Here is a 229190-nt window from a genome sequence, read left to right as displayed (position 1 = left end):
GTGTTTTCTATCCAATATTAATAATAATATGCATATTGTACGAGCAAGAATTTAGTACGAGGCCGTTTAAATTGGGCACGTTTTTCCCCCAAAGTGACAACAGCGCCCTCTGTCCTCATCCCTACTACAGGGTAATACTACTACTACTGAATTTACATTTACTTGAAAGATGTGTTCCAAGTTGCGTACGCTATATTAGTAACTACAGTGTAACTAGTCCCTTATTAACCTCACATGGGTGCTGGAGGGAAGCTTTGGTCCTGGTAGAAATGCGTTACACATAAGGATATCTGAGTGTCAGGTGTTTGTTTCGACCTGTCAACCTCTATCAGTGTACCTCCAGGGCAGTGGGGCAAATTCAGACACCTGGTGTGTGTTTGTGTGTGTAGGTGGGGGGGTGACAGGGTGAGAATAACTTGCCACGACAAGGGTGTAGAGGTGAGACCTCTTGGGTCCTATCAGGACTGCTCCTACGGGCCCCATTGATGTCAATAGCTTAGGGACCCAATATCGTCAATAGGTTAGACCACATCCAGACAGACCTTTCGTCTTCTATGGTACCTTAATATGGTCGTGCTCGGTCTGTTGTCATCACTGTTGTTTTGACCACTGGCCCTCCAGGGTCGTCGTGTCTGAGTGTCTCACCCACAACCTGAATAATTACCCAGCCATCTGCTCAAATATGTCAAACAGACGGAAATACGAAAGCACTCCATGCTCCAGTGTCATGCCCAGAGCTGCAGAACCGTGGAGGAATATGACCTCCCTCCCTCACGAAAAGAAAAGAAACAATTAACTCAGAAAGCTAGTGTCCTCACTTATCTCCTGTGAAATATTGATGTTAGCTAAGATAGTGAATATGTAGTTGGAAAGTATATATAGCGAGTTTGTGGCTAGGTATAGCTTGCTCGCATATGAGAACTTGATATTGGTAGCTAATATCAACTACAATTGTAGCTAGTTCTTGGCTACTGGTACCCTATAGTTAGCTAGCTTTCTCACCTACAGTACCTACCAAACAAGTACAAAGAAGTTAGGAAAATAGGAGAGGAAGACAGTGTAATAAAATACAATAGGTGTATAAGGAGAATTAAAAAGACCAAAAGAGTAAGACAGAGACAAATGCAAATCAAGCCTTTGTGCTTTTATATTTTAACATGTAACACCCTGTGGCCTCCTCAAACTCCATTGCAGTCACTTCTATCTGCTCAAGAGGATCAAAGTTGGTGTGCTTGAATTGATGAGTAATAACTTCTCCACATATGCCCTAGCTAGCTACACTTGTCAAAGGCAAAAATAGCCATATTGCACAGAGCCGGAATTCTCCGTAGGCTAACCATGTGTCCTGTATTCAAAGAGCAATAGCACTGAAGACCAGACCGAATGACAACTGCTCCTCTTTAGAAAATACCTTAAAATGCTGTTGGGTAGTTACAGGTAGCTCGGTAGCGATTTCACTGCACAATAACCAGCTGAGCGAGGGGAGGTTTTGCAAGGTAACGTTCACATCCTGCTAGTGGCTAAGAACAAATTCAGCATGCTGCTCGAAAGAAAAAAACCCACAAAGCTATCATTGGTGACTGAAATGATTCCATTACTTTTAATGAAAAGGAGCAGTGAGATTTGGAGATTACAGAGCAGTAGGGATGACATAGTAAAACCTGAACATTTGTGTGTCATTACTCCATTTCTACCACATGGGCTGTATCCTAAATTGCAGAAGCCAGTGTGAGATATTCAAGAATGGCGTAAGTTAAAAGCAGTCTTAAAGGGGAAATCTGCAGTTCCAACAATAGCAGAGTACCCATCCGCTGTTCTGGTAAATGGATGGAGAAATGTAACCACAGTCAACCACTCTCAAATTCATAGATGAAGCTATGGATGCAAGGACTGACCATCCATGATATACACAACAACAACAAAAATTGCTTTATCGATGTTGAGGCTATACAGTGTTTGTTTATAATTGTGTTGTTTACAAACAAAGGAATAAAACAAGGGTGTATTTGGGTCCTGATGAGGTATGACAGTTGAACTAAGCTCATAAGGCATTTACAAGTTATGTTCTTCAATAATCAGTCAGTGTATACCGTATCATTCATTTAACCAAATGGATGTAGCAGATTGCCCCCTTAAAAAATGAAAGTGTATATAGACATAGAACAATATTGGGTAATAAATCTTTACACAACGACAGACCTTTACCTAACTCCAGCGATACACATCAACAAGCAAGAAAAATACACCATCAATTTCATTCGAATTTACCTTGAGGACATAAACATAACACCCATGGTCCGCACCGTTAAGCACAGCCATTTATCCAGATCTAGTAGATAGGTTAGTTGTTGGAGTATTGCCATAAACCAGTGTGATAACAAAAATGAATTTAGAGTTTAGGAGGCTGTTTTGATCATTTCGCGGGCCTTTTTGTGGTTATGTCTCTGTCATTAGAACGAACGGTCGGCTATAAGATCTCTGTTCTCTCTAGTGAACGCCTCATGATATTACATATGCTACAATATTATGGTTCTTTTTGACAAATGTCCAGGATTTTTGTGTTCAACTGGTGTATGGTTTGTTTGTAATGTATTGAGTAAAAGGGACTACTGTTCTGTCATTTTATATGACTGTATAGCAGCAGAAAGTCTGTTCTCATGCAAATGTTGACAGACCCCAGTGTGTCTCAAATGAACAATTATGCACCTGACAAAACCCATTGGCAGTTCAAATTCCTTCCCCTATTTTGATGTGATTTCTGACAAGGCGTACTTCAAATCTTTAGTTAATTATCCTAGCTTGCCCTTATTAAGTAGAAAACCACACAGGGTCCTCTAAAATGTAAGCCGTTAAAGACATTATTTTCTTTTAATTAATCACTGTGTTTGCAAATTCAATTAGCATAGTTCAGTTTATTGGCTCAATGTTAATTAATTTTTTCTATAGCTTAGACTTGTGAGGACATGCTTAATTGGAACTTTGTTATCTGCGTTAGCAGAGGATTAGCTTGCTAAGGGGATGTATTTGACACGTTACACAATGACAGGCTCGGGAACTGGTTGATGTCATGTAGCATATAGCCTATGACTTATTGTAAAAACCCATTGTAAAGACAACAAAAGCAAAAGACCAAGAGGTGAAAACACCCCAAAAAATGGTGGCAAATTGTACAACATATTATTTCATATTTTGGTCACCTTTTATTTACTGTGGAAGTCAATTAAAGTCACCTGTTTAGTGTTAAGAATTATCTGAAATGCATGCCTAAATCTAGAATGTGTCAGTTGATGTGAACGTCTACTTCATTTACTTCAGAAATGTGTGTGTAAGAGTGTGTGTACATGTATGTGTGTGCGAGCGTGTCCACCATCTACACTTGCATCGAGACAAAGTGCTACTCAAGGAGACAAGGTGTGACAGGGCTGGTCTCTGACTGTGAATGATAATGAGTTCATCTCCTGAAGAGGCCCTTGGGCCTGGAAATGAAGAGTGCACGCTGCCACCCTGCAGACCATTTCACTATACCGAGATAGAAGAGTCTGTTCATTCTCCCTGTTATAGTTTCCCTTGACCTTCCACAAACAAACTTTGCATGACCTTCCACAAACAATGTCAAAATAAAACACTAATATATCTTGATTAGGTAAGTATTCAACCTCCTGAGTCAATACATGTTAAAATCACCTTTGGCAGCGATTCCAGCTGCAAGTCTTTCTGGGTCTGGATTGTGCAACATTTCCCCATTATTCTTTGCAAAAATGTTCAAGCTCTATAAAATTGGTTGTTGATCATGGCTAGACAGCAATTTGGAAGACTTGCTATAGATTCTCAAGCAGATTTAAGTCAAAACTGTAACTCGGCCACTCAGGAACATTCACTCTCTTCTTGGTAAGCAACTCAAATGTAGATTTGTCCTTGGGTTTTGGGTTATTGTCCTGCTGAAAGGTGAATTCATCTCCCAGTGTCTGGTGGAAAGCACACTGAACCAGATTTTCCTCCAGGATTCTGCCTGTACTTAGCTCCATTCCGTTTCTATTTTATCCTGAAAATCTCTGCACTCCTTCAAAATTACAACCATACCCATAACATACCCATGCAGCCACCACTATGCTTGAAAATATAGTCCCCAAACATAACACTTTGTATTCAGGACAAAAAGTGAAGTTTTTTTCATTCTGTACAGGCTTCCTTCTTTTTACTCTGTCAATTATGTTAGTATTGTAGAGTAACTACAATGTTGTTGATCAATCTTCACTTTATTCTATCACAACCAATGCACTCTGTAATGGTTTTAAAGTCACCACTGGCCTCATGGGGAAATCCCTGAGTGGTTTCCTTCCTCTCCAGCAACTAAATTAGGAAGTACACCTGTATCTTTGTAGTGACTGGGTGTATTTTTTTTATTTTTTTATTTTTTAAATGTTATTCCATTTTCTCCACAATTTTCGTGGTATCCAATCGCTAGTAATTACTATCTTGTCTCATCGCTACAACTCCCGTACGGGCTCGGGAGAGACGAAGGTCGAAAGCCATGCGTCCTCCGAAGCACAACCCAACCAAGCCGCACTGCTTCTTAACACAGCGCGCCTCCAACCCGGAAGCCAGCCGCACCAATGTGTCGGAGGAAACACCGTGTACCTGGCCCCCTTGGTTAGCGCGCACTGCGCCCGGCCCGCCACAGGAGTCGCTGGAGCGCGATGAGACAAGGATATCCCTACCGGCCAAACCCTCCCTAACCCGGACGACGCTATGCATCGCCCCACGGACCTCCCGGTCGCGGCCGGCTGCGACAGAGCCTGGGCGCAAACCCAGAGACTCAGTGGCCCTAGACCACTGCGCCACCCGGGAGGCCCAGTGACTGGGTGTATTGATGATATACCATACAAAATGTTATTAATAACTTCAACATACTCCAAGGGATATTCAATGTCTGCTTTTGTCACGTTCCTGACCTATTTCTGTTAGTTTGTTATATGTGTTAGTTGGTCAGGACGTGAGTTTGGGTGGGCATTCTATGTTTTCTGTTTCTGTGTTGGTTTATTGGGTTGCCTGGTATGGCTCTTAATTAGAGGCAGGTGTTTGGCGTTCCTCTAATTAAGAGTCATATTTAGGTAGGCGTTTTCACAGTGTTCGTTGTGGGTGGTTGTCTCCTGTGTCTGTGTATATGTTTGCACCATACGGGACTGTTTACGGTTTGTTCGTTTTATGTAGTCTGTTCCTGTTCATTGCGTTCTTCACGTTATATGTAAGTTCGTCGTTCAGGTCTGTCTGCATCGTTTATTTGTTTTGTTGGTTTATGCAAGTTTAGTTTGTTTTTCCGTCGTGTTCAATAAATCATGTCATTTCACTACGCTGCGCCTTGGTTCGATCACTACTCCTCTTCTTCTGATGAAGAGGAGGAGGATTACCGTTACAGCTTTTTATTTTACAGTCTACAAATAGGTGCCCTTCTTTGCGAGGCATTGGAAAACCTCACTGGTCTTTGTGGTTGAATCTGTGTTTGAAATTCACTGCTTGACTGAGAGACCTTGCAGATAATTGTATGTGTCGGGTACAGAGGTGAGGTAGAAAAATCATTAGAAATCATGTTAAACACTATTAATGCACACAGAGTGAGTCCATGCAACTTATTATGTGACTTGTTAATCACATTTTTACTCCTGAACTAATTTAGGCCTGCCATAACAAAGGGGTTGAATACTTATTGACAAGATATTTCAGCTTTTCATTTTTTATTAATTTGATAAATATCTGAAAATATAATTCCACTTTGAAATTATAAGGTATTGTGTGTAGGCCAGTGACACAATCTGAATTGAATCCATTTTCAATTCAGGCTGTTAATACTTTCTGAAGGCACTTCAACAGGTAATATTGGTTTTGGACCGATATAGGAGGAGGCATCATCTTCATATATTCTCCAAGTTTAATATTCAAGATTGTACACAGCAACTTGTCATTTAATTTAATCTTTGTCCTGACAACACAATATTACTACATGTACGTGCTAGTGTCAGACAGAAAGATTGAAAAACTATTTTAGAACTTAGTCAATAACATGTGACTAACACGGTATACATGTAAGAATATCAGACCCGATTGCTACTTTTGAGGACATTACTTCAACAGAAGAAGACAAATTCAAGCACTTCTGGTTTTTGCAAATGCTTGAACTGTCAAGTAATGGTGTTGACAAATTTTATTTGGAAATTGTATTTTGAAATACATAATTTCTCATGTATTTAACCTATGTAACCCATGTAGGTTGCACAACAGCTGTAACATAAACTCAGATACAATGATAATGATCTAAAGAAAAAAAATCATGACTTCAGCATTTCAAAAGCGCCCTTCTCTACTGGTGGTGATCAACCCACTCCTTTGTGTGAGGTGATTATCGTTGGGATTATTCCCATCTTCACAGTAGGTGAAATTGACATAATTGGATTTTCTGTAATGGTGCGGGAGGAGGAGGATAAAGAGGAGGCTGTTACATATTCATGGAGAAACAGGGAACACGAGGAAGACACACTCCACGCCAGTGTGGCGCCGGGTGGCAATCTTAAATGCCGCCCTAATCCAGTCACGAATCTCTTTATTTAAAAAATGAATGAAGTGAGATGAAAGAACAAAGGTGCATGGCGGGGGAAATTGCCTTTGATGGCTTTGAGGACGCTGGAGTATCTCAGGTTGACTTTCTCCATGATAAACTATTTTCTTCTCATGTCAAGAGTTAGGGACAAAGAAAGACTGTGGGAGAGATGACGTGTGCGATCGATGAGAGGAGGCTAAAGAGAGAGAGAGAGAGACAGAGCCAAACAACCCACTGGGCACACACTGGTTGAATCAACGTTGTTTACACGTCGTTTCAATGAAATTAATTGAAATTAATTATGTTGAACCAATGTGGAATAAATGTTGGATTGATGTCTGTGCTCAGTGGGAAAGGTCTGACACCTGCATCTCCCTTTAGACACAGTACAAGTCAGCGCCACACTGACCATTTCGAATCCCACCGTACCTTCTCCGCTGTGCAATCCGGTTTCCGAGCTGGTCACGGGTGCACCTCAGCCACGCTCAAGGTACTTAACAATATCATAACCGCACTATCACAGTGCCATCCGTTTTGTTACCAAAGCGCCTTATACCACCCACCACTGCGACCTGTGTGCTCTAGTCGGCTGTCCCTTGCTACATATTCGTCGCCAGACCCACTGGCTCCAGGTCATCTACAAGTCTATGCTAGGTAAAGCTCCGCCTTATCTCAGCTCACTGGTCACGATAACAACAACCACCCGTAGCACACGCTCCAGCGGGTATATCTCACTGGTCATCCCCAAAGCCAACACCTCCTTTGGCCGCCTTTCCTTCCAGTTCTCTGTTGCCAGTGACTGGAACGAATTGCAAAAATCGCTGAAGCTGGAGACTTACATTTCCCTCACTAACTTTATACATCAGCTATCTGAGCAGCTAACCGATCGCTGCAGCTGTACATAGTCCATCTGTAAATAGCCCACCCAATCTACCTACCTCATCCCCATATTGTTTTTATGTACTTTGCTGCTCTTTTGCACACCAATATACATTTACATTTACATTTAAGTCATTTAGCACTACTTACACACCATCATCTGCTCATCTATCACTCCAGTGTTAATCTGCTAAATTGTAATTACTTTGCTACTATGGCCTATTTATTGCCATACCTCCTCATGCAATTTGCACACACTGTATATAGACTTTCTTTTTTTTCTATTGTGTTATTTATTGTACGCTTGTTTATTCCATGTGTAACTCTGTGTTGTTGTTTCTGTCGCACTGCTTTGCTTTATCTTGGCCAGGTCGCAGTTGTAAATGAGAACTTGTTCTCAACTAACTTACCTGGTTAAATAAAGGTTAAATATATATATATATTTAAATGATGGACATTGACACAAATGACACAGTAAAGCATACACTAATATTTACGCACGTACGAGATTTAACTGTAACCTTTGGAACGTTTACATCTATCTGTGTAGATAACTTTTGTTAATATAATGCACAATTAGTTCTCACTAAGTAAATCTAATGAAATTAAATTGTGAGACTGCATGGCGAAATTGGAAACCATCATGCTCCTCATAGCAGTGCCTTTCGTATGGATGAAAAATGTGTTTTTGAATCAGTGAATGGCAATGACCTGCTAAATCGCCTAAACAGATGGAGACAGAATTGCTGTGAAGTCATTAGAGCTGAATTGGAATTGTGAATAATAGTCTGTTACTCTCTGTTACTGCAAAGTCATTAGAGCTGAATTGGAATTGTGATTAATACTCTGTTACTCTCTGTTACTGCAAAATCATTAGAGCTGAATTGGAATTGTGATTAATACTCTGTTACTCTCTGTTACTGTAAAGTCATTAGAGTTGAATTGGAATTGTGATTAATACTCTGTTAAGCTCTCTGATCTCCATTTGGATGTATGGTTCTGTATCTTCATGCAGATGTCACAAGGTAGATAAGTGACAGGTTCCAGGTCTGGGATTGAGCAGGCAGCGGGAAGCAGAGGCAGAACACAAAGTACCCTTTTCAACATTTGCTTTGTAAGGCACGGTTTTCAAAGTTTAAATACCCAATTCAAAATCACATTATATTTTAATCAGCCAATGAGATCACTTGTTAAATGAAACATGTAAATACGGTACACCTGTGACACGGACAATGCAACACGAAGTATCTAATTTATGATGAAGAACGACTGATAAAAAATTGCGAAATGTATCCGAGATAATGAAGACTAAGACTAGGTTCAAAAGGATACAACGATCCTCCAAAATGCAACACATTGCAATCTGTATATCAGAACTGGGACTACCATCTAGCCGTCAGCTGCACATCAGCATTCATTCCTCTAGCACGTCCTTATCCGTAGCGACACACAAGGGCAGCAGGGGGAGGATATGTGACATGTCTTAACACGAGAAGCCAAACTCCTCTGCGTGTCTCCTCCTACGCAGATAACGCTCGTTCTTCTGAAGGCCTCCAGTGCCTTGAAGTATGCATGGAGTGTATGGGGCTAAGTATAGAAGCAACCATCAAAAACCTAGAACATTCCACGGTTATCATTTGCCTTTCAAAGCCCAGTGAAGTCAAAAACTAGATTTGTCTGTGTTTTATACACACTCAGTAGCCTGTTTATTAGGTACACCCATCTAGAACCGTGTTGAAACGTTGCTCAATTGGTATCAAGGGACCTAACGTGGGCCAGGAAAACATTCCCATAAACATTACACCACCAACACCAGCCTGTACTGTTGACACCAGGCAGGATGGGGCCATCCATTCATGCTGCTTATGTCGAATGCTGACTCTGCCATCAGCATGACGCAACAGGAACCGGGATTCGTCAGACCAGGTGATGTTTTTCCACTCCTAAATTGTCCAGTGTTGGTGATCGTGCGCCCACTGGAGTCGCTTCTTCTTGTTTTTAGCTGATAGGAGTGGAACTCGGTGTGGTTGTCTGCTGCAATAGCCCATCCGCGACAAGGACTGACGAGTTGTTCGTAAACCCTAGAGTGTCTAGTTGTGCATGAAAAGCCCAGGAGGCCGGCTGTTTCTGAGATACTGGAAGCGGTACGCCTGACAGTCGCTTAGGTCACTCATTTTGCCCATTCTAACATTCAGTCGAACAGCAGCTGAATGCCTCGATGTCTGTCTGCTTTATATAGCAAGCCACGTGACTATCTGTAGGAGCGACTATTTTTGGGAACGGGGTGGTGTACCTAATAAACTGGCCCCTGAGTGTATATTTCCACACTATGAAGTTCATGGAAGACCTGGGTTAAAATGTAAAAGGTCATTACCGATTGGACGTATGCAGCGTTTACCGTGAATGCAGTCTCCACAAACGCAGGAACATTGCCTTTAAATTTCAATCGAGCTTGAGGTTGGAATGATACTATGAAATTGTGAAAATGATGATAATGGCGTTTTAGTGTAAGAGCTGTTCGAATAGACCGCCTAAAATGTCTGCCTGTTTTGGTGGGATGGTGTAATGGCCTTGCCTGGCAACATCACCAGGTGTTATGAGTTCATAGACAAATCAAGTTACATCTCCCTTCCATTAGGCTTGTCCAATTAGGGCCCTCACTCAGACCACTCACAGACAGTACTAGCAAAATTCCTGCTTGAGAAATTACTCTTTTGTAACAGTACGGTACTTAATTGTTAATCAGAAACGATTTGATATTGAGATTAAAACGGCAGCTTTGGGCCTTTAAAGCATGCTAAACACAGTATTAGATCAGTGTGTCCTAAGCTCCTAAGCCTTGGTACAAGTACTAACAGAGGGTATATACGCTTCCTCCAGGGGGTACTTAAAGAGCAATCTACAAATTCACAAATTCAATTCCCTTTCCCATGAGATGCAGTTCCAGCCTGTCATTCCCTATACATGGCACATCAACTAACACCTAATTTCTCTTCTTTTTCAATCCATTATCAGTGACTGTCCCACGTTAGGGGGACATGAAGAGAAGAAGATTATAGGATGCCAATGGCGTGTATTTTGGAACGATTCGAAGATTTCAAGGGAACAGCATTGTGCCTCTGATAGCTGGGACTGTCTTTCATTATCTGCAGCATCTGTCATTTGACATTTTATGATTCTAATCATCATTACTGATGTCACTCCTATTGAAAACAGCTCTAGGTTAAAAGAGCTCACCTACGGAGTAATCAGCTCTCATCAGTGTGGGAGGCAGACGGGCTGATGGAGAGAGGAAAGAGGAGGGAGAAGGGACGCCTGCAGCGCTCCACTGTGGGATCCATATCGACGGGAAATGCATTTCAGCAAGCAGAACGATAGATAAAAAATATATTGGTTGGATAAATGTTGATTTTGGAAAATGTAATGTATCTTCAATAATTTTTGGCTTATTCTACATGGGTGTTTTCATGTATTTCAACAACAATTATGAATACCTCTTTTGATATTGGAAACATTGGACAATACCGAGACAAGTCATCATAAAACTATTGAAAAGTTGAGAATGATAATACCTTTTTTGTCTAGACGGAAGAATATTCCAAGAAAGCGATGGCTCATCTTTTGGTTGGCAAAGATGAGCTCCATCTCTGATTTCATTCATTTCTGTCTGAGAGGTAGTCTCCATCAGCAGTCAAGGGCATGAGGTAACTGCCTGAGTTCTGTGCTGAGCTCAAAGTTTTAATCAGTTGTAAACTTTGTTGAAACTTAGTCACTGTGGACACAGAGAATTCCAGAATGCACAGTATGCTTTTACAAGATTCTTTCTTTTAAAAATAAATAGCTATACACAAAATTCTCTACTTTTCATTGTTATATTGGGGTCAACGCATTTGCTAATAGTGTAAAGCAAGTCTACAACTGTCATTTCAGTTTTGTGATAAACACAGCTGTGTTTGAAATGACCAAAATATAATAGTCATGGTCTAACGTGTAATGGAAAATGCCTTCCTATGCCTTCCTATCTCTGTCATCTAAAATCGTTGGCCTTGATCCAACTATAGAGATGGAAGTAAGGCCTTGGGGGTAGAGTCATTGATCACTATCGGTTAGAGTCATTGATCACTATTATAGCACCACTCACTTTAGCTGACAAATAAGAAGTCTTGAGGCATATTAGAGCATTTAAAAGTGAGTAAAAGTATTTCATTAGCCATTGGAAAGCCACTCTCAATTTACATTAGAGCAAAATATCTTGCCATTCTCCTTCAACCTTACATCAACAAGCTGTTTTCACCCACAGGACTGCTGCTGACTGGATGTTTTTGGTTTGTTGCACCATTCTCTGTAAACCTTAGGTACTGTTGTGTATGTAAAGCCCAGGAGGCCAGCCGTTTCTGAGATACTGGAACTGGCGTGCCTGGCATCGATGATCGTACCACGCGCAAAGTCACTTAGGTCATTCGTTTTGCCCATTCTAACATTCAATCGAACAGTAACTGAATGGCTCGATGCCTGTTTTCTATAGCAACCCACCGCCACGTGACCCATTGTCTGTAGGAGCAACCATTTTTGTGAAAGGTTACCTAATAAACTGGCCACCGAGTGTATATTTCCAAACTTTGAGGTTTGCGGAAGATCTGCAATAAAATGTAAAGGGAATTTTCGATTGACCCGACATATTTAGCATTTACTGTGAATGCAGTCTCGACAAACGCGGGAACATTGCCTTTAAATTTCAATTGAGCTTGACGTTGGAATAATACTGTGAAATGGTGAAAATTATGATTATGGGGGAAAAAATCATTTGTATTGTCTCAGAAAGACAAATACAAAACACAGACTAGTACAACTACAGTGATTGAAAAACAAACGGAGAAATGTTACTGCATTTCTCTCGCTGTGCATGGAAAAATCTATGGTTAGCTACTGGTTTAGGATGAATAGGGCCATTGGCATGACGCCCTTTGTGTCTCCACTCTCACCACCCCGACTCCTCCTTCTGTAAAATCACTGTAATGGGATCACATTGGGCCTAATTGCCTCAAATTACCCCCCTTCATCTCTGCCTGCCTCCTCATTTTCCAAAACAAACACAGTCGGTTTAATTATGAGGCTGGTACACAGGTCTGGTAATGACAGGCGGGTTTCCTTTGTTCTCTCCTGCACCAAGATAACCCGCCTTTTAGACCAGCTTTTAGGATGATGTGACAGTCAATTTGGGGAAAGCAGAACTTTGAAAACCGCCATTTTAGGGATATGGTAGGACAGTTTGTGTCCAGAGGAGTGGGTACTGGACCAAGTTTTCATTTCTGTAGCACAATCTCTGTAACAGAGACCGTGCAACTATTCCACACTGGAACTGTTCCACCACCAATTCGTTCTAGCATTTTATGCTAGAAGCTTGGCAAATGGTAGTGGGTAATTCTGGGTTTTGCAGAGAGTGGTTACTTCACAGGCTAGACAGAATACATGAAACATACAAGGAAGGCAAGCGCGTTAGTCTAAAACCACCACAGGAAATAATCACACTTCTTAATCCCTCCATCAGGAAAAAGTCAAACCCATAAGGCCAGCTTAAAAAAAAGCAATAACACTCAGATATAGATGAGACCCCATTATTTTAACTATAACATACTGTATATGTTTAGCGGCCCAAATGATAGACTATAGTGACTGAAATCGCTATTGCACTGAATTGTATCAAAATACGTCTGAATCCAATCCTGAGAGAACTGTTGAAAGTTGATTGAGAGTGGATTGAAGTGGATAGCAGCTGTATTGATGTTGACAAAGAAAATCTGCCCAATCATCCATACTCGTTCTCCTGATTGTAAGGAAGAGAGAGGAGAGAATACTACAGGCGGCAGGGATTGACACAGTGCACCGGGCACTCACTGGTTGAATCAACGTTGTTTCCATGTCATTTCAATGAAATGACGTTGAACCAACGTGGAATAGACATTAAATTGACGTCTGTTCCCAGTGGGAGGTTTCATTCAGCAGCCTGTCTTTATGAGCTAGACTAAATGGATAATGACTATGCTAAGCTCTGACTATGCTGTGATACAAATACCTTTATGGTACTTGATCTTCTTCTTTCTCAGTGCACTAGCACTTCGCATCTCACACTCATTTGCTGCGACTTACATGCTGACCATTACTTAGTCAAAGTACACTAAACAAAACTACGAATGCAACATGTAAAGGGTTGTTCCCATGTTTCATGAGCTGAAATAAAAGATCCCAGAAATGTTCCATACGCACAAAAAAGATTATTTCTCTCAAATTTTGCGCACAAATATGTTTACATCCCTGTTAGTGAGCATTTCTTCTGTGCCAAGATAATCTATCCCTGACAGGTGTGGCATATCAAGAAGCTGATTAAACAGCATGATCATTACACAGATGTACCTTGTGCTGAGGACAATAAAAAGGCCACTCTAAAATGTACAGTTTTGTCACACAACACAACACCACAGATGTCTCAAGTTTTGATGGAGCGTGCAATTGGCATGCTGACTGCAGGAATGTCTACCAGAGCTGTTGCCAGAGAATTGAATGTTAATTTCTCTAACATAAGCTGTCTCCAACGTCGTTTTAGAGAATTTGGCAGTATGTCCAACCGACCTCAATCTCAGACCACGTGTATGGCGTCATGTGGGCGAGCAGTTTGCTGATGTCAATGTTGTGAACAGAGTGCCCCATGGTGGCGGTGGGATCATGGTATAGGCAGACAATGAACACAATTGCATTTTATGAATGGCAATTTGATACAGCGATACTGTGACGAGATCCTGAGGCCCATTGTGAGGCACCTTTTTTTAAAGGTATCTGTGACCAACCGATGCATATCTGTATTCCCAGTCATTTGATATCTATAGATTATGGCCTACTGAATGTATTTAAATTGACTGATTTCCTTATATGAACTGTAAATCAGTCAAATCTATGAAATTGTTGCATGCTAAGATGGCGCAGAAGAGAATGGCTGACGTTTTACATGCCTTTAATCAATTTTGCTATTTTTTTTTTTTTTTTTTGCGTTGTTTGTAACTTATTTTTTTACTTATTTTGTACATAATGTTGCTGCTACCGGCTCTTATGACCAAAAATAACTTCTCGACATCAGAAAAGGGATTACTCACCACAAACTGGAAGAAGCTTTTTCCTTTAACGAGTCCGACTAGAAAGATATACTGCTCTCCCGGGAACAGGCCCAGATCCCCGCCATTTGCGTGAAGAAAAGGCGGAGGAAAAGAGGACGCAGATCGGGCTGCCTTAGAGAATCCGTAGGCGAGCGAGTAAACTCCCACTGCATCAATTATATTTGCTAACATGAAATCATTGGAAAATAAAATTGATGACCTACGATTACGATTATCCTACCAACGGGACATTAAGAACTGTAATATCTTATGTTTCACCGAGTCGTGGCTGAACGACGACACGGATAATATAGAGATGGAGGGATTTTCAAAGCACCGGCAGAGCAGAGAAGCTACTTCTGGTAAGACGAGGGGTGGGAGTGTGTGTCTTTTTGTCAATAACAACTGGTGCGCAATGTCTAATATTAAAGAAGTCTCGAGGTATTGCTCACCTGAGGTAGAGTACCTTATGAGAAGCTGTAGAACACACTATCTACAAAGAGAGTTCTCATCTATATTATTCGTAGCCATCTATTTACCACCACAGACCGATGCTGGCACTAAGACTGCACTCAACCAACAAACCAGAAGCGGCGCTCCTAGTGGCCGGGAATTTTAATGCAGGCAAACTTAAATCAGTTTCACCACATTTTTACCAGCATGTCACATGTGCAACCAGAGAAAAAAAACTCTAGACCACCTTTACTCCAAACACAGAGATGCATACAAAACTCTACCCCGCCCTCCATTTGGCAAATCTGACCATAATTATATCCTCCTGATTCCTGCTTACAAGCAACAACTAAAGCAGAAAGTACCAGTGACTCGCTCAATACGGAAGTTGTCAGATGATGCGGATGCTACACTACAGGACTGTTTTGCTAGCACAGACTGGAATATGTTCCGGGATTCATCCAATGGCATTGAGGAGCATCAGTCATTGGTTTCATCAATAAGTGCATCGATGACGTCGTCCCCATAGTGACTGTATGTACATATCCCAACCAGAAGCCATGGATTACAGGCAACATCCGCATCAAGCTAAAGGCTAGAGCTGCCGCTTTCAAGGAGTGGAACACTAATCCAGACGCCTATAAGAAATCCCACTATGCCCTCAGACGAACCATCAAACAAGCAAAGCGTCAATACAGGATTAAGATTGAATCCTACTATACCGGCTCTGATGCTTGTCGGATGTGGCAGGGCTTGAAAACTATTACGGACAACAAAGGGAAACCCAGATTACCAGGATGTGCACTCAAAGCATGCGCGGACCAACTGGCAAGTGTCTTCACTGACATTTTCAACCTCTCCCTGACTGAGTCTGTAATACCTACATGTCTCAAGCAGACCTGATAGTCCCTGTGCCCAAGGAAACGAAGGTAACCTGCCTAAATGATTACCGCCCCGTAGCACTCACATCAGTACCCATGAAGTGCATTGAAAGGCTGGTCATGGCTCACATCAACAGCACCCTCCTGGATACCCTAAACCCACTCCAATTCGCATACCACCCCAATAGATCCACAGATGATGCAATCTCAATTGCACTCCACACTGCCCTTTCACACCTGGACAAAAGGAACACCTACTTGAGAATGCTGTTCATCGACTACAGCTCAGTGTTCAACACCATAGTGCCCATGAAGCTCATCACTAAGCTAAGGACCCTGGGACTAAACACCTCTCTCTGCAACTGGATCCTGGACTTCCTGACAGGCCGCCCCCAGGTGGTAAGGGTAGGCAACAACATGTCTGCCACGCTGATCCTCAACACTGGGGCCCCTCAGGGGGGTGTACTTAGTCCCCACCTGTACTCCCTGTTCACCTACGACTGCGTGGCTAAACACGACTCCAACACCATCATTAAGTTTGCTGACGACACAACAGTGGTAGGCCTGATCACCGACAATGATGAGACAGCCTATAGGAAGGAGATCAGAGAACTAGCACTGTGGTGCCAGGACAACAACCTCTCCCTCAATGTGAGCAAGACAAAGGAGCTGATCGTGGACTACAGAAAAAGGCGGGGCGAACATGCCCCCATTAACATCAGCGGGGCTGTAGTGGAGTGGGCCAAGAGTTTCAAGTTCCTTGGTATCCATATCACCAACAATCTATCATGGTCCAAACACACCAGGACAGTCGTGAAGAAGCACAAGGATTTCGCTACACTCGCATTATCATCTGCTAACCATGTGTATGTGACAAATAAAATTTGATTTGATTTGATTTGAAGAGGGCACGACAAAACTTTTTCCCCCCCAGGAGACTGAAAAGATTTGGCATGGGTCTCCAGATCCTCAAAAGGTTCTACAGGTGCACCATTGAGTGTATCCTGACCGGTTGCATCACCGCCTGGTATGGCAACTGCTCGGCATCTGACCGTAAGGAGCTAAAGAGGGTAATGCGTTCGGCCCAGTACATCCCTGGGGCCAAGCTTCCTGACATCCAGAACCTACTGTATATAATAGGCGGTGTCAGAGGTAAGCCCATAGAATTGTCATAGACTCCAGTCACCCAAATCATAGACTGTTTTCTTTGCTACCGCACGGCAAGCGGTACCGGAGTGCCAAGTCTAGGACCAAAAGGTTCCTTAACAGCTTCTTCCCCCAAACCATAAGACTGCTGAACAATTACTCAAATGGCCACCGGACTATTACCTTGACCCCCCCTCCCCCTCCATTTGTTTTGTACACTGCTGCTACTCGCTGTTAATTATCTATGTATAGTCACTTCACCCCTATCTACATGTACAATTATCTCTAACCTGTACCCTCGCACACTGACTCGGTACCGGTACCCCCTGTATATAGTCTTGTTATTGTTATGTTATTGTGTTACTTTTTATAATTTTTTTACTTTAGTTTATTTGGTAAATATTTTCTTCACTCTTTTTGAACTGGACTCTTGGTTAAGGGCTTTTCACGTAAGGTCTACACTTGTTGTATTTGGCGAATGTGACAAATAAAGTTTGATTTGATTCGATGTTGGGTTTATATTTTTGTTCAGTATAATTACACGGCCACCTCGATAACTTGCCCCTCAATATGACACAGATTCAGATAACTAACTCATGGGTGTGGAGCTGTCCTCTAATTTCCCATAGGTGTTTTTCACTGAGGATAAAATGTCTCTTGCGGCAGCTTTTCTTGCCAAGGTGTCCATGAAACTGCAGCCTGAGGGTAGTACTGTAACTCAGAAGATTTGTGGGGTGGGCGGGACTGGTCCTCCAAAACTTGTCTGAGGGTCTGCTGACTGCTGTGAGTCTGTTGTGGTCCTGAGTTGGTTCTGTTTTGTCCTGTTATTTCATTAGGTTGGTTAATAGTCCTTCACAACCTCATCATGTTTTTGATGAGGTTGTTCAACCAGGAAACCGCATTAAAGTTGATGCTCTCAGTTGCTGTAATGATCTAGAATAGTGTGCAAATCTATGTTCTCAAGAGGCTTTGTTGAGCCTTTTAAAAACTAAAAAGTATTGTTTCATCCTCTGCCTCATGATTGTCTGATAGTGGGTGTGATGTGCTGTCTGTCTCCTCCCAGGCAAATCTCTATGATCTTGGTGAAGTTCAGCTTAAAACAAAACTGGTGTCCACAGTCAACAAATCTGTTTAAAGGAAATCTATCAGAGGCATCCCACTAAAAGTCACATCATCTGCATATTTTATCAGAGCGAAAGCATCTCCATTCCACATTATTCCATTTGTTTATATGGAGAAATATTTTACAAGACAAGCCTATTGAAATCGCTACCAATCCTGCTGTGTGGCTGAAATGGTGACTCTGTCCTCACGTAAGTGCGATTTCCTACATTATGAACTCAGTGGGGGCATGCCCTGTATTGGGATCCTGAACTATGCAGCTCAGTTTTATTCTTATTAGATCTATGAATTAGGGTTTTATTATCAGCCTTTATTCCCAGTTGTTCAATATTTTACAATAAGTTGGTGGGCTATAAGGCAGTTAATATCATGGTGTTGGTGTATCATATAAACATCCATTAATTTAATGTCAAAGTCAGAGATATTCTTAACACGTGCATAACTTGGAGTTTTATTTGCAAGTGTTCACACTTAGTATTCCAATTCTATCCTACACCAGTTTTTGCCCAGTCGGGTGTGGATAAATCATTCTACCAAGTGCAATGGCTCTAACCAAGTGGGTGCTTGAAACCCTCTCAAAGTAATGTTGACGTTATTAAAGGATCAGGTTAGTGATGATCAAGTCATTAAGAGTGGCTTGTGTATGGATATTACACTGCTACTGATGTGACTGCTGTATTGTGAAAGGAACCAATAAAAACTTGAAAATAAAAAAAGTTATTGAGAAAAAGGTCCTGAAACCTGGAAATCAAAGTATACATTTAGAACACACTTAAAGGGAAACTTCATATTCATCATCACCAGCACCAACCCCAACATCAACTTATGTGAAAATGGCGTGTTTCTATGTTTTGTAGTAAAAAGATAGAGGAAGATAAATGTTTCCAATGACATCATCTGTGTACATTGTGTGATTTTGACCAATTATGAGTAGTAATATTTTTTACTACAAAACATAGAAACGTGTCATTTTCTCATATGTTGATTTTGGGGTGGTGCTGGAGATGATGAATATGAAGTAGAATTTTTTTCCCCCCCGTTCATTTGAGTTAGGCAACCTCATATATGTAAGCAAACCAACAAACACTCAAAGAAATGTAATGTTTTGACTATAACTACTGTTCCCTGAAGGAGGGAAACAAAGTACAACCAAACTATAGGGGGAGTCGTACTCTCGCGACTTCGATTAAAGAACCAAAATCACGCCTGACAAGGCCAACGAAATACGCACCTTGCTGAAAGACCCACCTTCCAAAGGCTTCATCAACAATAGCCCCAGGGGAACAAATTCTATCACAGAAGCCTTCATCCCAGTAGGTGTAGGCGTGGAGAAAATGCACTGTGTGACCCAGCCAAAGTTGGACATCCTTTGTGGCGATAGAAATGTGTGATACGCGATTGAGTCTAGCTCGAGACCCAGAAGTGGAATGGCCTAAGATGGAGTCAGACAGCTCTTTTTCTTGTGACATACCCGATTAGCAGTGCCAGTTGGCATTACTCGGTTCAGGCGCTAAGATGCGTTCCGGTACATCCCAGTGCTTGAGGCCTTACTACAGACCCGGGTTTGATCCCAGGCTGTGCCACAACCGGCCGTGGCAGGGAGTCCCATGGGACGGCGCACAATTGGCCCACAATTGGCCCACCGTTGTCTGGGTTAGGGGAGGGCCAGGGAGGCTTAACTTGGCTCATTGCGCTCTAGCAACTCCTTGTGGTGGGCTGGGCACCTGCAGGCTGACTTCGGTCGTCAGTTGAATGGTGTTTCTTCCGACACATTGGTGCAGCTGGCTTCCGGGTTAAGCGGGCAGGTGTAAAGGAGCGCGGTTTGGTGGGTCATGTTTCGGAGGACGCATGACTCGACCTTTGCCTCTCCCGAGCCCGTTGGGGAGTTGCAGCGATGAGACAATATTGTAATTGAAAAATGGGGTACATTTTATAACCTATGCAGGTTACCCCCCCAAGTGCATTGTAACCTAGCGGGAATGGGACATACAGCTCTGAACAACGGACCCTTTTGGTGGTAACAGACAGCTCATTATGGGGTTCATATAAACCCCAGAGACTGTGTGTGGGATAATAGCATGGTTGCGTCCAACTCTGCTCATTCCCTAATCTCCTCTACCAACAACCAATCGCATATAGAGCCCATAACCTGTATCACTAGACTCTTTATAGGGACTGGTGAACTAAAGGCCGGAATCAGCAATGTATAGCCTGCATGAAGCCCGGCCCCCTTACAGGAACAAGGGGCTCTGGCAATGGCTGACGTAGTACCCTGTTTGGCCATAACCAAATGTGGGGACACTGTTGTCACAGTAATGTTTTTGTGGAGGGGAGCATTGGCCACTTAGACCCGTGCTAAGGCCCCTCAATCCGGGGGTTACCCGAGCCAAGTGCTCGCTTCCTCAACTCCCTTATACACGATTGTTAAGAAAACCTGCGCCATGGACTTGGGGAACAGTGCCAGCCGCGGGCATGTCACTGAAACTGCCACCGTCCACTAGTCCCGAGCACAAACTGATTCAAGCGAGGGCAGTCAGAGCACTGAGCCGAGACATACAACACAACAAGCCTAAGTATCTTTTCATTCATTTGGGCATGGTCGTAAACCCAAACCCAGCTTGTTAGTCTTCGTTGTTTCGGTCGCGTTAGCCATCTTGCTCATTGCTACAACCAGAGCAAGCAATCCAAAGAATAACTAAGTGGTTTGTGGTTAGGAAATAATGAAGAAACTCCAGCACACAACGTCAAGGGGTGAGCACGCTTTACCACAATTGAACAGTTTATTCAGTGCAACGTCAGATGTTTGTTTTTGGCGTGAATCATTCCTGCTCACATTGAGGTGAAGAGTGGAAGAATTGAAGGAATGAATCCAAAGCTCACGGTTCCATTGTGGCGCGGATTTCATTGGCCTTGTCAGGCGTGATTTTAATTTTTCAATCGAAGTTGCGAGAGTGCGACTCCCCCTTAGCTGTGTTGTACCGAGAGTACAGACTTAAAGGGAACCACAACCTCCCCAGGAATATCAAACTGATCTGTAATTATGGTCATAAAAATTGGATTCGCTGTTGCTTTTAACCCTGGTGGTCACTGACTCGTGAATAGAGTAAACAGAGCTCTACTTTAATATTTTAGTGATTTCTGAGGTTGTTTTATGCAGAAAATGAAAACAACGGCAATTGTATGACATAAGAGAGTTCGAGACACTGCGATTACTCAAAGATAAATAATCAGTTGTGGCATTTGATGTACAATGAGCTTGTTCTTTGCTCCTGTACTGAAATACATATTTTCAGCCCTATTGTCCTTGCCTAGAAGGAATTGAAGCATGTAGATGAATCTATCTACTCTCTCGTACCATCATTCAAAGTGTTAACATTAAGGTTATAGTTTGAGTCACTGGAGCCTACATACAATGGAGTTTGCATCAATTGCAGTGCATTGTATTGCACACCTTTTAAAACGGCATCTTAAATCAATATGGCATCTGAGTGGTCTATTATTTTCTCAGTGGTTGCTCTGACTGCAGGCTTTACTTCAGATGAGATTGATTTGGCGACATAAATGACTGCTCTATTACTAGAGGCTGGGCCATGTGACGATGGCACTATCCACTCCGCGAACCACTATCTACCGTCATTGGTCATTTCAACCACATCTACCCATGCACCAAGAAATCAACAAACTTTTAGGGGACCTCTGTGGGCTGTAACGAGACCTCGAGGCTCAAGATATGCAGCTCAGATGATCCACAGGGATGATTCTATCTGTCTATCCTCAGTCTACGTCCTCATCTCAGTATTCATAGTAAAAAAATACAGTTTCAGCATTAATCTACTTAATATGCTTTCTTTATCGAGATAAATTGAAGACATGTTTAATTAAAAGAGGCCTGTGTTAGAATTGGAGATTGTAATCGGATGCTGAGATAATAGCTTTGCCCTACAGGAGTACAGTCACTGACATCTACTTCCTGTCTGAGAGGACAGGTCAATATCCCTTATAGCGAAATGGCATGGAATTACTAATATTCATGTTATTACCCATTTTAAATTAGTCTGTGCATCACTGCTGTTTTGTCATATGTGTCACATTGGGAGATGCTATCTGCGCTGGGATAAAAAAATATTCTGATATGGTCAGGCATTACAGTGAACATTTACACATTGGTAGTTGTCCTAGGGGAGATATACCACAGTATAGTCATAGATATAACTGGTTAGGCAAGTATTAAGCTAGACCGTGTTTGAGATGTGCTGAAGTAAAAATTGGTTGTATTTCAACAAATTAAAGGACACTGACGGGAAAACAAATTAACCAATGATTTGTAATTGGATAATTCAGTACATCAATAAGCAGCATATAGACTGTTCACCAATTCATTTTACAGTAGTAGAACATCAACTCTTAATAAATGTGAGTACATGAACGTGATGCACCTTCTTATGGAGTTTGACATTTTACACATACAGCGAAATGTTGCTCCCTCTTTGGATCATCAGGTATTTCTGTTGGTTAATCAATCAATGTTCTCACCTTTTACAGTGAGCTTACTTTTTGTCCCAAAGGGGCTCTTGTACTGCCTGTTGTGTCTCCTCAACAAACACAACAGCAATCTCCCGCTGAGCCAAACAAACTCTGTATTGCGCGAGCAGAATGCATTTGGAAATAGTTATTTCAATCCACCCTACAGGAGTGTCTAGGTGGGATGTTGGAAATGTAGGCTGGACCAGGAGCACCTTACTTAGTCTGAAAGTGTGTGTGTGTGTGTGTGTGTGTGTGTGTGTGTGTGTGTGTGTGTGTGTGTGTGTGTGTGTGTGTGTGTGTGTCTGTGTGTGTGTGTGTGAAGCCTTACAAAGTAATTTTTGTATGACTTTGTAAGGCATCACCTATAGAAGGTGTATAGAAAGTATTTGCAAACACAGTGTAGTATGTTTCCAACTTTATTAGTCCTGCCATTTTTTTGAACAAGCTGCGCGATGCTCCTCGGCGCGGGAACAAAAAGTATAACCACGGTCCCAATGGGCACACACTAGTTGAATCAACGTTGTTTCCATGTAATTTCAATGAAATTAAGTTGAACCAACGCCAGTGGCACTGTTTCCCCTACTGGCGTTTTTCCTATTTTGTTGCATTACAACCTGTAATTTCAATTGATTTTTATTTGGATTTCATGTAATGGACATACACAAAATAGTCCAATTTGGTGAAGTGAAATTTAAAAAAAATGCTTGTTTCAAAAAATTTGAAAAAAAAAAAAACGGAAAAATGGTGCGTGCATATGTATTCCCCCCCTTTGCTATGAAGCCCCTAAATAAGATCTTGTGCAACCAATTATCTTCAGAAGTCACATAATCAGTTAAATAAAGTCCACCTGTGTGCAATCTAAGTGTCACATTATCTGTCACATGATATCAATATATATACACCTGTTCTGAAAGGCCCCCAGAGTCTGCAACACCACCAAGCACGCGACACTATGAAGACCAAGGAGCTCTCCAAACAGGTCAGGGACAAAGTTATGGAGAAGTACTGATCAGGGTTGGGTTATAAAAAAAGATCTGAAACTTTGAACATCCACGGAGCACCATTAAATCCATTATTAAAAAATGGAAAGAATATGGCACCACAACAAACCTGCCAAGAGACGGCCGCCCACCAAAACTCATGGACCAGGCAAAGAGGGCATTGTGTACAGTGTCTTCAGAAAGTATTTACACCCCTTGACTTTTTCCATATTTTGTTGTGTTACAGCCTAAATTTAAAATGAAAACAACAAAATTGGTCACTGGCCTACACTCGATACCCCATAATGTCAAAGTAGAATTATGTTTATTGAATTTTTTACAAATTAAATAAGTATTCAACACCTTTTTTATGGCAAGCCTAAATAAGTTCAGGAGTAAAAAGTTGCTAAAAAAGTTGCATGGACTCACTCTGTGTGCAATAACAGTGTTTAACATCGTTTTTAAATGACTACCTCATCAATGTACCCCACACATACAATTATCTGTAAGGTCCCTCAGTTGAGAAGTGAAGTTCAAACACAGATTCAACCACAAAGACCAGGGAGATTTTTCAATGCCTCACAAAATAGGGCACCTATTGGTAGATGGCAAAAAAATAAAAATAATCAGACACTGAATATCCCTTAGAGCATGGTGAAGTTATTACATTATTACACAGCACCCTCTAGATTGGGTGTAATAAGCACTGAGACAACCAACCTGAGAGACAACCAACCCCGGTCTCCCTTTACTGTACATACTGAACAGATTCAAATACTGTAGCCATAATACCTTGCTTTACAAGTCCTTGTTACATTTCTAAGCAAAATGCCAGGTAAACATGGTGATATCTGAACAATTTTTACTTGGAAGGCAACGGGGACTGCATGGGCCCTTTTCATATCCATACAAATCAAGTACTGGTTTAAAATTGACTAAAGTGGGGGTGAGTGCAACTCGACATTTAAAAGCATCCCCCCTCTTCGTGTGGTACTTGCTCAATGGCTGTGATTTCTATAAATTCCAAACAGCAATATTGATTTCTTTGCTCCCCTACAGTACATGCTCTAAAGCATTTTGTAGATTTCATAAATAGCTTTTATAATATATCAGCAGGGAATTCAGCAAGGAAAGGAAACCCCCCCCACCCCAACGACTTACAAAAAATATAAATTCTAAAGCCTACTTTGGTAATGAATAAGTTTGAGCCTTGAGTTCTGTTTATTCGGACCATAATGGTGATAAGAATTACAATCTACAGTACAGTACATTTGTTTAGTAAGCAGACCGTTGGTGATGCTTTGCATAGAGTGGTTTTGGAAACACTACAACAGTCATGATCTTATGCTTCTAAAGCTGCTTTTAAATTGCTTACAGTAGCTTAATGTATTTTCTTTTTGGCATGGTTCAGCACTAGCATGCTTCAGGTTGCTATTTCTACATCTAATATTGAGTGACAATGCAGAATAGGGAGTTAATGATAAAATAATCAGAATTATCATCCACATTGGTATACAGTCCCTTCAGAAAGTATTCATACCCATTGACCAATTCCCACATTTTGTTGTGTTACAGCCTGAATTCAAAATGAATTAAATAGATAATGTTGCTCACCCATCTACACACAATACCCCATAAGGACAAAGTGTAAATATGTTTTTAGACATTTTTGTAAATTCATTGAAAATGAAATTAAAATATTTTCACATCCCTGAGTCAATTCATGTTAGAATCACCATTGGCAGCGATTACAGCTGTGAGTCTTTCTGGGTTAGTGTCTAAGAGCTTTGCATACCTGGATTGTACAATATTTTCACATTATTTATTTTATATTATTCTGTTAAGTTGGTTGTTGATCATGCAGGTTGGATGCTAGACAGCCATTTCAAGGATTGTCATATATTTTCAAGACGATTTAAGTCAAACTGTAAATTGGCCACTCAGAAGCATTCAATTGCCGTCTTGGTAAGCAACTCACGTGTATATTTGGCCTTGTGTTTAAGGTTATTGTCCTGCTGAAAAGTGAATTTGCAAACTGAAAGCAGACTGAACCATGTTTTCCTCCAGGATTTTGTCTGTGCTTAGCTCTATTACAAAAAAAGGTATCCCCAAAAACTCCCTAGTCCTTGCCGATGACAAGCATACCCATAACAGGATGCAGCCACCACCATGCTTGAAAATATGAAGAGTGGTACTCAGTGATGTGTTGTGTTTGATTTTGCCCAAACATTACGCTTTGTATTCAGGACATAAAGTACATTTCTTTGCCAGATTTTTTTCAGTTTTACTTTAGTGCCTTTACTTTACTTCCTTCTTTTCACTCTGTCATTTAGGTTAGTATTGTAGAATAACTACAATGTTGTTGATCCATCCTAAGATTTTTTTCCTATCACAGCCATTAAACTCTGTAACTGTTTAAATTCCCCATTTCCTGAGCGGTTTCCTTCCTCTCCAGCAACTGAGTTAGGAAGGATGCCCTGTATCTTTATAGTGACTGGGTGTATTGATGATACACCATCCAAAGGGTAATTAATAACTTCACCATATTCAATGTCTGTTTTTTTTAACGTTTTTTTTTTACCCATCTATACTCTTTCAAAACAGGTGCTAAGTTGAACCATACAGGGTTCTTTGATTTGTCCCCATAGGGTAACCCTTTTTGGTGCTGGGTAGAACTGTAATAGCTGTCGCTCTCCTCATCCTCGGATGAGGTGAGGAGAGAAGGATCTTCGGACCAAAATGCGGAGTTAGGGAAATATGCCATCTTTATTTTACATATGACAACGATGAAAATGGCAACACGAAAACTAAACAAAACACTTTCAACAAACTACAAAATAAGAAAACGACGTACACGCAACCTGAACATAAACTTACATGGACAAACGTAAACTCACGAACAGGAACGGACATCGAAACGGACGAACAGCCAAACAGCTCCAAAAGTGAATACATCGAACATAACGAAGACATCACAGGAGACAATCACCCACAAACACACAGTGATAATGCCCTACCTAAATATGACTCTTGATTAGAGGAAAATGCAAACCACCTGCCTCTAATCAAGAGCCATACCAGGCAAACCGAAACCAACATAGAAACAGATAACATAGACTGCCCACCCAAAACACATGCCCTGACCATAAACACATAAAAACTAACATAAATAGGTCAGGACTGTTACAAGAACCCTTTGCAGAGAACCCTTTTACTTAGGAGGGTTCTTCCTAGAACCCTTTATGACCAGTTCCACCAGCCTTTTTAGCCTTTAAAATCTAATTACTCATGACAATACATTACATATATCATAAGGCCTTTATTTGAGGGCCTAATTATACCTTAAACAGTGGTGTTAGGAATCTCCTGGTTTACAGGCCACATCAGGCATGTAAGTCACATTATGCTGCCTTGCAAAGGAATCTGTAATTCCTATTGGAATCCAGACAGAATTAGGCTGTCCAACAAGTGGAATTGTTAATCACTTGCAACCTGTATTCAGAATGACTGACAGGGTAGGGTGTATTGAACACTGAGACTACCTCAATCAAATAAACTGGAACAACCATCTCAGTAACAGGTGCAATATATCCAATTACTAACAGATTGGATTATAGAAAACTGTATGTTATTTATCTTGTGTAGCATAACAATCAACCAATCAATGTACATGCAAAAACACAGTCATTACAGTAAAACAAACAATTCTGAAAATCTCCCTGCAATAGAGCATGCTGGGAAACATTATATATGGTTCTATGTTTAACCCTTCTTGCCTTACAAATAATCATTCTTTCCTTCCAAAGAATCATCAAAGAACCCTTTCTTCCAAAAACGCTTCTTAGGTTGTTAAAGGTTCTAGGTAAAACCCTTTGCGTTACAAAGAACCTGTTTCTTCCAAAAAGGGTTCTTCTGATCAAAACAGTTATTGGTAGAACCCTATCCCTCCCCAAAGAGCCCTGTTGGAACCCTTTTTTTCTAAGAGTCTACCAATAGATGCCCTTTTTTGCAAGGCTTTGGAAAACCTCCCTGGTCTTTGTGGTTGAATCTGTGTTTAAAATTCACTACTCGACTGGGGGACCTTACAGATAATTGTATGTGTGGGGGTACAGAGATGAGGTAGTCATTCAAAAATCATATTATTGCAACACATTTTCACTCCTGATCTTATTTAGGCTTGCCATAACAAAGGGGTTGAATAATTACTAACTCAAGCCATTTCAGCTTTTCATTATTTATTAATTTGTAGAAATTTTAAAAAGCATAATTCCACTTTGATATTATGGGGTATTGTGTGTAGGCCAGTGACACGAAATCAAAATGTAATCCATTGTAATTGTTGGCTGTAACACAGCAAAATGTGGAAAAAGTCAAGGGGTGTGAATACTTTCTGAAGGCACTGTAAGTAGTATGGTTATGTGGAATTTGCATCGTTCCCTGCTGCTGATAGCTAATCCAGGCAACTCCTAGGCCCTGACATTTTAGAAAGAGTTGATTCTGCTGCTCTGTATTGTAAATCAAATCAATGCATTGTCACAGCACATGTTGCTGTCCAGGCATCACTAGGCTATGGTGTGGAGAGGTGATTCAGTTAACTTCGTGTCGTGACTTAGTCACTGGTGGCCGATGGCGCAAAAGTAGGCCTAAACAAACAAGCTGAGATTCAGCACCACTGATGCAGACAGCGACTGAATCGGGATTCGAAAGTTCAGCACCACATGACAGTGAACATAGCGACCGTCTCAGGTCACTCCAATGACTCCACACTGTGAGAATCGCTGGAAAGAAATGATCCAGGGGATTAAGGCCTAAACCTACTCTATGGATATTATGGATGGTTTACATTGGCTGAGGCTTAGATCAGTTAGTGGTTAAATACAAGAACAAGTAACTGGCACTTTTGGAAACTAAACTCATGGACTGTGTTTATAAACACAAGTATCCATTGATATAGCAATTAAAAATTATTGCCTACTAAGCTTGTAGGCCTACAGTATTGTGTAATCTGGCACAACTACATCACATCTATAAACATACAATGCAATATAAGTGGGAGATCCCACTCACCTTGTGATATTAGTTCCAGTACTTATCTACATAAATGTTACTTACCATTATGCTGAGCACCTCACTTGATGTTGTGTGCGTCATTTATTATACGTCAGGAGGAGCTTTCCCTTGACGATGAGGGATCACTTCACTGTTGTTGGCCGGTCTCCTATAGTACGGCATTTAAGGGGTGTCTGGTCGCTCAAGCACGACAGAGAAGTCCGCGCATTTATAACAAGCCCACATTGAAACGTTTCGATGCTCCCATAGTGACTGAAGTGGCAGGTGCTTTCCCTGCGTTCTCTTCCAAGATTCGAACTCAGAAATTAAAGTGATAAAGTTTGTTTTAGGGCTAAACTAGCCACGCAGTGACTGACTATATAGTAGTTCGCTACACCCAACAGCTTTTTCCCTCGATACAACTGCAACAGAAGAACTTGGAACATCAGCATTATTTTTGAATTGGTAGGAGGCTACACGACAAACGAGAAAGGTGAGTTAATAATTGTATTCATTTTATTTTGTCTCTGAGCCAGAACACTCTAATGTTGGACTTGTAAGATACTTCCATTAATGTGTCTAATATGTCCATTCATTTGTCTAATATGTTCATATGCCTAATTTGTTTAGGCTAGTTCATGCCTAATGTCTAACACAACTAGAAGAAGAAGAACACAACTCATTTGTGTATCAGGCTAATATATTCTGCATTTAGTTTAAATTCATATAAGCCAACATAGTTTAGACGCGCAAACTTCATGATTTGGAAAGCATCGATCATTTAATTGCTCACTCTCTTGTTTCGCAGCCCATGGCGGTATCAATGCGTTCCTTCTGGACGCTGGCTTTAAGCGCGTGCCTTGTGTTGACGGTGAGTGCGGACTGCGGAGCAGACTGCGCATATTGTATTCACCACCTACAACTTCAACAGACAGACATCAACTCTTTCGTAAGTAGGCCTACAACTAAAACACAGTATTTTTTTCATTTTCAGAACATAACGTTTGTATTAATAGGGAATTACTGAATGTCCTCTCTATTAGGCTATCTGCACGCGGGTTTCTCAGAACCTTTTTCGTAGAGCTGCTTAGATTTCCAAGAATTGGCTACCTACCACACATTAGATTTCAAACCATAGATGAATGTACATCACAATCATTCGCTGGTTTTGTGATCAGGCTATTTCCACTGTGTTGATTACTTGGAAATTGAATAAATAGACGTATGATTTAATTATGACACCTGCAATCTATAAGTTAATTAATTAAATGACATTAATTATGGGAATCAGCTGTAAAATAGATTGTGGGTGCAATACACTAACTAGAGTGAGTCAAAAGCAGTGGGCAAGGACCTGTTAGGAATAAACGACTTGAACCACAAACCACCATTGACTCTAAACATTTGACAAATTGTGTTTCAGCTGATAGCATTGATGGTTATTCTTTTTGTAGCATACAAAGAAATACATTGTTTTGTAAATGCATATTTATTTGCCAAGGGAATCTTGGCATGCCAATAATTATTTTGGAAACAATGCAAGTCTGTTAAGCTAACATTTAGGAAAATGTTGATTTAAAAACAGTATGGCTACTGTAAGTGTACAGAGCAACCTAAATCATATGCTTAATTTTTGTTCAATTATTTGGATCTAAATTGTGCCAAGAATGACATGCAAACAGGCATGATTTCTCAAGACTAACCCTAATCCATTTGAATAGGAGAGTATGGACAGCCTAGTTTGAAATAGTGTACTTTCTATTTTCCACCACTAGATTGCAGTTAAGTATCATCCTTCACATGAATATGGCTCACTTTGACTGACTCTGTAGAACTATCATCTGCATTATGTCATAATGTTGTTTTCAATTTACCAAAGTAGAATTATAGCAGATGGGGTATTCCCCCCCCCCCCCCAATCGCCTCCTAAAGCTTTGCCTGAGGCAAAGGAGGAGGTTGATGGTGGAGAGAAGCAATGTCACAGACCATTAGAGATTGAGCTTAATAGATGCTCAGGATTGATTTGCTTCTGCTAAATGTACTACGTGGAATGGTGAAACACTCAAGGCACTGTGGTGTTTGTGTGGAGCCCCCAGCCTCCCAACTCCCATGACCAATGGCACTGTGCTGGGGGATTTAGAGTGACATTTATCACCCAACAGAGAGCACTTAACGTCTGATTGGCTGTGATCATTGGGTATCTCTCCATCAACCGTACTGTAGTTCTACCGCAAACCTGAGCACTGTGCTTTTCAAGTGGATAATGAGATTTATGGGTTATTGGAAAGGTGAAGCACAAAGATTTCAAGGGTGGACAGTTGAAATATTGGATAGAGGAATAACCGGGTTTATCATCCTATGTGATCCAGTTAAATGTAAAGAAAAGAGTTTCAAAACACTGATCATTTTATTGCCTTGTGACTTCTGATCTCGATCTCTCCCCCAGACATGTACGTTAGAGTGTGAAGGAGCTCTCAGCACCAAGAAGTCCTGGGAACTGTGTGAGGATGTCCTGCAGGCTAGAAATGGCGACAGTCCAACAGAGGGAGACAAGGCTACCACAGAGACCTCCAAGCTGGACAACAATGACCCACATCAACTAGTAAAGAAGTATGGCGGCTTCATGAAACGCTACGGGGGATTCATGAAGAAAACAGCAGAACTGTATGGTCCTGAACCCGACGATGTCGACCACGGCAGGGAGATCCTGTTCAAACGCTACGGTGGGTTCATGAAGAAGAGTGGCGAGCCAGAAGACACACTGAGTCTGCTCCGGGAACTGGTGAGGAACGTGGATGGCGGCGTGGAGAAACGCTACGGAGGCTTTCTGAGGAGCGCCAGACAAAGCTCTGACTTGGAGAACGGTATCCGAGAGCTGCAGAAGCGCTACGGCGGCTTCATGAGGAGGGTGGGCAGGCCCGAGTGGAGGGAGGAGCAGAAACGCTATGGAGGCTTCCTCAACAAGCGAGCCTGGGGGGAGGAAGAGGAGGACGAGATGGAAAAGGAACGCGTCGAGTTGGAAGATGTTCCTGATGTGGTAGAGAAGAGATATGGAGGATTCCTGGGATACTGACCTTCCTAAATACCTGCCACTGCTCAGTCATGTTCTGTTTTCTTGTCTTGCCTGCATTTTTACAGGATTCTGTATGTGATTGGCTGTAGTAAACATACTGAAGCCTACATGGTTATTTTAGTGGTGTGACATACTGTAGCATTCACTCTCCATCTCTAAGAGACTTCCCTAAGCACTTCTCTGACCTCTGACCTCTGTGTGCAGTAGGCTTTGTGAGACTCACTATTCTTTGTGAGACTCACTATTCTCATTGTAGTGACTGATGTGCCCAAAATAAAAAGCTTCTCAGACTTATCAAACCGAATAAATAGCCTACAGTCAGAATAAGATATTTTCTAGACTGGAATACTTTTTCACACATCTTGCTTTACTGTGGTTAACGGCTGTCGATTTTCTAGATGCATCTATTTATTTTATTTTCTTGAAATCCTTGTAACCGCCTGCTTATCTGTACGTAGAAAAAAATAAATTGCTCTAACTGAAGAATAATGTGTTTGTCATGAATAAATATGTCTTATTACTCTGAATCGATGTCAATTTATTTACTTAACAGTAAAGATTTAAGGCCAATTTATGTGGTTGTTCCAAAATTCATTACAAGTAAACATTTCAAATCAATTTGGTTAAAATTCAAAACAAACAATTCAAACAATAAGTAATCAATCCAACTTATGCTAATCAAATCAAAGGAAAAACAAGCAACAAAAAATAAAATGCATTCAATCACAAAACCGGTAGTAATAATCAGTCCATCAATTAGTTAGTCAGGGGCAGCAGGTAGCCTAATGGTAAGAGTGTTGGACTCGTAACCAAAAGGTTGCAAGATCGAATCCCCAAGCTGACAAGGTAAATATCTGTCGTTCTGCCTCTGAACAAGGCAGTTAACCCACCCTGTCATAGAAAATAAAAATTTGTTCTTAACTGACTTGCCTAGCTAAATAAAGGTCAAATAAAAACACCAAAAAAGTCAGTTGTGGTTGACAGTGTCTTTGTGGTGGGGGCTGGCAGTTGCTGTATGAAGATTGTGGTTGGTTAGTGCTGGTGTTGGGACTGGTAAAACCTGTGTTGGAAACCAGGGTTTGATGCTGGGACTGGGGCTGGGGCAGTTGCTGGGTTGGGGTCTGTAGAAGGGAGGAAAGACAGCCTGAGGAGCAGGCAGACACACAAGTGAGCCCTAAACCCAGAGGTCAATGGGGGTACTTCCCTGCGGCCTGCTAGATCTTTGGTCCTCCCTTTGAGCCTCTTCTGGTGTGGTGATGAAAAGTTCCTGGTTCTGGTCTGGTTCTGTTAAAGGGATAAGTGTAGAGGGGGGAAGGGGGGGTGGAGGGTATGTCCATCAGCCTGGGTTGGTGTTGGAGGAGGAGCAGGGCTGCACGCTGGAGGACAGAGGAAACTAACAGGGCCCAGAACCACTTGGCCATAGCACACTCACAAACAGATGGTAGGTGTACCTTGTGCCATCCATAGCTGGATTCCATAGTGGGGAGGCAACCATGAAGAGCCGTCTGAGGAAAGTCTTTCTGTTCGGAGTGTGTTGTCAGGGTCATGACAGTGGGGTCCAGGTCTGATCATTTCGTTGCAGGGGTGGGGGATATTTCTGGGACGTCTTGATGCATCATGTTATGGGTATTCTTGTCATCGGCACGGACTAGGGAGTTTTTTTATAAAAAGAAACGGAATAGAGCACAGGCAAAATCCCAGAGGAAAACCTGGTTCAGTCTGTTTTACAACAGACACTGGGAGACAAATTCACCTTTCAGCAGGACAATAACCCAAAACATAAGGCCTAATATACACTGGAGTTCCTTACCAAGATAACATTGAATGTTCCTGAGTGGCCTAGTTACAGTTTTGGCTTAAAACGGCTTGAAAATCTATGGCAAGACTTGAAAATGGCTATCTAGCCATGATCAACAACCAATTTGACAGAGCTAGAAGAATTTAAAAAAGAATCCTGTGCAAATATTGTACAATCCAGGTGTGCAAAGCTTTTAGAGATTTATAGAGAAAGACTCACAGCTGCAATTGCTGCCAAAGGTGATTCTAACATGTATTAAATGTGAATACTTATGTACATTTCAGTATTTCATTCTTTCAATACATTTGTAAAAATGTCAAAAAACCTGTTTTCACTTTGTCATTTCGGGGGACTGTGTGTAGTTGGGAGAGTCTTTTCAAATATTTTATCAATTTTGAATTCAGGCTGTAACACAACAAAATGTGAAATAAATCAAGAGGTATGAATACTTTCTGAAGGCACTGTATATTTGTATCAGAAAATGTATTCTAATTAAACTGTCATAAAATAGTAGTAGAATTGTATATAGTTCAGGCCAGTGAAATACAAATTACAAAATAGCTATTAAAGTATTTAAATACATATATCAAATACATGTAACAGAAATACTGCCCATCGTTGGCACCAGCTACCTGCACTGTAAACCTGCAACAGTTTACTAACCACTGTACTTCCAGTAAGTAAATTCTAGAAATACAGTATGTTGCTGTAGTTAGGTGTTCCAGTAATATGCTGTAAAAGAATGAGTGACATCCTTGATTGAAACGCTACTAGCATGCATCACTAACGAGCTTGCTATTTCACACTGGTTACACACACACAGACACATACACAAAGGGGTAGTCATAGCAAGATTAAAAGACAAAGCCCTAATGGGGATGAATACATTGTGTCAACATTTGATGGCAGAACAGATGGCTTCTTCCTCAAATTAGCTGTTTGAGGGATTTGACATGTTCGACTCATATTGTCAAAATTGTAACAATGGAAGTTGAAAGGCAAATGTTTCTTTATTGTTGAGAACTAAAGAAGCCTATTGTTGAGAACTAAAGAAGACAAAAGGAGATGATTGTGGACCACAGGAAAAAGAGGACCGAGCACACCCCCATTCTCATCGACAGGGCTGCAGTGGAGCAGGTTGAGAGCTTCAAGTTCCTTGGTGTCCACATCACCAACAAACTAACATGTTCCCGAGCACACCAAGACAGCCGTGAAGAGGGCACAACAAAACCTATTCCCCCTCAGGAGACTGAAATGATTTGGCAAGGGTACTCAGATCCTCAAAAGGTTCTACAGCTGCACCATCGAGAGCATCCTGACTGGTTGCATCACTGCCTGGTATGGCAACTGCTTGGCCTCCGACTGCAAGGCACTACAGAGGGTAATGCGAACGGCCCATTACATCACTGGGGCCAAGCTTCCTGTCATCCATGACCTCTATACCAGGCAGTGTTTCTCCCTTCTTTTACACCGCTGCTACTCTCTGTTGTTATCATCTATGCATAGTCACTTTAATATAATAACTCTACCTACATGTACATATTACCTCAACTAACCGGTGCCCCCGCACATTGACTCTGTGTCCGTACCCCAATGTATATAGTCTCGCTATTGTTATTTTACTGCTGCTCATTAATTACTTGTTACTTTTATTTCTTATTCTTATCCATATTTTTTTTAACTGCATTGTTGGTTAGGGGCTCGTAAGTAAGCATTTCACTGTAAGGTCTACACCTGTTGTATTCGGCGCATGTGACTAATAAAATTTGATTTGATTTGACATGGTTTTTCATCCATCCAACTTCCATTGTCCTCCAAGAGTTGTGCAGTAGTGGGAATAAATAGTCAACCAACAATCATCAACAATTATTTCATATTTTAAAAACTTAACTATGCAGTATTAGTTAACAGTTTATAAACTACTTGTAAACACCTTAACGTAAAGTGTTACCGAGGTCCTCCACAACTCCCAACACCCACTGACCTTGCATATTACCCGCACAGTTGAGTAGCCTAAACATCTAGGGCTTGAGAATACAATAGCAAGGTACGGGGAGGCCAGTCCAGCTCAACATGCAAGCAATAAATCAATAGATGTTCTCACAAAGAAACCTCAAACTACACACTAGTAAATGTTATTGAATACATGGAAAATAATAAAAAACAAACCGGTCAATCTTTATTGTCCCCAAACATGGTCTAGGCTCCTGCTTTATACTAAAAGGACACACTTTTTTCACGCCATTTCGATACAAAGTTATTTTTGTAGCAGATTAGGAAAATATTTTTATAAACTCTTTTCCTAACCTTAACATCAGTCTCCTAACCTGCTATGTTCATCTCCTAACCTGCTGCGTAAATTCTCCTAACCTACTACTTGAAGTGGCGTGAAAATAGTGTTTCCCTTATACCGTAGTCATAAATGAGAACATCAGCACAAACATCACATTGCTTCCTGTGTCATGATCATTGTCTTGGTTTTAGGATACAAATAGATCTTAATTGTCTGGGCAGTGAATATAAAAGTACTTGAATTATTCATGTTAATTGATGTAATTAATAATTCAGTTATTTTATTAGCTTTAGATGAAGAAAAAACAACTGAAGCTAAGATAGCATATGAAGTCTATATACATACATACATTCATGAGATTTGATTGATTTAGGATTATTGTCAAAGTAATTTGAATGGTAAAGTGTGTGTGTGTGCATTGTGTGTGAGAGGTGGACGGGCGATACAATTTTGCAACATGGACTAACATTGGCTACAAGATTGAGTGGACAACGGATTTGAAGTGGACGGTGGACAGCGGTTGCTTTTGACCGTAGCTATACACTGATTTTCTAATGCATGCATATTTGTTGGTCCTCAGCACAGGGCATCATCATGGGTAATTTTGCCTATGAGTCGCACCAATGAGTCGCTTGTGGTAAAATCGTCATCTCCCCACAATGCCTCTTACTAGGTCAAAGTTAATAGGTAGCCGCGACTGGCTGTGCCGATTTGGATGCGTTTAGCACGCAGAACACAGACAAAGTGTTTGAAGAAAGTGAACCAATATTTAGCCTACAGATTAAGGTAAGTGTATCTTTATATTAAATTGAATGACAACTGATTAAACGGGCCGTTTCTAATATAGGCTGCTTCCATCAACTCATCACATAGAGAATGCTGAGCAAATGGTTCATAGGAGACGCGCCCTGCCTGTGTGCGGTTTAAAGCCATAGCCTGCGCTACGATATAGAATTGAACTTTGTCTCGAGGTTAACACGGTGTCGGTCCTTACTACCTCAATGTGCAAAGGTCGGAAAAGTAATCCTATAATAGGATAAGCGCTATTATTTTTGTTTACTTTGATGCTCAATATAGGTTTCTAAGACTTGGTCTCGTAAGGAAAGGGGTAAGTTTAACGCTGTGTAGCCGTATTTGAAGATATCAACTGAATTAGAAAACGTAGTATTTGTCGACATGCTATCATCCTTATTAGTTTTCTTATTATAAACCGATTCTGACATTGAAGATCGAGGGAAAGAAACCAATCAACATAGAGGGAAAGAAAGCAATCAATTGTAATGGTTTTACCTTTATTAATTCAGAATAAGGCCTATGGAAACCCATAGGCTAACAACAGACCTGACAATGCTATATCATTTTGGGAAAAGAGAGACAGTTGTTTTTCCATGAACCATACCACCAGAATAGATTATAGCCTATGTATAACGCATAATTTAAATTTTAACTCAACTTTAATTCATGCGGTTTGATAGGTACTCTACTAGTCTTTAAGATGAACTTCGCTCTGGAGACGCTACAGGTGCTGGTCTTGTCTATATATTATAACTTGGAGGCACTTGTAAAACTCGTCATCCCTTCGCGGAAGAAGAGCGTTGCGGGAGAAACTATCCTCATCACGGGGGCGGGTAGCGGCATCGGCAGGCTGATGGCGCTTGAGTTCGCCTCCATGGGCGTAACGCTGGTGCTGTGGGACATTAGCCAGGATGGCAACAAGGAAACGGTTCGACTGGTGAAGCAAAAGGGCGCTGCCAGGGTCCACTCATACATCTGTGACTGCAGCAACAAGGCAGAGGTGTACTCGGTGGCTGACCAGGTGGGTTTAATGCCACCTGGTCAGGTATATGGTCTATATACCTGGCCAGGTATGGATGTTATCATCCATGTTCTACCACTTTCCTACAGCGGGTAATAGTTTGAAGGTCTGTAGTATTTTTTGACAGGCTACAGTACCGTATTTTTCAAAACATACTGTACACTGATCTAAGTAGTTGTAATTTGAGCTGTTGCAAATATACCGCAAAGCTCCTTCCCGAAAGCATGCAAATGTATTTGAGTGGGAAGATATTTACATAAATAATTGATCAACCCAATGTCTATAAGGTACAACAACTCAAAGGGCCTTCATGCTCTGGGAACACATTTTGAAAGACTCCCACACATTCCATGTCTGCTCTGTTCAGGTCCAGCTCATGATTACAGCTCAGATCCCACAATATTCACATTGCTGTGATCCAGTGCATAGCTATTGGTTAGATACTGGAGATCACAGTCATACTCTGCTACACTCTCAGAAAAAAGTGTTCCAAAAGGAGTTTTTGGGGGAGGGATAGGGTTATACCTAGAACATTTAACATTCTAAAGAACCGTTTTTGGAAGAAAGGGATCTTTGATGACTCTTTGACAGGCAAGAAAGGTTATACAGTTGTCGGAAGTTTACATACACTTTAGCCAAATACATTTAAACTCAGTTTTTCACAATTCCTGAAATGTAATCCAAGTAAAAATTCCCCTGTCTTAGGTCAGTTAGGATCACCACTTTACTTTAAGAATGTGACATGTCAGAATAATAGTAGAGAATGATTTATTTCAGCTTTTATTTCTTTCATCACATTTCCAGTGGGTCAGAAGTTTACATACACTCAATTAGTATTTGGTAGCATTGCTTTTAAATTATTTAACTTAGGTCAAATTTCGGGTAGCCTTCCACAAGCTTCCCACAATAAGTTGGATGAATTTTGGCCCATTCCTTCTGACAGAGCTGGTGTAACTGAGTCAGGTTTGTAGGCCTCCTTGCTCGCACGCATTTTTTCAGTTCTGCCCAGAAATTTTTAATGGGATTGAGGTCAAGGCTTTGTGATGGCCACTCCAATACCTTGACTTTGTTGTCCTTAAGCCATTTTGCCACAACTTTGGAAATATGCTTGGGGTCATTTTCCATTTGGAAGACCCATTTGTGACCAAGCTTTAACTTCCTGACTGATGTCTTGAGATGTTGCTTCAATATATCCACATAATTTTCCTTGTTAATGATGCCATCTATTTTGTGAAGTGCACCAGTCCCTCCTGCAGCAAAGCACCCCCAGAACATGATGCTGCCACCCCTGTTCTTCACAGTTGGGATGGTGTTCTTCGGCTTGCAGGCCGTTATGGCTATGTCCCCATCTGCAGTTGCAAACCGTAGTCTGGCTTTTTTATGGCGGTTTTGGAGCAGTGGCTTTTTTCTTACTGAGCAGCCTTTCAGGTTATGTTGATATAGGACTTGTTTTACTGTGGATATAGATACTTTTGTACCTGTTTCCTCCAGCATCTTCACAAGTTCCTTTGCTGTTGTTCTGGGATTGATTTGCACTTTTCGCACCAAAGTACGTTCATCTCTAGGACACAGAATGCGTCTCCTTCCTGAGTGGTATGACGGCTGCGTGGTCCCATTGTAACGGCTCTCGTTTGTTGAATGAAGATTGGACCAAGGCGCAGCGTGGTAGGCGTACATCGTCTTTTTATTGATGACACCAAAACAAAATAACAAAGACAAAAAACGAAGGTCGCGAACCCGGGTGTCGACGTTGTTCCTGCCTCGCTGCCTCCGTCTGCTCCCATGGAAGGAGATCCATTCCGGCCTGGATCTCCTCCCACGTCCAGGATCCTTTCCCGTCTAAGATGTCCTCCCATGTCCAGTCCTCCTGGCCACGCTGCTTGGTCTGTTTTTGGTGGGATCTTCTGTAACGGCTCTCGTTTGTAGAATGACCGGACCAAGGCGCAGTGTGGTAGGCGTACATCGTATCTTTTTCTTGATGACACCGAAACAAAATAGCAAAGACAAAAAATGAAAGCGAACAGTTCTGTCAGGCACAGACACTAAACAGAAAACAAGATCCCACAAAACCCAAAAGTAAAAATGACAACTTATATATGATCCCCAATCAGAGACAACGATAGACAGCTGCCTCTGATTGGGAACCACACTTGGCCAAAAAAAATAAAATAGAAAACATAGACTTTCCCACCCCAGTCACACCCTGATCTAACCAAACATAGAGAATAATAAGGATCTCTAAGGTCAGGGCGTGACACCCATGGTGTTTATACTTGCGTACTATTGTTTGTACAGATGAACGTGATACCTTCAGGCGTTTGGAAATTGCTCCCAAGGATGAACCAGACTTGTGGAGGTCTACAATTTTCTTTCTGAGGTCTTGGCTGATTTCTTTAGATTTTCCCATGATGTCAAGCAAAGAGGCACTGAGTTTGAAGGTAGGCCTTGAAATACATCCACAAGTACACCTCCAATTGACTCAAATTATGTCAATTAGCCTATCAGATGCTTCTAAAGCCAAGACATAATTTTCTGGAATTTTCCAAGCTGTCAACTTAGTGTATGTAAACTTCTGACCCACTGGAATAGTGATACTGTGAAATATAAGTGAAATAATCTGTCTGTAAACAATTGTTGTAAAAATGACTTGTGTCATGCACAAAGTAGATGTCTTAACCGACTTGCCAAAACTATAGTTTGTTATCAAGAAATTTGTGGTGGTTGAAAAACGAGTTTTAATGACTCCAGCCTAACTGTATGTAAACTTCCGACTTCAACTGTACATACAACCATATATAATATTTCCCAGCATGCTCTATTGCAGGGAGATTTTCAGAATCGTTTATTTTACTGTAATATCTGTGTTTTTGCATGTACATTGCTTGGTTGATAAATGTTATGCTACACAAAGAAACATAACATACAGTTTTCTATAATCCAATCTGTTAGTAATTGGATGTATTTCATCCGTTCCTGAGATGGTTGTTCCAGTTTGGATTATTGAGGTAGTCTCAATATTCAATCTTCCCTACCTTGGCAGTCATTCTGAATGCAGGTTGCAGGTGATTAACAATTCCACAATTGGATATCCTAACTCTGGCTGGATTGCAATAGGAATTACAGATAATTTTGCAAACCAGCATAATGTGATTTGCAGGCTGATGTGTCTTGTAAACCAGGATAATCCTAACACCCCCATGTTAGGGTATAATTAGGCCTCAAATAAAGGCCTTATGATATATGTAATATATTGTCATAAATAATTACATTTTAAAGTCTAATAAGGCTGGTGGAACCATTCATAGAGAATTCTAGGAAGAACCCTCCAAAGATAAAATGTTTCTCGGCAGAACCCTTCACAGACGGTTCTAGGAAGAACCTTTAGATTATAAAATGTCTCTAGGTAGAACCATATACAAGGGGTTCTTTGAAGAACCCAACATAGATAGGGCTCCTGAGTGGCGCAGTGCTAGAGGCGTCACTACAGACCTTGGTTCGATCCTGGGCTGTATCACAACCGGCTGTGATTGGGAGTCCCATAGGGCGGTGCACAATTGGCCCAGCGTTGTCTGGGTTAGGGGAAGATTTGGCCGGAGTAGGCTGTCATTGTAAAATAAGAATTTGTTCTGACCTCACTTGCCTAGTTAAATAAAGCTTACATTAAAAAAATAAATGAAATAAAGAACCCTCTGTAAAGGGTTCTACCCAGCACCAAAAAGGGATCCCCTATGGGAAGAAACCAAAGAACCCTGTGTGCTTTTTTCTCGGAGATTAGTGGTAATCTGTGTGATCTATGTGTGGTAGATTTAGGCCCAGTTCCATTTATGTTCTTATCCTGTTACTTCTATACAGCATGCTATATTATGTGTTGATTGCCAGGTGAAAAGGGAAGTGGGAGACGTGACAATCCTGATAAACAATGCAGGCATTGTCACAGGGACGAAGTTCATGAATGCTCCCGACAGCCTGATTGAGAAGTCTATGGAGGTCAACTCCAATGCTCACTTCTGGGTGAGTTGGAATTTTATCATGAACATTTTGTATTTTTCTACGACAAGTCAAATCAAAATCAAATCTAATCTAATTTAATTTATCAAATGCCTCGTATACAACAGGTGTAGATTAACAGTGAAATGGTTAAGGGTCCTTTTCCAACCATGCAGAGTTAAAGATATGATATAAGAAATAGAAAATAGGAATAGTGACACGAAGAATAGCACACAGTGAATAATGAAAAACAATAACATGGCTATATACAGCGAGTACCAGTACCGAGTCGATATGCAGGGATACGAGGCAATTGAGGTAGATATGTACATATTGGTAGGGGTAAAGTGACATAGATAATAGACTGAGCTGTAGCAGCAGCGTATGTGGAGCAGTAGAAGCAGCGTATGTGGTGTGTGTGTGTGTGTGTGTGTGTGTGTGTGTGTGTGTGTGTGTGTGTGTGTGTGTGTGTGTGTGTGTGTGTGTGTGTGTGTGTGTGTGTGTGTGTGTGTGTGTGTGTGTGTGTGTGTGTGTGTGTGTGTGTGTGTGTGTGTGGCGTCAGTATGCATGTGTGTGCATTTTATGTGTTTGTGGGCATAGTGCGTGTATGTGGGTGTTGGGGTGTCAGTGTAAGTATGTGTGAGTGTGTGGTTATAGACCAGTGTGTGTGCATAGAGTCAGTGCAAGAGAGTTAGTTAAAAAAGGGCCAATGCAGGTAGTCCGGGTAGGGTTAGGGTTGGGAGGCTTGGGTGTTGAAGGTGTTCAGGGTCCTGTTGGTTCCAGACTTGGTGCACTGGTACCGCTTGCCATGCAGTAGCAGAGAGAACAGTCTATGGCTTGGGTGGCTGGAGTCTTTGAAAATATTTTGGGCCTGACACCGCCTGGTATAGAGGTCCTGGATGGCAGGGAGCTTGGCCCAGCGATGTACTGTGCCGTACTCACCACCCTCTGTAGCACCTTGCGGAATGGGTGCTTTGCAGTTGCCGTAACAAGCGCTGATGCAGCCAGTCAGATGCTCTCAATGGTGCAGCTGTAGAACGTTTTGTGGATCTGCAGTGCCATCTTTTCAAGTCTAAGAGTAAAAGGATAGCATAGAGAATGATAGATGGCCTAAGCCCGCAGGATGTGCCAGAACAGCCTATGGAAATAACGCTAAACGTAACACAACATGCTCATATCAATATAGGTGTAAGATAAACATAAAATTAAAAAATACTTAGACAAGGAGAGACAAAGAACATGTCCAAATATCAGTGGGCATGGGGTATTTTTGTATTATATGCATAGCATTTCGCCAGCAAAGTCATTCTCAACCATGATCATCTGTTTTCCCCCCAGACTTACAAGGCATTTCTCCCTGCAATGATAGCCAGTAACCATGGTCACCTGGTGAGCATCGCCAGCTCTGCTGGACTGATTGGAGTCAACGGCCTGGCAGGTTAGATATACTCATCTCACTCACTACCCCTCTGAAGTGGGATATAAATATTTTACCCAACATCACATACCCATGTACTGGTTAGTTTGTGTTAACAAAAAGTGTGAGTGTGAACACTCAGAGTAATGCATTCCCATTCCTCTACTCTCTGTCTGTGCTCAGATTACTGTGCCAGTAAGTTTGCGGCTGTGGGCTTTGCTGAGTCTGTGGCGCTGGAGCTGCTAGCGACAAAGAAAAACGGAGTGAAGACCACCATCGTGTGTCCCTTCTTCATTAACACGGGGATGTTTGACGGCGCTATCACCAAGTGGGTCCACCGTTCTGACACACACACACACACACATACCCAGAACACGTTTTGCTACCATAAGCTCTATTAGAGGAAGTGCTGCAACTGTAGACACAATATGGAAATGTGTACAATGTTGCACTGCACTATGTGTAGTAGCAGTGTGTAGCTAAGCAATAAAATGCTTGCTCTGCTTCACTTTGCTAGGATGTGAAATTCTACTTTGTAACTGTCTTGAGCAGTAAATGTATAAGATTTAGACCAGGGAGTGAAAATACAATTAATGGCAGTATACCATGGTGTGTAGATGACCTTCAATTATTGTCTAGGCCGGGGCAACCTCGCCCTACTAGTTATGTGACACCACCATAGATGCCATGGAGCCAGCTCTACCTGGACTGCCTAGGGCCATGTCCTTAGATGTCGCTAGTGATCATGGCCGTTTGAGTGGTGTGTGTGTGTGTGTGATGTCAGAATGAGTTACAAAAATGCCAGCGTCCCTCAGTCTTGCTCTTAAGCTCTTTGGGCCCTTCCATTTTCTCACTTTATTATTCATGCTGCTTAGTTCAGCTTTTTACTGGCCACAGAGCAGAACAATGCCTACCACATCCTGTTACTCAGACACTCAGACACACACACTGTAACATTTCTGAACAAAAATCAGGACCTAATCACGATGAGATTTGAATGAGATTGTAATGCTCTGATGTTGAAAGTCCCCACACAAAGGTCCTGTTTTTATCAAGTTGCTACAATGGTTTTAAAAAAATGTATGGGTTCCTTTGAAAAAGTAACAGCCCTTGATTTCCAAATAGATATTTGTTCTCCAAAGTGTATGGGTTTTATGTCTTTTAAGGAACAGACTGAAGGCAGAAACTGATTACAAAGTACAACGTTCATCGTGGTATAACATTTTGAAGGATTTGAAGTGAAATGATAAAGGGGCTTAGACAATCATTTTTGAAGGCGTCAGTGCATGCAGTGTGTTTTTAGATGTAGATTCACACTAGAGAGTGCCAGCCCATTACTTTGAACTGCTGATCAGTGAGAGAAATTATTTGTTTGGTTTTGGGTGCTTCCTGCAGATGGCCCGTTCTCATGCCCATCCTGGAACCTGACTATGTGGCCAAAAGGATCGTCTGTGCTATCCAAACTGACCAAGTGTACCTGTATATGCCTCGGATCCTCTACCTCGTCCTCGCCCTCAAGAAGTAAGAACTGTACCAAACACTATGCAGGCTTTACAAAATGGACCCCCAGGCCCGAGCCGCTACCTCCCCAGCCTCAGTTGTCTTTTAGGTTTAGATGTAATCAAACAGGTTTTCTATATCTTTGTTTACACAACCACAGCAGTCATGTGTCATATAAAAAAATATCAGCATCTACCTGTGGAGGGGGTCTAGCTGCTACTAGTACCCAAAAGCATTCTGCATGTTCGACTACCGGGTAAAACAGATACATTCCATTCTACTTGAAATATACTAATTGAAAGGGGGATACCCAGTCAGTTGTACAACTGAATGCATTCAACTGAAATGTGTCTTAAACGTGTATTTATCTGTATTTATTAAGGCATTATTATGATCCACCCAACACTGACTTTCAAAACCTTTGTAATCAGCAATGACCTAGATTGTTGACACAACAAAAATGTATGGAGAGGACGCAACAGATAAAACTGTTGACACTGTGGACTGAGAACAGTGGTGTAGTGAAGGGTGAACTCACGTTAACGCAGTTCACGCACATTTTTTATTTTGACAAGCGGATACCCCACCTTTGCGCAAAAAAATGCATTGAAAGTATAGGGAGCGTTACTTTCCTTTCCGGGCTCAATTAACCAAATCCACATTGCAGTATTTTTACATCAAAATAGAAACATGGTGGTTAAACAGCAGAATGGTTTAGGGACCTATGTGTGTGCAGCAGCAAGAGTTGGGTCAATAAAGCCATTGCATGCATAAACATTGTTGTTTGTCCCTAAACTGGACAGACACCAACCAGATTGATCCGGTACGAACGCAGATGAGCAAGCCTTCATTGTGTCAAATGGTGTGGGGGCTATAAGCAAAAGTGCAAATATTTCTATCACAGGGACTGAGATTGAGAGTGGAGTGAGAGAAATTGAGAGCTGGAACACGTTGTTTGTGGTGGTGCTTGTCTAAACACTAGAAATTGCTCTAGAGATCTGAGTGATTAATGCAGGCCTGCCACAGAGGATACTTGACCTGACAGCTGCCTAGGTGGAAAGGTGCATGTGTAAACAAAGAGTGGAGAGGAGGTTGCGTGAGAGACAGGCGGGTAGCGGGCAAAAAACGCACACGCAAACACACAAATAAGTGCACACACGCGTCACACACATACTTACAGTACACTCGACCGCACGCACATACAACTTTCCGACATGTACATGAACTCGCATACATCCATCCATGTGTACTTATTTCACACAATAAACATGAACACGCTCACAGAAACAAGGTGACATACACCACACGATTACATGTCAAAATAACTGTCTATGTACCTGTAGCCATTATGTCATGTTTATTTAGTGTTTAAGGATGTGCTACGAATGCTTTGGATAGTAGTTCATGTTAATAATTTATATCAAACACTATAAACACAGGCATTGGGTTCAGAGGTGGGAGGGGAAGGTCATAACACGTGAGTGATTACAACACAGCCCAGACAGGAACTGAGAATGTAGACAGGCATTTTCTCTATCACAGACTGCTTCTCTGCTGTAACATTGGGACAGAGTTGAACTTTTTAGTAGGACTATGACCCCATTGCAAGAGGGGAATAATATTTCAACACACCCCCACACACACTTGCTAATCTGAGCACACTGTTTTATCTAAGGATTCACTGACATTAATTCTAAACTGCATCTGGGCCCTTCAGTACCTTCATACAGGCGTAAAACACCCACTCTTAATGGTGCAATTTTTAAGAAATCCTATTGCTAATTACCTATTGGAACTAATTTAATGAAAATGTATTCCTTGAATTTGATTGAAGTGCCAAAAATGCATAAATTGGAGAGATGATTAACTCACAAAAGAACCTGGATTCTAAGGTGGACATTTAGTCAGTTGGGCTTTAGCTGGAAAGCCCTCCATGAATGAGAGCACCTCAGAGAGAGAGAGAGGGAGATAGGAGAGAAAGAGAGAGAGCAAGAGAGAGAGATGACAGAGAGAGATGACTCACCTCCTATTCCTCCTGTATCAATTGTAATCAAGCTCTACTTCCGTATGGAAATCTGTATGGAAATCTGCACACTGCCACAAAGCCTTTGATGGTTCCTATTGTAATTCTTTCCGAAAAATGATTGTAAAAGTTAATGTGGTGCATGATCATATGGAGTCCCTAGCATTTATGTCAGTCATAAAGGCATTTTATGTTTGATTATTGATGTTTGAAGTGCAGCAGTTCTTTACAGAATGGCTTTACTACACATATACATGACGTACAGTATATGTACATGACTATTCAATTATTTTGTTCGGTATTTATTGGGTTTTGTGCGTTTGGAGAGAAAAAAAATAGGTCAATAATTCACAGCTGGTGTGAAGTTGAATAAATAACCCCTGTCTCTTTTTATCACGTGTGTTCTCTTTTCACAGCATTTTGCCCACTAAGATGGGGCTCCTCTTGGGAGACTACCTGGGGGCATTCAATTTCATGGATGCATTCAAAGGCCATGGGAAAAAGGACTGAAGCATTCAATAAGTGCTGGGGGGGGGGGGGGGGGGGGTCTCAATCCATTTCCCGCATGAAGTGCTACAGTTTACAACCCTTTGCGAATCTAGACTACATTTTAATAAGCTTTTCTGACTTTTATAATGGAAGTAATATGCATATCCTACATACCAGTGGCTAACTGCCTATACATGTACATATATGAAATTCACCGTAGAATTTAATTGTTAGTGCACAAATAAGTATCGCCTCTGAAGGATGTTTTAAAGAGCCATTGACAGTATACAGAGATGATGCACTCGTATGAAACTATGGTTACTAATTCTACCATATATGTTGTTACCTTTTGTTTTACTATTGTGTGGGAATACAGTATGAAGTAAATGTCTGTTCTTTTACGTCCAATGAGATTTCTGTCCTGAGAGTCACTTGAAATGTATTCATTTACAAAAGCTACTGCTTTAAAGTGGTTGTTGAATGATTTCTTGCTTTATGTATTTTAATCGAAGTATATGCATTGTTAGCCTTAATTATATTATAGTCTTATTATGTAGCTTGTTCAAAAGTATCCGCATCAAAAATGTAGTTGGGATATATTGCCATGGCAGTAAAGCTGCTAAGAAACTTTAATAATATGCCAAAGTACACTTTGAAGGTTGCTGATGTTTCAACTCGTTATTTGATAGTATGAAATTATGGACATATCATCATTATTCATTTACAGGTGCAGCCATGGTTATCTTTTCAGATAATCCCAATCGTATATCATGTCTTAATGATTTACCATGTATACCTCATATTAATCTTTGCTTGCTGGAAAGTTAAATGTTTGGAAAGCTTTACAACTGTCTGATCGCATAATAAAATACATGATCTCAAATTAACATACATGGTTTATCTTCTTTATGCCATTGAAAAAAAGTAGGACATCTGTTCAAAGTAATAGATTGGCACTGAGTAAGAGACATTCTTTGCTTGATTGCTTGTTTGATAATGAGTGCAACTTAATCGGTATTCTGAGAGCCACAATGTTGTAGTGCACATCTGCTGTGTGCAGGGGATTGTTGATTATCTCGACATTTGCCATGGAAAAACACACTCTAGGAATCAGCAGATCAGGTGGATCCTCACTGTCTGACAGTGGTCAGTCACCATTAAAACATTAAACAACCGTACTTATCATTCGCCGTTTCGAGGGGAAACCAACATTGCTGTAGACCTCTATAGCCAGATTTGAGAAGGCATGGTAATATGTGGGTGGCTCCGTCAGTAAAGCAACAGCACCACCTAGTGTAAATGGCTCTGAAACACTAATGCAAAACAATAGCACTGGCATACAACCGACACTACATGACATGATAAAAATGTGTCGGAATACAATACAACTGAAGCTTTTCAAATGTGTTTTATTGTATCAAGTCATAGGCTATTACCTTGCATAATGCATGCACTTGAAACAATCAAACAAAGTTAAATATTTTCCCTAAATTAGCCTGGTCCCAGATCTGCATGTGCCCTCAGAGTATGTGATTCAAAATAATTGCCAACTGAGATTCCAAGGGATTTAGCTAACAGCATATACTGTATGTAATGGTGTAAACACTGCGGCAACATGGATTATTGAATCAGAATATGACCCACTTTACTCCTGGCACTCATTTATTTAAGCCTGCCCAACAGAGTAGACGTTTACATTGCAAGACTGTTTAGCATAACAGCGAATCAGATCTTGGCCAAAGCACATTTGGGACTCCCGAGTGGCGTAGCGGTCTAAGGCACTGCATCTCAGTGCTAGAGGCATCACTACAGACCCGGTTTTTAATTCCAGGCTGTATCATAACCGGCTGTGATTGGGAGTCCCATAGGACGGCGAACAATTGGCCCAGCATCGTGCGGGGTAGGCCGTTATTGTACATAAGAATGTGTTCTTAACTGACTTGCCTAGTTAAATAAATAAAAAACAATACAGATCTGCGATCAGGCATGGTGCCAGTATGTTATGGTTTTAATTAAGTCTTCATTTCACAGAATATTAACAAACAAAAAAATTCATCCGAAGAGAAATGTGTAGTTGCGTTAACTGTTTCCGGCAATGAGTAAATACAACCCCATCAGTGTCATACCATGTACAATATCGGGAAAGATCTAAGTAATGGGGACTAACTTGTATGATTTTGTACAATATTGCTGACATGCAGAGTGAAGTTGGGTTACTTCTAAGTAAATCATCTCCAACATTGTCACCTTCCATTATAGAGCTTTGGTGTGGTTTGAGGCTATGCATTCATATCAGTGGTGTTCCTCCAATGTATTCACCCGATTGCCTATTATGTGCACCAATGGAAAGTCTGCAAAACTATGAGCAAACCAGCCTATGCATTGAATACAAGGAATTCGATTGTGATGATACCGATGATTGAATCCTGCACACAATGTGCTTATTTTAAAAACATTTAATGTGTATGAAATATGCATAAAAGGAGTAATCACACATAATTCTGCACCTTTCAAATGGTTGTAGGCTAGTACCAATTTTAATCATGACTTAGTGATTGCAAATAAAGACTAACTTTCTGTTTTGTCTGGTTGTACTCCAGAGATAAATATGGTTGCATTAATGTCTTTGCAGGCAGTCCTAATTTTTTAAATAAATGTAATTGACTGTATTATAGTTAAGAATGTATTAAGAAAGCAATTACATTTACTGTTTTGAAAAAAAGGCCAGAGTTGTCTTGTGGACTGTTGTAAAAATCGACAACATTGTTCCAAAAAATACTGTTACGAGATTGTGAAAAAAGTATACTAAATAAATAACTTTTTACAAATACACACTCAGTTTATTTTCAGAGATGCTGGCAAGGCTTGCAAATAAAGTTGAGTAAGTCCATAGTCTTTCCAGTTCTTTCTTTAAAGACTTAAAACACTTGATTCATCAAGGCAACTTGCATCTTGAAGTGCTTTTCTATATAGCTCAACTCATACTAACCAGCTATGCACATTCATTGCCAGATTTCAGCATACTGTAGTGATTTGATCATTGACATCGGTATTTGACACAGGTTTCAACGCCACCATCAACCTTTAGTGGCAAGCAGCACACAGTGCGGCAGAGGCACCTCTTGGGACACGGTCAGCATCATAATGGTGAGGTGTGTGAAGGAACTCTCAGACCTTCATAAAGAAGGTGTCTGTCCCAGAACTTTACTGGAAAGTATGGTCTACACCCCACTCCAGTGTTTCCTTCTGCTGGTCTTGCCACTGCCTCAATAGGGCTTGCCTCCAATGGCAGCTAGTATCTCTTGGCGCTCCTCTGCAGTGGGCATGTCAGGCTTCACGCCATCTCGTCTCCTATTCACCATGATGTTGTGCTGAAAAAAAACAGAAAACACTGGAGTCATGTCGATTTAAGTCCATAGGCCCTGTGATATGCACTGATTTGGGACTGTTAGGGGCGGCACGCAGCCTAGCGGTTAGCAGTTCAAATCCCAACTGATGAAAAAATATAAAAAATAATTGGGTGCCTGACTTTTGCCCTTGAACGAGTCACCTAACCCCTTACAATTGCTTCAAGGGCGCTGCACCCTCAGGGTGGTTGTGTGTCTCCTGGGGGGTGTGAACATAAAAAGGAGTATTTCCAATCTCTGAAAGTTAATGGACAATGAAGTACATATTATAATGCAGATGGATAGATGAACAAAACCAGAACATTACCAATTATTTTGTAGGGCAGCTCCGTGCAAATGGCTACTTTCCCAAGACTGCAAACACAGCCACTGCAAATCCCCATCTCAACCCAGTTGCCGTAGACAGAGGCTCATTAAGGGGTGGGCTCTTGCCATAGACCGCTGCGCCACTCGGGAGGCATTGCATCACAGTGCTAGAGTCACCACAGATCCAGGTTTGATCCCGGGCTGTATCACAACCGACTGTGATCAGGAGTCCCATAGGGTAGCGCACAATTGGCCCAGCGTCTTCCGGGTTAGGTGATGGTTTGGCCGGAGGGTCTTTACTTGGCTGATCACGCTCTAGCGACTCCTTGTGGCGGGCCAGGTGCCCGCAGGCTGACCTCTAGTCAGTTGAACAGTGTTTCCTTCGACACATTGGTGCGGCTGGCTTCCGGGTTAAGCGGGCGGGTGTTAAGAACTGCGGTTTGGCAGGTCATGTCACGGAGGACGCATGACTCAACCTTCACCTCCCGAGGCCTTTGGGGAAATGCAACGACGAGACAAGATCGAAATTGGGGGTAAAATTCAACAAAAAAAGTGGCCTCTTCAGCAGGTGCTAATCAATTAAGCCGATTCCATAGTTTAAAGACTAACACAATAACTCAACAGGGAGCGAGCTTTGAATGCAGTGAGTCATTCTGCTGGTCTTTCCAATTTTAGTTTGAGGTGACTTGAGTATGTTTTAGTTTTAGCATTAAACATTCCCTTTGGACAACCTGTAAATTTGAATTCTTCATATTTGCCTCATGTTGACCTACATGCAATACTTAATATCTATTTTAGAACTCATTGCATTAGGCTACATTAGATTGGCACTCATGGATTGCACCAATGCATACTCACCCAGTATTTTCTGCAGTTTTTGTATCTCAGAAAATATGCAGAACACATGTTCTTATCATAGTTATTGGCATCCAAACATTTCTGAGAGCCATCACTTTCCTGGAAAATAATAAAGTCATGTGGTTGAATTAGACAGAAGTGACATTAACATTCAAACCAGTTTAGATCTCAAATGTAGTAGGCATAATCCTATTCAAGCATGTAGCCTGCAAACTAATACATACTTCAATGCATGGGTTTATATCTTTACTTCGAAGTTTGCGCACGTTTTTGTCCATTTCTTGCTGCTTCGCTGAAAAAAACACAAATGTGCAATACATTGAAGTCGATACATTCATTGTCTCGTGCAATCAAACAATTTATATGATCACGGTTGGCTACAATAAAACATACAAGGTCAGGGATGGACCCATTGACCTATGTATTCTCAAGAGCGGCAACAATGACTGGATAAATATCAGGTACAAAAAAAATTATCATAATTTCAGGAACAACAAACTCATAGTTGCACCTTATAACGTTGTTGCTACAGCTCGAGCTACATGAATGAACGCCAGAGAAGGCGAAGCGAGAGTGTTGACGCCGCTCAAAATCTGTCCACGAAAGACCACGAAGTATTTTTTTTTGTATGGGAGTCAGTGTCGAATTTGTCTAACAAAAAAAAATGTAATCGCTAATTTCCTACTTGAGGCTTATTTGATCTGATAGAAGTTATGTAATGGTTATGTTGTTACGAATGCACTGACAGTGAACGCACGTGGCATTTTGGAAAAAAAAATGACTTTAAATCGGAGCTCTCTAATTGGCTGGAATGGTCCCACCTGATCTCGCCTACCTTCCATCTTTGTGGACATATTTCCATTGTTACAACCGTCACTCGACTATCTTGTCAATATAATAGATCATCTTTGTCATTGACCTTCGAATGAGTGAGCTAGTTACTGCAACTATAGTAGCTAGCTAATAAAAAACTAAGCCCGCAAGAGGGCTAACGACGCTTTCTGCTAACCAACGTCACAAAAGCGACACTGCAAAAGCAAAATGTTACCTCAAAAGTTGTACATGACTCTCCCCCAAGTTGTCTGATAGTGCCGCAGCTAGCATAGCTAGCCAGCCAGGAAGTCGAATTGTTTGATAATGATATTTTCACGCGACAGCGAACCTTTCGCAAATCACTGCGCTTCGAGTTTGGTCAAATCTAAATGACTGCCCACCGCGTGCCGTACTTACTTTTCTTGATGTTTTGTGGAAATCTTGGTTGAATGCGTGTGCATCTATTCCCTCATGTCAGTTCGAACGTCATTTAATAACATCGCACTACGATGTTCATGACGTCTGCAACAAACGGACAGCAAAATTGACCAACAGGACAAAATACAGAAACGACGACAGGGTACTTTTCAGTAAACTGACAGGTCGATAAGCCAATAGGACGGTTCTAATGACATCCTTAGTCCACCTATTGTTATAAATAAAACTAAAACGAAGTCAATGCGATTGACAGTATCACTAGCGAGTCCGAAAATTGAACTTTATTAAAAGGGACAAACAATGACACTGAAATATAAAAGTGACAAGACGTTACACAAATCAAAAATAAGAGGTGGGAGGGATATTGAGTAGGCGTGGCCAAAATGTATGTTTGGTTGCATCGCAGCGCATACACAATGGCTGCTGGAAAGAGGGGAAAGCAAACAATTTTCAGGCCCGCCGCGTCTAGCAAAAAATATGAGAAAAAAATTATAAAAAATTCGGAAAATAGTTGAAAGTCAAGAAAAACTCCGTAGAAAGGATGTTAAGGCTCCTGGGGTGAGTTTGGCGTAATTTAAGTAAATTGTTACGGAGTTCTTGAATTAAAATATCGGGGTTATTCAAATTATGAGAGAGGGGTGAGCTAGGGAAAAAAGTTTGTGTTAATCAGCACCCAGTTTGGGACCTCAGAGGAAACCAAAGGAAGACAGAAATATTAAGAAAATTTAAATAAATTGTGTCATTAGTGCTAGGCATGTTACGTTGCGTGATAGTGAATGTCAACAACCATGGGAAACAGTTGAGTTGAGAAAAGTTAAGAAAAGTTTAGCAATTTTGTTTCGTTTAAGTTTTTCCTGAATATAATAACAACAGTGCTGCGAGGACAGCCGACGGGAACACACGCGCACTTAAATATATCAAAATTATTTAAAAATGCATGCTGTGCGCATACTGTTTTTAATTTTACTCACATGAAGGCTACACCAGAAAACACTGTAAACATGCCCTTATCGATAGAAGCATTTTGCCGAAACTTGAAAATACGAAATTTAATATGTGAATTATGATTTTATTATCACTGTATTATGTCATTTTTTCATCCAGAATGTAGGCCCTATAGACAGAACACGTCTTTGACTAAAATCAGAGATGACAGTGCAACTTTGAGTTAGTTTAAATAGACAAGTATCGAAGAGAAGAAGTTGCTTGTCAATACCATAAACAACCAAAATGGAGGGAGAACTGCGGGCAAACTAATTAGGCGATGCTAAACATTTGCTTATGCATGTGTTCATGTCCGTCTATTTTGTACAGAGAGTTATACTAAGTTTAACAACATGCATTGGATGATGTTACAAGCTGCTGCTATGTTACATCAAAATCACGTCCCATTGACTTTAATGCGATTAATTAAAATGTTTATATTTGCAGGTTGCTTATATTATCAAATTCAGATTGGACATGATGATCAGTAGCATTGCATGTATGATGCACTGATATAGTAGGCTATCTGTTTTTTTGTGTCGTGTATAAAGCTATTCCCAGGTTATTGTTAGCCATAGCATTGAGCCCCTGCTATCCGACTGGTGCTGCTCATGGCTATAGGACGCACGAGGAGCCTATAGCAACATGGCAGAACCTCTACAAGTGAACTCGAGATGGGTTCACAATGCTGTTTGGCTTGGGTTTTACAGTCATGTAGGCTATTTGCCGTTTTGGGGAGGTTTCTCTTGAATGGCACAATTGCGCTATGGATTTCTTATTGTACATGTTCAGCCAATATGTTGATGTTGTCTCCTATGTAATAACTATTTGGCTGATATGGTGAATAGTAAGATGCAAAAAACCTTGCTTTTGAAGTGTGTGCTTTGCTCTCCTAAATTGGTTTTCACATGGTGACAAGTTTTTCATCTTAAAGAGAAAGGCTTTCCCCTGCCTTCTCCTTGTTTTATCATTTTATGAACGGGTTCGGTTTGCATCTGTAAAAAAAACAACTTTAAATGAAATGCTAAATATATATTGTTACGTAATGTCACTGAAGTGTGTGCAAATCACTGCATTCGTATAATCTGAGTTAGGCTAACTGGGGTCCACATATTTTGCTATTCATAATGTAATAACTTGACTATATTCATTCATTTTGGGGTGCATTATATTGTATTGCAGATAAAACTTATGTTTATTTTATGTATTTTAATAAAGTTTTTATTCTAGAAGCATTTGCACCAGAAGATGATGAGGAAAAAAGTAACTTTGTTTCTATAACATTTAACATGTGAAATGTATCTAAATAAGATTAATCTGTTGCATTAAAACACTTGTTTGTTGCATTGAAACACTTGCAACTTTTATATGATTTTGGGATAATACTAGTTTTTGATTAGATCTTTTAAAACTGTACAGTTACATTAAACAAATGAGGTTACATTTTCTTATTGGTATAAGGTCGAATGGAATCAACAATTGAAGAGTTTCATTCTAAAATGCTACATATCAATTTTCAGAAATGTTGGTTAAATTAGCTTTCATTGTTTAACTAAATGGAAGAGATTGGTGTGTTTTTTTCATAATCTAATCATGGCATAGGGTTGTTCAATGACAGACGTGTTTTGTTTCTTCTCAAATCTATCACTTGATGGTTTCATTTCAGAGAGACAAATAGTCATGTTTGTTTGCAAAATGCCAAATATCCGCCTCACTCTCAGAGAAATAGGTAGAAGCCTACTGCGAGCTTTTACACTGTCAAATGTAACAAATAACTCATTTTTTTAGTAAAGAACTGAACAAATGATACTTTTGTGATATCAATATTTAAAAAAATATATAATTCATTACAGTAATATGATATCTGTATGTAAAACATTTACATTTGACATTTTAGTCATTTAGCAGATGCTTTTATGCAGAGCGACTTACAGTAAGTGCATTCATCTTAAGATAGCTAGGTGAGACAACCACACATCACAGTCGAATATACAGGATATGAACATCCCATTCCAGCTCAACAATGGATATATAGCGTTTTGCCCAAAAAATAAAACATCTTTATAAACATCTCAAATCTATTATACAAAATCTGAGATCAGTAATATTTTCCACACACATGGAGGTACCCATAAGCAATCATTTCTGATGATAAAACAAAAATATGAAAAATTGGTGGATATAGCGTTTTGGAAATAAATTATTCAATTGGCTTTAAAGTTTTAATATTCATAGAGCATTTGATATACTTTATATCTTTACATTATTGACGTAGTGCCTTTTTAATCTGTTCACATCAGAAGACCAAAAAAAAGTCACATTTTAATTGACCTATTCCAGTAATCCAGTCTCTTTTGGAATGCTGTCTTTTTCAAGGCAGATGGCCTCTGGTATTGTCTAGGTTTTATGTAAAATGTCATTTTTTACACTTTAATCATTGGTTCATGTTTGAATTTGGAGTACTCCAATGGGGCTACAGCTGAAAGGCTCACCAATGTAAGGTGTATCAAATACAATTGGATGATGTATTTTCAGATGTTTTTTCTGTGTATGAATATCCAGAGAATAGTGTCAGAGATACAGTCCTTCTGTTACCAAACTTTGCATCTGCATTGTTCCTCAAGTAAATGTGGAAATTGTTCAAATAAGTCCTTGTGCATAGAGTTGTATGGTTAATTTAACTCTGTAATCATTGGTTTTTGTTTGATATACATTTTAAAGTGTCACTCTGCTACAGTGGAATTGCCCGTATCTAACATAAATGATCGAATATATGTCTATAAAGTAATGTTGGTAGACAGATAGTGAGAGGGTTGAGAAAGAGACAAATGTTTGTTTTAATGTTACATTAAGAATGACGTTTTGTCTTAACGAGAAGCATGGTCATGTTGAGAGGATTTGCAGTTCTAATCAATCCAGACATCAATGTGTAAACCCTGTTGAAATTCTAAATACCTGATTTGAACTGCTTTAATTTGTCAGTTTATAGAATTGTGCATTGTGAATACAGATCACCAGAAATGTTTTTTAAAATCATTAGATCAGAAAGTGTTTTTATTTTTTATTTTGTAACATTTTAAAGATTAAGGTTAACGGCCAGAAAACCTCAATTTTTTTCAATAGCATTATGATACATGTTTATGTGACTACATGTATCGCAACCATATCACTTTTCAGTATGATTTGCTCACCTTATCATTAATTGTATAAGGCTGCTCAGACTGTTGTCCAAACAAAGATGGTTTAATGTGCAGCCTCGAGAGTTTTTAAGCAAGGCTCCAGAGCGGTGACCTTACAAGGCCGTTACCATACATATAGCTTTAGAAGAATCCCTTTAACACAACATGACCTATGTATTGTAATAGCGTAGAGCAAGGAAAAGGGAACAAAGCATTACCGGTAGCTCTATCTAAAGACATAACTATCAAGCTATGGATGCCTTCCTTAACACGCCTGAGCTTGGCATTAATAACCCCCTCCAATAATTGTGTACATTACAAAACATGTATGCTCTCCCCATAGTCTTTACTGAGAGCTCCTGTGCACTTCCTTTACACCCTGTTTCCTGCACACTTCCCTTCCCGGCTTGCATCGGGAGTCAGGACTAGTTGCTCCGGGATGATCCAGCTTGAGAGGACATGGGTAATTAGCCATGCGGGTTTGGCAGAAGCTGCGTTCCTGTTGTTGCGGGAATGTTACACTGGAAATCTTTTGAATCATGTCCCGATAGTGGAGAAATATAGGATCAAGAAAGATTGAATGCCATATTTAAACACAATGGCTTGATTACATTTTTCTATGACTGGATTTGATCTGGATTGATCTGGATCTGGATCTCATAAATGTAATCTATGAATGGCCCGTACAGGGTTTCTCATAAATACTGGTCTGTAATACAATTTATAAATCTATTCCCCTAGTTGTAGAATGATATGGAATTGCAGTAGAACTCTTCTTACCCTTTTGAATGAGAACATGAACCTTTTCCCCTCCCCCTCTCTCTCACACACATCTTCAGGCGCCTGAGTCCTGGCGGTGTTGAGCACATAAAACTGGAGAGAGAACAAGCGTCGTTGACAGTAGGTGGGCACCGCGTCCTTGTCCAACCAGCCGCGCTGCCCTAGGGTGCCATGGCCACGGGAACCCAGGGGCACTTAGACCACGTTCCGGATAAAGCCAGGCTCGCGGCGGCCACAGGGAGGCGCAAAAGAGCGGAGGGGGGCAAGCCCAGGAAGAACTTCCCCTGTCAGCTGTGCGAGAAGGCTTTCAACAGCGTGGAGAAGCTAAAGGTGCACTCCTACTCACACACAGGAGAGAGACCGTACCGGTGCTCCCATCAGGACTGCACCAAGGCCTTTGTCTCCAAATACAAGCTGCAACGGTAACAGAACAAGCACCTGTTATCTTCTAGTAGGCCATACTGTATTCATATGTACAACACTTACTGTAATATGTAGTTGTTATCTTTAGTAGTCTGTCATTGTATACATTCATGTATTATTTAAGTTTTAAAATCACACGTATGTGTCCTGACTAGCATGCCTACATAAGCACTAAGAGTTATTGCTGAAACATAAAGTGTTGATGGATTGTCATCTGTGTTCAAAGGCATATGGCAACACACTCGTCAGAGAAAACCCACAAGTGTACGTACTGTGAGAAAATGTTCCACCGCAAGGATCACTTGAAGAACCACCTGCACACTCACGACCCCAACAAGGAGGCCTTCGCCTGCCAGGAGTGCGGCAAGAGCTACAACACCAAGCTGGGCTTCAAGCGTCACCTGGCCCTTCATGCGGCCAACAGCGGAGACCTCACCTGCCAGGTGTGCCTTCAGCCATTCGCCAGCACCGGCCTTCTTCTGGAGCACCTTAAGACCCACGCCGGCAAGTCTTCGGGCGGCACCAAAGAGAAGAAGCATCGGTGCGAGCACTGCGAGCGCCGCTTCTACACACGCAAGGACGTGCGCCGCCACATGGTGGTGCACACAGGCCGCAAGGACTTCCTGTGCCAGTACTGCGCCCAGCGCTTTGGCAGGAAGGACCACCTGACGCGCCACATGAAGAAGAGCCACGCCCGTGAGCTGCTGAGGGTCAAGACGGAGCCGGCCGATTCGCTGGACTCACCCTTCTCCTGCGGGCTAGCCGGAGGCGTCAAGGGCGAGCTGGCCACCATGTCGACGCCGCACAGGCAGCTCCAGCTCAACCTGTACGGTGGCCCTCTGCTGCCCCAGCACCACTGCCCCACCATGCCCCCCCTGGACACAGAGCCCAACCCCCCACACCCCTTCCCCCTAAAGTACCAGCTGGGCTCTAACCTTACCTCATACTCCGTCTCCACTCTGGAGAGGGAGCAACATCTAAAGGGAGAACTGGAGACGTATCTGATGGAACTGCAGAGCGGCATGCCGTCCTCCTCGGCCGAGGGGGCTCAGCTATCCTCCGCCTCCAAACTGGAGTTAGACTCCCAGGTGGGCTCGTTGGACGAGACCTCGTCTGACGAGGCATCTCTGTCCAAAATCTCGGCGGCAGCGGGCGAGTCGCTGGCCTCCTCCTCGTTGCTCGACTTCTCACAGCTCTTCAACTTCCTGCCCTTGAACAGCCCTCCTTATGGGCACCAGGTGACAGGCGGTGGGGGTCTAGGTGGGGTCCCCTTCCCGCCAGAGGAGGCGCTGTCTCTCGTCCAGCTTCCGCCCCAGCCCCTTGATTCTCACGAGGTGACAGGGAGTGGGGAGGATGTAAGCCCCCTCCACAGCCTCTCCTCCTCCTACAGCTCTAACCTGAGCACAACCACCACACTGCCCCGCTTTCACCAGGCCTTCCAGTGACACAACACACACGCATTCACACACACTTACACACGTACAGTAAACACACACAGGCTGATAAAAAATTATATTCTGCAAATTATTATTTTCATGCCAGTAACACATTTTTGAATATGTCTGCACAAAACTATAACGTAATAGCACTTCTGTTCAACAGTTATGGGATTCTACACATACAGATACTGACACAGTATATTAGATGTATGGGTGAGTATCAGCACTGACACATACCACATACACAAGTCGTTTAGCTCAACCACATAGCTCAAGCCATGGGATAATGGTTGACATTTCATGTGGTTAGTGTCAACAATACTATATCTTCACCGCCCTTGCAAATTCACCACTATAATGTTGATGACCAACACAGTCCATTTTAGTTCAAACAACAGTTAAACATAACTAGGGTTTTGGAGTTTTACATAGAGGAATTTACTTAGGAATGTGATTGCAGTGATGTATTTCTACCCATCTATATTCTTAACTCCCTTTACCTTGGAGTAGATTGAACCTAGTATGTAGATGTAACCATATTTTCATATAGAACTTTGTACTTTTGTGTGATGTTGAATGTCCTCACCGCTAACCATTTTTTAAATGTCTTTATCTCTTTGTTTTGTTTTAAGATTTATAGCAATGCAATCATATGTTTTTAGACATAAGGTACTGAAAAGCCCCTTGTGGAATGTAGTGTGAGAATCATCCTTGTTCCCCATCAAAACCAAAGTCAACCAAATATCGACTGAGTTGTCAGGCAGAATAGTGTCATGGTATCGCTGATGGTTGTAAATGTTGCTGCTGCTTAGTAGTTCCCCTATAGGCCGATGGGATAACTCAGCTATAGATAGACTAAGTTGTTCTTCCTCATTTCATTTTATTTCATATAAAAGGGACAAGATAATATAAAATTTTTATGGCAAGAATGTAATCGTAGGCTTGATTCCATTTCGGCCCCTAGCCCTTCGCTGCTTCATACCCCTTGGTCAAAATTGCTAAAGGACCGAAATGGAACCAGACCGTAGAAACAACATTAAAGCACTGCCACATAACTGGGGTCAATTTGTCTTTCCTCATTCTACCGGTTTTAGTACCGGATATGAGGTTAGAAATAGTTTGGGGAGCTTTAACTCAATCATTGCCTGGCTACCCAAACTCCAAGCTCCAGCCAAACGCTATTGGCCTGAGCACCTCCCCGACGATTTCTAGAACGCAAACTTATTCTAACTGTTCTGATTGGTCCCAGAAACGGATGGGTTGGGCCAGAGCCAGAACACACGTGGGTAAAGCGGCGTTTAGAAAATTGGTCATTGGCTTTGATACTCTAATTGGTTAAAGATGATCCAATTGCTGATGATTTTGTTTTGTACAACAGCCCTCATTTTGATGTCACCACAAACAACTTCAACGATGGCAGTCTCAATCTGAAGTATGTGGCGAACATAGAGCAGTGGAAGAATTCCATTTGAGTCGTCAGGCAAACCCAATCATGCATCAAATCAAGGATAATGTTAGCAATATTTAATCCGCAGGAAACAGTGTAGTAGAATCACCAGTTAAAAAAGAAAAATATGTCCAGTGTGCAGTTTGAAGAGCTAGATGGGTATCTTTAAAAAGGTATCTGGACACTTTGTATCAGTATGCTAAGGTTTGTGTGAGCCTACATCACGTGTTTGTGTTTCCAGCCAAAGGGCTAGTATGTGATTGCAGAGGTGAGGACCCTCACGTAGAAAATCTGGGAGGCTGTGTAGAGCGGTCAGAACAGAACTGCCTGTTACAACTCATCTAGGTGGTGTGATGGATTAGTAATGTCTGAATGTGTGAATGGGAGATTTGTGCCTCACACATGCAGAAATTCAGAGTAGTGAATGCAAAAGCACTTTTAATGTAATATGTGACACATTGTTCATTCACTCAGAGCAAAGGGATGTCCCAATTTTACATTTCAAGTCAGTATCCAGTAATCCAAGATTATCTTCAAGGCCCATAATACAATTACAATATTTTGGTTTTTATTTATTTTATTTTGTGTTTTTTTATTGACAGGTAAATACAATATTACAGCCAGCCAGATTCCTCTTGTTATACTATTCACAAAGAAGGAACCCTCTCAAATATAAGTATTCCGACCAATGGCAACCAGCATATCAGCTCAGTACAGAAAATGCTTCTCTACAAATGCTGAGACAGAAACACAGCTACTTTATCTTACCAGTCCCTGAAGTAGCCCCTTAGCGCCAATTTAAACAGTTGTTTTGACATTGTATGTAAGGTTTAGATAAAGTACTGTATTCTACACCTCTGCATGATATGAACTTGGCTGGAGTTCATACTTGGCCGCCACGGTTGAAGAGTGTTCATGAAGGATTTGGTTTTTAGTGTCTCTAAATGATCTTGTCAATTTTGTACGATGTGTTGTATAGTGCTGTATGATATAGAAACTAGAGGAATATCCCAGCAATGATGAAATATGGATGACAGGTCTGGTCTGGTCAAGAAGTGACAGTCCCAGAATTGTCTCTGAGCGAGATGCTGTAACACTGTGCTGAGAGACACTGACCCTGCTGCTGTCAAACAGTTCCTGAACAACTACAGTACAAGTCAAAAGTTTGGGCACACCTACTCATTCAAGGGTTTTTCGATGGAGTGCTGCATCAGATGACCTGGCCTCCACAATCACCTAACCTCAACCCAATTGGGATGGTTTGGGATGAGTTGGAACGCAGAGTGAAGGAAAAGCAGGCAACAAGGGATCAGCATATGTGGGAAGTCCTTCAAGACTGTTGGAAAAGAATTCCAGGTGAAACTGGTTGAGAGAATGCCAAGAGTGTGCAAAGCTGTCATCAAGGCAAAGGGTGGCTACTTTGAAGAATCTCAAATGTAAAATATATGTTGATTTGTTTAACACTTTTTTTGGTTACTACATTATTCCAAATGTGTTATTTCATAGTTTTGATGTCTTCACTATTATTCTACAATGTAGAAAATAGTAGAAATTAAGAAAAACCCTTGAATGAGTAGGTGTGTCCAAACTTTTGACTGGTACTGTATGTAAGATGAAACAGCTTAGGTCACTGCCAGAATAATGTCAGTCTTTAGGAACTTGTGTACTTGGCACTGTGTGCTTGTGCATGTATGCGTGCATGTGCATCTGTAAATCTAAACGCCTATGTTTCTGCTTTGTTCAGTGATAGTGTATGGAAGATGTTTTCAGTTACAACTTAGATCTTAGTAGCCAGATCAATTCAATCCCATCATCGAAGGAATGATATTGATATCCCTGGGATGTAATGCTATGATGATAGAGGTTTGGCTTCAGGTAAAAGTCAACCTTTGGCCTTAATGGATATCTATTACAGTATTTTTTACCCTCGTTCGAGACGTGCCATTTATAGGTGTCTTTGCCTCACTCAAAGGGAGATGAGGACCTCACAGACACCTTTCAACCACGTTCATTTCAGTACAGCAGGGCCGATTACATGCAAGTGTGCAAATGTGCCTCTAGCGTTCTGAACAATAGCAGTAACGTACTGCATATCCATTTGAATTAATCAAGTTTTACTATTTAATTCTCTCATGTAAACCATAATCAGTTTTATAAATAGATCCCATTGAAATAATTATATATTATATTAAAAACATTAGTGGGGGAACTGTTTTGATATATTTCTACTAAATCTTTCATGCTCACATAGGCCAACTCTGTAAGTTCATGTAACCTATGGGAGTGGATATTAATTTGATTGATTTCTAATGACTGAAAAAGTACAGTAGCTGGGCTGTTCATTTACAGTGAGGTCCACTTTAGGTTGCAACTTCAGCTTTATCTCCAACTTGTATGTTTCAAAAAAGACTATGCTCAGTTTGGACTGTATATCACAACCTTTCAAATTGTGTGAATGTACAATTGGTATACAGTGTTTACTTAGCTCATGCATTTGACATAATACAGACTCCAGCAGTGTTTTCCCTTGGAGCAAAAAATGTGCAAACTCACATTGTTTTACTCTGTTAAAAATAACCATTAAGGAAAAACACTTATTTGAATCCTCCATGTTCCTTAAACATTTCTTGAATGAAAACAATATCACTTTAGTTAGGGCCACGGGATGTCATTGAAAGGGGGAGCTGAATGCCTGTGTAATGTTTTCAAGTGTTATGGGGTTGAGTGCTATCAATGTATCTTGAAGGTTTGTGGTTTTACATAAAATGTTTGGTAAGCCTCTATATAGGGCAGATTCTTCTATAATCGTAGCACTTTCGGAAAATGTTATGCCTTTGTTTCCTCCAGTACTTTTTTTCTTGTTTAAAATTCCTTTATTACAAAGTATAGATGTCATATTTAGCTCTTTAGAAAAAGTTAACGTGTAAATACAATATTAAATGTTTTATTTTTTACAGGTACAATTTTTACAGTGTTTTACTATCATTAAGTGTCATTTGCTTTACTTGCACAAATGTTCTGTGTGTCTCATTGAGGGATCTATCTGTCGGATAGTAAAGACTATTTTCACATCATTGCTGCCATTTCAAATATGCCACATTTCTTACCATCTATATCTATGCTGGCAATTTGTTTGGCTTTTAACCCTTGATAAAGTATTAAGAGAGCTAGTGTATGTAGCTATCCCAGTATTTACACTTAAACACACTTGGTTGCCTTAAACATGATTTTTTAATTGTCAGGTTGGACTAAAGGTATTGGAGTAACTTTTATAAGGCTCAAGTGCTTGGGGACACTGATATTTTCATATACTTTTTTTATCCCCAATATTTAACACTTTTATTGTTCCCTGATGGATGACTGAATATCTGGTTGGAGGGGTTTCTTCAGTGAGAGACACAGACCTTTAGCAATTCATGTCAACCTTCATTATAAGCTTCAGTGGTGCCAGTGAACCATGTTGAATGTGTATGTAAGAAACACTGCAATATTGCAATATTTTGGTATTGGATCAAGCTGCTAATGGATACTTCTAAAGCTCCTTAAGGTGCTACAGACCTCTTTTCTAGTTCTTTGTTTTGTTTTTACAAAAATATAAAATTGAGTTGTATGGTCGGCATGTGTGTGCCTGGTTGTTTTCATATACATATATTTTTTGTACTGTGACTATTTGTGGCCTTGTATGGACTTGCCTGAAATGTCACATGCTTCTCTCCTTCACTTTGAATGGCGGTGTGATGGGGGAACCTTTGTCATCCTGGTGATTGACATGAAAGGGCTTGGGAGAGTGTTCACTTGTTGCCTCAGTATAAAATCAGGCTGAGATTACCTTGATGAAGATGATGATGAAGAAGATAATGACTCCACGATAGGGGACACGTTTTTTTAAAGGACTAGTAGTACTTATAGCGAGGGATTTGTTCAGAGGCAAACTGCATTCCAGCCATGTTGGTTTTGTTGTTCATTGCAATGCCATCCTGTGAGAATGGACTCATGTTGCTAATCATGTATATTTTACTTAAAATCTATTTTACAAACTACTGTTGTACTTGTATAAATATAGGCAAAATAATTCATATATTTGTGTATAAGTTGTGTAAAATAGAAATTAACGCTGCAGCTTTTTATAAATTTTCTAACATTGACATCATCCAAAGAGACAGATTATTTATTATCTGGCTGAGTAACCTGATTTGTTTTCATACTACCTTGCTGCTATGAGAGAGAAGAGCTGCAGTCTTCAACTCCACTGTTATTACACAGTGTAATGAAAGCTCAATAAACATAAAAGAAGGATTCATGCAAAAGTCCACAGTTGTTGGTTCATTTTTTTAAGTGTGTGTCAGTATGTGTGTAAAATGAGTGCTGATTTGTTTTTTTTATATATATAGTGAAACAAGTGCATGAGAATTGTCCTGGAGTTTTAATTATTTAATCATATTTTAATTGACTTTCTTGGTCATATTCAAGGTCTTCAAGACAAAAATCATGTATAATTAATACATTTTACTGGAAGATAAGCCCATGCATATTGATCCAATTTGTGCTTTTAGCCACTGGTTCTGTTAGATGTGCAGATCAACAAAGAAGGTTACTGACAAAAAAATGTATTCATCCAATGACATTTTTACATGCAGCACTTGATTTCTAGTATATACAGTGCTCAAGGAATGACATTCAATGAGAGCAAGATTTACCTTTTCAAACATGATTGAAGTCTCTCCCATAAAAAAACGTGACTGTGACTTTAAATCAGAGGCAACTCCTCATTAGGGCTACCTCTTGGTCCAGCAATCAACTGATCTAATGACAGCTGTGTGAATAGACAGGCAACACGCGCAAGCTCTCGTTTTACAGCAAGCGCACAAGGTGGTCCGAACATGCCATCCCCAATTCCCCTGACACGCTTGTTGCCTAAAGACCTTTATCCATCTCTCGATTTTGGAGCTTGCAGCAGTCCACTGGCAAAGTATTCCAACGATTCCACCCTACGAATTCCAACTCAACGGTTCCATGGGAAGGTCGCAACCAGGCTATGGTCATCCACCATTGATTGGAAGGAACTGCAATCCATGCAGCCCATCGGATCTGGGGGGTTTGGGTCCGTTTACAGAAGTGTGTACTTTGGGGAGACTGTCGCTGTCAAAAAAGTGAAGAAGTGTGTCAAGAATAAGCTCGCCTCCAGGCAAAGTTTTTGGGCTGAGCTAAATGCAGCTCACTTACGCCATAAGAACATTGTGCGAATTATAGCAGCTACCACGTGCATACCGGAGAATTTAGAAAACGGGGACAACATTGGCACAATAGTGATGGAATACGCAGGTGAACGAACTCTCCACCAGGTCATCTACGGTTGCGCGGAGACGCTCGAAGTGGACAGGTGGATTACGTTTTCCAAAAACATTGCGCATGGTCTTCAGTTCTTGCATTCTCATGGTATTGTTCATTTGGATATCAAACCTGCCAATGTATTGGTTTCGAGGGAGGATGTGTGTAAGATTGTTGACTTTGGCTGTTCACTGAAATTGGAGCTCGGGGGGGATCGGTCCAGCCCCCAAATGAGTCATGGCGGGGGCACCTACACCCACCGAGCGCCTGAGCTGTTGAAGGGGGAAGACGTGTCTCCAAAATCCGACATCTACTCCCTTGGCATCACTCTTTGGCAAATGATCACCAGAGAACAGCCCTATACAGGCGACAGGCAATATGTTTTATACGCAGTAGTTGCATACGATTTACGCCCCTCGGTCACTGATGAGTCTTTCAAGTCACACCATGGGGGCCTTTGCCGATCCATTGTCTCCAAGTGCTGGAGCGGTGAACCAAGCTGGAGACCAAGCGCTCAAGATGTCATCACAGATCTGGACAAGATCCGGTCCGAACATTAACCTTTTTATTTGTCATTTTCAAGCCAGCCGATTCATGGTATGATCCGTCAGTTGTGTCCATACATTTTTTACAGATTTTTAAATTTACGCACAGCCAGTTATAGACTCCCATGTTGTCTTACTGAATGTAAGTGAATTGTGAAAGGCAAGCCCCAATGGGACACTACAGATTAGTTTGATGCTGTCATTCTTCTGCCAATTCTGCTTAAGTGTATTTATAACGCATGCTACCTAATCTACTCATTTTTTAAAACGCAGAACCTCTTGAACGATTTACATTTCTGATACTTAAGTTGGTTTTGATCAGTGGACTAGATTGTTTTACTTGTTTACTTGATTTATAAGGATTTAATAATGTTTCAATGTCAAATAAATGTTAATGTCAGCAGCAGTCTGTGCATGTAACACACTTAATGTATGTAAAGTTTAGATATTTGAGATTTCATTAAACGTCCTTGATTCGTAGTGGAATGGTGTTTTCCAGTATTGTAACTGCATTAGAGTGGGATGACTTCTACAGCATCAACAGAAACAGCTTGACCTGTTTTGCTCATGTTGAAATAATTTGTTTGGTAATTGTGTGTTTAGGCTTACACTTAGAAACTAACTTAAGCTGACTAATCTATGGCCTAACCTTCAACCAAATGTATACAATGGATGTGTCTTGTCTCAGAAGAAAATGGAACCATTTGTATTTTCATAAGGGAAAAAAGATCAACATTGCTGCAAATTTACCTGATTTTAGGCTATGAAATTGCTAGTTGAAGGTGGTTAAAACAGCAGCACATAAAAGCAAGAACAGCCCTACATAGCAGACAGCAACACAGGCAATAATCACATTTCAGACAAGGCAGAAAAGTTTAGCCATGTTGTCCACAGCACCATACTCAACACAACAGAGAAACTACAGGCTTCTTCAGGTGGAAGGTAGAAAGCTAGGTCCCTTGGAAGAACTGATTGATTTTATTTGAAACCAAAAAAATACACAGTACATTTTACATTTTTTACAGGGATAACACAAAGTCAAGAATTTGCATTGTGGTCCAGTGCGTTACATTACATAGACACATACATGACATTACTCCGTAGAAAACACGGATAATAAAGTATTGTATATTCAAGTCTTCAAGGGAGTAGAGGAGGACGGGTGCCCTTTCGAAATATTCGAACTGGGCCTTTAGGGGTGATTTGGTTCAGATACGCCTCCTTGGTCTTCAGGCTATTCTATTGGCACAAAGGTCACGTGGTGCCCGGATGTAGTGCGTATATATACGGAAGCAGGCCTCTTTCCATCCCTTTCGCGAAGAACTGACGTTCCTGACTCACCGCTGTTCGCTTGGAACTTACGAATAAGTCGGTCAGGAATATAAAGAGAAAATGGTAACGTTTAATTTCTTCAACTATACGCAAATATCTCCATATAGCTAGCTCGCTATGCGGAGACTACATAGATGGACAGTCTGTTGACTTTAGTCGCTCTGAATCCGGGCAGTTGCACGTGTAGTTGCTAGCTAGCTAATTAGCCAGTGAAGATGGCTGGGTAGGTAGCTATTCATTTTGGATGGCTTTCTGCCAATTTAATGGGTCGAATCAGGTAACGTTGAACTAGTTCTGAGTTGTCTTGATGTGAAGAGGTATAGTTGGTTTGTTTTTAAATGAGTCGAGTAACTGAAGTCTGACCCAATTCCTGATTTTTGGCTTTACCGTGTTGGCTAATTAACGAACTAACGTTAGCTTATTAGCCAACCGGACATTTCCCTCCCTTTTCATTATTGCTTCCCCATATGCCAAACAGTTTGACACGAATGCGTGGTTAACGTACTTTAAAGCATAAGTGTAGATGGTTAACGTTACTACATCTTGACACCAAACCATGACAATGTAGCTGCAAGTTAATTTTTCAGTGAACGTTAGAATCAATAGCTAACTAGCAGATGCTGCAATTGCTGATATTCTCGTTCATCGCTCACTTATTTCTGGAACTTGGATTTAGAACCGTCAGAATTGGCTACAATACATGCATTAATTACTTACACACCAATGGCTATGAGGATAACATCTTGCTATGACATAGCTAAAGCTATGACAAATTATGATTCATAATACGCTATTCTGAGCCATTACTACACATTTGACGCACACTTTCAACTTAGTTGCTCTGTTTTTTAATGCGTGATTCTTTTCTTGCACTGTAGGCGTTCAAGGACACCGGTAAAGCCCCTGTTGAGGCTGAGGTTGCCATCCATCGCATCCGTATCACCCTCACCAGCCGCAACGTCAAGTCTCTGGAAAAGGGTACCTTCGCTTTAAATAGTTTAACTTTGTCAACATCTTTGGCTATGAGGATAAAAAAAACTTGATATGACATAGCTGAAGCTATGATAAATTCTGATTCATAATACGCTATTCTGAGCTATGTGGACCCATTGATTACATTTTGAAGTGCATGGTGCCACCTTTTTTGACATGCAGCCCTTCTACTTAATATTCTTAGTGTGTGCAGACCTTATCCGTGGAGCTAAGGAGAAGAACCTCAAGGTGAAGGGACCAGTCCGTATGCCCACCAAGGTATGTACACCAGATGTATACAATGGTCTTTCCCGCATCCTTGACAGCCTGGGACTCCCATCTGTGGTCTACCCTGGGTCTCTATAGAGGTGATGCCAAATCAACGACCCTTCGCTTTCTGCCCACTCCCCAGTGGTGGCTCAGATTGAATAGGGGACGACATTACAATTTTTTCAAATAAAATGATCACTAAGGCTAAGTAAGTTGAGGGGAAATGGTAGTTTGTTTTCCACCAGGTGGCATTAGGCTCCAGGGAAAGGTGTTGAAGTTGTGCTGTTGTGTTCACTTGGTCAAAATATTTAATGACACTTCACCTCACCATTTGATGGGTGGTATCCTGTTTTATTTTGTTGTCTCATCTCCTTTCAGACTCTGCGCATCACCACCAGAAAGACACCCTGTGGAGAAGGCTCCAAGACCTGGGATCGTTTCCAAATGCGGATCCACAAGCGTTTGATCGACCTGCACAGTCCCTCTGAGATTGTCAAGCAGATCACCTCAATCAGCATTGAGCCTGGTGTAGAGGTTGAGGTCACCATCGCTGATGCATAAGCTGTTTTGTACCCAATGCAATAAAAGCTTCAAACATAATTGCGTGGATATTTTGGCTCATTCAATGTTGAGGGATATTAAATGTTGCCGGGGTTGCAGGTACTACCTATGAGTGGTGCTTTTATTGGTAAGTTTATTCTATGAAACTGGCTCAGTCAATATAGGACTATTTTATCAACACTGCAATCACCTTTCTCAACTTGGCTGAGCCTGGTGTGGGCTTGCAGTACAGGATGTTTATCAATGGTGAATGGACTTTTAAGACCACTGAAGGGTTATGGTGTTTACTCAAATTTGTTGATTGTGAAAACGAGAACCTTAAATGCTACTGCTGAGAGGAATTTTTATTGGGTTGGTTATTGGTCATTGATTGTGTTCCTTTTCTTACCTGTACTAGTGCAAAATATTTTGTGACGCACGGTCTTTAGGGGAGGATGGGAGAGGAACCGAGAGTACGGGTACATGTCAATAGTTTAGTGGTCTAGATATGGAAATAGGCTAGTATGCCAGCTGGGGAGTTGCTGTCAACTGTCCGCTTAATGTCTAATCAGAAAAAGAAAGGAATTTTTTACTGGGTGCCACCTAGTGGCTGGATTAAGTCTCACATGTTATAGACAAGGCATGCCTTGTATAGTCAATATAGCGTGAATGAAATTGATTTGAAGCCCCCACCCTGGACACATACGGATCTCTGGAAGGCATGGATAGGTATATACAGTATGGCTGACATTCTACATAACATATCAGAGGGCAAGGTGGACCTATTAACACGCTAACTCCATAATGGCTTTTGCCAAATTATAAATCTGGTTGTCAGGGAAACGGGTAACTCAATCTAGTTTCCCTTTCTGCTGATAACGGTGTGAACTCCGCTCAGGCAGTTTCTTTTACGCCAGCTACATTAGGTTAGTTTAAGCCAAACCAATCCTTTAAAGCCCCATTGCACAACATCTGATTGAATGAACACGAAGTGTAAAATAATACAAGCGCTGGTTGAAAATAAAATCTAAACAGAACCTTCTCAGCATGTTTGAATGGGTGGGAATTTCGGCTTGCCTAATGACATCAGCAATTGGGGAATGGGCCTATAGCTATAGTAGGGGCCAATTTGAGATTGTGCAAACCTTCTGAAAAGTGATTGGTTAACCCAGGATTCCACCTGTTCTCAATTAAGTACTGATTTTAACCTGAAGTTGTTTGGTCTTATGTGGAGTTTGTTGCTTACTGATATTGGAAATTCTGACTGCAAGTTATCCTGTGTTTAGGTTCATATACAATACTTCTATTTTTTTTTTTTTTATCAACATTTGTTGGAGAGTATTTTTCCTTGCTTGTAAACAAGCAATCTATTTCATTCAACACTATGGCTTCTTCCGGTCGTAAGTAAATGTGAAATACAGCAAAATTATTGGTTCTCACATACATTTGAATCTTTAACATCTGTTTCTTGCTTAGTCATGACAACAATCATTGATTTGACCCATGATGGCACAGTACTTGATGCAATGGAATCTACATGTAATGATCTCCATGCATGGAATCCCCATCGAGATGTGCTCTCAGAACTCTCCTCTATTGCTTCCATGCAGGTACTCCCAAGGTTTTAAAAATATTTTTTTTTACATGTAACCTTTTTAACTAGGCAAGTCAGTTAAGAACAAATTCTTATTAACAATGATGGCCTACCCCGGCCAAACCTGGATGACGCTGGGCCAATTGTGTGCCACCCTATGGGACTCCCAATCATGGCTGGATGTGATACAGCCTGGATTGGAACCAGGGACTGTAGTGATGCCTCTTGCACTGAGATGCAGTGTCATAGATTGCTGCGCCACTCGGGAGCCCACAATGTTGAAGTTCTGAGAATGTTACAATGGCCTATTGACTGACAGTTTGAGTAATTTGTTGTATGGCTCCCTATATAGTGCACTACTTTTGACCACTACATAGAGAATAGGGTTCCATTAAGGATGCAACACATGATTGTATTGACTTAATTCATGTTTTTCCCCTGGCCAGAGTGAGGTGTTGGACACTGCAGAACAGCAGCAGCAGAAACACCAGCAGTTGAGGGTCTACCTAAGGGTGAGGCCCTTTTCCAAGGATGAGATCTCCAGCAATGAGGACCAGGTATGTGGCAATGGGACCATTTAAATAAAATGCTGATCCTAATCTAAACAGTAATATTTTAGTATATGGTCAGGTTTCAAATGTACCATATGTCATTGTCTTGACTCCAGGTTTTTATTTAAAGTTGACAAAATATTTGAAGGTCCTGTAAACTATCTTCCCTGATCCACACCTCTCCCACGATCTTCTCGTCTCTCTGCAGGGTTGTGTGGTTCTTGAGAATGCCAGGACCGTAATGCTGCATGCGCCCAAAGGCTCTGCTACCATGAAGAGCAGTGAGAAGGGCGTTGGCCAGGCGATACACACATTCTCATTCTCTCAGGTTAGGCTTATGTATGTGATTAATGCCTTGTTTTGGAACAATTGGGTGGTTTCTGATCCTGACTGTAAGTCGCTCTGGATAAGAGTGCCTCTTAAATGACTGAAATGTAATGTTCTTGATCTCATGTTTTAATTTCACTCAGATCTTTGGGCCCGAGACAAAGCAGGCAGATCTCTTCGAAGGCACCATCAAAAGCCAAGTTCACGATTATCTGGAGGGGAAGAATGCTCTAGTCTTCAGCTATGGTGTGACCAATGCAGGCAAGACCCACACAATTCAAGGTAAGTCTGCTAGTCAGTAACCTCCCTGCTCATTGTAATCTTCCTACTAATCAAAGGTAATTATGCCACCCAACTTCTGCTTGGATAGGATCTGCTGTGTTGGTGTGTGTGTTAAGTTTCTTGCATTTGGTATGTTGGAGGACAAGGGAGAGACCCTCACACTTAACACACCATTTTTGCCCCATATCCCATTTGACAGACTGTACGTCTCTATCCTTGAGTTTACCTGAAGAAACCAATGATGATTATTCTATGTGTTGGCCAATTAGAGGCTTTGAAGCCACCCAATGCAATACTGGTGGTACTCAGAAGCAGTCCTCCATAGGAATGCATGGGATTCTACAGCATTTCAATTAAATGTTTCAAGGACAAAATTGTGTTTCTTAGTATTTCTTTGTAGTGGGGACCATAGCATTAGTACTCCCCCAAAAAGTTAAGGAACGTTGTTTTTTTTAATGAATGTGTTCTGATCACATAATGGTTTAATAGAAAATGACTGTAGACATTAATAAAAGCATTTCTATAGCTTCCAAAAGTCTTTACAATGGAGTACAACAATGGCTGTGCAGTGGCTTCAATACATCGCCCCCTCTCGGTCATCCAGGGTTTCTACACTTTGGTTGAAACCAATGCAGCTGGCTGTGACTGATACTAGTCAATGAAGGACTGGCTGCAAGGGACAGACTTTCTGTATTTTGTTGTTGTTGCAGGATCCCAGAAAGACCCTGGTATTCTCCCCCAGGCGTTGGATGTCATCTTCAGACACATCAAAGGGAGACAGTATGAGAACATGGATCTGAAGCCATACCTCGGTAGCGCTGCTCAGTACCTAGGGCCTGACCAGGTCCAACAGGAACGAAACACCAAAGCAGCTATATTTGCTCTACTCAAAGAGGTGAACACGGACACATAATGTGGAGTAGCCTAATTAGTTGATGGGTCATGTGAAGTTGTCTTACGGTTTTGTTTGTTACCCTGATCTTTTATAACCACCTTCATTCTTCACCCCCACATAGGAAAATGAACCCCCACGCGTCAGTGGCGTTTCATCCCACACGTCCTCTACTGGAAGCCTCTCCTTCTCAGTCTCCTACGATAACACAGGTACATCACATCTGTAAGCCCATCTCTGTTGAAGTCAAACATCTGTATTCTGGAATGGCTATTGATAGAAATGCCTAAACGGGATCATTTGTGGTTCTCTGCATCCTAGTTGAGTTTGTGGCTGCGCCTGGCGATCGGGACCGGAGCCAGTTCACCCTGTGGGTGTCCTTCTACGAGATCTACAACGAGAGCGTGTATGACCTGCTGCAGGCGTCAACCACCTCCAAGACAAAGAGACGCACAGCCCTCCGTGTGTGTGAGGACAGTGCGGGAAACTCGTATGTCAGAGGTGTGTGTGTAGGCAGGCAGTGGGATGTCGTGCCCATTGAAACAAAGTGCCCACAAGTTCCCTTCAGTTTTATTCAATGGTTGCTTTGATGCAGACCATAGCTCATGTAGTATTGAAATGGATGTAATCCTATTTTTCCTTTTCAGATCTAAAGTGGATCAATGTTCACAACTCCGAGGAGGCATGCAAAATTCTCAGAGTTGGAAATAAAAACCGAAGTGCTGCTTCCACTAAGATGAACCATTCATCAAGCAGAAGGCATGTTCACTCACTTTTGTTTTATACTCTTATGTGGATTGCTGAGATGCATAAAATAATTGTTGTCTTTACATTTTTCCCCTTGTCACAGCCACAGCATATTTACCATCAAATTACTGAGAATTGATGGAACTGAGGTTCAAGCGATGTCAGAGTGAGTTGACTTTCATCCATATTGTACCTGGTGTTAGGTTCTAAACAGAGTAAAAACTCAAACCAAGTTTATTCACCCACTGGGTCAAACGGCAGCATAGAAATGTTTCCACAAGCACATATATTTATAACTTCCTACTAGGAGTCGCCTCCCTGCACAGCTAGCTAGCAACAGATCTCTTTTGCTACTCAAACTTCATTGGTTCCTCTCACGAGTGTAGTCTTGGCCCCGCCTCCTATTAGAACATTTGTGGGCATGTGTGTAACTGGTATGTTCCTCATGTCATCTGACCTTGAGCTGAATTCCTCACTCCTCCCTAATCCATGGCTGTCCTACCGTTTCAGTGACTAAAAGCATACTGTTGCCCTTTGCCTGCCTCCATAGGCTCAACTGAATAACTTTGCATACACATTTAAAGTAATCAATGTTTTAATATGGTAACATGAATAAGTGTTTCAAGCTAGAATCCAACACTGGCACACAATACTTGTTGCTCTAAGTGCTTTAAACACAATCCAACCAATGGTTTACTCACCTAACTGCAGTTAGCAGAAATCGACTCCTCCGTTATCCTTAATTTGTCAGCTTCATTGTTAGAGTAAATTCATAATGCAGTTTTAGGATTAATTACAATGCTGTGCTGCAACTTGCTCAAGAGTCCACACTTTCTTTTCCACCCCAGACTCTCTCTGTGTGACCTGGCTGGCTCGGAAAGATGCGGAAAAACTAAGACATTTGGGGAAAGGCTGAAGGAAGCAGGGAACATCAACAACTCTCTGCTCATCCTGGGGAAATGCATCGCTGCCCTGCGCAGCAATCAGAGTGACAGGTACAGAACAAGTACCACTGCCATTGATTACCAGTGACTGTATAAACAACACTGCTTCGAAACCACCTCGACAAATTTGACCAAATGCTGCACACAAACCTGATTTGTCAGGTAAATAAAAATGCATGTTTCCAAACCCTGAATGAAACTGATTGGAAAGCTGCTATTTGATGAATTCAAGAGTCGTCATCCTTTCCTCCCCTCTCTTAGGATGAAAAATGGCTATATTCCCTTCAGGGAGAGCAAACTGACCCGTATCTTCCAGTCCATCTTCTGTGGGAAGGGCCGAGCCTCCATGATTGTGAACATCAATCAGTGTGCATCCACATATGATGAAACTCTCCATGTCATGAAGTTTTCTGCCATCGCTAAGCAGGTTGGTCTCTCGCCCACCCTGTCAACATTCTACTCCATCTAGGTTTAGAGTTGACTCTATGAATTTCTCACTTTAGTTGAAAAATGTAGTGGTCAGTTGCAATGCCCTTAATCCACCTATAGGTGTCACAGTCAAATTCCATTTGTTGAAATGTCTAGCCACAGTGTACTTCCCTCTCCCGCATTGATAAGGATTAGTGAGAATTATGGTATGGGGAGTTAACAAGTACCACACCCTAAACTGAAGTACTATAAGTGTTCTAAATGGCTCCCTATATAGTGTACTATTTTTGGCCAGAACCCTATTGATAATCACCTTTGTTGTCCTAGGTGGTCCAGCTGATCCCAACAAAGTGTCTAGAGTCTCTGACCCCGCGGCTGGTGGGGCGTGATGGGAAGCCTCTACTGAAGAACGGGGTCATCAACGACCAGGCTCTAGAGAACTACCTGTCTGAAGAAGAGCTGCTGGATGAGGATGAAGCAGACATGTCCATTTTACCCCAGGAGGTATTTTCCATCCAAACGGTCTAAAAGATTTTGCCGGTGTTCTGCTGTTTCTGATTTTATTTCATAGGGATGGATGCAATATCATGTTAATTTACAGAATCAACGGTGTCTGATTACTTTGAACTGCTGCTGTCTTCTAGGATCTGATGAATGTAATTGAGAATCTCAGGACCAAGCTCCTGGCTGAGCGACGGAAGAACTTGGTCCAGGAGATTGACATCCGCAAGGAGATGGGAGACGCCATGCTGCAGCAACTCATGGAAAGCGAAGAACTCAGGAAGTGAGTGTTCCCCGAGCGTCAAATGGGGCACGATCACGCCTTCCCCCGTTCCACTATGTTAGTGTTCTCATGCAATACCCATGGCAGTGCTACACATTGGTGGTAGATGCGGTGCATTGCTGCACCATAGAGTGTGCAATTCATTTAAGATCTAATGAATAGCGTTTGTGTAGTTTTCACTTAATTTTACAATTCCACTGTTTATGCGTTTGTCCACACCCATAAACTGTCTTCCAAATGATCTTCTAAAAGGATGGTGTAAATGTTTCTCTAGTCGTCAGGTGGCTGAGCTGAAGGAGAGCTACCAGGAGAAGCTGGAGAACACATTTGAGATGTACAAGGATGCCCTGAAGGACCATGCCTACCAGAGGGCGCTGGAGCGCGTAGAGGATGATTACGTACCCCTTGAGGAGTTCATCGCTGAGCAGGAGAAAGTAGAGGTACTAGACACTCACTTTAGGTGACTGACAAGGTCCTGCCACAACCACCTCATCAAATTGTCAGATATGAATTCTGTCAATTTAGGGTCAGATCTACCAAGTGTTTGTGCCGGTTTAATTTTTCCCCTGAGGGGAAATACGTTTCCTGTTTTTCCTCTGGGAAGTAAAAAACTAGTAGTTGGTGCAAAGGTTTGGTAAATATGAATTCAATCTCTATAGGCACTAGAACAGAAGCTGTCTGAGATGGAACGGAAGCTGTCTGAGATGGAGCACAAGCTGTCAGGTTCCACAGTGGGTTCATCTATGGTTCCAACCAAAGAGAACTCGAGCCAGACAGAGAGCATCTCACAACCACCACCTGTGGCTATGCAGGAAGGGTTAACAGGTCAGTACACCATCTCCCTCAGTGTTGAATCTATTTAATTAACAAACTGTAAATCTGATTGTACAGTAAGCCTATATTCTATACCTTAAACTACAAATCACTGTGCACAATAAGCCTATATCAATTTAAAGGAAAGGCTAATTATTTATATCTACCTATTGATTTCAAAGTCTCAGCAGGGGATGTTCTCACAGCTGTTTCCAAAGATGCAGAGCAACGCAAACTCCTTTTGAAAGAGAGTGCGATGGAGAAACTCGGTGAGCAGAAAGAGGTAAGGAAACCTAGCCTGAAGGCATAACTTTTACAGTTGGTGTTTCTGGAAGGGAAAGCAGTGCAATGCATTTTGAAACCCAAGTGTTGGAACTCAAACCTGGCATGTCTCTTGCTTATTTCCAGCGGATTGTGTCTTTGCAAAAAAGGATTGCAGTTCTGAATGATGCACTACATGAGGCCAGAGAACGCTTATTTGACAAAACGTCAGAAATAGATACTTTACATAAGAAGCTAGCTGACCAGGTATAGACTACACGAACTTGTGTGTGTACAATTTAAGCCTAGTTTGTCAGTGTCCATGTAGGAAAACCTGATGTGCAGTGTAATCTCTGTTTTCAGGCACAGGATCTGGAGAGTATAGGTAAGAGCAGTCTGGAGAAGGACAAAGAACTGGCATTGTTAAAAGAAGAGCTGGCCAAGCTATCCCAGAAGTCCCCTGTCCTGCCCAAGCGGGGTTTCATGGCCAACATTAGGGAATCTGTGACGTCGCCACGAACAAGCACCATTACCAGGACACTGAGGAAATCTGTCCGGACCACACCCTTGCTGAAAAGGCCCTTCCACTAACTACAGTCTTCCCCCGTTTTTAAAAATGTTTAGGGCTCTTCAATCTGTCTCGTTGAAGTGTTACAGATTGCGTGAAATTAATTTCCAATTGCTTTAATGTGCAGTGTTTACGGTCTCTGAAATGGAAAGGAAATGTTTCCAAATTGCAATCACAATTTAACGCTGAACTTCAGCGATGTGGATTGAATAGAGCCCTTTTATTTGTTGTTGTAAGTCTTAAATAAAATTCTACTGAATATTTCTGATCCATTTCATTGGGAGACCATATCTGAAAGAATATGACAATTTTTATATGGCTTTCAAGTGTAATTTTAACTTCTCACGGAATGCATAAGTACATTGCAGCTCTTTCGCTATGTTTGAAGTTGGTTCGTCAAAGTGGAGAAAGCTGGACATCACGTTGACATTCAGGTGCCATACAAATGGTCTTTAGTCACAAGTTCTCTTCATCTAGTACCTTTGGTCCAGGGCCTTGCACAGACCTTTGTGCTTAAACTTAACGGGCACCCCAATTTATTTTTAACGGAAGTCAATCTTGTTGAGCAATTACAAGGGGGAAAGCATTACAACTACTTTGAACTAAAATAAATGCTGCACCTTAATGACAACACAATTCCAGTCAATAGAGCCCCACAGTAGTCATATCCATACAGCCTAGCTATCAAACAGGATAATGGTTCCAGTTTTTTCCACCATTCATTGTTCCCATAAGGGATTTTAAAAACACTTAAAATAAGATGTTTCATGTAGGCTGGCGTGATAACATGTAAATTTCTCGGACAAGGGGACTTTAATCAAAGAAATTCCACAAATTAAGGCACTCTTAATTGAAATGCATTCCAGGTGACTACCTCAAACGCCAAGGGTGGCTACTTTGACTTGTTTAACACTGTGTGGGGGTTACTACTTGATTCCATGTTTTATTTTAGGTTATCTACACTATTATTCTACAATGAAAAAAAAAGAAACCCTGGAATGGGAGGTGTAAACTTTTGACTTGTACTGTATATAAAAAGTTTATAGATCTGACTTATATGTAACTTTTCTAAAATGTACCTCAATCATTTTGTTCGAGTGAAAAAGTTGATTTAGTTGCAAGACTAGGCATCCAGGGAAAATGTTTAGAGAAAAACAGGTGACCGTTTCTGTGAGAATTACAGGAGGGGGCGTTTACCCCCAAGTTAACCTATACAGTGCCGTCAAAGTATTCACACCCCTTGACTTAATACATCTGAATTCAAAATGGAATGTCTTTTCTCACCCATCTACAACCAATACCCCATAATGACAGTGAAAACATGTTTTAAAGTCCCCTTTGGCCTCGTGAAATCCCTGAGCGGTTTCCTTCCTATCTGGCAACTGAGTTAGGACGCCTGTATCTTTGTAGTGACTGGGTGTATTGATAAACCATTCAAAGTGTAATTAATAACCATACTCTAAGATATATTCAATGTCTGCTTTTTATTTTATTACCCATCTACCGATAGGTGCCCTTTGCGGTTGAATCTGTTTCAAATAAAAATGTATTTGTCACATACACATGGTTAGATGTTAATGCGAGTGTAGCGAAATGCTTGTGCTTCTAGTTCCGACAATGCAGTAATAACATCAATTCCACAACTAACTTATACACAAGTGTAAAGGGATAAAGAATATGTACATAAAGATATATGAATGAGTGATCTTACAGAACGGCATAGGCAAGATGCAGTAGATGGTATCGAGTACAGTATATACATATGAGATGAGTAATGTAGGGTATGTAAACATAAAAGTGCATAGTGAGACATGTATTACATAAAGATGGCAAGATGCAGTAGATGATAGAGTACAGTATATACATATACATTATATTAAGTGGCATTGTTTAAAGTGGCTAGTGATACATTTTTGATCAATTTCCATTATTAAAGTGGGCTGGAGTTGAGTATGTTGGCAGCAGCCACTCAATGTTAGTGGTGGCTGTTTAACAGTCTGATGGCCTTGAGATAGAAGCTGTTTTTCAGTCTCTCGGTCCCTGCTTTGATGCACCTGTACTGACCTCGCCTTCTGGATGATAGCAGGGTGAACAGGGCAGTGGCTCGGGTGGTTGTTGTCCTTGATGATCTTTATGGCCTTCCTGTGACATCGGGTGGTGTAGGTGTCCTGGAGGGCAGGTAGTTTGCCCCCAGTGATGCGTTGTGCAGACCTCACTACCCTCTGGAGAGCCTTACGGTTGTGGGCGGAGCAGTTGCCGTACCAGGCGGTGGTACAGCCCGACAGGATGCTCTCGATTGTGCATCTGTAGAAGTTTGTGAGTGCTTTTGGTGACAAGCCAAATTTCTTCAGCCTCCTGAGGTTGAAGAGGCGCTACTGTGCCTTCTTCACAACGCTGTCTGTGTGGGTGGACCAATTCAGTTTGTCCGTGATGTGTACGCCGAGAAACTTAAAACTTACTACCCTCTCCACTACGGTCCCGTCGATGTGGATAGTGGGGTGCTCCCTCTGCTGTTTCCTGAAGTCCACAAACAGCAATTGTTTTGCTGCACACAGGCAAGATGTTCACTGTCCAGGAAGCATTGTTTCATGCAGTTCTCAGAGATGAACATTTCTCCCAGGTCATAAGTAACCATGCTTTTTTTTTACTGCACTTGAAAAATACAAAGAAAAAAATATATATACATGAAATACATACATTGAATTATGAACTTAATATTTAAAATTCACATGAAGCGAATAAAAAAAGTGAGGACCCAAAAAACAAGACTGGAATGCCTTGGAAGCTTGGATTTTTGCACAATGTTACTTTTTAAAAACAGTAAAATAAGTGTTTCCTTGATACAATTAAGTAATTAAACAAAATATTGTGTTTACAAGTGTGGAATAAAACATGGCACTATCTATTCACAGAAATCAATTCAAGAGGCACTTTTTCTTTAATGAAGGATCAAACATTACTAAAGATTTGAAAAAATGTGGACTTGAATTGTACAGAGGGTTCAGTTTAGCAAGTGTACCAATTCAGTTTGTCCGTGATGTGTACGCCGAGAAACTTAAAACTTACTACCCTCTCCACTACGGTCCCGTCGATGTGGATAGTGGGGTGCTCCCTCTGCTGTTTCCTGAAGTCCACAATCATCTCCTTTGTTTTGTTGATGTTGAGTGTGAGGTTATTTTCCTGACACCACACTCCGAGGGCCCTCACCTCCTCCCTGTAGGCCGTCTCGTCGTTGTTGGTAATCAAGCCTACCACTGTAGTGTCGTCCGCAAACTTGATGATTGAGTTGGAGGCGTGCATGGCCACGCAGTCGTGGGTGAACAGGGAGTACAGGAGAGGGCTCAGAACGCACCCGTGTGGGGCCCCAGTGTTGAGGATCAGCGGGGTGGAGATGTTACCTGCACAGGGCGGGGTCGAGACCCGGGGTCTCGAGCTTGATGACGGGTTTGGAGGGTACTATGGTGTTAAATGCTGAACTGTAGTCGATGAACAGCATTCTCACATAGGTATTCCTCTTGTCCAGATGGGTTAGGGCAGTGTGGTTGCGATTGCGTCGTCTGTGAACCTATTGGGGCGGTAAGCAAATTGGAGTGGGTCTAGGGTGTCAGGTAGGGTTTGAAATTTGTTTGAAATTCACTGCCCAACTGAGGGACCGTACAGATGTCTCTGTACTCCACACATAGTTGAGGTAGTTAACATGATTTTTGAATGACTATTGTTGCACACAGTGATTCCATGTGACTTGTTAAGCAAATTTTTACTCCTGAACTTATTTAGGCTTGACATGACAAAGGGATTGAATAAAGACACATCAGCTTTTCATTTGTAGAAATTTCAAGAAACATGACATTACGGGACATTGTGTGTAGGCCAGTGACAAAGAAATCTCAATTTAATACATTTTAAATTCAGGCTATAACACAAAAATGTGGAAAAAGTCAAAGGGTGTGAATACTTTCTGAAGGCACTGCATATAAATACCACCACGGAGACTGGAAGGGCAAACGGGCATGTGATCTGGTAGAGCCCTATCTGTGCACGTGCCTGCTTTGGTCAGCTCCTTTCTGGTGGTTGAGGTTGGACTGCAATACCGATGACACACAGCAGCTGCTAATCCCATCCATTACTTTTATAAATGCCATACTAATTACCACTTATGCTCCTTGGTTTACTCCTTGAGTAGCAAGCTCAAGGCTCATATTACTTTTTCATCACTTGCAATGCTAGAATTATCAGGGAAGCTCCCCCAAACAAATCATATTAGCCAGCACTTCACTTTCACCATCTATATCAGTGGACCATTAACTATTTAATGGCTCGATTCAACCTGTAGCGCTGAAGGTCTGCGCTGTGGCGAGATTTAAATTCAAAGGTTATTTCCGATTGAGCTGACATGCAGTTACCAGGAACATTTCTTTTAAATGTATATTGCACTGTAGCACAGGTCTTCAGCGCCACGGATTAAATGAGCCCAAATCAACTGATCCAAACTAAACATTAAAAGGTTGCACATGGAATGTGCTCCATTGGCTTTCCTTTGCAAATCAGGAAAACTAAGCCTAAAGTAAAACAACCTGGACAGGACAAACAGAATCAAATAAAGAGGATTTATTTCCAGTGTTTCTTGAGGGTGTTGCACCCTTGTTTTGCTGCACACAGGCAAGATGTTCACTGTCCAGGAAGCATTGTTTCATGCAGTTCTCAGAGATGAACATTTCTCCCAGGTCATAAGTAACCATGCTTTTTTTTTACTGCACTTGAAAAATACAAAGAAAAAAATATATATACATGAAATACATACATTGAATTATGAACTTAATATTTAAAATTCACATGAAGCGAATAAAAAAAGTGAGGACCCAAAAAACAAGACTGGAATGCCTTGGAAGCTTGGATTTTTGCACAATGTTACTTTTTAAAAACAGTAAAATAAGTGTTTCCTTGATACAATTAAGTAATTAAACAAAATATTGTGTTTACAAGTGTGGAATAAAACATGGCACTATCTATTCACAGAAATCAATTCAAGAGGCACTTTTTCTTTAATGAAGGATCAAACATTACTAAAGATTTGAAAAAATGTGGACTTGAATTGTACAGAGGGTTCAGTTTAGCAAGTGTACCAAGCATCTATCATACATTGCACTACATTTTATTTATTTGATAAAAACAACTATAATTCTGTCCCTCAAGCAAATATCTGTCTGCTATGATGCACTGTAAAAATAACTTCCCACAGTACACAGCACAGAAAGCAGCCCTCAGAAATATGAGCATACAGATTAAAAAAAAGAAAAAAAGAATTCTAACAAGCAACTGTGTTAGTCAACATAATTAAAAATATACATTGAAAATGTCTACCTCTTGTAGAATTAGATATGTATTCCTTAGTAATACTCAAGTTAATGCACCACAGTCCAGGCTTTCATGTCCCATTGATTTGTGTGCTGTCGATCACACAAAACCACCTATGAATGTTCTTGTCACATTCTTCTATGACTGGGGTTTGAGCACAAGGATGGAAGTGAATTTTCATGTCTGTTCCAGTATAAGACACCAAGTCAACTAAAGCGATTACACAAACAAACCTTTTTAACTTCATTCCAGTTACATTTCTTATGAGCCTATACACATATGTACAGTAGATATATATAAAATATATATTTTGTAAAAAAAAAAAAGAAAAGAAAAAGTGCAGTAACCCTTGCTAAGGTATCTAAATACATACGTAAACCCGTTCTCTCATGCACTCACTCATGTACACTCAACACACCCTTGCTGTTTCATAGATACTGATAGAATCGTGAGCGGACGACTTGTGCTCCTGACAGTTTGTGTGGGTGCGCGTCGTCAGCCGCCAGGTTGAGGCTGGCTTTGTTTCTGCCTTGCGGCCCACCTCCGTTCACTTGCTCCCCCACCATGGGCTGAAGGCATGGGGAGCCAGAGGGAGAGGGTCTCTCTGGGGTGGTACTCTGGGCTTGTGCCCTGTTCCCCTCGGGGACAACTTTGGGTGGGGTGTCCATGCTGAACTCTGACACTCCGGCCCGACAGCGCTCGCGGGCGATCCAGTCCCGAATGGAGAAGTCCTGAGAAGAGCACTTTGGCTTGAGGCGGTCCATGGCTGACAGCTCAGCCGCCTGGTCCACCCCGCCTTGCTCCCTCCAGTCGTTGATGACGGCCAGTTCTGCAAAGTCCCGCTGGCCCCCCATGGTGTGCCTACGCCGGATGTTTTTCTTCTTACTGCGGGTCTCCGGGGAAGACCGGCTCTTTTGGGCACCCACGCCAAACATGTCATCAGCAGATGTGCGCAGACGGAACTTGAGCCTTTCTGTGATATTGAGGCGCAAGGCGGGCTCGGGAGGGCGCTCCGACTCACTGCGGGAGGAAGAGTTGAGGCTGCCGGTAGACTGCCCCTTCTTCATCACCTCCAAGACACGAGACAGTCGTGTTGACTCCGACCTGCCCTCGACACGTTCCCCGCTGCCAGTCCCACCCTCTACTGATGACTCGCTATCTGTCTTCTGTCGCAGGGACCGCCTCCTGGAGAGTGTGTCACATTCAATCAGCCTGTGGGAGGGAAAGAGGCGACGGGGTTCCAGTTTAGGAGTCGTCTTCCCGTCAGCTGCTGCAGGATCAGGCTTTTCTGGCCCATGCCCAGTCTGGTTCTTCACTAAGGCAGGCATGGTTTGGACATTGCCGCCCCCTGTAGCAAACACAGGGAAGTCGCTTTCGCTGTCAGTCTCCATGGGCCGGCCTTCACTGATAAGCTCGCTGCGCTCGTCATCTGCCTCGTCCCCACCCTGAACATCTGGACTGAGTGCGCTAGAGTCTGCTGCAGTCAGGAAGGTGATGGACGAAGTGGTGGAATAGTCTGAGGTGATGGAGCTCACCTCTGCCCCAGCTGACGCCCCAGCCCCAGCCACTGATAGATCAGGAGCAGCAGCTCCTGACACCCACTTCTTAGGTCGTGCCCTGGGCATGGAAGCCCCAGAGCTCATGGTGCCCAGATCAGAAGTAGGCTCATCCAGATGGGACAGGGTGTTCGAAAAAGAGGGCTTTCCAAGCGGGGCTGTGCGGTAACTGAGTCTGGGGGAGCCAGAGTTTTTGGGTGAGGGGGCAGGTGAGGACTGCCTTGACGAGGGCTTCTCCCTTAAAAAGAAAGAGTTCCTGTGCTCCTTTTTGCCTTTGGGCGTGAGCTCAATACCTCTCCCATTCTCCTCTCCTGTTTTTGCTTGCTCTTTTGCTTCAGGGCTGACACTGATCCCTTGCTCCACCTCCAGGCCTCTGTGATTCTGCTTCTGGCCAGGGAGCTCCTTCTTAGGGAACACTGAGTCTAGGTCATCATCAGAGCTGCTAAGCTGCGGCTTGTCCTTGGGCTTCTTTCTTTTGCGGTTGGCTGCAGCAAAGATCGAGGAGACCAGGTGCTCGCGGCTGCACTGGTCCTTCCCGGACCCCCAGGAACCCTATAGAGAGGGAGAGAAACAAGTCAGAACTTGTACCACAGAAACCCCCCTTGGGAGAACAACGCACAGAAAAACCCTCTAACCCCTGCCTGAGTTCTTGGCCAACCAGTACTGCACCTGTTCCTCTGAAAATGCCACAAACCAAAAGGGTGGACAGAGAGTAGGAACGTTAGTGACAGGAGGACAACTACAACTGAACCATGCAAGCCTTTCAGCAACAACAGAAGCAGTAACAGCAGCGCACTTAAGCAGCCCAGCACGGGAAGCTTGATGTTCTGCATGAACTCATGTGTTCTGAGTCAAAGCTGAGAGAAGCAGCCAGATGACAGCAGTGCAGTAATGATAAGCACCAGTTCCTGCACTGTCTATGGTGCGAGTGATCCTTTTGTTGAAGACAAATGTCCCAGAAAAGATCAGACAGACTTGTGAAGTTAAGACCCAACATAGTCTGATATTTGACATGAAAGGCTGTGTTTATACTGTTGCTTGTTTGTTTTGTTAGTGTTCAGTATTCACAGAAGAAACTCCACCTGGCCTACTGTCACACATGTGGGAATCAGTGCTTTGATCTAGCCTGGTGACCTGACCTTTGTTCTGCTCACCAACCAATTATTTCCTCCCTACACTACATTAAGCTGGAGAGAGCAGACACTGGGCACACACTCACCTTCGATTTAGCAGAGTCACTAGTGGGTGAATCTGTAAGAAACAGTGAGAGGAGAGAGGAACATGTTAGATTATCCATCAATTATTCAAAACAATGTGGGACAACCAGACAAGACAACATCCATGAGAGTGCAATATGAAAAAGCCACAGTGAGAGAGAGAAGAAACAGAGAGAATCATGACGAAGATAGTAAACACAGATAAGACACTGTGCTTGATGTCGAGAACCTGGCAGGTAGGTGGACAGAAGGATGACAGAAAATGAGGCGGTAAGCCATGCAGTGAGCACTATGTTACACTCAGATCCACATCCACCCAGGTGGGGTGTTCTTTCATGGAAACAGAAACCTCAGTACATGCAAAACTGAAAGTCATTCTGGAAGAAGATAAGTAGCACTGAGCACAGAAGATGCTAGGGCCAAGTAAGTCCTTACAACTTTTCTAAAACAATAATACCCAAATATATCAGGATACTGAGTGAAACTGTGGTAATGGCAAACAATACCCAAGGTGCATTTCACAACAGCAGGCCAATGAGACAACAATGAAATATGTAATATGCCATGCAGGAAGTCAATGGATTCCCTCTGTATGGTCTACGCTATATAGCAAACCAAAGCCTCCAATTACTGATCAAAAGAGCTCTAGCACAATCTCTTGTTTTTGCCTGAATTGATGGTCAAATGACAAACCTAGCACATCTGACTAGTGATGAATGCTACTTCATTGAGGAGACTTTAACATGTAATTACTCTTGTATTACCATAATAACTATCGACTCAACAAACATAGGATTATGGTTCTAAGAAAGAGTAGTGAAATGATGTGTGAAAAGTCTTATGGCTTCAGTTAGAGGCTAACAAAAAGAGAGTATATTCAGTCTAGTTGAGCCGAGAGGGGGATGGACTGAATGAAAAGTACGGCAGCATATATTGCCATGACAACAGTGACATGGTGACGACAACCATGGAATGAACCATGAGGCTAAGACATGAGAGGGGGGTCACAGAGGGGCTAGCTATGAACAAAGAGGACACTACATGAAAAAGAATGCCAGCGAGGAAAAGATTTATCCACTGCTGCCTAGTTGATCTTGTATTGATCTTTGACTGACTATACGTTTTTTTACATAGCCAAGCCCCCCTACACACCCCTTGAAGACAGATGGTGGCACAGTATGCAAGTGCACATTGACTGGGTAGGTAGAAACCTGGGGACCATACCATGCTATCTCTCCTGTTGCGAGAAGCTTGCGAGACAGTGAGGAGAGACAGTGGAGAGCCTTTCAGATAGTATCACCGGTCTGTGTTAGGTATACTCAGATACAAAACGGACACCACCGGATGTCCAGTACCATATGGCCGCTGCTCCCTTTCACATTTTCTTTGTCAAACGGTTTCATCATGTTTTTCTTACGACGGTTTTCTCGAGCTTACAAGAAACGAGGGTTTCTGCAGACTAGACAGCTACACTGGGGGCAACAATCCTCCTTCTTCCTACAGTTCCAGCTGTCCATCACGGACATTAGAGAGGCCATCAGTGACATCATGGTGTGATAGACTCCTCCAACCTGGCCTGTGTCAAGATCAGTATGTGTGAATGCTGGGAAATCCTTTAGGACACCCGACAGAGCGGCACTAGAGACAGAGGGATCAGAGTTCACCTGTTGCTTTCTTTTCTCGTGTAGTCTTTGGGAGAGAACATTAGTGCAACAGTAGGCAGGATTAATAACAGGAGGAGAGGAAAAACCGACAGCCCAGTGGAGTTTGAATAAAAACACTAAAGATGGAGGGATTGTAAAAGAAAGTTAAAGAACCTCATAATTTTGAGGCAAAGAAATTTTGCTGAAAATTGGAAACCAAGGAAGGAAAATCTAAGAAAGCAAAATGTACAGATCAGACAAATTATTTTGACCCTTCTCCTTTGCGTAATGGAGAAGAGGCAAGAATAATTTGCCCTCGCAAACCAAGACAGTCTTTTTGAGTCATGACGAGGCATGGACATTTCTATCTTATGGTACAGCAAATGAGGCAAAGAAGGATCTCTTAGGGAAGAAAGCAGCACTATCCATCAACGCTCGACACCAGACGTAATTACACTGAACCTCGCACGCTGCTAGACTAAAAGACATTGGTCTCACCAGCGACAGAGACAGTGGTTAGCAGGGAAAAGTAGTAAAAGGTTGACCCACCACCACAGAGTCGGTCTGGTCCAGGGAACACGTTACCTGAGACTTCCCCCTGCGTGGAGGCCGTGCGGCCGATGTTGTTGAGCAGGTGGTCGATGTTGGGCACAGGCTGAGACTCCACTGCATTCTCATATCGGGCCATTGTCTGAAACGAACAGTCAGGCAACAGTGTGAACACTCTACAATTAAAAAATATATATATATAATCATAGCAAATAGGACAGGAATAACAGAAGTCACATTGAGGGCAGCAATGTGCCTGTACCCACCACTGGCTCCCCATTGCCTTCCTCTGTGAAAAACCAGTTGTACTAGAAGGGAGCAAAGGAAAGGGAGCTTTATCTTTAGGGGATTCACAATCACTTTTTTGATACAATTCTCAAATTAGTTCAAGTAGAAATGGTTTGATATGCAGACTATGCACAAACAGTCCACTATGGCTGCAATTAAGGTGGTAAGTGGGACTCACATGCTGAATGAGAGTCTCTACGATCTTGTACTGGTCGGGCATGTGGGTGACCATGTGGGTCATGTTGTCCTCTGAAGTGCGCACCAGAGTGGGACCAAACACGATGGCCAGGTTCCTAGGTTCCATCTAACACATAGAATAGTTAGGAACACACACACACACGCTTCACACATATCCTCACTACATCACAGGTTCTCTAAGTTAAAAGTGAGGACTGCCAGCCACTATTCAAGATGGAAATTTACAATACCTTATTTTTATCAGAGTTGTCAGCCACTGTTTTCAGATGAGCCGAGAGGAACTTGAGGGTCTCATAGTGATGATCTGGCAACTCGTGAAGCTGCAGTGAGAAGTAGGTTGAGTATAAGTCACCATGCAATAATGTCAGTTAAGTTCACAATGAATGTCACATGAACCCACCATCTTCTTCAACAATTTCAGTCTTTCCACTGGGTCCACTGTCCTGTTGGCCTCTATGAAGTCTGCATACTTCTCTACAGGGCACAAATGAAACGGACATTGGTTTTTACAGAAGACTACAAAGGGTCTTGGTGTTATGAAAGTGAACACTAAACAGAATGTAATTAAGTGTAGGTTTCACACTCAGTCACTAGGTGGCATAGTGACCCCTTAATCGGTCCTGGGGACCCCAAGGGGTGCACTACACAGCTGATTCAAATAATCAAAGCTTGATGAGTTCATTATTTGAATCAGCTGTGTAATGATAGGGCAAAAAACTAATTGTGCACCACTTGGGGTCCCCAGGACCAAGTTTTGGAAACACTCCCTTAATGGAAGGCTGTTCCTAATAGTCTATTGGTGGGACTCCTTGAATATTCTTACCGTTGGTGAACAGAGGCTCTGGAAGTTTCCGGAAAAAGGATTTAAGTAAACTGCTGATCACATTCAGATCCCTCCATTTCTGTTAAAGGCAGGTAAAAAAAAATAAAAAAGTGACTTTAGACGAGATAAGAAAAGACCATGGAAAAGCTGAGGGAAGAGAGGAGTGACAAAAAGAGAGAGCCTACATAAAGAAAGAGGATGGGCCAAAGACAACTGGCGAGAGGGAGTGAAAGTGGCATGTGCTGGGTTGAGTCACTCACGTCATCCTGGATGTCGATGTCGTTCATGCCTTTGTTGTTGAGCTCCTCCTGCATGTTGGAGATGGCTGCGTTGTTCCCTGGGACTCTGTAGATCCCTGTGTACTCCAGCCCTCTCTCCTCCACTAGGTTACAGCACACCTCCACGATGAGGGGAACAAACTACGCCACACACACACACACACACAACATGGACTCATCAATTATCATTGCAGCACTCTCAGAAAGGTGTGTGACAGTGTTGAGAAGGAACTTTCTTATGAACCATTCCAATAAACATGAATGAAACAATTAACAAAAAGAGGAGATGGAGAGAATACGTAGTGTAGGTGTGAGTTGAATCTCACCCTGTTGGTGACAGCTGGGGGGCAGTCGTCCAGCCTCACCCCGAAAGTGATGCCTGGAGAAGGCTTCCTCTCAAAGGGCTTCCTCATCAGCCCTGGGATACCTTTCCTCCACGTCCCCTTGTCCTTGGGTGGACTGGTGTCGTCTGAAGGGTTAACACACGAAACATGAGGAGAGTCTCACGAGCACCAACAGACACACACACACACACACACACACACTGTACAGTATATATGGAGCAAAAAGCAATGGAATATTCAAAGCCATTCTCAAAATCAAATCAGACATTCACAATACTCAAGTAAATGAGTTGAGAGCTAAGCGAACATTTTAATCCTCTGGCTCTTACCTTTGTGCATGTTTTTCCTCTCCTGCTCTGCTTTGGGTAAGTGTGGACTTAGAGATTTGGTTTCCCCCTTCCCTCCCAGTAGCGTCTGTCTGATGCTCAGCGACTGGCGTGACGGTTTGGGCGACGGTTCGTTCTTACTGCCTGTCGGGCTGGGTCATACACAAACACACACAAAACGTTTTGATGTCTGACGTCCAATAGGAGCCGTCCACACAGGTCTCAATCTCCCTCTGTACTGCAGAGACTTCCTCTCTCTCTGTGGTCCGCCCTGCTTACCTCATCAAGGTGTTGTACTCCTTGATCTTTCGGCTGATGAGGTCACGGCTGGTAAAGGCTGCGTTCTAAAACAAGAAAAAAGGCAGAAGAAAAAGACAGCAGACAATGTTAACTCATCAGATGCAATATGACTCCCCTCCCCTTTGCATAACCCACTGCTATCAGTTGGCATAGGTAAAGCCAAAGAAATATACAATAGTACAACAGTGGTCTTAAATGGAGGGGAAAGAAGACCTTCTGTTTCTAATAGAGGGGAGGTAAGTCCTGTGGTAAAGTTAGCCTATTTTAAGGTAGACCAGGGAGGGGTCATGTGTGTGTATTATGTGACCTAGGACCTGTAGCCAATCACTGTTAGCTGATTCTTATCAAGGGAGGGTTAGTGACAAAGTATACTTGATCTACATTTGTGTAATTAATGAAGTATTGGCCATCCATGAGGTGGACCTTGTGTTTTCTACCAACACAGAAAGGGTTTGATTTCACTTTGCCACAAACTTCTGTCAATCCTGGAGAACTTGATAGGAATTAATCTCCTGTATGGTGTGTGTGTGTGTGTGTGTGTGTGTCTCACCTCCTCGTCCAGGTTGCTGTTCTCCTGTATGACTCTGATCCAGGCCAGCATATCTTCTCTGTCCTCTGCCTGGAACAGGTACTCACAGTCCGACGTGGTCAGCCGCAGCACGTTCTTGCGTTTCGTGTCGCTGTAGGAGATGTCAATCAGACAGGCCTTGATGCTGATTGGCTGCGGCTCATCCTCCACCTGGGAGTTGGCATGAGCCTGTCCCTCCTTTTTGTCCTTATATAGGCAGAGGAAGGGGCCTCGCAGCACTGCGTACATCTGTTTCCAGGGGCGCATTCCCCCACCAACACGCTGTAGAGAGAGGAGAGGCACAAACAATGATATTACTTAATGACAAGTATGAGAAATATATGTCCGACACATAAAACAGCAGTGAGGTAGACAGGCACTGAGAAAGACATCGTCCTCTCTTATAATTTGACACTGGCATTGCACATTAAGTATCTCCACATTCTTGATGCATCTCATCTAAAATGGTTCTCCAAGAAAGTATGAGCTGCCATCATGTCCAGTGTAACCCACTAGAGGGGGGAGTCATTTCATCAAGGCAGACATGACAGAGTCAGGAATCTCAAACACATTTAGGTCAAAGCCAAACTGGTCTGACAAGTGCAATGCACACAGAAACCAACATTACTGTACTAAATATCTACCAGAGGAACAGGATTATACACCACTCTTTCTAAACCATGTCACAGGTGATATAACTGACTGCCTTGACCCCCTTTGTGTGTGGAGTGTGGATAGCACTGTACACACACCTTGCTCTTGTCCGTGTTGATCTGTCGGAAGTGGAGCATGCCCTCCTTGGAAGCATCACTGAAGATATCTGATGAGGAATCTCTCCTGGATCCGGAATCTTCTGAAGACCTGTCCACCGTCGCCTTTAACACAACAAACACACGAGTTACCTCTACAATCTCATACATACACAATACTGCAACATGGTGTACAGTGCTGAGCTTCGTAAGCTGCCAGTCAGTCTGCCTCTGGGGCCAGTCAGTCTGCCTCTGGGGCCAGTCAGTCTGCCTCTGGGGCCAGTCAGTCTGCCTCTGGGGCCAGTCAGTCTGCCTCTGGGGCCAGTCAGTCTGCCTCTGGGGCCAGTCAGTCTGCCTCTGGGGCCAGTCAGTCTGCCTCTGGGGCCAGTCAGTCTGCCTCTGGGGCCAGTCAGTCTGCCTCTGGGGCCAGTCAGTCTGCCTCTGGGGCCAGTCAGTCTGCCTCTGGGGCCAGTCAGTCTGCCTCTGGGGCCAGTCAGTCTGCCTCTGGGGCCAGTCAGTCTGCCTCTGGGGCCAGTCAGTCTGCCTCTGGGGCCAGTCAGTCTGCCTCTGGGGCCAAGCTGGATAATGAGGACGGATCATGTGGAGTTCCTCCAATGAACAGTTCGCTGATTGGATGACCCTTGCCTGACTTTTATTATACGGCCCCAGAATCAGACATTATGCTCCATTCCAGTGAGCAGACAGACAGAAATAGCAAGGTTGGCATCCAGGCTGGGTCTTTAGACCTCATTTGGTTTTATAGTCTCACTCATTATCCATTTTATATCCGCTACTGACTAACATCAATGCTAGCGGTTCAGAGGAGTGACTCTTATCTTCAGGCTGTGAACCTCTGGGCAGGATATGCAGGTAAAACAAACTATAATGATGCAGTCGAGTCTGATAGCCAGTAGGCACATCATTTCTGTGGAAAGTGACCAGAGGGTTTGTCCATACTCCCTATTACAGTTTGTTGTTATGTGGGATGATATTGGGTAATACTTTATCTGGATAGTCTGTAGAGCATCTACAGATGTACTATCAGTAACATTTCAACTAACTATCTACTAACCCTAGCTCCAACCCTAATCCTTAACCCAAGTGCATCCTTAGCAAGCAGTTGTTGATTGTAGATGCTCTACAGAAGGTCATACTAATGGAAAATCTGGACTATCCAAATGTAACCTAATATTGATATTACTGTGTTGAGGTTGGACTCACCTTCCTAAGGCCCTTTAGACCAGGTATTTGCCTCCTACAAGGAACATAGAAATATGAAAATAGAAAGATTAATCACAAGTTAATCTAACGAAAATGACTAAAATGTACAGTGCCTATAGAAATTATACACTCCCTTCACATTTTGTTGCGTTCAAAGTGGGATTGAAATAGATTTAATTGCTATTTTTTGTCATTGACCTACACAAAATACTCCATAGTGAAAAGAAAATGACAATTTCTTTCTCCAAATGATTTCATTTTTTATAACTAAAATATAGTCGTTGCATAACTATTCACCCGCTTTGTTTAGGCAAGCCTGCGTTTGTTCAGAAGTACATTTCGGCTTAGCAAATCACATAAGTTATATTTGAATGATTTTACTGAGTTACAGTTCATATAAGGAAATAAATTCATTAGGCCCTAATCTATGGATTTCACATGACTGAAAATACAGATATGCATCGGTTGGTCAAAACACCAAAAAAAAGAAGGTAGGGGCGTGGATCAGAAAACCAGTCAGTATCTGGTGTGACCACCATTTGCCTCATGCAGCGCGACATCTCCTTCACATAGACTTGATCAGGCTGTTGATTGTGGCCTGTGGAATGTAGTCCCACTCCTTTTCATTGGCTGTGCGAAGTTTCTGGATATTGGGGGGGGAACTGGAACACGCTGTCGTACACGTCGATCCAGAGCATCCCGGATGCTCAATGGGTGACATGTGGTGAGTATGCAGGCCATTTTCAGCTTCCAGGAATTGTGTACAGATCCTTGCGACATGGGGCCGTGTATTATCATGCTGAAACATGAGGTGAGGCGGTGGATGAATGGTACGACAAAGGCCTCAGGATCTCATCACGGTATCTCTGTGCATTCAAATTGCCATCAATAAAATTAAATTGTGTTCATTGTCCATAGCTTATGCCCGCCAATACCATAACCCCACCACGGGGCACTCTGTTCACAACGTTGACATAAGCAAACTGCTCGCACACACAACCCCATACACATGGTCTACGGTTGTGAGGCCAGTTGGATGTACTACCAAATTCTCTGTAACGACAGATGCGGCTTATAGTGGAGAAATTAACATTAAATTCTCGAGCAACAGCTCTGGTGAACATTCCTGCAGTCAGCATGCCAATTGCATGCTCACTCAAATTTTGAGACATCTGTGGCATGTGAGAGACATTTACTGTCTCCAGCACAAGGTACACCTGTGTAATGATCATGCTGTTTAATCAGCTTCTTGATATGCCACACCTGTCAGGTGGTTGAGTTATCTTGGAAAAGGAGAAATGCTCACTAACATGGATGTAAACAAATGAGTTGCCAAAATTTAAGAGAAATAAACTTTGTGAGCATATGGAAGATTTCTGGGATTTTTTATTTCAGCTCATGAAACATTCCTCTGTCCCTCATACATACAACATCTGTAAGGTCCCTCAGTCAAGTACTACTTCAAGCACAGATTCCACTACAAAGACCAGGGAGCTTTTCGAAAGCCTCATAAAGAAGGGCAGTGATTGGTAGATGGGTAACAATAACAAATCATAGATTGAATATATCTTTAAGCACGGTCAAGGTAATAATTATGCTGTGGATTATGTATTAAACCACCCAGACACATAAAAGATGCAGATCTTCTTAACTGAGCTGCAGGACAGGAATGAAACTGCTTAGGGATGTCACTATGAAGCCATTGGTGATTTTAAAACAGCTACAGAGTTCAAAGGCTGTGATGGGAGAAAACTGAGGATGGATCATCAACATTGTAGTGACTCGGCAAAGGAATACACTTTTTGGCCTAAATGCAAAGCCTTATGTTTGGGGCAAATCCAACACAACACATGCCTCCTTATTTTCAAGCATTGTGGTGGCTGCATCATGGTATGGGTATGCTTGACATAGGCAAAGACTGGGGAGTTTTCAAGACGAAAAGAAACGGGACGGAGTTTAGCACAGGCAAAATCCTAGAGGACAACCTGCTTCTGTCTGTTTTACACCAGACACTGCGAGAGGAATTCACCTTTCAGCAAGACAATAACCTACAACACAAAGCCAAATTAACACTGGAGTTGCTTACCAAGACAGTGAATGTTCCTGAGTGGCCAAGTTACAATATTGACTTAAATCTGCTTGAAATTCTACAGCAAGACTTGAATATAACTGTCTAGTCATGATTCCCAACACCGACAGAAAATTTTTGAAAATAATAAACGGGCAAATATTGCACAATACAGGTGTGCAAAGCTCTTATGAGTTACCCAAGAAGACTCACAAATGTATTCGCTGCCAAAGGTGATTCTAACATGTATTGACCCAGGTGGTTGAATACTTATCTAATCATGGTATATTAGGGTTTTATTTTTCATTAATCTTTACAAAATGTTAGAATTCTTCTTGCACTGACAGAGTGTTTTGTGTAGATCATTGACTATTACATTTTTTTTTTAAAATCCATTTGAATCCCCCTTTATTTTCTTCACAATGTTACAGTGTTACAAAGGGGGTGTAGACTATACATAACATTGCACTGGCCCACCGTTTTAGACCAAATTACACTCACCCTTCCCTGTAGTTATCCAGACCCTCATCGTAGGATTTGGACCGCTCCGTTTTGGTACCAGAATCCGATTCAATAGTTGTGAGTCGAAGAGAATCTTTAAAAATAAAAGCCAAATGATTATCAAACAAGAAATAAGCCAAAGAACAAACTTTTAATAGGAATGTCCTAGCTCAAGGCTGTAAGTGTCCCAAGCTTGTTTGTGGATCAAGTATTCAAATTCAACCATCAACTCATTCTAACACAATATTTTTAAAAGCGTGCATTTCGTTGCTGCCAGTACCTGCACAGTTAGTTAAAGGGGGTAACCTTACCGTGGTCATGTGACCGCTGTCGTCGAATAAGAGGAGATGGAGAGGTAGGGCTGGGTGGGATGGTGGTGACGATTGGAGTAACAGATATCACAGCTGAAGCGGGAATGTGACTGGTGTCATGATCAATACTTGGACTGGACGGCTCATCTGGAAACGAAGTGAGGAAAACCAAAGTTAAACAAGGGTAGAAACTATTCCTGTTCTACTCCCAAAAAACATGGAATGAAAATATATCAATTATAAATCCCGGTAAAAGTAGGCTGTCTGATACTTAACATCACTAATTAAGTCTACTGTGGCACAAAGACAGTCAAGCATCAGCGCTCAGGACTGAGTGAAACTCATTCTGAACCAGTCTATGCTATCTCTGTTTGAGGCTAATTTACAGACTGCAATAAAACACAAATGCCATGATGGTGAAATATAGGCATACACAGCTAAACACACAAAGTCTGGTTATGAGAGAACATGACACATTCAGAGACAGCCAGGCTTATTCATGGAGCCAGCATGGCCACTAGAGATAACCCAGTCCACACCTGCCACAATCAACAAACACACAGGAAGGGAAAGTGAGCTGCCGTTTCATCACCGTTGTCAGTCTGATCAGGTAAGCAGATATAACCAAGGTGCAGGCTACACCCAGGCAAGTCATAACATTACCGAGTACAGTGAGTAACCCTGCCTTTGCCAAACTGTCCCAGGCAGCATGTGACGCAAGGTACAGGATGGAAGTGTCTGGCAATGATAAGGAGAGTGCCATGAATACTAGCAGGGCACACAGAAATGTATCACTACCAAAAGCATTTAATTATAATGATTTGTACATTTACATAATTTAGCAGACGTTCTTATCCAGAGCGACTTAAGGCAGATATAGGGTTAAGAGCCTTGCTCAAGGGCACAGACAGATTTTTTCACTTAGTTGGTGCGGGGATTCGAACCAGAGACCTTTTCGTTACTGGCCCAATGCTCTTAACCCCTAGGCTACCTGCCGTCAAAAACAAAGTGCTTCACAGATGTATCTGTATCATCCGTATAATATTCTTGTATAACTCTTTGTTAACGGGTTCAACCCAAACCAGAGTACAATCAGCCAATATGTCAGCCAAATATTTTATTAGAAGGAAAATAAAACATAGACCTGAGTAATGTGAAAGCTTACATTCCTATGTGTGCCGAAGCAAAACATTTCACATTTAATGGCGCACATTAACATGAAACATCTGACCTGTTTCTTCGGCTGCAAAGATTGTTACAGTGAAATTCCCCAACAGAACCTCACAGATCGTTCCCATGATACAGCTGCCAAATCGGGACAGATGTTCCTTATTTCATGTGTTTGTGAAAACAGCAACAAACAGTGTTGTTCGACACATGTACTTGAAACGCCTCGCGTTGTCAGTTCAAGCCATCAAGTTTAAAATGGAACAGCTGTCGAAATGGAAGACTACCCAAAACAGAGCATTACAGCTGTGAGTGATGGCGCAAACATTGTTGCTCAGCTAATACTATACATTATGAACTGGGTGGTTCGAGCCTTGAAGGCTGATTGGCTCAAAGCCATGGTATATCAGACCACGGGTATGACAAAACATTTCTTTTTACTGCTATAATTACGTTGGTAACCAGTTTATAATAGCAACAAGGCACCTCGGGGGTTTGTGGTATATGGCCAATATACCACGGCTAAGGGCTGTATCCAGGCACTCTGCATTGCGTTGTGCATAAGAACAGCCTTTCGCCGTGGTATATTGACCATATACCAGACCCCCACGGGCCTTGTTGCTTAAATATAGCATGCGACCACTACACAGGTAGGCTGCTGATTTATGCATGAGGCAGACTGAAGCTTATGAGGCGCTGTGAGTGTTTGATTGTGTGTAGGTGTGTGTGGGAGAGAGTATGTAAAGGGGTGTGTGTGTGTAAGATGATAGTATTTACCCATGTGGACTCCAGGCCACTGGTGTCTGAGTAAAAGGTGCCCTGATTGGTGGATGATGGCTCATGTCATGTCAATGAAACTATTAAAACTATTGGCACGTAAACCCAGATCACATCAAATCTAGCTTAAAAAAACAACACCATCAAATACATGATAATAAGTCTACCAAAAAAACAACAGATAAATTAAGAGTTCAGCTGTCAGATCGGAAAAGTGCAGTCCTAATCGCGAACGCTGAAGAGACTCCTAACATCAGCGCAATACATTTCAAACACATTTGCTCTAGGAAAACACAAGCAGGAACAGGACATTTGCTTGTACTGAACCATGTTCTATCTTGTTCTCAGTACAGAATTACTAATCTGCCAGACATACAATGCACAGCAGATGTTGGACAGTTGGTTTGAATGGTAATTGTTGAACTGAGTAACGGCTACTTTTTAAAATGAAGACAGGGTATTTGTTGCTATTGGTGTATAGCCGCATACTGGCAACAATGAATGTACTCTCTTCTTTTGTTAGATGTTTTGTTAAGGCATAGAACTTAACACAGGGATATACCTAGCTGACTGACACCTTCAACATATCTGCAAAATGAAATATCAATACTAATAATATCAAAATAAAAATGGAATGCACGTTATTCAATTTCCCCATTTCAGATAGACTTGTCCTGCCCTGACCAAGCATTACGACATACCTCAACAACAAATCCAGCTCTGTTCAAACAGCCAATTAACCCCTGCCACCAAAAGCTATTATAGCCCAGCTGCATCTATCAATACGTACATTGGTGATATACTCTATCCAAACTCTTTCACTGTATAGCACCAAGGAAACCATTTTTACAGCGTAAAGAAGTTGCACTAGAGCGATAACTGACAACACACCATATTAGCAATGTCAATTGAGAGATGCAGGTTGGCATCTTTTGGCATGGAGGCAGTTCTGCAGAGTAGTCACTAACTGGCGCAGCCACAAAGTCAATCAATATTAATTTTAACTTAACCCTAACCACACTGCTAACCCTAATGCCTAACCTTAGGTACAAAAAAGCTCATTGTTGTTTTCATAAATTGTTTCTAAATATTATAGCCAAATTTTGACTTTGCAGCTGGCCTATCTAGAACAAAATGCTCAGTTCTGCCTCCAGGGCAAGATTCATGACAGACATTAACCTGCTTGAGTGATGTTGAGGACATCTCTGACAGCAGCTAGTCTGAGCATTAGGACTTTTACTGCATGACAATTTCCACCTGCTAAGACTTGGGGGCAGAAACTGATAACATCAAAACCCTTGTATAACCTCCCCACCCAAGAGATATTACATGCTCTACCAGGCACATTAAGCGAATCAGTCTACACACGCCCACACAAAACACATTCTCCCTCACTCTCCTCAAGCAAGCCGAAACCAGAGCAACAGGAACTCCTGATACTAAGAGTTACAGTGTGTTATAAATGTGTTACCTAATTAAAGTTGATGCTTGACACACACCCCTTCCCAGGACTTTCTCTCTATGTAAGGAGTTGCTATGGTAATAAAGGAGTCGAGAGAGTGAGAACAGAAACGTGTTCCTTACCGATGAAGGGGATGGAGTCGAGCGAGTCGTCCAGGTTGCTGGCGCACGAGGCCTTGTGCTGCTCTCCCAGCCTTCTCATGGTCACGTCTCGCTGAACGTCGTTGGATAACCAGCCCCCCGATCCCCTCTTAGCTGCTAGAGTCCCCACCTCCATTGGAGTCTCCAAGTCGGTGTCGTTTACAGCCAGGATGTAGGAGGGGTGGCGGATGGGCTGGGGTCCCGAGTTCTTATCCCTTCTCAGGACCACCACTGTGGCATCCGGCCCTTCTACGCCCTCCAACGGCCTCCCGCTAGTCCGCACCAGGGCGGGGACCTTTGACCTGAGGGTCACAGTACTGTTAACAGTGGAGGAGGAAGTGGAGGTAGAGATGGCCTGCTGTCTCTGAACAGGGACTTTGGAGGGGCCGGAGGAGGACCTGGCACCCAGGCCCACATCCCTCCCGCTCTCCTCCCTCAGGCTGTCTGCCCGCCCCCGGAGCTGTAGCTGCTGCAGGGGCGAGGAAGAGTAACCCAGGTGGTTACCCACTACCACGGCTCTTTGGTCTTTGAGCAGGTCCATAGCACTGCTGTTACCGGGGCCCCGGGTAGAAGGTAAGGAGAGTGGCGATGGATCCGAGGTGGAGTTTTTAACAGGCAACCGCGAGGGCCTAGTGAGGGCTGTCTGTGCAAGGCTGTCTGTCCTAGAGGGGAGCAACGGCTCCGCCGTACCTTTAGTGAACATAGGGGCTGCGATGGGCATGCCTGTAAGGCTGGTCCTGTGAGGCTGGGGTAGTTGTTTCAGCACTGCCCCGTGTCTGCTGGTTCTGGCCTCCTCACCCCTGTATAGTAGCAGGCTATCCTCCAGCTCTGCCCTGCTGTACCCTCCCACTCCCCTCTCTGTAGATACCATTGCCGCTGGCTCGCCCTGCCGGCCCAGGTAGTCGCAGGAGCGTGCCCGGGGCTTGGCCACTCCCATGAGGGCTGAGGAGGGTAGGGTATCCTGGGAGGCACTCCGGGGCCAGTCCCTGGGCATGGCTGTCCTCTCAGGCCCTCCCCCACCTAGCCTCTCCTGGGAGGCACTGCGCAGTGGAGCCACAGTGGCCCCCTGGTAGGATCCTCGATCGTGGGACGTGCTCCTGGGTCTAATCTGGGACCCCCCCAGGCCTTGGGAGGAGGCGCTGGCACTGGGAGGGCCAGGCTGCAGTGCGTAAGCGGCGTTGGGGTTGGCTGCCGCCCGCAGGCTGTCTAGACGCTCCTGGATGGTGCGGCAGCCATAGGTGTGCAGCCGCTTGGCGTCGATGTAGTCCTTGTAGGTGGTGTAGTTGCGCCAGTCGATGTTCTGGTGAGGGGAGGTGGACGTGGCAGGGGAGGAGGGTGAGGGGATGTAGTGGTTGGGCGTGGTGGGGGAGGGTAAGGTGTCGGCCACTGTGGTTCGCGGGGAAGGGGTGAGGTGGTGTTTGTCGGGGTAGATTGGGGAAGGCCTAGAGCCAGAGGGGGAGAAGACTGAGGACTCTGTGGGCCGGGTGGGGATGGGGGTATATTGTAGCTGTGACCCTCCAGGGGGGCCAGGGGTCACGAGGATTCTAGGCCTGGTTGAGAAGCCCAGGGGACTTCCAAAACGGTTCTCGTCGGTCCTATGGCTGGGGCCAGCCCGAGACACACAACGGGGCCCCCGATCCGCGACTGGGTCAGGCGGCACCACCACTGTCCTCACACTCTCGTTGCACACACAAACCACCGTCTGGGTTTTAGGGGACTGCGTAGGAGGAGAAGGGGGGACAGGGATCTCCAACCGGTAGCCCATGTCTGTGTGGCCTGCTGTGGAGGTACCCTGTCTCCCTGCCCCTGCTTGGGCCGGCCTGCCGCTCCGGGAGGCCTCTGTGGAGGGGGATAGGTCCAAGGCCTGGGCCATCCCTGGGGCTTTAGGCTCTATCCTCGGGTAGCATATGGGAGGAGGCTCCGGGATGTGTAGGGCGTTTCCGCTGTATGCCTCGTTCCCTTTGAGGTATGCATCTTGGGAATAGGCCTGCAAGAGATTATGGGACATTATGTCTCTTCAACTGTATAGGACAAAAATAGGTCACATAAAACCTTTGTAGTGTGCCATTGCACCAAACTGAAGCGATCCTCTGGGTACTGCTTAAGTTTTCCGCTATGCCCATAAAGAAACAGCTACGCTACAGCACAATGAACAGAAAAAAAAGCATATGATGAATGACAAAGAGAAACATGACCCATATACTCCTCAAAATTATTTTGTAAGGATGATACATTTCAGTACACAGTAAATGACAGATAAAAAAATTGAACACACATACTGTATGTACATGTTATAAAAACCATCAAAGAAATTTGACTAAAAGATAACAGTATTGCTCTTGGCCAAAGTCGACAACCAGCCCTTCCCCACCCCGGCGGAGTCTGAATCCTGAAGAGACACTGGGAGTGTGTGTGTTTGGGTCAGATGACCTCTTCCAATGGAAAGCGCTGGAAAAAACAACAGATGTGTCTAGGAGAGAGCGAAAAATGGGAGAGTGAGAGGATAAAAAGCAAGCCCGACGCCAGGACCCAGAATAAAGCCTGCTAAGAACTGGATTACAATCTACTAAAAGTCCTCAGTTCAGAGATGTGTATTGACTCAGGTATTTAATGTATCTCCCCATCCTTGTAGTGTGAGAATTCACTGAAGGGAAAGCAAGAGCTGGACTTTAAAAATCGATGAGTGCTCTATCTGTGGTGTCGGGTTACGTTTATACAGTGACTCCAGCATGTCTGCTGCCCCCGCCCATAGCTCTAGATTTGCATAAGTCAAGTGATGTTGTCAAAAGAATGTACTGGTCATCTGTAGCTCAGCTGGTAGATCAAGGCACTTTGGCGCTTGCTACGCCAGGATAGTGGGTTTGATTCCTGGGACCACTCATACTTAAAATGTATGCATGCATGCATGACTAAGTTGCTTTGGATAAAAGTGTCTGATAAATGGCATATTTTATTTTATTACTGACTCCGAGCTTAACTTACAAGCTTCTCTCTCTCTGATGTGAGCAGAGAGCGGGAGACATAGGCATTTGAATGGGGAAACGACAACCCCTTCCCTGTCAATATTTAGCATGCTCTAAAACAGGGGTTCTCCAACTGTGTGTCCGGAGACCCCTTTTGTAATAGAAAAGACCCCCCCCCCCCATAATCAGAGCACAACTCGAGTGAGATAAAAATAGCACACAAGGAGTTTTACTATGACTTCGGCAGCGCATGGCCGGACGAACCAAGTCTCGGGCCCTGGGAAGAACATTTTAAAGGCCTGCCTCTTGGCATCGAAGAGAACACGTTGCAGTTTAAGCTAATTGCAATTCTACAGATTTGGTCACATGGAAGAGAGTTTTTTAGTTGTTATTTTTCCATGAGGCAGAGTGAGAACTTTGCAGTTTTAGAGTTAAAATGAGTGCGCATCTATGTAAACAAAATAACTAGGGGGAATACAAAAAGTATTGAGTTGAAAAAAAATAATTGGTTGATAGTACTGTTGATATCCCTGTGAGCCTCCTAGGCCCATGTTGCCCAGGGTTAAGAACATAAATTGCAGGTAAATAATATTACACCCTCTAAACTTATTCCACGGATCAATTAGCCAAAATGTGTTTAATCTGTTGTTAGTAATAATCATTAATACAAATTAAATATTGCTTTTATATTTTGACATCTGGCCACAGACCCCACTTTGAGAACCCCAGCTCAAAAACACACTTAGAAATACAGTATAACAATTAAAAAAGGCACACGGTTCTATGGAGACAATACAAAATTAGGTAGAGATGACACGGTTTTAGCTAAGGGAAGGCACAAAAACCTTACACTTATTGACAATCATTACACTGTTGATACCAGCTTAAAAAAAGGTCTGAAACCACATTCACACATGGGAAGAAATGACATACAAGAAAGAAAAACAAGGAGTTAGTAAGTTTCCCTTCTTACCAGAGCAGTGATATCCCTGGAAAACTGCCAGCCGACAGGTTAGAGGCAGACAAGAGGAGAGAAGAAGGAGAGGGGAGAAAGAGGAGTAAAGATGTGCAATAGAGAAACAGAGGCTGGAGCTGTCATGGCTACGGTCGCTGTGTGAATGCACCACAGAAAGGCAGAGGGCAAGAGAAGAGCAGTGAAAAAAGACGACGGGAGCAGGAACGGATAGGAGGAAAGTCACAGTCACGTTTGCGCTGCCACCTGCTTGTCCCTCTGCCACCTGAGGGCTGCCTCTCACCCACATAACTGCCTCCTCTCACAAACACTGCCTGATAGTAGTCATAAGCCAGGGGTAATCTAACTGCCTACCGCTGCTGCTGTTCACTAGCTGCCTCTACCTCGGTATCCCTCTCTTACAGTGGTTATAAGAAAGTCACCACCCCCTTTCAAAATGTTCATCTTTTGTTGCCTTACAGCCTGAAATGAAAACACATAAAATCAGACTTTTTCAAGCTTTATTTAAACACAGTAAATCAAAAAGCTCTGAAAATATATTAAAAGTCAAATTACCCTATTTGGTTAAGTTAAACCCCCCCCTTAGAATTGCAATTGCAATCTTGCTGAGGTATAACCAACCACCTTCCAGATCACAAATACATTTCTAACACTAATTGCTGTGTATGGCTCGTTTTATTGTCTGAGAATAACCTCAGGCTTCAACAGTGCTCCGACACATTCCTAAATGTCAAAAGATGTTTGTGTGGCTTTGGCAAGCTGTGGCCTAGCCATCTAGCTATGCGTGGAATTTAGCATCACACTAGGGGCTGGAGTCGGTTCAGTTCCTTACTCCAGATGAGAGAACCAGTGGAAGTGAATAACAGGATGTGACTGTGGTTGTAGGGTGGTGTGGTCTGGCATAGCGTTATCGTCTGCTGGGCTCTGGACCCTGACGGGTGGCGTTGGTTTGCTGTGCAGATCACTGAGCCGGGCAGGAATATGGGTAGGTGGAACGAGGGGCCCTGACAGGCTGGCACCACAGAGGCTCTCGTCCTCTGGTCCTTAAAGCTCTCTGTCCTCTTTCTCTTTTCTATCACTCTTTCGTTCCACACTACTTGGCTCATCCTTCACTTTCACTCCGCAGTTCTTTCCATCTGGGCCACTACTACTCAGCCCTTTTCCTACGCACACACAAACACACTTTCAAGCCCACAGCCAATACTCTTCACCTACTGTCAACAGTCCACCGCTGGTCAGTGATCCATGAGAAATGGACTGGAGTTTGAGCTAACCTGAGGGACAGTGCATGAAAACCTTAATGTTCAAAACAGTACTGAGTGAACGATCAAATCAATCAAATGTATTTATAAAGCCCTTTTTACATCAGCAGCAGCAGTTACAAAGTGCTTATACAGAAATCCAGCCAAAAATGATGACTTCTCTTCCTCCTGTCCATGGCAGGGAGTCTGCTGGATGCTAAGCCCTGCACAGAGAGCCCAGTGCGTGGTGTCTATTTATGGGGAGGAAATTCTCTGAGTGCCGTTAACCCAAAGGGGACAGTAGTATTATGGGAGTGAATATTATATGATGCTACATTTCTCTTAGATCTAACGTCTTGTTTAGGGGGTTCTGGTACAGGACATTGTCACTTATTTTCAAATCGATCTGTGAACACCGTAGATTGGAATGTCTTGAGCAATAGCCCTGGTTCCCACGGACACAGTAGTATATTTTCTGAGCCTGTGTGACTATGAAAAGGTTATGAAATCTGTAGGTTATGAAATCTGAAACTACTTGAAGCTGGGATGTCCCCCCTACCATTTAATTCGCCCTTCCGACTGTCCATCAACTCCTGCCTAAACCCTACGTCATAGCCACTGACAAAGCACAAGCCTGCAATCTTTACTTCATATACCACTGTAGCACATTCTGAGATTGATTTATAGCCTGCCGAGTGGGGCAGTGGTCTAAGGCACTGCATCGCAGTTGCTAGAGATCCTGGTTTGAATCCAGGCACCGTGGCAGCCGGCCGCGACCGGGAAACCCATTGGGAAGAGCACAATTGGTCCAGCGTCGTCCGGGTTAGGGGAGGGTTTGGCCGGCAGGGGTGTCCTTGTCCCATATCACTCTAGTGACTCCTGTGGCGGGCCAGGCGCATGCACGCTGACACGGTCACCAGGTGTACAGCGTTTCCTCTGACACATTGGTGTGGCTGGCTTCCGAGTTAAGCGGGCATTGTGTCAAGAAGCAGTGCGGCTTGGTTGGGTCGTGTTTCGGTGGATGCATTGGCTCTCGACCTTCCACTCACAAGTCTGTACGGGAGTTGCAGCGACGAGACAAGACTAACTACCAGTTGGAAGCCATGAAATTTGGAGAAAAAGGGGTACAAGTTTTTATTTTATTTTAAATAAATAGCCATTCATCAAAAAATCATTCAGATTTTAAACAAAAAAACACCAATGAGATTAAAGGTGAGTTCCTAATGAGTTCAGGAAGCCAAGCTAGAGCTCTGTGAGACGTTCACAGTGATGGAGGCAGACATTTTGATCAAGAGAGACCTTTAAAAGGTATGCACATTTTCTCTAACACTAAACACACAAATATATATTTTACAGTTAAGGTGAAATCTTAGTTTAAAATTTTGACTATACTATATTTAGAAAGCATATAAGTAATTTCAAGCCTAGTTCATATAGCTTTGTTGAATATGAAATATGTCAAAGTATTTCATATTTTCAACATATTTGTACTGTGTCCCTGAGCTTGTGTCATCACAAGTGACTACACATTAGCAATTACACTTGAAGTCAGAAGTTTACACACACCGTAGCCAAACACATTTAAAGTCAGTTTCACAATTCCTGAAATTTTATCCTAGTAAAAATTCCATCTTAAGTCAGTTAGTATCACCACTTTATTTTAATAATGTGAAATGTCAGAATAATAGTAGAGAGAATGATATATTTCAGCTTTTATTTCTTTCATCACATTCCCAGAGGGTCAGAAGTTTACATACACTCAATTAGAATTTGGTGCATTGCTTTTAAATTGTTTAACTTGAGTCAAACGTTTTTCAGTTCTGCCCACCAATTTTCTATAAGATTGAGGTCAGGGCTTTGTGATGGCCACTCCAATACCTTGACTTTGTTGTCCTTAAGCCATTTTGCTACAACTTTGGAAGTATGCTTGGTGTCATTGTCCATTTGGAAGACAAATTGGCGACCAAGCTTTAACTTCCTGACTGATGTCTTGAGATGGTGCTTCAATATATCCACATAATTTTCCATCCTCATGATGCCATCTATTTTGTGAAGTGCACCAGTCCATCCTGAAGCAAAGCACCCCCACAACATGATGTTGCCACCCCCGTGCTTCACGGTTGGGATGGTGTTATTCGGATTGCAAGCCTTCCCCTTTTTCCTCCAAACATAACGATGGTCATTATGGTCAAACAGTTCTATTTTTGTATCATCAGACCAGAGGACATTTCTCCAAAAAGTACAATCTTTGTCCCCATGTGCAGTTGCAAACCGTAGTCTGGCTTATTTATGGCGGTTTTGGAGCAGTGGCTTCTTTCTTGCTGAGCGGCCTTTCAGGTTATGTCGATATAGGACTCGCTTTACTGTGGATATAGATACTTTTGTACCCGTTTCCTCCAGCATCTTCACAAGGTCCTTTGCTGTTGTTCTGGGATTTAATTGCACTTTTCCCACCAAAGTACGGTCATCTCTAGGAGACAGAAGGCGTCTCCTTCCTGAGCCGTATGACGGCTGCATGGTCTCATGGTGTTTATACTTGCATACTATTGTTTGTACAAATGAACGTGGTACCTTTAGGCGTTTGGAAATTGCTCCCAAGCATGAACCAGACTTGTGGGAGGTCTACAATTCTTTTTCTGGCGTCTTGGCTGATTTCTTTTGATTTTCCCATGATGTCAAGCAAAGAGGCACTTAGTTTGAAGGTAGGCCTTGAAATAAATCCACCGGTACACCTCCTATTGACTCAAATGATGTCAATTAGCCTATCAGAAGCTTCTAAAGCCATGACAATTTTCTGGAATTTCCCAAGCTGTTTAAAGGCACAGTCAACTTAGTGTATGTAAACTTTTGACCCACTGGAATTGTGATACAGTGAATTATAAGTGAAATAATCAGTCTGTAATCAATTGTTGGAAAAATGACTTGTATCATGCACAAAGTAGATGTCCTAACTGACTTGCCAAAACTATAATTTGTTAACAAGAAATTAATTTGTGGATTAGTTTGTGGAAATTAATTAGTTTTAATGACTCTAACCTAAGTGTATGTACATTTCCGACTTAAACTGTATAACTATTTTTACCAGAAAGGTGAGATTAACTTTTCTTGGAGTATGCAGCATTACTAATTATTGTTTATGGCTCTCATGATAAAGAATTACTTTCGGGGATTACGTAGATTACATTTAACTGGTTAACAATCCCTATTCTGTACACTGTCCAGCACTAGGATATGGGAACAACTAACTACCTTCTGAGAAAAAGTACAAAGTAACTACCCATCCCACTTTAGGCACAAACAAAATCAATTCATGATTCCCAGAAACCTTCACAAGTGACTTTAATTCTCTAGTCAACAATAATCAAGGAAGATATTCAAGCACAAAGTTAGGAGGACGGTCTTAAATTAATTGTACTTACCAACTGCAAAATGTCCTCATCTTTTGGCATCACACATAGTTCCAACGAGGTGTCGCTGTGAGAGGGACAAAAGTAGTAGAGATTCCACTTGTGAGTTGGAGCAGTAGTGTGCACAATCAACATAGTTCATGTAAAAACTAAACTTTTTTTTGGTATAGTTTAGACTTAGCTTTAAGGTATGTTCATGAGTAGGAGGGTAACGGTTTAGTAACATTGGGAACTGACAGTTATATATGCCATGGGCACATGGATTGCTCAACAATGTCTGTGTGCCAATTTCCAAGGAACTTTAAATGGGTAGAGCAACATTTGAAAAAGTGCCTGGAGATATTGCATTTCTGTGACACCACATAGCACCCTTTGAATTTTCAGAGAAGGAAACGGTTTACGTTTCACTTAAAAATATTTAGTTTGAATGATTAGAATAACAAAAAGCTGTTCATTGTCACTTAATCTAATCTTGATAGTACCGAAACGAGACAAGGTTTCTGAAATGTGCATAGCCTTAAATACTTTAATAAGGCACTTCCTGGTAAGGTTTCCTGCAACCTATTAGCATTGTTTCAAAATACCCCCCCTTCTTCATGTAAAATTCCATGAGAGTGATGTATAAGAGAAGCAGGCAGTCCCTTACCTGTTCTGTATCAAAGCGATCACTTGGGAGTACGTCTTTCCAATGATACTTTCTCTGTTCACCTTTACAATCCGGTCCCCTGAAGGGAAGAGAATTCACATTGAAAACACATTGAATGTCTCCAATGGACATGTAGCATATGAAACGAAAAACACAATCATTGACAGTGGATGGTTGCAACGCCATATGACAATTTTAAAATGTGTTGCTCAGTGTGCCCAATAATCCCTCATCTTGGGTAAGGATGTAGCTCCCAGTACTGTAGCATTTCCCCTCAGACAGATAAGACTGTGTTGGGATCAAAGGGGAATAGTGACACTGTATAAATGTGTTTATAGTCAACCCTACTGTACACGGTGCCTACGTCCCAAATTAAAATGGCACCCTATACTCTATATAGCGCACCCCCATAGGGCTCTGGTCAAAAGTAGTGCACTTTATAAGGAATAGGGTGCCACTCGGGCTTTTTCATTCAAGTTTTCTGAAGAGGAGATCTACAGGAAGCTGATTAGAGGGAGTTATGGACAGAGTAGAGCTAATTGTGGGAAAACCAGTGCACTCCTTTCCCAGGAAAGGGGCTATTCAGTAGTAAAAAGAGAAAGCTAGGCTGTGTGTCTGTGCTAGGGCTGAATAGCGGGAACCAAGATCAACCACCCAGACCCACTCCCTTTTCCCAGTATACATAACTGCGAGAAACCAGTCAATTATAATAAAAAATTCCGATGAACAGCACAACGTGAAATAGAACTGTTAAACTATATGCAATGTCTAAATCTGGCTTCTCTACGGGACACAGCCTACCCTCTGCTATCTGCATGACCAATCATCAATGCTCAGGGTGTGGACAGATAGCGCATCTCAGTATGGAGGGCAGTTCACAATGAGTGTACACTACACAAAAGTATGTGGACACCCCTTCAAATGAGTGGATTTGGCTATTTCAGCCACACCATTGCTGACAGGTGTATAAAATATAGCAAACAGCCATGCATTCTCCATAGACAAACAGTGGCAGTAGAAGGAAAATCTTAACGCTACAGCATACAATGACATTCTAAAAGTCTCTGTGCTTTCAACTTTGCGGGGAAAGCCCTTTCCTGTTTCAGCATAACAATGCCCCCATGCACAAAGTGAGGTTCAAACAGAAATAGTTTGTCGAGATCGGTGTGGAAGAACTTGACTAGCCTGCACGAAACCCTGACCTCAACCGTGTCGAACACCTATGGGGTGAATTGGAACGCCGACGGTGGGCCAGGCCTAATCGTTCAACATCAGAGTTAACAAATAACAAAAAAATATATACTTATTTTATGTATTTAATTAACAAATTCCTGTGTGAAAAAGTCATTGCACCCTTACACTCAACTGGTTGTGCCACCTTTAGCTGGAATGACTGCAACCAAATGCTTCCTGTAGTTGTTGATCAGCCTCTCACATCACTGTGGAGGAATTTTGGCTCTTGCATGCAGAACTGCTTTAACTCAGCGACATTTGTGGGTTTTCAAGCATGAACTGCTTGTTTTCAAGTCCTGCCGCAACATCTCAATTGGGATTAGGTCTGGACTTGCCTAGGCCATTCCAAAATGTCAAATTGGTTACTTTTTAACCATTTTCATGTAGAGTTGATTGTGTGTTTTCGATCATTGTCTTGCTGCATGACCCAGCTGCGCTTCAGCTCACAGACAGATGACCCGACATTCTCCTGTAGAATTCTATGATTCAGAGCAGCATTCATGGATTCTTCTATTAAGGTAAGTTGTCCAGGTCCTGAGGCAGCAAACCATCAAACTACCACCACCATGCTTGACCGTTGGTATGAGGTTCTTACTGTCAAATGCAGTGTTAGGTTTTCGCCAGACATAACAGGACCCGTCTCATCCAAAAAGTTGACTGACGTTTGCCAAAAAGCACCTTGGAAGCAGCTGGATGATCATCGAGACCTCTTGGAAGAATGTTCTATGGACAGATGAGTAAAAAGTATAACTTTTTGGATGACATGGGTCCCATTATGATTGGCGAAACACACAACCAGTCAATCTTCGTGAAGAGAAGTGATAGCCGTCTGCATCTTATTCTAGTCCTATTTTATTCAAGCATAATACAATGATGAAGATAAGAACAACAAAACATTTCATTTGCCTGTTGAAGGAAGGAATGAAGAAACAATAGAGAAGGAGGAGGTAGACTAATACGCACATGGCACAACATTAGGGGAAATATTATGAAAGGTACAGAGGCAAGAAAAAGTATGTGAACCCTTTGGAAATACCTGGATTTCTGAATAAATTGGTCATAATAATGATCTGATCTTCATCTAGGTCTCAACAATTGACAAACACAGTCTAGTTAAACTAATAACACAAACAGTTATACGTTTTCATGTCTTTATTGAACACAGCGTGTAAACATTCACAGTGCAGAGTGGCAATAGTATGTGAACCTTTGGATTTAATAACTGGTTGTCCCTCTTTTGGCAGCAATAACCTAAACCAAACATTTTCTGTAGTTGCGGATCAGACCTGCACAACGGTCAGGAGGAATTTGACCATTCCTCTTTACAAAACTGTTTCAGTTCAGCAATATTCTTGGGCTGTCTGGTGTGAACTGCTCTCGAGGTCATGCCATAGCATCTCAATCGGGTTGAGGTCAGGACTCTGACTGGGCCACTCCAGAAGGCGTATTTTCTTCTGTAGAAGCCATTCTGTTGATTTACTTCTGTGTTTTGGGTCATTGTCCTGTTGCATTACCCAACTTATGTTGAGCTTCAATTGGCGGACAGACAGCCTAACATTCTCCAGCAAAAGGTCTTGATAAACTTGGGAAATAATTTTTCTGTCGATGATAGCAAGCTGTCCAGGCCCTGAAGCAGCCCCAAACCATGATGCTCCCTCCACCATACTTTACAGTTGGGATGATGTTTTGATGTTGGTGTGCTGTACCTTTTTTTCTCCACACATAGTGTTGTGTGTTCCTTCCAAACAACTCAACTATAGTTTCATCTGTCCACAGAATATTTTACCAGTAGTGCTGATAAACATATTTTTTGGACAGCAGTGGCTTCTTTCGTTGTGTCCTCCCATGAACACCATTCTTGTTTAGTGTTTTATGTATCTTAGACTCGTCAACAGAGATGTTAGCATGTTCCAGAGATTTCTGTAAGTCTTTAGCTGACACTAAAGGATTCTTCTTAACCACATTGAGCATTCTGCGTTGTGCTCTTGCAGTCATCTTTGCAGGACGGCCACTCCTAGGGAGAATAGCAACAGTGCTGAACTTTCTCCATTTATATAAAATTTGTCTTTCCGTGAACTGATGAACATCAAGTCTTTGAGATACTTTTGTAACCCTTTCCAGCTTTATGCAAGTCAACAATTCTTAATCTTAGGTCTTCTGAGATCTCTTTTGTTCGAGGCATGGTTCACATCAGGCAATGCTTCTTGAGAATAGCAAACTCAAATTTTGTGAATGTTTTTTTTATAGGGCAAGGCAGCTCTAACAAACATCTCCAAACTCGTCTCATTGGACTCCAGGTTTGCTGACTCCAATTAGATTTTGTCATTAGTCATTAGCCTAAGGGTTCACATACATTTTCCAACCTACACTGTGAATGGTTAAATGATGTATTCAATATAGACACAAAAAATACAATAGTGTGTTATTAGTTTAAGCACACTATGTTTGTCGATTGTTGTGACTTAGATGAAGATCAGATCAAATTTGATGACCAATTTATGCAGAAATCCAGGTATTTCCAAAGGGTTCACATACTTTTTCTTGCCACTGTATATATGTGCCAGCCTACTAATTATACAAATATTATATTTCAAAATCAAATTCACTAGCATATAACTGAAACTTTGTAGGTCACATGTTCTGCACCAGCATGGCATGTTCTCGCCAACCTTCATGGTTCGAATGAGGTCCGTAATTCCAATCCATATAATACAGTACAGTAATACAGTCCACACATTCAAAAAGATTAGGCTATTGGAGCTTGTTTCATTTATTACCCAAGAGAGCACAGCGACATCTAATGTCTTCAATGTTTTTCTGTTGTGCGTAATGTGCGGTAGCCTATATCATAGGCTATGTATTGGATAACGGCTTGGGATCATAAAATGGCTTTAATATAGGGCTCATAAAATGTCCTTACTTGTATGGCTCATCAGGCTTAGGTAGCATCAGGCTTGAATGTTCATGTTGATCAAAGCTCTAATCAAATCCAGATATATTTATACGTTTTAGAATGACACTTCCAGTTTTGGCAGGAAATACCAGGTTACCAGGAAGTGATTTATTCTTGGATGGAACATTTGTAAAATACCGGGAAAATATTCAACCCTAGTCTGTGCCACTTTGCCGTTCCTGCCATGTAGCCAACCAACAGAGCCGAGAGTACAGTGGCATTGCATGCGTATATAGTGACACATTCTCTGATTTGGCTTTAATTAAATTAGATGACAAGACAAACCTTTGCTTTGACAACAAGCAATTGATATAGAAGTGAATGTGGTCTTGAGAATCCACAAGCGTCAGGGAAATGTATCTATATTGTGTAGTCAAATCAGGGGCAGCAGGTAGCCTAGCGGTTAAAAGCGTTGGGCCAGTAACCGAAAGGTCAGCAAGGTGGAAAAATCTGCCCCTTGAGCAAGGCAGTTAACCCCCAACAATAACTGCTCCCCGGGCGCCGATGATGTGGATGTCGATTAAGGCAGCCCCCCACACCTCTCTGATTTAGAGAAATGCAGAAGACACATTTAGGTTAAATGCATTCATTTGTGCAACTGACTAGGTATCCCACTTCCCTTTCAAAAACTAAGTGGCATGAAACAGGAGTCATGCTGTTGTTACCTGTACAGAGTCCAGCTCCGTGGGCAGGGCCTCCCTCCTTCACTTGCTTGACGAAGATGGTGTCCATTGGCTCCAGCCTGTTCCTCTGTCTCCCTGGAAACGGCAAAAGCGCACAGGGGGTCAGGTGCCATGGTGCAGATCCAAGGGAATATCACTACTAGGATTAGAGCTAACTACATCACTAGCATTACAGCTTGCTGGTACTTTCAAATGTTAGCATAGGTACACATCTAACATATGAAAACATGGTCTAGGGAGGGAGAAAGTGTTCTCATTTAAAGAAGAGGGAGAGCTCTCTTTTCAGATGAACACAGCAGGGTTTACTCAGCTGGAACCACATACTGCCAAGAGGCCAGACAAGACAGCACAGTGTTTCTACACGCCATTGAAAAGTTTGTTAATCTGAATAAATTGCACGCCTCTAAAATATATAGATTTTTTAAATAAATAAAAAAGTTGCAACATCTGCATCATTACACATTAACATAGGCTTCTCCACACAGACCCCTACTTTTAGTGTTCAGCGTGCAAAATAATGGGGTGAACCCTGAATTGCGCTTAAGGCAAATTTGAACTTAAAATAGTCAACCATTACATTAATGCATGACTAAGTCAACATTTTACGTAAATGCCTCAAGGTTAGGATTCATCAACTAGATTGAGTCGTGCGCCAATGTTTTCTTGAGCAGATGGTCGGCGAGCCGGAACATAATTGCAAATGAACAGCAAGAAGCCCAAAGAGATATGTTTACGAATAATTATAAGTAATTGTTTTACTAACTTAGTCTGTCTATTAAACTTTCTATATCTCCTCTTTCCAACTGTAATTTGATGCCTGAACAGCTAATACCTAGATGCACAGGGGTGTAGAGCACTATAGGCTTTTGCACTTCAGTAAAAAAAATTAAACAAGTTTGACAGTCTATACAATGACTGAGGTTTAAGTGCAATTTCAAATCCAAAGTGCTGGAGTACAGAGTCAAAACAACCCAAAAAATGGATTACTGTCCCAATACTTTTGAAGCCCGCTGTATAGGACTCTGATACCGGATGACATACCTAGTTTAAAATGATGTCCATCTGATAGTTCCAGTAATGAAGTTGTCGATGACGCATTACTTTGTGCTTGGCTAGCAACTGCAAATGGGGGTTACGCCTAGTAACCAAAGAATGACATGGCTCCAACGCAAGGGGAGTAATCAACGACCTTGTCTCACCTACACACAAAACTCAATAATGTGAAGGTGGAATTTCATTTTTAGAAATGTTTACAACTTAAAAATGAAAAGCTGAAATGCCTGGAGTCAAATCAGTATTCAGAACCCAATAGACCTAGCGTTGCAAGCGCTATGCTGTACCAACTGAGCCACACCGGACCTTTGTTAATGCAACCTCTTTGTTACAGCACGCCTAAATAAATTCAGCAGTACAAATGTGCTGAACAAGTCACATAATAATTGGCATGGATGCAATAATAGTGTTAACCATGATTTTTGAATGACTACCTCATCTCTGTACCCTACACATACAATTATCTGTAAGGTCCCTCAGTTGAGAAGTGAATTTCAAAACAGAGTCAACTACAAAAACTAGGGAGGTTTTCCAATGCCTTGCAAAGGGCACCTATTGGTCGACGGGTGAGAATAGTACAAGCAGACATTGAATATCCCCTTGAACATGGTGAAGTTATTAACTATACTTTGGATGGTGTATCAATACACCCAGTAACTACAAAGATACAGACGTCCTTCCTAACTCAGTTACCGGAGTGAGGAAGGAAATCGCTCAGCGATTTTACCTTTAGGCCAATGGTGACTAAAAGAGTTAGAGATTTTAATGGCTGAGATGGGAGAAAACGGAGGATGGATCAACATTGTAGTTACTTCACAATACTAACCTACATGACAGAGTGAAAAGAAAGATGTCTGTACAGAATACAAATATTCCAAAACATGCATCCTGTTTGCAATAAGACACTAAAGTAAAACTGCAACAAAAACATTTTGGGATTGGGGCAAAATCCAACACAACACTGAGTACCACTTCATATTTTCGGGCATGGTTGGTGACTGCATCATGTTATGGGTATGCTTGTCATCGGTAAGGACTAGGGAGTTTTTTTTTTAGGATAAAAATAAACGTAATAGAGCCAGGCACAGGCAAAATTCTAGAGGAAAACCTGGTTGTCTGCTTTCCAACAGACACTGGGAGACAAATTCACCTTTCAGCAGGACATAACCTAAAGAAAACAAGGCAAAATATACACTGGAGTTGCTTACCAAGACGACATTGAATGTTATTGAGTGACCTAGTTACAGTTTTGACTTAAATCAGCTTTAAAATCTATGGCAAGAAATGAAAATGGCTGTCTAGCAATGATCAATAACCAACTTGACAGAGTTTGAATTGTAAAAATAATAAATATGCAAATATTTTACAATCCAAGTGTGCCAAGCTCTTAGAGACTTAACCAAAAAGATTCACAGCTGTAATCACTGCCAAAGGTAACATGTATTGACTCAGGGGTGTGAATACTTACGTAAATTCAATAAATTTACAAACATTTCTAAAAACATGTTTTCACTTTGTCATTATGGGGTACTGTGTGTAGATGGGTGAGAAAAAAACCATTTAATCCATTTTGAATTCAGGCGGTAACAACAAAACGTGGAATAAGTCAAGGGGTATGAATACTTTTTGAAGGCACCGTACAAGCACCACTGTGTGTGTGTGAAAAGGGGAGGGTGTCACCATAGAGTGTAGGGAAGTGTATGGGGGTGGTAATGTATTCCTGTGTGTCTATTTGTTTGTCTGAGTGGGTGAGACAAGAGGTCGAGGGAGATTTCCTCAAATGTCCGGTAAATTGAAACGCTGCCGGTCAAATGTCCGGCGACGCATTTTCACGACAGAAACCCTGGCCGGTGGGTGGGTGCGTGAGTCCCTGGGCTGTGTGCCACGCTGTCAGTTTAAACACTGTACTCTGGACAGGCTGTGGAGATGAGGCAGCTGGAGCTTTGTCCTCTTTAAAAGATCTGTATTACAAGTGTCAGAACGAAAAGGAGAAGGCAAGCAAAACTCTGTACATTTACACAAACAGTCAGCTTCTGACCTAAACATCTCTCTGAACAACATATCCCTGATTCTCACTATTAGTATGGACAGAGACACTGACAGAATTCTGGAAGACCCACATGTGGAGAGACATGCAAATACAAAGTGTCTTGCTCTTGCATAATCGTGTGCCACTTCAGGAAAGTTGTGCATTTTGCTGCCCTAAACTCCCTCTTGTGGTGGAAAATACTAATGTCAGAGGATGAATGCTTCTGATGAGTGAATAAATGCTCTTAATACTTTATTATTATTTTTTTTAAACAGCCCAAACTGATCTTATAGATCTACTCTATTGGTGTTGAATTGTCTACTTATTTTGCTAAAGCCTTTGCCTACAACAAATGAACACTATTCTGGTATATTTATGGCAGCCTTGTAGCATATCTGCAGTATATGCCTATGGAACCTACAGTACAATGGCAGAAATGACCACGGTGAGCACAAAACAGACTAAACCTAACCTGCAATGTGACAATTTGTGCATGTTATCCTGTTTTAACTACAATTGATTGATTTCCACCATAAGAGCGACACCTTTATTCCAGCAGATGGCACTAGAAGGCATACAATGAGGAACAAAGCCATTGCTCAATGTTACTTACATGATGAGAACTGTAGTAATCCAAGGGCAAAACTGCATTACCCTTCACCTTCATGCTATTTCACTATTTAATTTGTCCTAATTTGTCTGAAGGATACCATGGAATCCCAGTTCCAAATGACAAGGCTACACTGGTACTTCCATTTTAATGTAAAATGGTTGCAAGTGTCGGGGGAAAAAAGGGTATGACTGTTTATCTAATTTAAATCTTACTTAATATCTAAGGTTAAATAAACTGACTGACAATACTGCTTAAAAAAGAAAGATTCACAGAGGACACAAACCTCTCTTGTCGAGAGAGAAACCCAAAAGCCTGCTCCTCCCTGTTCCATCAAGAGAAACCTCTCCTCATCCCAATCCAACATCAATCCGACAACGTTCAGATTCGACTGTACAAATTGGATTCTGGAGTTTTCAGCCCTGCAGCTGGATGAGCGAGATTAAAAATCAGGAAATCAACAGCTTTGGATATTTTTAAAGTCCCTATCCTACTAAAGTAGAATGACAGTTGAGATTGATGAAATAGGACAACATTACATATTTGACCTTTTTAACTCGCAGACAGCTGTTGGCTGGAAAATGATAATAAAAAGATTTTTTTTACTTCGATATAAATATTGCTACAGCCAGATATAAATATAAGAATCAGATTTGTTCCATCGAGCAGACCAATAGGCTTTTAGCTATAGTGATACAGTATGTGGCTTTCCCTTCAAGCTACTACTTGAACAACTAATACAGTTGTTGAAGCGTTCTACTAGAGGTCAAGGTAGGAGAGGTCGAGTCAAAGAGCAGTGGGCTGTATTCAAACCCATGCTGAATATGACATACTATACTGTATGTTTTCCGGGGTCAGTGCGGCTCTAACTGCTGGACAACACAGGCCACAAACTGCTTTAAATCAAATAATCCATCATAACATGTTATTTTTAACAATAAAAAGGATAACCTTGCATAAGGCTTTTGCAGTTTGTGCTAACATCCTAACCTGGTGGAGGTCTCTCGTGCTCTCTATAGAGTACTGTTTTCCAGGCAGCGCTTGACTGCAGTGTTAAGCCTGGGCTTCAGCGTTTTGGTTTGGCTTCAGCGCTGCATCAGCTGGTTTGGCTGCGGTCCCTGCATGCGCAGCTGGGCCTGGTTGTGTGGGCTGGCTCCATCACTCTCCCGTTGTTTTGGGTTAGATAATGTTATTCTACAGAGGGGCTGGGAGCAGCGCCCGCCGCCTGCCTGCATTAGCCCAGACAGAATGCAACAGGGCCTCTAATATTTTCTTTCCCTCTTTCTCTTGCACATAGTTACATAGGGCACAATGCACACAAACAATCACATGTGGATGTACACGCACTCATGCCTTCTCTTCCTCTCTCACGCCCCCTTGTTCTGTCTCTCTATCCCTCTCGCTCGTAGAGGGACGGGCCTCTGTTTGCCAACACTTCAAAAACAACTGACAGAGAGGACTGTGTGTATAGATGGTAATCTGTGACTCTGGTACAACAGGAATGATAAAAATAGGAGGCGCATGATCTCTAGTCTCCATATAAACACTACGAGTGATTCTGCCCCAACCCATGGTGTGGGAAAGTCTGGGAAATAGGAATTGATCATATACCAATAATAATCTATCAAACTGCTTTCAGCCACGATGCATCTACCTTTAATAACTAATCAGGTTCAATGTTCAAAGAAGATGGGTATCATGACAATCTTCAACCCATCGTAACCAAAAGTTTACAGTACATAACGGAGACATCAATTCATTGAGTAAAATCCTGTGAGTCAGTTGATGCATAAGGTGCCTTCAGAATGTATTCATACCCCTTGATTTATTCCACATGTTGTGTTACAGCCTGAATTCAAAATGGATTAAATACACACTGCTCAAAAAAATAAAGGGAACACTTAAACACAATGTAACTCCAAGTCAATCACACTTCTGTGAAATCAAACTGTCCACGTAGGAAGCAACACTGATTGACAATAAATTTCACATGCTGTTGTGCAAATGGAATAGACAAAAGGTGGAAATTATAGGCAATTAGCAAGACACCTGCAGTAAAGGAGTGGTTCTGCAGGTGGTGACCACAGACCACTTCTCAGTTCCTATGCTTCCTGGCTGATGTTTTGGTCACTTTTGAATGCTGGCGGTGCTTTCACTCTAGTGGTCGCATGAGACGGAGTCTACAACCCACACAAGCGGCTCAGGTAGTGCAGCTCATCCAGGTTGCCACATCAATGCGAGCTGTGGCAAGAAGGTTTGCTGTGTCTGTCAGCGTAGTGTCCAGAGCATGGAGGCGCTACCAGGAGACAGGCTAGTACATCAGGAGACGTGGAGGAGGCCGTAGGAGGGCAACAACCCAGCAGCAGGACCGCTACCTCCGTCTTTGTGCAAGGAGGAGCAGGTGGAGCACTGCCAGAGCCCTGCAAAATGACCTCCAGCAGGCCACAAATGTGCATGTGTCTGCTCAAACGGTCAGAAACAGACTCCATGAGGGTGGTATGAGGGCCCGACAACCACAGGTGGGGGTTGTGCTTACAGCCCAACACCGTGCAGGACGTTTGGCATTTGCCAGAGAACACCAAGATTGGCAAATTCGCCACTGGCGCCCTGTGCTCTTCACAGATGAAAGCAGGTTCACACGCACATGTGACAGACGTGACAGAGTCTGGAGACGCCGTGGAGAACGTTCTGCTGCCTGCAACATCCTCCAGCATGACCGGTTTGGCGGTGGGTCAGTCATGGTGTGGTGTGGCATTTCTTTGGGGGGCCGCACAGCCCTCCATGTGCTCGCCAGAGGTAGCCTGACTGCCATTAGGTACCGAGATGAGATCCTCAGACCCCTTGTGAGACCATATGCTGGTGCGGTTGGCCCTGGGTTCCTCCTAATGCAAGACAATGCTAGACCTCATGTGGCTGGAGTGTGTCAGCAGTTCCTGCAAGAGGAAGGCATTGATGCTATGGACTGGCCCGCCCGTTCCCCAGACCTGAATCCAATTGAGCACATCTGGGACATCATGTCTCGCTCCATCCACCAACGCCACGTTGCACCACAGACTGTCCAGGAGTTTGCGGATGCTTTAGTCCAGGTCTGGGAGGAGATCCCTCAGGAGACCATCCGCCACCTCATCAGGAGCATGCCCAGGCGTTGTAGGGAGGTCATACAGGCACGTGGAGGCCACACACACTACTGAGCCTCATTTTTACTTGTTTTAAGGACATTACATCAAAGTTGGATCAGCCTGTAGTGTGGTTTTCCACTTTAATTTTGAGTGCGACTCCAAATACAGACCTCCATGGGATGATAAATTTCATTTACATTGATCATTTTTGTGTGATTTTGTTGTCAGCACATTCAACTATGTAAAGAAAAAAGTATTTAATATGAATATTTCATTCATTCAGATCTAGGATGTGTTACTTTAGTGTTCCCTTTTTTTTTTGAGCAGTGTATATTTTTCCTCTCACCCATCTACACATAATATCCCATAACGACAAAGTGAAAGCATGTTTTTTGCACATTGATTGAAAATGAAAAACATAAATCTCATCTTTTTAATTTATTTTTTTATTTCACCTTTATTTAACCAGGTAGGCTAGTTGAGAACAAGTTCTCATTTGCAACTGCGACCTGGCCAAGATAAAGCATAGCAGTGTGAACAGACAACAACACAGAGTTACACATGGAGTAAACAATAAACAAGTCAATAACATGGTAGGAAAAAGAGAATCTATATACAATGTGTGCAAAAGGCATGAGGTAGGCAATAAATCGAATAATTACAATTTAGCAGATTAACACTGGAGTGATAAATCATCAGATGATCATGTGCAAGAAGAGATACTGGTGTGCAAAAGAGCAGAAAAGTAAATAAATAAAAGCAGTATGGGGGTGAGGTAGGTAAATTGGGTGGGTAGTTTACAGATGGACTATGTACAGCTGCAGCGATCGGTTAGCTGCTCGGATAGCAGATTTTTAAAGTTGTTGAGGGAGATAAAGGTCTCCAACTTCAGAGATTATTGCAATTCGTTCCAGTCGCAGGCAGCAGAGAACTGGAAGGAAAGGCGTCCAAATTAGGTTTTGGCTTTAGCGATGATCAGTGAGATACACCTGCTGGAGCGCGTGCTACGGGTGGGTGTAGCCATCGTGACCAGTGAACTGAGATAAGGCGGCACTTTACCTAGCATAGCCTTGTAGATGACCTGGAGCCAGTGGGTCTGACGACGAACATGTAGCGAGGGCCAGCCGACTAGGGCATACAGGTCGCAGTGGTGGGTCGTATAAGGTGCTTTAGTAACAAAACGGATGGCACTGTGATAAACTGCATCCAGTTTGCTAAGTAGAGTATTGGAAGCTATTTTGTAGATGACATCGCCGAAGTCGAGGATCGGTAGGATAGTCAGTTTTACTAGGGTAAGTTTGGCGGCGTGAGTGAAGGAGGCTTTGTTCCGGAATAGAAAGCCGACTCTAGATTTGATTTTGGATTGGAGATGTTTGATATGAGTCTGGAAGGAGAGTTTGCAGTCTAGCCAGACACCTAGGTACTTATAGATGTCCACATATTCTAGGTCGGAACCGTCCAGGGTGGTGATGCTAGTCGGGCGTGCGGGTGCAGGCAGCGAACGGTTGAAAAGCATGCATTTGGTTTTACTAGCATTTAAGAGCAGTTGGAGGCCACGGAAGGAGTGTTGTATGGCATTGAAGCTCATTTGGAGGTTAGATAGCACAGTGTCCAGGGAAGGGCCGGAAGTATACAGAATGGTGTCGTCTGCGTAGAGGTGGATCAGGGAATCGCCCGCAGCAAGAGCAACATCATTGATGTATACAGAGAAAAGAGTCGGCCCGAGAATTGAACCCTGTGGTACCCCCATAGAGACTGGACAACATGCCCTCCGATTTGACACACTGAACTCTGTCTGCAAAGTAGTTGGTGAACCAGGCAAGGCAGTCATTAGAAAAACCGAGGCTATTGAGTCTGCCGATAAGAATATGGTGATTGACAGAGTCGAAAGCCTTGGCCAGGTCGATGAAGACGGCTGCACAGTAATGTCTTTTATCGATGGCGGTTATGATATCGTTTAGTACCTTGAGCGTGGCTGAGGTGCACCCGTGACCGGCTCGGAAACTGGATTGCACAGCGGAGAAGGTACGATGGGATTCAAGATGGTCAGTGATCTGTTTGTTGACTTGGCTTTCGAAGACCTTAGCTAGGCAGGGCAGGATGGATATAGGTCTGTAACAGTTTGGGTCCAGGGTGTCTCCCCCTTTGAAGAGGGGAATGACAGCGGCAGCTTTCCAATCCTTGGGGATCTCAGATGATACGAAGGAGAGGTTGAACAGGCTGGTAATAGGGGGTGCGACAATGGCGGCGGACAGTTTCAGAAATAGGGGGTCCAGATTGTCAAGCCCAGCTGATTTGTATGGGTCCAGGTTTTCCAGCTCTTTCAGAACATCTGCTATCTGGATATGGGTAAAGGAGAAGCTGGGGACGCTTGGGCGAGTAGCAGCGGGCCAGACGGGGCTGCTGGCCAAGGTTGGAGTCGCCAGGTGGAAGGCATGGCCAGCCATTGAGAAATGTTTGTTGAAGTTTTCGATTATCACGGACATCAGTGGTGACCGTGTTATCTAGCCTCAGTGCAGTGGGCAGCTGGGAGGAGGTGCTCTTGTTTTCCATGGACTTTACAGTATCCCAGAACTTTTTGGAGTTAGAGCTACAGGATGCAAATTTCTGCTTGAAAAAGCTGGCCTTTGCTTTCCTGACTGACTGCGTGTATTGGTTCCTGACTTCCCTGAACAGTTGCATATCACGGGGGCTCTTCGATGCTATCGCAGTTCGCCACAGGATGTTTTTGTGCTGGTCGAGGGCAGTCAGGTCTGGAGTGAACCAAGGGCTATATCTGTTCTTGGTTCTGCATTTTTTGAACGGAGCATGCTTGTCTAATATGGTGAGGAAGTAACTTTTAAAGAATGACCAGGCATCCTCAACTGACGGGATGAGGTCAATATCCTTCCAGGGTACCCGGGCCAGGTCGATTAGAAAGGCCTGCTCGCAGAAGTGTTTCAGGGAGCGTTTGACAGTGATGAGGGGTGGTCGTTTGACCGTGGACCCGTGGCGGATACAGGCAATGAGGCAGTGATCGCTGAGATCTTGATTGAAGACAGCAGAGGTGTATTTGGAGGGCAAGTTGGTCAGGATAATGTCTATTAGGGTGCCCATGTTTACGGATTTGGGGTTGTACCTGGTGGGTTCCTTGATGATTTGTGTGAGATTGAGGGCATCAAGCTTAGATTGTAGGACTGCCGGGGTGTTAAGCATATCCCAGTTTAGGTCACCTAACAGAACAAACTCTGAAGCTAGATGGGGAGCGATCAATTCACAGATGGTGTCCAGGGCACAGCTGGGAGCTGAGGGGGGTCGGTAGCAGGCGGCAACAGTGAGAGACTTATTTCTGGAGAGATTAATTTTTAAAATTAGAAGTTCAAACTGTTTGGGCATAGACTTGGAAAGTATGACAGAACTTTGCAGGCTATCTCTGCAGTAGATTGCAACTCCTCCCCCTTTGGTAGTTCTATCTTGACGGAAAGTGTTATAGTTGGGTATGGAAATCTCAGAGTTTTTGGTGGCCTTCCTAAGCCAGGATTCAGACACGGCAAGGACATCAGGGTTGGCAGAGTGTGCTAAAGCAGTGAGTAAGGCAAACTTAGGCAGGAGGCTTCTGATGTTGACATGCATGAGGCCAAGGCTTTTTCGATCACAGAAGTCAACAAATGAGGGTGACTGGGGACATGCAGGGCCTGGGTTTACCTCCACATCACCCGAGGAACAGAGGAGCAGTAGGATGAGGGTGCGGCTAAAGGCTATCAAAACTGGTCGCCGAGCGTTGGGGACAAGGAATAAAAGGAGCAGATTTATGGGCGTGGTAGAATAGATTCTGGGCATAATGTGCAGACCAGGGTATGGTGGGGCACGGGTACAGCGGAGGCAAGCCCAGGCACTGGGTGATGATAAGAGAGGTTGTATCTCTGGACATGCTGGTCTCAATGGGTGAGGTCCCCGCATGTGTGGGGGGTGGGACAAAGGAGGTATCAGAGGTACGGAGAGTGGAACTACGGGGTCCATTGCAAACCAAAACAATGATAACTAGCCTGAACAACAGTATGCAAGGCATATTGATATTTGAGAGAGACATACAATAAGGCATAAAGTGATTGCAGGTCATGATTGGGAGAGCTAGCTAAAACAGCAGGTCAGATAACAGCAGCTAGTCGGCTAACACAGCAACAGAAGGTAAAAAATGGCGACGACTGGGCAGAGAGGGTCGGATTAACTACACACAGATCCTGAGTTAAGGCACAGAGCCGACAGATAAAACACAAATAAACAGAATGGAGTACCGTGAATTAATGGACAGTCAAGCAGGCATAAGCTATGTAGCCAAGTGATCATAGTGTCCAGGGGCCAGCCGTAGATGAAGTAGTGAGGCCTCCACTAAGCTAGCCCGCGGCGTTTAAAGTTAGTAGCCCGGGGGGGTGGTCTGCTCAGACGGAGGGGGTCTGCTCAGACGGAGGCCGGTTGAGGGCACAGCGGATGGGGTATTTGTCTGCAGACCAGACGTGGTCGTGTCGACAGAGAATCCAAGCCGGATGGCGGTGGCGAAAGAGAGGTTGTGAGTTGTAGAATTGTGTTTGCTAACTGGTGCTAGCTTCGTGATTCAGACAGCTAGTCATGGGTAGCAAGCTAGCAGAAGATGGAGGTCTGTTTTTAGCCACGCCGTGCAATTCCGTCGGTAGATTAGTGGGGTTCCGTGTGGTAGAGGGGACCAATCCAGTTGTCAAAATAGTTATAGTGGCCTAAGAAGATTGTTCGATAGATCTGTTCAGATAGCAGCCGATATGCTCAAGACAGCTAACGATTAGCGGGCCGCAGTTAGTATATGGACGTTCAGGTTACGTCGCGATGGAGGGGCCGGTTGAAATACTCCCTCGGGCAGATAACGTCGGCATCCCAGTCGTGAAGGCCCGGTGGGGCTCCGCATCAGCAGTAAAACGGGTCCGGATAGGTGATTGTAGCCCAGGAGTGGCTGATGGCACTCTTCAGCTGGCTAGCTCCGGGATAATTGGTGTTTGCTCCGGAATTGATGTTAGCCGATAGTCACTCGGATAGCAGCTAGTTAGCTGCAAGATCCAGGTGTAAATGTCCAGAGCTTGAGGTAAAAATCCGGGGATATGGAGAGAAAAATAGGTCTGGTATGCTCTGGTCTGAGTCGCGTTGTACAAAACTGGCAATAGTTTTCCGAGCTAAAGGATAGCTGATGAGCGCTAGCTGTGGTTAGCTGAACTATTAACGTTAGCTACTAACGTTAGCTTGTGAGCTGGCTAACTTCTGGTTAGCTTGTTAGCTTCTGTTGTAGATTTCGGATACGAGGTGAATAATACTTTTGAGGAAGAAAAAAAACAGATCCGCACCACATTTGGTGAGGTGGGTTGCAGGAGAGTGTTTTGAAGTTGAGTTTTTAAGAAGAAAATAATATATATATAAAAAAGATATGCGAAGAAAAATATATATACACGGGACAAGACGAGGACAATGGACATCTGACTGCTACGCCATCTACACAATACTTTGTAGAAGCACCTTGGTGATTACAGCAGAGTCATCTTGGGTATGTCTGTATCAGCTTTGCACATCTGCATTTAGGGATCCCCCCCCCCCATTCTTCCTTGCAGATTTTCTCAAATTTGTAATTTAGGGATTCCCCCCCCATTCTTCCTTGCAGATTTTCTCAAATTTGTATGAGTACCACTTCAGTGTGGCGGCAGCAACCCCGGCCCCCACGACGGCGCACGTGCGACACCCACACTGCTCAAATCATAGCTTCATAGGCGAAGCTTCCACGACCGGCCCCACAGCAAAGTTTGATTCTAGCCCACATGAGATTTCATAACTTAAAACCATGACCAGAGAGAGACGGTCAAAGAACACAGGAAAGAGCTGCTTTTTTTATGAGCGAGTTCATGTTTAAGTTTTTATTCAGCACTGTCACTGTTTTTATATTTAAAAAATTACAACAAACATGTTTCTCCCTACTTCCACTCGCGCTACTACCAGCACAGCAGCTGCAACGAATGAGTAGCCATTAGCCAAGTGTATCGATAGACCTGCATTTTCATTATTAGCAGCTCATCGTGTCTATTTTAATATCAAGGAATATTACATTTTCTCTGGTAATAGGAACAACATGAATTTGTGCATGAGGCATCAATAATGTGGTGCGACTCCAGTTTCGCCATCAGGTGGAAGACCCCTGTCTCTGGTCAGTCTCACCGGAGCTAAGGAGAGAGCAGGAACCCTGAGAGGTGGGCCCGCTGCTGCTCTCTCCCTCCCTCTGATGAGACTGACCATCAGATGCAGGTCTCATCAGTCCAGTACAATAAGTGCTTCAACCACTGATACATTTTGTTATTAAATTTAGAGTTTTTAAATATATGGTCTGAGAAGAACAATAGTCAGGCCAAGCATAGTCAATATGTTGTGATAATGTACTACGCCTACTGCACAAACCTCATTCTGACAGAACAGTTTCTATTAGGTTAATGTTGCATAGGCTTCCATTTTTGAAGTCATGTAAAAAAAATTTTTTTTTAAAAAGAGCAGTAGACCTTGGCTTGCTATTTTGACCTCAAAGTGATCTTGACTCAATAAAGGTTGGTGACCACTGCTTTAAGGGAAGAGTTAGCCGGATGGAACTTCACTAAGGAAGGTTGGGGGTTTTAAAGCACACCAGAGAATATTGGGGAATTCTACTTGCTTGTGCTATTGCTCCCTCTGCAATCTTTATGGAGGCCGACCAAAATCTGCCAAAAATGAAATAAAAATTGGACATCTCCCGTGAAGACTTTCACACAGAACAAAAAACAAATATTTTAACAGATGTAGATTTTTATGTTTCTGGAGCGCTTTTTCATCCCCAAAGTACCACAGCTTCACAAGCATAATACAATATATCTCATGTGTATAGTCCTCTTCAACAGCTAAGTAAAATACACAGCCAGAGAGAGAAAGACTGAACTGGGGGGAAAAAAGCTAGAGAGAGGAAACGAGTTAGAAGACTATTTCAAATAACAGCCGTTTGATATGTATACAATCATTGTGAAAAGCAACAAACAGACATCAACACTTCTAAACACAATTCCACAAACACACACTTCCCATCTGTATGTTTAGATTGTGTCGAGATTCTTCGATCCCAAGCAGGCAGGCAGGCAGGCAGGCAGGCAGGCAGGCAGGCAGGCAGGCAGGCAGTGTGTGTGGGTTTGAAGGGGTTCCAGCGGCAACACCCAGATAGTCAACATGGGGTGAGGCGAGCGGAGCAGGCCCCCTCTATCCAAACAGCAACAGCCTCATCACACACTGGCCCAAAGTCAAGCAAATAAACTCCACTGCTGCTCTGGAGGGAATATGGGACCGCATGACACAGGCTAAAAGGGCTGAACGAGGAAAAACTGGATGGATCTCAATACCTTAAAGTGTCTTTCCTGCCTGTGTCCAATCTAATACACTTAGCTGCTGATCTGAAAGAGCAATATAGTGGGACCCTACCAGTAGATAGACGGAGGAGAAATATATCATATTGAAGTACTGAGGATGAAACCAAACAAGAATATCACCACTTCATACTGCGGTCCAGGCGATCTTAGAGAAAGCTTGTGGGAGGAAAGCTGAGAGGGAGAGTCTTGCGAAACCGAGTCTTACATGAAGTAACATTTAACATTTGTGAATCTTGCAGGAAAAATCTAAACTGTTACAGAACAGGACTCAATGTGGCTACCATTTACGAGCGTTGTATGAAACATAGGAGGATTTACAGGACCCGGACCAAGGGGGCATTAGGGGCTCTCCAGGCAGGGGGGAACGTTATTCATCTTCTATTGCGGAGTGATGAATGGTATATGCATATGTGGGTGCACACGCATAGAAACAGACACACACGCACAAAACCCCTAAGGATTTCCTGATGTCACAGTGGGGGCTCTGTGTGTTTTATGTTTCGGGCCTCGTGCCGAGCGCGACACGGAGATGGCCAACAAGATGCTTACAGGAATTCTCTCCGCTGCTCAATTTCCCTTTTGTAAGACCAGAATCTGCCTGCTCATGAGCGGACTGTTCCCTCCCTCTCTGCTCATCACTTCACTTGCCCAGTCATACCATAACCAGGGGTTGTAAGCAAAATTATTTTCCAATCGTTTCATTCTGAGCAGAAACACACTTTGTTGCATTCCATTCCACTGTTCCAACCAGCAAGTACAGGTTTATATTGTTCCTTTTTTAATTGTTATTTTACCCCTTTTCTACTACAGACCTGATCGAACCCAGGTCTGTAGTGACGCCTCTAGCACTGCGATGCAGTGTCTTAGACCGCTGTGCCACTTGGGAGGTTCTGTTCCTTTTTTAACCAGTGAAATCAACTGTTTTTTAAAAAACATTTAGCTCATTAAGTTACTTCACCAATAAGTGGGGACAGAGCAGGCAAGCTAGTTGTTTACATGCGTGACAGACAAGTGTAGCCTATGGCGCAAGATGCAACTGAAATTTTGCCGGTAGGTAGAGTGAGCAGTGGTGTAAAGTACTTACGGTAAGTAAAAATACTTTAAAGTACTACTTAAGTAGTTTTTTTGAGGTATCTGTACTTTATATTTTGGCAACTTTTACTCTACTATATTCCTAAGTAAAATAATGTACTTTTTACTCCATACATTTTTCCTGAAAATCAAAAGTAGTCATTACATTTCAAATGCTTAGCAGGACAGGAAAATGGTCCAATTCACACACTTATCAAGATAATATCCCTGGTCATCCCTACTGCCTGTGATCTGGCAACTCACTAAACACAAATGCTTCGTTTGTAAATTATGTATTGGAGTCTGCCCCTGGCTATCCGTAAATAAGAAATAAAAAAAAGAAAGTTGTGGCGCCTGCTTAGTATAAGGAATTTAAGTATATTTGAACAATTACATTTACTTTTGATACTTAAGTATATTTAAGACCAAATACTTTAGGACTTTTACTCAAGTAGTATTTTACTGGGTGACTTTCACTTGAGTCATTTTCTATTAAGGTATCTTTACTTTTACTCAAGTATGACATATGGGTACTTTTTCTACCACTGAGATTGAGAGAGGATTGAGGCTTAAAGTAGAACTGACAGCATTTTAACTACTTTGCAGTCATGAAAAAGACAAACTTAATAGTAAAAAAATATCAAATTCCCAGTTTATGCTTCAAAACCAAACTTCACAAGAGGTTTTAAAAACTGGTTATATTTGACAAAAAATTCCATGACGTACAGTAAGGCATTCTTGTTGGCAGAATATATGGATGGAGTTCAATGCATGATTAATATAATTCACCAATACAGTTGTCCAAAAAATATTGCCATCAGGTTGTAAATCACAGCTGGCCTGGTACATTGTGTGCGTTTGTAAATTCACTCTAGCTATCTACTTCGATTTCAGAGCACTCTCGTCTGAGTGTGCCAGAGCGTAGCATAACTGATTAATTTACGAACACGCAACACCCGCTGAATGACCGGTGTCAGTAAACATTGACAAAAAAAATTATTCAATTGTTGGCAGCAGCACAGTTAGTCACTAACACTCTAGATAACATGAAAACAACACTCTGAATTTATGTACGACCCAGAGTGCACTCTGACACACTGGAGGCAATTTACAAATGCACCCATTGTTTGCTGCCTCCACCCATTCGGGATCCACTGTTTCAGTTTCAATGACTCAATATTTTGAACAAAAACGGGCAACTGTAACTAACGCTGGAAATGTCAACACAATCAAACTAGCAAGGACAATGATCACAAGCCAGTCATAACGTGGTTAATAGGCTAGCGCACATCTGTCAAACACGAGGCCAGCGGGCCGAATAGGACACACAAGCAAGTATAAATGAGCCAACAGTTTAGTCATATACTTTATAAAATTACAGCCTGATGCGCTCGCATCTGAATTCAACTTCAGTTACAGTGCTTCCGTGTGTCCCGTTATAGAGCGCAGTGGAGGGAAAGTGTAGAGACTCATGCTACAGTCCTAGCTGGACTACTAAAATGTTGCAGTCTGCCTTCGGTTTTTAAAACTTGACAACGAATATCCAAAAAACAAAACATGCAAAGGAGAAACATGTAGGCCTATTACAGCAACATTTGAGCAGTAGCCTAGGCTGCCTACTTAACTGCAATATATTTTGAGTGCAATATCTTTTGAGTGCAATATACAGCAATGCTGCATTGTCACAAAACATTTAAAACATGTTTGAAGTTTAAATGTTATAACAAACCTATGTTTTTGAGTAGTACACAGCGTTGTACGAGATCTTCAGTTTCTTGGCAATTTCTCGCATGGAATAGCCTTAATTCCTCAGAACAAGAATGACTGACGGGTTTCAGAAGAAAGTTCTTTGTTTCTGGCCATATTGAGCCTGTAATTGAACCCACAAACTAGTCTAAAGGCGGCCAATATCCCTGGTCATCCCTACTACTTATTGCTTCTTTTATCAGAACAGTTTTCAGCTGTGCTAACATTACTGCAAAAGGGTTTCTAATGATCAATTAGCCTTTTAAAATTATGAACTTAGATTAGTTAACACAACGTGCCATTGGAACACAGGAGTGATGGTTGCTGATAATGGGTCTCTGTACGCTTATGAGGATATTCCATAAAAAATAAGTCGTTTCCAACTACAATAGTCATTTACATCATTAACAATGTCTACACTGTATTTCTGATCAACTTGATGTTATTTTAAATGGACAAAAAAAAGTGCTTTTCTTTAAAAAAAAAAGGGACATTTCTAAGTGACCCCAAACTTTTGACCGGTAGTGTATAAGTGGACTTTATAAAAAAAAGGGCCATATTATTATGAATACTTTTTTGGGGTATTTTATCCCCTTTTTTCCCTCCCCAATTGTGATCTTGTCTCATCGCTGCAACTCCCCAACGGGCTAGGGAGGTGAAGGACGAGTCACGCGTCCTCCAAAACATGACCCGCCAAACCTCACTTCTTAACCTCGCTTCTGCAGGCAGACACTGGAATATGTTTTTGAGGGACAGAGAGGGCTTTGCATTGGCGCTTTGTTGCATTTTTTTGGTGGGACTGGAACAAAATGCCTGGAACATAAAATAACTTTGTTAACCAGTTCCTATGCTTTAAATAACAGTTCTGTTCCGGGACAGTATGGATCCCTTTCGTACCTGGTTCCATTTGTGTTCCTTGAAAAATGAAACAGCTCCAACCCCTGATCATAACTATCCTCTGGATCATAACTTGGATCACTATCAAGAACAAGAAAAACAGATCACTCCCAGGTCATGAAATCTGTTCTGTACTCAATACATGAAATAGTGATGTTGGTAATGTACTACAAAAAATGAAAACAAAATCTAAGGTTGATGCAGTCAGTGAAGGAGTTGCATTTCCACTGCAGCACAGAAGGGCACAGTATTGATGCCATACCAGTTCAAAGAGGAAGCAGAGATTATGCCTTGTCCACTGGCGATCGCACCTTCAGTACTGTAGCCTAAACAACCTTTGTGGTAGAGTAGTGGAACGTTACTTGTGACTAATGGCAGCAGTCACACTGTGCAGAACCCCAATCAAAAGCACAACATAAACAATGATTGATATCTTTATATGGATGAGCAGCTTGTGACATGTGCGCGAGTGTTACTGATTTCGTTTGTGTGTGCTGTATGTACGTGTGTACACTGCGCAATAAAATGTGTGTGTATACTCTGCACAGTCGTGTATTTCCGGGAGCTGCAGATCAGATGGGACTCTGCATCCCCGCTGTCACGCTGCAGCACTCCCAGACATGGGGGGGAGGACCGGATGCACTGTGGGATAGGGAGGACTTGCCAAGCTCACGCACTATACAAAGCTACAACACTGACAAGCTTACTGCAGAAAAGAGCTTCTACCTGCAGCTTTATAGACTGCAGCTGCTATTGATCTCTGTCTGTCTATCTAGCTCAAATGCAGACTCAAGCCTTCATAGTATATTTAAGTAATAAGGCCCGAGGGGGTGCGGTACAGTGCATTCGGAAAGTATTCAGACCCCTTCATCTTTTTCCACATTTTACTGAGTTACAGCCTGATTCTAAAATGTATTAAATCATTTCCCCCCCCTCATCAATCTACACACAATACCCCATAATGACAAAGCAAAAAACAGGATTATAGATTTTTTTCAAATGTACTAAAAATAAAAAAACATGAATATTAAATTGACATAAGTATTCAGACCCTCTACTCAGTTGTTTAGCACCTTTGGCAGTGATTACAGTCTTGAGTCTTCCAGGGTATGACGCTACAAGCTTGGCACACCTGTATTTGGGGAGTTTCTCCCATTCTTCGCTGTAGAGCCTCTGAAGTTCTGTCAGGTTGGATGGGGAGCGTTGCTGCACAGCTATTTTCAGGTCACTCCAGAGATGGTTGATTGGTTCAAGTCCGGGCAACTCAAGAACATTCAGAGACTTGTCCTGTAGCCACTCCTTTATTGTCTGGGCTGTGTGCTTAGGGTCGTTGTCCTGTTGGAAGGTGAAACCTTCGCACCAACGGAGGTCCTGAGCGCTCTGGAGCAGGTTTTCATCAAGGATCTCCCTGTACTTTGCTCTGTTCATCTTTCCCTCGATCTTGACTAGTCTCCCAGTCCCTACCGCTGAAAAACATTCCCACAGCAGCCACTACCATGCTTCACCATAAGGATGGTATTGGCCAGGTGATGAGCAGTGTCTGGTTTCCTCCAGACGTGAGGCTTGGCATTCAGGCCAAAGAGTTCAATCTTGGTTTCATCAGACCAGAGAATCTTGTCCTTTAAGTGCCTTTTGGCAAATTCCAAGCGGGCTGTCATGCCTTTTAGTGAGGCGTGGCTTTCGTCTGGACACTACCATAAAGACCTGATTGGTGGAGTCCTGCAGAGATGGTTGTCCTTCTGGACGGTTCTCCCATCTCCACAGTGGAACTCTGGAGCTCTGTCAGAGTGACCATCGTGTACTTGGTTACCTCCCTGACCGAGGCCCTTCACCCCCGATTGCCCCGTTTGGGCAGAGGCGAGCTATAGGAAAATTCTTGGCGGTTCCAAATTTCTTCCATTCAAGAACGATGAAGGCCACTGTGCTCAAGGATGGTCAATGGAAACAGGATGCACCTGAACTCAATTTAAAGTCTCATAGCAAAGGGTCTGAATACTTAAATTAGAAATGCCTTATGTATTTTTTAAATTGGCACCATTGTCTTTATCATTATGGGGTATTGTGTGTAGATGAGGAAAAATATTAATTTAATCAATTTTAGAATAAGGCTGTAACGTAACAAAGGTTAAGCTGGGTGGACACTACATGACTTTAAATATCCTAACATGGTCGAGTCTCTCACATTAAACAACCGTCTTCCCTGAAGTTTTGTTGTGTTGCCAACGTAGTGGTGCGCACACTAAACAATGTGACACAGACAGGAGGGGGTCACACACTACAAGATTCTTCACTTGGTCGTGAGGATTCTCCATACCACACTGTCTGGCGAAAACAAGGCGATTAGATTGTAACGTAGCTACAAGCTGTGGCTCAAAGCAGCCTCAAAACATTCAGTCAAACATTCACACTCGCCATACAGAGTTGAAACATCTAGCTGGCATTTTTTATTGAATAACAGTGCTTGTGAACTTCAGAGCTGTAATGATTTGACACTATCTTTGGTTAAACGTAAGTACAAACACATACTAGTAGTAGTGATCCCTCCTGCTGGAGAGTCTACACATTCTGGGTGATGTGAAACAACTTCATGATCTCACTGGCTTCTTCTCTGGCGAGCTCTCATTGGATATTGCTGATCACCATTCTCAAAACTTGTCTTTGCACATCTCACACAAGAGCATTTCAGATTTTGTGGCGATAAAATAAAATAAAAAATTTTAAATAGCGGGACGTCTAGGCCTGCTCAAAGACGAGATTGGTAGCCATCAGATTGCGTCTGACTCGCTCACATTAAATGTGCGTCGGTGACAGCCGTGGACCCCGAGTAGGCAATGACATGGGGATTTTTTCTCTGATATCAAATACTTATCTGGGACAGCTAAATTGTGGCCAAAACCGTGTAGTGTACCCCCAGCTTTAGCCGTGGTATATTGGCCACATACCACAAACCCCAGAGGTGTCATATTGCTATTATAAATTGGTTACCAATGTAATTAGAACAGTTAAATAAATGTTATGTCATACCCGTGGTATACGGTCTGATATTCCACAACTTTTAGCCAATCAGCATTCAAGGCTCGAACCACCGGTTTATAATCATATTTAACCGCTATAAAGAATACTGTTCAGACCGTATTGATGGATTTTGTATAGCTCAACGAAGATAGACCATTGGGAAAGCTGATTGACGGATCACATTTGGTTATAAACTACTTGATCAATCATCAGTCCTACTTGAAACTGGATATTTTCTATGCTGAATTGGTTCACCACTGATTCATTTGAAGCAGTGAAGGTTAAACAACCATTAAGATGATTTTCTACTTCCTTTTAATCGGATTCCTCTTGTCGTGACATTTAAGGAGTTAAAGGGAGAGTGAATAACAGTACACTGGCCCTACTACATCAATTGCAGGTTTCAATCTAGCTTGAGAGATCTGCTGTTATCACGCCACTGAGTACTAGGAATGTGATCTCACTGCAATTCTCAGAGTGCACTACACTAGAGGAGTAACCAAACACTTGTCTAGGATTGGTCAGGAGCCAGAGTGAGTGGTGGAGTGGCTGCTGGAGATTTTCTCCTGTGTAAGAGCACGGCCTGACTCTTCGTTGATACAGTGAGGGACGAAGTGCATTCAAGAGTGCAGTGTTGTCACGTTGCAAAATGCTGTTGTTGAATGAGAAGGTTTATCTGAATGGTTTGTGAGTGACCATGTGCAACACTGAAGAGATGAAGCTTGCTTGCTGATCCGTGACCATCAGTCTTCTTTTATAGATGTTCTATTCAAAGTCTGGAGGGAGTCGAGTTACAAATTCAACAAGAACTTGATATACATGCTGTCCACTTACCTCGACTGCCATTGTCTTCATCCTAGAAGAGAGAAAAGATAGTCAGACATTTTTTGCATTCACATTTTATCTGGGGTTTTCCTCAATGAAGATAAACTGATTGAGTGTTGTACTCTGGAAGAAAAGAGAAAATGGCTTTCACTGTCATTAAACAAGACTAATTGACATAAGCCACAATATGCAACATTAAAGTAGATTCAAACAAAAGTGACGAAGGCGGAGTTCTTCTACGTGTCGCCTGTCACTGAAAATTCTGATTAGAAAAAGCTACTTTAGATTTGTTTGTTTTTATCTGATATCCTTCAAGCTTAAATACTTAATTTCCTTCAAGTGCGGGTTCAAAACACCCACATGAGTGTTCTAATCCCGTAACCGCGCAGCAACACATATGTTCTCCACATATTCTTTTAAGACTCCCGAGTTTCCCTTGGCGATCCTATAAGACAGGCTGACCTTCTTCAAGTTAACCCAGTTTCAGAAAGACTGGGACTGTGATTACTCAAGAGCTCCGAAAAGTAATTAGAATACATGGGGCGGAAGGTAGCCTAGAGGTTAGAGCGTTGGGCCAGTAACCGAAAGGTTGCTAGATCGAATCCCTGAGCTGACAAGGTAAAAATCTGCCGTTCTGCCCCTGAACAAGGCATTTAACCCACTGTTCCTAGGTAGTCATTGTAAAATAAGAATTTGCCTAGTTAAATAAAATGTAATCATGGCATCTTTGATGGAATTCTGAGAATTTCATAAAGATCAAATTTCTACAAAGTTACAGGGTTTATTTTATGTTAGCAAAGACTTTGTCTAAAATCACTCCGAAATCTAATGTTGACATTTTAATTTGAGTACTTCCCAGAAGCTCTTAGCTGCATCTTACTGTAAGAAGGGAATTAGAAAGCCTCAGCTAAAAGCTGGACAAGACTTGGCCTTGCCAGCTCTGCCAACTCTAATGCCATTTCTGGGAACATTAGAAATGGGCATTATGACCACGTGGCAACTGTTACTGATGGAGACATATTGCTTTTTATTTCTTAATGCACTGAGAACCAATAAACTCTCAATTAAGTTAAGTTTCCGATTTTCCAAATAAGAGTTGAACTGTGATTATACAGAAACACAAAGCAACCCAATTCTACTTGAAAGAAGAAAATGGGCCAACACAGTACAGTGCCACAAGGGAGGGCCTTTGCACCGGTACGGCTGGATACAACTCTGCAGCATCAAGGCCGGAGTGCTTCAGCTTTGAATGGCAGTGCCATAGCAAAATCCAACCGGACAGAGAATAAGCGCTCTGTGTAAGATCTCTTTTAACACAGTGAAAAGAGTGTCAAAATACACTTGCAAAGGTAAACACAAATCACTTCTACAAATGTATTGATTGTTAGAAAAATCCCCAATAGAGACAGGTGGTTGGCTAACGACAACAGTAAATCCCTTTAAAAAAAAAAAAAAACATGGCTTGAAACAATCAGATGGAGGTATCGGAAGCACTATCCCACTAGAAGAGGTTGAGTATTTCGGTATTTACTGAAAACCGTGGAACGGCGGCCCATTAAGACAGGAACTGCTGGGACAGCAGGATTAAATGCACGGAGCAGCATAATATTGATGTTATTCAGTTGGTGTTTCTGGCTCCCTTCCCAGGTACGATGACACTACAAAACACTGTTGTACATTACCAGATATTGGTGAATTTCAGTGTTGTAGGACACTGACAACTTTAACCCATAGTCTTCCTCTACAAATTGGTCCATATTAGTTGATGATTAATATTATAGAAATATGGTTGAATGTAAGTAGTACAGTATTATTGGTCTATGAATTGTATGTGCAGGGCTCCCTTGTGAAAGAGACCCTGGTCTCAAATGGGGACTCCCTGTTTAAAAAAAAAAGGTAAAATATAAAAACATGTATAGTATATACACTAAATGGCCAAAAGGACACCTGCTCGGCGAACATCTCATTCCAAAATCATGGGCATTAATATAATAATGCTGCAGGGACTTGCTTCCATTCAGCCACAAGAGCATTAGTGAGGATGGGCACTGGTTGGGCAATTAGGCCTGGCTCACAGTCGGTGTTCCAATTCATCCCAAAGGTGTTCGCTGGAGTTGATGTCAGGGCTCTGTGCAGGCCAGTCAAGTCCTTCCACACCGATCTAGACAAACCATCTGTTATGGACCTCGCTTTGTGCACGGGGCATTGTCATGGTGAAACAGGAAAGGGCCTTCCCAAACTGTTGCCACAGAATTGTCTACAATGTCATTGTATGCTGTAGCGTTAAGATTTCCCTTCACTGGAACTAAGGGGCCTAGCCCGAACCATGAAAAACAGCCCCAGACTGTTATTCCTCCTCCACCAATGGCACTATGTATTGGGGCAGGTAGCATTCTCCTGGCATCCGCCAAACCCAGGTTAGTCTGTCAGACTGCCTGATTGTGAAGAGATGTCCAATGTCGGCGAGCTTTACACCACTCTAACCGACGCTTGACATTGTGTGTGTGTGGCTGCTCAGCCATGGAAACCCTTTTCATGAAGGTCGCGAAGACCAGTTATAGTGGCTGGCGTTGCTTCCAGAGGCAGGGAGCCTGGCGGGTAGGAGCATTGGGTCAGTAACTGAAAGGTTGTTGGATCAAATCCCCAAGCTGACAAGGTAAAACTCTGTTGTTCTGCCCCTGAGCAAGGCAGTTAACCCACTGTGCCCTGTGTCCCGAAGACGTGGATGTCAATTAAGTCAATTAAGGCAGCCCTCCGCACCCTCTGAGGGGTTGGGTTAAATGAGGAAGACATTTCAGTTGAATGCATTCAGTTGTACAACTGACTAGGTATCCCTCTTTCCCAGTTGGGAACTCAGTAGTGAGTGTTGCAACTGAGGACAGATGATTTTTTACATGCTTCATCACTCGCCTTCATCACTCTGGCTGGGCCACTCAAGGACATTCAGAGAAGTGTCCTGAAGCCACTCCTGCATTGTCTCAGCTGTGTGCTTAGGGTCGTCCTGTTGGAAAGTGAACCTTTGCCCCAGTCTGAGGTCCTGAGTTCTCTGGAGCAGGTTTTCAATAAGGATCTCTGTACTTTATTCTGTTCATCTTTCGTTTGATCCTGGCTAGTAGTCTCCCAGTCCCAGTCCCTGAAAAACATCCCCACAGCATGATGCTTCCACCACCGTGCTTCACCGTAGGGACGGTGCCAGGTTTCCTCCAGACGTGACACTTGGCATTCAGGCCATAGAGTTCAATCTTGGTTTCATCAGACCAGATAATCTTGTTTCTCATGGTCCGAGAGTCCTTTAGCTTTTGGCTAAGTCCAAGCAGTGTATTAAGTTACTTTCTGGCCATTGGTAGAGTGCTGCGGAGATGGTTGTCCTTCTGAAAGGTTCTCCCATCTCCACAGAGGAACTCTGGAGCTCTGTCAGTGACCATCGGGTTCTTGGTCACCTCCCTAAACGAGGCCCTTCTCCCCCGATTCCTCAGGGTGGCCAGCTCTAGGAGGACTCTTGGTCGTTGCAAACTTCTTCCATTTAAGAATGATGGAGGCCACTGTGTTCTTGGGGACCTTCAATCCTGCAGACATTTGTTGGTACCCTTCCCCAGATCTGTGCCTCAACACAATCCTTTCTATGAGCTCTACGGACAATTCCTTCAACCTCATGGCTTGGGTTTTTCTCTGACATGCACTGTCAACTGTGGGACCATATATAGACAGATGTGCGCCTTTTCAAATCATGTCCAAATCAAGATGTAGAAACATCTCAAGGATGATCAATGGAAACAGGATGCACCTGAGCTAAAGTTCAAGTCTCATAGCAAATGGTCTGAATACTTATTTAAATAAGGTATCCGGTTTTCATTATTTATACATTTGAAAAAAATGTCTGAGACCCATTTTCGCTTTGTCATTATTGGGTATTGTGTGTAGATTGGTGAGGATTTTTTAAATTTAACATAAAACATAACAAACTAACATAAAATGTGGAATAAGTCATGGGTCTGAATACTTTCCAAATGCATTGTATGTTCACTAAGGTTGCCTGAGTACGGTCATGATGTTCTCACCTTGAGGGAAGAGTGGACGGCTGACTCTGGCGGGTAGACGATGAAGTGGCGCAATGTGAAGCCGAAGCCCTGCGAAGTGCGCTGCAGCCGGAGTGTCTTGGGGCCCGGCCAGGAGAAGGGCTCCTCTTCTGCCCCAACCGGGGACCCCGTCGCAGATGCCTCGCTCTGGTCACGCCCATCCTTCTGTTTAGCCTGAGAGAAACAGAGAGGGGGAGAGATAGACTTTTAATGTGGTTATTGTTACCTTTGAGATAATCCACTCAATGTAGGTCAGGTAGATTCACATGTTTTCCTCTTACATACTTCTGTTAAAAGTAAGCTCATTACCAATTCAGTTACAGAAGAAAACATTATCTGGTAGTGGACTACCCTTTCCTACCCTTTTCCTCTATTATCACCCTAGAGGGAGAAGGTGTTTTGAATGGATTGAAACCGTGAAGGATGCAGCAGAAAGACAAAGCCTCCTTCACTCGTGCTGCAAAACATACCCTCGTAAAGCTGACTATGCTACCGATCCTTGACTTCGGCGATGTCATTCACAAAATAGCCTCTAACACTCTACTCAGCAAACCGGATGTAGTCTATCATAGTGCCATCCGTTATGTCATCAAAGCCCCATATACTACTCACCACTGCGACCTGTATGCTTTCATTGCCTGGCCCTCGCTACAGTACATATTCGTTGCCAAACCCACTGGCTCCAGGTCATCTATAAGTCTTTGCTAGGTAAAGCCATGCCTTCTCAGCTCACTGGTCACCATAGCAACACCCACCCTTAGCACACGCTCCAGAAGGTATTTCACACTGGTCATCCCCAAAGCCAACACTTCTTTTGGCCGCCTTTCCTTCCAGTTCTCTGCTTGCACATCATTATCTGCACATCCATAACTCCAGTGTTAACGCTAAATTGTAATTATTTCGCCTCTATGACATATTTATTACCTTACCTCCCTACATTTGCACACAATGTACATAGATTTTTCTTTTGGGTTACTGACTGTACGTTTGTTTGTGTAAGTCTGTGTTGTTTTTGTCGCACTACTTTTCTTTATCTTGGCCAGGTCGCAGTTGTAAATGAGAACTTGTTCTCAACTGGCCTACCTGGTTAAATAAAGGTGAAATAAATCAAATAAAATAAAAAGAGGGAGAAATGGCAACACTGTCAGACATGACCTCAGCAAGGGCCTGGTCAGATAGGAGAACATGAACAAGTCCAGTGTCATTCCGGTCTCCCAATAGGAGACCTTCAGTAGTGATGACATAATCAATCTTAACAGTACAGTCATCAGATTCACAAGGCAAGTGATGAGAACATGGCATCAAATCCCCATTACATCTTGTACCAGGCTACTCTCAATGTGCTCCTTGTCACTGAAGACAGTAAAGAAGCTTTATTTCAAACAAAGAGTGCTCTGTTTTCAGAGATAAAACAGCAGCCAATGGCTACACATTTATCTTGTTCTCTCACCTTGTTTATCTGACAGAGTGAGAGTTCATTTGGCTAAATCAAGCAGGGATACGTGAAATGGAATAAGATTCAGTTTGTTGACATGGCTACGGTTCTACCGAGCGCTCAGGAAGGTAAGAAAGTAAACAAAAGAGTTCATTCAGGGACAGGGCATGAGGCCTAGGTAAGACCAAAATGTAATAAATATTCCAACTTTGATCAATTATACACACAAAATGTCAAATATACAGTATGTCAATCGTTTCTCCAAAGGGCTTTTCTATGGATTATATTTTGTGTAAATCCCCCAAAATCAAGGTATTTTTTGGCCTAGGTTTCGTGAGGAATTACTTGTATACTTTGTGTTCAGTGCAGTCAGAGAGCGGCTAAGCCTATTCCAATTGAATTCAAGGTAGGCGAATACATCACACTTTGACGCAACAAGAGATAGGCGCTGGCTGGGTTGAAGAGCAGTGAAATGCCATTTTGTATAATGACAAACTTTTGAATGCTGTTGAGTGTGAGACAGAGCTCCAACATCCCGAAACACTGAAAAGGTTCACATCCTGCTCAACACACTTTCGTTTATTTTCTCATAACAGAGCCGGTTGTCAGATCCATTAAGGCTACGTGCCACAGCTCCGTCCGCAACAAATCATTTGTACACTGTTGTAGATGGAACTAAGCTGTGTACACGAAACAGGGATTTCCACCAGTCTCAAACATATATCATGGCAACGGTAACCACAGAGAAAACAGTGATTCAACCCAGCCTACTTATAAGAGACACTCTTTTCCTGAACATGACGTCACACAGACAGACACACAATAACCTACACTGTAATCTATCCTGCCTGGTATGCATCACAGGCATGTACAACACCACATAAAGAATCCCCTGACCTTCTTATCACATAAATTCCAAACAGCGCTACAGTATTTCACAACCCAAAGTCAACGAGAAAGCCACACGATGTCCTCCTGCCTGCCTCTCGTATACTGTCTGCGCCATAAGACTTATGTCAGATTCATTATCAAACTGATGGTTCGCTCAGCCCACACCGCCACAGGGTGTGCGTTAGTGGTCGCCATTGACAGCACCGCAGTGACTACGGGCCAACCATGGGTCTGCCAAACAGTCCTCGCTGCAACCTCAGCCCAGCTTTCTCCACAGGTTATGAGCAGAGGTTGTTTTTTCCTTCTTCTCCAGTGCAAAAACACTGCCTCCCCTCCTCTTTCTTTAAGCTTTCCCCTCTCTCTCTGTCCTCCCTTATGCTCTCCCCACCACACCTCTCTGTGTGTGTGTGTGTGTGTGTGTGTGTGTGTGTGTGTGTGTGTGTGTGTGTGTGTGTGTGTCTCTCTACAGCAGATGTAGTAGCCTCAAGAGAATGGGCTGGGCCTGTATAACTGTGGGCCTGGTGAGATCACTGCGACCCCGCAGCTCTGCATAGAAACACTTGCGGGGACACACACACCAACACACACACTTGTTTTTCTATCCTCATGGGGACCTAACATTTATTTCCATTCAAAATCCTATTTTCCCTAAACCCCAACCTTAATCCCTAAATGTAACCTTAACGCTTAACCCTAATTCTAACCTTAAACCTAAACCCTGAGCTTAAAATAGCCTTTGAGAATATTCCTTGTTTTACTATCCTTGTGGGGACTTCAGGGGATTTCAGGTCCCCATAACAATAGAAGAACAAGAGCATTCCCACACACACTTTTCCATCTCTATATTTAACATGTTGAATTATAGAAAAGGAGAGGAGAGGCAGCAATGCAGAACAGGGAGCAGGGCATTCAGGACTGTGGCTGGCACAGCAGTCATAGTGAAAGAAACCAAAGCAATGAGGATTAGCTAACCCTCAAACAACTAAATCGGACTAATTCCAAAGTTCTTTGCACGTAGCTTTACACACCTTGCTGACTGCCATTTTGAGTGAAGAGGGTAGGACTGGGGATCACATTCATGAGGGAATATAGCATCCCACCACACCCTGAAAAAAGTGTCACTCGGGACTAGTTGGCTAAGAACTCCCCTCCATATGCGACACAGTCATGTGAGGCATCTACACTTGCATTCCCCATCAGCACAGGTTTAAAACTGTCAACACCTCCGCTTTGGAATCCCTCTCTGCTGCACCAATCAGCAACAGCCATTAAATATAGATTTGAATGTGATGTCGGAAAATAGCCTATAGCTACTTGCCATGTGGGTGCTGTGCATTTGTATGCCAGCTGTGTAGTTGTGGGTCCAATACCTGTCGACTCAGTCTCTCCTCACAGTCCTCCTAGGCCACAGTGAGTCACTCTGGTGCGGTTAGCTTAATGGCTTCCCCTCTGACCACAGGCCATTGCAACTACACATAACATTATTCACATCATAGGAAAATATAGCGTTGCGCTCCCCTTGCCCAAAACAATAACTGAATTATTCCAACGAACGACAACAATAATAATAATACTATAAATCTGAAATAAATATGTACTGTACTGATATGCCTTTCAGAATTGACCATCGGAAGCATTACAAAAGACTGGTCAGTGAAACAGTACTACCCTGCCACTGGAGCAAGGGATGAGGCACGCGACATTCCTGAGACAACACGGTGTTTCCCCCCCACCCCTCACAAATCCTTACTATGTTACACAATACGCTTAGCTGCAAGCCACTGATACTGCCTGGGCACATATTTCAGCACAGGTCAACGTATTACAACTCAATAACGCACTGCCAACGGTTCTCTACTAAAAGAGCCTACTACTTGCTTTTAACACAGGATTTGTGATCAAGCTCTTTATGCAATCCGAAAGGCATTAGGGTGAACTCGAAAAGTCCTCCGAAATCTTGGCGCCTTACCCTGGAACGAACACAGTTCCTCCTGGATGCTTCTTGGAGTCTGCCCCAGGACACTCTCCTGTCTGTTTCCCCCCTGAGGCCTAGTTCCACGTCCCCCCAGTAAGCCTGGGCTAGCAGCTGGAACCACAGGCAGTAGGGCTCCGACAGGCACCCTTCAAAACCGGCCAGACGAGCCCAGGGACAGTCCCCCGTCGAGGGAGAGCAGTCCACCTCTACATCCAGCAGATCCACCAGGTCAGGGCAATCCTTCAGGGGCACCGTAGTCACACAGCTTCCGGCGGAGACGCCCCCGTTCCTCTGGGCCAGCATGGCATAGCCAGCAATATGGATTTATATCCGTCAAAGAAAAAGAAGGAAGCCAGGCAGTGGAGCTCTCCTCTTCTACTCTGAGATGGTCTCACTAGCGTCTCAGTCTTTGTTACTCCGAGTTTCTTTTTTACTTCCCCCTGTTCCCTCTCTCGCCCGGTCTGTTCTCAGTGTTGGGAAGCTGGGCTGTTCCTCTGTGCTTCCCACAGCCACATGATGTTTCCACTCAGTGGAGAGTGTTGCAGAGCTGGGGCAGACTGACGCACCAGCACATCCACCCACCTCACACTCTCACACACATCTGGCTGGGCGGCCAGATGAGTTCTTTTAACCCTCCCTTCTCTCTTTCTCACCTGATTCTGAATGAACCAAACACACACACACACACAAAGGTTAAACGCTAGAGAAATTCCACAAACTACACATTCTAGCGTAGGGGAGACAAAGGCAGCCATGCATACTATCTGAGGGACAGAAATAGCTGGGATTGTTTTCTACGTCCATGGGTGGATATGGTAAAGTTGGACCACACATAAGGCAGCCACCACATAATCTCTGTGAATGTAAAGGCCATTTGGACACAATGTTTAAAAGCATGCCCTTTCCACACAAACATAGTGCTCACATGACAGTACAGAGACACTTTCAATCCATCTATACCTTACTCCAAAGGCTGTGTGCTTATTCCATCGTCTTTACAAGCTATTTTCACACCCCATCTAAACCCGTTTTCCCTTCATCTTTCCCCAGTGGGATTACATAAGAGGAGAGCCGGGTGCCATGCGGGCACTTTTTTAATGGGTTATGGTAAACAAACCCACAGGAGGGCTTGACAAAGGCTTTATCTTAAGTGCAGTGTGCTGGATAGGACAGACTCTGCCTGGATACTTATTAGCAAAGCACTCTGATTGGGGGACAAAGAGTTCAATATTTAAATCAGATTTGGAATCAGGTGATCTTGAAGAAATGGAACTCTGCTCCAAAAGGAAAAGAAACAGCAGTCATTTTGGACAACTCTCACTGCTTGTCAAGTGAATCTGGGGAAATTTTCACATATTGCCATTAGGTGAAAAAAACGAGGAACACCTCTGAAAAAGGGTACTTCATATGACGTAAACTAAAACAAAAATGGCAGATCAAAATTGTCAGTCTATCAGCCGGTCAGATAAGTGTTCATATTTAGAGTCCGACTTATTTAAAGCAGTCTTTCTAATCTACTATTCCAGCAGCGACCAAGAAAAGAACAGGAAACCAGTGATGGAATGTTCCCTCCAACCATGCATTGCTGATGACCATCTTATTACCACATTCATTCCACTGAATATAGCCTGCACCGTTCGAGGCGTCCATGTTAACATGTAGCTGGACGAAAGCTCGTTAAAGACTGGCTGGATGCAAGTCTCGTCTCAAGTGCCACCAACACAAGAAAAGTCAAGGGGGAAATCCTTTACTGTGAATGGTTTGTGTTTACATCAGCTTTGCATTATAGTGGAACATTACGGGCCTGGCCACATCATGCCAAACATATTGTTTATCTAAAGCAATGAGTTGGATAGTTTTATGGGTTTTGCTACCACGATCTTCATATGAAAATGTTTCTTGCATCCATTTATGTCAAATGATAAGAATTTTGCCAGAGTGTGAGTGTAAAATGCATCCCCCTTAGGCAGGAATTTGATTCAGTGGCATGTGGAGTGTCTCACACACGAAACACGACTTCATGGGACTACTTTTACAGTTGCCATGGCGATAAACAGGGCCACAACAGTCAGCCATTGGGCCAGGGTGACGTGAACGTGAAACCAGCCATTCAGAGACGTAGGGTGCAGGACAAAACTCAGTGCAGGGGTGTGTGGTATTTACTGAACCTGGCCTTCATCCATCTCACTTCCTCCAGCCTGCTTTGAAAACGCTGAACTAAACAGTTATAGCCTAGGGCCTATTCTTAACATAGAGCCACAATATACCGGAACATGTATGCCATAGATCAACGTGCAAACGTAGCAACTACATTTTGAAAAGCAGGAGTGGTGTAATGTTCTAATCCTTTGTTTTGCTTTTTGTTTGGTTGACTTTGTGTGGATGTAGGTTGTGTTTTAATGCCTGGGCTCCTGCATGGATACCAAAGGAGTTGGCAAGACAGCGCAAACCGATCTGGGACCAGGCTAGTTGAGTGCAGTAGTATTGATACTATTTCAGGTCATCCTCTCGGGAAGCTGTAGAGCAACCAAAGTGATGTGTAGATGTGCCTTTCAGTGATTCTCAGACTTGCTTTCATAGGTCACTAACGCACACATCCAAACAATACCCTTCAAAGCCATGACACCAAACAGACCCTAAGACACAGAAGAGTGAACACGGCCTGGGGCAATGCAGGTGCTGCCTTCCACAAAACAGATCCACTCCCTCAGGTATTTACCTGTACGAGCCTAATGCTTTAGAATCCTCCCATAACATCTAGTCCTACTAATTTCAGACAGAAGACATGGTATAACTTTAGGTTTATATGGCCCGCTTTCAAACAGTCCCTTATTTACCACTTTCTTGCAGGTCTACCTCCTTTTATACATATCAAGTTGCAACTGGACATTTTACACAGTACCCCTTTCTGATATAAACAAAAGACGGTATAAGGAAGATGGTATGGTAAAAAAGTTGGATTTTTGTCTGTATATGAAAGGGGTAATAATACAAATCTAAAAGGTGCGGACAATTGGAATGCCAACTTAGGTGCCTCAGAAAAGGGCTCAACATCGTGCAGTATTTAATTTCCACTTTCGAGCCAACAATCTTCAAAATTAGGCTTTATTTATTGCAAACAACACACAATGAAGAAGACTACTGACTGAAGTACCAGGGTCTCAGTAGTTGGGCATACAAACAGGTGCCTGCCTGTATGTGTCCACATTAGAACTATCAAACTGACATGGATATTAACACCATCTCATAGGAGCTTTTTCAGTATTTATGGGACCATGGGAGAAGAGAAAAATAGTTGTGCTGTCAATTTCTACAAAAAACAAAGAGTCTGCTTCGCTTTGGACCAGCCCACAAAATTAACTGTGTAGCCACAGTCTCCCATGAAATTCTAACTACTGGTACAAAAGGTTCTCCTCTCACTCACTGACCAGAGAAGCCGGGCTCAGGCTTGCTTGTTTTAGAACTTATAATAGGTCTTAACACATAGGGTTCCTGTCATTTCCCTGTCCCGTCCTACCCCACTCTCTCGCTCCGGACCCTTCATACTACAGCTGTGAGTGAAGTGTGAGTCCCCCTGCCAACAGCTCTGCCAATGGCCTTGTGGGTTCACGCAACATCGCACCATGGGCCAAGGGAAATACCAGACTAGTGTTGGAGGGGAAAAGACAAGGATGTAAAAAAGGGGTTTTAGATGTTGTTGTTATGAGTTCTCCCCCCATTATGGGTTTGTAAACTGAAACCAAATCAGTGGTGTGATAAAAATCAAGAGAAGCCCGGCCAATTTGTGGATTTGGATTGTTTGCAGGCGGTCAGAATAAGAGGGCCAAAAGAAAGTTGCTAAAATGAGTTTCTGATGACTGAAATATTCTGCTTTTACAAAATGTTATGCTGTTTTCAAATGGAACCCAATACCTTGCTCTTGTTAAAGCTATAAGAATTGATTTGTCTGTGCAGCTTATTACCACCGGCTGTAGCAAGTGCAGAGAATAACCAAATAACCATCTTAGGTGTTCAGTGGTTGCAACTTCTTTCAGATGTTGAAATGTAAACATCCTCTCAAACCATCTAGCTGGAATACAAATATTTAGTAGCCGATTATCTGGAGGTTTGATGTGCAACAAACGGAACGAGGTCAGTGTTCAAAAACATAGGGAACAATAAAGCTAAAATCGGGGCTCAAGAACAAAAACTATTAATTTGAGAATGGGTCGGGGGGGTGGAGAGAAGAAAAGAAAAATCTGCAGGAGGATTAGGGTCTATTCAACAGAGCTTTTCAAGACTCCTTGTGGGAAGGGAGATTTAATCTAGACATGCTGCATCTGGGCTCCATGAGGTATGGCTTACTGTAACAAAGGAGGAGCTAATGAGGGCCAAGGAACAGCCTGCCCTCAAAACACACCCACAGCCCTAAAAGCCTTCATACAGCCCTAGGGGGGCACCAGGGGGCATTGGCCCCACAATAAAATGTCCAACCTGGCATCCCAGGAGAAAGATCTGCTGATATTGTTGCCAGATTTTGTTTTGTTGTAAGGCCAAGATAAGCGTCCAAGTCCGCTTGATCTTAGGGGGTATTGGCGGAGTAAGCTACTTTATATGGGGATATCATTTATCAGTCATATGCCAGGGCTGGGAGTGTGCATTACAGGCTACTTGGAAAGACTACTTTCCTCAAAAGGAGCAGGGAGAGGGATCTAGCTGGGACTAGTCAGAGAGAGACCTGCTCTGAGCTGTTTGTAAATGAGAATGCTGCTAATTATCTGCTTATGTAAGGGGAAACAGTAGTGCTAGGCACGTCTATAAAAACTCGCAAAATGGCACATCGGCAATCCAGGTTCTCCTTCTGCTGGTGTTAACGAGACATAACAATTTGGTGGCAAGTGATACTAAAAACATACTGCTGAAAAGTCCACAAAACGTTCAGAAAATGTATATTTAAAAAAAAAAAGAAAAAAAAGAAAGACTGCATTTGCCTTGGTAGGAAAGAGGAAGAGATAGCTGGCAATGCCCCAACTTTATTTTGAAGAGAAACTCAAATCAAAATAAGTAATCATGTAGCAACTCAAAAAAAAAAGAAGACAATTCCCCTTGGCATGACTCATCTGTATGACACAGTTATGACACTTTTATGCACTTGAGCATCATATCGTTTCCACTTGCAACAACATACACAACTCCCAGCCTTGGAATACGATCTGGGTTGTCCACATGACAACAATGTCAAACTTCCAGTCTAGGCATGTAGAAGAAGAAATTGAATTGGGATTTCCTTAAAGACGGCGGTAGGGTAGGCTGGAGAGAGGCTGCATCGGCGGACATTAGCCCTAAAAGAGGGAGGAACAAAGACCTCCAGCCAGGGGAGGCTCACGTGAGGAAGCTGTATTAGCGAGCTTGGTTCCATAGAACCCCCTGCTTGATCTGGCTGATTGTCTCTCGGGCTCCCCAGACACCTCATGACAAATGCCTCTGCCAATCATGCATTCAGTTGGCCGCTCATTCACTCCACGGCAGCAGCTGCTCTCGTCCAGAAAAGAGGCAAATATGTTTCTGATGACACCCCCCTTGTCAAAAAAAAAAAAGCGCTGGCAGATGAGGTTTAATTATTACGTTCTCATTCAGACAGTTGCACCCGAGGGATATGCCACACAATGAGGGAGAGAGGTGAAAAATGAAAGAATGAGGAGAAGGGCCTGGAATGGAGTCTACTGCTTATGAAGTGAAAGTAACATGTATTCAGCACTGACGGTAGGGGAACTCCAAAGAAAAACGAACCCTTCCGAATGACAATACGTCTAAATAGAAATACATCATGGTGCGCAAGTATCAATATTACCCAGTGGAGAGGTTCTGCAGTTATCGTCAATCAAGAGACTGACGCATACACAAACGTCTGATTTAAGCAGCTAGGGCACTCCGACAGACCCAAAAGAGAGAATGTATGGGATGTGGCTTTCCTGTGTATACTGACTGACTCAGGTTTTCCAGGAGCCTGAAAGACCTGTCTATGAAGGTTTTCGCCATGTTACCATTAGCTAACGTGTGCTTCATAAAGGGCCTATATAGGTGCCGTGTAAGAGGACCTGGAATCCATGATGCATCTTTTGCATAGCTGGGGGGGGGTTGACAGGGGTCCACCCATTCTAGACACATGCTTGACGGATGTGTAGTTATAGAGGAACGGCGACACATTGAGAGGAAAATCATGCAGCCATCTCCATTAGTCGGATCAGTTCCAAATGAGTCCTTATTTATTTGGGAGCAAGGTATTACAGACAGGCCTTTGACCCTCATCAAATTCAATCACATTTATATAAAGCCCTTTTTACATTAGCAGATGTCACAAAGTGCTCATCTCTGTATATAAAAGGTTCATCTAGTCTAACTGATTAATCTACATAATCTTATTTAGCAGCCAAATATAAAAGTTCCCTGATGTATATACACAAGCAGGACAGTCAGCCTCCCTTGTACTTTTCCTACATGGACTTGCTCACATATAAGCACAGAAGAGAAATGCCATCCATGTTACCCGCTGTGTCTTGGGTGACTATTTTGGTAACCGGGTGAAATATTTACGACTGCGATTCAAAATTCATGAGTAGTTTGAGCGAGACATTCCTCAGCTCTAAAAATATGCCCCATGATGGTGTGTTAAATATTCATATTGACATGAAGCCCTTCCTGTGTCTAGCCCTCGGTGCGGTCTCGCTTGAGGGCCTATGGCCAGGGCTTTAGCCGACTGTGCAGCAGCAACGTCTAATCTTTTGAATGACGTCATTAGGGCTGAAAGTCATCTCACATGATAGAGAGATCACACAAAATCCAGTAAGGCCAGTGGCCTGCATGTCAGTCTGTTTCAGAGTTGGACAGGGCCCACAAAGCTACGCTAAGCCTCTGCTCTACCTACCTACCAGGCCTCTTTCAGTAGATATGAGATTCCAAACAATGGTCCACTGAAAAGAGAAATTGGTACATGACATAACTTCTCAAAATAGTTAATACCTGAATTAAATGGGCAAAAAGTGACTATAAAAATGCTGGGGGGTTTTTTTTGGGGGGGGGGGGGTTCATGTAGTGGACTGAATTCAACAAAGGGGCTAAAGAAAAGCTTAGGGGCTGGTTCTGATTAGATGCAGGCTCTGGATGGGATGGACCAGACTGGAGCCAACACACACAGCCTTTAAACAACACAGAGAGCCTGGAGCTGTAAATTACACTGGTATTATAGGAGAGGGACGAGAAAAAGAGAGAGAGGGAGATGAGGCCATACCCAGGGAGCGGCGTGCCAGCTCCGTCAAAGACATTACTCCGATGATCACCAGGAATTGAGTCGTTAATAATGTCAGAAGTGTCTAATAGAGGAATTAACCTCCCGGTAAATGACCACAGTGTTTCTTCCTGTGTAAACAAAGCCTAGGCAAGCGCACATGGAACAGTCTTCCCCCTCCTTCACTGAGTTCTCCTGTCCAATGGGTGTGCACTAATTTACGTCTTCTCTAGACACTTCATATTGCTCTGTTTCCAAGCTCTCAGACTAAAATCGAAGTGACTTAAACACACAGATGCTGTTGATTTGCATGTGTAGACAACGCTCAGTGACCACGTCACTTGGCTTTTGTTGGACAATTGGTGTCGGGGGGGATTTACGGTGAGCGCAGGCACACAATCGAAGTAAATGGCCTTTCACAAACGTCAAAGACTTGAAATGCATACTCTTCAACAAAGCATCAAAATAATGCTAATCTAAGTGACTACTTCTTATTAGTTGCCATGTCAATATCATCACAGTCCGAGAGATAGGTGGGGGGGGGGGGACTGAACTGGTACCCCTCCCGCTGAAGCCTACTTACCATTGATTAAAAAATGATACAATCATTCCTCTGCTGTTATCAGTGGCTTTCAATGAGAATTGCAGACTGGCACGTTTCCCCCCTCGCTGATATAACACTGCCTCCTTGTTGCTGCACTCTCAGCATTCCTCCAGGGTTGAGTAGACTAGAGGCTTCCTGGGGTGGATACAGGTCTGATTTATAGCCTGTGTGTTGTGAACTAGCTGCGCTGTAATCAGTGGGTTTTTGCGTCATGTCTGCACTGCTGTCTGCTGGCGCTTCTCACTGGAGGAAAGAGTTCCTTCAAAGACAAGGGGACGGAGCTCGGCCAGAGGCTGGAGAAGTGGTGATCCAACTGGGGGGCTTGGGAGTGGTGGAGGACGTAGCCCAAGTTGCAGAATGACTGACGATTACACCAAGGAATTCCCACAGACTAGCAGAGTTCTGGCAAACCCCCCAAGAAAGTCAAGAATCCTATTTATGACACTAAGAATTGTGAAAATGTTGGTCACCTCATTGAATTCAGGGTTTAAAGATCAGCCAAGTATTAAAGTACAAGTAAAACTAGAGGGGGATAACTATGGGAAAGGCTTCAGCCTTGGGGCTGACGCCAGGGGTGGGGCTGTGTAGGGGCCAGGGTGGAGCTGCCTGAGATGGTGTCTGTTCTGTTGTAGCAGAGAGCTGAAGGTTTGGGCCATGGTGAACCATAAGTTGGACAGGATTGTTCATAGCTAGATGGAGCTATAGCCAGCCAAGACTGCAGTTCATTGAAGGGTTCAACCAGGTTCATGTAAAACACTCCAGACAGAAAGACAAACGAAAGTGGGGAGATTTAAAAAGGGGGGGGGGGGGGGCAGGTCTGACCAAACAGTAATGTCCTGTATGAGCCGAGGAGAGAAGAATGTCGTCTTTCACCAGAGGTTCTGCGTCACACTGTGGAGGTGCTGGGGCAGAGGTGCTCCCTGCTGATGAGCTGACGAAGCCATGGTCAAAGCATGACAGTGAGCGAGTGTGTGCGTTTTCTGGATATAGTAGCATAATGGGTTGCAGAACGGGTGTCAATGAACACACCACACACAAAATGACCCGCTCAACATACCGTACACATCCATGTCGTACAACCCTTTTATTATAACCCACATGAGAAGCAGTCTCCTCCCTTCACCCCCACAATAGAAGCATTGGCTTCCTTTCCCAGGCGGTGTACTGTGTGTGTCCGTGTTCAACAGGCCTTGGTTATGTAATCAGGACCTGGGCCAGCTGAGCTGAAGAAAAGGCCATTTAATCTCTCCCCACCTCCTTCCCCACGGCGCACAGGGATGATTCACTTGAATGTTTGCTCCGCTGTTTGACTAGGGGGGCGTATTCTCCCGACCGTAGGGCCGGCGAGTCATTACCCTGTGTGTGTCGGGTGTTCCCGAAAACAATGTTTATTACAAAAAAAATATTTAGTACACTATTTGCGCAGCTATTACTCTTTGTTTACTTCTCTTTCTCATGTTTAATGATGACACGATGCCAGTCAGTCATGATGGTCAGTCAGTCAAAGCACACGGAGCCTTGCATGTGATATCGGACCAAACAATACGGTCATTGTGCTAGTACAACAAATGTACTGTTTAGAATGAGCAATTATTCTGGGAATGCACCTGCTGAAAGTTCATCTCACTCACCAGCTGAGATTGCTACTCACCTGGCTGCAACACTGTGGGTACCAGGAATATGTTACAAACCAATAAATGTCCCCCTCTAATACATGAACTCGACAGTGGCAAAAAGTGTTTATTACGGCTTAGTTGGTGTATGTATTCAATAAGCACGGGGTGAATCTATAGCTTTCAATCGCTTTAGGTGCAACACATTTGTGGTTGACAAGCTCTTTATCAAGTTTTTTAGCCCTTGAAGAAGCACACTGGGAGGGTGAGAGAAGGACAACGTCCTCAGACCGGGGTGTGACACACAGAAAGAGACTGCACTGTGCCAGGGTAAAGGTGTGGATGGAAGGAGAAGTTTAGTAGTCAGGCTTAATGCAAAACAACCCAACCTCACCCTCAAACAAAACCTCCAGAAAGGATAGGAACAAAGAATTTCTCACTCAATAAATCAATATTCTAGTCCTGTGATTGACTTTCAACTCCTCCAGCCTTGACTAGGACCTCTCCATGGATCTCCCGGACTGATATGAGGAGGAGAGGACGTAGCAGGAGGCAGGCAGGGCAGGCATCAGAGCTGCTCTCCACTGTGGTCTTATGGTCTTCCAGTCACTGATCTGGCTAAGCCCCCTCCTTACGGGAGATGTTGGGAGAAAGGGAATCCGCCTTACACCAGGTAACACCATTCTCCCTGGGGTTAGCTTTTTGATCAGGGTTGATAGAGGGTCAATTCCATTGGAACTCAGTCAGATAGATAAGGAAAGTAAGCCACCCATTTGTGCTTCCATTCCATCCAGTCCGCAAGTAGCTAGTCACAGTAGTAAGGGACCACTGTTGTGACTCAGCAATGAGACAGAGGACAGAGAGAGAGAGAGAGCGTGACAGACAGAGAGAGAGAGAGAGAGAGACCGAGACACAGAGAGAGAGAGAGAGACGGTGGGACAAAGACCGCAGAGAGAGCTGTTGGTTGTCCTGCAGCCCCAGATTGAGGGCCAGATGGCTCCACCAGCTCACTCTACTGAGAGCCACTCGCTCGTGTGGAGAGAGGGGGAGGGGTGTGTATGAAATGGGGGGGCTGAGCGTGAGCAACTGATTAAGCATCACATCTGCCTTTAATCAATCTGGTGGCAGAGAGAGTGGATGAAGACTGGACAGAGAGGGCCGGAGAGAGATAGCGACTGGGTTAAACCCACACATCTAACTCCAGCAAACTCTCAAACAGTCCCTCGGGGCAGAGAAGCAGGGCGGAGAGGGGTTGTACGGTTAGGGTTTAGGGGGCATGTGTTGGGGCTAGAGTCCAGACTAAAAGGATAAGACCTGCTTTCTTCTTTACAGTGGGTTGCAGCACAGGGAGGTGCTTCTCTATGATTGGACAGCACTGACGGCACTGCATTGCAGTCTCTACTTCTCTCCTCATAGGACCAGTTCCACTCCACAAAACACAGAGCTGCAAAGCCAATGCCGTGCTTCAGCCAGAAAATACATGCAAGCAGTCATGCACTTAACAAATGTAAGTCGGTCATGATCGATAGTTATTGCATAACTATACTGTAACTACAATAATCAGCCATTCAAAGCGTTAAAAGGCTAATGTGGACTTGAGATTTGTACTTCTGTGTACTGTAAAAGACAGCGCATGCTAACAGCAATCAAATATTAATCGCAGTGTGAATCCACTATTAAACTAGGCTACCGAAAGCATGAAAAACGACTAACAAAACTTTAAAACAGCCTCCACACTCAGACTAGGATGTTTGCTTGGAATATAAAATGTTAGTAAGACACAAAATTCCTCTACTAAACATGTGACATTGGAGAATTACAGTAAGCAGTAGAGTAATGAGTGGTGGTGTTCCCCCTGGGGGCTATGAAACGTTTAGAAAAAAGGTTTGGGAGAGAGAGAGACTCCATTTCACTCAACTCAATTTGACAAAATAGATACAACCGTGGAAACTTTCAACATGCGCCAACCTATTCGAGACAGCAGCTTTTCATTATGCGAAATGCCACACACTGTTATGGAAATTACACAAATCTCCACCAGCAGTTGGCATGTTCTCATCCCACCAAGCACATTTCCGGTCTTCAACTTGCTTGACTGGGGAAGAAGGTGGAGGAGATTAAGGAGGAGAGGGCAGTGACCTTGGCCACAGTCAATAACAGGGCTTGTGGGATAACAGTGCCAATGGCTTCTCTGACCTAGGCAGTGTGCATGCTAACACACGTGGAGCTAACGTAACAGGAGTTAGCCTGGAGTTGGCAGGGCAAGCTCAGCAGGTGGTAGCAGTGGGGGGGGTTGTTATACTGGTTACCGGGAATGCAGTTAGTATAAGTGGCTGAAGAGGAATGACTAAAAGCGGATGGAGAGAAAGTGACCAAGGAGAGAGGATTGTGATCAGAGAAGGAGAGAGAGCATTCAGAGATCAAACCGGTAGAATGAGAGGGGTAAAATAGGGTGAGATTCAGAACGAGTGAGTGATGTCGAGTTGTGATGATAGTAAAAGGGAGAAAACGGAGGATAAACGCATGGCGGATGGACGGAAGCTGGACAAAATATGGCAGATGGACAGAGTAGATCACTAAGCTTGATGACACGCTGCCGGCAAAAGGGAGGCCGGGATGCCATGCCTACTGTATCCTACCACTGTAATCCTTTTAGAACAGAGGGCAGCATGGCTATATGCCTGCCTGCAGACTGCTCAACACAGCAAACCCTACTGAGTACACATGCCATACAGCAGTGTTTTTCATACCATTAGTAAGTTGGGGTGGGTTGCCTATCCGAGATCTTGTGCCTGCAAGGGCATTTACACTCTCTAGGAGAACTCTGTGTTTTCCCTAGAGAAGGCTCCTACATCCTGACAATGGTGTGTATGCAGCTACAGTGGGGAGAACAAGTATTTGATACACTGACGATTTTGCAAGTTTTCCTACGTAGGAAAACATGCAAAATCGGCAGTGTTTCAAATACTTGTTCTCCCCACTGTATATACAGCTTACGGCCTATAGTCTACGCGGGCGACGTCAGCCTGTGCAACGTGAGACCTTCAGGGGAGCCAGAGGAGAGGGAATTAGTACTATGGTATCCAGGTAACGCTCAAAAATTGGCAAATCAATGCTAAGCATGGTGAGAATTAAGGTTTGAGACATCCTAAAACGATACACAGATAATAATAACAGTGATTGTGCACTTAGAGCAACATAAGGGGGAATTTTGACATTCTTTCAAGGAGGAAATTACGTTCCGGTAAATTCAGAAGTCCCCCAAGCAAATGCAGGGGAACATCAAATCTGAAGGGAACTTATGGTGACAAAGAAGAGGCATCACTCCATCTGGGTTCCTATTTGCGCCGCCTCCTTCCTCACACCAGGTCAGCTGTGTTTTTCCTAAACAAAACTGCCTCAGTGCTTCTATGAAGCCAGTGCAACACCAACCAGCTGATAGATGTGGAGCCTGACTTTGCAACGAGGCCAGGGAGCTTTACCGTGAGCGGTCCAATTCAGCATACAGAATGTGGCATCGTAGGCCTGTCATTCAACACATGGTTAACACTGTACACAACAGACAATCGAAGGAAACTGTAGCTAGTCGTACGAGAGATGGCTGAATTTCAAGCCATTTTGTTCTATAAAGAAAAAGGATGATCGCTGGTTGCACCTGCCCCATTCACCTATGCAAAAGTCACAACTACTCAAAACAGGAAACACTGGGCAAGTACATCTCTATAGACCGTGTTCAGAGTCTCAAAGCACACAGCACTCCTTTCAAAAATATTAATGACACAGTATGATGGAAAGTATTAGCAGAAGCTGGAAAGTATAGAAATGCATTGTGTCATGTGGTGAAAACACAGGGCTAGTATGTGTAGGCCAGCCAACGCTGCTCTCAGAGGAGGATGACGCAATGTAAAGGAGGGGAGAGGAAAGGGGGCACAAATATGTAGAATTTTAGGAGTCTCTCCCCTCCTCTCGGGTCCCAAAGCTAGCTAAGGCATCTGGAGCGTCTCGTGACCTAGCTGATTAAAAGCAGTTGTGGCCCTCTGTGAGATATGGCCAGTGGAATGTTGTGACTGGAAAAGCAGGCCCAGAATATAGCCTAGCACTCACACGCGCAATAATATATATAGAGGTCGACCGATTAATCGGAATGGCAAGTTTTCATAACAATCAGAAATTGGTATTTTTGGACACAGATTTGACCTTTTTTTTTTTTTTTTTTTTTTTACACCTTTATTTATCCTTTATTTAACTAGGCAAGTTAAAAACACATTCTTATTTTCAATGACGGCCTAGGAACGGTGGGTTAACGGCCTTGTTCAGGTGCAGAATGACAGATTTTTACCTTGTCAGCTCGGGGATTCAATCTTGCAACCTTACAGTTAACTAGTCCAACGCTCTAACCACCTGATTACATTGCACTCCACGAGGAGAATGCCTGTTACGTGAATGCAGTAAAAAGCCAAGGTAAGTTGCTAGCTAGCATTAAACTTATCTTATAAAAAACAATCAATCATAATCACTAGTTAACTACACATGGTTGATGATATTACTAGTTTATCTAGCGTGTCCTGTGTTGCATATAATCGATGCGTTGCGTATTCGCGAAAAAGGACTGTCTTGCGCCAATGTGTACCTAACCATTAACATCAATGCCTTTCTTAAAATCAATACACAAGTATATATTTTTAAACCTGCATATTTAGTTATTATTGCCTGCTAACCTGGCTCGTTGTGAACTGTGAAGACTATTTCTTTCTAACAAAGACAGCCAACTTCGCCCAACAGGTGATGATTTAACAAAAGCTCATTTGCGAAAAAAGCACAATCGTTGCACGACTGTACCTAACCAGAAACATCAATGCCTTTCTTAAAATCAACACACAGAAGTATATATTTTTAAACCTGCATATTTTGCTAAAATAAATCCAGGTTAGCAGGCAATATTAACCAGGTGAAATTGTGTCACTTCTCTTGCGTTCATTGCACGCAGAGTCAGTGTATATGCAACAGTTTGGACAGCCTAATTTGCCAGAATTTTACGTAATTATGACATAACATTGAAGGTTGTGCAATGTAACAGGAATATTTGGATTTATGGTTGCCACCCGTTAGATAAAATACGGAACGGTTCCGTATTTCACTGAAAGAATAGACGTCTTGTTTTCGAGATGATAGTTTCCGGATTCGACCATATTAATGACCTAAGGCTCCTATTTCTGTGTGTTATTATGTTATAATTAAGTCTATGATTTGATAGAGCAGTCTGACTGAGTGATGGTAGGCACCAGCAGGCTCGTAAGCATTCATTCAAACAGCACTTTCCTGCGTTTTGCCAGCAGCTCGTCGCTGTGCTTCAAGCATTGAGCTGTTTACAACTTCAAGCCTATCAACTCCCGAGATTAGGCTGGTGTAACCGATGTGAAATGGCTATTGGACGTTTGAAATGCTATTAGCGCGCACACCGCTAACTAGCTAGTTAGAGGTGTGCGCGCTAATAGTGTTTCAAACGTCACTCGCTCTGAGACTTGGAGTGGTTGTTCCCCTTGCTCTGCAAGGGCCACGGCTTTTGTGGAGCGATGGGTAACGCTGCTTCAAGGGTGGCTGTTGTCGATGTGTTCCTGGTTCGAGCCCAGGTAGGGGCGAGGAGAGGGAAGGAAGCTATACTGTTACACTGGCAATACTAAAGTGCCTATAAGAACATCCAATAGTCAAAGGTATATGAAATACAAATGGTATAGGAGAGAAATTATCCTATAATTCCTATAATAACTACAACCTAAAACTTCTTACCTGGGAATATTGAAGACTCCTGTTAAAAGGAACCACCAGCTTTCATATGTTCTCATGTTCTGAGCAAGGAACTTAAACGTTAGCTTTTGTACATGGCACATATTGCACTTTTACTCTCTTCTCCAACACTTTGTTTTGCATTATTTAAACCAAATTGAACATGTTTCATTATTTATTTGAGGCTAAATTGATTTGATGTATTATAATAAGTTAAAATAAAGTGTTCATTCAGTATTGTTGTCATTATTATAAATAAATACATTTTATTTATTTTTTAAACGGCCGATTAATCGGTATCGTTTTTTTTTGGTCCTCCAATAATCGGTATTGGCGTTGAAAAATCATAAATCGGTCGACCTCTAATACATACATACATACATACATACATACATACATACATACAGTGTGCCTACGCATGCGGTCATGCAAAATGTCATGCGGCCGTCATTGTAAGGCTTCCAGTGATCAATCAGATCAAGCACTACTGATGGATCTACCCACTGCGGCTCGGACATGGCTTTTACTGTCCCTGCTGCACCTGCAACCCAACTTGATCTTGCAGCCCTAACTGACCCCAATATCCTTAAACCCATTATCCCCAACTGACCACATTATCCTCATCCTATCTAAAGCCCAGTGCTTCATGCACTCTCATTCTATTTAGGTTGCGATACAGATAAGCCAGGAGTGTTCTACACTTAAATGCATTGTAATGTCCCAAGACCCACTGCCTTAAAAGAGTGGAGATGTCCCTTAAAACCTCCTCACAGACTAGCTGTGCTCATTGGTTCCAAACTTTTAATCCTCTAGCCTCCCAGAGATCACGCACCTCTCCAAACGGCTAGACTAACTGTAGCAGGGGGAGGTATTTACAGGCAGCACCCAGCGAGCAGAACCATCCACGTCCACTGAAGGTATAAATGGAAACCAGATTAGACATCGCAGACTACCGATGGAGCGTGATACAAGAGCCACTGCGGTGATCTTTACAGTTTCACAACAGGAGATGACTTATACGCTCTTCATGTTTGTTTAGCGTTGTGTTTTACAGCTTAATGAAATAATGGCGGGATAAAGAAGAGAAACCGCAGCCGCCAATTACGCCGCAGGACGTCAAGAGTCTGATTCCTCCACCGCAGTACCAAAAGTTTGTTATAGAGCTTGGGAAAGTAGTGCATCGGCCGAGTTGTGCGACCCTAAAACATGAGATGCTGCATTGCGGAGCGATTTTAACGAACATAGCCACAATGAGAGGGAGAAATTTAGGTCAACAGATCACCTTGAGCACATGTGAAAAAGCAGACCTAGAAAGTAACTGCAAAAACTGCAAAAACAGCCTCAGCTCTCCCCTTTATGTTTTTTTGAATCGGGTATCATCATAAATCAAGTGAGCTACACTGAAAAAAATATATAAATGCAACAATTTCAAAGATTTTACTGAGTTACAGGTCATATAAATAGTATATGGATTTCACATGACCGGCATACCCACTTGGGAGCCAGACCCAGCCAATCAGAATAAGTTTTTCCAACAAAAAGGGCTTTATTACAGACAGAAATACTCCTCCGCACCCGCAGGTGAAGAAGCCGGATGTGGACGTCCTGGGATGGGGTGGTCTGCAGTTGTGAGGCCGGTTGGACGTACTGCCAAATTCTCTCAAATGACTTTAAAAGGCGACTTATGGTAGAGAAATTAACATTCAATTCTCTGGCAACAGCTCTGGTGGACATTCTGCAGTCAGCATGCCAACTGAACGCTCCCTCAAAACTTGAGAAAACTGTGGTATTGTGTTGTGTGACAACTGCACATTTTAGTGGCATTTTATTTTCCCCAGCACAAGGTGCACCTGTGTAATCATGCTGTTTAAATCAGCTTCTTGATATGCAACACCTGTCAAGTGGACATATTGTCTTGGCAAAGGATAAAATGCTCACTAACAGGGATGTAAAACAAATTTGTGCACAACATTGTAGAGAAATAAACTTTTTATGCGCTTGGAACATTTTTGGGATCTTATTTCAGCTCATGAGACATGGGACCAACACTTTACATGGTGTGTTTATATTTTTGTTCATTATAACATGAAACAATTCAAGCAATGTTAACTGGTGCTTTCACAAATGGTTCTTTTTAACAGATCATGTGGCTACCTGCATGCTTCCTACAGCCATAGAGGGAGAAACTCGTGCATGCTTTTATGTGCACTGTATTACTTTCATATAGAAATGAATAAATCTCTCTTCACTTATCTATACACCTCTAATGTTATGAGTAGTGACAAAACACACACACGTGCACACACACACACACAGAGGTCAGGGGATAACAGGGTGTCAGCAGGGTGGGGTCCTGCTCCAGTTCAGACTGCAAATATGAGCTGGGTTGTACTGGATGACAACAGCTGACGGGACTACGCCATCCATGTCAGTCTACCTCGAGTGACCCTCAGAGAGATGAGGACAAACAGCAAAGTACACACAGAAACAAAGCCCAGAAAGCACTTCAATGCAGAACAGGATCAAACGTACAAAGCACGCTCATTCAAAATATCAAACACTCAACACACACAATGCAAACATGAAACACACACACACACAAGCAACATGCATACACAGAGTTAGTTTGGCAGATAGGTCAGAAACGTAATATCTGGGCTCCAAACTGAAGGCTGAGCCACAGCAGGTCCCCAGGCCCATAATGACCACACCCAGGCTCAGCTGGAAAGAATAAACCCTCCTCCTCTCTTCCTCCCTTTCCCTCTCGTCCCTCACTATTCCCCCTCTTTCTGCCTCTAGTATTTTATTCGCTAAACCCTGACTTGCCTCCTCTTGACTCTGTTTGCACTCTCTCCATCTCTCAAATCTCCGTCGCTCAGATCCCTGAACTCTGAGCTTCTTTCAACCCTTCCCCAATGTAGCCCCTCTTTCCCCCGTGCTCTCCTGTCTTCCTCCCATCTCTCGTCCCGGAGCCATGGCTGTCTGAGAGGGAGGGTCCGCAGCAGAGACAGTAAATACTCCACTGGTGAGCCATTATCTCTGGCATGCACACACTGGCCCTTTAAAAGCACAAATAATAAGACAAAAATAAAATTAAAAAAAATCAGCAAGAGCACAGATGGATGTCATTTGGCTCAGACAGACAGACAGACCGTAGGAACAGAATCAGATTCACAATAGCGAGGCTAATACATAAAAGACGCAAAAAAAAGAAAAAAAGAGGACTCTTAAAATGACCTTTCATTTCGATATTGTCCCATTGGTTTTGCTAGCAATCAATCACTCTTGATGAACCGTCCCATCGCCATCACAGTCAGAGGAGCATGTCTGTACCTGTATGCCAGGGTTCCCCAACTGGCGGCCATTCAGGACGCGGGTGATTTTATTTACGTTTTCTGAGCAAAATAAAAATAAAATAAAATAAATAAAAATGCTAATAAGTTGGATTAGGGATGTTTACGGTTAACCTTTAAAAATCGGTTAGTCGCCGGAAAAACACTGGACCAGTCATGCTTACTGGTCTATAGGTTCATTTGCATAATTTTTGCACAATTAAATTGCCGTGGTGTGTATTTTCCTTAGTCGTTATGTATCTTATTTATCTCAGGCACCCAGCATACAGTGCCTAGTTTGAGGAGTGGAATAGCCTGCTTTTGTAAGCCCAGTCATTGCGCAACAAATAACAATTCTAAATGTAATCGCTTGTTAAAAACTTGTGGCTACAATATTTTTTTTTTTTAAAGGAGCCATTTTTATTTCTCAATCTCAACTCGTAAAGCGCTCCTTCCATTCGGATGCATAGACTATAGCCTGCCGATGGTTGACTATCAGCGCGTCACCCACCACTTTGCAATGTGAGCTTGAAACCTGAACGTTTCACTTCACCTCAAATAATGAGGCATGTCTTACCTTGCTTCAAAGTAGCCTAGCCAAAATCCGTCCATAGAAACGTGGAGGTAATTATTTTATAAAGACTTCCTCATGCCATTAACCAGCATTTCTCTCCTGTTAATGGTTTTCATATCAACTTCCGTTCGTTGTCCCGAAGCCAAAGGCACAATCCTAGTCATATTAACAACCCATCATAGTAGTTGCTATTAGATACCCCCTCTTTTTTAAAATAAAAATTGTACCCCCTTTTCATGGTATCCAATTGTTAGTAATTACTATCTTGTCTCATCGTTACAACTCCCGTACGGGCTCGGGAGAGAAGGTCGAAAGCCATGCGTCCTCCGAAACACAACCCAACCAAGCCACACTGCTTCTTAACACAGCGCGCATCCAACCCGGAAGCCAGCCGCACCAATGGTTAGCGCACACTGCGCCCGGCCTGCCACAGGAGTCGCTGGTGCGCGATGGGACAAGGATATCCCTACCGGCCAAATCCTCCCTAACCCGGACGACGCTAGGCCAATTGTGCGTCGCCCCACGGACCTCCCGGTCGCAGAATCTCTGGTGGCACAGCTAGCGCTGCGATGCAGTGCCCTAGACCACTGCTCCACCCGGGAGGCCCAGATCCTCCCTCTTTCTAACAGAGATTTTAATCTCTGTCACATATGGAAACGCTCGCATTAGGTACGCAGTTTAGAACGGTGTTTTCCGTGAATTGCATTTGGGCAAATTTTTGAAAACTACATTTAATTAGCTGCTTCATTACAGGAGTTCCATGTTTAATAACAGGCTATAGCCTTTTGACTAAGATGATAGGCTTGCCTTCCCGTCTTGGGATGACTCCCATTGTTAGGGCAGAAACATAAGCATCTCGTCATTATATACAGATCTCTGATAGTATTTTCTTTTGGTCACGTCATTACTGTTTGGAAAAAATGTCATCGTTTGTTGACCAGTTAATGAGGGTTAGTTAGTCAGCAGCAAAATTGACCGAAATTCCCATCCCTAAGTTGGATATAAAAGACTGTAAAAACAGCAAATCAGCTCCAAGTGATTTTAATTTTGGAAATCTGTTCCAAAGTATTCCCATACTTGGAGAGATATACAGTGTTTGTGATTGTATACAAAGGTAAGCAAGGTTTGAAATTATTACGTTTTAGTCAAATATTATATCTGTTTGGGCGATCAACTCTTGCGATCAATTTTGCAGTTCCAACCCCATGACCATCCACTCAAGAAAAAAACAAATTTCGGCCCGCAGCTGAATCTAGTTGAACATCCCTGCTGTATGCCATCTGAATGTTAATAGGAGGGACGTCCTTCTGAACAAAGCATATAGACAGAGAACAGAGAGCATTATTTCCCTTGTTTGTCGCCGCTTCTCTTTACGCCGAGTCCAATAGCGCGCTCTGGCACAGAGCAGACAACCAATTAACACCTCCTTTACTGGGATGCCTCAAGGCTGTGAGGGGAAAACACAGGAAAATGTGCCTGTCACCCCCCATTCCCCTCCCCTCTCTGGTTAGGCATGGAGCTAAAAGGGAGGACTTTGTGATGAAGGGCAAGCAAAGCATTATCATAAACTGTATAGAACATACTCTAATATACATACACACACTACTGCATAAGAAGATCTTGTTTATATAATTTACTGACAAACCAGACTAACAACTAACATGAGTGTGATTGGTGTGTTCTCTAGCAGCCCAGCACTGTTACCAAGGAGGAGAGGCAGCTGTTGTTCCCTTTTTCAAGACCCTCTCACATGACGCAACCACACACACACACACTGCAGGTGATGTTCTGTGCAAGGGCAGAGCTCACATTCGGGAGCTCCGTTGTCACACACCCGGTTGTCATGGCTACTCTCCCAGCACGCCTGTGATATTTACAACCAGTGCGCTCTCACCTCTGAACGAGGTGGTGGGGGTTGGGCAAGGTGGAGGTCTCTACAGACTAACACAGTCGTAAAACACCACACACAAACCCCAAATATGTCCAACCCATTCCAAATAGCTCCTCCCAGTCCGCCTGCATTGCGCCAAAGAGAGCTGCATCTTTGAGGGAGGTTGTCGTCACCCAGCAAGCATACCTCAGCAGCATCATCGGGCTACTTCTCATTCAGAGCCCGTGCTTCCCTCTGACACAGGCAGCGCCGCAGACATTTTCTTCACTCGGCATTATTTAGTGAGAGGACAAGACCAATGTGTAGGCTACAAACAAACACCGAGCATTATTCTACAGTTGAAGAAATACACAGCTCCAGGGATAGGCGAGACAGGGAATCTTGAGGAGATGTTATGGGGGACCTGAGCTTAGCTTGATGAGTTCATTACAGTACGCTGCTGTTGCTACTATTTCCACAACCATAAATCCCTCTCTCTCCATCTCAAGAGGGAATGGAGAGCGAGGGAACGTTGGAGTGGGGGGGGTGAATCAGCATTCTGTGCACCCTCCTTCCTTACACACAGATGCTGAGATGGATGGTTCCTATTATGACAAGCACGCAGAGATCCAGGGCAGACTGACAGTCAGTCAAATGCAAAGATACAGCAGAGTCTTGGGAGAGAGAATAGCATGTCATCCAGATGGTAGCATGATGAGATGAGTAATCTATTATGTTACGGTTGGGTAATAACTAGTGATGGGGGGGGTGTATAGTTACATTTTGACTCAAAGTATCGATTTGTAAAAAAACACACACTTCTTTATTTTTGCTAGTTACCGTTAGCTAGCACCAGTCTGCTGTACCTGTGCCAAAACTATGGAATTTTTTTATTTTATAGCTTGTTCATTTATTTTTTTATGGTGAGATCACGATAAAATATATATATTTTTAAATTGCAGTATCACAATCCATATAGAATCGTGATAGTATCGTGGAGGTCCCTGGCAATGCCCAATGTAATTTCAGATAAAAGAAATGACTTAAAAATACGGTACAATAAAATAAATTGCAACAAATATTTTTTGTACAAAGTCGAGTGTTTCACAATGGAAGTTGTAGTGCTTATCAACTAGCACCTAAACAATTGCTAGCGGCAGCCTACGTGTAGGTAGTGTATAGGAAAAATACAGTACAGACTGACACATTAAAAGCAGTCAACTGTTAGTTTATCCTGGTATCCTTAATACTTCAAACACTGCATTGTCTTTGAATGTGGCGCGCTTAGATACAGAACAGTTAAAGGGCCTGCCATTCACAGAGATTAGAAATGGGTTTGGAGCTCAGGTGCCTTCTCTTTCAGACAGAATTATTTGTTTCATTGTGCTTTAAAAACACAGACACGCACCTGTCTGGTAAACGCAAAGCTCAGCCGCACAGCAGGGGGTATCGCAACAGTTATACGCTTGGATAAACGGCTTTTAATCATTCACCACACACACCGTGCAAACACTCAAAACAGGAGCTACTCTGTGGCGCGCGCACACATACTCGATTCAAACTTCTACCACTGACACAGCAAGTCAAAGCAGGCGACAGTCAGTGTCTGTTGGGTTTCAAAGCAGGTACTCATTCAGGATCTAGTTAACAAGGTTCTCAACAAATCAATCATTTCACAAATGATTATGTCCCATGTGCAGAAATGTGTTGTTGATGGAACATGGGCAATTGGCCTGGCCCAGGGCTGAGGAAGCCAGTGGCCATGTCTGAATACCCATACTAGCATACTACATAGTATGTACTCATCGTCACGTACCGTTTAGTAAGCAGTATGACACAGCCTGATAGTCGGCAATCACATTCGACCTAAACAGGAACCCACATAAGCCCATCTATCCGATTTAAAAATGACTAAAGATAGAAACAGATAATTTGGTTCCATCTCAACATATTTATTACCGAAACCAAGGTGCTGTAACATACAGTACCAGTCAAAAGTTTGGACACACCTACTCATGCAAGGGTTTTTCTTTATTTTTACTATATTCTACACTGCAGAATAATAGTGAAGACATCAAAACTATGAAATAACACATATGGAATCATGTAGTAACCAAAAAAGTGTTAAATTAGAATGAATTTTATATTTGAGGTTCTTCAAAGTAGCCACCATTTGCCTTGTTGACAGCTCTGCACACTCTTGGTACTCTCTCAACCAGCTTCACCTGGAATGCTTTTCCAACAGTCAAAGGAGTTCCCACATATGCTGAGGACTTGTTGGCTGCTTTTCCTTCACTGTAGTAGCCATGCTGGTTAAGTGTGCCTTGAATTCTAAATAAATCACCAGTGTCACCAGCAAAGCACACCTACACCTCCTTCATGCTTCACAGTGGGAACCACACATCCGGAGATAATCCGTTGGAACCAAAAATCTCAAATTTGGACTAATCAGACCAAAGTACAGATTTCCACCGGTCTAAAGTCCATTGCTCGTGTTTGTTGGCCAAAGCAAGTCTCTTCTTATTGGTGTCCTTTAGTAGTGGTTTCTTTGCAGCAATTTGACAATGAAGGCCTGATTCACACAGTCTCCTTGAACTCTGGGAATAATTTATTTGGGCTGCAATCTGAGGTACAGTTAACTCTAATGAACTTATCCTCTGCAGCAGAAGTAACTCTGGGTCTATTCCTGTGGCGGGCCTCATGAGAGCCAGTTTCAACATAGCGCTTGCACTTGAAAAAACATTCAAAGTTTTTGACATTTTCCATATTGACTGACCTTCATGTCTTAAAGTAATGGACTGTTATTTCTCTTTGCTTATTTGAGCTGTTCCTGCCATAATATGGACTAAAACTGTTTGAATCATGTCTGTGAGTATAACAGAACTTATTTAGCAGGCGAAACCCCGAGGACAAACCATTCAGATTTTTGAGGTCACTCTTTTCAAATGGGATTTCATTGGGAATCCACATTTCTAATTGACCTTCTTGCAGTTCCTACCGCTTCCACTGGATGTCAACAGTCTTTAGAAATTTGTTGAGGGTTTTCCCTTTGTGTAATGAAGTACGGGCATCCAGAACGAGGGTAACTTGAAGTGTACTGTTAGATAGAGGCGCGTGACCAGAAAGCTAGCTACAGTTTGTTTTAATCCTGTACTGAACACAGATCATCCCGTTTTCAATTTGATCAATTATTTACGTAAAAAAAATACCTAAAGTTGTATTACAAAAGTAGTTTGAAATGTTTTGGCAAAGTTTACAGGTAACTTTTGAGATATTTTGTAGTCACGTTGCACAACCGGTGGAACCGGTGTTTTTATGGATCAAACACGGCAAATAAAATTTACATTTTGGATATATATCGATGGAATTCATCGAACAAAAGAACCATTTGTGATGTTTATGGGACATATTGGAGTGCCAACAACAGAAGCTCGTCAAAGGTAAGGCATGAATTATATTTTTATTTCTGCGTTTTGTGTCGCGCCTGCAGGGTTGAAATATGCTTCTCTCTCTTTGTTTACTATGGTGCTATCCTCAGATAATAGCATCGTTTGCTTTCGTCGAGAAGCCCATTTGAAATCTGACATGTTGGCTGGATTCACAACAAGTGTAGCTTTAATTTGGTGTATTGCATGTGGGATTTCATGAAAGTTTGATTTTTATAGTAATTTCTTTGAATTTGGCACTCTGCATTTTTACTGGCTTTTGGCCAAGTGGGACGTTGGCGTCCCACATATCCCAGAGAAGTTAACAAACTAAAGCACTGATCATTGGGAACAAGATCAGAATGACTGATAAGTTTTGATCCATAAATAAATAAAATAAGTAGCCTAGCCTTCAAAACTAAAACAATCCATTTGCTCAAATCAAAAGGCCTGATTAGCATGACATCAATCACGCAGCCACTTTCCGAGTCCCTGGTGCCGACACATTCAGAAATCAAAAGATGGTTTAGTTTTTATTTGAAATGCTCTGATGAAGGTCCAGAGAACAAGAAACACATGAGAACACCCCCCCCCCCCCCCCCATAAAAATATACTTGTCTTTAAAGATGTAGCTTACGATGTAATACTCATGATAACTTATAGAACAAAAACTACTTAGCCTACATTTGAACACCAACGTAGAACCGGCGCTATTTGACATCTTCCCAATTAAGTAGCCTAGTTTTGATGTTTGGCTACTTGAAAGAACTAGGGCCTATCACTCGCAGCCCACCTCATCCAGTGCACTGTGGAAAGTGTGCCTTGAATTCTACTAGATGAAAAGCTGAGATGAGTATAACACCCTGGCATTTAAACCACTTGATTTTCAAAAATGTACCTACTACAAAAATATCATATTTTTGAATACTGATAATGGGGTCATGATCGATTGCATTGTTTCCTGCTATTCGTTGATTTCGGTAGCACATCCCCATACCTACTTGATCAGCTGTTGTCAAAGCCAAAATCAGTATGACATCCGGGCATTTAAAGTATACTACATTTTCAAAACGTTGCAAACTATTAAACTCTGTTTTTCCCCCACATACTCAAACGGCCTACTATTTAGGGCGCAAGTATGGGTATTCTGACACGGCAAGTGTCTGTTCAGTGTGTTGCGACCGATTTGGAACTTTTATGACTCCCCCCCTCGCGCTCACTTCCCCTAAGCAGCATTCATATGCTAATTGAAGGGCGATTGTGCAGGCCAGCGGCCTGGAATTCCTCTCCACAAAGAGAGGGGAGAGAGAGGGCCAGGCCAGTTTAAAATCACAGGCTAGGGCCAGTGTCAGGGGCTGCACAGTCATAGAGCCTAATGTGGGCTCACCAACACAGAGTGGGAGGAGTCTGCCCCAACGTTGGTTGTTTGGAATGTTATCCTAGTTTGTCATGTTTACTAGAATCCCGGCTGGTCTGTTGTATTGCTTTCACTTTCTTTTGTTTTTAATTTCTCCCCATCTATTTGCACCGGAGGGCACCATCTTCCGCTACCTCCAGTGAGGGTGTGGTCCTGGGGGGGTGTAGGAAGCGTGAGGAATATCCTCCAGAGAGGTCCAGACAAAGACCCAGCCCATCGCACACACACACACGAGACAGAGAGCAGGTGGGCCAATTCTGCTCCCCAGGGCCCCCCCAGATGCAACGGAAGCTAATTGGGCTGCTCACTGCTGGGCCCCACTATGAATTATTAATCCACCTCCTCTATCAGAGATCAGAGGTTTGACAGAGCAGGGCTGTGACAAGGTGCCCTGTGACACAGACACACACACAATGCTGTTTAACCCTGCGCACTGTGTTAACTAAGGTGAAAGAAGGCATACACTTGCAGATGGACAACAAAGGCAAAATGTCTCTGTTGTATTTCAATGTGTTGTCGGCTGATGAAAAGAGCTGTCTCCCCTTGGAACTTGATCTCTGATGAGATATTCCAAGTTTTGGTTTTGCAGTGTGGTCTTGAATATTCAACAAAAGAAACAGGGCACCATACAAACATGGAGCAGCCTAATCCCCATCTAGCAGGAAGGGAGCAGAGCGAGGGCACAGAAAACCTGCATTAAAAAGAGGATGAAAGGATTCACTCTATTGAACCCCACTGTACACTGGAACGTTGTCTGGCCGTCCGGCAAAGAAAGAAAGAAAAGACAAGTTCAAAGCCGGAGTTTGTGACTAATCTTCTTTTAAGTGGCCAACATATTGAAATACCACACAGGGGATATTTGCCTTTTGTAACACACAGATCAACGTTATATTGTTACGTATTATTCCTTGGTCTTTGAAGGGACTAAGAGTGAGAGTTAGTGGAGTGATAAGATGGGGATGGAGCTTCTCTATCTGCTCCCTTCATGGCCAGGTGTCTGACTGAATATTTCATGAAGCCTTGGTGCAGCCGGTACACAAAGGCCGTTTTCAAAGGCCGTAGCCAGCAGCACCACACAGCAAACAGAGGGCTGTCAGTTCGGCGTGGGACGCAAACAACTTTCAGTGCGGCTAAAATTAAATTAGCGGACGGGGCAAGAGAGAGCAACCCTGCTGTCACTCCACACGGGAGCAGGCGCAAAAAAAATATTTTTGGAACCATAAGTACAGTGTTGCTTTTACAGTGAGAATATTGAAGTAGCCTGCAACAGAAGGGTGCCCAATTGAACACGAGACAAATGCGCACACACAAGTCCACAGACAGCACTACAGTAAATAGCCTACAGCAGATCAAGCATACACCTGCACACACACACATTGCACAGAGAGCAAATACATTGAACTGTAGTCTGCAGTGCTGCTCCAGAAATAAAAACAGATGTCACACATAAATACTGCACAACTCAATGTAACTAACTATGCAGCGCTACAAGCTACAGTACAGGGTAACGGTCCAGAGGTCACCATGCCACCGGTTTACTGGTTCCCATGCCACGCTGGAGTAGTGAATAGAGCTAGAAATATGCAAGGTGTCAGGGTTGCCTTTCATAGACACCGGTAGAGGAGAGGGGCCGAGGAGGGACAAGAGAGTGAAGCTGCAGGGAGAAAGGGGGTATAAACCATGCCACACTCCATCAAAGCTGCTTTCTCAATGAAGAAGTAACATCTCTATGCCACGTTTTCAACTTCACAGAACATCTAAGGAAGGAACTAGCGGAGAGTTAGGACCGACCTGATTGCTCCAGGCGCAGTACAGGTCACAGAGAGCGCTCCAGTTGTTGTTCATCACGCAGTCCAGCACCTTGAGGTGAGCCATGATTTGCTGCGTGGGGGCACTTCCCCAGGGTTGCCTGTCAGTGTCAACTGTGTATCCCCCAACCCTGGCTGTTGCCAATCGTGCTCCGATGTCCTGGCACAGAAGGGGGTATGGACAGGGTGGACAACACGTTGTCAGGAGACGGCAGAGGGGGTAGCATCCCTATGCCCATCGGTGCGTCCAGCGTCCATTCTGTCAGATGTGGGCATCCCCTTCAAAGCTCATTAACACCATCTTAATAATACATACATTAGTACTCTTCCGGACCAGTGAACACATAAATACACCACAAAAAAGATGGAATGCAGGAGATCCTCAGAGACTTTGGTGTTTGTTGCCGTGACAAAAGAGAGACATCAACGCTCCTTGGTTACGGTCCAATTCTAAGTTGATGGACAGGAGTTTCCATGATTACCTACGACTGACAGAATTGGGAGCTACACCTGCAGAGTCCTGGGAGGCAGATTCTCCCTCCCTCTCCCCTCTTGACAGTCTTCTCAGCAGGCTGTGCTTTGACTCTCGGTGCCGGTGTCTGCAGCCGTGCCAGGCAGTCGGAGGAGCTGTGATCGCTTGCACCGATCGGAAGGGGTGCTGCGTCAGAGGGGCACCAAACTGACTAGGACAGAAGGCACAAGTCCTCTACCTCCCCCCGCTCCCCCGACAGTCCTGAAACCAACTCTACTCCAGCAAGACAAGAACAGGTAAGAGTCACAGCAACTGCGCTCACTCACCTATACTGTCAAATGTAAAAGTCATTATGAAAGATGGTAGTCTTAAGAAGCTCCTAGCTGTGTCGTCTTGGGTGAGACGGAGAGGATTCTGCAGTGCATCTGCCTCCACAGAGGAGTCCTGAGTGACTCTGCAGTTTGCAGGCAATGCGGGTACTCTCACCGGCTCCCTTCCTTTATATATTTATTTACAAATTTTAGCATAAATCTATTTTCTTCACAGGAGGAATACTCCCTGGATGAGAACAAGAGAAAGGAGTGACGCAGCCCCACCCTCAAAACAGACGGAGCACATCCAAAGTTGCTCGCCCGAGTAAAAAATAAACATCCAGTCAAACTCGGCTTTTCTTAACAGTCTCTTATCTCAGTATTAGAGGTCGACCGATTATGATTTTTCAACGCCGATACCGATTATTGGAGGACCAAAAAACCCGATACCGGATTTTTTTTGTTGTATTTTTGTATTTATAATAATGACAACAATACTGAATGAACACTTTATTTTAACTTAATACATCAAATCAATTTAGCCTCAAATAAATAATGAAACATGTTCAATTTGGTTTAAATACTGCAAAAACAAAGTGTTGGAGAAGAGAGTAAAAGTGCAATATGTGCCATGTAAAAAAGCTAACGTTTAAGTTCCTTGCTCAGAACATGAGAACATATGAAAGCTGGTGGTTCCTTTTAACATGATTCTTCAATATTCCCAGTAAGAAGTTTTAGGTTGAGGTTATTATAGGACTCTTTCTCTCTATACCATTTGTATTTCATATACCTTTGACTATTGGATGTTCTTATGGGCACTTTATTGCCAGTGTAACAGTATATAGCTTCCATCCCTCTCCTCGCTCCTACCTGGGCTCGAACCAGGAACACATCGACAACAGCCACCCTTGAAGCAGCGTTACCCATCGCTCCACAAAAGCCGCGGCCCTTGCAGGGCAAGGGGAACAACCACTCCAAGTCTCAGAGCGAGTGGCGTTTCTAAACCCTATTAGCGCGCTCCTCGCTAACTAGCTAGCCATTTCACATCGGTTACACCAGCCTAATCTCGGGAGTTGATAGGCTTGAAGTCATAAACACTGCAATGCTTGAAGCATTGCAAAGAGCTGCTGGCAAACGCACGAAAGTGCTGTTTGAATGAATGCTTACGAGCCTGCTGCTGCCTACCACCGCTCAGTCAGACTGATCTATCAAATAATAGACTTAATTATAACATAACACACAGAAATACGAGCCTTAGGTCATTAATATGGTCAAATAATAAATAAGTGTATTATTTCAGTGAAATATGGAACCGTTCCGTATTTTATTTAACGTGTGGGCTGGCATCCATAAGTCTAAATATTCCTGTTACATTGCACAACCTTCAATGTTATGTCATAAATACGTAAAATTCTGGCAAAATAGTTCGCAACGAGCCAGGCGGCCCAAACTGTTGCATATACCCTGACTCTGTCACATCTCTTGCGTTCTGTGCAACAATTTCCCTAGTTAAAAGAAATTCATGTAAGCAGACAATATTAACTAAATAGGCAGGTTTAAAAATAAAAACTTGTGTATTGATTTTAAGAAAGGCGTTGATGTTTGTGGTTAGGTACACATTGGTGCAACGACAGTGCTTTTTTCGCGAATGCGCTTGTTAAATCACCCGTTTGGCAAAATAGGCTGTGATTCAATGATAAATTAACAGGCACCGATTCGATTATATGCAACGCAGGACAAGCTAGATAAACTAGTAATATCATCAACCATGTGTAGTTAACTAGTAATTAGGTTAAGATTGATTGTTTTTATAAGATACATTTAATGCTAGCTAGCACCTTACCTTGGCTCCTTGCTGCACTCGCATAACAGGTAGTCAGCCTGCCACGCAGTCTCCTCGTGGAGTGCAATGTAATCGGCCATGATCGGTGTCCAAAAATGACGATTACCGATTGTTATGAAAACTTGAAATCGGCCCTAATTAAAAATCGTCCATTCCGATTAAAATCGGTCGACCTCTACTCAGTGTCTCAAAAACAAAATCAATAAAACCCAAGAGACTGGATTAGCTAAAAGACTGAGAGCACTGGATTACTGAAGGGTGAATATGCAGAGTTGTGTGCTGCTGAAACCCTTGATGTTCTATCATATATAACCCAGAGGGTTATTATTTTGCGACATTAACAGTTTCATCACTGAAACCTGTGATGCTCACATCAGAACCCAAATTACCGAGGCCATGACCAATTACCAGCCTAACAGTGCCAGACGGTGAGATTGAGTAGAGGGCTACAGGGCCTTCATGCATTTTTTATACTACACACATAAAAACACACGCACACAATAAATTAGAGAACCACAGGATGTCAGCTTGCCACTGCCTGAAGGGAAAAGCTCAACTATCCAATAGCCTGTGTGCATAGGGATAGCTAAAACCAACACACACTGTAACACTGCCAACCCATACCTCTAGCCCCATTGGTGCAGACTTTAGACCTATGTGAAAGAAAGAATGCTCAGGAGTGTATCTAGCATGTTAAGGCTAGAATCAGCTTATGAAACCCTAACCCATCTTTCTATTGTTAGTTATTGTGATAACTCCGTGTGGAATGGATCTAGGCGACAGAGGAATAGGTTTGGGGGACTCAACATATCTCCGAGGTGTCTGACAGTGTAGGCAGCAGTACGTTCAGGGGACCACTGTGGGTCAGAAGGCTACAAAACACACTGGTGTCGGGCAGGTCACTCTGGCCACACTCACCATGTCTAGACTGGATGACCCCCTCGGGGCCCCATCCACGGCATCGCATCAACAAAGTGGGAGGATTCATAGCCATTGGCCTCTGTAACCACCGCACTCTCTCCCAGGTACATAATCACAACCCATGCCTGACTTCAGAAATGACTGCTCTGCTCCCTATGAGCATAACCCTTCAAAATAGCCAATAGGCTAACTGGCAAAATCTAAAACGTGGTGTGACCAATGAAAAGCTGCCGTTTCGTCAATGTAGCTGATGCAAAAGATCAAAGACGACAAAGGCTGTGGAAGGCATGGGGACTAAGCTAATCCAGACAAATCTGTCAATCTCATACATGCAGTAATGCATAATGTGTCCAAAACATCTGGAAAGAGGAGAGATGAAAAGGGCAAACAACAACAAAGAATTTGGAAAATACCACGTGTGAGCCTCTGCCTATAAATAGCAGCTCAACAACATGCTGTCGTAACGTCCTGCTGAAACGTGGCTGTGCACCCCCCCCCGCCCATCCCATCCCATCCCCCCACTACCAGGAATAGGCTAGTCCGGAGCACATCACCCCATTCCCTACCAATATAATCCAATCAATCCTGAGTTATGGATCGTATGGTGCAGACGTGCAGATCCATCGCTCGTCCCCACAAACACAAAATCAATGCCTAACGCACACGCCCTGCTGCTCTGAACAACACACAGCGCATGCATGTGCCATGGAGGGACAGAGACTTGGTATTGTATCACAGTCTAAGCTACACCTACTCCAAATAGCTTAATCTAGGTGAACTGAACTGTGAACCGACATAGTGGGGGCTTTGGTGTCAGGTCAACTACAGGTCTCGGTTTCTAAGAATTCCTAATACATTGGCCAAAGGATATCGTACAAAAATACCAAACATCGTCCTCCGACATTAAGATAAGAACAAAATCTTCTCTACCGTTCCCTCATTCTGCCGTTCATTCATGAAATCATTCATTCATCAGGGTGCCCTTGCTCATTTCCAGTACTGACGCCGACAGGAAATAATGTGGTTTCCTGCCAAGAACCTCAAAGCCCTTACTAACACCAGAGCTCAAGATATGACCCCGATAACAACCTTACGTAAGCTCTCATTGAAAAACACAGGAAAAGAAGTGAAAGTGCTTTTGGAGGTAGATTTGCAAGTCAGGAGAAAAGCTCGTATGCAGGAAATTACTGGTAGGGAAACGAAAAGGACGGGCAACTTCTCCCCATTAGATTTGTGGTCTGAGATCTACGCACATCAAAGGCTTAGATGCCACTGCCAATAATTGAGAGTAATATGTCTTTATGGGAATCGGTTTGGTATAATAACTGCATGTAGCCTATCAGCTGAAGAGTAGCTGGAAGATGACGCAGTTGTACATCAAAGAAACCATATTTCCAAGGCAATTTCTGTTATGGAGGGACATAACAGTGTTAGTCAGCGGCCGTCAAAAGGCATTGAAAGAGACTAAACTTTTAGCATCTGTGTCGTGAAGGAGTGAGACAGAGAGAAAGAGAGGGGGGGGAAGAGTGACAGGATGGCTGATCAGGCTCATAGCAGGAGTTGGCAGCCGGTCACTATTTGGCATGACAATGCCCGTCCCTCTATACGCACATTCATCCATCCGCACCGACAGTGTTTATCTGTGACTTGATGAATAAAAACTAGAGGGAAACAAATGAAAAAAGGAGAAACGGAGAGAGGACGACCGCAATGTAAGGTGGGCGGAGTTGCGTCCTTGTACTTCATACTACTACATATCAGCCTCAGTGTGGCGTGTCTTGAGAGACAGAAAGACAGAGGCAGCATAGACGCCTTGGGCATATGTAATTGACACCACCTCGGCTTCAGTGAGCATTAGGCTGGTGCTGCAGTGTCTGTCTGCCTGTCTTTCCCCTCCTCCACTTCTTTCTACACCGTCCCTTTATCTTCCAGAAGGACGGGGGCATCCAGGCAGAAGAAGCTGTGACAGTCAGCCAGTTGGAGTAAAGAGAAGAAAAAAAAAGAGAGGGAAAGAGAAAGAAAAGGGCTGGTGTGTTTTCCACCAGCTAATCTCTCTTCTTCCTGACCCCCTCCACTCTTCATCCATCCGTCCCTCTCTCCAGTGCCATAATGGCATTCAGCTCATAGCCAGTTAGAGAGAGAGAGATAACATCCAGCAGGGCCAAGCCGTGAGGGGACTTCATCCCTCGACCAGAAGAAAAGATGGGTCATGGTCAATGCGTGGTAGGTAACGGCCACACATACAGTACCAGTCAAAAGTTGGCACACCTACTCATTCAAGGGTTTTTCCCCTTTATTTTTACTATTTCCTACATTGTTTAATAATAGTGAAGAACTCAGAACTATGAAATAACACATATGGATTTTTTTTTAAAGTATAAAAATCTAAATATTTTTTATATTTGAGATTCTTCAAAGTAGCCACCCTTTGCCTCAATGAAAGTGTTGCACACTCTTGGCATTCTCTCAACCAGCTTCATGAGGTAGTCACCTGGAATGCATTTCAATTAACAGGTGTGCCTTCTTTCCTTGTGTTGTGACAATTTAGGGGTGGTACACAAGATAGGGCTATTTGGTAAAAGTGCAAGTCCATATTATGGCAAGAACAGCTCAAATAAGCAAAGAGAAACGAAAGTCCATCATTACTTTAAAGACATGAAGGTCAGTCAATACAGAAAATTTCAAGAACTTTGAAAGTACCTTCAAGAGCAGTTGCAAAAACAATCAAGTGCCATGATGAAACTGGCTCTCACGAGGACGACCACAGGAGTGGAAGAGCAGAGTTACCTCTGCTACAGATGATAAATTCATTAGAGTTACCAGCCACAAATTGTAGCCCAAATAAATATTTCACAGAGTTCAACATCAACTGTTCAGAGGAGACTGCGTGAAATCAGGCCTTCGTGGTCAAATTGCTGCAAAGAAACCAGTACTAAAGGACACCAATAATAAGAAGAGACATGAGCAATGGACATTAGACCGTTGGAAATCCGTACTTCGGTTTGATGAGTCCAAATTTGATTTTTTGGGGTTCCAACTGCCGTATCTTTGTGACGGATGATCTCCGCATGTGTATTTCCGTCGGATGATCTCCGCATGTGTATTTCCCACTTGAAGCATGGAGGAGGTGGTGTGATGGTGCTTTGCTGGTGACACTGTCGGTTATTTATTTAGAATTCAAGGCACACTTAACTAGCATGGCAACCACAGCATTCTGCAACGATACGCCATCCCATCTGGTTTGCGCTTAGTGGGACTATCATTTGTTTTTAAACAGGACAATGACCCAGCACACCCCCAGGCTATGCAAGGGCTATTTGACCAAGGAGAGTGATGAGTGCTGCATCAGATGACCTGGCCTCCACAATCACCCCACATCAACCCAAATTAGATGGTTTGGGAAGAGTTTGATCGCAGAGTGAAGGAAAATCAGCCAACAAGTGCTCAGCATATGTGGGAACACCTTCGACTGTTGGAAAAGCCTTCCAGGTGAAGCTGGTGGAGAGACTGCCGAGAGTGTGTAAAGCTGTCATCAAGGCAAAGGGTGGCTACTTTGAAGACTCTCAAATATAAAATAGATTTTGATTTGTTTAACACTTTTTTGGTTACTACATTATTGCATATGTGTTATTTCGTAGTAGAAGACATCAAAACTATGTAGAAAATAGTAAAAATAAAGAAAAACCCTGGAATGAGTAGGTGTGTCCAAATGATACACACACCACTGCAAAGTAGCTATGAATAGGTGACCTTCAGTCCAACGAGGTCACACATGTCAGAGCTTCCCATTGTCTCTTCCAGGGGAAAACAGGGGCAATTGATGGCAGGCTTGATCCAGATAGGGAATGCCCAAAAACACATTGGACACACTCGTGACAATAACAGGCTGAGGGCCAATCTTGGTGTTTGCATACAGGGAAAGCCCTTAAAAAGGACACTCTTGGTAAATCCCCCAAGACAGGGTGTGTGTGTTTCTTGTACAGGGGGCATAATGATCTTTCCCTGGGTGGCGTTCAGGTCAGGGGCTTGTGTTGAGGACTTGTTTATATGAAGAAACCTCGAGGAAAGTGCATTTAGAGGGCAATGAGCTGCAGACGAGGGAGAAGCAGAGCAAATTCGTTTTTTCAAATCTTCACATATCCAGCTCATTTGTATTTCTAACTTAAGCATTGATAAATGACAAAACGAAAGGAAATATTTACTAAGGATGAGATTAAATCTCAGCCCCTCCCCCCAAAAAATGGGACGAAAACAACTTCAGCGCATCGTTACGCCTTTTATGATCTCACTGTAATAGAGACTGGGACTCCATGAAAATGTGTCTTCTTTTGACACGAGGACTGTGGTGTTGGGATAGACTGTGGGAAAGTCTTTTACTTCGAGTTTCCACCCAAACCGGACAGCATTCGCATGGACACTACAGTCCACATTGAGTGCACTGACCCCAGAACATCAAACTCACTGTTAAAAATAGCGCTTTCTGGAAACTCGCATTCTGGCTTCAAGCAGAATGTCAGGGAAGGAATAGGGCAGGAAATAATGTTTTTTTTTAACTTCAACCCCCAGTGGTTAAATATAGCGTCACAGAAAACATGTCGGAATAGAGGGCGAGTGAAAGACAAGCGCATCGGGGATAAAAGAGCAGGATTTATGGGGGAGGGAGAGGATACGTCTAGTGGAAAGAGGAGTGCATCAACAGCACTCAAAACACGGCTACTCCTCCCTCCCTGAGCAGGGGACGGATCAATACATGTCGGAAAGAGGAAACACAGATAGCCATCGGAGGGTGGGTACAATGACAACCGGCACTGAACTAGTGCAGGAATGCACACCCCTGCATCAACACGAACACGGTGAAATGGTTTGAACCATCATAGTCAGAGGTAGTTGGTTAGCGAGGGACAACGACAGACCTTCCTCACTAACATCCTTTTATAACGGATCAATACGTCACAAATTCTGAGCAAACAGCTCAGCCATAGTATTATGTGAATGAAAGGGTAGGCAACAGGACCAGAGGTCCTTCTAAATGTGGATTGAGCATCATGTTTGGGTTAGTTGAGAGTGGTAAGAGGGGATCACCCAGGATGAACCCCAGAGCCAGACACTCACGAGGAGAGAGACCTCAGCTGGTCATGCTGGACCCAGCCCTGAATACGAGGGGGGGGGGGGGGTTGAGGAGTGGGGTGTGTATGTGGAGTGTTTTTCTCCTAATGACTGTGAGCAGCTGTGCCTAAATTACCCCTGTGTGGCTACCGTCACTTTCCTCACAGCCGGGGAGAGGGGGTTAGGCGAAGACAGGCCTTGAAATCTCCCTCATTAAGGAGATGGGAGTGAATGGGACAGAGGCAGCTCCACTACAACCCCCCCAGCCTCTGTCCTGCCCTGGTTGCCTGGGGCCTGAACTCTCATTAGACCCGAGGGAATGGGATTTCATAAGCAGTGGCGCTTGGGTAAGAGACAAGGGATGGAAGTGTGTGTGTCTGCGTGTGTGTTAGCAGGTACAGAGTAGCACCTGCCCAGTTCCCACATGCCAGGCCGCAGGTGCTGATGATTGCTCACAAAAGGGGGCTTCAGGCGTAAAGAGCACAGCGCTGACACGTGGCTACATCTTTGCATTTCCATCTACCTCCATGTTTGAAAGGAGAAATTGTGAAATAAGAGGGGCATTTGTTCTTCAGGATCCTACATCAACCTCAGGAGGACCTCCCCTTTGACCACTGTCATTTTTCTGGGACATAGGCCTTTGTGCTGAGTGGTCCTGCATTGTCATCTTTGGGGTCTTTAAACAGTGGTGTAAAGTTTTTAAGGAAAAATACTTTAAAGTACTATTAGTTTTTATTGGGTATTTATAACTTTCTCTTCACTACATTCCTAAAAAAAATATTGTACTTTTTACTCCATACATTTTCCTGAGAAACCCAAAGTACTCGTTACATTTTGAATGCGTAGCAGGACAGGGAAACTGTGAAATTGACGCAATTATCAAGAGACCACATGGTCATCCCTACAGTCTGGCTGACTCACTAAACAGAAATGCATCTTTTGTAAATAATGTCTGAGTGTTTGAGCGTGACCCTGCCTATCCGTACATTTTAAAAACAAGAAAATGGTGCCGTCTGTTTTGCTTAACACAAGGAATTTGAAATTATTTATAATTTTACTTTTGATACTTAAGTATCAAAAGTACATGTAATTGCTAAAATATACTTAAGTATATTTAAAACCAAATACTCTTACTCAAGTACTATTTTACTGGGTGACTTTCACTTTTACTTGAGTAACTTTCTATTAGGATATCTATACTTTTACTCAAGTATGACAATTGGGTACTTTTCCCCACCAGTGTCTTTAAGAGCCGTCAGCTGCAATTGTGGACATTTATCATCCAAAAACAAAAGTAATGGAATGACACGGAGACTCAAATGTTTTCACTTTCAAAATGTATACCAAACAAAACCTATGTATATCAATGTTTAACAAACAATATAACTATGCACAATGACTACTTTTAACAATTTCCACTGCACATTTTACAAAAACACATTTACAGGAAGAAATGTGTGCAGATATCTGTGCAGATACAAAGTTTGGTAACATAATAAAAATGTGGGAGGTTTAACCGCAATTATGTTAGCAAACTTTGCATCTGCATAGTTTTCCAGTAAATGTGTTTTTTTTTTACCGTGTAAACTGTTCAAAGTAGCCATTTTGCATAGTTGTTTGGTTTATTAAAGTTAGAAATCCATGGTTTGTGTTTGGCATACATTTTAAAGTGAACAATTTGAGTCTCCGCATAATTCCGTTACCATAGAATCACCCAGCAGCACAGCGTTAAAGTAAGGCACAGACAAGTGAAACAGCGACGATATAGGGAAGAAGTAGGACTGTGAAGATATGTTTGCTTGCAGTAGTAAGTACCGGGAAAGAGAAGGAAAGAGAGAAATAAGAGGGGGACATTGTACTAAAACATGATAGATGCATAATTTATGTGTCTGCTGAAGGATTCAGAATCACCTGCTGTGAAACTGTGGTTATAGTTTAACTTGGTGAAGAGGAAATCTTTAGGTGGCTTGAGAGGTACTAGACTGGAACAACTGCTGGGAGTAAAACCAAACCACAAGGCTACTTCATAGATCCATGCCTGGCTATAAAAGTCATAACCTTCCAGAATATGGAACCAAGTATGCAGTAGTTTTCTTTAGGTGTTATTCCCCCTCCATGCTTGCTTCCTAATGTATTATAGGGCTTTACTGTCTGCTTCAAGTTTCCATATCTGCACCGCTTCGAACTTGGGACTTCAGAATAGCTTACCTCAGACAACTTCCGACCGCCAACGATTTTCCCCTTTCCATGGCGCCCCTCCCTTCCAACACTCCCCTGCCATCTACCCCTTGCCTGCCCTGCTCCCAAAGATTTGACATCCATACAGTACACACTCCTGCACTGGGTAAGAGGATTACGCAGTAGTGGTTTTGCCATTTCACATGACGGGTTAATCCAAAACATGCTGCTGCTATACTGTTATGACATGCAGCCAGCCTCTGATGACGATGATGTAGCTGTGAATGCCACTGTGCGTGTGGGTGCTTGGGATGAGGTTAGAGATATGTTCTAGAATGTGGCATTTATCTGAGCATGGTATAGGGCTGGCCAGAAAATGGACAGTAAGATTAGATCAGCAAATGGAAATTCTATTTGGACGGAGTAAGCACTTGGAAAGTGGTTATATAAAAAAAGAGAAGCGAACTCTGTCACCTTACACGCCGGCAGATGTGAATGCCGTCGCATTGCCCTGCAACACTTCAGTCACTCAGCGGGAGTTTGTACATAGAAACTTTGCACCGGGATTCACAGCAGGTCAAAAAGGTCATGGGTTTATGAAAGTGAGAATCATTATCACACAGCAGCGTCGCGTAGTGTCTTTTTAATAGCATTCAGCAAGTATTGGTGACGGTCAGCATCAAGTGTACCTTTTGGCCTGAAATAACAGATGGCGTGAGCCAACACACACACCACCTTGTATTCCAGACATAGGCCTATTGATGTACAGGTAACTGCCAAAATAATGGAAACACTTGAGTAAATGAGGCATACAAAGTATTTTGAAAGCAAGCCCTTCCACACAGGTGTGGTTCCTGAGTTAATTAAGCCATCCCATCACGCTCATGTATAAAAATGACAGGCAGAACATTACTTTGGCTACCATGGCTATGCCCCCATCCACACAGGGCAAGAGTGGTCACTGAATGGTCTGATGAGAATGAAAATGATGTAAACCATATTCCATTGCTGTCTAAGTCGCCAGATCTCAACCAAATTGAACACTTATGGGAGACTCTGGAGCAGTGCCTGAGACAGTGTTTTCCACCACCATCAACAAAACACCAATGGAATTTCTTATGGAAGAATGAGTTCCAGATACTTGCAGAATCTAAGCCAAGGTGCATTGAAGCTGTTCTGGCTCGTGGTGGCCAAACACCCTATTAAAAAAAAAGACACTTTATGGTGGTGTTTGCTTTATTTTGGCAGTTACCTGTACATCGCCAACAACAAGCATGGCATCAAGTCCTCCATGCATCACAATACAATTTTGGTGGGTTAGAAAACAATGAAAGCATTACAAGTCTGACCTATTTTAGTCAGTGGGTCTGAGGTAAATGCTATAGTCTCAAATGTGTTGCTGTTCCAACAGGTGGTGTGCATTGTGCTTGTTTCCGGCATAACTGTCAATCACTAGTGAGCATGAACCAACTACAAAACACTGTGTAGCAAGTGCAACACAGTGCCAGAGTTGATAAAAAGGATCACATTGAAATTATGCCATCAAGAGTACAGCATCTCCCTTGAATTGGTTCAGGAACTATAATCAAAAGGCTTGTTGATTGACAGCTGTTATCTCTAGACTACATTGGTGATTAAAATGCATTCCTAGGATTTGTATCTATGCAAATTTAACAAACTCAATATTACACACATATCCACACCATTTTACAGCTGTCGGGCGGCAATCTGGAGTCTGGACAAATGAAAAGCCATTGTTTTCTGGTCGGTGGGCAAGACGCGCCACTGTCATAATTAGAAACAAGCACTTGTCCGATGTGCGATTGCACCGCAAGCTTACGGGGACTGTCACATTCTCAGCCTTACCACACCTAAAATGTGGGAAAAGTCTTACCTCACAACTTCGAGATACGTCTCTGTGTTTATTCTCTTCATCGTCTTGCGGTGAATCAGTCCAACGCGTCGCCATTATTTCATTTCAAACCACCAAGGCAAAAGTCCTTTGGAGCCCACATTGAGAAAGGGGGAGAGATCCAAAACCAAGTGATAGGCTACTCCGTTCAGCCACAGTGGAAGCAGAAAGGGTTCTAATCCACACCACAGTCCACACCACAGTCCTCCCTCTTCATTTTCGTTGATTGTAAAACTCTACATGGAATAAACACAGTAGAACGTTAAAAGATGAAGAAATGAATACATGCACCCTATCCGAGACTCACAAGCACCTCCCCAGTAGGCCATTTGAATGACTGGGTCTTGTGCTTCTTGGTCTCAGTAAAAAAACATTTTTAAAAAGTTTATTAGGCTACATTCACATAAATGTTTACACACTGGTGGGATACCCATGGGCCTTCAAATATACTCTGTCACATTGTAAACTTTAGTTCATACAATTTCGTTTATGGAAGCAGGCTATTATGCAACTTAAGACCAACACAATAACACATTCAATATAGTCCATCTCTAAACAAATGTAATTGCTCTTGTATTCCACATTCAGTTGCGCATCAGTCCAGGATCCAATCTTGTTGAGAGCACTTCGGCAGGAGATGGCTACTTCTACTGTACTACACTACTATTGCTTGTAACCAATGAACTGTGATTATCATATTCCTGCATGGTCCGATCTCAGTTGCCATCAGATGCAATGAAGTGCGTTGTCATTGTCGCATGATTGTGTTATCCACTTGTTTGACCTAAATCGAAATACTGACAACAGTCGACAGCTGGGTTGCTAATTTATTTTATTACTTTGTTGCAATGCTTGCTTGACCAATGTCCAATGCCAAATGGTCAGGTGTAGATATGCATAATACATAATAACATTTATATTAATCCAAATAGTATTCTGTTTAGAGACACGACTGGATTGCATACACACAGTAACCTAAGATTGACGCACGAGTTTTCTGGATAGGTTGCCAATGAAAGCACGAGCAAATATCAGCCATCATGCGCCCAAAGCCACACAACGAACTAACACAGAGAACGTTCAATGGAACTATGGTTTATAGTTGTCGCAAAATAGCCACATAATTCGGTCCAGTTCTAAATTGAAACGCTTTCGGCGAGTGTGTTTACAAAAACAACATTGTATCACAACACAAGTTTGTATCAAACAAACAACTGAAGCTGTCCGTAGGACAGTACATCTGCATGAGCAACCTACCTGTTACAAATTCATGGTAAACTCCGTAACACAAAATTATACATTGTCCTTGCTTTAGAAGAAGAGATATTGCTGTTGTTCATAGAAGTAATTCAAAAGCAATAAGCAATGTGCCAAATGCAAGTGTGTTTTCGCTGACTACCATTACCAAAGACTACAACAAGCGGGCTATTTTCGTTTGAGTAGTTACCACTGGATAGCTAGTGCTAGCTACCTGTTAGGAAAATCAGGCTAAAAAACAAGGTAAACGCCCATTAACAATAGATTTACTATTTTGACCACGCGACAAATTTCACGGCGTTGTTCTTAATTAAAATTCATAAAATCCGAGAGGGTTCTTCATCCACATTTCACAACAGAATTGAAACAAAAAGTAATTCGTCGTATTCCTTTTTGGTCCCTGATGGCAGCGCGCAACAGACTAGGTTGCAGGATGGACGAATCTCCGATTTTCTAGAAACACCGCCCCTCTGCTCACTCGCGGGTCTATTATCCAATCACATTCAACGTTTAAAATCGTGTTTTTAAACCCAGCCAACTGGACAGGTTCTTACATAAAATGCCCAGGAATATTAGTGGTCACTTCAGTAACACATCACTAAACGTTTGATCAGGGCGATTTTTTTTTAATACACACGTCAACCAAGTGGCTTTTTACAGGATCATTGATGCAAGGGCTTTGACCTATAGGCCTAATTGAACAATCCAAATGTAATTTGGTGAGCTGTGGAAGCCCGCTAAAAACGTTGGGGTGTGTGTGTATGTGTATGTGTGTGTGTGTGTGTGTGTGTGTGTGTGTGCGTGAGTGAGAGAGAGAGTATGTGACACTATGTCTTGCCAGCTTCACAAAACCCAATTGAATTAACCTGGAGGATGCCAAAACTTTGTATTCTGCGCTTTCATTCTAGTCTGGTACTACTACTGCTACTATCCATAATGAGTCAAAGTGCAGAGCAGAGCACAGTCCACTCTTGTCAGAATAGAGTGTCAGCTGAATGGAGGGCCTTGGCGTGATGAGCATAGCTGAGTTGGAATTTCTGTTCGCCTCTGGCTCTTTGACAAATAGCTTCCTGCATAGTCTGTTAAGAAAAATACAATACATCTTATCTAGAGAACCTCCTTCCCTGTTCATATTATGCTAAGCTATCAGAACCTTTTTGTATAGGCCTATTTCCACGTCGCAGCGTATTTCCTTGGCATGTCATAGATAATATTAGCTCTTTGAGCAAGATCCATACATTTTTTTCTATACTCAGCTATTCTAAATATTCCAGTAGGATGTGAGATACCAAAAAATGCAGTGCTAGATGTTTTTCAACAGAAGTCATGTACGTAGGATCCCGTAGTAGGGGCCACATTCACACATTTCCCTCTCCTTCAGTTCTTGAATGGTTCCAACGTGTTCCTTGAGTTGTAATGTGCCACTTACCATTCACTGGCTGGATCCCTAACTGTATTATTGTGACATGTAGGGCATGGCGGACACATGGGACTCCATAATGCATGAAAAAGGCTCCACAGCTGATCCAGACAAAGACAAAGGGGGACAATGTTCTGTTTGCAGTCCACTCCAACAGAACAATAGAAGTGGGACAATAGGAGGACTCTTTTGACCCATTATGTGTTGAGGGCTCCCTAGCTTCAGAGAGAATCCATTGTTTAAAGAGCCGCTGGATCCTCAACCAGACAGTGCAGGCTTGAGCTTTATTTCTTGAGGGGTTGGCATACTATGGTAGCAAAAACATATTAGTTTGTATGCTGTTTATTAATACACAATATGTATGGGACATTCATGATAGGTTTAGCAGTGTGAAATAGTATCACAGAGTTATACTGTGGGCATACTGTAGCAGCTTTAATTACTGCAGCCAAGTTGATTTCGAGCAACATTTTGTAGACTGAGAAATTGCTATGACTACTGAAGAAACACTGGTGCCTTTCCCTCACAAACAACAAATGGCATTCATTTTCTCAATTTGTTAAATGGAATGACATTTGACTGATATAAAATGTTGAGTTACAATGCAGAAATAAAACTGAAGCGCTGAATTTACCGTCTCACAAAGTAAAAACAAACAGTGATGTTTTCTAGGGCACACTTCCAAAGAACACTTAGCATTACCTCAGTTAGCATAGCTTCATGGATTCCTATTATCCTGTTATAGGCCGAAACAGAATCAGGTGCTGAAGTAGGGCTTGTGTATAACCCTAGTTTCTACCCAAAGAAGATGAGGAGGTACATGATTTTATTTTATTTTATTTAACCTTTATTTAACTATACAAGTCAGTTAAGAACAAATTCTTATTTACAATGACGGCCTACACCGGCCAAACCCGGACGACACTGGGCCAATTGTGCGCCGCCCTATGGGACTCCCAATCACGGCCGGTTGTGATACAGCCTGGATTCAAATCAGGGTGTCTGTAATGACGCCTCTAGGACTGAAATGCAGTGCCTTAGATTGCTGCGCCACTCGGGAGCCTGATACATATAGTCTTGAAATGAATATCTCCTGCGTTTAGACCAATAAAAACAGTATTAGCCCATGAAGCTTACAATTCTGCCTTATCCCACACATTGCATTATGTGTGGTGGCTAAATACTGTTTTATTGAGTTCGTTCATCAATGAAAAATAAAAGGCTTTAGGTAGGTCACTGCTACAAGCATTGGAAGAGCCGATTGTAACGGCTTTCGTCGGTGGAAGGAGAGGACCAAAGCGCAGCGTGGTTAGTGTTCATCTTAATTTAATAATAATCAAAAAACAAAACACTTCAAATACAAAACAACAAAAGTGAAAACCGAAACAGTTCTATCTGGTGCAGACACACAAAGACTAAAAACAACCACCCACAAAACACAATAGAACACAGGCTACCTAAATATGGTTCCCAATCAGAGACAATGACTAACACCTGCCTCTGATTGAGAACCATATCAGGCCAAACGAGAAACCCCACATAGAAACAGAAAACATAGATAATACCCACCCAACTCACGCCCTGACCACACTAAAACAAAGAAAATATAAGAACTATGGTCAGAACGTGACACCGATGTTAAGGTTGAACAAGTAGAGTTGGAACTGACCCACTGGGCACAAACTGGTTAAATCAACCTTGTTTCCACGTCCTTTGAACAAAACGATCCAATGTGATGATGTTGAATCAACGTGGAAAACTGATTGGATTTGCCTCAAGTCATCAACAACAAGGAATTTCAGGATTTTTTAAACCTAACTTTTACCCTAAATCCAAAGAATTCAATGGATTTTACCCTTTCAATTAACATTAGTTGACAAATAGATCAAACGTAAATAAAAACTAGACATTGAAATGACGTCTGTGACCACTTGGGAGTTGCATAATTGAATGAAACCCAACAGGAACCAATCAATGAAGCCCCCTGACTACCTCTACTTGGAGCACGATGTACAGTAGACAAAGTTCAACCACAGTGTATGTGTCTATCAAAGTACATATACAGTGTTTATCTGTCTGTCAAAGTGTAACATTCTTTAGTCATTTAACATTCTAGTCATTTAGCAGACACTCTTATCCAGAGCGACTTATAGGAGCAATTAGGGTTAAGTGCCTTGCTGAATCAACAGATGTTTCACCTAGTCAGCTCAGGGATTCAAACCAGCGACCTTTCAGTTACTTACTCGACACTCTTAAATGCTAGGTTACCTGCCACCCTAGGCTAAACATGACTTTGACGCCTCTCGAAAGGTAGAACAAAGAAACAATAAGCTAGGGAGTAAACACGTTCAATCTGTTGTCCAGGTAATCTGAAATCAAATCCATGCCACTCTGTTTAAACACCGACTCAGAGGCTTCATATGTCAAGCGCATACATGTGTGGCCATTCACAGGACCCAATTCCCATGTTGCTCTCTTTGTGCTCTCCCAGTCTACCTGTAGCCTACATTCACTGCACGGCCCTGTCCTCTGTTCCCTCAGCGGAGCACTACAAAGCCCCAGCATAAGAACCCTGGCCGCCTCTTTGTCCCCTCTCCCTCTCACCGGATCCCGCTCCAAGGTGGCAGACAATGCCTTGCAGGTTCCCAGGGTGGCGTGGGGGACATTTAGCGCAGGGGGTAAGTTAACCGATGTCCCCAAGTGCTGATGTTCGATAAGGGACACAGAGTCACAGCACAATGGTGGCCATTGATCCTTCTGTATGACACATACACAGGCGAGACAAAATGCCCTGTAGTTCAGTGGAAGGGTGGCCTCCTACTAATCCCAACCTAAGATAATTGGGATAACTGATGCTCTTAGTGAAAGAGGAGTGTTTATCAGACTGGAGTTCAGTTTGTATTTCAGGACCCACTCAAAGCCTGTGTTTCACAGATGTATAGTGGAAAAAAGCTACATTTAAAAAAAAAAAAATATTTCACCTTTATTTAACCAGGTAGGCTAGTTGAGAACAAGTTCTCATTTGCAACTGCGACCTGTGGATGTATAGGTGGGTCTTCTGAGTGTGTAAGCCAATCTCACCATCACACAACCTGCCACTTGGACTCTTATCAGTCTTCTCCACCTCCATCTTTCTATCTTACTTCTCTGTTTGCAGGATTATTATTCAGGTCACCCATCCGGGAGAGGGCCATTGACTGCAAGTGATCCATTACGTTTTACCCGGGATAACCGTATTATGGGGAAGTCAAGTGCTGGAAACTTTCCCAGCAGATGCCACATTGTCAGATGGCACACTTTCTTCGGCAGAGTGTGTTTGAAAGTATAGGCCTACAGCATTCACAATGCTCACAGAACTCAGTAGTTGAACTGTATGTCAACGATCCTACCACAAACTACGGTGGTCTGCAAATGGAGGATTACAAAAGAGATCAAAGGGGACGGGGTTAAAGGGTGAAGTCAATGACTCCTGAAATACCTGAGAGAAGTAACGCGACGGTCAGTGAACGGAGAGGTCACCGACAGCCTGTATGGCCTCTCATTCTTTCAGTTGGCCCATCATGCTGTGTTAATGACAGAGCAGCTGAGTGCCTGGAATTCATTCGAGATTAAGCCAATGTTTTTCTTAGATGTGTGTATATGTATGTGTGGGTCATGTGCATATGTTTATGTAATGTCTGTTTAGTTTTTCAAGTGATTAAGAGGCAAGTGTGCATGGCCACATGACAACTCTCCCCAAGTGCACACTGTGTGAAGTGAAGCATGTTGGGAAGTGTAGTCCAGTGAAATGCACAATTGACTTTTAGTCACCCAGAGACAAATACACATCCCAGGAGAATATGGGGAGGCTTGTAAACCAACACCAAGGATGGAGAACAGATTTCCTTTGAACATCTTGTACTCTATTCATTAGTTGGGAGATTAAAAGCATCCAACAGAAAATACATGAGGAACAGCCTTATTACTGTAAACAACCTTCCAAAGTTAGGCCTGATAGAATTTCCCACAATGCAACAGTTTAAGACAGGTCACAACCTCATTATTGTAAATCAAAATAACAACCTAAGTTTAAAGGAAATAATAATTGTATGAACCGAATAGCCAAACATACAACTAAGGGAGTGGACTAATAAATAACTAAATGGCTCAGAACAGGAGGAGAACTAACTGGTGACAGATGGCGAGAGAGAGTCCTGGCATTTTCATCCAAGTGCCCAGCTGACGCCCACACTGACTCATGGAACACAGGCTTGGAGTAGCAAAGAGAACCATTTGGCTCTCTAGTCTCCACCACACCATCCAGCTGTCTGTCTCCAAGCTCCAACCGGCCATTGTGTTCGTTATGATTAGTGCTGACGACAGATGATTTGAGTTTAACGACACTTTCAGATCTGTCAGTGGGTGAAATGGGTGAAACCCTGAAAGGAATTTTTGATTTATTTGAATTCTTCTGTGATTATTTATTGATGGCTTGATGTTTGGACTTGATGTTTGGATAGAAGATGTGCATAGAGTTTTTTGTCATGAGCTATTAGGGTTTCCGAGTACATTCATTATCCATATCAATCCGACAACACTGCACGGCAACACGGTTTAGAAGATCCTGAAAGCCATGTCAGTTATTGGTTGAAATTGTTTGAGTTCAGCTACATTTGCTGGAAGTTAAAGTAAAATCATTGTGGGAAATAAATAGGTCCACTGCATCGCTATTCGTTAGATGGAAGTGCTTGGTGAGTACTTATCTGGACATACAGTTCCTTTGTGACGTTCTTTTCACTCTCTTTGCTCTCTGGGCAGCAACACTTTGTTCCTATTACTTGACCCCTCATGTACCCCTCTACACAACACACACAAACACCCACCCACACATTAGAGAGAAAACCAGGAGGTCTGGTTTGCACTAAAATCTTCCTAATGGATCATTATTTTCCTGTTTCATTGTATATACTGTATAGCAACATACATGTTTGGATAGTCGTTGCCTCCTTGCATGGTTGAGCTAGCTTCAAGCTAATGCGAACCATGTTTTGTGGCTTTCCAGGAGGGTTTCATGTTTGATTCCAAATGTGATCATAACATATAATGATTTACTAAGATAAAAGACAGAAAGACAAAGCGAGAGAAAGTCAACTTATGCCAGATAATAACTGAGCTCAAATGACACTGAAGCTAAACATGCAGTGTTGTTTTGGATCAACAGCTGGGTAGAAAAGACATAACATACATTTCAGGTGCTCCCTTTTTAGGTCAACATTCAACTCCTTCTTTAAACCTCTTCTCTTTCAATCAAAAGCACTCGGCCACTGATAACCCAGACACTTTATCTTCACGGACGCAGGCACAAATAATTTGTTATTCAAAATTGCATAGTTTATTTTTTTGTGCTTGGCACATATTAGATCATTGGGGACAAAATTAGTATTTTACATATAAAGTTATAAATGCATATTATGTAAAAGCATATTCTGCCAACAATGTAATATGATGTTTACAAAAACAATAGCATATGTAAAAAAAAAAAACTCCAAAAAACATTCAGTGTGACAATCTTCAAATTTGGCAATCAAGGTTGTACGTAACATGATTAACACAGATCTCATATTTTTTTGCATAAAGCACATGCAAGGTGTGTCTCTTCTTATGAAATGAATAAACCAACAATAATCCTCAACAGAGCACGAAAGAAGATATGAGAAGGGAAGGCACTTGCTGCCACATGTTGAAAACACTGCAGCTCTGAACAACCCATGTATGTGTCGACTTCTCTTCAAATCTTGTACTTCACCTTTCCAATCTCACTTATGACACAGATATGCTGGAGGGAGGAAGAGAAAGAGTGTTGTTCCCCTCAGTCAGATGTTAAATCATGCGAGCAACACTTTGATCGTTTATAGACCGTCACTGAAATATGTTTTAATCCCCCATGTTTACAGAACATAAATTAGTAATTTGTAGTGTTTATCTATCTGCTGGAGTGTTGAAATACCACGGTGATGACGAGCCCTCAGAAGATAAATGTTTTGAGCTGATTAGAGATTGTGGAGGGATGTGAATTTGGGAAAGCAAGGTCAGACTTTCCCCATATGACAGGAATCATCTCGCCTCTCCATTATGCTAGTGGACTGAACTTTACATAATTTAAAGATGAAAAGTTAAAGATGAAAAGGTCAATCTCAAACTGATAAATGAACACATCCTTGATAACAATCATATGACTGTACTGATATGTAGCATGTGCTAACTGGTAATACTAATAGTCGTTAAGTGGGGAATTAAGATGACTCACTCCGCCAGATAAGCAGATCCTAACCCTAACATTCCTTTCTTCACCTTCCTTCCAATTTCTGTAATGAACACACACACACACACACACACACACACACACACACACACACACACACACACACACACACACACACACACACACACACACACACACACACACACACACACACACACACACAAAAATGCACACACAAAAATACACACACACACAGAGGATACCTGGGTGAGTTTAGATTTCAGGGAGAGAAGTGTCTCTTTGACTATGTTTACTCTCAGCTCCCGGCTCTTTCATCCCTTTCAAACAGCTCTTTAAACTAAAAGGTCATGTGTAGTTCAGAAATAAAAGTAGAGCCTTACATTCAGGTCACGGAAATACTCGTTGTAGTCCAAAGCATAGCCCACGACAAAACGGTTGGGAATTTCAAACCCCACATCTGTTGAGATAAATACAGACACAGAAAATTAGATATGTGTAGAGATGGCCTGAATAAACTATAAATTCAAACTTGAGTCAGTGCAAGGGGTTATATCAGGTCTGTATAACAGAGAATCTTCTTGAAAAGTCTCACGATCAAGCACCAACCACAAACAAAGAACCTTGAAATGATTTAAACATAGAACATTTAAAATGCTACCTCATTCAAAACCACCTGGGCTTTAGACTGAGATATGAGTAACATGACATGTACAGTATAAATCTTGATCTGACGGCTGAATGAAGGATGAGTGACATCCCGGATGGCATTAAACAGATATGCACTTACAGTCTGGAAGGCTTCCAACCACATTAGAGACCCTTTTCACCAGCAGACTGAAATAGACATGACAGTACAAGCATTAACGAAGCTAATATCCACAATAATTTGCAAGGAATCATGCAGAAGAGATTTGAACTCGGATTTTAAAAAATGTACAGTGAAACTACATAAGCAGTTAATGACTAGATTATAGTGAAGCTGGCGATAGGGTAGCTATTCTTATCATTGAGACAGGAAAAACACTGATTACGGAAGCTTCAAAGGGGGAAACTAAGGGCAAACAGTACAGTACCTATACCATTCTAAATCAAAACAATATTGTGCAATACATATGGATTGATTTATGAAAAAAATGCAATACTAACAGAGTTGTATTCAAGCAATGAAACACAATTGCAAACTTTACATAAAACAGAAGACAAATTCAAGTTGAAGTATGGTGACTGGAGGCATGCATATCTATAGTCCCTGCTGTAACTACGGAAGAGTGACATCTTGTTCCTGTGACAGCCCCCCCCCGTGGACATGGAGAGCTCTGACAGACTGACTCACCCGGCGACCTTTACCATCTTGGGTTCAAAGGCCTCCACATGCTTCAGAAGGGCCTTCATTGTCTTTCCTGTGTCGACTATAGCCTAGAGGCAGGGGAAAGAAGAGGGATAGAGGGAGGGCCATAAATGTGGACTGCTCTCAGAAGAGAATGGATCACAATAGAAAATCAACCAATAACATGCAGTATGCTATAACGTAAATTAATCCATATAGATTTTCTACAGATGTCAAATTGTTCCTTGAGTTCTGAGATTAAGAACTACACGAATTATATAGAAGTACAGAATGCAATGTGACAAAATTCATGCAATTGTGTATGTGTGTCACACAGCCCATCTAGAATATTGATTGAATCTTAGATGCTGTTATTCCTCTAGAGTGGGGCTAAACAGCCATCATGTGGTGAAGGCCTAGTGTTTATGCATGGATGACATCAGTCTGGAAACTTTCACATCTGAAACATCTCAAAGGGAGGAAAAAAATACAAAAAAGAGAGGTCTGGCCTATGTGCACCTGGAGGTTGGAGGGTAGGAGGAAAACTATTCATTTAAAGCAATTATTGCCTGTATGCAATGATAGGCATGTTATATGTTATGATGTAATCTATGCAATTTATCAATCCCTTGCCGTCTGGCTGTTATTGCATAATTTAAGACCTGATTATCAAATTAGTGAATGAGAATAAGTGTCATGCAGCAAGACAATGATCCAAAACACACAATCAACTCTACATGAAAATGGTTCAAAAGCAACCAATTTGACATTTTGCAATGGCCTAGGCAAAGTCCAGACCTAATCCCAATTAAGATGTTGTGGAAGGACTTGAAACAAGCAGTTCATGCTTGAAAACCCACAAATGACGCTGAGTTAAAGCAGTTCTGCATGCAAGAGCCAAAATTCCTCCACAGCGATGTGAGAGACTGATCAACAACTACAGGAAGCATTTGGTTGCAGTCATTGCAGCTAAAGGTGGCACAACCAGTTATTGAGTGTAAAGGAGCAATTCCTTTTTCACACAAGTGGAATTGGATGTTGCATAACTTTGTTAATGAAATAAAATAAGTATATATATTTTTTTGTGAACTTATGTTCCCTTTATCTAATATTAGGTTTTGGTTGAAGATCTGATAACATTCAGTATCAAAATCATGTAAAAATAAAGAAAATTAGTAAGTGGGCAAATACTTTTTCACGGAACTGTACTTTGTAAACAACAGGAGTGGACTAACAGTGAAATGCTTACATAAGGGCCCTTCCCAACAATACAGAGAGAAATAATTTAAAAAGTCAAACACGTAATAATAGATACACAATGAGTAACGATAACTTGGCTATGTACAATTGGTACCAATACCGAGTCGAAGTGCAGGAGTACGAGGTAATTGAGGTAGACCCTGCATGTACATATAATTAGGAATAAAGTGACAGATAATAAACAGTAGCAGCAGCTGATGTGATGAGTCAAAAACGTTAGTGCATAAAGGGTCAATGCAGATAGTTAACCAAATAGCTACCCAGACTGTTTAACTAACTAACTATTTAGCAGTCTTATAGCTTGTGGGTGGAAGCTGTTCAAGGTCCTGTTGATTCCAGACTTGGTGCATCGGTACTGCTTGCCTTGCAGTAGCAGAGTGAACAGTCTATGACTTGGGTGGCTGGAGTCTTTGACAATTTTTATCAACTTTATTCAAGGCTTCAAGGCAAATTCAAGGCATTTGCAATACTGTACCGTGAGATGATGCAGTCACTTACCTCTACAATCAAGACATTCTTTGTGCCATGTAAAAAAAAAAAAGAGACAAACCCATTTTTAATATCTCTGAACTGAAACATCACAACTTCCATTCAAACATGGGGGAAAATACTTGGGAGTTTGACTTCTCATTTCTTAGACTGTAGCTATAGTGACAATCTTGGATCTAATTTTAGTCCCTTAGAGACACACAGACATGTCATTATACTCCCTCATAATGTACGGTTGTTCCTAACATTGAGCCAAAGGCCCTTCCAAATGTCTTAGACAGTAAAGATAATTACAGTTGGACACTTTCTCTGGTGCAGGGGTTCAAATGACAGCTTTTTCCCCGTTGGCTGTGTATGAGGCTCTTTGTCTGGCTGGTGGAGTGTATCTATGGTTTGAGGCGAGTGCTCTGAGAGAATGCAGGCAGGAGGCCAATGTTGTGGGCCTACACGCTACACCTGAACCGTGTTATGTAACGCTATGAACAGGGAGTAAGGATACGTAACTATGCTGAACAAAAATATAAACGCAACAGCAACAATTTCAATGATTTTACTGAGTTACAGTTCATATGAGGAAATCAGTCAATGGAAATTCATTCCTTAGGCCCTAATCTATGGATTTTACGACTGGGAATAGAGATATGCATCTGTTGGTCACAGATACCTTGAAAAAAATGGGCCTCATGATGGGCCTCAGGATCTCGTCACAGTATTTTTGCTATCGATAAAATGCAATTGTGTTTGTTGTCCGTAGCCCCACCGCCACCATGGGGCACTCTGTTCACAACGTTGACATCAGCAAACCACTCGCGCACATGACGCTATAAACATGGTCTGCAGTTGTGAGGTTGGTTGGTTGTAGTGACAAATTCTCTAAAACTACATTGGAAGCGGCTTATGGTAAAGAAATGAACATTAAACTTTCTGGCAACAGCTATGCTGGACAATCCTGCAGTCAACATGCCAATTCCACGCGCCCTCAAACCTTGAGACATCTGTGGCAATGTGTTGTGTGACAAAACGACACATTTTAGAGTGGCGTTTTCGTTTCCCCAGCACAAGGTGCACCTGTGTAATGTTCATGCTGTTTAATCAGTTTCTTGATATGCAACACTTGTCAGGTGGATGGATTATCTTGGCAAAGGAGAAATGTTCACTAACAGGGATGTAAACAACTTTGTACACAACATTTGAGAGAAATAAGCTTTTTGTGAGTATGGAACATTTCTGGGATCTTTTATTTTAGCTCATGAAACATGGGACCAACACTTTACATGTTGCATTTATATTTTTGTTTAGTGTAGTAGAGAGAGAGAGAGAGAACATGGAAACCTTGAGCAGAACTAACTTGCTTTGCCACATGGAAAAGATGTGCACAAAACAGCCTCAAACAACCACATTAGTGATTTTTATATGACCTTATTCGATATGGATTACATTTCCCCTCAAGAATGTTAAAGATACGAAACACAAACACTTGGAGGTAATAGGTGCATTATTCTACCAGACAATGTGCTACATCATTCTAACCCCCTCCACTACTCCCAAAGGCTTGTGCCCTCATACTGCTATCTGTTCTTTTGCTGAAATCCCAAATAGAATCCTGTACATGCCTCCCTTCTGTTGATGATGGACTGGGAAGGGAGGTAGGCTATAGAAACTCGACCCCATGCAGAGATTCCTGCAAAATCAAGTCATTTGACAGATCTGTTCTTGAACCTATCCAGCCAACCTCCCAACTTACATATTTGCAGCAGTGTTATGCATTTTAACTTTAACACTCCTCGCCTTTCCATGATGACATTTGGGATTAGGAAAAGCAAGTGCTGTAAATGGTATGCCATTGCCAATATGCTAGTTGACGGTTGGCCAGAGTCCATGTGCCTAATAACTAGCACCCCTTATGACTGGCACATGCCCCACTGACTGGCACCACTCAGCTGTGCCATGGGGTGACGGCATGACGCTGAGATGGCAGCCATTTAGTGAAGATTGATGTCAGCCATCTAGTTACCCTTAGTGAAGATTAATGTTCCTGACTTGTGTAAATTTGCTGGGTTAGACAGACAGGTATTCTTGTTGACCTCCTAACCCTAAGCAAAAACAAATCTTAGGTAAGGTTTTTGCCATTTTCAGTTTTATGTAAAAAAAAAAAAAAAAAAACTTCTCATGACATTGTCTGCTGTCCTCTTCTGACTCCTAAAATATACCTTGCTACTGAAATAGAGACAGTAACTATGTGCTGTAAGACTACATTCTATCTAGATGGGGGCGTCAATTCCAACACCACTCACATGACCACCCTCTTGAGCACCCTTGACTTAAACTCCATTAAATATTTCATATGGGGTAGGTTACAGTGTGGGGTGGATGATGGTCCACCAAAACCCTATTTTTCATCGTCAAGTATTTCCTCAGAAAGAGGATATTCCTGGTGCAACCATTCCTGTACTGTCCACAGGACTAGATTAGTGATTCATTCTCAACCTGGTGATGGCTGCACCACACTGACAAAGTGACTCTTATGAAGGGTACACAAAGAGGACGGTTGTCGGGGAAGACCCAAAAATGTATGACGCGCCGAATGAACGCAGGATGACACCCAGTCACTGGGTTCACTCTCTTTGCTCCAGTCCAGAAATGTAGTTCAGTAGACACAGTTTTACACAGGAATGTCTAAAACGGTCTGTCTCTTATGGAAGGACCTAGCCCTTGCCTCACGCCATAGAGTCAAAAGATGTATTTTCATTAAATGGATCTACTATGCCTTGTGGTGATATGTTGGGACCACTCCTTAGACATAGAGGGCCACACCTATGTGAAATATACCAGGGTAGTTCATCCTTCAGCTCTATCTTCTTATATCTTCTTATAGATCGTATACCTTATCTGAATATGTCTTTAAAGTGTGTATGTGTCTTTCCCTTTCTTCCTTCACCACCCAAATGAGCACACTGATGCATTTCCAAGAGCTTTGTCGACACTCAACAGCAGAGCTGAGAGTTCCCCCTTGTGGCTAGTTATGACCTTATATCAAAAACGTTCTTAATGTTCAAATTCTTTAGAACAAAGTGCATCTGAATGCATAGAATCTAATTTCCCAGAGAGGGATAAAAATGGAAAGATTATTTACAGAAAGAAATATGGTTTGAACAAATGTCCATATAAAATCATTACAATTTATTTAGGCACGTACATACCTTGCCTCGTAGAACAGATAGATCTTGACTACCTATTATGTGCAGGTCCTCTGTTGATTGGTCATTCTAGAGAAGAAGAAAAAAACTTTCTTGAGTGTGTGAACAGTCACCATTCTGTCCTGGACAGAGGCAAGACACAGATAACCTGACAGAGATGTCCCCAAACATGACATCCAGGATGACTACGCTGCACAGAGCAGGGAATTTTCCATGACAGTGACTGTCTGGTGTCTACGTAATCACTATCATTTAGACAGTGAGGCTTTAGATGGAATGGAAAAAGGCGATAATGAAGGGCAGTAACAATGGAGAAAATACAGACACTCAGGTCAGCTCAATTCTACCATCATGCTGGAGTCAGATATTTCAGATGCTGAGTTAGCCAAAATACAAAATCCCAAGTGAAAGGGAAAGGGGATATCAAGTCAGTTGCACAACGGAATGCATTCAACTGAAATTGGTCTTGCACATTTAACCCCTCAATCAGAAATGTGTGGAGGGCTGCCTTAAATCGATGTGACTTAAATGCATGGCCTTTCATAGGAGTATAGAGAACAATGAGGGAACTGAAAAAGTAATCATTTACAATCATTTCTCATTTCACGTTTCATTTCCTTAAACTAATTTCCTAACGCTCATATCGAAGCATCCTAAAGTACACTATATATACAAAGGTATGTGGACACCCCTTCAAATTTGTGGATTCGGCTATTTCAGCCACACCCGTTGCTGACAGGTATATAAAATCGAGCACACAGCCATGCAATCTCTATAGACAAACATTGGCAGTAGAATGGCCCGTACTGAAGGCACCGTCATAGGATGCCACAATTCCAACAAGTCAGTTCGTCAAATTTCTGCCCTGCTCGAGCTGTCCCGGTCAACTGTAAGTGCTGTTATTGTGAAGTGGAAACGTCTAGGAGCAACAACGGCTCAGCCGCAAAGTGGTAGGCCACAAACTCACGGAATAAGACCGCCGAGTGCTGAAGCGTGTAGCGCATAAAAATTGTCTGTCCTTGGTTGCAACACTCACTACCGAGTTCCAAACTGCCTCTGGAAGCAACGTCAGCACAATAACTGTTCGTCGGGAGCTTCATGAAATGGGTTTTAATGGCCGAGAAAGCCTAAGATCACCATGCGCAATGCCAAGCGTCGGCTGTAGTGGTGCAAAGCTCGCCAACATTGGATTCTGGAGCAGTGGAAACGCGTTCTCTGCAGTGATGATTCACGCTTCACCATCTGGCAGTTTGATGGATGAATATGGGTTTGGCAGATGCCAGGATAACGCTACCTGCTCCAATGCATAGTGCCAAGTGTAAAGTAAATCGTCTGGGGCTGTTTTCATTGTTTGGGCTAGGCCCCTTAGTTCCAGTGAAGGGAAATCTTAACGCTACAGCATACAATGACATTCTAGACGATTCTGTGCTCCCAACTTTGTGGCAACAGTTTGGGGAAGGCCCTTTCCTGTTTCAGCATGACAATGCCCCCGTGCACAAAGCGAGGTCCATACAGAAATCGTTTGTCGAGATCGGTGTGGAAAAACTTGACTGGCCTGCACAGAGCCCTGACCTCAACCCCATCGAACACCGTTGGGATGAATTGGAACACCGACTGCGAGCCGAACCTAATTGCCCAACATCAGTGCCCGACCATACTAATGCTCTTTTGCCTGAATGGGAAGCAAGTCCCTGCTGCAATGTTCCAACATCTAGTGGAAAGCCTTGCCAGAAGAAGGTAGGTTATTATAGCAACAAAGTGGAGACCAACTCCAAGCAGGTGTCCACATACACTACATGACCAAAAGTATCTCAAATTGATTGTGTAGCTCAACAAAGACACTTAGAGGGAGGCCTACATATTTTTGCCTAATCCAATGAAATCCGTAAATAAAAGGAAGTGACATACATACACAGACATACTATATACACAGACAGACTATAAACTCTTCCATCTCCAAACATGAACCAATTATTAATAACAGAAACAACAGGTTGTTTTGATATCTAATTTTCCTCTCTTATGTTGAATAAGCCTTTTCCTAACTGTTCTGGTCGGAAGTCAGCGCTAAAAGATGACAATTTCGAGATTTGAATGTTATACATTGAGGATACAGCATCTGAACAGGCTTCCCAGTTGCTCTGGTGAAGGGAAGCCCAGCTGCATAAACAATACATGCTGAAGATTTCAAAGGACAAATAAATAGGATATTGAGGAACCAACCAAGGTGCTCCTCAACTACATTAAACTAGAGAACGTCATATTCATTATGTTTATCTTTAACTTCATCACAAGCGACTGATAAATGATGTGATGATAGAGCCTTTCAAAAGACTCTTAAAGAACTTGATGCACTGTTGTTCACTGTACATTATTTATACTCAATGATTGACTACTGTTGTTGTTGTTGTTGTGTGAGGGTGGGGTTACATACCAGGTAGCTCTTAAGCCTAATAAACTCCACTCTGGTCTCCAGGTGCTTGTTGGAGTTGCGGCATTGTACCTTAATGAACTCCACCAGGTCGGAACAGAACTTGTACCCTCCCTTCAGTACACACAGCACCACCATGTCATGATCCCCAATGTCATCCATGATGTGTCGGGCCAGGCGCTCCGTCCTACAGTACAAATCATGTTAATCCTTCCCAGGAAATCACAATTACATAGACAGAGCAGTGTGTGTGTGTGTAATTACATTTCGGGGTCACATGATACCAGAGTTGATGCTTTATCACTAATTGCCAAGGCATGCAGTGTGTATGATGTGCACACACACACACACACACACACACACACAAACACACACACACACACACACACACACACACACACACACACACACACACACACACATACACACAATGGTATTGTTTATTGTGTACTTTCAATACAGTTTGTGTACTTTCAATGACTTCTTGAAGTCCTCCAAGCCTCCCTGGTTGGTAAAAATTTGGCACGAACCAGCATTCCTTTCCACATGGGGTAGAAAACCTGAACTGTGAACCCAGGCCAATAAGTGCACCAGGAGAAGACCAATAAAGTGGATCAAGTTAAGTGATAAAGATAAAAACGGGGGTGCTGGCCTCCCGGATGGCGCAGTGGTCTAACGCACTGCATCGCAGTGCTAGCTGTGCTCCCAGAGACTCTGGGTTCGAGCCCAGGCTCTGTCGCAGCCGGCCGCGACCGGAAGGTCCATGGGGCGACGCACAATTGGCCTAGCGTCGTCCGGGTCCGGGTCCTTGTCTCATCGCGCACTAGCGACTCCTGTGGCGGGCCGGGCGCAGTGCACGCTGACCAGGTCGCTAGGTGTACGGTGTTTCCTCCGACACATTGGTGCGGCTGGCTTCCGGGTTGGATGCGCGCTGTGTTAAGAAGCAGTGCGGCTTGGTTGGGTTGTGTGTCGGAGGACGCATGGCTCTCACTCTCCGTCTCTCCCGAGCCCGTACGGGAGTTGTAGCGATGAGACAAGACAGTAACTACTAATAATTGGGGAGCAAAAGGGGGTAAAAAAACGGGGGTGCTATTTCTATTTAAGATCATCCTTTAAGCACAGTAATGTAGTAACGTATGTTCCATATTGTAAACTACAACAACATAAATAGAATGGTAGATTGGCTTCTGATCACCTCAGCAAGTTGGTGAAAAGGTTTGTATGAATTTCCTCCAGATTATAAAATAAATATTACCTGTCCATGATAACCCCATGTGGAATGTAGACACTCTCTATATCTTCGCGGTAATGCTCTGGATAAGTGAAGAGCTCTAAACTGTATCCGGGCCAATCATCTTTAATCTAAGATATGATTAACAAAGATAAGAAACACTTGCAAAATTATGATACATTTATTCACGAAATATTACCATAGGGTATATCTGTAAGTAGCCTATCAATTTAAAAAGTTCATGATCTGAAGACAGTGCTTGATCAACTGAAATCAGCTCCAACAAGTTACTCAAGAAAACAAATCATGATAGGATAAATATTGGTATATTACAATAGACCACTACAAAACAAAGTCTGAAGCTATTTACCACAATTCCGCCTTCCATTCCTGTGGCTCTGGATGGAACGCATTCTGCCATGATGTTTTTCCGCGATGACAGACAGTTGAAGTAAAACTTCAGTCAGCAGACTGAAGTGGAGCGAACAAATTACTACAATCACAAGCAAGATAACGGTGAAGTAAGTGTTCCTCGAAGTAACTGACAACTTCTCCACTTTATAAAGAGAGAATATTTGTGCAATTTTAGGCTGAAACTCAAAACTAGCCAACAAGTCAAGCATGCTGTGGTCATGCTAAAGTCATTAGTGTGACTATAAAGAGGTGGTTGTTGTTTTCCAGTCCTTCTGAATAAACCACCGAATGGCACAATTAGATCCACGGGGGTGGATAATCAGCTGCACGGGATTTCATGTAGTAGTTTTCCTGTAGGCACGGATGCTTGCTAAAAAGGAAAAGTTAATCATTTGGCTCAAGAAACTGTGGCAAAGGACCAGATAAGTATAGGCTCATTCAAGGCTCTTGTACAATGACCTACAAGGATTACATCATGACGTAGTATGTAGTAATATTTATAAACTGTTGTAAGCAGATTTTCACAAATATATTTAAATATAGTGCAGAGTTAATTTAGTTTACCAAAACAATGTGAAATCATAGACAGGCAGTGAGAGGGATATGACAATTTGCCAGACAATGTCATATCTAGCACTCAGGGCATATGGTTTTTTTCCTCACTGAATATCTGTTTACAATTCTGGCATTTGCCATTGAGACTTAAGAGGTGTCATGTGTGTTAGTTGTTGTTGACGATGTAGATGGTCTTGTATCGCTTGATGAGGTCAATGTCCCTCTCCAGCTGCTTCATCTCCAGCTCCAGACGCTCCTTGCAGTACTTCTTGGAGGTGGTGTCCATGACAACAGAGTCCCTGGTACTGATGGTGCAGCTCCCCCAGTTCTTCTTCAAGCCCCAGACAGAGAATGACCCATCAATAACACAGGCAAGGGAGATGAGCTTTCCATTCTTGCTCAAGAACAATTAATTATCAATAAGCCCATGTATGTCAGTGTAATGGGAATGTCTTTCTGGGAAATGTCATTTTTAAACCCCTTTGAATGTATGCTGGTGCTTAACAGAATTTGTAAGCCTATTCATCATTTGATTGATCAAATATTGAACCTTATCTAAATGACTGATCAGCTAAAACACATATATTAATATAATGCATCTTTATGATCTATTCTAGGACAGATTCTATTGGCTTGGTTCTAAGGACCTATGTGGTTTACCTGTGTGATGTTTTTTTCACTCATCCTCAGAGAGCTGTATAATGGCACCCTGTCTCATGCTGTCACACCTGTCCTTGTGATTGTCCCCCCCCCCCCATCTTCCCCATTATCCCCTGTGTATTTATACCTGTGTTCTCTGTTTGTCTGTTGCCAGTTCGTCTTGTTTTTCAAGTCAACCAGTGTTTTTGTTCTTGGCTCCTGCTTTTCCCAGTCTCTCTTTTTCTCGTCCTCCTGGTTTTGACCCTTGCCTATCCTGACTCTGAGCCCGCCTGCCTGACCACTCTGCCTGTCCCTGAGCCGGCCTGCCGACCTGTACCTTGCCCCACCTCTGAATTGTTGACCTCTGCCTACCCTGAGCCTGCCTGCCGTCCAGTACCGTTGCCCCACCTCTGGTTTACTTACCCCTGCCTGCCCCTGTTAGAATATTAAACCATTGTCAATTCAATGTGTCTGCATCTGGGTCTTACCTTGATTCCTGATACATGCGCTCATTGACATAGCTCTCATACTTGTCCTGAACCCTCCTCACCTCATCAGCATGCTGCTGCAGGTACTCAGGGTTCTTTCCAAAGTCCTAAGGAGAGGATAGGCAAATAGTTATGTTGGGTGCCTCTTCAGTTCAATTTAAATTGATTGAGTGTCCAGTCTTGGTGCAATAAGCGTCTTTTCTTTGACTAGCACTACAAATTCACTACCTGCTTGACAGACAAAGTGAAAGCAGTCTTTTCATATGTAGTGAAAAGCTCACGTTTTTCTTGATGTACTTTGGGACCAGTCCTGAATTTTCCAGGAGCTGTTTGTCTCCAGTTTTAGTGTCGGTGTAGATAGGCTGTGGCTTCCTTAGCACTGCCATGATGTTCTCAAAGAGCTCCCGAGTTGCGCAGCGGTCTAAGGCACTGCATCTCCATGTTAGAGGCATCCCTACAGACCCTGGTTCGATCCTGCCGTGATTGGCAGTCCCATAGGGCGGCACACAATTAGCCCAGGGCAATCCAGGTTAGGGGAGGGTTTGGTCAGGGTAGGCCGTCATTGTAAAATATGAAGTTGTTCTTCACTGACTTGTCTAGTTTAATAAAATAAAAAAAGGCATATGTCTTTACAAAGTCCTTTTTGGAGTGAATACCCATAATTCGATTGTCTGCTTTGGCCGCCATTTGTGTTTTCTTGAAAGTATCATACAAATGTGAAAAAGTTTTTCTAGTGGTGTCAAAATATAAACACAGAATTAGATTTAGGAAATGACCTCAAGTGATATTGAGATGTAATCTCGCCCTATTGCTTACTTTCAGTAAGTTTGGGTTCCTTGGAGTGCTCGAGCAGATATTTCTCTGGAGAGGGCACTTCTACTTTTGTTGGCCCCAGTCTTGTTTGGAGCCTTATTCATACTTTTCGCATGCTTAACTTGTGCCCTAAACGTTGATATAACTTGACAATGGAATAATAAAAGATAAGATAGATATAGTACAGTAGCTAGATCATTTCAGGACATGAGTGCAAAAATCAGTCAGAAGCCCTGTGCACAGTGGTGCAGTTTTTTTCAAGGTGTAGGTTGTGGCAACAAAGTATCCCCACACATTCCCAATCCCCCACACAGAAACATAGGTTTAAGAAAAATACAAATTAAGCTAGCTAACGTTAGATACAGTAGATTTGCCCATGGGCTGTGTGCAATGCAAATAAGTTTACATAGCTAGCTAACGTTATACAGTTACTTTGTTAGCTATTAGTAGTTCACAGTGTGGGAAGAATATTCATCTTGTTTCTACCTTTCCTGATAAAGTGAGAGGTAAAATCCTCCATCTAAGATTTGAATGCAATCTGCGTTTTATCTGTTTTGCCTTCTCCCCGTTTACATGTAACACGGTACTTACGAAATACAGTTTGTCCCTTCACTTTTCCCGTACAATGTGTGACAATGCGAAAACAATGCCATATACAGTGATTCGAGTTGTGGCCAATGAATAATGGTAAAAGGCCAGCAACACTCCGTATTATTCAGAGCGCAATTAAATGACACCATAATACATTCTTCAGACCCCACCGAGTATTCCCTACAATAATCTTACTGTGGCACCTACAATATTTTTCGCTCAAAAACCAATATTTATTCCATATAAAGTGATTCACATTGTGGCCTCCAATGGAATGGGTGGAGCAAAAGGCCACCCTCATTTCTTTGACCTTGGAACATGTTTTAAAACATACATTGAATGCAAATGTCACTTAAATATGAACGAATATGATTCATTGTTACTGTTTAGACAATCATTTGTAATATACTGTATAATTAATAATACAGGTAATTGACACTTTTCTACTATTACGTAGGGGACATGTATTTCGAAAATTTCCGAAATTCCGTGACCCGGAAGTTCCTTTTTAGTGTTGCTGACGAGAAGCTTAAGTTGAACGTGGCTGACATTGGTTTACTTTCATCAGCTCTTTCTTTACTCCAATAATTAAACGTTACTAGCTAAGATACTGTAAAAAATATAATCCAGGTAGGCCTAGTGTATAAAATATATTAAAAGTCATTATCGACTGATGCATGCGTCACGTGATATCAGAGAGCAATCCCTTCATGATATAAAAGTTGCTGTAGCAAGCTAGGTACAGTAGCTATCTAAATAACCTATCTAGATAGAAACAGTAGATAGGTCAACGAAATTATTTCCAAAGATATGTGTTAAACAGAATAGTATTTTAGAAGACAGAAATGTCAGTATGAGCCCTATCGGGTCTATTTAGCCCTTGATCATGACTCAGTTCCATTACATTACACAAGTCTTTTGACGAAGGCGGCTTCTTCAGTGGGGTGTTTTGTTAAGATACCTGACGCTCGATCTGAAGATTAATTAACACGCATTGCTTGCGGTACGGTATTGGAAGCATAAGGACCTTATCTTTCATATCAGCGAGAAATAATCATTAAAAAAGGCTAAATAAACCCCTTGATAGGGTGGTTTGTGTTCCCATACTGCCATATCACCATGTTACAGCGCTTGTTTACAGAAAACAGGAGCGACCACGTGCTAATTAGCTTTATCGCATGCTCAGAAGTGTAGCAGAAATGTAGTTTCGTTGGATGGAGGCATGCATCCATAGCTGTATGGATCTGTGCAAAATTGCTACAGTAAGTGTATCTTTTTTATTTGATGGGTTCTTCCTCGCGGATGAAAGATAACTGCTATATGTTTCGAAAGCCTTGTCACAAGCGATGATTATTGACGTTTCTTAACTTTAAGTATGCACTATGCAGAAATCGCTCAACCATTTCGGTGTTGCTAAAATTCTAATATTTAGCCTAATTCCAGTTTGTGACAAAACAAGCTAGTATAATGTGGAGTATCATTGTACCATCTAAACTGTTGTGAAATGTCTGTTACATAACCAAAAATATTGTATTTTCAGTTGTTTTGAAGCTGGTGTACAACACCAAAAGTAAAATATGGAAAAACAAAACTCAACAGGAAGCATAGAAATAGCACACACACAACAGATCTACCGCTTCGCACACTTGCTTTCAATGAGATTGACAGATCTATTTCTATGTTAGTTTCGTTGGGTCCCCCAAAAAGTTACATATTGTAACCCAGCATTGGGATTGTTCTTATGGACAGAGCTAATTGACTACCACAGTATGAGTCATTAAACCCAGAGATGGTTCCAATTGTTTATCCGCCATACATTTTTCCATCTTGGATTTTAGAACTACTTCATATAAGGTCTGTGTTTCGTGTAGGCTTATCCTGCCTTGACGTTTTGATAACCGAGCAAATCGCTCTAGGACAAGGTAACTTTTATCAATAATTAGCAATGCACATTTTTGAGTAAATTGAGGCTAATATATTGATAAAAACGCACCCTGCCCGAGAAAGAATTACACGGCTATCAAAACGTCACAAGGTAAGCCTACACAATTAATTGTAATTTCTTTGTAAAGTGAATGGCGGAAAAACCATTGGAACCATTTGTGTTTTTATGGGTATTATGATGCGTCCACTGTGACGGACTATAGCTGAGAACTGTAGGGAGAAGGCAGAATGCCGCTTAGTGTTTGATAGCTAGGGTCTATTCATCTTTTTAAAATATTTAAAATCATATTCTTCACCAACCATCTCCCTGACTACCTTCCTCTGATCCAAGTCATGAACTGTCCCTCTCCACCTTTGGCACTCAAAGACTTGGCCTGTATTGGTTGACTCTATAGTTAGGTCAACCAATACATAATCATGAGTAGTCTAACTATACAGTAGCTAGGCTACTCATGATGATGTATTGGTTGACCTAACTATACAGTTGCTAGGCTACTCATGATGATGTATTGCTTGTTTGTGTTTTGGCTTTTGAAGCACTTTGAGGTTATGAAAAGGGCAATAGAACATGTGTAAATTATTATTCACACTGGTCTAGTAACTTAGCTACAGCTAAACCTAGTAACTGTTCAAATACTATAGCCAGGATAGATTGTTATCAACATGTACAGTAGCTACATACATTTTACATTTCAACAGCTCCTAACAAGGAACTTACGTCACTGAACATATTGCCTGTTATTATTTGATGTCATTAACCCTGTACAATCAGTCTTATCTTATCTGTCTTACAGATTTGACATAACAACCACATCAAAATGCTTCCAGTAGCCTACTGTCAAAGGGTGAAAATGTTTATAGCGATGGAAGTGTTGAACAACACACGGCAGCTTGCTCTGAAAGCTGTGAGATGGCGGACAAGCACAAGCCCTTTCTCAATATCCAGATCGTGGCTATCTACTGTACCCCAGATAGAGGACCGAAACATCCTGCTAATAGGTCCGCCTGGAGCAGGAAAAACCTCTGTGGGGCGTGTTGTTGCTCATAGACTGGGAGTGCCTGTCATTGACGTGGACGACCATATCCTGGAGGTGACATGGAAGATGCCGGTGGCTGACAAGCTGTCCGAGGTCGGAGATGAACGTTTCCTGGAAGAAGAGGGTCGGGCTCTTTGCAAATTTTCCACCTCTGGTAGTGTCATCTCCCTAACAGGATCCAACCCACTCCATTCTGGGGCTATGCAGCACCTCAAACGCACTGGACTGGTAGTGTATCTGGATGTAGCCACCGATGACATCATACAGAGGCTCTCCAGGATGAAAGTGAACAGGATTGTGGGCCAGGAGGCTGGGGTACCCATCAGGCAGATTCTACACTACAAGAAGCAGTTTTATGAGAAATGGCTTGACACTAGAGTGCTCTGTGGGACTGGAGATACTGTTGAGGAGATTGCAGAGAAGGTGCTTCAGGCTGTGGAGAGATACCAGAACTCGAAATCGGAGACCTTTGTGTCAACCAGGAGGGAGAATGGATCATCTAGTGAATCAAAATACTTCAGTGACGTTGTTTTAGAGGGGTTAGCTCCCGATGGTGGACTATACGTGCCCCAAAAAGGCTTTCCGAAGCTCGACGTACGAGAATGGCTAAGAATAGCAGAAATGTCCTATCCTGAACGAGCCTTAGCCATGCTTGAAAAGTGCATACACCCCATGGACATCCCTGGTACCGATCTCAGAAGAATGGTGTTCAGAGCTTACGGGGTTAACTTTGCCAGCGAGGCCATTGCACCGGTGAAACACCTAGTTCATAACCAGTTTGTGCAGGAGCTCTTCCACGGCCCCACTGCTTCCTTTAAAGACCTGGCCTTGCAGTTGATGCCTCAGCTCTTCGTCTATTGTCTCCCACAAATGTGCAACTACCTCATCCTTGTGGCAACATCCGGTGACACCGGCAGTGCAGTGCTGAGTGGGTTCGGCAACCTTCATGACCTGGACCGGCAGAGGGTCGGCGTGCTGGTGTTCTTCCCAGAGGAAGGAGTGAGTGAGATCCAGAAGCGACAGTTGACAGCCTACAAAGAGGGCAACGCCAGGGCTGTCGGTGTCCTATCCGACTTTGACTTCTGCCAGAGATCCATTAAGACCATGTTTGGGGATTCAGGTCTGACAGGGCATTTGGCTGTGGAGTATGGCACTGTCCTCAGCACTGCTAACTCCATCAATTGGGGAAGGCTGCTACCACAGGTGAGGTCCTGCTGTAAAATGACACAGTAGTACTTGTGTTTTTAAGGCTCAGAAAATGTGCTTGATGTATGTTATTTTTTTATTTCTATTATAGGGGATTAACAAATCCATCTTAATTATATACAGGGGTAGGGGTGAATACATTCTAAATTAACATTAAATGCATATAGCTATCCTAAACAATTAATTGTTTTATTTATTCATTTCATTCAGTCTAGGCTACTTAATGTCTTGGTATGTTGTTGTACAGCTCAAGTAGCATTACTTCATTACCTCCTGTTTCTCCCCAGGTGGTCTATCACGCCTCAGCATATCTAGATCTTTTCAAAGATGGGGTTATCAAGTTCGGAGAGCCCATCGATGTATGCATCCCTACCGGTAACTTTGGCAATGCCATGGCAGCCCTGTACGCAAAGCAAATGGGAATCCCGATAAGAAAAATCATCTGCGCTTCCAACCAAAACCGAATCGTTTCTGACTTTATTACGACAGGGGTGTGTGATCTCCGAAACCAGCCTCTCATTGCCTCGCTTTCCCCAGCCATAGACATCCTCAAATCCTCCAACCTGGAGAGATTTCTCTACCACACCTCAGGTGGTGATGGCTGTCTTGTTAGAGATCTGTTCACGCGCTTAGAGAAAGACCAGTACTTCAAAGTCTCTGAGTCATTGCTCCAAAAGATCCAGGAGGATGTGGTGGCTGGCTGGTGCTCTGAAGAGGAATGTCTGGCTGCCATCCTAAATGTTCACACCAAAACTGGTTACGCGATGGACACACACACCGCCGTTGCTAAGGCGGTTGCCGACCGGCTACAGGACCCATGGTGTCCAGTGGTGATCTGTTCTACAGCGCACCACGGGAAGTTTGCCCCCACCGTCCTCAAAGCGCTGCAGTGCCCGAACAACCCCTCAGATCCTGTGGACCAGCTGAGGGAGCTGGCCTCTGTAGCGTCCACACCTCGGACGCACCAAAACATGCTTCAGTGCCTGAAGGAAAACAGTAGAGGAGAACATACAGTGTGTCAAGCAGATTTCAGTGTGTTAGTGGAGGAGGTGGAATCCATGATTCAAGACTCTTTCTTGAAAGTTCTTTAGGTCTCTTTCAGATAAACAAACCGATAAAGACTCTGGGGTAGGGTGGTACTTTTTTATTTTCATTCAGTGTGTTGAGGAGGGCAGTTGAAAATGAAAGTCAACCCATGAATTAATAAATCATGAATTTCATGTGGTTTTTTTTTGTCTTATGAATTGTGCAATTGATCTCCTTATTTGACAGAATTTGGGTTTAGATGGATGTTTCTACAGCCACTGGGGATGTCATAACATAAGTCTTCTGTGCCCACTAGATGGTGATATTTACCACATGGCTCCTATGCAGCCAAGGTCCCTTCAGGTTTCATGATATGTAGTTGTGGTTCAGAAGCTCCTAACTAGCCCCAACGGCCCAATACATGAGACTAAATTGTGGAGTCATTACCTTGTGCCAAAGGAACAACTATATATAGAACTAAATATGCTTGTTCATGTTTGTTATGTAGTATGGTTTAACCCAGATGTGCTGTTTGTTACAAGCATTTCTCTACCACCCGCAATAGCATCTGCTAAACATGTGTATGCGACAAATACAATTTGATTTGCTCTTGTTTATTTTTTACAAATGTACATTCATTTCCCTTCTTTTGTATGTACTATGTTATGTAACTGTCATATTACAATCCTAAACAACACGAAGGACATACTCAGGTTGATTTTCATCTGTCCGTTTGGTATTAAATATTTGTTTGTGTGAAGTAATTTTCTCTTTTGATATGAAGGTTTTTGAGTATAGCTTCATCCACTGAATGACAGTTACACATCAGTCATAGTGATCCATAAATAAGAAATACAACTTTGCTGGGAAAATATTTCTCTAATTAACAAACCAAACTGCTCTCTGAGAATGAGTGCAATTGTATCCAGAACCAGGAGTTCCAGAACCACCCTCATCCTCCACTTCCAGAGAAGCGATGAGAATAGCTGAGGTGCTGATAAAGCAACATGGCGGATCTCTCCTCGTGACATTAAAACCTGGCTAATTAATCTCGACGAGGTTCATGGTCCAGTAATTGCTGGGGAAAGTTGGAGAGGCAGTGAGAACCTCCTATCAATGTCCACACACTCATTAACTAGGCTTCTACTAACACAGCTGGCCTTTTTTGCTGCACAAAATCCTTTTGCTGTTTGCACTATTCCGCAGCTCTTTCATACTACTACATTAGCTGTCAAGCCAAGAAATAAGAGTCAGGTTTCAAAGCTATTTACATTTGTATTTAAATGTTAAGCCTATTTTTCTGTCATTTTTACTCTCTTTTGTCTCTACCGTAGATAATTTCAGGCCCATGCCGAAATTGGTTGTGATAGCATAGTATTTCATCATGACACATGAAGAGGATAAACAATAGGGACACACAAGGAAGTGACTTTGCTTTTCCTGTTCAGGTTCCATATAGACAGAAATGGAATGAGGAAGGGCATCAGTATTGTCCCCCAAACACCTAAAAGATTAGTAGAAGATAAGTTAGTATGATGTTCAAGGTTTCAAAGTCAACTATGGTATCAGTATGACCTCATTATCAGAAGTAAACCTAGGTCCAACAACGCATGTATATTCAACCTAGGAGTGAACCAGGAAATTATCTGAAAATATAGAATGGAACATGTAATTTGCTCCACTACTATTCAAGCCTACAAATCCTCTCCCATTGTGCTGCTAACATTCGACCAGCTTAAAATAGAACTGTTCGCCATTCTGGAAGGCGACACACAATGAATGATCATTTCATGCTGGGGGACTTTCTCCTACCTCTCTCCATCTACGGTGATAGAGAGGACAGAAATGAATCCGTCTCCGTGGATATCAATGGAGTCATTTAAATCCATGCAGGTGCTGCCTCAGCAGCTGGAGGGGGGAGGGAAAAGATATGTTTCATAGATCTCCAGGATTGCTTATGACTGCAGTTGTTAAAATAGATCGAGGTTCAGGCCACGTTAGATGAAACACTTCTCCGGCATGCCTTCTCGTTTGGATCACTGTCTCTGGCAGAATAGTGAAGAGCTTGTTTGTTTTTTTGCCTTGTCTACATTTATTCAGCTGTCGAATGCAGTTTGCCTTGTGTTATGCGTTGTCTTATCATTACACAGATGCATGATAGTTCAAATTAGTCTGTTTTTTGTGTACTTAAATCTTTATGCCGTATTCTGATGCTAACCAATTAAAATGTCCAAATGTTGCCACAACGCAGGTTGTATGGAAACATCTGGCAAGTTCCCTCTGTAGAGTTCTGTTATTGTCCCACATCAACTGTGTCTTCACAACAGAACTGTGTGTGTGTGTTTGAATGTGTGAGAAATGGAGAGAGAACGGAGGGGCCTGGTTTAAGGTGATCTATTTGTCTTGTCACAATGAAAGGCTTCTGCACCTGGGTTATTGGGCCTGAGGGAGATAGATAGAGAGAAAAGGACTGGGGACATTAGGATAAATTATGGGTTAGACTGTTTGTGTGCCGAGTGAATGCGCACCTGTGTGTGTGTGTGTCTCTGTCCACATTATTTGTGAGTTTGCCATTGTATCTATCCACACTGTATTTGTGTTAGTGTGCACTGAAGGGTGTGTGTAACCGTACTATATGTGCCTATAGCAATACATGTGTTGGTGATACATGCATGTTTACATCTGTGCCTGTGTGTGCAGGCGTGTGTACACAGAAACCTACACAGTGCTGCAGTCTTATTAATCAGGCTATTTGGCAGGTGTGTGAAAAGTGTGGGGGAGGTGTGTTTGTGTCTGAGAGAGAGAGAGAGAGAGAGAGAGGACTGTTCCTCAGCACCTAACGGCCCACGGCTGGGTGAGCAGGGATAATTGCAGGTGCCGGCCTGTTTCCATCTCCTTAACGTGGACCTGTGGCATAATGGAAACTGCTCATTTGCCACGAAGAAGGGAGGGAAAAAGAAAAGAAAGGATAGAGAGGTTAGGAAATGAGAGAGGGGATTGCTATGGTTCTGTGATAGCAGTTCTCCCAAAATATGTTATATTTTATTCATACATTTGTGTTATTCTTTCTTTTAATGTTATTCAATTGGAATCCAATGTTCCATGGTTCCATGAGATGTATAGGCTGTATGGAAATGTTATTGTACTAAATGACCAGTTGAAGAACAGTGTGATTATGGTGGCCCAGAGGTGTGTGCTGCACGAGTTTCGCATTTTTAAACAGTCACACCCATATTGATCAGGCCACACCTCACCACACCCACCAATCGGGAACAAACGTACCTCAAAGGCTGTTATAAAGAATCGACACACCGTTTTGGGGGAACGTTTCACTCAATACAAACACTCACGCAACGTAGCAAACGTTGAATCGAACTGAACGCACCCTTGGTTTGAGAGAGTGGGTGCGTCAGGATGGGGGAAGCCATCTTGACTGTCTGTGAATGTTAGAAATGTTTGTAACTGGGCAATTCCACAGTAACAGAATGATGTAGATACTCAGAATTCTTCCTTTAAAATGTATTCCAAACAAAAACCAATGATTGCAAAGCTAAACAAACCATACAACATTTCCACAGAACATTTTACAAAAAGTAATTTACTTGAAGAACAGTGCAAATGCAAAGTTGACTATCAGAATGATGGTTTGTGCTGTCTTTCTGTTAGGGTTAACCCACTTGATGGGAATTGTAATGTGGCTCATGTAATGAGGATCGATACACTGCCCTCTCAGAAAAGACTACCTGTGCACCGACTAACCTCACACGTCCAGAGCAGTGTGTTCCGATGGCCCCACGGCCGCCATCCCACTTCGGATACCAACAAAGCGAACTCAGGTTTTTGGCTTGAAAGGCAAACACCCTACACATCGCGCCAATAGGGTTAACCCATTTAACGGGAATTGTAATGTGGCTCATATAGCGAGGATTGCTACAATATCATACAAAATGGATGATGGACAAGCATACATATCATACTAAATGGAGGGATACAAATCTAACTTTAGAAGATGATCGTCAACCCGATCAGAAACAACTTTTATTTCCTAAATGGCGTAGACTGATGTATTCACTGATGTATTTAATGCTGACTTCCAGAGTTCCTCTGTGGAGATGGGAGAACCTTCCAGAAGGACAATCATCTCTGCAGCACTCCACCAATCAGGCCTTTATGGTAGAGTGGCCAGACAGAGCCAGTCCTCAGTAAAAAGCATGACAGCCCGCTTGGAGTTTGCCAAAAGGCACCTAGAAACAATATTCTTTGGTCTGATGAAACCAAGATTAAACTCTTTGGCCTGAATGCCAAGCGTCATGTCTGGGGAAAACTTTTTTTTTACCCCCCTTTTTCGATCTTGTTTCATCGCTGAAACTCCCCAACAGGTTCAGGAGAGGCGAAGGTGGAATCTTGCATCATCCGAAACATGACCAGCCTAACTGCACTCCTTAACACCCGCCAGCTTAACCGGAGCCCAGAAACACTGTTCAACTGGCGACTGTGGTCAGCCTGCAGGCACCCAGACAACCACAAGGAGTCACTAGGGCACAATGAGCCAAGTAAAGCCCCCCCCGGCCAAACCCTTTCCCCACCCCAGACGACGCCATCATGTGGGACTCCCGGCCACATTCCTGGGCTGTTGTGGTACAGCCCAGGAATGAACCCAGGTCTGTAGTAATGCCTCAAGCACTGTGATGCTGTGCCTTAGACCACTGCGCCATTCGGGAGGCCACTGTGGTGATGTTTTTCAGCGTCAGGGACTGGGAGACTAGTTGGGATCGAGGGAAAGAAGAACAGAGCAAAGTACAGAGATATCTTTGATGAAAACCTGCACCAGAGCGCTCAGGATCTCTGACTGGGGCGAAGGTTCACCTTCCAAAAGGACAATGACCCTAAGCACAGAGCCAAGACAACGCAGGAGTGGCTTTGGGATAGGTCTCTGAATGTCCTTGAGTGGCCCAGCCAGAGCCAGAACTTGAACCCAATCTAACATCTCTGGAGAGACCTGAAAGTAGGTGTGCAGCGACACTCCCCATCCAACCTGACAGAGCTTGAGAGGATCTGCAGAGAAGAATGGGAGAAACTCCCCAAATGCAGATGTGCCAAGCTTGTAGCGTCATACCCAAGAACACTCGAGGCTGTAATCTCTGCCAAAAGTGCTTCAACAAAGTACTGAGTAAAGGGTCTGAATACTTATGTAAACGTAATATTTTATTATTTTATTTTTAATACATTTGCAAAAATCTCCCCCCAAAATTCTGACATGCACTGTCAACCGTAGAACCGTGTATAGACAGGTGTGTGCCTTTCCAGATCATGTCCAATCAATTGAATTTACCACAGGTGGACTCCAATCAAGTTGTAGAAACATCTCAAGGATGATAAATGGAAACAAGATGCACCTCAGCTCAATTTCGAGTCTCATAGCAAAGGTTCTGAATACTTATGTAAATAAGGTATTTCTGTTTTTATTTTTCATACATTTATAAAATATCATACATTTTTTATAAAATGTCTAAAAACCTGTTTTCACTTTGTCATTATGTGGTATTTTGTGTAGATTGACGAGGGAAAAAAATATTTGATCAATTTTAGAATAAGGCTGTAACTTGACAAATTGTGGAAAAAGGGAAGGGGTCTGAATACTTTCCTAATGCAGTCAAAGGTTTGGACACACCTACTCATTCAAGAGTTTTTCTTTATTGTTACTGTTTTATACATTGTAGAATAATAGTGAAGACATCAAAACTATGAAATAACACATATGGAATCATGTAGTAACCAAAACATGTTTAATGAATCAAAATATTTGTTATATTTTATATTCTTCAAAGTCACCACCCTTTTCCTTGATGACAGCTTTGCACACTCTTGGCTTTCTCTCAACCAGCTTCACATGGAATGCTTTTCCAACAGTCTTGAAGGAGTTCCCATATATGCTGAGCACTTGTTGGCTGTTTTTCCTTCACTCTGCGGTCCAACTCATCCCAAACCATCTCAATTGGGTTGAGGTTGGGTGATTGTGGAGGCCAGGTCATCTGATGCAGCACTCCATCACTCTCCTTCTTGGTCAAATAGCCCTTACACAGCCTGGAGGTGTGTTGGGTCATTGTCCTGTTGAAAAACAAATGATAGCCCCACTAAGAGCAAACCAGATGGGATGGCGTATCGTTGCAGAATGCTGTGGTAGCCATGTTAGTTACATGTGCACTGAATTCTATCTGGCCTTCTCTGTCCACCCGGCACAGCCAGAAGAGGACTGGCCACCCCTCAGAACCTGGTTCCTCTCTAGGCTATCTAGGGAGTTTTTCCTAAACACCGTGCTTCTACATCTGTATTGCTTGCTGTTAAGGGTTTTAGGCTGGGTTTCTGTATAGCACTTTGTGACATCTGCTGATGTTAAAAGGGCTTCATAAATAAATTTGATTGATTGATTGAAATAAATCACTGACAGTGTCACCAGCAAAGCACCCCCACACCATCACGCCTCCATGCTTCACGGTGGGAACCACACATGCGGAGATCATCCGTTCATCTACTCTGCATCTCACAAAGACACGGTGGTTGGAACCAAAAATCTCAAATTTGGACTCATCGGCCCAAAGGGCAGATTTCCACCGGTCTAATGTCCATTGCTCGTGTTTCTTGGCCCAAGCAAGTCTCTTCTTCTTATTGGTGTCCTTTACTGTAGGTTTCTTTGCAATTCAATCATGAAGGCCCAATTCACGCAGTCTCCTCTGAACAGTTGATGTTGAGATGTGTCTGTTACTTGAACTCTGTGAAGCATTTATTTGAGCTGCAATTTCGGTGGCTGGTAACTCTAATGAGAGCCGGTTTCATCATAGTGCTTGATGGTTTTCACATTTCACACACAGTTCTTCACATTTTCCGGATTGACAGCACATTTCAGGCTGGATCTGATTTATCTGTAGAGAAACTGTGCAATGTGCACATTGAGTTCAAAGAAGAAGAAAAAACGAACAAAATGGAATTCAAATAATTTAACTGATGTTTTCCAATTAGTTGTTTAAAAAGCAGTCTCTTTACAATGCGTTATGATAATATATAATCTATATGAATAGGCATACAAAATTAGGAGTAGACAAGACATTTGATGCAAACTTATAAGTATAACTTTTCTATTGTCTTAAATCATATTAGACTTTGACAGTTCAGTCCTGCTAGCTCGCTGGAGAAGGCTTGGCTTGCTTGCTCGAAGGCAGCTTGTAAAAAGATAAAAACGGTTACAAATTTAGTCTAACACGTTTCTAATTTGGAAAATAAAAATGTTATATTAGAACATTATGACTGTCCCAATCACAAATTGGTCAAGGAGCACAAATCGCATTTCTATAGTTGCATGGGATCATTTGGAACGGGGAAGTTATTTTCCGAGGGTCTGATAGCTTCCAGAAGTTCCCTTGCAGTGGGAAAGTTAGACTAATCAAAAATAAGGCTAATAGATTTTTTTCTGTAGGAAATCCCTTTAGCCTATACTTATGTGTCATCCTATGAAGTGGACGTTATGTTGCACATCCCTATCTGATCTAATTCAATTTTGCCATACTAGTCTGATGAGACCATGCATGCAACAACAAGAAGTATTCTGCGTTCACGTGCAAATCAGAACTAGGAAACTCCTACATTTTCGACTTGCTAACAGGTTGTAGTTATACACTTGCTGTGTTCAACCAGTTAGCAGGTCGAAAATATCTGAGTTTTCTAGTTCCGACTAGCATTTGAACGCTGCAGTGCTAACACCAACCGAACATGATGGACAATGTTGATTGGCAAGTGGAATGATGTCTTCTTCTTCTCTGGTATAATGGCGTTCGCAACATTTGGATGTGCATTCCAAAAATCTACTGTGCTGGTGGATAATAAAGATCCCAAAAAGGAAATAATGCGGGCTAAAAACGATTCATATAAACTATCAAAAATACATTTAAACTAAACCAAATCTACCTGTTTTTTTGAAATCCAAAATTCTAATCAGGTCCCTACACAGGCTCAGAAGGATCCTGTGAGAGCGGGACATTTACTGGCGACAGTGCTTCTGCCGGGAAGTCTTGGAGACCCAAAAACTACTCAGCTGCAGATATAAGGATGTCCAGCTTCTTGGACTTCTTGGAAACTTGTGCAGTACAAATAATATCTGTGGCTATGAAATCAATCTTCTTCACAATGAGTGTATCCCGATCACTTGATTGCGTTAAAACATTTGCAGCTGGTTGCGGTGCATCCATAGCCATATCTTCTTCAGCATTGTGGTCTCTTGGCCCTTCGACTCTCTTCCCTGCCTGCACATAGAAGATCTGCTGTACAGCCCTGATCCTTGACTCCTCAATCTCTTTCACCCTAATAGGACACTCAAGGAAGTCCAAAATATGATCCCCACCACAGTTGCAACATTTTCCATTCACAGATTCAATAACATACTTCTCCTGTTTGCAAACATTTGACACGTGGCCATGATATATTTTGCAATTCCCATACTGTAGTGGTTTGGATACAAATGCTTTCACCGCATACCTCACATTTCCAAGCTTCACATGTACAGGTAGTCTCCTCAAACAACAATAGTGTCGATAGGCTTTTCTCCTTCTTTCCATTTACCATATGGGTCAGGCGACATGAACGGTCCACTCCAGGGAGTTTCTGAATAAGGTACTCGTCATCTAGATCTAACGACACTCCAGATGTACCTCCTGTCATGAATCTCTCTCCTTTGTGAGGATCAAAGGTGACAGATCAGCTGACAATGGCTGACAGGTAGCCAGACGCTGCCTCTCCCACAGGAGAGGAGAAGGGGGATTTGGGCTGGTTTGATGACTTAACAGCCAGTCGTAAATAGTTTGCAGAAACTCTCCCTCTGGCTCTCTAGTATGGGAAGACTGATATCTCTTTGTTACAGAGAGACTTTTGCCACCAAAACCTTTTTCTCCAAGAGAATGAACTTTGGTCTAAAGAATCATTCTGTCACATTGTTTATTATTTTGTGATGTCATTAAGGATGGTATAACAAAGTAACTGTAACTCTGAAAGTGTACACATCCTATTTATCAAGTTTACACCTAAATGTTGTATGAAATATATTATTAAATATGAGAATACTATTTTTTCTAGTTGAGTATATTATTTATATTGCTTGGTCTTGTCTGTGTGTGTGTAAAACTTAATAAACAGAGTTAAAAAAAAAAAAATATGAGAATACTTTTGTGAAGATACCAATGTGATTTTAGCCTTCTAAATGATAATTGTTTTTCATTTAAACTTGTGGCCAGTCAGTAACCACGCCCAAGTGAGCACAGCCATTGTGTCGGCGTGATGGAACGCCCCTTTTTACCCAAGGATTAAAACCTTGGTAACGAAATGTACATTAGACCAGCCGACGTACAGCACGAGCTGGGAGTTACAAAATGGTTAAAACTACAAGACCAGACAGCGTGGAGCGGTGGCTACACGGCTGAAAATGGTGAGACCCATATATTGCCGGCTTACTACTGGCATGTAAAGTGGTCAGGAGCTAAACCCTGAATAATCAACCATTGATACCAAAAGACGTGAGACGGTGGTCTACACGTTGAAATGGTTAGAAACTCTGAAGCTCTCAACCTCAACACAAGTGAAGAAAATCACCTATGAGACCAGAAACATTCACAGTCTGCAGCTGTGCATGTTAAAGTGGTCCTAGAACTTTGACTAAAGACACAAGGTGGGAAGGAGAATCCCCACAGACAACCATTGGTACATCTGAAGTATCTCTTCTAACAACCACTCCACTACCAGAAAAGCTCTACAAAGGACATTGTGACCTCTGGTGGACAAGCCGAGCCTTACACCGAACGGGACAAACCAGAGCCTTACATCCATCGACAACTTCATCCTAGGAGTCATCGAGTTCAACAGAGATAGATGACGATCAAGGACAGCTACGCGTATATATATATATATATATATATATATATATATATATATATATATATATATATATATTACACTTCTTATCCTAATGAGTGGTGGTTCATGTGCAAAGTATTACTATTCCTTTGAGTGTAGGTTCCAAATGTAACAACGATAAGTTGACTCTCTTTGTCTTTCCCTCTCTTTTTATTGACCCTTCCCTCTCCATATATGCAACAAGCTATCATATCGTGTCAGTCCACTAGGTACTTTTATCTCATGTAAGTGTGTATGTGTATTCTGTGTTATTATTTAGTTTGTTAGTAAATAAATAATTAAATCAATTTGTGTAGTACTGAATATTTTCATATGGGCTAGGGTTCTGCGATGTTCAGAATGAGACTGATGAGGTATCAATTAATAATTGACTGTTATTGATGTTAGAGATATCTATATATCTTTTGAGTTCAATCCGGGAGATGGTAACTTGTTAAAAAACTTATTCCGTGGTGCCCCAAATTCCTAATAAGTTAATTGTGATTAATTGAATCGAGTAACAATTAAACATAGTTGTTTATTTTATCAACTAACAGTCATCAGATTAATGATAGTCACGTCACAACACTCCTTTGGCAGGCACCCTGCTCTGAAGATCAATACAGGTTATTTCCGACATGGGCAATTTTGCCATATCCAGTGCACGCTTCTTCTGTCCTTCATCTACACAATTAATCAAAACAAGGCCACTTCTAGTCACCTTGATTGAATCCACCTTTCCCACTGCTCTCCTCACAGTCCTACATAGTACAAATGGATCTCCCAAATGAACCTCCTTGTCCAAATAACGCAGTCCAACAACAAATGCATTATTGGAGCAATGCTTGTCTTCCACTGCAACTTTTGTTGGTTTTGTTCCACTCTTTGATTTCACAATTTTCCATTCATTGTCACACACTTCACTTACCACACTTCCATATTCAAGTAACATTTCCATGGACGCTGCCATTTTGGAACCGTAATTGACAACCAGTTTTTGCTGTCACATGGAATGAGGTTGTAAGGTAAAAGGGGGAGGCGGGATCAGGTTGGCCCATTATTTCCAATGAGGTTGCAGGGCGGGGCCAAGTCTGCTCAGTACACCACAGAGCACATGCACACTACATTGTTTTTTTTTGCAGTATTTGTGCACACACTGCAGGGCTGATGCACAATTTTCGGGGACCATTTTGGCTCTTGAGCACTGCTTTCAAAACTACTGGCTTAAAAGTATACACAACTTTAGTAGAACCTCTTTAAATTATACAGGGCCCCAGGACTAGTGGAAGCAAAATAGCCGCATAAGATCAAAGATCCACCACCATATTTTACAGTATTTTACAGGTATGAGGTTATTTTCTTCTCATGTATTCTCATTTGACTCCAAACCCACCACTGGTGTGTGTGGCCAAAGAGCTCTATTTACATGCCATCCAGCAGATGTAAAGGCCTGGAGTTTGCAAAACGGCATTGACACTTGGATTGGAACCAGTGCTTTGATCAGATGATATGAAAATAAAGCTCTTTGGCCATGCACACAAGTGGTGGTTTTGGCGGGCTAAATGAGAATGCATGAGCGGAAAAGAATTCCATACCTACTGTAAAATATGGTGGTGGATCTTTGATGTTATATTTTGCTTCCACTGGTCATAGGGCCCTTCGTTAAGGTCAACGGCATCATGCATGTTGCCCAGTACCAGGACATTTTAGCCCAAAACTTGGTTGCTTCTGCTAGGAAGTTGAAACTTAGCCGAGACAATAACTTCAAGCACACATCAAAATACACAAAGAAATGGTTAATTGGCCACAAAATCAACATTTTGCAATGGCCATCTCAGTCTCCGGACTTCAAACCCATTGAAAACACATGGTTTTAATTGAAGATGGCAGTGTATAAGCACAGACAAAGTATATCAAGGATCTCGAAGGATTCTGTATAGAAGAATGTTCTAATGTGCTTTCCAGCTCATAAAACGTTTTAGAAAAAGGCTCAGTGCTGTTATTCTCGCAAGGGGAGGTATTGAAGGGTATTGAAAACAGGAGTGTCAATAATTTTGACCCCTACCTTTTTGTAGAAAAAAAAATAAAAAATTCTCCGAACAATTGTACTAGTATAAAATAATATAATTTCCCCCAAAACGTGAGCATACAATATACTGTAGCTCAGTATTTTAATTATTTATTTTATACGGTCATTTTTGCTAATCTTTATCAATGGTGTCAATCATTTCAGACCCCACTGTAACTCAGTTACTAACTTATTTTACTTAGACAGATTAAGTTTTCCTCACAACATTATTCTACATACTATGTACTTGAAGCTTCAAGGTCATGGGGTTCATCATTATGTGGGTTCTATGAGACACTGCTATCAGTTCCACTTCAAAGGGAAGTTCACCATCAAAATAGTCTTTGGCATACTCAAAGAGCCACTCTGATCCCTCGTTAGGGCCTTACAGATCTATTAAACTGTGTTATCTTTGTAATTAAAAACCTGGGACTTTGACACCAAGAGTTACGATGACTTACTCATCTTGGCAGAGTGAGGAAAAAAACAAGGACTTCCTGCTCTCATTTTTTTAATCTCACTTCTGTTATCTCAGGAATTTCAGAAAATACACAGGAGATTAAACTTTACTTGTTTAATATAATTTGGTTTAATGTCACCAACTTTATTAAGTGCTCCAAATTACTTCAAATATTATGCAGTGGAAGGACCGCCAACAATGAGCCCAAGACCATATTTCATGCTTTTTGGATTGATGACCTTTTGACCTTATAGGCTATATTAGTGTGTATGTGATCCGGTCACTGCGGACATCTCCTGTTTGCAGATTCTACCAGTAGGCAAACAATGTCTAAATGAACGATGGCTAAATTAACCTACATGTCACCACAATCTAAATAACAATAATTGCTGACATTAACCTTCCTATGATCACTAGTTTATAAAAATTATCTTTTGGAGGAGAAGGCTTGTTAAGTCTTTATTTAGATCTGGATTCTCTCTCTTTCTCTCGCTCTCCCACCTACTTCAAAGGGATATTTTCAGGTGAGAATCAATGTATTTGCTAATTAGTAGAGAAGCCTTAGGTGAACAAGATGTTCAGATGTGCTATGTGGCTGTTCCGGTACATCTTCCGGACGCTCCCAGTGATCATTGGGTGAAAAATATCCCTGTTTCCTTCCTTCATTTGAGTAGCTCTACTCACCCTTTCTGCTTATATGAACATGGCAAGCCCAACCTACGGACATACAGTACAACTGCACCTTTAAACAAACAGGCCCACTCAAAGACAAACACACCCCACAGACACATGTAAATGCACACCTACATACACAATCATCATGGATCATTCAGACACATTCATCAACAGCCATGATAGCAACATTCCAATTAACGATGAACAAAATTAGAGCCAGGCACCTGAGAATGGTTTCAAAATGGATTCCATCTAACTTCAACCTCCCCCGACGAGGCCGAGCTGTCTGTCGGCGAGCGTTGAGGGTGGTCAGTCCTCTCGCTCTCTCTTTGTGACGAGGGAAAGAAGAATCCATTTCTCATATGGAGTCTGGGAAATCAATGACTGTGAGATGGATCTGTGTGAAATGCAATATGAGCTCTGTCTCGGTGACTGACAGGGGTTAACTGCCACATAGAGACAGGCTGGTTGAGAGGTGTAAAACAGTCCTCCTCAGACTGGCACTCAACCATGCCAAGGAATTGGAATTGGAAACGTGTGGGTGGTTGTGTGCACAGGGCAGGGTAGATACACAGAGGATGGCCACGGCTGAGCTTCGGACATTCTGGTCTTTGCTCTGTTGGATTTTCTACTTGATCATGTTGATGGTATTGATATATGGCATCTTATTGTATATTAGTCTGTTTATACCTTCATATTTGCATAATAAGATCAGTTCATAACTGTTCAACTGCCTGAATGATGGTGTCCCGAAAACAGTGCATTGATATACACGAACGATAATTCATGAACAATATCAATCATGGGAATACAGTACAGCACAATTCATTGAATAATTCCAGTATAATTAAAAGCTGATGAAACATTGAACTATTGGGATATGATATTTAGATATCCATGCTAATTATTTTAATATTTAAAAAAAAAATCTAAATCTCAAACGTTGTCCTTTGAGATGTCCTTTGAGTTGTGCTATTTTGTTGTTTCTGAGGTTGCTTTGTGGCGGATATGTTTTGTCAAAGTGAGCATGGTGTGACTGCAAATGTTGCTCTAAATTTGCCCGTTTAAAACAATTCTGGCAAATAAGACCAAGTGAGCTAGTCCCATCATGCAGTACAAACAAATACTTGTCTGTCCATTTCTATTGGAACTTTCTGTGTTCTTCTTGATTTGACCGTAGCCACCGGAGTCACATTAGCTATGTTAGCTAGCTGCATTTCTCCGCCGACATCTTCCTGATTTTCCTGGTTCTCCGGTGGTTGTTCGTTCATAGCTGTCACGTTGTTCTCCAGCTCTTCCCCCTCATTTTCATAGTCAGTAGATTAAAGTTAGATTTTTATTTTTAATCGATCCACGTCGACTAGACTGAAAAATGAGCTGATAGCAAACTGATATGTGTCAGTCGCTATAGCTGAGCAGTTGCGTTCTATTTCGGCAAACGTTCTATTTCGGCCTTTCTATTCAACAGCTGCGCTATACTGCCATCAATCTGCTGTCCAGAGAACAATAGATATACTCAATGAAGTGACCCAGGCCTGCATTAAACACATTGATTTATGTATTATGAATGAAAAATAGGAAAATGACTGCAAACTGCAAATTAAGGTCTTGCGGCCGCATGGACGCCTCTCCTTCCAGTTCTCTGCTGCCAATGACTGGAACGAACTACAAAAATCTCTGAAACTGGAAACACCTATCTCCCTCACTAGCTTTAAGCACCAGCTGTCAGAGCAGCTCATAGATTACTGCACCTGTACATAACCCATCTACAATTTAGCCCAAACAACTACCTCTTTACCTACTGTATTTATTTATTAATTTATTTTGCTCCTTTGCACCCCATTATTTCTGTCTCTACTTTGCACTTTCTTCCAATGCAAACCAACCATTCCAGTGTTTTTTTAGTTTTTATTTTACTTGCTGTGTTGTACTCACTTCGCCTCCATGGCCTTTTTATATTTTATTTATTTATACATATATCTGTTTGCCTTCACCTCCCTTATCTCACCTCACTTGCTCACATTGTATATAGACTTATTTTTTTTTCACTGTATTATTGACTATATGTTTGTTTTTACTCCATGTGTAACTATGTGTTGTTGTATGTGTCGAACTGCTTTGCTTTATCTTGGCCAGGTCGCAATTGTAAATGAGAACGTGTTCTCAATTTGCCTACCTGGTTAAATAAAGGTTAAATAAAATAAAAAAATAAAAAAAATGCGGCCTGCGGGCCGCGCAATGACTATCACTGACCTATAGTAACCTCCCTGCGCAAAAGAGCCTTGTAGTGAGGTTTAAAAAGGCTTCTATAGTTTGTAATTTCCACTTTGACTTTTCAGGCTTGATTTTCTGTTATGAAAAATGTACATGGTATCAAAAGTCCATTAATTATAATCCACATAATAATTCACATTTCCTGTTGCTGCGGGATTATTTTCCTGCTGTAGCAAACTGGCTGTTGCATACAACCAGCTTCCATTCCCACTGTCACGAGGGGATTCATGGCTTACTTAAAATGAAATGATCAACCCTGTTACTTTATTTGGCACCTAATAATATATGCCATTTAGCAAACTCTTTTATCCAAAGTGACTTACATTCATGTGTGCATACATTTTACGTATGGGTGGTCCCTGGAATCAAACCCACTACCTTGGCATTACATGCTCTACCTTAGGACCTAAATAGGCACTTAGTAGGCACTTAATAGCCACTTACTATAGTCTTTTTTTAAAAACCTTTTGAGATGGGAGAACATGTTTTTTATGAAGTTGAACATGTGCTCTTTATGACAGAATGTAGTTCTATTTTTTTTTAACCAAGTTGCATCAGTGAAGAGTGTGAAAGTGTGTGAGTGTGCGGTGTCACTATGCATGTGTGTGTTTTATGTGTGTGAGCGTATGTAGTGTGTGTGTGTGTGTGTGTGTGTGTGTGTGTGTGTGTGTGTGTGTGTGTGTGTGTGTGTGTGTATGTGTGTGTTGGAGGGTCAGTGTAGTATGCGTGAGTGTGCGGGTAGAGTCCAGTGTGTGGGCATAAAGCCAGAGAGTCAGTGCAAATAGTCAGGGTAGCCATTTGATTAACTGTTCAGCAGTCTTATGGCTTGGGGGTAGAAGCTATTTATGAGCCTTTTGGTCCCAGACTTGGCGTTCCGCTACCACTTGCCATGCAGTAGCAGAGAGAACAGTCTATGAATCAGTGAAATTACCCATTTAATGTTAAATAGGTTATAGGTATCAGTTGATATTTAGTTGTGAACTTCTTACACAATTGTACCTCAAGAAAACTCCCAGTACAACCTTTGGACTACTTTTTTTAATCAAAGAAGTTAAATAAAATACAAAAAAAAGTGAAATAATGTATTTGACGTTCATGTAATCTCTGTGGTTACGTTGCCAAAATATTGCCTCTGTTGTGTTCTTTCTCAAGTCTAACCTGTAGTAACCCAAACCCTATGATCAACTTCCTTAGGGGGATATTTGTATAGTTTTCTTATTTGTTTAGGGA

At 42.5% G+C, this 229190-nt stretch overlaps 11 protein-coding genes across 22 annotated transcripts; 7 read left to right on the top strand and 4 right to left on the bottom strand.

Annotated features, from left to right (window-relative positions):
* The first annotated feature begins 28954 nt into the window (after positions 1-28954).
* penkb (proenkephalin b) lies at positions 28955-32371 on the top strand. Its single transcript, XM_055928946.1, has 3 exons — positions 28955-29264; positions 29580-29720; positions 31218-32371. The coding sequence occupies exons 2-3, from the start codon at positions 29583-29585 to the stop codon at positions 31842-31844; spliced, it is 765 nt and encodes a 254-aa protein (XP_055784921.1). The 5' UTR covers positions 28955-29264; positions 29580-29582; the 3' UTR covers positions 31845-32371.
* A 4240-nt stretch (positions 32372-36611) lies between these two features.
* Positions 36612-48054, top strand: sdr16c5b (short chain dehydrogenase/reductase family 16C, member 5b). 2 transcript variants are annotated; one of them, XM_055928942.1, is made up of 7 exons: positions 36612-36721; positions 37411-37751; positions 41631-41762; positions 43077-43176; positions 43339-43483; positions 44551-44676; positions 47095-48054. In XM_055928942.1, the coding sequence occupies exons 2-7, from the start codon at positions 37431-37433 to the stop codon at positions 47186-47188; spliced, it is 918 nt and encodes a 305-aa protein (XP_055784917.1). In that variant the 5' UTR covers positions 36612-36721; positions 37411-37430; the 3' UTR covers positions 47189-48054. The 2 variants fall into 2 exon arrangements, with proteins under 2 accessions (XP_055784917.1, XP_055784918.1); XM_055928943.1 differs by lacking the exon at positions 36612-36721 and adding an exon at positions 36783-37043.
* A 1088-nt stretch (positions 48055-49142) lies between these two features.
* Positions 49143-53107, bottom strand: chchd7 (coiled-coil-helix-coiled-coil-helix domain containing 7). 2 transcript variants are annotated; one of them, XM_055928944.1, is made up of 4 exons: positions 52969-53107; positions 51963-52030; positions 51739-51837; positions 49143-50538 (listed from the first exon to the last, which is right to left on the bottom strand). In XM_055928944.1, exons 2-4 carry the CDS (start codon positions 52014-52016, stop codon positions 50434-50436), a joined length of 258 nt encoding a protein of 85 aa, XP_055784919.1. In that variant the 5' UTR covers positions 52017-52030; positions 52969-53107; the 3' UTR covers positions 49143-50433. The 2 variants fall into 2 exon arrangements, with proteins under 2 accessions (XP_055784919.1, XP_055784920.1); XM_055928945.1 differs by lacking the exon at positions 52969-53107 and adding an exon at positions 52787-52956.
* Positions 53108-53418: 311 nt separating this feature from the next.
* Positions 53419-65551, top strand: plag1 (pleiomorphic adenoma gene 1). Its single transcript, XM_055928940.1, has 3 exons — positions 53419-53547; positions 57992-58354; positions 58582-65551. Exons 2-3 carry the CDS (start codon positions 58104-58106, stop codon positions 59798-59800), a joined length of 1470 nt encoding a protein of 489 aa, XP_055784915.1. The 5' UTR covers positions 53419-53547; positions 57992-58103; the 3' UTR covers positions 59801-65551.
* A 364-nt stretch (positions 65552-65915) lies between these two features.
* On the top strand, positions 65916-67801 carry mos (v-mos Moloney murine sarcoma viral oncogene homolog). The gene has a single exon (XM_055928939.1). The coding sequence runs from the start codon at positions 66122-66124 to the stop codon at positions 67127-67129; it is 1008 nt and encodes a 335-aa protein (XP_055784914.1). The 5' UTR covers positions 65916-66121; the 3' UTR covers positions 67130-67801.
* A 598-nt stretch (positions 67802-68399) lies between these two features.
* Positions 68400-70288, top strand: rps20 (ribosomal protein S20). The gene is made up of 4 exons (XM_055928938.1): positions 68400-68509; positions 69325-69424; positions 69624-69697; positions 70067-70288. The coding sequence occupies exons 1-4, from the start codon at positions 68507-68509 to the stop codon at positions 70247-70249; spliced, it is 360 nt and encodes a 119-aa protein (XP_055784913.1). The 5' UTR covers positions 68400-68506; the 3' UTR covers positions 70250-70288.
* A 100-nt stretch (positions 70289-70388) lies between these two features.
* On the top strand, positions 70389-79948 carry zgc:56231 (uncharacterized protein LOC406257 homolog). Of its 2 annotated transcripts, none has more exons than XM_055928936.1 (19): positions 70389-71628; positions 71705-71838; positions 72269-72379; positions 72582-72701; positions 72844-72982; positions 73693-73877; positions 73999-74086; positions 74196-74375; positions 74522-74633; positions 74725-74787; positions 75470-75616; positions 75827-75992; positions 76322-76498; positions 76639-76778; positions 77053-77218; positions 77438-77603; positions 77774-77874; positions 78000-78119; positions 78198-79948. In XM_055928936.1, the coding sequence occupies exons 1-19, from the start codon at positions 71613-71615 to the stop codon at positions 78441-78443; spliced, it is 2577 nt and encodes an 858-aa protein (XP_055784911.1). In that variant the 5' UTR covers positions 70389-71612; the 3' UTR covers positions 78444-79948. The 2 variants fall into 2 exon arrangements, with proteins under 2 accessions (XP_055784911.1, XP_055784912.1); XM_055928937.1 differs by having other exon boundaries at positions 78216-79943.
* Positions 79949-83013: 3065 nt separating this feature from the next.
* Positions 83014-186664, bottom strand: LOC129859310 (rho GTPase-activating protein 21-like). Of its 4 annotated transcripts, XM_055928935.1 has the most exons (26): positions 186221-186664; positions 184946-185199; positions 140211-140402; positions 136162-136183; positions 114343-114435; positions 109492-109570; positions 108858-108912; positions 104198-104221; positions 100244-102248; positions 96716-96862; positions 96405-96498; positions 93836-93869; positions 92618-92740; positions 91848-92147; positions 91277-91341; positions 91001-91149; positions 90654-90796; positions 90310-90468; positions 90050-90128; positions 89627-89700; positions 89457-89546; positions 89207-89332; positions 89007-89048; positions 88777-88882; positions 86551-86582; positions 83014-85883 (listed from the first exon to the last, which is right to left on the bottom strand). In XM_055928935.1, the coding sequence occupies exons 2-26, from the start codon at positions 185018-185020 to the stop codon at positions 84204-84206; spliced, it is 5988 nt and encodes a 1995-aa protein (XP_055784910.1). In that variant the 5' UTR covers positions 185021-185199; positions 186221-186664; the 3' UTR covers positions 83014-84203. The 4 variants fall into 4 exon arrangements, with proteins under 4 accessions (XP_055784910.1, XP_055784909.1, XP_055784906.1 ...); XM_055928934.1 differs by lacking the exons at positions 184946-185199; positions 186221-186664 and adding an exon at positions 172204-173150; XM_055928931.1 differs by lacking the exons at positions 184946-185199; positions 186221-186664 and adding an exon at positions 144524-144847.
* Positions 186665-192988: 6324 nt separating this feature from the next.
* prtfdc1a (phosphoribosyl transferase domain containing 1a) lies at positions 192989-204293 on the bottom strand. 3 transcript variants are annotated; one of them, XM_055928930.1, is made up of 10 exons: positions 204208-204293; positions 203862-203968; positions 202610-202793; positions 200179-200244; positions 196988-197005; positions 195236-195318; positions 194690-194736; positions 194283-194359; positions 193927-193984; positions 192989-193455 (listed from the first exon to the last, which is right to left on the bottom strand). In XM_055928930.1, exons 1-9 carry the CDS (start codon positions 204256-204258, stop codon positions 193967-193969), a joined length of 651 nt encoding a protein of 216 aa, XP_055784905.1. In that variant the 5' UTR covers positions 204259-204293; the 3' UTR covers positions 192989-193455; positions 193927-193966. The 3 variants fall into 3 exon arrangements, with proteins under 3 accessions (XP_055784905.1, XP_055784903.1, XP_055784904.1); XM_055928928.1 differs by lacking the exon at positions 193927-193984; XM_055928929.1 differs by lacking the exons at positions 193927-193984; positions 196988-197005.
* A 676-nt stretch (positions 204294-204969) lies between these two features.
* Positions 204970-207221, bottom strand: enkur (enkurin, TRPC channel interacting protein). Its single transcript, XM_055930396.1, is given in 7 exon segments — positions 204970-205099; positions 205101-205137; positions 205487-205500; positions 205934-206040; positions 206215-206462; positions 206750-206841; positions 207202-207221. Coding segments are annotated over 7 exon segments (645 nt in total). The 3' UTR covers positions 204970-204972.
* A 622-nt stretch (positions 207222-207843) lies between these two features.
* On the top strand, positions 207844-213314 carry LOC129859308 (threonine synthase-like 1). Of its 4 annotated transcripts, none has more exons than XM_055928927.1 (3): positions 207844-207967; positions 210076-211521; positions 211812-213314. In XM_055928927.1, exons 2-3 carry the CDS (start codon positions 210100-210102, stop codon positions 212613-212615), a joined length of 2226 nt encoding a protein of 741 aa, XP_055784902.1. In that variant the 5' UTR covers positions 207844-207967; positions 210076-210099; the 3' UTR covers positions 212616-213314. The 4 variants fall into 4 exon arrangements, with proteins under 4 accessions (XP_055784902.1, XP_055784900.1, XP_055784899.1 ...); XM_055928925.1 differs by having other exon boundaries at positions 207844-208184; XM_055928924.1 differs by having other exon boundaries at positions 207844-208599.
* The last annotated feature ends 15876 nt before the right edge of the window (positions 213315-229190 follow it).

This window comes from Salvelinus fontinalis, chromosome 7 (assembly GCF_029448725.1).
Source record: "Salvelinus fontinalis isolate EN_2023a chromosome 7, ASM2944872v1, whole genome shotgun sequence".
Lineage (NCBI taxonomy): Eukaryota > Metazoa > Chordata > Actinopteri > Salmoniformes > Salmonidae > Salvelinus > Salvelinus fontinalis.
This window is presented reverse-complemented; position numbering and strand designations above follow the sequence as displayed.

Bases quoted from the DNA above. Each gene is read 5' to 3' on its own strand.
- penkb (XM_055928946.1), top strand. From the start codon at position 29,583: ATGGCGGTATCAATGCGTTCCTTCTGGACGCTGGCTTTAAGCGCGTGC. The intron at 29,721-31,217 runs GTAAGTAGGCCT...TCTCTCCCCCAG, and splicing joins AGACAGACATCAACTCTTTC to ACATGTACGTTAGAGTGTGA.
- sdr16c5b (XM_055928942.1), top strand. From the start codon at position 37,431: ATGAACTTCGCTCTGGAGACGCTACAGGTGCTGGTCTTGTCTATATAT. The intron at 43,484-44,550 runs GTGGGTCCACCG...TGCTTCCTGCAG, and splicing joins TTTGACGGCGCTATCACCAA to ATGGCCCGTTCTCATGCCCA. The intron at 44,677-47,094 runs GTAAGAACTGTA...CTCTTTTCACAG, and splicing joins CTCGTCCTCGCCCTCAAGAA to CATTTTGCCCACTAAGATGG.
- chchd7 (XM_055928944.1), bottom strand. From the start codon at position 52,016: ATGGACAAAAACGTGCGCAAACTTCGAAGTAAAGATATAAACCCATGC. The intron at 51,838-51,962 runs GTATGTATTAGT...ATTATTTTCCAG, and splicing joins ATATAAACCCATGCATTGAA to GAAAGTGATGGCTCTCAGAA. The intron at 50,539-51,738 runs GTGAGTATGCAT...GTTTTTTTTCAG, and splicing joins AAAACTGCAGAAAATACTGG to CACAACATCATGGTGAATAG.
- plag1 (XM_055928940.1), top strand. From the start codon at position 58,104: ATGGCCACGGGAACCCAGGGGCACTTAGACCACGTTCCGGATAAAGCC. The intron at 58,355-58,581 runs GTAACAGAACAA...CTGTGTTCAAAG, and splicing joins TCCAAATACAAGCTGCAACG to GCATATGGCAACACACTCGT.
- mos (XM_055928939.1), top strand. From the start codon at position 66,122: ATGCCATCCCCAATTCCCCTGACACGCTTGTTGCCTAAAGACCTTTAT.
- rps20 (XM_055928938.1), top strand. The intron at 69,425-69,623 runs GTACCTTCGCTT...TAATATTCTTAG, and splicing joins CGTCAAGTCTCTGGAAAAGG to TGTGTGCAGACCTTATCCGT. The intron at 69,698-70,066 runs GTATGTACACCA...ATCTCCTTTCAG, and splicing joins CAGTCCGTATGCCCACCAAG to ACTCTGCGCATCACCACCAG.
- zgc:56231 (XM_055928936.1), top strand. The intron at 73,878-73,998 runs GTGAACACGGAC...ACCCCCACATAG, and splicing joins TATTTGCTCTACTCAAAGAG to GAAAATGAACCCCCACGCGT. The intron at 74,376-74,521 runs GTGTGTGTGTAG...TTTCCTTTTCAG, and splicing joins GGGAAACTCGTATGTCAGAG to ATCTAAAGTGGATCAATGTT.
- LOC129859310 (XM_055928931.1), bottom strand. From the start codon at position 144,832: ATGCTGGCCCAGAGGAACGGGGGCGTCTCCGCCGGAAGCTGTGTGACT. The intron at 89,701-90,049 runs GTAAGAATATTC...TGTGCCCTGTAG, and splicing joins AGAGCCTCTGTTCACCAACG to AGAAGTATGCAGACTTCATA. The intron at 86,583-88,776 runs GTAACGTGTTCC...TGTTTCTTACAG, and splicing joins CACGCAGGGGGAAGTCTCAG to ATTCACCCACTAGTGACTCT.
- prtfdc1a (XM_055928928.1), bottom strand. From the start codon at position 204,258: ATGGCAGAATGCGTTCCATCCAGAGCCACAGGAATGGAAGGCGGAATT. The intron at 203,969-204,207 runs GTAAATAGCTTC...ATCATATCTTAG, and splicing joins GAATGGAAGGCGGAATTGTG to ATTAAAGATGATTGGCCCGG. The intron at 202,794-203,861 runs GTAATATTTATT...TTTGTACTGTAG, and splicing joins CATGGGGTTATCATGGACAG to GACGGAGCGCCTGGCCCGAC.
- LOC129859308 (XM_055928927.1), top strand. From the start codon at position 210,100: ATGCTTCCAGTAGCCTACTGTCAAAGGGTGAAAATGTTTATAGCGATG. The intron at 211,522-211,811 runs GTGAGGTCCTGC...GTTTCTCCCCAG, and splicing joins GGGGAAGGCTGCTACCACAG to GTGGTCTATCACGCCTCAGC.